Source organism: Staurois parvus, unplaced genomic scaffold, assembly GCF_062004578.1.
Source record: "Staurois parvus isolate SC_StPar_1 unplaced genomic scaffold, SC_StPar_1.0 ptg000080l, whole genome shotgun sequence".
Lineage (NCBI taxonomy): Eukaryota > Metazoa > Chordata > Amphibia > Anura > Ranidae > Staurois > Staurois parvus.
Genome location: NW_028317876.1, coordinates 8,208,981 through 8,459,915, shown reverse-complemented (window position 1 = coordinate 8,459,915; position 250,935 = coordinate 8,208,981). Strand labels below are relative to the sequence as shown.

Genomic DNA, 250,935 nt, shown 5'->3' with positions numbered 1-250,935 from the left:
AGTGTGACAAGGCCTTGATGGTACAGAGCTAAACTGTTATAAAATAATGACATATAATTGCCCACATAATATCAAACATAAAGTGACAAAGTGCACATATAACTCATGATAAAGTGGTCACAGGTGCGTGAAAGTGAAAAAGTCCTTCCATTAAAGAGTAGATATGAGACTCAATCCAGGTGACCAATCAAAATTCTTCTGGTGTGACACAAGTGATAAAAATTACACACTCACCAGATGCGCAATATTATAGCGGATTAAAGAATATATAACTCATGAAGTCAGCTGGATCGTCATGAAAGCGGCAATCTCTGGGTAAGGACCCGCTCCCGGAACATCACTGGCACCTCACACCTCTCATCTGGATGGAATTTTCTGTAGGTGGTGGGGCTCAAATCAAGAGCCCCCACAAAAGGACGCCAGGATAGAGTAGTACTGCTTCAATAATTTATTAGGTTTCCAAAAAAGGGGTGTAACAAAGGGTTAAATTCATTGTCACATGTATGCATTTACTGACAGGTTTACCCTTTCAGATTTGTGGTTGTCGTGCAATAATTAATAAGTAGTAAAATAATAAAATAATTGTACTTAGCTTTGGTTAAAGAAGAATTCTGAGCAAAAATGTTATTTCCCCATGCACTGGGGCTGTGCCCACACTACATGGGTTGAATGCTCATTTTTGTCTAGGGGTTCTGAAAGATATACTTACCTAATCCACTGATCGTCCAAGTGCAGGACCGGTCCCCAACGCTGCTACCCCTCTCACGCTAACACTCTTGTGAACGAGCTGTTCCTGACATCATCACGCCCATAGACCACCTCCCAACATGACGACAGCAGGAACAGTTCATCGCTGGATGTGAGGGAGTGTGGTTTTCCAGAGGATTTTAGGGTGGGGTAAGTATAGCTTTAATCTGAACCCCTGGACAAAAACAAACAGTTAAGTTATGCAATGCAGGCACAGCCCCACTGCATGGGAAAATAAAAAAATTAAGAGTTCTTCTTTAACCACTTCCGCACTGCCCTATAGCAGAAATACTGCTACAGTGCGGCATGGGTGCACAAAATCACATATATACACGTGATTTTGCAGTTCCAGGTAGGGGACGCGTGCGCCCTACCCAAGCCGCCATTCGCGGCCTTGGCTGTCAATCACCGGGTCCTGGCCGGTGATTCCTCGCCGGTACCAGGTGATTGCCGAGTATGTCTGACAGGGGCAGAGACCTGTGTATAAACAATACAGATCTCTCCCCTGTCATCTCCTGCACACTGCTTTGCATGGCTCTGCATAGCAGAGTCATACAATTCAGTGTGTTTACAGTGTAAAGCACTTACATGGCACACAGTGAAACAGCACATAGTAAACCTTTTGATTGCCCCAGATGTTAACCCCTTCCTGCCCAGTGCCATTAGTACAGTGTCAGTGCTTTTTATTAAAAACTTGGTGTAACTGGGGATGTCAGTGACACCAAGTCAGTTCAACCGAGTGTCAGAATTCCCACCGCAGTCCCGCAGTTCCTCTATAAGTCGCTGATTGCCACCATTACTAGTAGAAAAAAATTCCAGTGTGTGTGTGTATATATATACTGTATATATATATATATATATATATATATATATATATATATACACATACACCGCCATTTGTAAATGCTATAACTTTTATGTAAACCAATTAATTTACAATTAATTAATTTAATTTGTATTGGGATTTTTTTTTTTAGCGAAGACATGTCGCAGAATACATTTTGGCCTAAATTTATGACAAAATTCTATTTTTAAATGTTTTTACTGAACACATTTAATAGCAAAAAGTCAAAAAAATTTTCTCCAAGAAAAGGTAAGTTGTAAAGCAAGCCGATGAGCTCCACAGGATGGATCAGATCTGCGGATTGAGCATAATGGATTGGAGTCCGAACCATTATGCTCAATCCACAGATCTGATCCATTCTGCGGGGCTCGTCGGAGGGGGTGTCACCAAGTGTTACCGCACTGGGTGACACCAACCCTAGGGACGCCTCTGCCCTCAACTTCTGCAAGCATCAAAAATTCCTGGAGATGACAATCCTTACAAGTTCTAGGCACATTCACCAGTCTGTCCTAGACAAGGCTCTGAGAGTCTTCTTTGTTCTCTGGTATATACTGTATATGAAAGCAGGGGTGGACTGACAACTCATGGGGCCCCCGGGCAATAGGGGATCATGGGGCCCCTGTGTCCTTGCCCAAACTCAAAAAAGCCTATGAAAAAGGTACCAGGGGCATCTCATGGGGCTCCCTACTGACCCCGGGCCCTCGGGCAGTGCCCGAATTTCCAAATGGTCAGTCCGCCCCTGTATGAAAAATAACAAATGGGGGCTCCAGCTAGTTTTAACCAGTCTGGTCATAACGGTTTTGAGACAATGAATGTGACCATGTGTGGTCAGGTTAGAAAGATTACAACATACAGGAAAGGCGTAGCCACATAAGAAGTAACTAGTATACAGATATATATACTGTACATACACAGAAATTATTACCTATAAACTATCATAGTTAATAACATAACTAATACCAAGTTCTTTGTAAATCAATAATGAATAGAGACTCGTGTCTGGTCTGTTTGAGAAACATGCCCCCTATTCATGTTATCCTTATCAGTTCCTGATTGGGGCGGAGAAGAGTGCCCATTTGACCATCTCCCTATAAATTTAGATCAGCTCATGGGGGGGGGGGAAATCACAGATGGGGTGCTGCTTTTGCGTGAGTGCTGCGTTGATGGAGTGCTAAGACGCAGTTAAACACAGCAGTTTAACTAAAGCAGGATAACTCAAGCAGCAGGAAGATACAACAGCAAGAAACTCTACTGCATGCTGGACAGACTACAAGCAAACACCCTGGGAAACCTCCTACAAGTCTGAGTCCCACTCCTTGTACCTTTTAATATGTCCCCTCTACTCATCCTTTTCATATTACTTTCCTGCGTTCCCAAAATCTCACTTCTTTACCCCTCTGCTCCACCCCAAAACTTGCTCTCATCACCTCCTGCATGTGCACTCGTGTTCATCCCGCTCCCATGTTACTTTCCTCACCCTTCTTCTTCTCCTAACCTCTGGGGATATCTCCCCAAACCCTGGTCCTCCAGTATCTCACCCCCACACCAGGCATCCTCTTTCTTCCGGGAATAGCTGCAATCCCCTCAATTTAATATCAGTCCCCGTGCTCCCAAAAACCACCCTCTCTTTTTCATGTGCGCTCTGAAATGCCTGCTCTGTCTGTAATAAGCTCACCTCTGTTCATGACATTTGTCAGGGATCGTGGCGTCCTGTCGGCCGGCGCATGCGCGCTGGCGACGGCTCACGCTGGGACACAGGCACCAGGTCCCGGCGAGCCGCGGATGACAGGACGCCGCGCATGCGCAGTGGGAGCCGCGGGCGCGCCTCGGGCGGCCAATGACAGCCCGGGGGCGCGTCCTGGGCGGCCAATGACAGTGCAGGGCGCAATATTTAAAGATGCCCTGCACTGTCAGTGATTGCCGCAAGGTCTATCTGAGTTCCTGAGTCCTGTACCTGTGTTTTTGACCCTGATTGACCCTGACTACGCTGCCTACTCCTGTATTTGACCCGGATTGTCCTGACTACTCTGCCTTCTCCTGCGTTTGACCCGGATTGTTCCTGACTACTCTGCCTTCTCCCATCCTGACCCCCGGCTTGTTTGACCTCTCTACGGACTGACTTATCCTGCTGACCCCGCGTGTGACCTGCCGATTCTCCGCCTGCCGATTCTGTACCTCGCCTACCCCACGGGACCACTACTCGTGATCCATCCTGCTAGGTCCTGCCGTCCTCCTCACATCTGGCTCTCCCGGTACCAATACATCCCCGGAGGTTCCCCCTGCCACTGGTGGGCCTGCTCAGAGGTCGTGACCTGGTCCTGGTCTGTTTCAAGTCCATCCCCACCATCAGGGGCCCTGGTGAAAGCACAGACCGGGACTTAGACTCCACGCTTTGGGTAGGTCTGTCAAGTGGGCAGCCAGAGGCACCACCTGGCGGATCATAACAACATTTTTGTCTCCCGCTCCCTTAACCTACTAGCAATTACAGAAACCTGGCTCCAAGCAGCAGATTCTGCTTCTCCCACAGCACTTTCCTATGGAGGCCTCATCTGGACCCACTCACCCAGACCCAGTGGTCGGAAAGGTGGTGGAGTTGGTTTGCTTCTATCCCTACTGAGCACCTTTCAAATCCTCCCCAACCCTCCCTCTCTATCCTCCTCTTCTTTTGAGACTCACTGCATTCGGCTGTTTTCTCTCATTTCTCTGAGGATAGCAGTGATCTATCGGCCTTCTGGACCGGTGTCCCGCTTTCTTGATGATTTCTCCGCTTGGCTACCCTACTTTCTCTCCTCTGAACTACCCACTATCATTCTCGGAGATTTTAACATCTCGATTAATGTCAACAACCCGGCTACATCCCAACTCTTCAACCTAACCTCATCTTTTGCATTAGCACAGTGTATACAGTCCTCCACTCACTCTGATGGGAATACATTAGACCTTGTTTTCTCCCATCTTTGCACTCCCTACAACCTCACAAACACCCCCTGTCCTCTCTCTGATCACAATCTCATCACCTTCACAGTGTCCTCGTCTTCAAACACTTATCCGTCCTAGCAGCAAACAATTACCCGCAGAAACCTTCACAACTTGAACCCTGCTCCTTTCCACTCTGCAACTGACCAACTCTATGACAGAATCTCTCCCCTGTCCTGCCCTGACCTGGCCACTGCTGTCTACAACAGTTCGCTCTCATCCGCATTAGACTCACTTGCTCCTCTAACAACACAAAGCATCAGGCCCCGACCGTTACAACCTTGGCAGACTGACAACACCAGAAATCTTAAACGACATAGTCGTGTGCTGGAGCGATTGTGGCATAAAACCAAATCCCAGCAAGCATTCACCCGATATAAATCTGCTTTCTTCACATACAATTCCTCCCTTCATGCTGCCAAACAAGCCTACTTTGTCACTCTTATTAATACCTTGTCATCCAGTCCTCAACGTCTCTTCTCTACTTTTAACTCTCTACTTTCTCCACCTCCACCCAGTACCTCACTCACTGCTCACGAGATTGCAAATCATTTCAAAAACAAGATTGACGCAATTCGTAGGGGCATCGCCACTGCACAGACATCCATCCCACTTAGCATACCTTATACTAAACCTCCCTCAACACTTTCTTCTTTTGACCTTGCTACTACCGAAGAGGTCACTAAGGTTTTCTCAGAAGCCCGTCTTCCATCCTATGCTCCCTCACATCTTCAATCTTTCCCTCTCTACTGGTGCCTTCCCCTCCCCTCTAAAGCATGCGCACATCACTCCCATACTTAAAAAGCCCTCCCTGGACCCCACCAACCTGAACAACTTAAGACCCATCTCCCTGCTGCCATTTACCTCTAAACTCCTAGAACGCTTAGTCTACAATCGCCTGAGCTCCCACCTCACCGACAACAACCTTCTTGACCCTTTACAGTCTGGCTTTCACTCACTACACTCTACTGAAACTGCCCTACTAAAACTCACTAATGATCTACTAACAGCTAAAACCAATGGCCACTACTCCGTACTCTTACTACTTGACCTCTCTGTGGCTTTTGATACTGTTGACCATCCCCTCCTCCTCAAAAAAACTCCACTCTCTTGGCCTCAGAGACTGTGCTCTCTCCTGGTTCTCCTCCTACCTATCGCAGCGCTCCTTCAGCATTACCTATAACGCTGCCTCCTTCTCTTCACTCCCTCTTTCTGTAGGGGTCCCTCTAGGTTCTGTCCTTCTCTTCTCTTCTCCATCTACACCTCCTCCAAGAGAAGGACCCCTTCTCTTCTCCATCTACACCTCCTCCCTTGGTCACTTGATAAACTCCTATGGCTTTAAGTACCATCTCTATGCTGATGACACACAAATCTATCTTTCTATCCCTCACCTCACCCCTTCAGTCTCCTTTCGCATTACTAACCTACTAAGTGACATATCGGCATGGATGTCACTACACTTCCTCAAACTCAATCTTTCCAAAACTGAGCTCTTAGTATTCCCCCCCAGCCTGTGCCCCCTCCCCTGACTTCTCCATCAAGATCAATAACACAATCATCAGTCCCTCCCCTCATGCCAGGGTGCTAGGTGTAATCCTAGACTCCCATATGTCCTTTCACCCCCAAATCCAATCACTGTCCAAATCTTGTAGACTTCACCTCTGCAACATCTCCAAGATACGCCCGTTCCTAACCTCGGAAACGAATAAGCAACTTCACTGCTTTGTTATATCTCGCCTTGACTATTGTAACTCCCTCCTCATTGGCCTACCTAATCGCAGGCTATCCCCGCTTCAGTTTATCATGAATGCTGCCCCCAGACTTATCCACCTTACTAACCGTTCTGTATCTGCCACCCCTCTCTGCCAATCCCTCCATTGGCTTCCCATTGCCCAATGGATAAAATTCAAAACATTAACAATAGCATATAAAGCCATTTATAACTCTGCCCCAAATTACATCAACGAAGGGGAAGCTTATCCTGCCCTCAGCTAATAATGGAATCTTCTACTCTTCCAACCAGTCCATCCCCCACAGTTACTACCTTTTGTACCACTAGCCCCTTCCTCCTAGATTGTAAGCTCCAAGGAGCAGGGCCCTCGTATCCCTCTTGTATTGAACGGTATTGTTGCTGCAGTCTCCCGTTATATTGTAAAGCACTGAGCAAACTGTTGGCGCTATATAAATCCTGTATAATAATACTACAAGGGGTCAGTTTGGAGGTGTACGTACTGTCCTGGTGTTTTTATTTGACTTGTTTTATTAAAAAAAGTAAGTAAAACAGGTTTTTTTTTCAAAATGTGTTTTTTTTATATAGTACAAAATACAAAAATTATATCAAATTAATTTTTGGTACAGGGTTATGTGACTGAGTAATTGTCAGTCATACTACCACATCACTAAAAAAATGGATTGTTAATGGAGTATTACAGGCAGGTACTGAAGTGGTTAAGCTAGACTGAACTCTAGCAACGTATTTCAACATGCCTCTGCATGTCAGCCCAGTATTTACTGGTTTGCGCAAGACAGATCTATTACTTAATAATATTTTATCATATGTTTTATTTGCTTTACTATGTTATCAACAGTGTAATCAGATTTAGTAATACACTGCTAAACCAGTGTTCTAGAGCAGCGTCTCTCAACTGGGGTGCCTTGAGGTTTCTTCAGGAGTGCCTTGGCAAAATGTCTAAAACTTGTATACAAGCCAGTGAGTGGAACAAGCCTGCCTTTTAGTTACACAAAGCAACTGGTTTTCACTGTGCACCATTACAACCTTCTAGCCATCAGCGTCCTGACAACCAATGACATCAGCAGTTGATAAGGAGCATGTCAGCTTCCTAGTTTGACCCTCCCCCGCCCCTCTTCATCAGTGCTGGGGTCACATTAGCTCAGTGATGGAGAAAAACTGAGGGAGAAGAGAAACACTGGAATACTACTCAGTGCCAGTGTGCAAAAGTGTATTTGTTTTGGAAGAATAAATCACCTCTAATGTTGGGTAGTAATGGGCCGAACACCTCCCAGTTCGATTCGGTAGAACATTCGAACTGACCAAAAGTTCGCCACGAACATCTAACCTAATGCAAGTCTATGGGACTTGAACTTGCAAATTCAAAAGTTCCCATTTTGAAGGCTTATATGCAAGGTATTGGCCATAAAAGGAGTGTGGGGAGCTCGGGTACTGCCCTGAGGGACATGACTCAGTGACAAAATAGTTTTCAAAAAGTACCATTTTTAAAGGGGCAGTCATTTTTCATTGCTTAAAAGTGAAAAAAAAAATAAAAAAATACCTTTAAATATCATGCCTAGGGGGTCCCACAATGTATAGAACCTGCTGCAGCAGGACTGACTTTTTTATTCTTAAAATTACACGTTTATAAGAAAAGCAGTGTGCGGCCCCCTCAATCTATACCAGATTTGTTTTTTTAATATATTTTTTGCTTATATTATTTTTTCATTATTCTTTATTTAATTGTTTTGGGTTTTTTTCAGAGAGAGAATTCTCCCGTCTTATATAGTGTGGGGTGGATACTGTGCACTGTGAGAGCGCAGTGCATTGTGGGGTGTTTGGCAGGTGAACAGTTGGTGGTGGCTACACACCGTAACCCTTCAGAGTTATTCTTGACGAGTGCATGATTGGACCCTGCTCTAAAAATTCTAGCTATGTGCACCTGTCAGGTGCAGAAAAATTGGCCCTTGGGTGTTGGTGGTGCTTGAACACTGTAATTCCTCACAGTTACTATTGCTGGACACAGGAATGGGCCCTGCAGTTAAAAATTGTTAACAATTAGAGAAAAATGGTGAAAAATTTAAATGAAATGCATCTGTCAAACAGGTGCAGAAAAACTGGGCCTCAAGTGCCCTGTCAAGGATTCCACGCAGCGTGTGCTCCAGCAGGAAGACTAGAGGGATAGTGTCACTGATGCATGCATTGTCGCGGCTCACCATCTTTGTGGCCTCCTCAAATGGTGACAGGACATTGCATGCATCCTTTATCAGCAGCCACTGGTGTGGCGAAAAGAATCCAAGCTTCCCTGTGCATCCTCCAGCAGCATATAACTGACACTATGATCAAATAATTCTGGTGACTCTTCCGTGCATGATGGAGGAGCTATGGAAGGAGCTGTGGTGGACGAGGTGCCTGTGGAATAGGCCGCTTTGGCAGCTACGATGGAAGGAAAAATAGTATGAGCCGGGGTGACAGAGGATGAGGATGGCTGAGTTATCCACTCCACAACCTCTTCTGCATGTTGTGGCTCAATAATATGGCCAGCACCGGGGGAAAAAAAAAAAGACAAGCATACCCTGCCTGCAGAGGATACACCATGTCCTCTCATAGCTACCTGTGAGCATCTGACTCTCCTTGGCCTTTCGGACATGATGGGGATTTTTTAGAGGATTTTTCCACTTTATTTTTTTGTGTGGGATGGGATTTTGGTGCTTGGGTGCAATAGGTTTATGCTTGGTGCACTATAAACTGCACCAGGCTACTGCTTTGACACTGCATGAGGTCGCTCCTATGACACTGCACCAGGTACTGCTATGACACTTCATGAGGCTACTGCTATGACACTTCATGAGGCTACTGCTATGACACTTCATGAGGCTACTGCTATGACACTTCATGAGGCTACTGCTATGACACTTCATGAGGCTACTGCTATGACACTTCATGAGGCTACTGCTATGACACTGCATGAGGTCGCACCTCTGACACTGCACCAGGCTACTGCTATGACACTGCACCAGGCTACTGCTATGACACTGCACCAGGCTACTGCTATGACACTGCATGAGGTCGCTCCTATGACACTGCACCAGGCTACTGCTATGACACTTCATGAGGCTACTGCTATGACACTGCATGAGGTTGCTCCTATGACACTGCACTAGGCTACTGCTATGACACTGCACCAGGCTACTGCTATGACACTGCAGGAGACCGCTCCAGTATAACACTGCACCAGGCTACTGCTTTAAACACTGCACCAGGCTACTGCTATGACACTGCACAAGACTGCTCCTATAACACTGCACCAGGCCACTGCTATGATACTGCACCAGGCCACTGCTATGACACTGCACCAGGCCACTGCTATGACACTGCACCAGGCCACTGCTATGACACTGCACCAGGCTACTGCTATGATACTGCACCAGGCTACTGCTATGACACTACACAAGACCACTGCTATGACACTACACAAGACCGCTCCTATAACCCCGCACCAGGCTACTGCTATGACACTGCACCAGGCTACTGCTATGACAATACACAAGACCGCTTCTATAACACTGCACAAGACCACTCTTATAACACTGCACCAGGCCACTGCTTTGACACTACACAAGACCGCTCCTATGACACTGCATCAGGCTACTACTATGACACTGCACCAGGCTACTGCTATGACACTACACAAGACGGCCACTGCTATGACACTGCACCAGGCCACTGCTATGACACTGCACCAGGCCACTGCTATGACACTGCACCAGGCCACTGCACGAGACCGCTCCTATAACACTGCACCATGCTACTGTTTTGACACTGCACCAGGCTACTGCTATGACACTACACAAGACCGCTCCTATAACACTGCACCAGGCCACTGCTATGACACTGCACGAGACCACACCTATAACACTGCACGAGGCTACTGGTATAACGCTTCATGAGGCTACTGCTATAACACTGCACCAGACCACTGCTATGACACTACACCAGACCGCTCCTATGACACTGCGCCAGGCCGCTCCTATGACACTGCGCCAGGCCGCTCCTATGACACACACTCTGCAAGGTAGCGGTATCAGCAGCCTTAAATAGTGTGGGGTGTAATCTTAGCCCCTGAGCCATGATTGGCCAAAGTCACCAAGACTTTAGCCAGAGCAATGCACCTGACCGTCAGCCCATCCTTAATGTTGGGTGTCCTACATGTATGGATGTTGCTGCATTATATGAAACTATTAGAATAGTTTTTAACATTTTAGAATGGAATGCCTCAAGATTGTCCATATTTTAAAGGGTGCCTTAACTGAAAAAAAAAAAAAAGGTTGAGAAACACTGTTCTAAAGCCAGCCTTAACGGTACAAGGGAGTAGAGGATCATTTACACTTGCATGAAAATGTGAAATTTGACACATTTTTGAAATCATTCAGCCTATCAAAGCAGCTGTCACTAAACAAAATAGTAAGCTTACAGTCCCATTTATACATTGCTTTGACTCTGCTCCTCTTCAAAATTCATACCTCATGTTGCTTTCTTCATGCTTCCAAGAGTCTCAAAAGTCTATGACAAAGCTCGTTAACAGCACCTGCAGCATTTGAGGAGCTTTTATTTAGAGCTGGCTTTGCTTTGGTTTGGAAGTATGAGATATCCCATGATGGCACTGGGAAACCAATAAGCAAACCAGAAAGACATCAGCATCAGCCGCTTCCTGTTCATGTGTGTATATTCTGGGAGTGTCCAGTGCAGATGTCACATCAGGTATACAACAAGGAGCAGTAGGGAGGTAAGTGGCTTCTGGAGGTGAGCAACTAGCACATGTGGTACACAATGTGGGTATGGGACCAGAGAGATAGGACTGAGAGCTGGGAGACCTGTATGGGAGAAACTAGAAGCTATCATGTATGGTGAACAGTTTGGGAGCAATGTTCCGGAAGGTGAGCAGGGACTGGAGAGAGAAGGATCAGCAACCCAGAGGACCAGCAAAGCTTAGGGTTACTACTGAGAGGAGTATTAGTAGAGCTGAGGGTTACTACTAAATAGGGAATCAGCAGAACTGGGGGACCAGGGCAGGAGAGGGGGATCAGCAAACCAGAGGATCAGCAGAGCCTAGGGTTACTACTGAGTGGGGTTCAGCAGAGCTGTGGGTTACTACTGAGCGGGGGATCAGCAAAGCTGGAGGTTACTACTGAGCAGGGGATCACCAGAGCAAAGGGTACTACTGAGTGGGGCACCAGAAGAGCTGGGGGTTCTACTGAGCCCCTGTAAAACAAATAGAAAAATCAACACACACAGCACATTTGCCAAACTTATGGAACAATCCGCAATATATAGAACTGGCTCAACTGGAGGATTTTCACGACTGGAGGGCTCATGGCCTGAAATTCATATCTCTGCTTTATTCAGGGGTAATCCTAAAGTCCTTTTCACACCTGCAAATGGAATTTACATTTACACATAAGCATTTTTATTGTTTTCTTCAGCTACGCCGTGCCGTACAGGCTCAGTCTTCGCTCTCTAATCTCACATTGAGAGGCTCAGTTTTTCTTAAGGATGTAACTCAAGCAACCCATAAGAAGGGCATGATTTCTCATGTATACTCCCAGCTGTTGCCCACAGTACAGGATCAGGCTAGTCTCCGGGGTAGGGTGCAGTGGTCCCGGGATGTTGGAGATGTCTGGGATGCTGCCCTGGAATCTGTTGCAGGGATTTCTTTCTCCCTCTCATAAATTCTCAATTATTTATTCTCCATTGAGTGTATAGGACCCCTGTACAACTGTACCAGTGGGGCAGGCGTGATTCACCTGATTGTCTGAGGTGTAGGGTCCAATAGGGCGATTTTCATCCATATGCTCTGGCGCTGCCCCAAGTTACATAGATATTAGAGTAAGGTTCTCCAGTTTTTCTCTAGTATCACAATATACTGTTCTTCAGGATCCCTTGCAATGTTTGCTGGGGGCACTGGACCAAGAACTGCTCCAACCAGGAGTTTATATTATGGTATCTAGACATTTATATCTGGCTAGGAAGTTGATAGTAAGGTACTGGTTATCGTTGGTTTTGCCGACTAGTAAGCAATGGATAGATTATGTTAATTCATTACTCCCACAGGAAAAACTCAAGTACCAACATTGCAATGCTTATCGTAAGTTCCAGCAGGTATGGCAGGGTTGGCTGGATACACCTGAGCTCGCCCCTCCTCAACTGATAGTGGACTGACTTTTGCACTGTGACAGTTTATATCAGGTGTGTGGCTCCACTCCTCCCCTTAGGGAGATCATGTGCATCCCCCCCATTTTGTTTTTTGCTGATGAGATGCCTCAGATGAACCAGATGTTGTAGTTATTTTTGTTTGAAGGCATGTTATGGGCTTCCTTCCTTTCCTCCCATTTGGGAATGGAATGAAAGGTAAAAAGGAAAATGTAGGATATTGTCAAGAAGGCTTTGGATCCTTGTGGTCTCTGTTTTTTATTTGATTACTATTTCTGTTATTCTGTCCATTATGGGATCTGCATATCCACATTGTTCTATCTGTGTAATCCTTTTGATGCAGTAATGTCATTGTGGATTCTGTAAGTACTGTTCCATTTTCTTATCTTGACAATAAAAGTTGTGGAGAAGTTTTGAAAGCAGGGATAGGCTATAAAAAAAAATAAAAAACTCACGGAGCACTGTTCAATCCACCATACGAACATAGAAGAAGTATGGCACAACTGCAAGACATGGCTGTCAACCTAAACTGACAGGCCGGGCAAGGAGAGCCTTAATCAGAGAAGCAGCCAAGAGGCTCATGGTAGGCAGCTCTGGAGGAGCTGCAGAGATCCACAGCTCAGGTGGGAGAATCTGTCCACAGGACAACTATTAGTTGTGGACTCCACAAATCTGGCCTTTATGGAAGAGTGGCAAGAAGAGAGCCATTGTTGAAAGAGAGCCATAAGAATTCCTGTTTGCAGTTTGCAAAAAGCCATGTGGGGGACACAACAAACATGTGAAAGAAGGTGCTCTGGCCAGATGAGACCAAAATGTAACTTTTTGGCTTAAAAGCAAAACGCCATGTGTGGTGGAAAACGAACACACCATCCCCATTGTGAAACATGGCGGTGGCAGCATCATGTTGTGGGGATGCTTTTCTTCAGCAGGGACAGGGAAGCTGGCCAGAGTTGATGGGAAGATGGATGGAGCCAAATACAGGGCAATCTTAGAAGAAAACCTGTTAGACTTGAGACTGGGACGGAGGTTCACCTTCCAGCAGGACAACGACCCTAAACATACAGCCAGAGCTACAATGGAATGGTTGTGGCAGGCGCAGCACCCTTTGGTGCCAAGTGCGCTGTGGCATTAGAAAAATTATGCAATTGCTGTTCTTTGTTTGATTAGACTGACTTTACTCTGTAATTCCTCCAATGCCGCTCTATGGATGCAGTAGGTTTAAAGAGCACACCGAATACTTTAGTTAACTTCTTTAATAACTTCAATCTTCTTCATATAACACTGCTTACAATGGCTTATTTCTTTCATATTACAATGGTTTAATTTGTATTACATTGGGTTGATTCAATAGCTTATCTCGATAGATTCGATTGGATTATGATTACTCTACAGTGACTTGATTCGTAAATTTGATAAGTTCGATAAGTTCGTAAATTCGGTGGAACTAAAGTAAACACATACAACATTTTTAGACACAGATCTACCTGCACTGTTAAACAATAGAGGAAAACGCAAGTGCATTAAATACCTATTTGGCCTTCTCTGCTTCCATAAAGCTTTTCTGATTGGAACTGTCTGTTTCCTCCTCTGTCTGGTGAGCATGTGTCTCTAGAAAATCCTAGCAGGGAGTTTTACACAGGCACAAATGTGAAACTGGCTTGGATTGGTTAAGGCTCTGTACAGTGTGAGGCTGTCTGTGATTGGCTCACCTTTAACTAAATCTTAAAGGCATATTTTCCTTTTCTGCTTCTGCTAACACAATGAATATATAAATGTCATATAACAATCAAAGACATAAATTACAGCAATGATTCTGCTTTTGGCTTTAACATATGCACATATACACTGTACTGAGGTTATTGGCAGGTTTGGTATACACATATATGTGAACCATATTAACAACCTAGGACTGGTCTTAGCTGGCCAGCTACAATGGTTTAGATCAAGGGTGGGCAACTGTGGCCCTCCAGCTGTTGTAGAACTAAAAGTCCCATAAGGCATTGCAAACTGACAGTTACAAGCATGACTCCCAAAGGCAGAGGCATGATGGGACTTGTAGTTCACCAACAGCTGGAGGGCCATAGTTGCCCACCCCTGGATTGATCAAAGTTTATTCATGTGTTAGAATGGCCCAGTCAAAGTCCAGACTTAAATCCAATTGAGAATCTGTGGCAAGACTTAACATTGCTGTTCACAGACACTCTCCTTCCAATCTGACAGAGCTTGAGCTATTTTGCAAATAAGAATGGGCACAAATGTACCTCTTTAGATGTGCAAAGCTGGCAGAGACATCCCCAAAAAGACTTGCAGCTGTAATTGCAGCGAAAAGTGGTTCTACAAAGTATTTGACTTGGGGGTGAATACAAATGCACGCCACACTTTTCAGATATTTATTTGTAAAGCAAGTACCTATAAATTGCTGATTTTCTCCCTCAGCAGCTCAGAGTTGAGGCAGATGCATAATGCCTGATGAAGCAGAGTTAGCTGGGCAAGTGATCTACAACTTGATGAAAGCGCCCCCCCTTGTCAGGATAGGCAGCTCTGCCAGGGCCAAATAGCATGCAGACTTTCTGGAAGACCCAGCTACTGTGACGAGCCCCTCCCTGATTGCTACCAGAATGCTGTTCCAGTGGAGTGGACCCCTCGTGTCCTTGGGCCAAAGTTCCCTCCTAGATGTTTACCAGAGCTATCCTGGACTTTACTTTAGGGGATGGTGTTTATCCGGATAATCACAAGAAACTGTGTTCTAAACTGTTTAACCCCTTCATGCCGACAACACAAATATGTGGCCTCCACTTTTCCATGGCTCTTTTCCATGGGGCCGCATATTTGCATACCTGTCTTTGTGCTGGGAGTGGCCGCACAGTGCGTTCCCAGCACAAAGACAGGGGTGTCACTGAGAGCTATGGGTCCCGTTCTAACGATCGGGACTCCCGATTCTAGTCACATGATCGCTGTGATAGCCTCTGATTGGCTATCGCAATCATCAGTCACTGTACAGCCCGCCCCCTTGTGTGTGGTGTTTTTTTGTTTTGTTTTTTTTCTCTCTGAATGGAGGAGAGAATCTGTCTGTCCTCTCTCCCCTTAAAAATAAAGGAAAAATGCCTAGATCAAGATTTGATCTATTTCAGTGCCAGGGCTAGTGTTTGGGTCAAGGTCAAAGGTCAGGATGATTTTTTTTTTTGTCAGTGTGTTTTTAGGTAAAAAAGACAAAATGCGCACTATTGTTCTGGCTTTTACTGTGGGTACATACATCAAATAACATACACATATATGGTATCGCTGTGATCGTCAAGAGCTGAAAATTTATTTTGGGTTGTTCTTCGGTGGTAGGTTATGGTAGTAACAAACACACAGCTAAATAAAAAATAAAAAAAACTAACTTTTTTTGTGGGTTTTTTTTTTTTTTTTGGGCAGTTTTCTTTTGATCATAAAAAAAAACAAAACACAGATATCCATTGCCATTTACCACCAAATGAAAGCCCAATTTGTCCTGAAAAAAACCCAGGTATAATCCACCTGGATGTACAGTTGTGCTGATATATGGTTTTACTAACACATTTCATAGCTGCAAGATTGTGCTTGGGCGTTAGGATTTGTTTTACCCTTAGGCGTGAAAGGGTTAAAGTGATTTTAAACACAGGACCCTGCATTTACTATACCTGGTCTCCCACAGTACACAGAACATGCAAATGCAATTATTTTAGTAAATCTAAACTGCTAAATACTTTTTCTCATAAGCAGTTAGAGCGGTCTAGTGACTTCAGCAGAGCAGTGGTTAAAGCTTGTAGGAGGAGTTTTCTTTCTGCTCTAGGAGGATGTGAAATCCCTGACCTCTGTCTGGACAGTGCTGATTGGCCCTGTGCTGAATCACATGCACCCTCCCAAGAAAAAAAAAAAAACCTCTCTAGCAATACACACCAAACAGAGCATGTGCATGTGACCACAGGTGTATCGGGTGGTCATTTCAACAAGAGGAGGGGCAGAAGAGAGGATCACACAGCTGTTTTACACAATGCAGAGGATTAACCCCTTAGGTTCCACAGTGAGTAGAACAAGCATGGTTTACTGCATATACAAAAACTGTTGTGGGTTTAGTAACACCTTAAGTGAAGTAATGATTCTAAGTGTAGCACCCTCCTAGTTGGCTAGGAGCTAGAATCTAATTGTTAGAGGAGGACTGCAGGAGAATTCTGGTAGAAGACAGTGAGGAAGATGTGAGGCAGGAGACCCAGTGGGATGGGGCCTACCTGCAGGCTTGAAACTGGAAAGGAAGAAAGCTTAGAACATCACTGGCCCCCAGAGCAAGAACAACTTGTACAGCAGGGAAGGACTGGCCCAGCTGAAAGGCCTGGTAGCAGCCATTGACCCATCAGTGGTACAGGAGGGGATCTGAGTGAGTATCCCTGCACCGCCTGGGCAGAAAGAGGAAGGAGCACTCTGGTGGGAAACCAGATTTGCCACCTACCTGGGAATGTCCAGGAACCGAGTCCCCTGTTCAGGGATACCTCCAGACTGCTGGGTGAAGGAAGAGTTCATCTAGGGTCTGGGGTGGTAGATTAGGAGACACTGGCTAGCTCTCCAACAGAGACTGTGTTGCAGTGAAGGCTTGTAAATAGTTTCAGGAAGTTGTCCTCAGTTTATCAGTTCCCTTGGACATTCTGTACACCCCTAACCCTATCCCAATTCAAATTCTCTAACTAAAACAACAAAATCAAAGCTCAAGGACTGATCTGACTCTGGACGCAAGCTTGTGTGAACATGCGTGTTGCCTAGCTGTGCAAGACTATAAGGGGACCAAAAACTTCAGCAACTCCTACAGGAGCAGTGCTACATGAGTAAGGCCCCTTACTTGGGGTCTGATCAGGTCTGCCTGTCAGTTTTTCAGAAGGACCTGATCCGTTCACGCCTAAGGACTGACAGGTGTAAGTAGAATTGTCTAGTTCCCTAAAAAAAAACAAAAATGGAAGATCTATTGTCCTCCATCCAGGTGGATCGGATCAGGGGGCAGCCAGTCCAAAGGACAGAGTGAGCTCTGTCCATGTCTGCTTTGCAAAAACTGAGCAGACATGGACCTGTCATCAGCCTGCTCTGCTCCGATCAATAGGGGATCGGTGGACAGATCCCCTGCTGATCTAAATTGGAGTCTCCCTGTGTGAAAGGGGCCTAGCAGTGAATCTGTGTAACAAACATCAATGAAGTAAATATGTGGGGGTCTTCACGTTTACAAACTTTAACATATTTCAGATGAATAGGAGTAGGCTAGAATTAAAAATAAAATGAGGATATGAATATATTATTTTATATGTAGACCATAGATACACTTTTTGAATATGAAGCTAAAAGGTCTCCACTCCCTGTATATTAATAAGTAGTATAGAAAGAATAAATAATAGAAATGGGAAGAACAGAAAAATAGAAGCATATTTGAAGGGTATATAATTTTAAGACTTGTCTTCCATTCTAACTTACAAGCATAAAGTGGAGCTCCACACAAAAGGGGGGAATTTCCGCTTTTAAAGACTGAATCTCAGTGGGAGCGGGTACCTGTCAATTTCGGGTACCCATCCCCAAAAGTGCCAAGCCTTAATGGGGAGCAGGTGCCTGAAATTGACAAGTACCCACTCCCATTTCCACTGAGATTGCCTAGGGGATTGGAAGCGAAAGTTGACGTCCTACCCTCCCTTCATCCCCCCCCCCCGTAGTCTTTTGGGACACGACAGGTCCCCGAAGACTATGGGACCTCTCATGAAGCGCAGCGATACTTGCACATGCGCAGTGGGCACCTGGCTGTGAAGCCGCAAGCTGTCACACCTGGGTAGCCACACTGAAGATGCCGTCACCTGGAACACCAGATGGCTGGTGAAATGAGCTGCGGGGAGGACATCGTGAATGGCTGGGTTTTTTTTCTTTTGTGTAATAAACCTGTTATATTACAGATATGCAACTTTGCAGGTTTAAAGGGACACCCACCCCCCAGGCATGATATTTAAAGGAATTTTTTCAAATTTTTTTTTTTAACTTTTATAGCAATGAAAAAAATGGGCTGCCCCTTTTTAAAAATTTTGTATTTTTTTGAAAAATGTTTTCAGATTCATATCCCTCAAGGCAGGGAATTTACAAGTATGAGTCAAATAGACTTGCACAGAGTTTGAAGTTCACGGTCGAACATTCATTAGATTCTAATGTTCGACCGCGAACTGAACATGGGGGTGTTTGGCCCATCACTGCTAACTAAGCTATTCCGAAGTCGCCCTGGTCCGGTTCTACACATAGAATGGGGGTGGGAGTAGATTTAAAGCGGTGTGCCAGTCGCACTGTGAAAAAAAAAGTCAGCAGCTACAAAAACTGTAGCTGCTGACTTTAAAAAAAAAAAAAAAAAGTCAGCAGCTACAGTATGTGTATAATATTATTATTATTATTATTTTATTTTTTTATGACATGTTTATAAAAAACAAACAGTGTGGGGGTCCCAATCCATACCAGACCCTTTTAGGTTTGGTAGGAAGGTTAGGATAGGAGGGACCCCACAGTAAAAAAAAAAAAATACAAAAATTGTAAAAACAAAGTGCATGGGGTTCCACCCTAAAAGCCATACAAGACCCTTTAAGCCAGGTAGGACTTTTAAAGGGAACCTTGCCTCCCTTACCAGGCTACATGCCTTCGGGGGGGACAAGGGCCTCATCTGCGGGCAGGGGGGCTCATTAGCATTAGTGTACCCCTTTAAATAAGGGGGCTCCGTGCTGCTGTGTGCCCCCCCGTGAATGAGTAAGGGATACCATTCACTAAAGGGTTAAATTCAGTAAAAATAAGATGCCAGAATTTTGAAAAATTCCTTTAATTCCAACAGTTTTTGGCAAGTCCTTTTTATCTAAAAAAAATAAAAAATAAAAAATGTTTCCATTGTCAATCATGGCATCATGCATTGTCCAACTCCCCAAAATAATAATAATAAAAAAAAAAAGCCAAAACATGTTTCCATCGTCAATCATGGCATGGAGCGTTGTCCGACTCCCCGAAATAAAAATATTAAAAAAAAAAACCCGCTGACCCATCCACTCTCGCTGCAAGCTGACATTTGCCGTTCAGATGTAAACAATTGGACAGAACTAGCAGTGACGTCACCACTAGCTCCGCCCAATTGTTCTGTGATTGGCTAAAGCATTGCCACTAAACTGTGGTCAGGTGCATTGCTTTGGCCAGTCATGGCTCTCCACAATGCACTGTAAAAGTGCAGTGCATTGTTGGGTGCGGTAGGCGAATACCCCACCGAATGCCCTTACCGTTCATGTGTTTGGTGAACACATGAATGGCCGATGTTCCAGTCGAACTTACGTTTTGACTTGAACATTAAGCCCATCCCTACTGGTTAGATTTTAACTTGCCTTCCACTTTAAATATGCAGCTCACTCTAACCAATAGATAATACCCTGAACTTGTTTTATGTGGCATTGCATATCCTAAAAATTTGTTAAAATTCACAAAACCTTTATCCCCCTTCACTGTCTTACTATACACAGGGTGGAGGGTGGGAGCACTTCTGGACAGAAGGGTGGAGTGGCACAGCTTTTCATGTTAACAAGCTGGTGATTGGTGGCTAGGACTGCCCTTCATCCTGCCACCAATCATCTGCTTGTTAGCTGGAAAAGGTATTTTGGGCATCTCCTGCCATTTGTCCAGTGCTGTCTTGCCTCCCATTGTCCGTTTCACTGAGAGGATGACAGTGGTGACAGCCAGGCAGTGTCTCGGTCCAACTGTGGACTGCTTTAAACATCAACAGAAGATTATTCTTGTATAAATCTAGGACTAACAATAAAAAGAATAGTCAGGAAACACATTTTTTTAACCCTGTTTATACAGTGTAATGTAAAGGATAGTTGTGTTCGTAATGTGCATAAAACCTTTAGGGTCAGCTCTTCTAGTCATAGCAATGTGGGGACATTGAAAGATGACGTCTCCTCAGCTACCGGCACTCTACTGCATATTTCAAGGGTTGTAAATGTTCTTTAGCACATGCAGGTTGTATGAATAACCTTTTATTGTTTTCAAGATATGGATGTGAGTTATGGCACATATGTAGAGCAATGCAAACATTAACCTTCTCTGAGTTCTAAGGTTAACATAACCTGAACACATTCTCATATTGCAGTTGTCACTATGACTTGACCATTTTTGAATGGTTTTCAGCAGTTACATTAGATCAGGGATTCTCAACTAGGGTTCGTCCAGAGGTTGCTAGGGGTTCCTTGAGCAATATCTGTCTCTCAGGTTCCCGCTGACACCATTGATATTTTATCTGTAAGGGGGTAATTCTTTTCAATGACCACAAGTGTAAGGAACATTATTCCCACTGACCATCACACGAATGTATCATGAGCTGTAGATACATGAATTTTTAGCAGGGGTTCCCCAAGACCAAAAAGTAATTTCAAGTGTTCCTCTGTGTTGAAAAGTTTGAGACAAGCTGCATTAGATATATAAAGTAATAAATGTGATTATGAAATTTGTGATTATTAACACCTATTAAATTGTGCTGAATGTAATCAATATAATAAAAAAAAATCAACAAATTAAAGAGCTGCCACTTTACATAAACTGTAATAAATGAACACAACACAAAATAGTGTTATAGTGGCGCTAAATTCATAATAATAAAGTGATATAGTGAATACCACAAAATGAATGTGAACAATCAAACAAATTTAGCATCCGTGAATAAATGTGCACACAAAATAATATAGTGATCGAAAGTTCATAAACAATTTATTTTTCTTTAAATTCACCATGTGCTGTTTACTGATTACCATGTGCTTCACAAAATCCCCCACATAGATGTGCACTCATCACAGATAATTGCCTTCCACTCTCATGGTTGGCAAGCAGGCTTCCTGGGATAATCTTCCCAATTATAAACTATGCTTATAAATTGTATAAGTATGAAACTCCACTGCCTCGAGATAAATCATGTAAAACACAAACCCAGAGAAACGCTCCAATGGTATAGTATAAAAGCAAGATCCTTTAATTTATTGAATGGACATTACTCACAAGCAAACGAGTGTAAAAAAGCCCAAAATTTTGACCATGGATAAGCCTGTAGTGCTCTCACCACCCGCATTAGATATATGTTAAGGTAGGTGTCTCTCTCATGACATCATCCTATAATGGCCAGATAGGATAAATCTTTATTTACTATGACTACCACAAGCCAGTCTAGGGTTATGTTTAGCGTTACACAGAAGGAATGTATTTTCTGAGCAGCTATTGCTCTTTTAACCACTTCCCGACCGGCCGTTGCATATAAGCGGCCGGACGGTGGCACTGCAGGGTCGGGTGGCCGTCTATAAACGGCCTCCCCGCACCCTGCTTGTGCGCGCTCCCTGGGAGCGCGCAGCACCGCGATCCGGTGCCCGCTGTGTCCTCCGGACACAGTGAAACACCGATCGTCGGACGGGACCTCTGTACGAGGTCCCGATCATGTGATCACTGATTGGCCAATCAGTGATCACATGCAAAGTAGTAAGCAAGATGTCACTTGTGACATCATTGCTTACTATGTGTGAAATCTGTGAATGATCACAGAGGTCACATGGTACAAGCCTATTCACAACAGGCTTCTACCATGTGACAAGCTGTGACCAATCACAGCTCAGTCAGTACTTCTCAATGAGTGCATGAATGCACACAGAGAGAAAGAGAAATGATTGCTTTTACATCCTATATGGTTGTAAAAGCAATGTGTAAAAAAAAAAAAAAAAAAAAAATCTTCATCACCCCCCACAAGTAGTACAGTGTCACCATGGTGACACTGTACTGCTAGGGTGACAGTATGTAAAAAAAAAATAAAAAAAATAAAAAATAATAATATAAAAAAATAAAATAAAAATGTAAAAAAAAAATGTTTAAAAATTATAATTTTTGTTAAACTAATTTGGATTTTTTTTTTACTAAAAAGATAACGGAATAAATTTTGGCAAAGATTTATGATGAAATATTATTTATTTGCAAAATTTTATAAAAAAAACACTTTTTATCAAAATTTTTGGACTTTTTCATTTACATAGCAAAAAAAATAAAAATCCCAGCGGTGAATAAATACCACCAAAATAAAGCCTTATCTGTTTAAAAAAAATGGTAAAAAATTCATTTGGGTACAGCGTTGCATGACCGCGTAATTGTCATTCAAAGCGTGATAGCGCTGAAAGCTGAAAATTGCCCTGGAAGGGGGTAAAAGTGTCCGGTCTTGAAGTGGTTAAAAAAAAAAAAATATGAAATATATTTACTGGAGGCAATGCTGGTGGACACACAGTGCAGAAGGTCAGCAACACTGAAAAAAAAGGTTTGTTTTTTATTTTAATTAACAATTTGCACGCCTGAGGATTTACCCCCCCTTAATGACCAGGCCCTAATTCAACTGATCGTTGTGTGGTAATGCATTGCTGTGCCCAAACCAAATTTACGTCCTTTCTTTCACACAAATAGAGCTCTCTTTCTGTGGTATTTGATCACCTGTGACTTTTTATTTTTCATGCTATAAACAAAAAAAGGCCAAAAATTTTGAAGAAAAAGGTAATTTTTTACTTTCAGCTAAAAAATATATAGTAAACTCAAAGTTAGTTATAAATTTAGGCCAAAATGTATTCTACTACATGTGTTTGGTAAAAAAAATCCCAATAAGTGTATATTGATCTTTGGGTGAAAGTTAGAGCGTCTACAAACTATGGTATAGATACTGCAATTTACTCCATTTTTTTGCTATACAGCGCTACTCTAGTTTAACGGACAATTACGCGGTCATGCAATACGGTACATAAATGAAATTTATGTACTTTTTTCACACAAATATAGCTTTCTTTTAGTGGTATTTGATCACCTGTTCACTTTATTTTTGGCGCTATAAACAAAAACATTTTTGAAGAAAATTTTTTTGAAGACCAATATTTTCTCATTTTGGTCATAAAAAATATCCAAAAAAAACGAACATTTCGTCATAAATTTAGGCCAAAGTGTATTCTGCTGCTACATTTTTTTGGTTAAAAAAAATCCCAGTAAGTGTATATTTATTGCTTTGTGTGAAAGTTATAGCGTCTACAGACTATGGTATAGATAATGGAATTTACACAGCTTATACTTTCTGACTGCTCATCACATTTCTTGAGGTGCTAAAATACCAGGATAGTACAAACACCCTCAAATTACCCCTTTTTGGAAAGTAGATACCCTACGCTATCTGCTGAGAGGCATATAGAGTCCATGAAAGATTTATTTTTTTTCCACAAGTTTCTGGAAAATGACAAAAACATTCTTTTTACACAAAGTTGTCATTTAAATGATTTATTTCTCTCACAAGCTATGGGTATATGTGGAATTACACCCCTAAATACATTCTGCTACTTCTACTGAGTATGGGGATACCACATGTGAGACTTTTTGGGAGCCTAGCTACATACAGGAGCCTGAAATCCAATGACCCCTTTGAAAGCCTGAAGGTGCGTAACTTCCTCAATACCTCACAGTTTTGGAGGCCCAGACATGCCAGGATAGCACCAAACCCCCCCAAATGACCCCTTTCCGGAAAGTAGACACCCCAAGGAATTTAAAAAGAGGCATGATAAGTATTTTGCAGATCTCCTTTTTTCTCACAAGGTTTTGAAATATAAAATAAATAGAACAAATATGTTTTTGTTTTTTTTCCTAATTTTCCAAAAACTTGTGGCAACAAATGAGATCTGCAAAATACTTACCATGCTTCTTATCAAATTCCTTGGGGTGTCTACTTTCCAAAAAGGGGTCATGGGGGGGTAGTTGCTATCCTGGCATTTCAGGGCCTCTAAACCTGTGATAGGTAGTCAGGAAGTTTAATGAGGAAATAAAGCCCTTTAAAAGCCTGAAGGTGCTTATTTGAGTTTGGGGTCCTGTACTTGGCTAGACTGCCAAAATGTCTCTCTCATGTGGTACCCCCATACTTGGGAGAAGTAGCAGAATTTATTTTGGGGTGTAATTCCACATATACCCATGGCATGTGTGAGCAGTAAATCATTTAAGTGACAATTTTGTGTAACAAAGAAAAAAAAAAAAAAAAGTTCATTTTCCAAAAACTTGTGGTAAAATAATAAATTCTTCTATTGATTCAACATGCCTCTCAGCAAATAGCTTGGGGTGTCTACTTTCCAAAAAGGGGTCATTTTGGGGGGTGGGGGCGTTTCATGCCCAGCATTAGAAGTTTATGCCACACATCACTCACTCTTCTAACCACCTGAAGATCAAGCCTGTTCTGACACTTTTTGTTCACATGAAAAAAATCTGTATTTTTTGCTAGGAAATTTTAAACCCCCAAACATTATACCATATTTGCCGGCGTATAAGACGACTGGGCATATAAGACGACCCCCTACTTTTCCTGTTAAAATATAGGGTTTGAGCTATACTCTCCGTATAAGACTACCCCTCTTCCAACGCGCCCCATCATTGGTGTCAGTGGGGAGGAGGAATAGTGCCCCATCATTGGTGTCAGTGAGGAGGAGGAATAGTGCCCCATCATTGGTATCAGTGGGGAGAAAAGTGCCCCATCATTGGTGTCAGTGAGGGAGGAATAGTGCCCCATCGTTGGTGTCAGTGGGGGAGGAATAGTGCCCCATCATTGGTGTCAGTGGGGGAGGAATAGTGCCCCATCATTGGTATCAGTGGGGAGAAAAGTGCACCATCATTGGTGTCAGTGGGGGAGGAATAGTGCCCCATCGTTGGTGTCAGTGGGGAGGAGGAATAGTGCCCCATCGTTGGTGTCAGTGGGGGAGGAACAGTACCTCATCGTTGGTGTCAGTGTGGAGGAGGAATAGTGCCCCATCATTAGTGTCAGTGGGGGAGAGGAGCGGCTGCTCCTTCTTTCAGTTCGGCCGCTTGATTTTCACGGGGCCTACTCGCCGGTGATTGGTCGCCTGTGTGCCTTTCCAGTGCTGGCGCCCAATCGCCGGTGAGGAGGCGGAGCCGAGCGGGCGGCGGGACCATCGAGCGGCTGAACTGAAAGAAGGAGCAGCCACGCTTCCTGGACCGGATCGTCGCGGGACCGGGACCGGAGCCAGGTAAGGTACAGCAGCCCCTCTGCCCACCCCTGTACTTGGTGTGCGTTGGAGGAGGAGGGGGGGTGGCGCCGCCCCTCAAAAAAGTGCCGCCCTGACACCGGTTCGCCGTATACCGGCGTATAAGACGACCCCCGACTTTTCAAAAGATTTTCACGGGTTGAAAAGTCGTCTTATACGCCGGCAAATACGGTATATTTTTTTTAAAGCAGACACCCTAGTGAATAAAATGGTGGCTACTACAATTTTTTTATGGCACATAGTACTCGCACAGCGATTTTTCAAAAGCAAATTTTTTTTTTAAATATTTTTTGTTTTTACTTTTAATGCACAAAAACACAATATATTGGCCAATTATTTGGTAAAATATAAAAGATGATGGTATGCCGAGTAAATAGATACCAAACATGACATGCTTTAAAACTGTGCATGCCCCGTGCAATGGCAACAAACTGCATACATTTTTAATATCCATAGGCAACACTTTAAAAGCCTTTAAAAGCTACCATTTTAGATTTACAGAGGAGGTCTAGTGTTAGAATTACTGCCCTTGATGTTGATCACGGTGATACCTCACATGTATGGTGCAACCACTGTTTACATACCGTCACAGGGTCAATGCTCCTCATTGTATTTGATGTGCATGATTTCTAGCCAACTCTTAATTTGAATGATCTTGAAGTTTCTAAACATACTTTGTGAAGATTCCCACGCATTTACATCCTTGAATTCTGTGACACCTATTCACTATGCCCTATGTGAGTAGGCACTGCTGTGTCACGCATTTCACAGAGCTTGCCTTCTCAATGGTGCTACAAGGAGGAGTTTCAGGAGGTGGAGCCAATACAGGAATGGCTGCTTTCAGGCAGCAAGGTACCATGGGATACTTTAGACATTGAAAGCAGACAGCAGAGGAGAAGCTGAAAAGCATGCATATATTGGCTTGTCAAAATAGCTACTGTTTGTATTGTTATTACAATGCTGGTGTTATAACCACTAGGGGACTGCTCGCAGTACATATACTGCTACAAGGCAGCCCCTGTGCGCAGGATCATGTATATAAATGTGATCCTGCATTCCAGGGTAGGGGGTGCGCGCAACCTCCCTAACCGCGGTGCCAATCGCGGCCGCGTGTGTCCATCACCGGGTCCTGGCCGGTGATTACCCACCGGAGCCCGGCGATTGCCGGCAATCACTGACAGAGAGGAAGGCTGCATTGTTTTCAATGGAGCTTTCCTCCCTGTCAGCTTTCAGCACACTGTTCCGGGATCGCTGAGCTCAGCCTTCCGGAACAGTGTGTAACAGAGTGGTACACACCCCCGCTCCCTAGTAAAACACTCCCCTCACACAGTTAACCCTTTGTCTCCAAAAGTTAACCCCTTCCTCCCCAGTGCCATTAGTACAGTGTCATTGTTTTTTGTTTTTTTTTTGCACTGATCACTGTATTAGTGTCACTGGGGATGTCAGTGACCCCAAGTCAGTTCCCCCCCCCCAGTGTCAGAATGTCAGCAGCAGTCCCGCCATAAATCGCTGATGACTGCCATATGTCGCTGATTGCACTATTATTAGTATATATTAAAAAAAAAAGTATAACGCCATTTGTAAACGCTATAACTTTCACGTAAACCAATTAATTTACACGTATTGGGATTTTTTATTTTTCAAAGACATGTCGCAGAATACATTTTGGCCTAAATTTATGACGAAATTTGATTTTTAAATTTTTTTTATACTGGACATGTTTTATAGCAAAAAGTCCAAAATGTTGTTGTTTTTTTTTTCTCAAAATTGTTGGTATTTTTTATATAGCGCAAAAAAATAAAGCACAGGCGATCAAATAACACAGAACAAAAGCTCAAATCGTGGTGAACACAGGATGTAAATTTCATTTTGGTGCAGTGTTGCATGACAGCGCAATTGTCAGTTAAAATAATGCAGCGCCATAACACAAACCGCTTATGTGACCGCTTCCTGACCGCCCTATAGCAGAAATACTGCTACAGGGTGTCACAGGTGCGCAAAATCACATATATATATATATGATTCGCGCTTCCGTGGTTTCCACGCCCCTCCCAGATGACCTGAGATTGCCCATCAGTACACCAGTCATCACATTTAACCCCTTGATTGCCAGGAAGACGCTCATACACAATAAACCTCCATTGCTAGTATAGTGTCTGGACGGATCAATATCTTTGATCAGATCAGCACTATACTAGCGTTCACATTAGCATAGCATCCCCAAAAATGCAGCGTTAGCAGGATGAGCCACGGCACCTGCGTTTAGCCCCCAAGCTTACCCCCCCTTCTCCCCCAGCAAGTGCAGTGTCAGTAGGTCACTGTCACTTGATACACTGCACACAAAACCGCAGTGTTGGCAGAATCAGGCCTGATCTCTGTTAGCACTTGCCAGTAAATTTTGATGACTCTCATATGCAGCAGAGTGCCAGTACTAGTGCCCCGCTATCTTTTTGTGAACTGGTGAGCACCAGCGGTCTAGTACATCCTGGTCTTTCACATATCTCTTAGATTGTAAGCTCCCAGGATCAGGCCCTCCTAATCCTCTTGTATTGAACTGTATTGTTGCTGTATTGTCTCCCGTTATATTGTAAAGCACTGAGCAAACTGTTGGCACTATATAAATCCTGTATAATAATAATACCAGCACTGCAGTATGACTTGGCGATGTGGCGAGTCCCATAAGTGCAGTACAAGCTGGTGCACACAGAATTTGCACACAGTCCCATAGAGCCCCTAGTATCCTTCCAGATGTGCTTGTAAATCCCGATTGTCAGCCCACAAATTCTACAGCGCTTGTACTTCCCCTATTCACTACCCAACCCGGAATTCAGGTGGAAACAGCAAATTTAACTACTCCCCTTGATTTTTTTTTGGAGCTGTTTTTCACGCATTGATTGTGGATCAAAACAATTTATATACACAACAATTTATCGCTGCCAACCCAAATTCAAACCTTGTCAGACCTCTTGCATGGAAACTCATTACGGTTTCCGAATTTATATTTCTTTTGGGCCTAACCCTCAACATTGGCATTACTAAAAAAAAATGAATTGCGGTTTTATTGGTCCACAGACCCGATTCATCATATGCCCCAGGCATAGATATGAGAGTATAATGTGTTTTATGCATTTCAACGACAATACACTCTGTCGTCCTCGGGGTGACCCTGAATTTAACCGGCTCCACAAAATTCAGCCCCTCGTAAATCACCTTAACCAAAAATTAGCAGATGTCTATAATCCCTAGCAAAACATCTGCGTTGATGAGGCCCTCATTAATTTTTCTGACCACCTTGCATTCATACAATTTCTCCCCAGCAAGTGTGCCAGATATGGGGTCAAGATGTACAGTTGTGTTCAAAATAATAGCAGTCAGACATCACTTACCTGATCAATCACTGTTTTTGGTAGAAATGATATTTCTACATGGCAAATAATTTACTAGCAGGTGTAGTAGAGTAATAGAAATCCAACAGACCCAACAGTCATGACATGCATGCTGCTGATTCTGTGTAATTGAATCACTAATTAAAAGGGGCATGTTCAAAATAATAGCAGTGTGGAGTTCTATTAGTGAGGTCATTCATTCTTTGAAAAACAGGTGGCAATTATTGCCCTTATTTAAGGAAGGAAGGCAGAAAATGTTGTACATGCTGGTTACAGTGCATTTCTCTCTGAAATTCTGAGGAAAATGGGTCGTTCCAGACATTGTTCAGAAGAACAGCGTACCTTGATTAAAAAGTTGATTGGAGAGGGGAAAACATATAAAGAAGTGCAGAAAATGATAGGCTGCTCAGCTAAAATGATCGCAAATGCTTTAAAATGGCAACCAAAACCTGAAAGACGTGGAAGAAAGCAAAAAACTACCATTCAAATGGATAGAAGAATAGCCAAAATGGCAAGGACTCAGCCAACAATCGGCTCCAGAAAGATGAAAGAAGTTCTAAAGTTACCTGTGAGTACTGTTACAATTAGAAGACGCCTATGTGAAGCCAAGCTATCTGCAAGAAGCCCCCGCAAAGTCCCACTGTTGAAAAAAAGACATGTGCTGAAGAGGTTACAATTTGCCAAAGAGCACATTGACTGGCCTAAAGAGAAATGGCGCAACATTTTGTGGACTGATGAAAGTAAGATTGTTCTTTTTGGGTCTAGTGGCCGGAGACAGTTTGTCAGACGACCCCCAAACACTGAATTCAAGCCAAAGTACACTGTGAAGACAGTGAAGCATGGTTGCGCAAGCATCATGATATGGGGATGTTTCTCATACTACGGTGTTGGACTTATTTATCGCATACCAGGGATCATGGATCAGTTTGAATACATTAGAATACTTGAAGAGGTCATGCTGCCTTATGCTGAAGAGGAAATGCCCTAGAAATGGTTGTTCCAACAAGACAACGACCCCAAACACACCAGTAAACGTGCAACATCTTGGTTCCAGACTAACAAGATTGACGTTATGGAGTAGCCAGCCCAATCCCCGGATCTTAATCCAATAGAAAACTTGTGGGGTGACATCTAAAATGCAGTTTCTGAGGCAAAACCAAGAAATAGAGAAGAACTGTGGAATGTAGTCCAATCATCCTGGGCTGGAATACCTGTTCACAGGTGCCAGAAGTTGGTTGACTCCATGCAACACAGATGTACAGCAGTTCTCAGAAACAGTGCTTATACAACTAAATATTAATTAAGTGATTCAAAGGAAAGCAAAATCTTCAAACATTTTTTAGTTTATATAGTGAATGTTTGAGTTTGTAAAGAAGAATACAAACACTGCTATTTTTTTGAACAGCCTAATATTCACTTTTCTTCAATTTGTTTAGAGGAACAACACAAATTTGATATATTTTTCTTCATGTTTTGATTTGGGATAGAATGTTTAGTGTTCCCAATGCATTTGTGTGTATGGAAATAAAAGCTATTAGAAGGATTTTGAGCTTTATTCACTTTTTTCAACACACTGCTATTATTTTGAACACAACTGTATATATCACAATATACTGTATATACCATATAGCATCAATTTAGCACAATCACATTTAAAGTGATACTAAAGGCTTAATTATAAAAAAAAAAAAAATGTTAGACCTTTGTGCTCTGTGCAAGGGTTTTGCACAGGGCAGCCCTGATCCTCCTGTTCAGGTCCCCCGCCAGTGCTCTGGTCTCCTCCCCACCTCTGAGTGCCCCCATACAAAGCTGTTTGCTCTGAGGGTACTCATGCGTGCTTGCTCTCAAGCCCTGCTCTGTGTGGCCATAAGACACACAGAACCGGGCTTGACCCCGCTCCCACTTCCTCATTACTGGCTGTGATTGGCTCTGAGCCAATGAGGCAGAGAACGGAGACAGCAGCTGCTCTCGTCCACAGCTCTGGATTGCACTTAGGCTCAGGTAAGTATTAGGGGGGCTGCAGGGGTGAGGGCTGCATACTGAAAGTTTTTTTTACCTTCATGCATAGAATGCATGAAGGAAAAAAAACTTCAGGATTTACAACTACCTTAATGAACTGTAAGTACTTTATCATAACACCCAATTGTCTTTCATTTGGAGGAACTGTACCTTTTTTGAGACTGAATCCCTCTGTCCCATGAGCAGCCTCAGTTGTCTCTCTTTGTGGTCTGATGTGTACATCCCTATACAAAATTTACTATTTTACTCTCAAAAGTGTTATTCTGTACTAAACATTTTATCCAACCTCTATATTACTGCATTTGTTATTTTGATATAAAGTTAAAATAGAGACCCTGTAACTGCGGCTATAGCAACAATGTGTTTATCTATACACTGTGTGCTAATAGCTGTCCCTCTTTATCATTTCAGAAAGTTGGGGGTATGCTGTACAGCCAGCAGAATGTGTTGCAACAACCAAACCATAATAAACATTTGTTAACAGAAATAATACATGCTAAATTAATATTGCTGAACAGCGGTTATTATTAATAGCACAATGTCAATTTAAGAACATCAGGGAGCCCCGGTAATCTGTCCTCTACTCATGGCCTTCTGAGAGCAAGAAACCCTCAAGCAACCCATAAAGCTTTGAATGCGGCATCATGGTCAGATGCCTCTATTCCAGTGGCCTTGGCAGGATCTTGTCCTTCTCCTGCTGTACCAAAGTTTTCACATACTTAATCACCAGACAACCACGGATGCCTCTAATCCTTGTTTTTGTAGAATTGGAAGATTATTCTGAAAAAGTAGTGTTAAAGGGCCATGAACTGTTCCTAGGACAGGTACTCACTGCAGCAATGTTTCCACTACCAGCATAAACTGTCTGACAAGTAATTAAATTCCAGATTATACTTATTGAACTTCACCCTTTTAATCTCTAGTATTTGCTAAGTATGTAACATTGAGTAATGAGTCAAACTTTCCATGATAAAGTCTGTCTTAGGTATATCAGTTAGAAATGCACGTTAAGCAGGATTAATAAGATTGTTCTTAAGGGTTCTTTCACACTTGTGGCAATCCATGCTGCCCCTCTGAAGAGCGATCTGCAGTGGGTCCATTTTCAGAAAGAGGTTGACAGTTGGCTGGGTGTGATATATGGCTTCCTCACTGTCTTTAACACTGAAAAGCCATGCCATAGCCATGTGAATTACATGCAGCTGCAGCATAGTGGCTAAATGGTTATCACTTCTGCCTAGCAGTACTAGGGTCATTGATTCAAATCCCAACCACGACACCACCTGCCTGGAGTTTGCATGTTCTCCCTGTGCCTGCATGGGTTTCCTCCAGGTACTCTGCTTTCCTTCTACACTCCAAAGACATACTGATGGTTAAATTGGCCCTAGTATGTGTATGTATGAATGTAAGCTAGGGGCCTTAGATTGTATGCTCCTTGAGGGTTAGGGGCTAATGTGAATGTTATTTATAGATATATATCACAGAAGTGAGTACACTCCTCACATTTTTGTAAATATTTTATTATATATATTTATGTGACAACACTGAAGAAATCACACTTTGCTACACTGTAAAGTAGTGAGTGTACAGCTTGTATAACAGTGTAAATTTACTGTCCCTTTAATATAACTCAACACACAGCCATTAATGTCTAAACCGCTGGCAACAAAAGTGAGTACACGCCTAAGTGAAAATGTCAAATTGGGCCCAAAGTGTCAATATTTTGTGTGGCCACCATTATTTTCCAGCACTGCCTTAACCCTCTTGGGCATGGAGTTCACGAGAGCTTCACAGGTTGCCACTGGAGTCCTCTTCCACTCCTCCATGACAACATCTTGGAGCTGGTGGATGTTAGAGACCTTGCGCTCCTCCACCTTCTGTTTGAGGATTCCCCACAGATGCTCAATAGGGTTTAGGTCTGGAGACATGCTTGGCCAGTCCATCACCTTTACCCTCAGCTTCTTTAGCAAGGCAGTGGTCATCTTGGAGGTGTGTTTGGAGTTGTTATCATGTTGGAATACTGCCCTGCGGCCCAGTCTCCGAAGGGAGGGGATCATGTTCTGCTTCAGTATGTCACCGTACATGTTGGCATTCATGGTTCCCTCAATGAACTGTAGCTCCCCAGTGCTGGCAGCACTTATGCAGCCCCAGATCATGACACTCCCACCACCATGCTTGACTGTTGGCAAGACACACTTGTCTTTGTACTCCTCACCTGGTTGTCGACACACATGATTTCATGATTTGACACCATCTGAACCAAATAAGTTTAGTAATCCATGTCCTTAGTCTGCTTGTCTTCAGCAAACTGTTTGCGGGCTTTCTTATGCATAATCTTTAGAAGAGGCTTCCTTCTGTAATGACAGCCATGCAGACCAATTTGATGCAGTGTGTGGCGTATGGTCTGAGCACTGACAGGATGACCCCCCACCCCTTCAACCTCTGCAGCAATGCTTACAGCACTCATACGTCTATTTCCCAAAGACAACCTCTGGATATGACGCTGAGCACGTGCACTCAACTCCTTTGGTCGACCATGGCGAGGCCTGTTCTGAGTGGAACCTCTCCTGTTAAACCGCTGTATGGTCTTGGCCACCATGCTGCAGCTCAGTTTCAGGGTCTTGGCAATCTTCTTATAGCCCAGGCCATCTTTATGGAGAGCAACAATTCTTTTCTTCAGATCCTCAGAGAGTTCTTTGCCATGAGATGCCATGTTGAACTTCCAGTGACCAGTATAAGAGGGTGAGAGCAATAACCCCAAATTTAACACACCTGCTCCCCAATCACACCTGAGACCTTGTAACACTAACAAGTCACATGACACCGGGGAGGGAAAATGGCTAATTGGGCCCAATTTGGACATTTTCACTTAGGGGTGTACTCACTTTTGTTGCCAGCTGTTTAGACATTAATGGCTGTGTGTTGAGTTATTTTGAGGGGACAGCAAATTTACACTGTTATACAAGCTGTACACTCACTACTTTACATTGTAGCAAAGTGTAATTTCTTCAGTGTTGTCACATGAAAAATGAAATGAACTCCGGACCTTTTATCTGCTCATTGTAATTGGAATAATGAGGGAATAAACACAAACCTGGCCATGGAACAGCTGAGAAGCCAATTGTCCCATTACTTTTGGTCCCTTAACAAGTGGGAGGCACATATGCAAACTGTTGTAATTCCTACACCGTTCACCTGATTTGGATGTAAATACCCTCAAATTAAAGCTGACAGTCTGCAGTTAAAGCACATCTTGTTCATTTCATTTCAAATCCTTTGTGGTGGTGTATAGAGCCAAAAATGTTAGAATTGTGTCGATGTCCCAATATTTATAGACATATCTGTGTGTGTGTGTGTGTGTGTGTGTGTGTGTACATATGTGTGTGTGTGTGTGTGTGTATATGTGTATGTATGTATATATATGTATGTACGTATATGTGTGTATATATATATATATATATATATTTGTGTGTGTGTGTAACTGTGTAAAAAGCGCTATATAAGTACCTATATAAGTACCTGTAAAAAATACTGCCCACCAAATGTACTGCCTGCTTAATGAAGCATGGGATGTAATTGCAGCATGTGTACCACCCCATCCAGCTGCCATTGTAGCCTAAAGTGGTTGTAAAGGCTCAAAGTTTTTTACCTTCATGCATTCTACGCTTGAAGGTAAAAAAACTTCTGTGTGCAGCAGCCCCCCCAGTATTTACCTGAGCTTCATCGTGATTCAGAAATCTGCAATAGACTCGGCTCTCCGGGGACTCTCCCTCCTCATTGGCTGAGACAGCAGCAGGAGCCATTGGCTCTCACTGTTTTCAATCACAGCAAGTGAGCCAATGAAGAGAGGGAGGGATCGGGGCTGAGCTGTGGCTCTGCATGCAAATCAACACACAGAACAGTGGCTCAGGAGTAAGCCTGCTCGGGTGCAGGCTGCCAGGGGACCCGGGTAGAGGAGAATCAGTACAAATACAGTTTATTACTCAGAGGCCAGTAGGATACCTTGAAGAGGTGGGATTTCAGAAATCGTCTAAAAGTGGTTAAAATAGCAGATATTTAGGACAGATTGCAGTAAGGAGTTCCTGAGGAATCGGAATGGTTCTGGAGAAGTCCTGGAGGTGAGCATGGGAGGAGATAAGGGAGCTAGAGAGCAGGAGGTCTTGGGAGGAGTGAGGAGAACCGTTTGGTTGGTATTTTGAGATGAAGTCGGTGATGTACTGTAGCTAGGGGCAGAGTTGTGGATGGCTCTGTAGGTTTTTGTTAGTATTTTGAATTTTATTTGTTGGATGAACAGAAGCCAATGGAGGGATTGGGAGGGAGCAGTAGCACATGCAGACATTTAAAAAAAAAAAAGACTTTGAACAAACAATTACAGCCAGCTACAATTAGGAAATATGGCCTGTGAAAAAGCACACACAGCCTGTTATCACTGTAGCACATGTACTGTAGATGTGAAAAAGCTACAGGACATCAGCATTAAGAAACAAGTATTAAAAATAGTTACCCTCCAATTCTCTGAGATACAAAGCATTTTGCTACCTATTTGACATTCATAAAGGGTTTATATCTACCTTAAGAGATCTTTAATTACAAAGAATCTACCTATTTTATAAACTGGCAAAAGTTTGCATGCAGTGTTACAAAAAGCTTGTCGTTTCTCTAGTTGATGGGCACCTACTCTCCTCACCCATTTGTCATCTAGTTTTTTTTTTTCTCTCGTCATCTAAGAAATACCAACTTACCTGGCTGTCATGCACAGGTAGTTAGCTTTGCAATAGAAAAACGTAATCGTCTGGGGAGGAATTTTCCATACAACAATATATTAACTGTGGCACTAGTTTTGTGATTTATCGAACTACCTGCACTGTATATAACCTACAATATTTGGGATATACTACGTGAATGTTAAGAACCAGAATTGGGGAGCACTCTTGTGACACAAATATGACTGCCAAACATATTTTGAATGTATCCCACCATTTTAGGGATCTCTCTTCCTTCAGGTTCAATGGTATAGAAAGGCTGTCTCATTTTCCGAGAGGTGGGGACAGAGTAAGGAGACTTTTAGGTAGGAAAGCGTGGTGAATTTTTAAACTACAAGCTAGGTTCCGTCAAGAGTTAAATGTGAGATGGGACCTGGGTTGACAACTATATTAAACTTTTCCTCCCTCCCTTAATATTTCATCATGAGCTCCTTTTTCCATAGAATTTTCTCAACCTTCCCTGTCCCCTCCCCCTTTGTGTATACATGTACGAGTAGTCATAGCTTCATTTTCTATTTTTAATTTTTTGCATATTTTTCTGTGTTTTTTTGTGGTGGTGTGTTTTGAGTGGTGGTGTACAGTATACATGGACTCCAGGCTGTCCATTTTCGCTGTTGTGCATTTTGTAATTTTATGTTTAATTGGCTGATTAACTGGCGGATTCCATGTTTCCACCTCTATTTATTTTGAGGTTCCATGTCATATTATGAGTTATAACTAAAGCTGTGTAGGCTGAAACGCATCAACTTATTGTATTTGTGATACATGTACTGTGGTTTTTACAATAAATTAAGATTTTAAGAGCAGTGGTGGTAGTGCAGATTTCTTTCTTCTTCAAGTTACATGCAGCCGAGCAACTGCATAGATGATCACATACCCTCTAGGCTCCTTATGCAGCTGAGAACAGAGCTGGGGGAGGAGAAACAGCAGACACTGATCTTCCCAGCGAATGGCTGTGCAGGGGGGGGGGTCAGGACAAGTCTGATCATTCGAGGAGAGCAGGCTCAGTACCCAGCAGACCTGATCACCGTGTGTTCTGATAATTGTGGTCAGTTTTTAGTAGGAAAGCAGAGGGACTGACAGGAAAAATAGGGATTTCGGACAAAGGAATCAATACAAAGAGAACAGGATACTTTTTCATACCAGTGCATGGTACGGCCGGCACATACCAGGAGTATGAAATGTTGGGTTTATATAATCTTTAAGGATGTGGTACCCTTTAAACTAAATAGAAGAATAGTATTGAGCCCCATGCTGCATTGATCTGTGCCTTTTTTGTAGGCATTTACTCATCACACCAAAATACTGGAACACATAAGGAGGAAATAAGGACAGAAGGATTTGATTACAAATGAGAGACCATTATGCATAAGATAAGGCAGAATCTCTGAAACAGACAAAACTGAAAAAAACACAGTTTTAGTAGAGTGGAGATGGGTTAGAAACCCTGACAGGCTTTTATAGCCATCTGTATCTCTGCCCCTTTCTGCTTTCCCTGTCCCACACTGTTGTAAGTGAAGAAGGGTTAAAAACTCTTCCAGGTTTTAATTATTTTGCTTCAGAAGTATTGTTAGGCTCCATGTACACGGGACATTTGGAAAACACTTCTGAATGGAAACTGACTGCTGGAAAACGTAGGTTAAAAACATCTGTTTAGCCGCGTTTGTATACTGCGTTTATGAGTGTTTGCGTTTAGAAGTGTTTTTTAAAGATAACCTCAGGAGACCTTGCAAAATGCCCAGAATTTTTTTTTTTTACTGTTTTTTTTCTTTTTTTGAAAAACAGTAAAAAAATTAACTATTTCAGACATTTTGAGAGAGCAGTTGAGATTAGCTGTCGTGTTTTTTTTTTTTTTTTGAGGTGTTCCAGCTAATTTCTGTGCAGAAATTATTGCAGCAGTGTCCTAACATATTTTCTTTCATGCGAAATCTCAAAGTATGGTGTGCTAGGTCCATTTTAGTACCGGGAAAACGCTTTGCATGCATTTTTCATGATGAAAAAAGGCTCTGGGCAGCATCTGGAAATGGAAGCGTTAAAATAAAATTTCCCAAACGCTTATAAACGCGGTTAGCCGCGTTTACAAGCATTTGTCGTTTGAGACACTGATAAAATCTACTCCTGAACGCAAGTTTGGTTCTTTAACAAAAACGACTGTAAACTCAACTGCCTGTAAACGACGATGTGTACATGGACACATAGGAAAACATTAGGGAGAGTTCAGGGGCTGCTGAAAAAAATGCAGAAAAGCTCCTAAACGTGAGTTTATCAGCTGCAGTATACATGGAGCCTTAACAGTAAAATTATTCTTTAGCATAGCACCTCAGGTATTACTTTTCCTAAATCCGTGCATAATACAGCATCCACTGATCATTTTGCTAACGTAGTACCAATCATTTTACCACTTGCAAATAAAGTCCATTGCAAGTGTAACCGATGCTACATGTAACTTCTGGGTGTGTCCCTGTGCAATGGAGGCTGGCTTGCACCCACTTCGGTCCTCATTTATCAGAGTATCCTTTGCTGAAACACTTTGATAGAGAAGGGCAAGTTTGGTAAGGAAGTTGACCTATGTGAGCGACCGAGATGATTGCAGAACAACACAGTCTTTTATATTATTGCTCTGTTCTGTCTCTCCAATCTAAGCATTGATAGTGTGATCTCTGTAATTTACAGTTGTGATGAGATAGCCATAACCCCAATCTCAGTTGAATAACACAGGCAGTGACTCAATCGATAAGACATCTTGTAGATCTTGTGAAGTTTATTCCATAAACTGAGAGAATCTTACAACAATGAACATACAATAGGTCAAAAGATCATAATGTTTCTGCTCCATGACATGAGGCTAGAACTGCAATGCATTCCTGGGAAAGGGGGAGGGCTATCTATACAACATTAACTAAACCAAAGGAAAGGGAGGGGAGGTGACCAGATATAGAAAACACTTAAAGGCATATGACAGTCATGTGAAACATGACATGCTCATAATATTCATATTAAAATTAGAAACTGAGCCATATGAAGATCACCATATGGGGATCCTTTTCACTAACCAGTTTAATTGCATCAGTTCCACAGCTCTAACCTAGATTTCTCTTAGTTCTGCAAGAAAGATCAGGTCCAGCTACCTCTCTGAGATATGTGAATGATAACGTTTTATAGATGTGTTCTCCCTTCTAACACTGATGACATTGCTGTCCTACCAATGTATCCTTAGAACATTATCTTTCAAGGACTACGTTATGTTCAGTATTATGTACCTGGGATATGCTGTGCCTTTCCCTTTTTATACCTTTTTATTAAACTTTAATAAAACAAGATTAAAACTAAATTAGAAATTAGCAGTTGGATTGCTTTCAGGGTCGATTCACACCGTGCAGTGATAGATGCTTTACCACATGGTAAAATGTCTGTCACTGCAGGGACACACAGGAAACCATTGTTTTTTATGTGTCTAAATCACACTGCAACGTACCCTAGCACTGCGCTGCAGTGTGTTAAGATAAAATGCAGACATGCTGTATTTTATTGCGGAGCACCGGCCCGAATCGCACTGCAATGGCAGGCAGCGCATCATGCCCCCTGACACTGTAGTGAATGAAGTGTACGTTTTGTACATTTCAAATAAAGCTGGTACAAAGCACCACACTGCCCCCTAGCGAGCTGGAAATGCAGAGTGGCTGCTCTGCGATTTAACTAACAAGCAGTGTAAATTCACCCTCAATGTATATGTTATAGGAGAGTTGTTTCTTATGCATACTATGGCCATTGTATGGTAATATTGTAGCTATTGTAAGGTGAGCCTGTCATATACTGGATACTTTAAAAATAACGTGATGATTAGCTGGCAAGAAAAAATACCTGCTCACAGACAGAACATTCAAAGTACACAGCAGATCTAATTGCTAATTGTTATATAGCAGGAAATTGCTAGTACTAATCCTTTTAATATGGTAATATAATCTATCGTGTGTGAAGGCTTTCATTCATCCAGATCATGGGATAATTTGTAGTAGTAGTTCTAATTTAATTGGACTTGTTTTATAATGTTTCACCTTCAGCTACCTTCAGCTCAGATGAGTGTATGGAGCATAGTCCAGCATTTTACATTTCTATAAGTAGTTTACTAGTCACTAGTCACTTTTTTAGGTTTTGCTACTTTGATGTGAGACCTAGATGTCTGTCATTGGATACTGTCTGCCCTTATTTAGGTATTGACATTTTTACAAGATGGGAATTATTAATTGGTTTTATGTGGGGGGTTTTTCAGTTAGGGTTAATGATTTGAAGTTTATTTATGTAAAATCTCATATATACTGTATATAAAAATAAATAGGTGATGTAGTGCTGCTAATAGCTACAAAAAAATAAAAGAGTGACATAGCCGAATAAAGCATCCATAATGAGGCCATATATGTAAAATCAATCAATTTGTAATAACACATGAATTATGGAAGGATATCTTCTTGTGCTGATATTCCAAACACCATCAAGTAAAATAGTGCACATAACATATAGTGCCACCTCAGTGCTCACAGAACTCTCACCTCAGAGCACATGGAAATGCGCTTTATGATATCAAATAGACAAAAGGATTCTTCAGTTTTTCAAACCACAGCCATGTGATAATAATCAAACACCTTTTGAGTTTTCAATAGATTGTCAAACCAGAGCCAGGGATCAGACTCTTTAAGGGTGATGGAGGTCACACATTCCTATCATTTAAAGGAAATAATGAAACCATGATAGTTTCCATTTCATGTATATGAGTTCTCTGTAACCCACTGCAGTCAGATTTCACAGAGCTCCTCACATATGCTGTAAGCTTTACATTCTGAAGCCTGCATTGTGAATCATATTCTCTTGTTCTCCCTGCGTCATGTTTCACCAGGTTAAACCTTCAAAGGCAAGTCAGAGTTTTCTTGATGGCTGTGAGAAAAATCTTAGCCAGACTTATTTTTTAGACTTTCAATATGCAAGACACAAGGAGCCTCCTTGCAGCAGTGGTTCTACTAGACCTGTGACTTAATTTACATGTGGTACTGGCTTCACCTATATACAGTTGTGTTCAAAATAATAGCAGTCAGACATCACTAACCTGATCAATCACTGTTTTTGGTAGAAATATTTCTACATGGCAAATAATTTACTAGCAGGTGTAGTAGAGTAATAGAAATCCAACAGACCCAACAGTCATGACATGCATGCTGCTGATTCTGTGTAATTGAATCACTAATTGAAAAAGGGGCATGTTCAAAATATTAGCAGTGTGGAGTTCTATTAGTGAGGTCATTCATTCTTTGAAAAACAGGTGGCAATTATTGCCCTTATTTAACCATTAGCCGCCCGGCCAATGGCCGTTTGGCGGCTTCAAATGTGCTGCTGTATTCCGGGTGCACGCCATTTGGCGTGCTCCCGCACATGCGCAGTTTGCGCTAATGCAGAGCGGCGCAGCAGTGCGATGTCACCGGCCGCGTACCTCGGACACGGCCGATGACAGATCTGAGTACCGGCCCCCGTTGCAGGTACCATGTGACCTGCTGTGACCAATCACAGCAGGTCACATGACAGTTGTATACAATGGATGGCTTATATTCATGCCATCCATTGTATACTAGTGCCTAGCTGTGAATGGTCACAGCTAATCACATGCACATGTCATGTGATTAGCTGTGACCAAATCACAGCTAAGCACAAAAAAAAAAAAAAAGCAAGCTAAATGAATCGATTTCATTCAGGTAAATGCTTGCTTATAGCAAAGTAATTCTTTGCTATATGCAAATTGTGTAAAAAAAAAAAAAATACTGATCACTTCCCCAAAGTAGTACAATGTTACTATGGTAACATTGTACTACTTTGGTCATAGTAAAATATGAAAAAAAAATCTTTAAAAAAATTAAAAAAATATACAGTCATGGCCGAAATTGTTGGCACCCTTGATATTTCTCCAGGAAATCATGTATTTCTCACGAAACGTATTGCATTAACACATGTTTTGCTATACACATGTTTATTCCCTTTGTGTGTATTGGGACAAAACAAAAAAAGGGAGGAAAGAAAGCAAATTCGACATAATGTCACACAAACCTCCAAAAATGGGCTGGACAAAAGTATTGGCACCCTTTCACAACTGCGGATAAATAAGAATGTTACAAGCATGTGATGCTCCTGTAAACTCACCTGGGGCAAGTAACAGGTGTGGGCAATATAGAAATCACACCTGAAAGCAGATAAAAAGGAGAGACGTTCACTTAACCTTTGCATTGTGTGTCTGTCTGTGCCACACTAAGCATGGACAACAGAAAGAGGAGACGAGAACTGTCTGAGGACCTGAGAACCAAAATTGTGGCAAAATATCAACAATCTCAAGGTTACAAGTCCATCTCCAGAGAACTAGATTTGCCTTTGTCCACAGTGCGCAACATTATCAAGAAGTTTGCAACCCATGGCACTGTAGCTAATCTCCCTGGTCGTGGACGGATGAGGAAAATTGATGAAAGATTGCAACGCAGAATAGTCCGGATGGTGGATAAGCAGCCCCAAACATGTTCCAAAGACATTCAAGCTGTCCTGCAGGCTCAGGGAGCATCAGTGTCAGCGCGAACTATCCGTCGACATTTAAATGAAATGAAACGCTATGGCAGGAGACCCAGGAGGACCCCACTGCTGACACAGAGACATAAAAAAGCAAGACTACAGTTTGCCAAAATGTACTTGAGTAAGCCAAAAGCCTTCTGGGAAAACGTCTTGTGGACAGATGAGACCAAGATAGAGCTTTTCGGTAAAGCACATCATTCTACTGTTTACCGAAAACGGAATGAGGCCTACAAAGAACAAAACACAGTACCTACGGTAAAATATGGTGGAGGTTCAATGATGTTTTGGGGTTGTTTTGCTGCCTCTGGCACTGGGTGCCTTGACTGTGTGCAAGGCATCATGAAATCTGAGGATTTTGGGTCGCACTGTAGGGCCCAGTGTCAGAAAGCTGGGTTTGCGTCCAAGATCCTGGGTCTTCCAGCAGGACAATGACCCCAAACATACGTCAAAAAGCACTCAGAAATGGATGGCAAAGAAGCGCTGGAGAGTTCTGAAGTGGCCAGCAATGAGCCCAGATCTAAATCCCATTGAACACCTGTGGAGAGATCTTAAAATTGCTGTTGGGAAAAGGTGTCCTTCCAATAAGAGAGACCTGGAGCTGTTTGCAAAGGAAGAGTGGTCCAAAATTCCGGGTGAGAGGTGTCAGAAGCTTATTGATGGTTATAGGAAGCGACTGATTTCAGTTATGTTTTCCAAAGGGTGTGCAACCAAATATTAAGTTAAGGGTGCCAATACTTTTGTCCAGCCCATTTTTGGGGTTTTGTGTGACATTATGTCATATTTGCTTTTCTGCCTCTGTTTTATATTTGTTCCAATACATACAAAGGGAATAAACATGTGTATAGCAAAACATGTGTTAATGCAATACCTTTTTTGTGTGAAATACTTGATTTTCAGGAAAAATATCAAGGGTGCCAACAATTTCGGCCATGACTGTATATATTTTTTTTTTTTCATACTGTCACCAGTCAGTGTCCCTGTTCACTGCCATGCCAGTTATATGATGACGCTGTACTGCACTGGTGACAGTATGTAAAAAAAAATAGTGAAAATAGATTTTTTAATTTTTTCATTTTCCGAAAAATTATGACAAAAAAAATACAACTTCAAAAAACTCGCCATGCCTCTTATGAAGTACGTCGGACTGTCTACTCTGCAAAAAGGGGTCATTTGGGGATATCTGTACTATTCTGACATTCTTGGACCTCTAGAAATTAGATTGGCTGTCAGTACTTCAGGATTGATGAATATTCAGATCTTTACCATAGTTTGTGAACTCTATAACTTTCCTACAAACTAAATAATACATCCTAATTTGGGTTATTTTCACCAAAGACATGTAGCAGAATACCTCTCGGCCTAAATTTATGAAGAACAATTATTTATTTGTAAACTTTTATAACAGAAACAAAGAAAAACGTGTTTTTTTTTCAAAATGTTTGGTCTTTTTTTGTTAATTTAGCAAAAAATAAAAACCTCAGCGGTGATTAAATACCACCAAAAGATGGGCTCTAGTTGTGTGAAGAAAATTATAAAATTTTAGTTTGGGTACAATGTTGTATGACCGCACAATTGTCATTCAAAGTGTGAGAGCGCTGAAACGTGAAAAATGGCCTGGGCAGGAAGGTGTAAAATTGCACGGTATTGAAATGGTTAAGGAAGGAAGGCAGCAAATGTTGTACATGCTGGTCACAGTGCATTACTCTCTGAAATTCTGAGCAAAATGGGTTGTTCCAGACATTGTTCAGAAGAACAGTGTACCTTGATTAAAAAGTTGATTAGAGAGGGGAAAACAACATATAAAGAAGTGCAAAAAATGATAGGCTGCTCAGCTAAAATTTTGTTAATTTTTTGTGATGAACTTCTAAATGTACCCAATCTATCTCAAAATTTCACATAATCTAATCCATCCACCTAATCTGATATAGTGATAATTAAATAATGAATCACCCAAACAATATATAATCAGAAATATTCAACCAATGAAAAATGAAAAAAATAAAAAGAATGAAAAAATATATTCAACCAATGAAAATAAAAATAAAATAACAAAAAATATATATAAATGTCCAAGTCCCCAAAAGAAAGTTCTTTTATGTGTTCCGTGAGGCAAAACGATCCTAAGACTCCTTGATATCCTCAAAGGAAAAGAAAAAAATCATAGTGTAATACCCTAATATAAGTAAAAAACACTTCACTCTGTGCCAACTCAAATCACATAAAAAAAACAGTGAGAAATCAATAAAGTAAAAATAAACGTGAGAAATCGTGATCACTCCAATCACAAGTGAAAGGTGATACTAGATACCAGTACCCTTATTACTCCAGCCAAAAATTGATGCTAAATACCATTACCCTCTTAAAACATATTCAGGCATATATTGTAACACAGGAAAGGTATTTCTCCATCTTCCTTATCTCGGGGTGTTCCTCATATAGATAAAGAAAGGCTCTTTCAGGCAGATTCCATAAAAAGATACAAATTTTAATCCACACTTACATGTAAAAAAACGATATCCAACTCTCAGTACTGAACATTGCAATCTCAGGTTGAAAACCAATAGTTTCCAACCGACAAAATGGCCGCGGCGACACTTCCGGTTAGCGTGCGTGCGTAATGACGTCACTCCCCTAGAGTGACGTCACTCCCCTAGAGTTACGTCATTACGCACGCACGCTAACCGGAAGTGTCGCCGCGGCCATTTTGTCGGTTGGAAACTATTGGTTTTCAACCTGAGATTGCAATGTTCAGTACTGAGAGCTGGATATCGTTTTTTTACATGTAAGTGTGGATTAAAATTTGTATCTTTTTATGGAATCTGCCTGAAAGAGCCTTTCTTTATCTATATGAGGAACACCCCGAGATAAGGAAGATGGAGAAATACCTTTCCTGTGTTACAATATATGCCTGAATATGTTTTAAGAGGGTAATGGTATTTAGCATCAATTTTTGGCTGGAGTAATAAGGGTACTGGTATCTAGTATCACCTTTCACTTGTGATTGGAGTGATCACGATTTCTCATGTTTATTTTTACTTTATTGATTTCTCACTGTTTTTTTTATGTGATTTGAGTTGGCACAGAGTGAAGTGTTTTTTACTTATATTAGGGTATTACACTATGATTTTTTTCTTTTCCTTTGAGGATATCAAGGAGTCTTAGGATCGTTTTGCCTCACGGAACACATAAAAGAACTTTCTTTTGGAAACTTGGACATTTTATATATATTTTTTGTTATTTTATTTTTATTTTCATTGGTTGAATATATTTTTTCATTCTTTTTATTTTTTTCATTTTTCATTGGTTGAATATTTCTGATTATATATTGTTTGGGTGATTCATTATTTAATTATCACTATATCAGATTAGGTGGATGGATTAGATTATGTGAAATTTTGAGATAGATTGGGTACATTTAGAAGTTCATCACAAAAAATTAACAAAATTGATTATTCACTTCCTAGGGAGGAAGTAGTGTTTTTGTGTGGTTATTTAGGAGCTTTTTGATTGATTGCTCAGCTAAAATGATCGCAAATGCTTTAAAATGGCAACCAAAACCTGAAAGACGTGGAAGAAAGTAAAAAACTACCATTCGAATGGATAGAAGAATAGCCAAAATGACAAGGACTCAGCCAACAATCAGCTCCAGGAAGATCAAAGAAGGTCTAAAGTTACCTGTGAGTACTGTTACAATTAGAAGACGTCTATGTGGAGCCAAGCTATCTGCAAGAAGCCCCCGCAAAGTCCCACTGTTGAAAAAAAGACATGTGCTGAAGAGGTTACAATTTGCCAAAGAGCACATTGACTGGCCTAAAGAGAAATGGCGCAACATTTTGTGGACTGATGAAAGTAAGATTGTTCTTTTTGGGTCTAGTGGCCAGAGACAGTTTGTCAGACGACCCCCAAACACTGAATTCAAGCCACAGTACACTGTGAAGACAGTGAAGCATGGCTGCGCAAGCATCATGATATGGGGATGTTTCTCATACTACGGTGTTGGGCCTATTTATGGCATACCAGGGATCATGGATCAGTTTGAATACATCAGAATACTTGAAGAGGTCATGCTGCCTTATGCTGAAGAGGAAATGCCCTTGAAATGGGTGTTCCAACAAGACAACGACCCCAAACACACCAGTAAACGTGCAACATCTTGGTTCCAGACCAACAAGATTGACGTTATGGAGTGGCCAGCCCAATCCCCGGATCTTAATCCAATAGAAAACTTGTGGGGTGACATCAAAAATGCAGTTTCTGAAGAAAAGCCAAGAAATAGAGAAGAACTGTGGAATGTAGTCCAATCATCCTGGGCTGGAATACATGTTCACAGGTGCCAGAAGTTGGTTGACTCCATGCAACACAGATGTACAGCAGTTCTCATAAACAGTGATTATACAATGAAATATTCATATGTGATTCAAAGGAAAGCAAAATCTTCAAAACATTTTCAGTTTATATAGTGAATGTTTGAGTTTGTAAAGAAGAATACAAACACTGCTATTTTTTTTTGAAAAGTCTAATATTCACTTTTCTTCAATGTCTTTTTAGAGGAACAACACAAATTTGATATATTTTTCTTCATGTTTTGATTTGGAATAGAATGTGTAGTGTTCCCAATGCATTTGTGTGTATTGAAATAAAAGCTATTAGAAGGATTTTGAGCTTTATTCACTCTTTTCAACACACTGCTATTATTTTGAACACAACTGTATATGAATAAGCTGCAAGTATAAAGTGAACATTCTTGTGCAAAGAAAAACACCTAAAATGGAATATGCTGTGTTAAACGAGAATAAATACCACTATTGTGCAAATTTTACATGCACACAAGAATGTGCAAACAATACACCATCAAAATATTTATATGAAAAAGATAAAAAATATTACTGACATAATCCAAAAATGTTTAAAAATAGACCAAAATCAACACCTTGTGGTTATCACACAGGTATGACGCCCAGTGCAAAACTTCATGAACAAGCATCGCAATCTCCAAAAACATCATCCTTATTTCTTTTAAATCTTCCATAGATGATGAAAAACCCTCCGTGCTGAATTCAGGTGACGCACCACCACCCCTTTTGGGCACTCTCTCACCTTGTAACATTGACCTTTTGATGAAAAAGGTCTTATTCACATATCCCTTTTGAAGCCAGGTTGGGGCAATCACCTCACCATTAACAATGGATGATCACCTCACCATTAACATCCAGGGTCAATCCACATCATAAGGCTCAGAAAGATATAAAAGAAACTCCATAGTGCTCTCCATAACAAAATTGTTTATTCAGTAAATGCAACCCCACTTACATAAAAGTAGATTGTTTGTGCCTTAAATGCAGTGTTCATAAGGCTGCTCACTGAGTGGGACTAAGAGCCTGTCAGCAAACAAATTTGTACCACTGCTCTAGGCTAGTCTACTTCCATTAGTCCCAAACTTGTCTTTAGCTGCAGATACTGGTCTGGTTTGCAGCTAAAATACTTGTAAAGAAGGATGGATGACCGCACTTATAAAGCAAAATCACAGCCCCTCAAAGACAGGCACAGACAACGCGTTTCACGCTGGAAGACTCTTTCCAGCATGAAACGCATTAATGCTCATGCCTGTCTGCAGAGCCATGATTATGCTTTTATGACTGATTTTTACAATAAAGTTTTTGAATCTTCAGCAAGTTACAAGTGTGGTCATCCATCCTTCTTTACAAGAGCTTGTCATGGCTGAAAAAATATTGACTTGCTCGTCTCACCTCTGGTTCAGGGCAGAACACTTCTCTCCAGCTTCTTCCCTTTTTTCTGCCCTTTACATTTCATCGTATTGACATCAATAGGGGCAAGGGCCAAAAAAAACTTGTGTCCACTATATTTTACCCAGTATGCACGTAAACATTTATGTGAATGCTTATATGCATATTGCATTAATGGACACGGCCTCCATAGTGGAGATGTAAATTTAAACAGAGTGTAGGCGGTGGCAGCACAAGCACAGAATGGCCCCAGCCTTCAGTCATGAATAACTGAAGACCAAGGTCACTCTGTGCCTGCACTACTGCCTGCACAATATTGATGTTTACATCTCTCCAAGACCTGAATGACCTGAATGTGTCATTCACTAGGCAGCGGAGATGGCAAAGAATAACCTTGGCTTTCCAACAATCGGAGTGTGCCATGACCACTGCCTAGTGAATAAGTATTTCAGGTCTTGGAGAGATAATAAATTGTAAGCTAGTAAAAGTTGCCCACATGCATCTCAGTTTATACAGACATAGAAGTGAGCAGAGATGCACTTTGGACAACATTTTTAAACAGGATCTTGCTGCCAGCTTTCTGCCAGTAACAACATGCATGCATTTATACACCTGTGTGCATGAGGCCTTACAGGCACCAAATTGCAGTGAACACAAGTTTTCTTTCAAATAATTCAAGAAAATACTGTACATGAGCTTGGAGAACAATTAAATTCTGAACTCCTTTTTCTTATTCCTTTAAATGAACACAAGATGGAGCTAAATAGCCACATTTGTCTTGTGTGCTATTCTCCCATCACAAATGAGTAACTAATTCCTTCCAAGGGGACTTGTTAAAAAGTTCACCTGTTGTACATGCTTGGTTAGTCCACATATACATAAGGACAACATGATGGCAAAATTGTAACATAATTTAATGAATACTATCTGGCTCAATAAAAGGGTAATGCACATAATGTTATGCAGCCTGTTGTCTTAAAGGAAAGTATAGTGTTCTCGGTAAACAGTTTGAGTTTTTACTGCAGTATTTAATAATAAAGTTTATTTTTATATGACATTCACATTTCACAAGTTTGTTCTTATACTTTTATTTTGTTTTTTTACTGTATTAGGGCCAGTTCACACTACATGCGTTTTCAGTTGCTTTTTTTTCTGCATCCAAAACGCACAGAAAGTAGGTTATATGGTTGTCAATGTCATAGTTCACTTCAGTGCTTGCTTGCAGTTTCAGTGCCTTCCAATTGCAGAAAAAAAAGAGTAAAACATGCATTTTTTTCTGCACAGAACTGTACTGGAACACGGTAAACCATATCAAAAACGCACTGGAACACACATGTCCCCATTTAAATTGCAGAAAAAGAGAGGGGAAACAATTAACTGGAAAGCATAAAAAACGTACTCTAAAGAGTAAAAAATGCATCAAAAACGCACCAGAACATATCAAAAACGCACATGCGGAAAAGCATCTGGAACACATCTGGGCTGCGCTTCTATAGTGTGAACCGGCCCTTAGACTTCATTCACGCTTCATAAAAAAAAAAAAAAAAAAGGCATAAACAAGTGCTGTCTGACAACTGATCTCAGTGCAGCTCCATTGTTTTCAATGGCTAGATAAACACCAGCAGGGATATACTGAACCCATGAACCAAACCCACCATGACCTAAACCTTAACTTTTATTAGAAAACTATATAAAACCTATAATATAAGGAAAACAAGGAAGTCACAAAAAAATGCCAGGTGTGCGAGCTTATAGGGCAATGTAGGACAAGTGCATAGATATGATATAATAATCATAGAAGATATATACAATTGCCTTCCTTATAGGGAGACAAACAAGCATATCAACAAACAGCATTCTATTGCTGATAAATCTTATTGTCTGAGTGGAGATGTGTATAGGGTAGGGTCAGTGGCCTGACCACATACTACTACCTACAGGCATGGACTAATACTAAGGGTTACTGTGGATACTGAGGGGCTTGACTACCTACCTAATGCCAATACACCGCATTGCTCATTCTAGCCTGGAACGGAACTTCTAACAGACTGATACAGGCACTGTGGTGTGTTTGGCTTTAGGTAGGCAGTCAAGCCTCTCAGTAGCCACAGTGACCCGCAGTACTATTCTACTAGCCTTAGTACTTTACAGTATACTACAAGAGTAATGGTCTTAGCTGAGTCTAATCTCTGTTAGTCTATGACTACCAGAATGAGTAGCACTGAAATGACCCAAATATTTATAACTCCCCCATAAATTATAATAAAACTAGTCTGTTTAATGACAAACAGTTTGTCTTTTGCCACCACCCTTTTACAGGTGGTTTATGATCATGCATTGCATGGGATGCATCTGGGCCCTGTGCTGTGCAGCTTCTCCTCTGCACACTGAGCACAGGGATTGGCTTGCCCGGCAGTACCGTCATTCACAGAACACCTTCTTAGGAAATAAATTGATAATCTTTTTAACAAACTAATTTGGAGCAGAAGAAATACTGCAACCAGCATATAACATTAACCATAAGTATATAGATGCTCATCAGTATAGGAATAATACAAGCTTTATATAAGAAGTGATTAATAACAGTACATACATCTAATGTACCAGAAGATTTTTTCAGCAAATCCCAGTTGCAAGGGCCCCTTAGGATGATGCATCTGTCTTTTTGTCATAAACTTGAAGACAAAATCAGTGGTCACTGGGTTATCCTCCATCTGCTTCCTGACCAGCCTGAAATGGAACTTCTCACCTACAGGAACTGTGTTGTGGCACTGGAACTCAGAGTCAGCCTATCTACTCTGCAATTTAGTCCCTCCCTAGTAGTTTATATTAGCCTCTTGTGGTTCGGGACTTCGCAGGAAGGACAGGACAAGTGGCTGAGACGCTCTCTCTCCACTTCCTCATTTTGGGCTTTTAAAGCCAACAACACAGGGACATAGATAACACATTTACAGGCATGTACAAATTCTGACAGTAGAGGTCAGCAGATTCCTACAGGTATGTAGCTATAATCATTATCTTGCTAGTTTTTTGTAACATTGTATGTCTTGGTAAAGTGTGTGTGTGGAGAAGGACAAGTTAGCTGGTCAAAGGGAGAAAAAAGTATAAATCTGACTGTGGCTGTACCTGTAATATTACCAAAGGAATAGACTTGCAAAAGCCAAGTCTTTGTTGTATTTCCTAATTCCATTTCTGTTTTCTCTCCAATGAAATTTGACAGCAGGGATCGAGTGACAGTAAGAAATTGAAGCAAGAGGAAACATTGTTCCCCATCAAAACAGCCAACAGATTACATCATGATTAGAACTGAAGCAGACATTATTTTGGAAAATAGGACGTATAATGTTAAGTTTAATGTATCCAAATATGTATGTATGCTGTAACAATGAATATCTCTTACTGGCATTGTTTTAGTGAAATATTCCATTGAAAGTGCTTTGTTATATCTGTTCTGGAAAATACCTATTGATCCTGACAGAATGCAAACAATGGCCCTGTCCTGCATATTCTGCAGTATTATCTCTGCTAATATTATCTTCCCTGCATGCTCACTTTTGTAGACTACAAACCACCTCCTCCTTCTGTGTATTGTTGAGAAGAAGACGGGGAGAATGGGGTGCTCTGTATTTTTAACACACTTCCTGTCTTTGGGTAACAAGATTGATCCTCCATAGATACGGTACAGTAAGTGGCCATTGCCACCCTAAAGGCAGGAAATTATTATTGGCAGAATCACCAAGTGAAAATAAAGGCCTGAAAAAAACTAGCCACCATATCTAAGGACTAGTAGCTTGTAATAATAAATTGCATTTTTGTTCTTGGGTTTAGATACACTTTAAAACAATCAGCCCAGACTGCTGTTACATTGTCTTTATAAGGATCCCTATGAGGTAAAAGCCAGGTTGTAACCAAACTACAAGGTGCCTTGTGCATAACAAACCACAATGAACGTACATAACGTTTTGTCTCACTAGGGCAGTGGTTCTCAACCTGTGGGTCGTGACCCCTTTGGGGGTCGAACGACCCTTTCACAGGGGTCGCCTAAGACCATCGGAAAACACATATTTCCGATGTGTAAAGAGCAGCTGCTGTGTAGAAAGCAGCTACTGTGTAGAAAGCAGCCGCTCTGTAGAAAGCAGCTACTGTGTTGAAAGCAGCAGTATTGGAGGTAAAACGACACTTCATGAATTATAATTACTGGGTAAATGATTTTATGGTTGGGGGGTCACCACAACATAAGGAACTGTATAAAAGGGTCGCGACTTTAGGAAGGTTGAGAACCACTGCACTAGGGGGTATGTGATAGAATGTAACAATCTGTTGGCCACTGTGCAATCAAGCTGAATGGGATAGGTCGGATGGAACCATGTGTGTTAGTCTGGCAGCTCAGGATCCACTAATTTGAGGTTGTGGTTAGGGACTTCTGGCAACAACTACACATAGAGAGCAATGACACATATAGGTGGGAAAAGATCCGCAAAGCTTTCCAGAAACCTGTCACTTAGGCAGGTCCAGCATGGTGTTAGAAGGTTTCTATTTGCAGGATAGGAATGGCAATCTACTGTATGTATTTCATTTAGTAAAGTTTCCCTTTAAGTTGTGTTTAAATGTTTTGTGTGCTTTTGATCATTTCACCACCTCACCGTATTCTCTATGTGCTTTTCTTTCATAGCTATTTAAGAGATTTGGAAAAAGACCCAGGTCCCCCCAGTCCAAGCCATGTGTGCGTGTGTCAGTTTGTTTACGTATACCTGAATGTTGTATTCACTGAAGAAGACACATTTTTGCTGCTCTAACTGCAAGGAACCCTCACCACAATTTCAGTTTAATCCTCCTTTCCTCCAGTCTTAAACTGTGGCCACATTTCTCCATCAGACAAAGGATTAAACAAATTAGTGTCAGCATTTTTCTGACATGTGCAGTTCAAATGTTGGACCATCCTTGCTGAATAAAAAAAAATCATGCTGTGGGTGGTTCTGTTGTCACGAGAAAAGTAGATTTTTTGATCAAATTTTTTCAAAGGAGCCATTTGGAAAATGTTTCGGCCTCATTGGATGCAGTACTGTTTAGGTGTTCAGCAACAGCTGGACCTGCTGTCTTATGACAGACTCGATGAAAGAGCTTTATTACATTTTATAGAGAGACATCCTTAGCTCATCCTTAGCTCCGAGTGCCTTGTAAGGAAAAAGACAGCGTAAGCCTAGCTGATTCTAAAAAGTTGGTGGTCTTTGCAATAGGTGATTGAAAATTGCGTGTGGAATGTACTTTATTGTACAGTCTTATCATTGGCATTACTAGCACCTATACTAATGCCATTGAAGGCATATTACCATCCAAAATCTATTAGTTACTATAGCGTTTTAAATGTTCTCTTTAAAGCAGTGTGCATACATTGAAACACACTGACACGTCCCCCTAGTAAAACACTCCATGTACACAGTTAACCCTTTGATTGCCCCTCATGTTAACCCCTTCCTGCCCAGTGCCATTAGTACAGTGTCAGTGCTTTTTATTAGCACTGATCACTGTATTGGTGTCACTGGGAATGTCAGTGACACCAAGTCAGTTTCCCCCATGTCAGAATGCCCGCTGCAGTCCCACTATAAGTCGCTGATTGCCACCAATACTAGCGAAAAAACAAATTTAAAAAAAAAACACTATATATACCGCCATTTGTAAACACTATAGCTTTCATGTAAACCAATTAATTTACACATATTGGGATTTTTGTATTGGTGTCGCTGGGGATGTCAGTGACACCAAGTCATTTCCCCCCAGTGTCAGAATGTCTGCCGCAGTCCCACTATAAGTTGCTGCTGCCCTTAATAGTAAAAAAAAAATGCTGTTTGCAAACGCTATAACTTTCACGTAAACCAATTAAATTACACATATTGGGATGTTTTTTTAGCAAAGACATGTAGCAGAATACATTTTGGCATGATGAAATTTGATTTTTAAAATTTTTTCACTGGACATGTTTAATAGCAAAAAGTCAAAAATATTGTTTTTTTGGTTTTTTTTAATTAATTGTCGGTCTTTTTTTTTTTATAGCACACAAAATTTAAAATGATCAAATACCACTTAAAGAAAGCTCAATTCATGGGAAAAAAGGATGGAAATTTCATTTGGGTGCAGCGTTGCATGACCTCGCAATTGTCAGTTAAAGTATCGCAGCTCCGTAATGACAAAAAATGGCCTGGTCAGGAAAGGGGGTAAATCCTCAGGAGGGCAAGTGGTTAAAATTGGTGAGGTTGTGCAGGGCTTCAGCAGCACAGTAAATGTCATTCATTCACAGGGATCTGTGAGTGAATGAACTATAATTCCCATCTGCAACCACGGCAGATGGATTTGCAGCTCTCAATGGACTAATTAGCACTCTTGTAGTCCACTGAATCCTCTTGCAGCTCTGGAGCTGGAGGAAGAGTTTGCAGGAGCCAGATATTGCACCCACAATCATGGTCATGGGTGCAATGCTTTGAAGGCTCTTGTAAAAAAAAAAAAAAAAATAAAAATGCACATTTTTTTCAAAGACAAATCTACATTTTAATGGCACTGTAATCTATTTTTCCTGAAATTGTTTCCTACTGTGTTTTCTTGCCCCCTTGTAACATCCTCTGTGGCTTCCCAAATCTCTCCTTTTCCCTCTCATTTGCATTTGTTTGCAATGAGCACTGCATGTTAGTTGAATCCATGTGCACTGCTCTATGCATACTACAAATCACATTTATCTCAAGATTAAAATTACTTAGAACCCCCCCCCCAACCCACCCTAGAGAATAAAATGGTGGGTGTTGCAATTTTTTATAATGGTGGGTGTTTATATTTTTTTTACACAGTATTTGCACAGCACTTTTTCAAATGCAATCTTTTGGAAAAAAATACACTTTTTTGAATTTTAATGCACAAAAACACAATAACATTCCTGATTGTTTAGTAAAGTGTAAAAGATGATGTTATGCTGAAATAGATGCCAAATATGTCATGCTTTAAAATTGAGCACTACTGTGCAATGGCAACAAACAACATACATTTTATTATCCATAGGCAACGCTTTAAAAGCCTTTACAGGTTACCACTTTAGATTTACATAGGAGGTCTGATGCTAGAATTACTTCCCTCGATCTGAAGTACGCAGTAATACTTCACATGTGTGGGATGATCACTGTTTGCACATGCGGGACCGACGTGCGCGTTTACTTTGTGCATGAGCACTGGGAGATAGAGACGCTGTAAATTTGTTTTTTTAATTATTTTAATTTTTTACACTGTCGCGTTCAGTTTTATTAATCACTTTTATTGTTATCACAGGGAATATAAATATCCTGTGATAGCAATAGGTAGTCACAGGTACTCTTTATGAGGTGATCTGGGGTCTATTAGACCCTAGATCTCTCCTTTGCCCTTATAAAGCAAGATTGGTGTGACCAGATGCTTTCCCAAAGTAAAAATGGTGCCGTTTACATTCGGGGAAACTGGAAGTGAAGGCTGATCTTCCGGTTTGCTATACCATAGAGGAGAACGGAGCCATTCTGGTCTCTGATTACCTCCATAGTCAGCCAGCAGAAGCACTGGTTAGTTGATTGGGCCTCCTGGTGGAACGGGAGAGCCCGTTCCAGAGCCATGAAAGTCAGTGGGTGGGGGCATCCCTTTCCGCTACTTGTAAAAGCAATCCAGCAACTAATTAGCCCCTAGGATTGCTTTTACAAGAAAGCTGACTGTTGGCTCTAAAAAACAATACTGAGAGCTGCAGACATCATTCAGGTATAACCACTTGAAGTCCAGTGACGAATGGGTAAGTTGCTGGTCGTTAAGTGGATATCATGAAAAGGAAGCCTTGTTTTACCATAAAAAATATAAAAATATATGTACTGTACTACCGTTATCTAGAGTAATGAGAAAGTTATCACTGAATAAACAGGTTCATAGCAGAATTGCAAAAATTGCTCTGGTTCATAGAGGGTGAACAGGTGAGAGGTGAAAGAGGTGAAGTGGTTAGAACTTATAAGAAGAGTTATTACACCCGCAATTCAGTATAAAAATGACACTTCTGGAAGTGTCAGTTTCTTTTGGGCTTGTGTTGATTTCATCAGTTTGATATCAAGTTGAGATGCTTCTGAGATCATTCCAAAGTCATTGTCAGGTGCATTTGACCTACTTTAGGCAGGTGTTGCATTCCTATACAAGTGAATAATAACCTGTTGACACATGCCAAGTACAACATTCTCATCAGATTGGCACTGAAAGCCAGTGCATAGTAAACAGTGACAATTTGGCTCATATGACAGATGTGGATAGGAATTCTGCTGTGTTTCACACTAAACATGCTTCACCGTAGAATAATGATATTTCTGTAAATAATATTTAGTGTGAAATGCATCAGATTTCAGTATCTCCAGCACCAGCTGTATGAGCATATTTTAAAAAGGACCAGTGAGACCTCTGAGTTGGTGTTATCTTTATATTTTTTCATTGTCCTTCATGGCCAGGCATAGCACATGTGCGCCAGTCTGAGAGTTCCCCAGAGCATTGCCCAGTCCCGGGGATACCAGTGGGTGTGAAGTCTGCTTAGTCTGGTGTATATTTCTATTTCAACTTGATGAAGAGTTTGGTGGTGGGATTCAGAACTTGTATGATTACACTAACATGGTGGTAAACACATTTTTTAAACGTGAAATCTCTATCTCGGTGCCTAACCTTTCCATCATGCATTTTTATTAGAAATGATATAGTTGATCCTATCAATTTAGTGCACTTTTGTCAGTGGCAATGCTATAGCAGGTCAGGTGAACCCCTGGCTGTTGCATTGCCACTCTCAGTGTGCATGCTCCACCAGTTTCCTGTTAGGAAACCTTTATCTCCTCCTTTCTCTTCTGGAAGCTGCCTCACATGACTCTTTTCATCATTGCATGGTGTCTCCAGCAGGTTGACTGACATCTGCTCCCTCCCCTTGCTCTCCTTCCCATGTGACCATCTGCATCAGATTTTGAGGGTTGGCTTCAGCAAGGATGAGGGTTTTTTCTCTTGTTTGCTAGCTGCCCCACATAATGTAACATTCAGACGCTTGCGGGGCGGCTCCAGAGTGTGACTGGCAGAATGTTATTTTTTCTATTCACAATTGTTACTGCAAAAGCATCACCCAGCTCTGTGAGGCCATCGGAAAACAAAGTTAGGTCCCGGCAGTGATGTTTGCAGATTATGTCTGAGGTTTCCTGATTTCTCTGCTCACCAGTATCAGCAATGCAGAGCAAGTACAACTAAGTCACATGACTGCAGTATGTAGAGAGTAAAATGAATGTTGTTGTATCTTCATCTGATCTTTATACTGTTACTTACAGAATATTGTTTTCATTCTGTATTTATTACTTTATGGAGTTTTTACATTGGATTTAATGACACCTTAAAGGGTTAGTTCATCTTTACCAAAAACTGCCCATGCGGGCAAGGGAGGCCTGTATATAAAAACAAACTGGGTAGCTTCAAATTACTACCCCCCCCACAGTAGAATCCTCTGCCCCCCCACACAAATACACAGTGGTGTCAGCCCCTTTTCACGTCACCCCCCCCCTGCACTGTATTGTTCTCTGCTCCCCCACACAGTACTGTTCTCTGCCTCCCCCCCCCCCATACCACCATACAGTAGTGTCCTCTGCCTAACCCTCCCCCCATACGCACACACACTCACATGGTAGTGTCCATTGCCCCCCCACACACACACAGTAGTGTCCTCTGCCCCCCCCATACAGTAGTGTCCTCTGCCTACCCCCCCTACACATACACAATAGTGTCCTCTGCCCCCCCCCCATACAATAGTGTCCTCTGCCTACCCCCCCCCCCACGCACACACACACAGACAATAGTGTCCTCTGCCCCCCTCCCCATAGGCTTCCCGGGATCGAAGGGTTGCTGACCCCGGGTGTAAGCCATTTATGTATCTCCCAAAGCCTGTCTGAAAAACTCCCATAGATGGCATCATTCCATGCTGTCTTGTTGCTAAGATGTTATGAAGACACTCCCAGCAGATTCATGCCCCCTTGCAACCCCCTGGCATGTGCTTCCACTCCCCTGTCACAGTAGCTCTGAGCTCAGTGATTCTGTGATGGAGAAGATAGTGGACCACATTTGTGTGGGGGTTTGAGAGCTTGCTCCTGTAATGATGGGGATGAGCAGTAATGGCTAGGAGTGTCTTAGCAACAAACTAGTAACAAAACAGGACAGGATGATTCCATCTGTGGGGTTTTTTGGCCAGGCTTCATGAAGTACAGTTTTCTTGTAAAGACAAATCAACCCTTTAAAATAATACAAATACTGTTATTTTAACCCCTGGATAAGAATGTTTATTTTTAGCCATGTGATTGCTATTTTTAAATCTCACTGGATGTGGTTATAAAATAACTGTCACTTTCTGGGAAATAGGTATCCTTTTGTGAATTCAGTCTTACAGGCTCAATCCACCAATCTTTCCACAAGCCTAAGGCAAATAACTGACACTATTTTAAAATATGTTTTCATGTCCTGGTGTGTTGCGTCTGTGAATTGAGCCTATTATGTAGCATTTCAGGGCAGCTGAATGATGGGCAGCGCACAAGTGGGTTGGTTAGTTTGAGAAATAGGACACTTACACAGCTACTAAACACATCACTGTACAGTAAATCCGGCCAGAGATGGATCGAATCTCAGCCGGATTAGCAGGAACTGTCCAAGATTAAATCCACCAGCGCAGGCTGGTTGTACTGAAGATCCATCCATCGATCAACTTCCGTACAACCAGCCTGTTGGATTTTTTTAATGCGATCACTGCCGAGGACTATAGCAGCCAGCAGTGATCATTGTGTTCTGTCACCATAACACAATAGTGCTGCAGGAGGGATTCCCTCATCAAGACAGACTTTGTTGATGAAGGAATTAAAGCAGCTCTTCACCCTTTATATCAACTTGCCTCCTCACCATACTGCCCTTCCCCCTCGGCTGCACATATATTGTGGTGTCTTTTTGTCCTTCTGTTGACTTTTTTTTTGTTTCAGACAGTCCTTCTCCTCTATCATTTGCCTAAGCAAATTGTAATTCCCCCCACTGCCTCATGGGATATGTAATGTTCCTATCCCAGGAGGCAATGGGAATCCTGCACATCACCTCCATTTACTAAAAGAGGAGGAGCGGGCCTAGCACATCATAAGAAGGTTGCACCAGAACTCAGCAGAGCCGGCGCAGCGTTCTGATGATGTGACAGAGAAACATGACGGCGTGGGACCCAGCAGTGGCTGCTGAGAAGAGGATCTCAGCAGGATGATGCTTGATCTGCTGTGTGGGTGAGTATCTTAAATGTGCACAGTCCAGCATCAGAGAAAGGAAAAAAAATAATAGTGAGAAAGAGTGAAAAATCCTCATTAAGCATTTTTCTTTCCACCCGTGGTGGAAGATTTTTTTATTAAACTCTTCCCTCCAAGCCCCAGTGTCATTTTAATAGGTTCTGTATGCCTGGGGGGTGGATAGGATTTGTGATCATGTGGCCACATCCTCAGAAGATGGTCCCTCTAGCTATGGTTTGTTAGTGGGGACCAAGAACTGTCTTTGACAGCTTGATCTCTGAGCTTTGAACACACAGTAGGTGCACTCGCACACAAAAACATTGGCCACCCAATTACGCATACAGTATGTGTGGTATGTGGCCATTACAGTCTGCACTTTTGCTGTCACTCATGTATTGCATGGGTTAACAGGTCAACTTTATTGAAATGTCACAAAATGACACACGTATGTCTGCATTTTTATGCAATAAACTGCAACCGACCTCATTGCAGCACTGTGGTGTAAACAAAGCACATAAAAAAACAATTATTTTCTATGTACAGTTGCGTCAAGCCTGTGTTGGCATATGCAGTTCAATGTAGATTGTGTGAATGAGCCCTCAGACAATGCTGGCAACCTTGAAGAATCACATAGCACGATGCTTCGGACTTCAGTACGGTGCCATCCAGACCACTGCAGAAAAATACAACCCTTTTGCATTTTTGTGTACCAACATGGCAGCATACTAAGCTTTAACATATGTATGCTGTTATGGACTGGCACCAGGAAAGGGAAATTACAGTATTTAATACAATTTTTCCTTTTCTGCACCACACATCACAGCGGCTTTTTGGTGAAACAAGTAAACAATTGTTTTCAATGTGACCTGTGTTTCAGAAAATTGCAGGTCACCACACATAGTGTGAATGAGCCCTAATTGAGGACTGGCCTATAGATTCTCGCTTTCCTAGTAAGGGCTTGTTCACACCAATAACATTAATAATGTTCAAGTATATAGTAGTAATAAGAAGAGCGCCAAATGTAATCCAACACTAAGCAGCAAACCTAACCCAAATCAGGTGTATAGCATAAATAAATAAATAAAGAAATGCACTAAACAAATATATATATATATATATATATATAATATTTTATATATATATAAAGTGATAATCAATTTCTAAGATCTTGTATTAAACCAATAACACCGTGAAAAATCCACCACCGAATGAAATGAATAGACTCACCAGAGCTATATGCTGATCAAATTATAAATCAGCATAAAAGCTATTGCTCTGGGAGCGATGATCTGTAGAGATATCCAAGGTCTGGGAGCAATATACTGCAATAAGCCAATCAGCACAGATGGAAAACCCTTCAATCAAATGGTCATCATCTCTTCATAGAATGTGGCAATGCTCGGGGAATTAAGAAAGCACATGATGGTGCAGTATGTTTAAAACCATAAGCTTTATTATACACAGGTAGTACACTCACAGGAAAGGTGTCCCAGCTGACACCAGCAATGACAGCCTCTGAAAAAAGTAGGGGCGAGCCTCGCTCACCACGGTAACACCGCCGACAATCTCGAGGAGTGTCCTGAGGTCACATCTATTAAGCCCTGCCCTACATGTTTCGTCATTCGATGTCCTCACGGAGCGGAATGGATGTCCACGTAATTTGTGTAAAATCCAAACGCCATAAATGATAATCAATATTGAAGTGCAATCTTCAAACGATAACACTGTGATTAAATCCACCACCAAATTAATTGAATGAACTCACCTGAGCTATATGCTGATCAAATTATAAATCAGCATAAGCGCTATTGCTCTGGGAATGATGATCTGTAGAGAATTCCAAGGTCTGGGAGCAATGGTCTGCAGTAAGCCAATCAGCACAGATGGAAAAAAACCCTCAATCATATGGTCATCATCTCTTCATAGAATGTGGCAAGACTCTGGAAATTAAAAAAGGACATGATGGTGCAGCACGTTTAAAACCATACACTTTATTTAAAACAGGATGTACACTCACAAGAAAGGTGTCTAAACCGACACCAGCAGTAACAGCCTCTGAAAACCACAAAATCCATTCCGCTCCGTGAGGACGTCGAATGATGAAACGTGTAGGGTGAGGTTTAATGGATGTGACGTCAGGACGCTCCTCAAGATTGTCGGCGGTGTTACTACGGTGAGTGAGGCTCATCCCTGCTTTTTTTCAGAGGCTGTCATTGCTGGTGTCAACTGGGACACCTTTCTTGTGAGTGTACTACTTGTGTATAATAAAGCTTATGGTTTTAAACGTACTGCACCATCATGTCCTTTCTTAACTCCCCGAGCATTGCCACATTCTATGAAGAGATGATGACCATTTGATTGAAGGGTTTTCCATCCGTGCTGATTGGCTTATTGCAGTATATTGCTCCCAGACCTTGGATATCTCTACAGATCATCGCTCCCAGAGCAATAGCTTTTATGCTGATTTATAATTTGATCAACATATAGCTCTGGTGAGTCTATTCATTTCATTCGGTGGTGGATTTTTCATGGTGTTATTGGTTTAATACAAGATCTTAGAAATTGATTATCACTTTATGGTGGTTGGACTTTACACAATATTTTGTGGACTTTTTTTTTGCATTATAGTATTTATTATTGATCCACATATTTGATCATATATATATATTTTTGTTTAATTAGCGCATTCCTTTATTTATTTATAATAATGTTCAAGGCCTGCACTAATACCCCTAAATTTCTAACCTACAAGTTTCTGTATGCGTGGTGTTCAGTAAACGTTGTAGTGCCGTACTATGTTGCATTATACTGTAAGCGCTGGTGTGCTTTGTGAAGGGAGTGGTGCTAAAGCATCATAATTGACAGATTGCAATATTTACTTTTTTTTTTAACTCAAAACAAGTTTATTGAACACAGAAAGAAAATGACAATGACAGTTGAACAGAGGAAAAATCTCCATCTACTGGACAGAACTACAACTCCAGCATTGACACATAAACAAGTCACAAATCATTGGGCATACAAAACACACCATGGCACAATAGCCTCTATCAGTAAGTGACGGCAACAACAGTAGTGCATATTGCTAGTTTTCCAGCACCTATACAATGGTCCGATATAGGGTAACACACCAATCCCTCCAGGTACAACTATAGGTAGAGGTCCATCATAATGGCAATACCAGTTATTCCTAGGTGTAAAGCCTATCTAGAATGAGGTCAAGTGGGGTAAGCCCAGGAATTGCCAACCAGTGTCCCCATAGGCATCCAAACTTCCTTGGACATTCTGTATGCTGAAATATGACTTTTTCTAGGCTGAGGGTGCCCCCATAAGGTTAAGCCATTCTCCATGAGTTCCCCCATGAGGTTAAGCCATTCTCCATGAGTTCCCCCATGAGGTTAAGCCATTCTCCATGAGTTCCCCCATGAGGTTAAGCCATTTTCCATGAGTTCCCCTATGAGGTGAAGACATTCTCCATGAGTTTCAGCTTGACCAGACTTCCAATATTCCATAAGAAGTAGCCTAGCTTGAAAGAGTGCTCTATTAATAGCAACCGTCTGCATGTCAGTCAGGGCACGCTCATCCAATATTCCCAGTATACAGTAGGTGGTTTAAACTAGAAAAACCCTATTTATGGTGTCCACTATTCCCACCCAGAACCAGTGGAGCTTGGGGCATCGTCACATCAAGTGTACGAGGCCACTCTGTGCTGCCCTACACTTAGGACACAAGGGGGATTGCAAAATACCAATCTGACAGAGCTTAAGAGGGGTAAGGTGGGTCTGCAGCACAATATATAACTGCGAGAGTCTTTGGGTAGTATTAAGAGAACAAGAAGGTATAGCTTCCAATGCATTGTCCCACTGATCTTCCTCCAGGCCACCAATATCACTCTCCTAATTACTCTTGGCTTTACATGGGTATCTCTCTAAGTAGGGTGAGAGTAACAATGGGACATCAACCCTTTCGTCTATTGTACAGATTGTAGGCATTTAAATATGGGCATCGGGGAAAGAGTTCAGTCAGTCGAAAGACCTTGAGAGTAAACAGCATACCTAAGTTGGAGATAGTAAAACTGCATAGACTAAGGGGGATGATAAGTTTCTCTCAGTTCATCAAATGAGAGTAGGGAACCATTGCGGAATATCTGCCAAAGATGGGTGATGCCACCTCTTCTCCATGCCCCTACACAAGTCTGCTTTGCCAATTCGGGGTAGTTACCATTATGCCATATAGGGCTATAGCTGGTAAACCCAGAAACTTCCTGGAGGGTTTTCACCTTTGACCAAACTTTTGGATCAGACAATATGTAGGACTTACTCTATTAGAGGAGCTAAATCCAGGGAAATCCAGATTGGCAGGTATTTTTCAGGTTTGTGTATGGTGACACATAATAGAGAAAATAGATGGTGGGGGAGTCTGTGTCAGGAATGGACTCGCCAATGTTGGTGGGACTCACCTGCCTTGTGGGCTGCAGTACCATGGCTGGCCAGTGGGTGCTCTCAGCAACCAGAAGCTCACTCCTGCAATCAGCCATCACCTGAGGCTGATTGCAGGAGGTGTATTTAAGGAATAGCCAGACCTGCAGTCAGTGCCTTGGTGTTTGTTTCCCAAGTGCCCTGTTTCCTGTATCCTGTCTCCTGCCTGCTCGACTCTCCTGCTTGACTCTGACTCTGATAGAACTCCGCCTGCACTGACCCCAGCTATTCCTGACCATTCTTCTGCCTGCTCCCGTTGTACCTTTCTGCCTGATTGTTCCTGACCCGGCCTGCCTGACCACTCCACCTCTGCAGCCCTGACTGCACCTGTACCTATTAGTTTAAGGTTTGTTTTGTTTTGCACTGTGTTTGTTTATTTTGTGCAGCTCATAATAAATATTATTATTATTTAATCATTTCTGAAGCCTGCTGTTTCCCTGTGTCAGTCCACACATCTCTGGTCATACCCGGATCCCTGACAGTCTGCCGACTCCCTTCTGGTATTGTAATGTTTACTTTTTTCAACTTTACTGAAATGTTACAAAGTGACATTTCAATCATCTTTTTTCACTGCATTGGGTTGTAATGTGGTACAACATGCCACACTGAAAAATGTACAGCATGTACTACTTTTGTTAAGCACACAAGAGCATCACAGTGGTGTGAACTGAACACATAGGACTGAAAATGTGCATACTGTAGTTACATAGTTAGTCTGGCTGAAAAAAAGACAAAAGTTCATTCAGTTCAAACATAAAAAAATAAAGGTTATAATCCTATACCCACAGTTGATCCAGAGGAAGGCAAAAAACCCAGCAAAGCATGACCCAACTTGGTCCTCCAGGGGAAAACATTCCTTGCTGATTTCCCGAGAGGCAATCGGATATTCCCTGGATCAACTTTACCTACAAATGTTAGTATCCAGTTATATTCTATGTATCCAAGAAAGAATCCAGGCCTTTTTTAAAGCAATCCACTGAGCTGGCCAGATCCAACTCTTGAGGGAGTCTATTCCACATTTTCACAGCTCTTACTGTGAAGAAACCTTCCCATATTTGGAGATTACATTTTTTTGCCTCCAGACGTAAAGAGTGCCCCCTTGTCTTCTGTGATGACCTCAGGGTGAATAACTCTACACCCAGTTCACTATATGAACCACTGATGTATTTATACATGTTGATCATATCCCCCCTTAATCTCCTCTTCTCAAGAGAGAATAAATTCAGTTCCTCTAATCTTTCCTCATAGCTGATCTCCTCCATGCCTCGTATCAGTTTACTTGCCCTTCTCTGTACTTTCTCCAGTTCCCCAATGTTCTTTTTGTGAATTGGTGCCCAAAACTGAACTGCATATTCCAGATGAGGTCTTACTAATGATTTGTACAGGGGTAATATGATATCTCTCTCTCTGGAGTCTATACCTCTTATAATACAAGAGAGGATTTTGCTCTCTTTAGAAACCACAGCTTGGCATTGCATGCCATTATTAAGCTTGTAATCTACCAGAACTCCCAGATCCTTCTCCACCATTGATTCCCCCAGTTGTACCCCCCCTAGTATGTATGATGCATGCATATTCTTAGCCCCCAAGTGCTAAGAATCATTTGCCACATAGTTGCCCATTTAAACGGTGCATTGAGGTCGGCTTGTATATTAGAGACATCCTGTAAGGAAGTTATTCCACTGCACAGCTTGGTGTCATCTGCAAAGACTGAAACTGTATTTTTAATCCCAGACCCTATAACATTTATAAAGGGTCCAAACACTGAACCTTGGGGTACTCTACTAACAACCCTAGACCGTTCAGCGTATGAATCATTAACCCCTACTCTGAATACGATCTTTTAGCCAGCTTAATTAAAGACAAACCTTTTTTGTAATTTTGGAGTTGAGAAGGATTACAACACCTGTCAGGTTTATATTGTGAAAGTGAAAGAAAATCCCAAATTTTGGGTTGTCACTGGATCAGGAATAGAGAAGAAATCTTCCAATGGGTACACTAGTTCTGGTGACACACCAGGATGCCTTCAATTTGGAGGGATTCCCTTGCACTTCCTACCATGTTTCCTCGAAAGTAAGACCTACCCCGAAAGTAAGACCTACCTCCACCAGGGGCGGACTGACCATTCGGGCACTGCCCAAGGAGCCGGGGTCACTGCAGGGCCCCATGAGAGGCTCAGTCCGTCCCTGTATGTGCCGCTTCTGAAATAAGCAGGCAGCGAGGGGACGGATAGTGAGGGAGGCACTTTCGGAAACCTCTCCTTCTCGGAGTTTCAGCAGAGGGGCGGATCCACATCCCTGCCATGGGTGCTGAAGTCGGAGTGCTGGAGGGGCGGGCAGAGTATGCAGCAGGTAAGTATGTAATCCCCCGACCCTGGTGACAGCACTGCAGCTTCATGTAGTAGGTAGGGGGGAGAGCGAGGGGAGGGGGGAAAGAGGGCAGAGAGAGAGGGGGGGGCTTGCTTTAAAACATACCTTTTTGTGGAGCTGGTGGAGAGATCATTTAGGTTGCATGCCGACGATCCCCGCAGGATGGAGGAGGATAATGGATCCAATCCATTAAGCTCAATCCGCAGATCCGATCCATCCTGCGGGATCATTGGAGGGGGTGTCACCAAGTGAATAAAAATAAATAAAAGTCAATAAAAACAAGCCCTACCCGAAAATAAGCCCTAGTGCATTTTTTTTGTACTTAAAATTAATATAAGACACTGTCTTATTTTCAGGGAAACACGGTATTTTGGCCATGAGAAAGGAAGAGAATTTATATCTCCCCAAACAGATGTCAACAAAAACTGACAGGGGTCATAACCCTCCCTTACTCTATCCTTTCATATTCATATTGTATTAATTTGCTCTCCACATGTGTCACCCTGCACGTATTGGTGGTCCTTTTCTGTCAGATGGTAGGTTGTGGGTCTTTGGGTCTACCCTTAAGTCTAGGGGGAGGATATCTGGCCCTCAGGTTCCTTCCCTCATGCCTTTGGGGGGGGGGGGATCTTTTCAGGAGAGTCCCCCACCTAGTAATTGTTGGTCAGCTTTGGCTAATCATGAGGAACAAGGTCTGCTGAGCCTTTTGGCTAGGCGGACCTGAATGTGCCTCACCATCATAGACTTAGACGTCATCTGCCTTGGGGGGTCAGGGAGGGATCTGACGCATACCCTAAGACCCCTTTCACACTGGTGTCCTTTTGCCATGATTTTTCAGAGCGACAAAAGCACATGAAAACCATTCCCCATTAAATCCTATGTAACTGTTCACACTGCAGGTGCGCTGTGCTTTGAAAAGTCCTGCATGCTGCATCTTTGATGTAGTTTTTAAAAAGTGCACCAAAAAGGCACCTTCAATTGTAAGTCAAAGGGAATGCATGAAAAGCGTATCTGTGTGAAAGGACTCTAAGTGCACTTTTTTTTTTTGCACACCGCACTACAGGCTCAGAAAAACAATGTAACTAGTTCCTGCAAGAGGTACGCATATATGTGGCCTCCCGGTGGGTGGGCTTTAACGCAGAGAAGGTATATACAGTCAGGTCCATAAATATTGGGACATCGACACAATTCTAACATTTTTGGCTCTATACACCACCACAACGGATTTGAAATGAAACAAACAAGATGTACTTTAACTGCAGACTGTCAGCTTTAATTTGAGGGTATTTACATCCAAATCAGGTGAACGGTGTAGGAGTTACAACAGTATGCATATGTGCCTCCCACTTGTTAAGGGACCAAAAGTAATGGGACAATTGGCTTCTCAGCTGTTCCATGGCCAGGTGTGTGTTATTCCCTCATTATCCCAATTACAATGAGCAGATAAAAGGTCCAGAGTTAATTTCAAGTGTGCTATTTGCATTTGGAATCTGTTGCTGTCAACTCTCAAGATGAGATCCAAAGAGCTGTCACTATCAGTGAAGCAAGCCATCATTAGGCTGAAAAAACCCCAAAACAAACCCATCAGAGAGATAGCAAAAACATTAGGCGTGGCCAAAACAACTGTTTGGACATTCTTAAAAAGAAGGAACGCACCGGTGAGCTCAGCAACACCAAAAGACCCGGAAGACCACGGAAAACAACTGTAGTGGATGACCGAAGAATTCTTTCCCTGGTGAAGAAAACACCCTTCACAACAGTTGGCCAGATCAAGAACACTCTCCAGGAGGTAGGTGTATGTGTGTCAAAGTCAACAATCAAGAGAAGACTTCACCAGAGTGAATACAGAGGGTTCACCACAAGATGTAAACCATTGGTGAGCCTCAAAAACAGGAAGGCCAGATTAGAGTTTGCCAAACGACATCTAAAAAAGCCTTCACAGTTCTGGAACAACATCCTATGGACAGATGAGACCAAGATCAACTTGTACCAGAGTGATGGGAAGAGAAGAGTATGGAGAAGGAAAGGAACTGCTCATGATCCTAAGCATACCACCTCATCAGTGAAGCATGGTGGTGGTAGTGTCATGGCGTGGGCATGTATGGCTGCCAATGGATGTTTCTCTTCTATTTATTGATGATGTGACTGCTGACAAAAGCAGCAGGATGAATTCTGAAGTGTTTCGGGAATATTATCTGCTCATATTCAACCAAATGCTTCAGAACTCATTGGACGCCGCTTCACAGTGCAGATGGACAATGACCCAAAGCATACTGCAAAAGCAACCAAAGAGTTTTTTAAGGGAAAGAAGTGGAATGTTATGCAATGGCCAAGTCAATCACCTGACCTGAATCCGATTGAGCATGCATTTCACGTGCTGAAGACAAAACTGAAGGGAAAATGCCCCAAGAACAAGCAGGAACTGAAGACAGTTGCAGTAGAGGCCTGGCAGAGCATCACCAGGGATGAAACCCAGCGTCTGGTGATGTCTATGCGTTCCAGACTTCAGGCTGTAATTGACTGCAAAGGATTTGCAACCAAGTATTAAAAAGTGAAAGTTTGATTTATGATTATTATTCTGTCCCATTACTTTTGGTCCCTTAACAAGTGGGAGGCACATATGCAAATTGTTGTAATTCCTACACCGTTCACCTGATTTGGATGTAAATACCCTCAAATTAAAGCTGACAGTCTGCAGTTAAAGCACATCTTGTTCGTTTCATTTCAAATCCATTGTGGTAGTGTATAGAGCCAAAAATGTTAAAATTGTGTTTATGTCCCAATATTTATGGACCTGACTGTATATGCATCGCTATGTAAACATTTTCCTGTGCTGAAAGCATGCTCCCAGCAGAGTAATCAGCGGGTACCGTAAAGCTTCTTATGTATGCTTGTGATTGGGAGCTTTCCGATCATGTGACTGAAAATCACAGCGGTCACATGATCAGAATGCCCAGGGGAAGGACATCCAGCATCAGCTCTGTTCCTGTGTAGAGGGGGTGTGTCTCTTCCCTCCAATCAGCTCTCATAGCTCTCCTCACTGAGCTCTAGAGTGTAACTTCAGCTCTCCACCCCCTTTTGTTCTGAACGCTCAGGAAAACTTTATAAACACTTTGAACAGCTGTAAAGAATAGAAGACTGCATATATACAGGTACAACTTATGTAGAATTTATTTCATCTCTGCATCACCTGAAGTCAGTTACTTCACTAGGTATATGTAAGGCATACGTTCCAACTACCTGAGATGCGAATGAGGGACACCTATTAGCAACAGTATGTAGCTATAGGACACGGCTCCTGCCACACCCTCCTTAACCGCTTCCCAACCGCCCTATAGCAGAAATACTTCTGCAGGGTGGCACAGATGCGCAAAATCACGTGTGTGTGTGTATATATATATATATATATATATATATATATATATATATACTTCTTTGCTATATATATATATAATTCTTTGCTATAAGCAATTCAATTGTGAAAAAAAAAAAAATACTGATCACTTCCCCAAAGTAGTAAAATGTTACTATGGTAACATTATACTATTTTGGTCATAGTGTAAGATGAAAAAGAAAAATCTTAAAAAAAAGAGAAAAAAAATGTATTAAAAAATAAAAAATAATGAAAAAACGTATAATTTTTTTGTACTGCCACCAGTCAGTGCCCCTGATCACCGCCACACCAAAAAAAAATTGTGAAAATAATTTTTTGCATTTCATTTTCCAAAAAATTATGACAAAAAAAATTACAACTTCAAAAAACTCGCCATGCCTCTTATGAAATATGGCGGACTGCCTACTTTGCAAACAGGTGTCATTTGGGGGATATCTGTACAATTCTGACATTTTTGGACCTCAAGCCATTAGATTGGCCGTCAGTACTTCAGGATTGATCAATTTTCAGATCTATCCCATAGTTTGTGAACTCTATAACTTTCCTACAAACTAAATAATAAATACTAATTTGGGTTATTTTCACCAAAGAAATGTAGCAGAATACATCTTGGCCTAAATTTATGAAGAACAATTATTTATTTGCAAACTTTTATAACAGAAACAAAGAAACTTTTTTTTTTTAATTTCTGTCTATTTTTGTTAATTTATCAATAAATAAAAACCCCGGCAGTGATTAAATACCGCCAAAAGAAAGCTCTAGTTGTGTGAACAAAATTATAAAATTTTAGTTTGGGTACAATGTTGTATAACTGCGCAAATGTCATTGAAAGTGTGAGAGCGCTGAAACCTGAAAAATGGCCTGGGCAGGAAGGGGGTAAAAGTGCCCGGTATTGAAGAGGTTAAACCCACAAGTAGTTTTTTCTCCACTACTCCTCTTTTATATTGGCTTTGAAAATATCCAAATGCAGAAATTTAGAAATTGGATGAAAGGTTTAGCACTGTAAAATCATTTTTGACAGATAAATAGTGCATTTTATATACACAACTCTATAGATCAGACCAAAATGAGGGACAAATGAGGAGGACAGAGGGACTTTGTTCCAAATGCAGGCTAGTCCCTTGAAATCAGGGACAGTTGGGAGATGTGTTTTGCCCCGTGCACACGATGACAATATTGGACATATGATCGGCCATTGTTTTTCCATGCTGGTCTCATATGGAAAGTGAAGACATACTGATGTTACGAAAATTCTTGTACGAGAGACAGAAAATTCGGAAGTGATGTATTGTATTTTCAGACAAAAACTGTGCTGGTCAAACAAAAATCGTACGATTTGGTGTCATACGAGAAATATGATCATGCTTGTCCCTTCCAATAATTTCGGACTGCGTACCAACGATCAGATTATGGGAGGAAGTGACATTTTTCATGATTTTCTGATCGTGTGTACAGGGAATAAGGGTTTACAATTTGCCTTAGGTAAGCGCCCAGAGCAGCCCAACACATGGTGTTGATGGACCCTAACATGCTGGACATGAAGCCGACCATCTATAATAGAAGCCCTCAGTGTAGCAGGTATCCCTGTAATGTACATAGAAATCCCTCACACATTGACTGCGTTAACACCCAGGGTCCATGAATATATTTATGCAGTGTTTACACCGCGTTCAGCCACAATTCACAGATTTTTCAATGGAATGGCAGAAAATGACTGGTGTGTGACAACATTGACCCCGCAGTGTCCCCTCAGAGAGGCCTGAGGCGGCTGTGTCTCCTCACACTTCCACAGGTTCGCCCAGTAAACTTTGAGGCCCAGCTCACAGCGAGCAGACCAGCACCGAGCTCTCCAACAAGCGGAAGAGTTAAAGCTGAGGGGCGTGACCTAGGTTCAGCCAGGTCCTACCCACATGCACCACCACGCCTCCTTTCGATCCGCTTGCCCAATCAACGCGAGCTGGGGGAAATGCGGGAAAATCCGAACACAATAAAAGCGAGAAAAAAAGGGGCGTCCTGCCTTATAAGGCGATGTACGCGCATGCGCAGAATATCAGCTCGGGCCGCCGGGTTCCAAATTGGAATGCGGCCCCGGAGATAGAGCTCGGGGGAGGCGGCGAGGAGCAACAAGAGCGACGGGACCGGAGCGCCCCACAACTCCGCCCTTCCTCCGAGGCGAGGAGTCAGCCCCCCGGATCCCGGAACTTTGCTGGATGCTCTGATCACGGGACCATGTTGGGGCAACAACAACAACAGCCGCAGCAGCAACAACAGCCGCCACCACCGGCGCCACCGAGCAGCTTCTACTACTCCCCGGGAGGGAGCGGCGGAAGGCTCGAGGAGAGCCAGCTGGTGACCTATGTGGAGGAATACATGGAGTGTATGGAGTCTCTGCCCCTGGACATCCAGAGAACCATCACCGTACTGCGGGAGATCGACACCAAGTATAGAGGTAGGTGAGCGGGGGGCTACACACGTGGCCGGGCTCCCCTATACGGCACCCACCCTCCTTCCCCACACTACAAGGGGGGCCTCGTATAGGGCAATGTTCGGAATTCCTGCACAACACGGGGGATGTCACTGCTGGAACCTCCGAGACACTCGCCGTCCTGTCTAGGTGTCACTCCTGAGCCTCATTCAGCCATTTTGAAAGCTGGAACTGTGGTGGCACTACAGGTCTCAGCGCGGCCTGACAGCTTTTAGTGTGGGCGGGCATTGTACTGATTACGAGCTGCCCTGAAAGGCTCTGAGGAGTTTATTGGCTGTATTTATATGTTGGGAGGGCTGGAAGAGCACCATGGCCGTATGTTACATTGTACCAGCTCTTATATACCGTGTGACGGCTGGGTGCTGACAGGGGCGTCACATCCGGGGCGGGGCCGTGCCCAGGAACACAGCACACACACGTCCCCTGCCGTGTGCCGCCTCCGGTGGGCGGGCTCTGCATACCACATGGATAACGTCATGTCATCCACACCCGGACCTGATATGGCCCGCCCCCTCTATACATGGCAGCCTATGGATACGCTTGGGACACGCCTCCTCTACCCCTTCGGGTCATGTCACTTCTAGATCCTTGTGTCATCCTGCATTCGCCTAATGCAGACACAGCAGCTGGCCGCCCTGTTTATTTATATGGAGCTGGTTATGCAGCCAGTCTCCACCTTCTCTGTGCACACAGGCGGAAACATGCAGCATTTGTCACCATCTACACTGAGATCTGTTTGGAACACGGGAGCATTGTTGCATGTACACAGCTGTAAATGGAATACCCTTTTATTATAGGCACAACAATGTAAAAAAACAATATGAGACACTTTATTGATACAAAACATTCAAATATACATAATATAAGATCATAAAGCTCTTATGATGCCGAAAAAGGTCTCCTAATTGGTATTACAAGCAGGGAGCCTTATTGTCATAACGTATGATGCAGAGAAGGCACCTACCATAACCTGCCATTAGGGTTGACACCTCATCCCTTTAAAACAGAACACATATTAATGACACGGGTTCTGAGGATGATTTATTACAGATAAGGCTCTAAGTGAGTTTAATTACCACGTTAATCAGCCCCAGAACCTGTGTCATTCATATGTGTTCTGTTTTAAAGGGATGAGGTGGCAACCCTACCTACAATGCACACAGCTATGGAAACATTCATGATGCAGCCATGCCTTCAGAGATTGAAAGCTTAAAGTAGAACTTCGCTCTCTCAATTAACATTGACTATTTTTAATCCTTATGCTGCTAGCATTTATATATATATATATATATATATTTTTTACATTTCTTCAGTTCCTTCTTGGTTCCCAGGCCTAGGCAAATTATGTCAGTCATGCATCCCAGGAGTCTTCAGGAGGGGATTTCTCAGCTAAGCACTAGGGCAGATGGATTCCAGGAAGTAAATGCTAGATGAATCATCTGCCCTTACTCAAGATGGCCATAGTCAGAAAATCTAGGGGGTGTTTTTCAAAGTGATTTCTTGGCAAAATAAAGCATGGAGACATTGATGGATGTTTGCTTTAACTGCTTTAGCTCCGCCCCATAGCAGAAATACTGCTACAGGGCGGCATATGTGTGCAAAATCACGTATAGATACATGATTTTTGCATTTTCTGATAGGGGGCACGCACATGCCCTACTCATGCCACCATTCACAGCCGCGGCAGTCATTCACCAGGATGATTACCGAGGAGCTGGTGATTACTCGCCGACACCTGGTGATTACCGAGGATCTACGAGGGGGGGGGGGGGGAGAACTGTTAGTAAACAAAACAGTGCTCCTCCCTGTCAGCTTCATCACACTGCTTTGCATGACTGTCCACAGCACGGCCATGCAGAGCAGTGTGCTTACAGTGAAGCACAAAAACAGAACATCGTGTAAAACAGCACACAGTAAACTCTTTGATTGCCTCAGATGAGAATTCCAGTTATCATTTGTAGAAGAAGGGGAGTGGGGGTGTTGGGATTTTTGTCGGACGAAGTGAATGTGAATTCAATAGTCAGGTTTCTATTGCAAGTTTTGATACCAAGTCTACATCGTTCTCATGTACAGGATCATTGCTTCAGTGTTTGCTGTAGCCTGATCATATTGCTTACAGAGTGATCACAGTGCGGGTAGGATGTATAGGGGAAGCTAAACAAAAATTTGATACACAGTAAAGCTGCCCATAGGTGGATTGATTGAAGCTGAGCAGGGAACGGCAGAGATTTGATCCATCTATGGCTGTTCCCGTTCAAGAGCAGTCAATCTAGTGAACAGTTGTCCTCTCAAATGGGAATGGTGAAATATTTATGTTCGACTAGCACTCCAGCCAATAGTGTTGATCAGTGTATTCTGAGAGCAGAGGAGTCCTCGCTATTAAGAGTAAAATAAGGGAATCCCTGTCATCCTCGAATGTGTGGAAGGGGGAATCTTTGTGTGTGTGTGTGCTTGCTTTTTTTTTCTCCGCAGCCCACTGGTAGTATAAAATAGTAACAAATCATCCATGTTCTGGTTATTGGAGAACTCTGGGCAAAAAAAAAAATTCTCCCTGCTGTGGGGCTGTGCCAGCACTGCATGGGTTAACTGCTCGTTTTGTTCTAGAGGAAAGGACTGCGGAGATTTACTTACCTGACCCGCCGATCCTCCCCACAACAAGACTGGTCCCTTGGCTTCTGCTCCCCGCAGTTCAGTGGTCTTGTAAATGGACTGTTCCCGATGTTGGCACGCACATCACATATTCCATAGACAGGAACAGTTCACTGCTTGGCCATGGGGGAGCGTGGTTTCCCGGAGGATCAACGGGTCAGGAGAGTATGAGCTTTGCACTCACCCCTAGAAAAAACAAGCAGTTGACCCATACAATGTGGGCTCAGCCCCACTGCAATAAAATGTTTGCCTAGAGTTCTGCTTTAATAAATCCTCAATGTTTGTGGTGGATACTTGCAAGAGAACAGTTTTATGGCAAGACTGCTTTTTGTCTTATTTTCATGGTCAAGGCCTCTCCTCCAGCAGATCAGTCATGGGTTAAAGGATTGGTGTACATGCTAAATCCAATCTCAAGTTTGACAGGTGTACCTATATATAAACTCTTGTTTCTAATATTGTTCCAGGTGATTTATTCTATGATTATGTATTGGTAAATATATGGTTAGCATTAGACATAAGGAATATATTTTTATGTTTTTTTTTAAAACCCTGGTTATGAGGGAGTAGCTGTCCTTCTACTAGGATGCAGTGCTTGAGCCACAGCAGGCAATTGCCAGTCCCTAAGACAGTCACTTGAGGTAAGAAGAATGTCATCAACCCATTGTAAGCTTATTTGCCACAGCCACCATCACATTCAGTGTTTAGATTCCAGTTCTAGTTTCATTCTGCAGTTTGTCTAAATGCACTTGACTTAATGTCCTAGTGCACCTTTTAAAAAGATAACAAAAACACCCACATTGATAGAAGAATAAAAACACATTTTTTGCATTTGTGCATCCAGAGTGCTGCAGCCACAATCAGTTCATTGCAGGAGCAATGCATGGGTACCTGCTGACTCTTCAACCTTACCACCCAGCCCTGGCTCCGTATAAAGGTGGGGACCTACTATAGCAGGGCTGGAGGACGTAAATGCTGGACTACAAGGGAGGTGACTTCACCATACTTGTGCTCCATTGAGATCTACAGGGTGACACATGGGACTTGTAGTCCTCCTAGCCACAGATCAGTGTGAATAAATGACACGGTTGTGGGGGGCATTCACAGCCCTGCAGAATTCAGACAGATGCTGGAGGAAGAAAAACCTTGTGATTTAGGTAACTGGAAGGTTATGATGTGGGGAATGTGACAATGTTAAGAGTGTTCATAACAACCTCATCCTGTATAATGATTTATAGATTTGCCACCCTATAGACATTTATTGTTCCTTTTTCATCTGCAGAGGCGCTGAAGGAGATTGATGAGGTCTCAGAGAAGCATTCTAATGAAAGTGATCCACACCAAAAGAAGCGTTTATTACAGCAACTTCAGAGAGCTCTTATTGTGACCCAGGAACTGGGTGATGACAAAATTCAGCTTGTCACACAGGTACTGGAATTGGTAGAAAATAGGACTAAGCAGATTGATGCCCTTGGCAAAGGCTTCTTTGAGCCAGATGAAAGTGAAAAACCTTCAGAAAAGTCCAAATCTGAATCCAATACAGCCGAGCGCTCTACTCGGAGACCTCGCAGACAGCGCAATAGTGAGAGTCGGGACTTGTGTCACATGGTCAATGGAACAGATGATGGTGATGAACCACCCAAAGAAAAGAAGGCCAAGTCTTCCAAGAAAAAGAAACGAACCAAAGCCAAGCAGGAAAGGGAGGTGTCCCCAATTCCATTTGTAGTGGACCCCAATGAGCCAACGTACTGCTTGTGCAATCAAGTGTCTTATGGGGAGATGATAGGATGTGACAATGAGGAATGTGCCATAGAGTGGTTCCATTTCTCCTGTGTCGGACTTACCTATAAACCTAAGGGCAAATGGTACTGTCCTGACTGCAGAGGGGACAATGAGAAAACCATGAACAAAAACACAGAAAAAACAAAAAGGGACCGGAGGTCAAGATAATATTGTGTTATGGTTTTTTTTTTTTCTTTTTTTTTTTTTTTGTTTCGTGTTTTTTTTTTTTTTTTTTAAGTGGGTTTATTGTATAGTTTTCTGGACTTTTTTTTCTTTTTTTTGTATGTGGGAACAATGTTTTAGGTATAAGTGATACTAATTTTAATAGCGTTGCAATATTAAAATTTGTTATGGCTGTAGTTACATTTTGTCTTGACAAGATTCTTTTTAGGCTAGAACACCTTAACAAGGTTCCACTTGCAGTCAACCAGTGAGTAGTGAAGTAAAATGTTGCAAAATTTGGTGGTCTGTGCAGAGCTAGATTGGAGAACAGTGAACATTAGAAGGCAATGCTAAACACTACAATACTTGTTCATTGCCTGCTTTGGCTTCAGTGGCTTGGAAAGCACTGAGATTGCCAGGTAACAACCACTTTGAGTGAGGTTAGCAATGGCAGCCTGCATATTTATTTCAGGTCTTCTTGAGCCCTGGTGCACACTGATGCGGTGCGGGAAACATCGATTCCTGTGCGTTTCACACACGGCACTGCAATTGTGCTGTGTGCATGCGATTTGCTGCGGGTGTCAATTAAAAGTTAACAAGACCTTTAAAAGCAGTTTGCAAAACACAGTGCATTTGCTTGCACTGAATCCACATGGGTATGAACACCCATGCTATTCGGTTCCAGTGCAAAAAACTTCCTGAACCTTTTTAATGTGGATGCTGTGCGATTCGAGCCATTGAATATGAATGGGCCCAAATCACACCACACAATTGCATGTGATTTGCACAGGAATACAGTGCGATTTCTGTGTGGCAGTGCGAACTGGGGCTGAAGGGGATGCTTCAGTATTGTAGGCAGTGCCATTTTTACTTTTATTTGAAGACTGTAATTATGTGTGTGTGGGAAGGGAAGGAACTGAACACCAGGCCAGCCTGCAAAGCCGAGCGTAAATACTTGCCTATCCTTCCATCTAAGTGAAAAACCGTCACTGATTTGCCAAAGACTGCTCAGCATTCAGCACAATTTTGGGTGTGTCCCATGTCTGGTCCCCTGCTAACCTCTGTGGTTCCTTCCATCACTATCTGACTTCTGGGTCATTTAGTAACATAGAAGCCAGTGGATGAATCGGAGCTCAGCGGGAGGCCATCAGCATTTGTTGGAAGTGTTTGATTTCAGAATGATTATTTTTATCCTCAGCAGAGCTCCATGACAAGGGCGGCAGAACAGATACCTATGCATACTTTTGTTTGCAGTCTTTACTTGTGCTTAGTTCTTCATACAGGGTGACAGTTGTTTTAACACTTTGGGGTGTCTATCCTGTGTTTCCTGCAGCCCTCACGGTTTGCTGAACACCCACTGCCATATCATAATGGTCCCCTGTAGTGACGTACTTTACTGTGCAAAAGTTTTAGGCAGGTGTGAAAAAATGCTGTAAATTAATGATGCTTTCAGAAATAGAAGTGTTCATAGTTTATTTTTATCAATTAACAAAATGCAAAGTAAATGAACAGAAGAGAAATCTAAATCAATATTTAGTGTGACCACCCTTTGCCTTCGAAATAGCATCAGTTCCTCTAGGTACACTTGCACACAGTTTTTGAAAGAAACTCGACATGTAGGTTGTTCTTGGAGAATTAAAGTGGAACTTTAGTTAGAGAAATAAGTCCTGCTAGATCTCTTCAGAATGGCCCCTTTTGCAGGCATAGCTATGTAAAGCATTAAAAATAAGTGCCTATACTGCTTAAAATCCGGTATTACACTCTCACCCTGCTCTGCACATGCTCACTTGCTGTTTTTTGGCACTGCCAAATTTGTAGAGTCCAATCTGCTGACAGCGTAAAGTTTTGCTGTTGCTCAGGACTTTGGGCTGAAGCAAAATGGCAGCCTCCAGCAAAAAAAAAAAGTGCTGGAGGCAAAAATTTTGGTAGCATGATTCTTACCATAGAATGTATGCTCCTTGCTAAAGAACATTTTTTTTTTTTTTTTTATTATTATTATTAAGTTGTGGGTAAAGTTCCACTGTAAGCACAGATCTGTAGATGTAGGCTGCCTTGAATACTTCAGTCTCTCCATGTAATCCCAGACAGACTCGATTACTGAGGTCAGGGCTCTGGCGGCCAAACCATAACTTCCAGGACTCCTTGTTCTTTACGCTGAAGATAGTTGCTAATGACATTGGCTTCCCTGATGGTATGGCATGATGGATAAGTATCTGCCTGTATTTCTCAGCAATGAGGACACTCTTAATTCTTGCCTAATCTCCAGCTCCATTTGTGGAAATGCAGCCCCAACCTTGCAAGGAACCTCCACCATGCTTCATTGCTGCACCACTCTCCAGCCCTTCAGTGAACAAACTGCCTCCTGCTACAGCCAAATATTCAAATTTTGACTCCACAGTCCAGAGCACCTGCTGCCATTTTTCTGCACACAATTCCTATGTTTTCTTGCATAGTTGAGTCACCTAGCCTTGTTTTCATGTTGAGGGTGTGGGTTTTGGCTGCAATTCTTCCATGAACACCACTTCTGGCCAGACTTCTCCAAACAGTAGATAGGTGCAGGACAACGACCCTAAACATACAGCCAATGTCATTAAGAACTACACTATCTTGACAAAAGTATTAGGATGCCTGCCTTTACATGCACGCACGCACACGAACTTTAATGGCATCTGAGTCTTAGTCTGAAGGGTTCAGTATTGAGTTGGCCCACACTTTGCAGCTATAACAGCTTCAACTCTTCTGTGAAGGCTGTCCACAAGGTTTAGGAGTGTCTATGGGAATGTTTGACCTTTCTTCCAGAAGCACATTTGTAAGGTCAGGCACTGATGTTGGATGAGAAGGCCTGGTCGCAGTCTCCGCTCTGATTCATCCCAAAGGTGTTCTATCAGGTTGAGGTCAGGACTCTGTGCGGGCCAGTCAAGTTCCTCCACCCCAAACTTATCCATGTCTCTGTGGACCTTGCTTTGTGTACTGGTGCGGATGTTGATGTTGGAACAGAAAGGGGCCATCCCCAAACTGTTCCTACAAAGTCGGGAGCATGAAATAGTCCAAAATGTCTTGGTATACTGATGCCTTAAGAGTTCCTTCACTGGAACTAAGGGGCCAAGCCCAACCCCTGAAAAACAACCCCATGCCATGATCCCCTCTCCAGCAAACGTTATACTTGGCACAATGCAGTCAGGCTAGTACCCTTCTTCTAGCAACCACCAAACCAGACACGTCCATCAGATTGCCAGATTGAGAAGCGCGATTCGTCACTCCAGAGAACATGTCTAGAGTCAACTGCTCTAGAGTCCAGTGGTGGCATGCTTTACACCACTGCATATGATGCTTTGCATTGCACTTGGTGATGTGCGGCTTGGATGCAGCTGCTCGGCTGTGGAAACCCATTCCATGAAGCTCTCTACGCACTGTTGTTGTGCTAATCTGAAGGCCACATGACGTTTGGAGGTCTTTAGCCATTGACTCTGCAAACAGTTGGCGACTTCTGCGCTCTGTGCTTCAGCATGCACTTACCCCGCTCTGTTATTTTACGTGGCCTACCACTTTGTTACTGTTGTTCCCACTTTGTTACAATATCACTAACAGTTGACCATGAAATATTTAGTAGCAAGGAAATTTTACAGATGGGTTTATTGCACAGGTGACAACCTGTCATGGTACCATGCTTGAATTCACTGAGCTCCTGAGAATGACCCATTCTTTCACAAATGTTTGTAGAAGCAGTCTGCATGCCTATGTGCTTGATTGTATACACCTGTGGCCATGGAGGTGATTGGAACACCTGAATGATTTGGAGGGGTGTCCCAATACGTTTGGCAATATAGTGTATCTTTAGTGTAAAGAAGAACAAGGAGTCCTGGAAATGATGGACTGGCCCCCCACAGACCCCTGATCTCAACATCATGGAGTCTGTCTTGGATTACAAGAGACAGAAGGATTTGAGGCATCCTACATCCACAGAAAATCTGTGTTCAGTTCTCCAAGATGTTTGGAACAACCAACCTGCGAAGTTCCTTAAAAAGCTGTGTCCTGTATAAGAATTGATGTTGTTTTGAAGCCAAAGGGTATTCTCACCAAATACTAATTTAATTTGGATTTCTCTTCTGTTCATTTACTTTCCATTTCATTAATTAATAAAAGTAAACTATATTAACACTATTTCTGAACGCATTCTTAATTTACAGCATCGGCCATACATTATAGAATTTGCCTGTATGCTTTTTTTCCTTTAAATTACCCAAAAGCATATAATATGAGGTCAAACCTGCAACACTTTCAATTTTCATGCAATCAGGCAGCCCTTTCACTACATAGTTGAAGGTAAATCCACAGAAAACTGAATAAGAAAATTTTATAATATATGGCCAGCTAAATGTCATCTAGTTAGGATTTACACATTTTTTAAGCCCCCGGTCACATCGGGTGCGTTTTGCATGCCAGGCAACTTGCAAATCGTGCCAAGTCGCACCCTATTGTCTGCTATTAAAGCGTTCATATCGGCGCGGTTCCAACTTGGTCGGAGCCACATCGATTTTTAAAGTTGTGCATGTACTACTTTTGTTGCAATTTGCATAGACATCTGTGTCAGATGTCTTGCAAATTGCAAGGAAATCGTCAGGTCACCCAAATTTGAAATTGCGTGACTTCACTGTAAGTCGCACTTTGGTGTGATCGGGGTGTAAAGCACAACTAAACCCAGCGATTTAAATTTTCAGAAAACTGTTAAATTCTTGGCATGCTGGGAATTCTGTCACATTTGCTTATGCTCTCAACCAAACTGTCAAACCATCAAATGGCTGGTGTTATAATGGGTCACATGTGCAGCGCCTTTGCAGTTGCAGATCAAACAGAGGCTAAGATGGCAGCTTCCTTGGCTGAAAAGGATAAGAGGGCTTAGGTTGGTTTAGTGCTGCTTTTACATATAGAAGATGTCTGGAGTTTTTTACTAAAGCTGCATGTGTGCAGAAGCTGGTGCAGCTCTGCACAGAAACCAATCAGCTTCCAGGCTTTATTGTCACTTAAGCAAGCTAAAGGTAGAAGCTGATTGGCTACCATGCACAGCAGCACCAGTTTTAGTAGATCAACCCCCATAGTCGTCGATTTACTAAAACTGTAGAGTGCAACATATGGTGCAGTTCTGCAGCGAAACCAATCAGCTTCCAGGTTTATTTGTCAAAACTTAAGGTGGAGCTCCAGTCTCCGGTGTAAAAAATAAGTCAGCAGCTACAAAAACTAGCTGCTGACCTTTAACCACTAGGGGACTGCCTACAGTACATATACTGCAGTAAGGCGGACCCTGTGCACAGGATCATGTTTATAAATGTCATCCTGATTTTGGGGTAGGGGGCGCGTGCCCGCCCCACCTGCAGCACAGATCGCGACCGCAGGTGTCAATCACCAGGTCCCAGCCGGTGATTACCCGCTGGAGCCCGGCGATTGCCAGCAAACACTGACAGGGAGCACAGCTGCATTGTTTTCAATGGAGTTCTCTTCCCTGTCAGTTTTCAGCACACTGATCCAGATGGATGAGCTCAACCTTCCGGATCGGGGTGTTACACTGAAGCACACCTCCCTGCCCCCTAGTGAAACTCCCCGCACACAGTTAACCCTTTGATTGCCTTCTGTTAACCCCTTCCTCCCCAGTGCCAAAGTACAGTGTCCGTGCTTTTTTTTTTTTGTTGCACTGATCACTGTATTGGTGTCACTGGGGATGTCAGTGACCCCAAGTCAGTTCCCCCCCCCAGTGTCAGAATGTCTGCCGCAGTCCCGCCATAAGTCACTGATCGCCACTATTATTAGTATAAAAAAACAAAAATACAGTATCTATACCGCCATTTGTAAACGCTATAACTTTCATGTAAACCAATTAATTTACACGTAATGGGATTTTTTTGTAGCAAAGACATGTCGCAGAATATATTTTGGCCAAAATTTATGACAAAATTTGATTTTTAATTTTTTTTTACTGGACATGTTTTATAGCAAAAAGTCCACAATATTGTTTTTTTCTCAAAATTGTCGGTCTTTTTTTTTCTTTATAGCGCAAAAAATAAAAAATGCACAGGTGATTAAATACCACCAAAAGAAAACTCAATTCGTGGGGGGAAAAAAAGGACGTAAATTTCATTTTGGTGCAGCATTGCATGATCGCGCAAGTGTCAGTTAAATTAAATCAGCGCCATAACACAAACCGATTATATAACAGCTTCCTGACCGCCCTATAGCAGAAATACTGCTGCAGGGCGGCACAGGTATGCAAAATCACATATATATATGTGTGTGTGTGTGTGTGTGATTCGCATTCCCGTAGTTTTCACTCCCCTCCCAGATAGCATCAGATTGCCCGTTAGCACACCTGTAATCATATTTAACCCCTTGATTGCCAGGAACACGCTCATACACAATAAACCTCCATTGCTAGTATAGTGTCTGAAAGGATAAATATCTTTGATCAGATCAGCACTATACCAGCGTTCACATTAGTATAGCGTCCCCAAAAAGTAGCGTTAGCGGGATCATCCCCGGCACCTGCCAGCACCTGCGTTTAGCTCCTACGCTTACCCCCTCCCCCGTCCCCCAGCAAGTGCAGTGTCTGTAAATCACTGTCACTTGATACACTGCACACAAAACCGCAGTGTTCGCAGAATCAGGCCTGATCTCTGCTAGCACTTATTGGTAAATTATGATGACTCTCATATGGAGCAGAGTGCCAGTACTAGTGCTGGGCTACGTTTTGGTGAACTGGCGAGCACCAGTGGCCTAGTACATCTTGGTCTTTCACATACCAGCACTGCAGTATCACTTAGTGACGTGGCGAGTCCCGTAAGTGCAGTACAAGCTGGTGCGGTGACGAGCATAAGTATTGTCCCGCAATCACCAAGAATTCGCACACAGGCCCGTAGAGCCCCTAGTATCCTTTCCGGATGTGCTTGCAAATCCCGATTGGCAGCCCTCAAATTCTGCAGCACCCGTACTTCCCCCATTCACTGCCCAGCCCGGAATTCAGGTGGAATCCCCAAATTTAACTACTCCCCTTGATTTTTTGGAGCTGTTTTTCACAGAAGATCTGTATGCATTGATTGTGGATCAAAGCAATTTATCACCGCCAACACAAATTCAAACCTTGCCAGACCATTCGCATGGAAACTCATTACGGTTTCCGAATTTACATTTTTTTTGGACCTTACCCTCAACATGGGCATTACTAAAAAAAATGAATTGCGGTTGTATTGGTCCACAGACCCGATTCATCATATGCCCGTGTTCTCTGCTGCCATGGCCAGGCATAGATATGACAGTATAATGTGTTTTATGCATTTCAACAGTGACCCTGAATTTGACCGTCTCCACAAAATTCAGCCCTTCGTAAATCACCTTAACCAAAAATTTGCAGATGTCTATACTCAACAGCAAAAAATCTGCATTGATGAGTCCCTCATTCATTTTTCTGACTGCCTTGCATTCAAACAATTTCTCCCCAGCAAGCGTGCCAGATATGGGGTCAAGATGTTGAAGACCTGTGAGAGGGCAAGAGGCTATACATATAAGTTTCGGATTTACGAGGGAAAAGATAGTCACGTGGAGCCCCCCGGATGCCCAGACTACATGGGGAGCAGTGGCAAGATAGTTTGGGACTTAGTGTCATCATTTCTCCATATGGGGTACCACTTATACGTGGACAATTTTTATTCAAGCGTGTCACTATTTAGACATTTGTACAATCTAGGAACTGGTGCATGTGGCACAGTGCGACCTAATGTGTGCCCACCATTAGAAGTGGGTGGATGTAGGGCGGTATATTCTAATAGTGGGCATACCACACACTTTTGCTGACAGAGATTTCTTCTCTTTTTTTCATTCAGCCCACAGGCTGCATACAAAAAAAAAAAGAACATAGCATACAGTTGTGTTCAAAATAATAGCAGTGTGTTGAAAAAAGTGAATAAAGCTCAAAATCCTTTTAATAGCTTTTATTTCCATACACACAAATGCATTGGGAACACTACACATTCTATTCCAAATTAAAACATGAAGAAAAATATATCAAATTTGTGTTGTTCTTCTAAAAAAATTGAAGAAAATTGAATATTAGACTGTTCAAAAAAAAATAGCAGTGTTTGTATTCTTCTTTACAAACTCAAACATTCACTATATAAACTGAAAATGTTTTGAAGATTTTGCTTTCCTTTGAATCACATATGAATATTTCATTGTATAATCACTGTTTATGAGAACTGCTGTACATCTGTGTTGCATGGAGTCAACCAACTTCTGGCACCTGTGAACATGTATTCCAGCCCAGGATGATTGGACTACATTCCACAGTTCTTCTCTATTTCTTGGCTTTTCTTCAGAAACTGCATTTTTGATGTCACCCCACAAGTTTTCTATTGGATTAAGATTCGGGGATTGGGCTGGCCACTCCATAACGTTAATCTTGTTGGTCTGGAACCAAGATGTTGCACGTTTACTGGTTTGTTTGGGGTCGTTGTCTTGTTGGAACACCCATTTCAAGGGCATTTCCTCTTCAGCATAAGGCAGCATGACCTCTTCAAGTATGCTGACGTATTCAAACTGATCCATGATCCCTGGTATGCGATAAATAGGCCCAACACCATAGTATGAGAAACATTCCCATATCATGATGCTTGTGCAACCATGCTTCACTGTCTTCACAGTGTACTGTGGCTTGAATTCAGTGTTTGGAGGTCGTCTGACAAACTGTCTCCGGCCACTAGACCCAAAAAGAACAATTTTACTTTCATCAGCCCACAAAATGTTGTGCCATTTCTCTTTAGGCCTGTCAAAGTGCTGTTTGGCAAATTGTAACCTCTTCAGCACATGTCTTTTTTTCAACAGTGGGACTTTGCGGGGGCTTCTTGCAGATAGCTTGGCTTCATATAGGTGTCTTCTAATTGTAACAGTACTCACAGGTAACTTTAGACCTTCTTTGATCTTCCTGGAGCTGATTGTTGGCTGAGTCCTTGCCATTTTGGCTATTCTTCTATCCATTCGAATGGTAGTTTTTCGCTTTCTTCCACGTCTTTCAGGTTTTGGCTGCCATTTTAAAGCATTTGCGATCATTTTAGCTGAGCAGCCTATCATTTTCTGCGCTTCTTTATATGTTTTCCCCTCTCCAATCAACTTTTTAATCAAGGTACGCTGTTCTTCTGAACAATGTCTGGAACGACCCATTTTCCTCAGAATTTCAGAGAGAAATGCACTGTAACCAGCATGTACAACATTTGCTGCCTTCCTTCCTTCCTTCCTTAAATAAGGGCAATAATTGCCACCTGTTTTTCAAAGAATGAATGACCTCACTAATAGAACTCCACACTGCTATTATTTTGAACATGCCCCTTTCAATTAGTGATTCAATTACACAGAATCAGCAGCATGCATGTCATGACTGTTGGGTCTGTTGGATTTCTATTACTCTGCTACACCTGCTAGTAAATTATTTGCCATGTAGAAATATAATTTCTACCAAAAACAGTGATTGATCAAGTTAGTGATGTCTGACTGCTATTATTTTGAACACAACTGTATATACCCAACAAGGAACAGCGACGTACTGGTACATCACTGGACTTTGAATGGTTATAACAGGATGATGCCTTCAGCCTGCGGCTTTCATGTAAAAGCAATCCTAGTGGCTAATTAGCTGCAGGATTGCTTTTACAAGCAGCTGGATATGATGCTCCCGCTGCTTTCCACGGCCTTCTCGGGCAGTCCTGTGCCATCGTATGAACCTGAGAATGCAGCCGCTGTTTCTTTCAGCTGACCATAGAGCTGATTGGAGACCGGAATGGTGCCAATCATCTCTATAGTCTAAGAAATCAGAAGCTACGAGCATTTCATCACTTCAGTTTTGCAGGATATAAACAGCGCCATTTGTAAATTGGGAAAGCATCTGATCACACCTATCTTGGTTTGATTAGATAATGTAAGGGCAGAGGAGATATCTAGAGTCTGATAGACCCCAGATTTCTCAAAAAAGAATATATGACAATGCCCATTGAAGTTATTGGGGATATTTGCATTCCCTGTGATACCATTAAAAGTGATTAAAAAAAAAAAATGAAAGGGACAGTGTAAAAATAATTTAAAAAATCAAAAGAAATAAAAAAAAAGAAAAAAATCACACTCACCCCCTGCGCGCGCACACCTGTGTGCGCAAGCATTGACCCTTTGAACGGCAGATCAAGGGCAGTAATTCTAACACTAGACCTCCTCTGTAAATTTAAAATGATAGCTTGTAAAGGCTTTTAAAACGTTTCCTATGGATATTAAAAACGTATGCAGTTTGTCGCCATTGCACAGGGCATGCGTAGTTTTAAAGCATGTCATGTTTGGTATCTATTTACTTGGCATACAATCATATTTTATATTTTACCAAATTGGCCAATATATTGTGTTTTTGTGCATTAAAGTAAAAAAAGTGTATTTTTTAAAACAAATTGCATTTGCAAAATTGCTGCGCGAATACTATGTGACATAAAAATTGCAGCACTCACCATTTTATTCACCATTTTATTCACTAGGGTGTTTGCTTTAAAAAAATATATAATGTTTGGGGGTTTCAATTAATTTCCTAGCAAAAAATACAGATTTGTTTTCATGTGAACAAAAAGTGTCAGTTAAATGATTTATTGCTCACACATGCCATGGGTATATATAAAATTACTCCCCAAAATACATTCTCCTACGTCACCCGAGTATGGGGGTACCACATGTGAGAGATGTTTTGGCAGTCTAGCCAAGTACTGGACCCCAAAATCCAATAAGCACCTTCAGGCTTTTAAAGGGCTTTATTTCCTCATTACACTTCCTGACTACCTATCACAGTTTCGGAGGAGCTGAAATGCCAGGATAGTACCCCCCCCCCCAATTACCCCTTTTTGGAAAGTAGACACCCCAAGGAATTTGATAAGAAGCATGGTGAGCATTTTGCAGATCTCGTTTGTTGCCACAAGTTTTTGGAAAATGAAGAAAAAAAACAAAAACATTTTTTCTTTTCTTATTTTATATTTCATAACCTTGTGAGAAAAAATTAGATCTGCAAAATACTCAACATGCCTCTTTTTAAATTCCTTGGGGTGTCTACTTTCCCAAAGAGGGTGATTTGCGGGGGGTTTGGTGCTATCCTGGAATTTCAGGGCCTTTCGAATCTGTGATAGGTAGTGAGGAAGTGAAATAAGGAAGTTACGCACCCTCAGGCTTTCAAAGTAGTCATTGGAATTCAGGCTCCTGTATGTGGCTAGGCTCCCAAAAAGTGTCACACATGTGGTACCCCCATACTCGGCAGAAGTAGCAGAATGTATTTTGGGGTGTAATTCCACATATACCCATGGCTTGTGTGAGAAATATATCATTTGAATGACAACTTTGTGTAAAAAAAAAAAAAAATTTTGTCATTTTCCAGAAACTTGTGGAAAAAAAAAAAAATCTTCCATGAACTCAATATGCCTCTCAGCAGATAGCTTAGGGTGTCTACTTTCCGAAAAGGGGTCATTTGGGGGTGTTTGTACTATCCTGTTATTTTAACACCTCAAGAAATGTGATGGGCAGTCAGAAAGTAAAAGCTGTGTAAATTCCATTATCTATACCATAGTTTGTAGACGCTATAACTTTCACACAAAGCAATCAATATACACTTACTGGGATTTTTTTTAACCAAAAACATGTAGCAGAATACATTTTTGCCTAAATATATGACCTAATTTTTTTTTTTTTTTTTTTTTTTTTATGACAGAAATGAGAAAATATTGTTTTTTTTCAAAAAAGTTATTTTTTTCTCAAAACGTTTTTTGTTTATAGTGCCAAAAATAAAAAGTGCACAGGTGATCAAATATCACCAAAGGAAAGCTCTATTTGTGTGAAAAAAGGACATAAATTTCATTTATGTACCGTATTGCATGACTGCGCAATTGTCAGTTAAACTTGTGCAGCACTGTATAGCAAAAAAAATGGCGTAAATTGCAGTATCTATACCATAGTTTGTAGACGCTATAACTGTCACACAAAGCAATCAATATACACTTATTGGGATTTTTTACCAAAAACATGTAGCAGAATACATTTTGCCCTAAATTTATAACTAACTTTGAGTTTACTATATATTTTTTATAGCCGAAAGTAAAAATATCCTTTCTCCCTACGTCTTCCAGGACAGCCATCTGAGACCTTGGGCTCCTCCCTCCGGGTCAGGAAACACACCATCCCCCATGCCTTTAAAAGGCGGGCCTCCGGGCCTCACATCCAGTTTTTTGTGTTTCCTGAGCCGGAAGGATGCACGCCGTAGGAGCCAGGGTGATCCTCGCACCCTCAGGAAGGCTGGCCTGGAAGGGTGTGGTGCGGTCTGTACCTCCGTCCCCGGTGCCTTCCACGTGGTGGGGCTGGCATCTGGTGGTGTCCTTCAGGCCCAGGTGGGTAACCGGCGCTGCCGCATGTCACTGGGGCTCGCCCCGATCGTGGTCTCTCCTCTGACCCGGCATTCAGTTGAATGTGCAGGGGAGAGGCGGGACTTCCGGTTGGGCGCGGCCTTGCGTTCCAGCAACCGGAAGTAGCAGGGCGGATGCGCTCCACAGGCCGGAAGTCCGCCGGTGACGTCAGCGCCGGGCGCCGGAGCCGGCTCCGATCTCCAAGAGGCGCAGGCACCACCAGGGGAATTAAAAGCCGGTGGGCGTGCGGAGCGGCGGCGCTGTCTCCACGCCAGGGGGATGATGGAAGCAGGACCTTCTCAGGCTGACCCAGATCCCGGTACCGGCTCCTCCCAGGTAAGCTTGGGGAGGCTCCCCTTTATGCTATATTCCTGGGGGGGGTGTTTTTTGGAGGTCCCTTAAGTCCCCGAGGTTGTGGGTGTTAGGGTACGCTGCAATTTTTCCACAGTACTGGATGCAGTGGGGGTCCTGGGATTTTGTTCCTTTCAAGTGCCTAGTTCTGTTTGTTTTTTTGTCATTTCTTCTTTAGACTAAAACACAGGACAGGACCCCGGTACAGGCCCCAAAGAGGAGATGTGCAGTGTGTGCGGCCAAGTTAGGCGCAGGTAGTGAGAAGCCTTTATGCCGCAACTGCATTGATGGTCTTGTTAGAGACGAATCTTTTACTACATGCCATAAAGTTTTGTCCTCTATTAAAGAGGATATGTCGGCAACTTTTCAGGCGTTTAGGTCCCTTCTGGATAGGGTTCAGTCTCCTTTGGAGATTGGTTCGCAGTCTGCATTGGGGATCATGCCCTCCCGGCAGGTAGTTCCGGATGAGGAGGAAGACGTTCCTCGATCTCGGACATCCTCCCAGTTAGGTTCAGGGTCCGAGGAGGAGGAAGCCCCCACCTCTTCGGGCTCTAAGTATAGGTTGGCCCTAGAAGAGGTGGACGAGCTTTTGAAAGCTATTTATGAAACTCTGGAGATAGAGGAGGAAGAAGTGACCTTGTCGAAGCATGATCTCATGTATCAGGGGCTTCATGCTAAAAAAGCCAGAGTTTTTCCGGTCCATAGTTCCTTGGTTGAAACTATCAGACAGGAGTGGGAAAGCCCGGAGAGGAGGCCCTTCTTTTCCGGTGCCCTAAAGAGGAGATTCCCCTTTGACGAGGACCCCTCACAGCCCTGGAATAAAGTTCCAAAATTAGACGCCCCTTTGTCCAGGATTTCAAAAAGGACGGATCTGGCCTTTGAGGACATGGGGGCCTTGAAGGACCCTATGGACAAGAGGGGGGAAGTTTTGTTGCGAAGAGCCTGGGAATCCTCTTCAGTCAGTTTGAAGCCAGCCCTGTCGGCGACTTGTGTGGCCAGAAATTTGGAGTGCTGGTTAGCCCAACTACAGAATCACCTAGCGGCAGGAACCTCGAGGCAGCAGATCCTAAAATCACTTCCGTTGCTTTTGAAAGCGGCGGGGTTTTTGGCGGACGCCTCGGCAGAATCGGTCAAGCTTGCGGCCAGGTCCTCAGCCCTGGTTAACTCCGCTAGGCGAGCTTTGTGGCTAAAGACCTGGGCGGGGGATTCAGCGTCCAAGTTGCGTTTATGCGCTTTACCATTTTCGGGGGATAACCTTTTTGGCCCAGGCCTGGAGGAGGCTCTTGAGCGTACGGCAGATAGGAAGAGGGCCTTCCCGGAGAGCAGAAAAAAGGTCTTTCCTAGGAAACCCTTTCGGCCTAGAACCCAAGTGCTTCCGAATAGAGAAGTTCAGCCAAAGAAGCATTGGACAGGGCATAAAAACAGAGGCCGGGGAGGGATATTATTCAATCCTCCTCAGGGATCCTCCAAGCCCCAATGACTTGGATGGCCCGGTAGGGGGAAGGTTGGGGTCCTTTCTCCCTCAGTGGGCTTCTATATCCCCGAGCCCCTTCATTTGGAGCCTGATTCAGGGAGGCTACCGGATAGAGTTCAGGGACTGCCCTCCAAACAGGTTCTTAGTTACAGATCTTCCCAGGGACCGCAGGAAGTCTCAGGCGTTATGCGGTCTTATAGGGGAATTGGTGGACCAGAAAGTTCTGGTGCAGGTGCCTCAGAACGAGCGGGGTTCAGGGTGTTACTCTCACGTCTTTGTGGTGGGAAAGCCTTCAGGAAAATTCAGGTTAATCCTGAATCTACGCTCCCTAAATCAGGCTCTAACATACAAGCGCTTCAGGATGGAGTCGTTATATTCGGTAAAGAATATACTGTTCCGGGGGTGCTTCATGGCCACAGTGGACTTGAGAGATGCCTATTTTCACATTCCCATCCACCAGGCAAGTCAGAAGTTCCTGAGGTTGGCCATAAGGATGGGGTCGCAGACCTTCCATTGGCAGTTTCGGGCCTTGCCCTTCGGTCTAGCGTCAGCTCCCAGGATCTTTACAAAGGTTTTAGCAGAAGCTTTGGTTCCTCTGAGGCTGAGATCAATCTTGGTGGTTCCTTACCTGGACGACTTGCTTCTGGTGGCCGGGTCTCGGCAACAGTTGCTCGAGCACCTAGCAGTAGTCCAGGACCTCCTGCAAGGTCTGGGCTGGCTTATCAACAGGGAAAAGTCGTCTTTGGTACCTGCACAGAGGGTGGTTTACCTAGGGTACGAGATCTCTTCTGTAGAGGAAAAGATTTTTCTGCCACGGGAAAAGTTCGAGAAGATGAATCGAGTGTTGTTAGGGTTGCAGTGCAACCTGACTGTTTCGGTGAGGGAGGTCGCAGGGGCAGTGGGTCTTATGACATCCTGCTTTCCGGCGGTTCCATGGGCAAGATTTCACCAGAGACCGCTCCAGGCCTTCTTGTTGAAGGAATGGGACGGAAATGTCTCAGAGCTGGAGCGGCAGGTCCGGCTTCCGTCCAGAGTCAAGAGATCTCTGTGGTGGTGGCGAACGGAGAGAAACTTGACCAGGGGTCTGGATTGGAGGCCATCGGATCCACTCATTGTAACCACAGACGCCAGCAGTTTTGGTTGGGGGGCTCATCTACAAGGGAGAACGGCCCAGGGGAGGTGGTCCCAGGAGGACTCCTTGAAGCCCTCAAATCAGCGGGAGCTGTTGGCGGTCGGGAAAGCCTTGGAGGTTTTTCAGGCAGGCTTGAGGGGCCTTCATGTTCAGGTTCGTTCAGACAACATGGCAACGGTAGCTTATGTGAACAAACAGGGGGGGACAAGGAGTCCTTCGCTGCAGAGGATCGCGGGCAATATTCTGACCTGGGCAGAACAGAACCTGCGTTCAATTTCGGCGGTACACTTAAAAGGTTCTCAGAATTCGCTTGCGGATTTCCTGAGCCGAAGGCCACTCTCCCACGACGATTGGTCGCTCAACCAAGAGGTGTTTCAGGAGTTGGTGTCCAGGTGGGGGAAACCGGAAGTGGATCTCTTTGCGTCACGGGAGAACAGGAAGGTCGACCAGTTCTTTACCCTAAACTCGCGAGAGCAGAGCTTGGGGATAGACGCTCTGTCGACCACCTGGGATTTCGGGCTGGCCTATGCGTTCTCTCCAATCAGGCTGATTCCAGCGGTCCTGCAAAAATTTTTAGAGGAAAGGTCGGATCTACTCTTGATCGCTCCTTTCTGGCCGAGAAGGCCATGGTTCCCTACTGAACAGGCTGGCGTCAGCTTGCCCATATCCCTTGCCGGAAAGGGCAGATCTGATTGCGCAGGGTCCGCTTTTGCATCCGCGAATCAAGACGTTGCGATTGACGGCCTGGTTCTTGAGGAACAGATCCTCAGAGCCAGGGGGTTCTCGGATCATGTAATAAAGACTTTGGTGGGCTGTCGCAAGCCGGTAACCAGAGCCATTTATTCCAAGGTCTGGAAAAGATTTGCCTCGTGGTGTTCGGACCGACCAGGGCCCCTGGACATTCCGATGGTTTTGGATTTTTTTCAGGAGGGGGCAGGTAGAGGACTCTCGATCAGCACCTTGAAAGTACAGGCTTCTGCTTTGAGTATTTTTTTGCAGTGCTCTTTGCAACAAAATCCCTTTGTAATTGATTTTTTTAGATCCCTCTCCAGGGCTAGGCCTGCTAAGGTGGGAGGTTGTCCGAGTTGGGATCTGTCTCTGGTCCTAAGGGCTTTGGTTCGAGAACCTTTTGAGCCTTTAGAGGAGTCAGCTTTCAAGTTTTTGACCTTAAAGGTAGTTTTTTTGGTAGCAATCACATCGGCCCGTAGGGTGAGTGAGCTTCAGGCGCTCTCAATTAGGGAGCCTTACTTGACCATTCTTAAGGACAGGGTGGTGCTTAGGACTGATCCGGGATTCCTTCCTAAAGTATCCTCTTCTTTTCACAGGTCGCAGGATATTGTTCTGCCGACCTTTTGTTCTTCCTCTGAAGGTAAAGAGGAAGACAGCCTAGGTTTGCTGGATGTAAAGAGGAGTCTTGTAATTTATTTAGACAGGTCCAGGGAATTTAGGAAATCTGATTCCCTTTTTGTTTTGTTTTCAGGGCAGAGAAAGGGGTTAGCAGCATCTAAAGCCACGATAGGCAGGTGGATTAGGCTGGCTATTGGGGAATCTTACAAGGTTTTGGGGATTCCACCTCCTTTTGTTAAGGCCCACTCAACTAGATCCTTGGCAGCGTCCTGGGCGGAGAGAGCCGGGGCTTCGCCGGAGGAGATCTGTAAGGCAGCCACTTGGTCGAGGTTTTCCACCTTCGTGAAGCATTATCGCTTGGATATCCTGTCAGATAAGGAACAGGCGTTCGGACGCAAGGTCCTCCAGGCGGTGGACCCACCCTAAGGGGGTAAGTTCTCGTTTATCGTCTCAGATGGCTGTCCTGGAAGACGTAGGGAGAAAACCAGAGTTAGACTTACCGGTAACTCCTTTTCTACGAGTCTTCCAGGACAGCCGGTAATTCCCACCCTTCTAATGTACAACCGAGAGAGTTAAGGTTGACTGCATGAAAATTGTATTTACCTATATTTGTGTCTTTCAGTGGCTTCCGCTAGTTCTCTTTTAATAACTGGATGTGAGGCCCGGAGGCCCGCCTTTTAAAGGCATGGGGGATGGTGTGTTTCCTGACCCGGAGGGAGGAGCCCAAGGTCTCAGATGGCTGTCCTGGAAGACTCGTAGAAAAGGAGTTACCGGTAAGTCTAACTCTGGTTTTTTCTTCAAAATTTTCGGTCTTTTTGTTTATAGCGTGAAAAATAAAAAGTGTACAGGTGATCAAATACCACCGAAAGAAAGCTCTAATTGTGTGAAAAAAAGGGCGTAAATTTTGTTTTGGTACAGCATTGCATGACTGCGCAATTATCAGTTGAATTAGTGCAGCGTCGAGTATCAAAAAGAGGCTTGGTCATTAAAGAGGGTAAATCCTCTGGAGGGCAAATGGTTAAAAACCAGCCACTCATCTGTCCCTTGATCCAGCAGTGTGCTGATCACAGCCAGGTTTGCTGGTTGTTCTCTGTCCCTGGAGCCGGCATCTTAATTGTGGGCACTCAGCTGTGACAGCTTGGGGCTTCACAGCCGAGTACCCACTGCGCATGCACAAATAGCGCGGAGCAAGGCGAATACTCCCGCAATCTTCTGGGATGCGATCGCCTAGACATTCGGAGCGGAAGTGGAAGCGGGTACCTGTCAAAATCAGGTACCTGTTCTCCAAAGGTGCCCATTCCTAAAGGGAAGCGTAGATCGAGTCGTTAAAGCTGAACTTCCCTTTTTGGGTGGAGCTCCACTTTAATTGAGCTGAAGTTAGAAGCTGATTGCCTACCATGCAGCTGCACCAGATTTTGCACTCTCCAGTTTTAATAAATCAACCCCTAAGGCTGGCCATACATTATACAATTTTCCTGAGATTTTTGGTTTAGATTTACCAAAAACCATATAATATGAGGTCAAACCTAACAACGCTTTCAATTGTATCCAATTAGGCAAGCTCTTGCACTACATAGTTGAAGGTAAATCTAAAGAAAATTGGGCAGAAATTGGACATAAAATTGTATAGGGTATGGCCAGCCATAGTGTCAAAAGTGTATGAGTGCACTGATTTTCCTTTCAAATGCTGGATAAACTCGTGGAATATCTGCTGCCACTGAATAGGCACACTAAAATAACTAGAAGGCAAGTGTACTAAAGCTTTAGTGATATATTTAAAAAGTAGAGCTAAAGTGGAGATATTGTCCATGGCAACCAATTGTACTAATTGTTTAATTTAAAAGTATCTAACCAGCTATTGAGAGAATTGCCCCCCATTCCCTATTGTTGCTGTATATTACACTAAAGAAAACATTAGCTACTGCTTACAATATACAGTAAAGGAAAATGTATTTCAAAGGTAAGGCCTTACAGGATTACAATGTTAAATCAGATCTTTTGCACCACAACTGGCCTTATTTAACAATAACAAAGTGCGCCTATTTCTTGAATGGCTAACTTAGAATGGTGAGCTTTACAGAAGAACTCTAACCAGAAATTAGGTTATTAAAGAACAAGTGCACTTCCAGATAAAGTGCACCTATTCATTTCCCCCTGTGCCTGACCCAAACTATCCCATGCTTCCCCTCCACATATCCATGCTTGCTAAGATCTGCGGCTTTGGGGATTGTTTACATCCATATCCACAAGTCTTCCTCTTCTAGCTGCGCTATCAACCAGGATGACAGCTGCTTAGAAGTCTATGGGAATGTAATGCACAGGTGTAGCCACCAGAGGGAGCCATGCAGCTCTGGATGTAAACAACCCCAGAGGGCCAAATCGGATCTTGGGTAAGTAAGGATTTATGGAGGGGGATGGTTTAGAACAGGGTACACGGGTAAATAGAATAAATGCACTTTGAAAGCACAATTATTCATTAACCACTTCCGCACCATGTAGCAGAAATTCTGCTGCATGGGCGCGCAACATCACGTATATATATACGTGATTTTTCTGCTCCGGGTAGGGGGATGCATGTGCTCTACTGTGCTGTGTGTGTGTGCTGTGGCGGCATGCCATTCATGGCCTCAGATGTCAATCACTGGGTCCCGGCCAGAGATTCCTCGCCGGCACCCAACGATCGCCGAGCATCACCAATGGGGGAGAGACCTGTGTATAAACAACACATATCTCTCCGCTGTCAGCTCCTGCACACTACTTTGTATGCAGAGCCATACAAAGCATCGTGCTTGCAGTGTAAAGCACACACAGTAAAACAGCACACAGTTAACCCTTTGATCACCCCACATGTTAACCCCTTCCTGACCAGTGCCATTAGTACAATGTTAGTGCTTTTTATTAGCATTGATCACTGTATTGGTGTCACTGGATGTCAGTGACACCAAGTGTGTTCCCCCCAGTGTCAGAATGCCCACTGCAGTCCCACTATAAGTCATTGATTGCCACCATTACTAGTGAAAAAACAAAATCCCAGTATATATACCGCCATTTGTAAACGCTATAGCTTTCACGTAAAATAATTAATTTACACGTATTGGGATTTTTGTTTAGCAAAGACATGTCTCAGAATACATTTTGGCCTAAATTTATGCCGAAATTTATTTTACATTTTTTTACTGGATATGTTTAATAGCAAAAAGTCAAAGATATAGTTTTTTTTTTCAAAATTGTCGGCCTTTTTTTGTTTATAGCACAAAAAATAAAAAACTCAGAGGTGATCAAATACCACTGAAAGAAAGCTCTATTTGTGGGGGAAAAAAGGATGTAAATTTCATGTGGGTGCAGCGTTGCATGACTGTGCAATTGTCAGTTAAAATAATGCAGCGTGTATCACTGGTATCATCCTGGTCAGGAAAAGGGGGTTAATCCTCTGGAGGGCAAGTGGTTAAATCTCCCAGAGACTCTGTGTGCATAGCACATGTCCTTGTTTTAAATCTGTGCAGTGGTTTTTGAGTAACAATTTTTGGATAGCTAGCCCTGCCTCCCGACACCGCTGTCTACCTGACATTACAGCATTAGTGGGGGCATGACAAGTAGTGCACACAGAGCCTGCCCTGCCCCCCTCCTTTACCTTCTAAGCTGCCAGACATTTTTGCTGTGAAGTCCTCTGCCTCCCCATTTCTTATATTGCTGTCTGACCTTGGACCCGCCGCTAGCTATTCAGGGCATAGAGAGTGAAAACTGTCAGCTTGTGGTGTTGGGAATTATTTTAGGTGATGAGGTACACTTTCATTCACTACAAAGTCCATCTACTACACCTGTAGCAAGCTTGTGCTGTTGCAGGTTTTTTTTCTTCAGAATGAAAATGTGCCTCTTCCCCCGCAATCATTCACTACAATACATGCTGACAGTTTCACTCTCTGTGCCCTGAATACCAGGTGGTGGGTCTGGGTCAGACTGAACTTCTATGCATGGACAGGAGTGAAGTCCTCTTTCGCCGCTCAATGAAAAACATCCCGGTTAAGATGATGGCGCTGGTGAGGGATGTCAGACCGTTGAAGGAAAGGTTAAGTACAGTACTTTAATTCCATTTTTAGTGTAAAGCAGGGGTGTCAAACTGGCAGCCCTCCATCTGTTGTGAAACTACAAGTCCCATCATGCCTCTGCCTTTGGGAGTCATGCTTGTAACTGTCAATCTTGCAATGCCTCATGGGACTTTTAGTTTGGCAACAACTGGAGGGCCGTCAGTTTGACACCCACGGTCTAAAGCATCCTTAGTATCATAATTGTTACCTAAACCATCCAATTGTGAACAAGGATGTTAGATTTTAGAAACGCGGGGAATTACACAGAATGTATTTTGGCACATTGAGGACTTCACAAAAATGGAGGATATTTGCACATACCCAAATGACTGTATTTAACATGACCATTCTGGTCACAAACATACAAGCTCCAGCAATATAGAAATGTTAGCACACACCACGGGGCCCCATTAAGCCAACCTGACAGGCCCCCCCCCCCCAAATAAGCACAGTTTGCTATGCTTCAGTTATGAATGAACATAGTGACCTGTACCGATCACTCATTGTGTTCATTCTGGAAAGGAAGGTGCTGGTAAATGTGACATATTTACTGGACCCTTCCCCCACTCTCCATCCTGAAGGACCCTTTTGTGTGCTTGCAACTGACAGTGAGAAGGAGAGGAGGGAAGCCGGCAGCACTTTGGGGATGGGGGCACACAGGGAGTGTAGGGGGAAACATATGGTGGACAGGGCGGGTGATGGGTTATGGGTGAGGGCAATTACTGAAGCTGAAAGCCAGCGGGATGCAGAGGAGAAGCCAGCTTTCAGCTGCTGCAGTGAGAGACATACAGGGGATCTGTTCCTATAATTGCCCCTCCCCCCACTGCCTTGCTGATCACTCTCCCTGTCCACATTTGATTCACCCAGCTGCCTGGCTCCCCCTGATGGCCTGGGCCCTGTACAGGAGGACCGGTGGTACCTCCTTATCCATGGCCCTGACTGCAGCCATAGTATTACATTGTTTCTCTTCCATGACATTATATACAGTGGATATAAAAAGTCTACACACCCCTGTTAAAATGTCAGGTTTCTGCGATGTAAAAAAATTAGACAAAGATAAATCATTTCAGAACTTTTTCCACCTTTAATGTAACCTATAAACTGTACAACTTAGTTGAACAACAAACTGAAATCTTTTAGTTGGAGGGCAGTAAAAATAAAAAACTAAAATAATATGGTTGCATAAGTGTGCACACCCTTAAACCAATCCTTTGTTGAAGCACCTTTTGATTTTATTTCAGCACTCAGTCTTTTTGGGTAAGAGTCTATCAGCATGGCACATCTTGACTTGGCAATATGTGCCCACTCTTCCATGCAAAAACACTCCAAGTCTGTCAGATTGTGAGGGCAGCCTCTCAGACCAGTTTTCTTTTTGTTTTTTCATCAATTTTGGAAGGACGTCCAGTTCTTGGTAATGTCACTGTTGCACCATATTTTCTCCACCTGATGATGACTGTCTTCACTGTGTTCCATGGTATATCTAATGCCTTGGAAATTCTTTTTTATCCTACTCCTGACTGATACCTTTTAACAATGAGATCCCTCTGATGCTTTGGAAGCTCTCTGCGTACCATGACTTTTGCTGTAGGATGCGACTAACAAAATGTCAGGAAAGACATACTAGAACAGCTGAACTTTATTTGGGGTTAATCAGAGGCATTTTAAACAATGGCAGGTGTGTATTGACTCCTATTTAACATGATTTTGAATGTGATTGCTTAATTCTGAACACAGCTACATCCCCATTTATAAGAGGGTGTGCACTTATGCAACCATATTATTTTACTTTTTTTTATGTTTACTCCCCCCCCCTAAAAGATTTCAGTTTGTTTTTAAATTGAGTTGCACAGTTTATAAGTCACATTAAAGGCGGGAAAAGTTCTGAAATAATTTATCTTTGTCTAGTATTTTTACATCACAGAAACCTGACATTTTACCAGTGGTGTGTAGACTTTTTATATCCACTGTACTTGTGTATGACCTGACTCCATCGTACTGTAGCTGGCTGCATGTTACTGATGCATGTGACCTGTGCTAACATTATCCATGTTTAAGACCTTTCTTATAGCCCATATATAAAGTGTTAAAGTTTAGTCAGTAGACACTTGCTCAAAGTATTGTGCAAACTATTTTATTGTAATTGATACTGAGATAACAAAAATATCAGTCAACCGTATGCATGCAACAGTCATGTGACCATCGATACAGCTTCAAATTTTGTGCCTGCCGAATGAAAGTGGTGGGGTTTTTTTGTTCCTTTTAGTGAAACCATCTGTGATTGCTAAGCCATCTGAATATGTGGAAGAACCCTCTAGTACCGCAGCTAGAAAGCAGGAGGTGTTCTACAAGAGGGAGGGGGGAGCGCAATGGAGCATGCTCAATGAGTGTGTAAAGATAAATGGGTGCAAGAACCCTCCCTGTGCTACTGCCAGAAAACAGCAAGTGCTTGTTTCCTTTTATATTCTATACAGTGAGAACTAGAAATAATGTGCAAAAGTACATTCATAATGATCAAAAACAATCTTTCAGTTTTCTTACTACACTCGAATGATGAACTCTTCCAGTTAATAACTGCTTTATTGCACATTATATTCCTGTAGAATTATTTCCTGATTGTGAAAAGTTTGTCAGTTGAGTGTAGTCAGACTACTGAAAGACCATATCACTCTTTCTGCAAGTATACAATGAGTAATAACAGGAGAAGAGGACCTAATATGTTGCAAATAACAATGATGTCTGATCATCCTTACTTAGGGGAAAAAAATCTGGTTTGTTGTTATGGGTTACTGCACATCATTGCTCATTGCATGATATTAAGTAAAGGTACTGTGCTCATAAACATGGTATCCAGATAGAAATGATCACTTTAAAATGCTGTTTTAGAATCATGCACTCTCAAAGTCTCTGCAAGGTAGTAAAAACTCTTGAGATTGCTCAATAAATCAGCTCTCATAAAGATTGTGTTTTTTTTTTCAGTAGAAAATATATCTGTATTCAATTTCTAAATCTTTACAGGTTGATCCTTGTCATCAGGCTCATCTTCGCTGCTTGTAGAGTCCTCGCCAAACAGACCCTCGCCTTTAGTAATAATATTGTCTTTCTCCTTTGATGCAACCTTCAGGGTGATAAGGGACGGAGTATCACTCATCCCGACAAGTATTGTCTTTCTATCAGCGGCTAAGGACAGGCAGCAGATTTTACTGTCAGGGGTAAACACAGAGACTACCGTGCCAATGACCAGGTTCCACAAACTGACGTCGCCTATAGAAAGAGACAAAATAGGTCAAATGGGCTACAACCGTTTGATTATTACATTCTCTGTTTACTAATATATCAAATTTTAGTGAATTTAATCATCTGTATTTTAATGAAAATCTGTATTGAGATAGAGGAGCTGCCACTGCGGAGCTCGGCCTGAAATCACTAGTCTGGCTATCTCTAGCTTTATACATTGACCCAGAATGAGCATGCAGACTAAAGTGATAGTAAACTCATTTATTATACTTTTACCCACATATAATAAAGCTTACCTGTAGGTAAATAATTATCTCCTAAACATCCACTGTTTAGGAGATATTCTAGTGAGCGGCAGCCGGTGCATGCCCTCTGAGGGAACAGTATATCCATGCCATTCCTTCAGAACTGTGTGCCGCAGGAGTGACGTCATTGTGGCTTCGGCCAGAAGGAAGACCAGGTGAAGATGGAAGCCTCTGCAGCAGTGACAGCGTGCCACTGGAGGGCTTCGTTCTCAGCTAAGTCTTTCATAATATGCTAGAATGCGATACATACTAGCTCATTATGACCACACCTCCGCAACATCTCCAAGATACGGCCGTTCTTAACCTCAGAAACTACTAAGCAACTTATTCACTCCCTTGTTATCTCTCGCCTTGACTATTGTAACTCCCTCCTCATTGGCCTACCTCATCACAGGCTATCCCCTCTTCAGTCTATCATGAATGCTGCTGCCAGACTCATCCACCTTACTAACCGTTCTGTATCTGCCACCCCTCTCTGCCAATCCCTCCACTGGCTTCCCATTGCCCAACGGATAAAATTCAAAACATTAACAATAACATATAAAGCCATTTATAACTCTGCCCCAAATTACATCACCAATCTTGTCTCCAAATATCACCCATACCGTATTCTCCGCTCCTCGCACAACCTCCTGCTCTCTTGTCTCCTCCTCCCATGCTCGTTTCCAGGACTTTACCAGAGCCTCCCTCATCCTCTGGAACTCTCTACCCCAATTTATCAGACTATCACCTACTCTGCTCACTTTTAGGTGATCTCTGAAAACTTATCTCTTCAGAGAAGCCTATCCTGTCCTCAGCTAATAATGGAATCTTCTACTCCTCCTACCAGTCCATCCCCCACAGTTACTACCTTTTGTACCACTGGCCCCTCCCTCTTAGATTGTAAGCTCCAAGGAGCAGGACCCTCCTAATCCTCTTGTATTGAACTGTATTGTTGCTGTATCGTCTCCCGTTATATTGTAAAGCGCTGAGCAAACTGTTCGCGGTATATAAATCCTGAATAATAATAATTACCTTGCAAGGGTAATTTTATATATTTTTTTAGAGTTACTACTGCTTTAAAGTGACTTTCAAACACCCAATCTTCATACCTCTGGGACAGTGATAAAAAACTGAACCCACTGGATCAGCATGGCAACCAGGGCCTAGTATTTTCAGAAGTCCCAAGCTTCATAATATTTTAGTCAAGGTTTCTCTTGAGAGTACTAACAAGTATCAACACAACACACTTAAAGTGGAGCTATAATCTAAAAATATAATTTTTGAACAAGTAGGTTTTTTAAAGCAGAGAAGATTGATGTCTCTTCTGCATTAAAGTTTGCTTTACCTGCCTGTCTGCACTGTACCCTGAGATGTGCATGTACAGTGTACAATTCCAGCATCTATCAAGATGAATGAACCCCTACGCATGTGTGGGAGTGACATCATCTTAGCTCAGCTAATTAAAACAGCTGAAAATCAGAACCTAAAACAAGCCAGGGGAGCCAGAAGCCATTGAGGGTGCTCCTGTTGTTTAACCGAATTCAGAAATGTAACCTAATTGGGTTAAATTTGAAAATGTATGAATTCTGGGTGACAGCTGTGTGAATCTTATGTGGCAAAAATGATAAATATACCCATATATCTAGCGATATATAAACTCACACACATACACTCACACGTATACAAGTAAGGAAATCCATACTTGTTAACATTTTTTGTGATTTTCAGAGCAATTTCAGCAAAACTAAACAATATTTTGATAGTTTTTTGGGAAGCAAAGATGGCCTTTGTAGACCATGGTCTCCACAAAGCCAAAGAAGAATCCTCCTCGCTGGACATTTTTGGATCATTATGCTTTTTTTTTTCCCACAACAAATTGACTTCAGAGTCAGTATATATGTGCACCTTTACGTGTTACAATCAAGATATTAGTATGGTAGCAGTCAGTTCTTATATCAAATTAATATGTCAATACTTTAAAATCATAAATTGGCAGAAGAATACAGGTGCCTTCATTTTGTTTCACGCAGGGTGCAGAGAATGCTGGGAACCTCAAATCCCTCAGAGCTCTATTATGCTATCAGTGGCTTGTGTTCCTGAAGGCTGAGCTCTGACACCCACCTACTTTGTCTGACTGTTGGTCCATTGGGCAGAGCACAGACTTCAAGAATGAATAGTGAAACTCCAGGCAAACAGAAATATGCAGTTTAAATACATGGATGTTTACTGTTTTATCACCCAAAGGGTGGTTCTGTGCAGCCAGTCCTGCAATTTGTAACTACTCTGCCACACTGCACAGCCAGGTCACATGTCTTTTCTAATTTAATGATTCAGCTTTCTGTGTCACCAATTCACCTGCAGTCTGCACAATGGACAATCAATCTGCACCATCGCATCTGCACAATTAGCAGTGAGCTGATTCAGAAAGCAGGAAAACATGACTGGGAAATAGAAAAGTTGCTGCCAGAAGCCACAAGTATGTCTGGCACTATGCTGGAAATGCTAAAGATACATACCAGATAGTAAAACCGCCTTGGACCCTCCTTCTATAACTTGTATTCTGCTGTCAACTGTGAGGTTAAGATTTTCATATCCAGGAATGATCTTGTGTTTGTGCGTGAAAGGATCCCAGACCTTTATTCTAAATTGGCAAAAAACACATCAGTTCAATCTGACATAATTCAAGAATGTGTGATAAAATGACATACTGTATATGTTTGTAAAATTGCATTTTGTTTTTCATTTTTATTGAGAGTTCTTCATTTTACAATAAAAAGACAGACTCATACAAGATATATACAATAATACGTATGTCAGACTAAGCTCTGGTTTAAAAAATATATATTCCAATCAAAAGAGCACCTTCTATTGCTCTCAGCCCTCTCCAAATTTTTTTGTTCTGCCTTCCCGTTATAGGGTGGTTACATTCATTCTCCATGGTCCCACTGTATGTATGTCTATTTCTCACTCCCTAGATGAAGTATGGACTATGGAATGTGTAGTGTGCATTGAGTAGTGTACATGGCCACAACTGCCGTGCACTACTTGTTTCAGACAGAGGGTTGACAGAAAAACAAAATAGGAAACAATTTAATGAAAAATAGATTACAGGACCATTAAAGTAGTTGTGTATGGATTATTTTTGAAAAATAAGGAAATTGTTTAGTGTCACTTTAAGGGACCAGCTACTGGCCCAAACCCACTCTTTGCATAATATATATTGTGAGTATAGACTTTAGATCAATGTTTCTCAACCTTTTTTCAGCCAAGGCATCCTTTAAAATTATGGACAGTCTTGAGGCACCCCATTCTAAAATGTGAAAAACTATTCTAATAGATTTATATATTGCAGGAACATCCACACATGTAGGACACCCAACATTAGAGGAGATTTATTCTTCCAAAGCAAATATACTTTTGCATACTGGTACTGAGTAATATTCCATTGTTTCTCTTCTCCCTCAGTTTTTCTTCATCACTGAGATAATGTGACCCCAGCACTGATGGAGAAGGGCAGGGGAGGGTCAAACTAGGATGCTGTGCAGGCAGCTGACATCCTCCTTATCAACTGATGATGTCATTGGTTGTCAGGATGCCGGTAGCTAGAAGGTCATAATGGTGCACAATGAAAACCTGTGGCTTTGTGTAACTAAAAGGCAGGCTTGTTCCACCTGCTGGCTTGTATACAAGTTTTGGGCAATTTTTAGACATTTTGCCAAGACACCCCTGAAGAATCCTCAATGCACCCCAGGGTGCCTGGGCATCCTGGTTGAGAAAGGCTGCTTTAGATAATAATCCACAAGAATATCCCTAGGTAGCCTGGAACCCTTAAGGTGTATGGTATATAGTTGGTATGTTACATAGTTAGTCTGGTTGAAAAAAAGTAATTAATCCAACTAGTAAAGTGTACAATTGGTAAGGTCTACTTTAGGATTTGTATTGTGAGGTGGGGTTGTTCACACCCAGGTCCAACAATCCTAATACATAGTAAACCCTAAGAAATAGTAAAACCGTAAGGAGTACAAAACAGTAGGAAAAGAGGAATATCCTACTGAGTTCCATCTGAGGTTTTTCACACAGCTATTTTTTTACCCAACAAATACTGCAGCTCTGCTAAAATCAGAGCAGTTCCCAGAGAACAGCTTGCAGGTCACTGGGAGTGTGCATAATGTAGTCTGTTCTGTTCCACCTCCTATCTCTTCTTCCTGAGAGCATGCATATTGACAAACAGTTGCGCTGCAGTGTTCTTGTGCTAACAAGGGACATGCTGATAGGAGGAGAGAGTATAGTGTAGTAGAATTTCACATGAACCTATATACCATCAATAGTGACAGAAATGAGCTCCTCAGTGTGCTGCTTCTCCAGTCATGGTCAAATCACAGTCTGGAGGGCAGACCTGAACTGTAAGCATTACTTAACCACAGCAGAGAAAATTCAGGTCCTCAGGCCCTGCTAAACAGATCTGTGTGGCAGAGCTGCATTATCTCAGGACAGAATAGATGGAAATAGCAATAATTTGACAAATAAAGCAACTCCTATACATATATCTAGCTGTTAGCCTGCAGTTCAGCTTGTAGGTGCAGATTCAGATATTTGTATGCCCTAAAATAACATTCATTCAGAGCTCGTTCACACCACACGTACATGAAAACTGATGGAAATTGACGTACAGATCACTGTGAGTAAAGACTTTAGATCAATGTTTCTCAACCTTTTTTCAGTTAAGGCACTCTTTAAAATTATGGACAGTCCTGAGCAGGGGCGGACTGACAACTCATGGGGCCCCTGGGCAACAGGGGATCATGGGGCCCCTGTGTCCTTGCCCAAACTCAAAAAAGCCTATGAAAAAGGTACCAGGGGCATGTCATGGGGCCCCCTACTGACCCCGGGCAGTGCCTGAGTTTCCAAATGGTCAGTCCGCCCCTGGTCCTGAGGCACTCTTTACAATTATGGACAGTCTTGAGGCACCCCATTTTAGAATGGGCTGCTGCAAGACTGTCCAAAATTTTAAAAGGACACTCCATTCTAAAATGTAAAAACTATTCTAATAGTTTTATATAATGCAACAACATCCACACATGTAGGACACCCAACATTAGAGGAGATTTATTCTTCCAAAGCAAATATACATTTCATGTGCTCCAATGAGTTTTATACACGTTGCAGATTCCTGCGCAGAAAAATAAAGCACGTGATACCAGTGTTGTGGTGTGAACAGGGCACATGGAGAACAACTGATTTTGTTGTACCCTGCAGAATGTATGCAGAAAAACTGACATCTCTGTACCATGGTGTGAAGGAGCCTTAACAAACCTTTCCAACTGTGTGATCTTTCCTCAATATTTTGCACTGATTTTGTTGCATACAAATAAATTATTCTGAAAGCGGAACTACACCCATCAATTTAACAGTTTGAAAAAAGTTACATTCCCAGCACATGCCAGGAATGTAACTCACAATTGTTGTGCTCTCAACCAGACTGTCAAACCATCAATGGCTGGTGTCATAACTGATGCAGCACCATGGCAATTGAGATCAAATAAAGGCTAAGATGGCAGCTTCCTTGACTGAAAACAATTGGAGGGTTTAGTTCTGCTTTAATGCCCATTTTTTGGGTGTGTATACACGTGAACGTTGTTTGGAAACATGCCAAACTACCAGATTCCACTTTTTTGGGCTTCCCTTTAATGACATTTGTGATACACAAGCTCCATTCTGTCTTACTGCTATGGTTATTGGTCTAATGATTTGATCTTCAGTGAACGAAGCCTTTAAATACACTTAGGTCTACAGTAGAGTTATTATGAATCCCTTACTTGTTTCCTGAGGTAACTCCAAAAACAATTCTGTCAGCTGTGTCAGTGATAGCCATGCAACAGATATTTGGCTCATTTTTCAGTCGTTTTTTGACCTATAAATGAAACAAAAACATCATAAATGTAGCACTACCCCCCGTAGGTTGCGCATTACCCGAGTATTCCCCACTACTATGCTGACAGACAGGCACAAGGTATTTTCCCACAGCCAGGGGAATACACTTTTGGCTTGGAGTCAAAGACCAGTCTAGGGGTGTTGTTTTGTGGTTATATTTTAGAGAAACTTGGATAGGGTAGGGATTTGCAGTAGGATACTCTGAAACAAAACTATTCATAACTTGAGTACACTAGCTGTTTTTAGATGGAGCCTTAGGTGAAGTCCCTTGCTGGAAGCAGATGGCAAACTTCACCTATGGCAGTGTAGTAGGAAAAACGCTTGAGCAAAGTCTCTTGCAGTATGTAGCAGGTAGATAGAGCTCTTCAGTTCACTAGCCAGTGATCCCTTTAGCTTCAGCCTTAGCCAACTAGAGGACAGCAGAGGGGGATTACCAGTACCAGGTCCCTGAGATCCCACAACATTTGTACTCACAGGCTCTTGTAGAACAACCGGCAGCCTCTCTCAGTGATAACAGACGAAACCCTTTAGCAGTCTTTTAGGAGAACCAGGGCCACTCATCAGTTCCAATTTCAGGCCCTCAGTCGCCCACCTGAGGCCTCTTGGCAGCAGGAGCCAGGGGAGTCAAGCCTGCCTCGACCCTGGCATGGTGCAATCAACTCTGGAAAGCACACTGAGCCCATGTGCTCCCAGTTCCCAGCATGCAGTTTGGCCATCCTCCCCCTGTAATTGGCCAGAGCTGTATCCATATTCTAGCTTCATTTGCCTAGTTCTTACCTATGCTCTGGAAAGCTCTAGTGGCTTCCAGAAGGCAGTGGGAGCTCAAGGCATGCTCAATAGCACCAGAGCATCTCGAGCAGTCCTGACTAATAGATTGCAGCACTCTGTTAAGCAGAATGCCAAGGATAAATTTAGGCAGAAGGGCAAGCTACACTAATCTTACTATTTATATCCTAGTACTATACTCGGAGGGTGCTTCATAAAGAAGAATTTGTGAAAACAAGCTTCCTCAGAAAATGTGTAAACTAAAGCGGTATTAAACCCAAAAAAATTAATATATTGCAACTTACCAATCACTAGATGTGGTGGCTCCATTATTTTTCTTTTTTTTTTAAGCTTTTTTACTTCTGGTTTTACCTGGTGATCTGGGGGTAGGGTAATGTTGGAGTGCGCACACAATCACGAGACAACCGCTCTGCTCTTTAACAAACATTAATTCTTTAATGGCACTCCCACACATTGGCAAGATGCAGGTGTTTTGGTGCAAATCTGCATGGTGCCGCAGCATCATATGGTTCCGCGTGGCACAATTAAAAAAGGGGCTGGGACTTTTTTTTCCTGAGTTTCTGTGGGTAGGGCAGAACATTGAAATACAACGCAGAAAGCAGCTGCATAGATCTGAACCAAGCCTAACATGTACCAGCAGATTTTGATACACTAAACAATTTAAAGCCAAACTCCAACTAAAACTATTTAAATAGTTACAGGAACAGTTTTGTTTGTTTTGAGATAAAGGTTTTATATCAATGAAAAAAAGATGATTGTTGTAAGCACCCCTGTCAGCATTAAATGGTTTTTCTCAACCCTCTAACTGCTACATCTGCAGGATAGCGTGTTCTGTTGAAAAACAACAGACTTACTGTCAGGATCACCAGGTGAAAATAAAAGATAGAAAGCACAAAAAAGAAAACTAATACAGCCATCACATCCAAGAATTGGTAACCTGCATCATAGCAAATGTGTGCTTTTGGGTTTAACCGCATGCCGCCCAGCCACTGTACATATACAGAGGCAGGGCGGCACTCACAGGCAAAACCACGTTTTAAAACGTGTGTTTTGTAAACAAATAGGGGGCGCGCGCGCCCGCCCTATTTGTCCCGTGGTTCACCGCCGCAGATGTCAGTCGCCGGGTCACAGCCGCTCCTTAGCGGCTATGTCCCGGTGATCGGCGGCAAACAGTGACAGAGAGCACAGCTGCAGTAGCTGTGCTGTCTGTCACTTCCCTGTCAGCTCGAGGATGAGCTGATCGAGAAAGAACAGTTTCTCTTTCTCGGTCAGCCTTGTCCCGTCCAGCACACACCCCCGCCCCCTAGTAAAACACTCCCCTCACTCCTATAACCCATCCCTGCAAAATAAAGTTAACCCCTTCCTCCCCATTGCCATTAGTACAGTGTCAGGTTTTTTTTTGCACTGATCACTGTATTAGTGTTTTTGGGGATGTCAGTGACCCCAAGTCAGTACCCCCCAATGTCAAAATGTCTGCCGCAGTCCCGCCATAAGTCGCTGGTCGCTGCCATAAGTCCCTGATCGCCGCCATAATTCGCTGATCGCCACCATTATTAGTATAAAAAAAAAACTAAAAATCCCAGTATCTTTCCCACCATTTGTAAACGCCATAACTTTCACGTTAACCAATTAATTTACACGTATTGGTTTTTTTTGTAGCAAAGACATGTCGCAGAATGCATTTTAGCAGAAATTTATGACTAAATTTGATTTTTGCATTTTTTTTTTACTGGACATGTTTTATAGCAAAAAGTCCAAAATATTGTTTTTTTTTCCTCAAAATTGTCAGACTTTTTTTTTTATAGCGCAAAAAATAAAAACCGCACAGACGATCAAATACCAAAAAAAAGGATGTAAATTTCATTTATATACCATATTGCATGACCGCGCAATTGTCCATTAAACTAGCGCAGCGCTGTATAGCAGAAAAATGGCGTAAATTGCAGTATCTATACCATAGTTTGTAGACGCTATAACTTCCACAAAAAGCAATCAATATACACTTATTGGGATTTTTTTTACCAAAAACATGTAGCAGAATACATTTTGGCCTAAATTTATAACCAACTTTGAGTTTACTATATATTTTTTATAGCTGAAAATAAAAAATATTGTTTTTCTTCAAAATTTTTGGCCTTTTTTTGTTTATAGCATGAAAATAAAAAGCGCACAGGTGATCAAATTACACCGAAAGAAAGCTCTATTTATGTGAAAAAAGGACGTAAATTTCGTTTGGGTGCAGCATTGCATGACCGCGCAATTATCAGTTGAATTAGTGCAGCGCCGAGTAGCAAAAAGAGGCCTGGTCGTTAAGGGGGGTAAATCCTCTGGAGCTCAAGTGGTAATACTGCTTTAGGATCTATTAGTTTAGAGATTTGAGAATGTAGACTGCATCCAGAGACTTGCAATCAATGGTTCATACTCTGAATGGTCCAAAGTTTTCCTGACAGAGGCTACCTTTACTGACCTTCTGAAAATACTAGTTTGCTGGCTGTCATATTCACCCTCTTTCTTTAGTACAAACTTCATTTTCAGAGAGCTGCAATGTCAGACCTTAAATATAAATAACCTTGCTCTGCTGTCTGGTAGGGCTGCAGAAATCTCAGGACTGGATGGACAGAAATACAATCTTTATGCATTCAAAGCAGCTGACATGTATATATAATTCAACTGTATATTAAAGCCAAAGTTTAGGTATGGAATTTTTTTATATATTTACACTGGACTGGATGTATGTATGTATGTATGTACCATACCTGTGGCATCCCGCTACTGCAGTGATCTCCACTGGCTTCTGTGCTGTACTGTGAACACAGGTGGTCACTTGCTCGAAATGGGTGCCATTCAGGCAACACGTTTTGCATTTTCTCAATGTGTGCAATGTGTTCTCTGACCGTCACCACCCTGCCTCTCAGAGAAATCTTTGCATTCATTAACAAAATGCAAAGTGTTCTTTAAAAGGTGCCCATGCCTAGCAAATGACTTTATGTGTTCACAGTACAGCAGGGCAGCCACCCAGCACAGGACCCAGATGCTAGTGGAGATCACTGGAGCAGTGGTACCTACTACAATGATTTCCAGCTTCCAGGGGGATCCCATAGGTATGGAACATACATACTTACACTGTTCTAAGCTATAGAAAACATATCGTACCAGAACTTCACCTTAAGCTGTCTACCTGAAGTTGAGTTTTATGTAGAAATAAAACCTATTAAAGTCAAACATAAAACAATGAATATATTACCAGTCCGTTATGAAGGTCCCAGAGAGTTACATAACTATTTTTTTCAGCATCACAGTAGTTGGATAGGGCAAGGTAGCTGCCACTGTATGTCAGTGCAGCATTGTGCAAGAATAGCATTGAAGTCTTGTATTCCAGTGTGTGTAGGTGGCTCATTGTGTCCAAGCTGAACACACAAAGGTGATGTGCATAATATGAACATACGATCACCTGAAAAAGCAAAACAGCATTGAAAGGGATTGCAGAGTAGATTGCAAAATGAAACGAAACAACATTTTCCGGCATGCACATTGTAGAATAGGCACGTGCGCACATTGTAGAATAGACACGTGCACGTGAAAATTTTGTTCTGTTTAGTTTTCAAATCCATTTATTAATTGAAGAATTAATTTTCAGATGTATTTGTTAATGCATTTGTTAGTGGACCTATTCATTTTCGGAATTTGTTTCGTATCTTCGGCATTCAGTTTGTTTCATTTGGAATAGCGCAGGTTGTTTAGGAGAGGGAGGCCGCCATGTCCTTAACAACCATGACTCATCTGTTAAATCTCAGAACGGGAGTGCACATACCCAAGCACCAGAAGCCACTGGGAAACCAAGTTACCTAATCATATAGTTAGGATTTTTTTATATATACAAGGGTATAAGGTTAAGGGTCTCATATGTTGTAACACATTATGATATTGCTGATTAGACCTCCATCCTTAGGTGTTACAACATATGAGACCCTTAATCTTATACTCTTGTATATATAAAAAAAAAGCCTAACTATATGATTATGTAACTTGGTTTCCCAGTGGCTTCTGGTGCGTGGGTATGTGCACCCCCATTCTGAGATTTAGCAAAGACATAAGCCAGATGTGGAAATTCTTGTAAGAGATTAATTAGGCAGGCAGCTTGTAATTAAATTAACCATGACTCATCTGCTGTCAGTGGGATTCCCCACTGTCAGCAAAATGTAGACAAAAGTGCCTGTTAAAAACAAAGAAAATGGGAGTCCCCCAAAATCCATAACAGACCCCAAGGTATGGAATTTATGGGGAACCCCAAGCTAAAATGTAAAAAAAATCACATGGGCTCCCCCCAAAATCTATATCAGACCTTTATCCAAGCATACAACCCAGCAGGCAGGAAACGGAGGATGATGACAAGTTAGCCCTCCCCAGAACCATACCAGTCCACATGCGCTCAACTTGGGGGGGGAGTGCTTGAAGGGAAGGGGGCTCCCCAAAAATTCTATGTGGGTTTATTTTTTACTTTTGACAATTTTTTGGTACTATGTACCCCATACTCATTCACATGGGGGGGCAGGATCTGGAGGCTTCCAGATTTCAATAAGCCCTCTGTCCACAGACCTCCACAACCACCACCCAGGATTGTTGAGAAGAGGCCCTTGTCCTCAACAACATGAAGACAAGGTGCTTTGGGGGAGGGAGCCCCCTCCCCTAAAGCACCCCGCATGTTAAAGGTATTTGGCTTGGTATGGTTCAGGAGAGGGGCACTCATTAGTCCTCCCCCCCCTTATCTGGCCTGTGGGGCTGCATGCTTAGATAAGGATCTGGTATGAATTTTGGGGGACCCCATGCCATTTTTTAAAAAAAGTTTGGCATGGGGTTCTCCTCAAAATCCAAACCAAACCTGAAGGGCCTGGTATGGATTAAGAGGGACCTCCATGCTGTTCTTACACATTTTTTTTTAACTGGCACTTTCTTTTGTTTACATTCTGCTGACAGTGATTCTTCTCTCTTCTACAGTCTTTCAAAACACACATTTTACACAGCATCTCCCTCCAGCAGAAAGCAGGGGGCATGGATCTGACATCATACACATTGCAGAGCTAGAGCACAGAGCTCCATAAAATCTGATAGCTGATTGGAGGGAAGACACACAGCCCCCTCTAACAGGCTCAAAGAGAAAAACACAGAGCTGAGCTTGCGTCACCTGTTTTGTGTTGGAAGAGGGGCGGGCCATCTCCTGGGAGGCTGAGGTGTCAGTTTAAAGTTCTGTCAGTGACTCATGTAGATAGCAGAGGGATCAGAGAGGAGTCAGACTAGGTGCTTTGGATTCAGGCTAGTACACACTATAGAGGGATGTGTTTTGATCACTTTTCATGTTTAAGGTTTACAACCACTTTGAGGAAACCTATGCTGAAGAAAAACATGTTCTTCCTGCTTCTGCTTCAGCCACGATCTTGATATTCCAGGAGGCATCAGGACCAGGTGGCGGGGTGGAATGTAAACGGAAAACAATGTAAGGAAACACAAAAACAGGGTCAGCTTTTTTATGTGGTGCTACCCCTGAAGGAGCCGCTGGATTTCAGGCCAAAATACCAAACTGTATTTTCACACACTTCCAGATGGCTCAATAAAGAGTCTAGGGGTTTTGTTTTTTATTTGGGAATGATGAACTTGGATGGGGAATGGGAATGCATGGAATACTCCAAACTGAAGAAACATTGTAGAACTATGCACTAACAGTCTTTGGCCACTCTAATTCAGGATGCAAGCTGTATTGCACAGCAATGGGAGTTGTAGTGCAGAACAAAAAAAGGAGTAACAGTTACAAAAAGTTGTATTAAAGACACAGCCCCTAGCTGTATTGCCTAGCACCTGGCTGCTCTAGTCTCAGGTTTGGAGAATTAGTGTGCTCATGGCTGTCTTGCACTGCACTTGAGCTACATTCTGATCCAGAGACATGAGGTATTGCACTCCACTGTCCTTTCCCTCCCTTAGGGGTAATGACTGGTTTGTTAGTCACTCAGTCCCCTAGGAAATTCCCAGAATCCAGAAGTGGTGTTGTCTTTGCCCCCAATGTAAAAGCTATTTCTGGCTTGGCTGTGGTTCTGCAGCTAGGCTTAGCTGAGACCTAAGCTGAGTGAACTCCTGGAGCTTTCCTGTTCCTCTCCTCAGTCTCTCCTTCTCCTCTCTTCCCCCAGCACAGGGGTCTCTCGAGATGACTAGACCCTGGACTCCCAGACTGCCAGGCTTCTGAATATTTATATTTTGCCACATTTTGTTATATTACAGCCTTATTCCAAAATGGATTCAAATTTATTTTTTTCCTCAACATTCTACAAACAATACTCCATAATGACAATGTGAAAGAAGTTCGTTTTGAAATCTTTGCAATTTATTAAAATATAAAACGAAAAAAACCACATGTACATAAATATTCACAGCCTTTGCCATGACACTCAAAACTGAGCTCTGGTGCATCCTGTTCCCACTGATCATCCTTGAGATGTTTCCACAACTTGATTGGAGTCCACCTGTGGGAAATTCAGTTGATTGGACATGATTAGGAAAGACATAAAATCGTCTATATAAGGTCCCACAGTTAACAGTGCATGTCAGAGCACAAACTAAGCCATGAAGTCCAAGGAGTTGTCTGTAGACCTCCGAGACAGGATTGTATCAAGGTACAGATCTGAGGAAGGGTACAGAAACATTTCTGCAGCATTGAAGATCCCAATGAGCACAGTGGCCTGCATCATCCGTAAATGGCAGAAGTTTGGAACCACCAGGAATCTTCCTAGAGCGGGCCGCCTGGCCAAAATGAGTGATCGAGGGAGAAGGGTCTTAGCCAGAGAGGTAACCAAGCACCCAATGGTCACTCTGAAAGAGCTCCAGCGTGGAGAGAGGAGAACCTTCCAGAAGAACAACCATCTCTGCAGCACTCCACCAATCAGGCCTGTATGGTAGAGTGGCCAGACGGAAGCCACTCCTCAGTAAAAGGCAAATGGCAGGCCGCCTGGAGTTTGCCAAAAGACACCTGAGGGACTCTCAGACCATGAGAAACAAAACTCTCTGATCTGATGAAACAAAGACTGAACTCTTTGACTTGAATGCCAAGCGTCATGTCTGGAGGAAACCAGGCACCGCTCACCACGTGGCCAATACCATCCCTACCGTGAAGCATGGTGGTGGCAGCATCATACTGTGGGGATGTTTTTCAGTGGCAGGAACTGGGAGACTAGTCAGGATCAAAGGAAAGATAAATGCAGCAATGTACAGAGACATCTTTGATGAAAACCTGTTCCAGAGCGCTCTGGACCTTAGAATGGGGCGATGGTTCATCTTTCAACAGGACAACGACCCTAAGCACACAGCCTACATAACAAAAGAGTGGCTACGGGCCAACTCTGTGAATGTCCTGGAGTGGCCCAGCCAGAGCCCAGACTTGAACCCGATTGGAGATATCCGAAAATGGCTGTGCACCGACGCTCCCCTTCCAACTTGATGGAGCTTGAGAGGTACTGCAAAGAAGAATGGGAGAAATTTCTGAAAAATAGGTGTGCCAAGCTTGTAGCATCATACTCAAAACAACTTGAGGCTGTAATTGGTGCTAAAGGTGCTTCAACAAAGGCTGTGAGTACTTATGTACATGTGGTTTTTTTCGTTTTTTATTTTTAATAAATTGCAAAGATTTCAAAATGAACTTATATCACATTGTCATTATGGGGTATTGTTTGTAGAATGTTGAGGAAAAAAATGAATTTAATCCATTTTGGAATAAGGCTGTAACATAACATAACGTGGCAAAAGTTAAGCGCTGTGAATACTTCCTGGATGCACTGTACATGTCATTGTTTCTGTATCTAGTAAGAACAGGCAAGTCCCAACACCTGATGTGCATATGTTTGCTTCAGGTCAGTGAAGGAAGTTATAAGTGAATGATAGCCAGGCCTGGAGTAAAGATATGCTTGGGCGTTCCCCAAACTCATCTTTATCCTGAACCCCAATTTCTGTGTTGAGCTATGAGCCTAGTTACCTTCTGCACAGCTCACATGAGCTCATTGAAGTATGAGTTTTTGATCAGTTTGGAGGAAACCAGTGTCAACTCTACCATGAAGGATATCAGCAGTGACTGTTTCCACATTGCTGATAATGGGTCCTCTGGCACACAAAGTTACCTTTTCATTGTCACTAAGCAGGTACTGATCGATTGCATTATTCTTCTCGTTTGCCAGCTGCTGAATTTTTTCTATCTCCTTCTTTACCTCTCTTTCCTTTCTACGTTTCTTTGCAGTTTTGGTCTCATTGCGTCTTTCCCATGGCGTCAGAAGAACTGAAAAGCACAAAATGTCCTGTAAGGTTTCTCACAAAAGTGTTACACACATATGAAAGCTATAGAAACGTTGTGTTGAAGAAGTGACTGACAAATACATGGTACAATATTTTAATCTGTGCTGCTAGACACAGTTTTATCTCTTTGGAAATGTTAGATGGAAGTATTTTCTTTTTAAGGTGACACGCATGCACACGCAAACACATGCATGACATTGCTTAGGACCATCTTCCTGACAATGGTGGACCAGTAACAATGGTGGACCATGCATGCTCAAAGCATGTCAGCACCTTGGCTTGTAGTCTCCATGACCACATGTGAGAGGGTAATAACGCAGGAGCAGAGCTGGTTGCCACCTCATAACAGGGAGTGTTTAATCATATACTTTTATGACAAGATCACCAACTATTTTAAATAAAAGCCACAGGTTTAGAAAGAGTGAAAACAACTTTTGAAATAACATTTAGGAGACGTTCACATAATACATTGCATCAACCTAAGCGCATTAGTGAAAACATTTATTTGTACTACAGGGTTTTTAACACAGGTGGCCGGGGGGCATAAAAAACAGGGAGCTGAGCAGTGGCTTTACCACCACCCCCTCACCTCCCCCCCCACCTAAACTGTAACACTACAGTTGGATAGAACTGTACACATGCTCTGGCTGTGACGCTTCATGAGCCGCAGCACCACTTGTCAAACGTGCCCATTGAGTTCAGTGAGGCTGCACCACAACCACAAGCCAAATGCTCAGCTCGCAGTTGCAGTGTGGACCCACAATGTAAAATTACTGTTCAGCAATTAAAAAATAAAAGTAAAAAACAAGCGTTCAGTTCAGTAGCACTTCTTGAACGCTTGTCAGCTGCTTCTATACCTCTCTCTGGATAAACGATCCACCTTGGGCAGTAAGCCTACCACAAATGTGTCAGTGCACCTCAACACATGAAAAAACAGACTTGCACTTTTTTTTTTCAACGCACTGTACCACAATGCACAGATTTGTTATTGAGGTTTGTTTGCAAGGTGCATTGGGGTGCCAAATGAAAGACACCAAAATACAATGTGTCATGGTATGGCATGGTATCACATGCTTTTTACTACACTTTACTGCAGATAAAAGGTGTAGCACCCTCTAGTGTGCTACTAGAATAGTGTAGGTAAATTTATTGTGTTTGACACATGGTAACTGTGTGAGTCTGTAATTAGGTCGGGTTGCTGCAGGTGAGGCTGGAAGGCTTAACAGGTTGGGACTCTATCGCCTCCACCTGGTTCTGGAGGACGATGGAACCTTTCAGAAACCAGTGGGCAGAAGGGGTGGAGACATAATCTGCATGTTTATGGGAGTTTGACCAATCCCAGGTTTGGAGGCCCTGGTAGAGTGGTGAGACCAAACCATAAATGTGGAAGAATCAGGCTGGCAAGGGAGTCTATGAGCATGTACAGATTAAACTCGAAAAATTAGAATATCGTGCAAAAGTTCATTTATTTCAGTAATGCAACTTAAAAGGTGAAACTAATATATGAGATAGACTCATTACATGCAAAGCAAGATAGTTCAAACCGTGATTTGTCATAATTGTGATGATTATGGATTACAGCTCATGAAAACCCCAAATCCACAATCTCAGAAAATTAGAATATTACAAGCAATCAATACAACAAGGATTGTACATAGAATAATATCGGACCTCTGAAAAGTATAAGCATGCATATGTACCCAGTACTTGGTTTGGACCCCTTTTGCAGCAATTACTGCCTCAATGCGGCGTGGCATGGAAGCTATCAGTCTATGGCACTGCTGAGGTGTTCTGGAAAACCAGGATGCTTCAATAGCGGCCTTCAGCTCTTTTGCATTGTTCGGTCTCATGTCTCTCATCTTTCTCTTGGCAATGCCCCATAGATTCTCTATGGGGTTCAGGTCAGGCGAGTTTGCTGGCCAATCAAGCACAGTAATCCCACGGTCATGGAACCAGGTTTTTGTGCTTTTGGCAGTGTGGGCAGTGTCGGCAGGTGCCAAGTCCTGCTGGAAAATGAAGTCAGCATCCCCATAAAGCCCGTCTGCGGAAGGAAGCATGAAGTGCTCCAAAATCCCCTGGTAGACGGTTGCGTTGACCCTGGACTTAATGAAGCACAGTGGACCAACACCAGCAGATGACATGGCTCCCCAAATCAACACAGATTGTGGAAACTTCACACTGGACTTCAAGCATCTTGCAGTGTGTGCCTCTCCATTCTTCCTCCATACTCTGGGCCCTTGGTTTCCAAATGAGATGCAAAAGTTGCTCTCATCAGAAAAGAGGACTTTGGACCACTGAGCAACAGATCAGGTCTCTTTTTTTTTAGCCCAGGTAAGACGTTTCTGATGTTGTTTGTTGTTCAGGAGCGGCTTGACAAGAGGAATACGACATTTGAAGCCCATGTCCAGGATCCATCTGTGTGTGGTGGCTCTTGATGCCTTTTCCTGACAATCCTGTCCAGGCTGCGGTCATCCCTGCTGCTTGTGCACCTTTTTCTTCTACACTTTTCCCTTCCACATAACTTTCTATTAATGTGCTTTGATACAGCACTTTGGGAACATCCAACTTCTTTTGCAATTACCTTTTGAGGTTTTCCCTCCTTATGGAAGGTGTCAATGATGGTTTTCTGCACAACCGTCAGGTCAGCAGTCTTTCCCATGATTGTGATTCCTACTGAACCAGACTGAGAGACCATTTAAAGGCTCAGGAACCTTTTGCAGGTGTTATGGCTTAATTAGCTGATTAGATTGGGACACTTTGAGCCTAGAATATTGCACCTTTTCACAATACTCTAATTTTCTGAGATTGTGGATTTGGGGTTTTCATGAGCTGTAAGCCATAATCATCACAATTATGACAAATCATGGCTTGAACTATCTTGCTTTGCATGTAATGAGTCTATCTCATATATTAGTTTCACCTTTTAAGTTGCATTACTGAAATAAATGAACTTTTGCACGATATTCTAATTTTTCGAGTTTCACTTGTATAAGCATGTTTACGTGAGTGTAATGAGTATATTACAACACTGGCAATGAAGAAGAATTTTACTCGCCTATACAGTTATGCACCTTTATGCGCCTGTCTGTCAACAAGATTCTGAGTATAAACATCAGTAAATTATTTTTCTCCTGTGCAACTGACCTTAGAGGAGATTCTACCTGTCACTGTTTATTACCTTATAAATACTGATAACACTGTTCAACAAATTTTTATTTTTTGCCAGTTTTGGAAACAAAAGGATCCATTTCTTAATGAATTTCACATTCTGAGTTCAAATATAACAATGAAATTTGTCAATTGGCTCTAGTTTTTCTGTAAACGGAAAGTTTTCTACTATAGGCGTAATGACTACATAATGCACAATAATTATATAGATAGATGTCTTTCCACAAATATAAAGCAAGTGATATTGACTACATAACAAAGCCTAAATGGCATAATATATTGCATAAGATTACCAAGAAAAATTATAGCCATAAGTTAAGTTGAATCATTTTAATACTTAGGATTCTCACTAGTTTTGTCTTCAGTTTGTGTCGGTTTTGCTTCTCTTGGCTTTTCTCTTGTATTCGAGGAAAGGGCTATCTCTTACAACTGTCCAGCAATAGTCAGCAAGCATTGATGGGCTCCATTTACCTTGATATCTTCTTTCCATAGCTGCAATGTCTTGATGGAAGCGCTCTCCGTGTTCATCACTCACTGCTCCACAGTTTGGTGGGAAAAAATCCAGATGCGAATGTAGAAAATGAATTTTTAGAGACATGTTGCAACCCAGATTTCTGTAAGTCTGGATGAGTTTTTCTACCACTTTCTTGTAGTCTGGTGTTTTATTGTTTCCAAGAAAATTTGATGTCACTGATACAAATGCTGTCCAGGCAGCCTTTTCCTTTCCACGCAACAGAGAAAGAATGGCGTAATGGCCAGTCTCTTTTGGCATAGTGCATTTCTCTCGCACGACTGTCCCACTCACAGAGGAAGCAGCAGTACTTAGTATATCCACCTTGAAGTCCAAGTAGGATAGCAATCACCTTCAGGTCACCACAAATCGACCATTGATGTTCATCATAGTTGATGCACCTTAAAAGCTCTTTCAAGTTTTCATACGTTTCTTTCATTGAAACTGCGTAAGCAACTGGAACTGATGGCAGCTGATTGCCATTATGGAGCAAAACAGCTTTAAGACTCGCCTTTGAAGCATCAATGAACAGCCTCCACTCATCAGGATCATAGCATACGCCGATGGCTGAGATTAAACCGTGAACATTGTTACATACAGCAATATCACCTTCCTGGACGAAGAATGGGATCAGATCTTTCTGACGATGACGGTAGAAAGACGTACGAACATCACTTGCTAGGAGATTCCACTGTTGTAGTCTTGACCCCAAAAGCTCTGCCTTGTTCTTGGGAAGATCCAGGTCTCTGATAAGATCGCTCAATTCCACTTGTGTAATGAGGTGTGGTTCAGTGGGTGTGGATGGAAGAAAGTCTGGGTCATGTGAGGTTGACGGTTGATGACTACACGCTTCAGGTTCTTCCTCACTTGACTCAACCACGAAGGATTCTGGTGCTTTAGGAATTGGTAGCCCCCCTCCATGAGGAACTGGACGTATTGCCGATGGAATATTTGGATAGTGCACAGATAACTTTTTCTTCTTATTTAGCCCTTTTGTTGGAGGCACCATACAAAAGTAACAATTACTAACATGATCTGTTGGCTCTCTCCAAATCATTGGCACAGCGAAAGGCATAGATGCCTTTTTTCCATTCAACCATTGCTCCAGTGCCGTCCCACAAGAATTGCAGCATATATGTGGTGCCCAGCTCTTGTCCTGGTCTCCTATCTTGCAGCCAAAATACAAGTTGTAGGCTTTCTTAATCATTCCTGTTATCCTCCTTTTTTGTGAGATAAAAGTTATTTCACCGCAGATATAGCAGAAATTATCTGCTTTATTCACACAAGTTTGAGGCATTACTGAGTAGCCTATATAAGCATAAAACGAAATGTAAAGACGAACTACAATCAGCTACAGATACTGCAGCTTTTATGCAGTGAAGTGATGCAATTAAAGGCTAATATTGCATCATCTCAGTATACATGCAATTTTCTATTGGTCACCAGTATCAATTGCGCAATATGCAGCTGAAGTTGCATCATAATTTTGAATGGCTTACGTCATTAGATGGGTGAATATATCATGGAAACTAGAGCCAATCAACATTTTTTAGGGTCATTTTCGTTTTCAGCACCCCAAAATTATGTAAGATTACCTAATTTTATGCCCAAAACTTTTTGCCTGTTGAACAGTGTAATTGTAAGTGTAAACATGCCCCCTTATTATTGTTTTTGTATCTTCTTTAAGATTCTAAACAGTGAAGCGCTATCAGTGCAAAGTCCCCAAATCAATAAATAATATCTAAATAAATGTATATATGTAAATCTGTTAAAATATGATAAATCATTGAGTGGATCAAATAATTTTTCTGTTGTTGTGTGAGGAGTGCACATTTTGTAGTGATAGCTGCTTTCTGATTATTTATCTTTATTTCTTTTTATATTGTTGAATAGCGTGTGGGGTTTTCATTATATATTTTTTCTTTAAGAGTCTACCTGTCTCTTTTACGTGCTTCTTCTGCTGCGATACTTGCTTGTTTGTATTGCCCTTGTATATGTCACGTTCACTCAATAGATCCATTGCCAGGTGCTTGTCCTTAAACTGCGGCCTTAGCCGATCCTTTATAAAGCCTGTATCCATATTCCAGATGACAAAGTGATCTCTGCAAAAGTAGTTGGAGATTGATGACAAGACCACACAATGACTATCTTATATATTAATTAATAGTTCTGTTACCTAAGTGGAAGTCTAGGCCAACAGCTACATGCACCACTCATTTACATACATGTTTACTATTTTACCTACCGAAGGATTGTAATTCCCTACAGATAGTCTTCCAATTTACACACTGCATAGGTAGTTAAACAGCACAGTCGATTTATGCAGCACTTTACATATATATTATACATTCACATTAATTTCCTGTCCTCAAGGAACTTACAATCTAAGGTCCCTAAGTCATAAACATACATACTAGGGCCAATTTAGACAGAGGCCATTTAATCTACCAGCATGTCTTTGGAAAGTCAGAGGAAACCCGAGTACCCAAAGGAAACCCACACAAACATAGGGAGAACATGCAAACCCCAGGCAGGCAGTGCCGTGTTTGGGATTCAAACTGACAACCCTAGTGCTGCTAGGCAGAAGTGCGAACCACTTAGCCACTGTGCTGCCCAATATGTTCTGGTTCAGCTTTCTTCACCTTTACTTTTTACCAAAGCATGTCCCTACTAATTGGGCAGAGGTGGGTTTTTTTCCCTGTTTATAATCCAATAAAGTCCAGTGAAAGGCAACATAGGGACTTGTGTTGCTATGGTTATTTTAGTGATTTTTACAGCATAAATATACGATGACCATAAATTGTTTTAGAAGTTAGCCCCCCCCCCCCCATTTATGTGCTAACAAACTTGTTGGATGGCTTCATGAGCTCAGGACAGGAAATGATGCTACAGGAAGCAGGGAGAAGGGAAAAAAGAAGACTTGAACAAGCCATGTGTTGAGGATGAAGAAAGGAGTTGTACTGGAGGACTCTGAAAAGGAAGGAGAAGTAAAAAGACTCTATAACCAGTATCACATACACTGTACATGCTTGTTTGCTAGGAGGATAGATTGTGCATGTTGTAGGCATATATTGTGATACTTTGTATGCAGCAAATTGTTTTTCCTACAGTTGTTTGGTAAAAGCACATTAATACACTACAGAGATTTCATTGCTTCCTTAGGTTTACTGCAAACAACCGTAATAGACTCAAAGCATAACAAAAGCAGAACTGTGCTGCTGTGTAAAATGCTGTAAAGACTGTTTGTACAGAAAACTATTTAGTACATAATTAGCACACATATATGAATTTACCTGGAGTATTTGTTTGACTGTTCCATTGTCTACTGTCTGAAGACCCAAGTAAACTCCTCCAAAACATTCACTTTTGCATTGAATGTTACATCTATTTTCTATAAGAATGGCTAAAGTATAAAAATGTGTCTATACCAAACACTTAGCTCACTTTATGAACAGAGTCAGCCTTCTTACCAGTAAAGGATTCTCTCAAATGGCAGTAAAACTTGACAGTAGTTCTAATCCTCCTCTACTCTATCCAAAAAAGCTTTGGCTGTAAATACTCTTAGGATACACTATAGATACACTTAGGAGTTAGAGTATCATATTTAGCTTCAGAATAGTGGGATCATAGGAGGTGGCAAATGTGACCTGCTGAGCATGGCCATTGTCCAACTGTTTTTCTAAGTTTAATTTATTGTTTTAATTACCGTATTTTTCGCTCCATAAGACGCACCTGACCATAAGACGCACCTAGGTTTTAGAGGCAAAAAACAAGAAAAAAAAATATTCTGAACCAATGGACTGCAGACATAGTACAGGGAATGACCAGAGACTGCGGACACAGTACAGGAGATGACCAAAGACTGCGGACACAGTACAGGAGATGACCAAAGACTGCGGACACAGTACAGGAGATGACCAGAGGCTGCTTACATAGTACAGGAGATGACCAGAGACTGCGGACACAGTACAGGAGATGACCAGAGACTGCGGACATAGTACAGGAGATGACCAGAGACTGCGGACACAGTACAGGATATGACCAGAGACTGCGGACACAGTACAGGATATGACCAGAGACTGCGGACACAGTACAGGAGATGACCAGAGACTGCGGACACAGTACAGGAGATGACCAGAGACTGCGGACACAGTACAGGAGATGACCAGAGACTGCGGACATAGTACAGGAGATGACCAGAGACTGCGGACACAGTACAGGGAGATGACCAGAGACTGTGGACAGTACAGGAGATAACCAGAGACTGCGGACACAGTACAGGAGATGACCAGAGACTGCGGACACAGTACAGGAGATGACCAGAGACTGCGGACATAGTACAGGAGATGACCAGAGACTGTGGACATAGTACAGGGAAAATACCAGGGACACAGTACAGATGACCAGAGACTGCAGACAGTGCAGGGAATGACCAGAGACTGCTGACCTTTGGGGAGGGAGGGGGAGCGGGTACCTGAATTTGACAGGTACCCGCTCCCACTTCCGCGGCGTTGTCTTTCCCTCTTCTTCCCGCGCCGGCTTCTGTGACAGCCGGGTGCCCACTGCGCATGCGCGAGAAGCGCTGCGCTTTGTGAATGGCCCGGCGCCTTCTGGGACCTGTAATGTGTCCCAGAAAACACTGGACCATTCACAAAGCGCAGCGCATGCTCAATGGGCACACGGCTGTCACAGAAGCCAGCGCGGGAAGACTGTGCAGCGCTGGAGCGAGGAACAGGTAAGGCCTTGCAGGAGAGAACAGCTGAGCGGCCGGCCCGGTATTCTGACATGGTGGCGGCAGAAATACCGGACCGGCCGCTTTATATTCGCTCATTAAGACGCACTGACGTTTTCCCCCCTTTTTTGGGGGGAAAAAAGTGCGTCTTATGGAGCGAAAAATACGGTATTTAACTAGCAACATGTAAAATACTTATAAGGTTTTGAAAAACAGAATCCACTGTCTAACTGTACAACTGCTTGGGTCAAATTGGTTGGATCCACACTTTCATGAGCATAAGTGGAATGAGAGTGTCTGGGAGACAAATGTTTCCCTGCTCCCAAACTGTACCATACATCTATAAATTTCTGATTTACCTATTCTCTGAGAGGCCCAGAAGTAACCCTCCATCGAGTATCCTATATTCATGCTTTGGACATGGAATAATGTAAAGACCAGTCTTCCTGCTGACATATCTCTTCTTTAGTAGGTCATATGTCAAAAGAGTCTGTGGAGATTAAAAAAAAGTATTTTATGACTCACAGATTCACATAGCAAAGATTATTATAGTAAGCAAAAACGTGTCTCTAAAGATCATAATTAATTTATGTAATCTCAAAATTACGTATATGTAGGGGCCCTTTATTACAGTTATGCCAAAGTAAAAGCCTGCAAAGCACTATACTATATATAACATTCAAGAGAGAAAAAAAATCCTGTTTAAAACCTTTTTTCTCCTTTTTTTCTGAAGAGGTTACACAGGACTGCTTTGACCCCGTTCTGACACCATAGCAGCTGGGCATTGAAGTATTGGGCTCCACCATGTCACTTACACCTATAGGCCCAGCAGTGTCAGTACCTCCTATAGGCTGAGAATACTTGAATGTTTTAGGAAGCACTGACATAACCATGCAGGACTGCAGTTAGCTGTAGCACTGCGTGGGAAGGGTGACAATACTGCTAAAATTTCAGCAGCTTTCTGGCATGCTATCCACTGAAAATAAGAAAATTTGATGAAAACTGTCAAGGTCAACAGGTAAGCATATTTGATGTCCACAGAAGACAGAAAATGGGAGATTTACTAAAACTGCTGCAGCTGTGAATAGTAACTAATCAGTTTCTAACTTTAGCTTGTTCAATTAGGCTTTGACAATAAAACCTAGCAGTGGATTGGTTCCTACTTCCTATGCACAGCTGCACCAGGTCCTGCGTGCATTGGTTTTAGTAAATCTCTCCCAAAGTCTCTCTGGTAAAGAGAGACAATAATGGATAGGATTGGTTCCTTGCAGAATTTCCAGATTCAGTGAAGCCCGTTTGGAACTTTTAGACAAGACTGAGTGAATACCTCCTATGGGCATGGCTTTGTTGATCAAGCTGGAATACAAATGTGTGAAACCATTCTGCCACAAGAACTGGGGTAATGTCACCTTGATCCAAAGACCTGAGAGGGCTCATAAAGATCTGCTAATCTATGTGGTTTCACAGGTGGTTTATAGGTAAGAAAACAGAAGGCACAGAGCAAAACTCCAGTTTGTAGCCCTGGGACTATACCCACTACACCCAAGCATGGAAATACAGGTTGTCCAAGTGTTCACAAAGGTTAACAGACTTTCTGTAACTCTGGAAAGTGGAGGCACACTTTCAAGCCTAGGACGGCTTTGTAACAGAACCGACCCAGACTGCGCTTGAGTACTTCCGTTAGAATACCGCTTCCCTGTCTGAACACCAACAACAGACACCACAGCTGACCATACAAGACTGGACAACACCAGTCTTGAAGTAAATCAGGAAGTAGACTAGTTTATTTGAACACAGATACAAGATATATACACTCAAGGGACAACCCCCCTCCCTGCATAAGGACACAGGGCGGGGCAATCTACAATTAATAACAAGAAACACACAGGTATTCAAACTTCACACCAGCATACAGTCTCATCAGGAGGGAGGGCTGCTGGAGACACTCCCCCCACTAAGCTAATACACATAACATTAAACAACAACCCCCACCCCACCTATCTCCTAAACATGTCTACAAAGTCTGTAACAAAGCCCACACAATATTAGGACAGATAACCCTTTACCCTTAACAGGCACAGGGTAATTTACACATTTGAGGGATATGGGGAGCTGAGACAGGGGTCTCCCCACCTCTCCAAAGTGAGCTGGGTTCCATGGGCCCTTCACCCAAAGTGACTCCCATCACAGGCTTGTTCAAGGAATTTTTCAAGTTATAAGTGCCAGATCTTCCAGACAGATAGACTTAGAGGGAGTCAATGAGGAGTGGAAAAAAGAAAGGACCATTTCTTTAACAGTCCAGCAGAGGGGGGGAAGACTTAGCAGTCTATTTCAAAGGCTTTCAATGCTGATGAAGATGGGTGCTCATGCCACCAGTAGCATCCTAGATAAATAGTATCTAGAAACAATCCAAACAGAGATCTCTCTCAAATACCATGCAGAGCAATTGCAGTCCAGCAAACTTTATCAAGGTTCCCATGCATTGACAGGAGAAGCATTCAATAGCATACCAGGATGCTATTAGTAGAATAACACAGCCAAAATAAAACGTTACAGCCATTTGTTCATGTGTACTATAACTATATAAGGAATTATTTAGAGTAGTGGAGAGATCTCTTTAAAGGTAATTTGACCAGCCCAACATGGTTAGACAAGGTACAATTATAATCATGATGTGGTGTTTCCAAATTTTGTAATGAAGTCACTGAAGAAAGGTCAGACTTCATTATGTGCTCAGGAGTAAAACAGCCAATGCCAGAGATACAAACACAAATAAAGAGAAACACAAATTCTTTGATTTGGACCTGGACATAACAGCTGTAAACCAAAAATGGTCAGAATGATTATTTCTTCAGAGAGGACAAAGAGAGGGATTCTGAGTAAACCACGGATGTTTTATAATGCCAAAAGCAATCAGTAGAACTGTAATAGGTCTCTGGACAATACCGTGTCCTCTCTAAATATACTACTCTATGGAGAAACACTGTGAAGCAGTCCACTAATCGCTCACATATGACAGTTGAAAGCATTGTATTGAAAACACTAGAGTCAAGATCTGCATCAGGGTAGATGGTGCTTCTTCGGAACAACTTCAAATAAATAAATCTACAGCAGCTTTTACAATTAGTGAGAGGGAGTAGTTAAAACTAGATGCCACAAGCACAAATTGGCTGTGGTCTATTACTCTGTGGTCTGCATCAGCATGGGGTCTGTGACCTCTAAAGTCCACATATGTTGCACTGGAACATGTGGAAGCTCTGCAGCATCAGACTGCCTGACAACCTGTCATAGGAGACTAATTTAATCCAACACAGCATAGCTACACCTGCTTTCATGCGCCCAGTCGCAACATGCACATTTCCACATGAATTAGACCTGTGTCATCAACAGCCAGGAAGAAGGAAAGGTGGGCAAAGTAAAACTGCAACATTTTCCTTGAGTAACCCATAGTAGAAAAAAAAAGAGAAGGACTCCTTCAGGTGGCCAACTTGCAAATTATATAAGCAGGACAGGGAGAAAGCCTAAAAGAAAAACTGCTAGGGAGGAGCTCAGCTATGAGGAAAGATTAGAGGAACTGAATTTATTCTCTCTTGAGAAGAGATTGAGGGGGGATATGATCACCATGTATAAATACATCAGTGGTTCATATAGTGAACTTGGTGTAGAGCTATTCACCTTGAGGTCATCACAGAGGACAAGGGGGCACGCTTTACGTCTGGAGGAAAAGAAATGTAATCTCCAAACACGGAAAGGTTTCTTCATAGTGAGAGCTGTGAAAATGTGGAATAGATGCCCTCAAAAGTTGGCTCTGGCCAGCTCAGTGGATTGCTTTAAAAAAGGCCTGGATTGTTTCTTAGATACACAGAATATAACTGGATACTAACATTTATAGGTAAAGTTGATCCAGAGAATATCCGATTGCCTCTCGGGGGATCAGGAAGGAATTTTGTTCCCTGCTGCAGCAAATTGGATCATCTTTGCTGTGGGTTTTTTGCCTTCCTCTGGATCAGCTGTGGTTATAGGATTATAACTTTGTTTTGTTTTTAATGGTTGAACTGGATGGAATTTTGTCTTTTTGTCAGCCAGACTAACTATATAACTATGTAACTATGAATTCAGTGACAGCGACAGAAATTTTGGCTCAGTTCTGGTCCAATAACTCCATATGGAATACCTAGCCATACTGGCCTGACCTTAATAGTGGAGTCTTGTGCAAACTGAAACATAGGTGGGTAGTCAGTGCCGATCGCAGTACTGTCGTAAAGTGAACACTAGCATGAAAATCTGCAATGTTTGGCTACCTGGAGAGTTTTCATATCTAGTTGTAGATGACTGGAGAAACTTCCAGAAAATCAGACCTGTCATGGAGAGCCAGTACAGACTTGGAAAAGCAGAGCTTGATGGCTGACTGGAGAGACTTGCAGTAATTAACATATCTGGTATGACTCTACCAGCAGCTGTTGATACTATAAAAAAATCTTCCAAATCAACAGAGAACAATAGAGCTAAAGAAGACAAGTGCACTCTCCTGAGGACACTAGCAACGGAGGCAGGATTGTTATTCTGTGCTGACCAAAGGGTTTTTTTCTAGTGTACATTATTCTTGTAGATGGCAGTATACACCTACAGTCAAAGAATTCCTGTGTCCCTCAATGGAATAGAAGAAAATGTAACTTTGGTTTGGAGTAACATTTTAAGCTATTAACCAGATTCTGTGGAGTCCATTAGGCATGTTACTACAATAAGCCTCCAATTTGATCATATATGTGCATGTGGCACCCAATAAGCCCTGTTACTTAAAGTGTGCCCAAAATTAAGAGGGAAGATTTGCAATGTTTATAGGAACCATTTAGAAATGTTATATATGCCTAAACAGTACCCTAAAATTTTTTCTTTTTTTCTTAGAATTCTTCTGACAAATAGCAGTGCTCTTTCTGCTATGTAAGTGTGCCTAAGTTTGAGATTTAAGGGACTACTGCCTCTGATCACTAGTCTCATGACATATGGAGTGGGATTTGGTAATCTCACTACTGTGCTGCTCACTATTCTCCTTGCAGGAGGCTCTGCCATGAGGAGGCAAAAACCTGCCTCAAACAAAATGGCCACCTCCACACAGAACAATAGTAAGTCCATGGTAAACATGGTAAGTAAATAATGGGTAAAGCTCAGCTGAAAATAGTTAATACTGGTAGCTAGTCATTTGCCTTTAGTTGCTTTGTTATTGTTTCTTCCAGGTCAGTTCCTCTTTAGAGTGTTACTAAACCCACAACAGTAAAATCAGTCTGTATATGCATTAAAGCACGCTTGTTATACTCACTATGGAACCTAAGGGGTTAATCCTCTGCATTGCGTAAAAAGGATGTTTGATCCTGTCTTCTCTGATCCTCCCCTTCTTCTACTGTCCTCAATCCATCATCTGATAGAACAGAGCCTTGGGGGCAAGCTACACATGCTCAGTTTGGTGTGTATTGCTAGAGAGTTTTTCCTCTTGGGAGAATGCATGTGATTAACAGAGAGCCAATCAGCACTGTCCAGACAGAGGGTCAGGGGACCTGCAGCCTCATAGGACAATCAGGGGAGAATGAAAACTCCTACTACAAGCTTTAACCAGTGCTTTGTTGGACACTGATAGAAGTCACAAGACTGCTCTAACTGCTGATGAGAAAAGGTATTTAGCAGTTTACATTTACTAAAATAATTGCATTTGCATGTTCTGTGTACTGTGGGACCCAGATGTAGCAGCAGTTAGAGCAGTCTTGAGACTTCTAGCAGTGTTCAGCAGAGCACTGGTTAAAGCTTGTAGGAGGAGTTTTCTTTCTGCTCTAGGAGGATGCAAAACCCCTGACCTCTGTCTGGACAGTTCTGATTGGCCCTGTGCTGATCACATGCACTCTCCCAAGAAAAAAAAAAACCTCTCTAGCAATATACACTAAACCGAGCATGTGCAGAATGGCTTCGGTTTAGTCGGTCTTATCAGGAGCTTGCCCCCAAGGCTCTGTTATATCAGATGATGGATTGGGGACATTTAAACAAGAAGAGGAGCAGAGAAGACAGGATCAAACAGCCTTTTTACACAATGCAGAGCATTAACCCCTTAGGGTCCACAGTGAGTATAACAAGCATGCTTTACTGCATATACAGACTTTTTTTTACTGTTGTGGGTTTAGAAACACTTTAAGTTTCTAGAAAACATATGGAAATGGGATAGGAAATTAATTCTACACACAGATGGAATTATTTCACTGCACCACTCATCAGCAGTTAGAGCAGTCTCAGTGGAGGCAGACTGTTTGTGGGCTGAACCGGTATACAAGAATGCATCAGGAAGTGGCTCATTGCAGTATGTATGTCTATGCTATGTAGGGGCAACATATTAACTTTAACCACAAACCCTTTACTATTATGGAGCAATAATATTAAATTGTATATTTGAAGATCCTTCATTGTGCACTGTACCTGAAATATAGGCCTAGGTGTATCAGTGAAAGACGCCATTCCCCTGTCAGTGAGGATGTAGAGCTTCATGTCCCTGACCAGAACAACATCACTGCTCTCCGTCAGGCCTCGCTCCACTCGAACTGCACTCCCCTTACATTTTGACTTCAGAATATTCCATATAGTGACCACACCAGGTCTCACACTCCTGCAGATCGCATATCTAAGATGAAAAAAGCACAAAGTCTAAATTCACAGTAATAAACTTGAAAATAAATATTACTTTTTTCATATGAGGCTATCAGAAAAACTATTAATTTGTGCATTATCACAGACACAACGTGGAATGCTAGGCCAATCAAAATTTCTCACATTTTAACTTAGTGTGGTCAGAGACGGTTTCAGATTTGTTGCTATGGATTTACTGCACTTAAAATGTAGCTAAAGGCAAAACTTGTTTTGTTTTTTTTTTAGTTTTGGCTAGGGTGGTGTTTTGGCTAGGGTGGTGAGGGATTAGAACACCTGTCAGTTTTTATTTGTGTCTGTGCCCCCAATAAGAAGATTCACCCTCTCTATTTGTCCTGTTTACCATTATCATCAAAAGTGAAAGTAAAAGAAAAGCCCAAATTTTGGGCTGACATCAGAACACTAATAGAAGAGAAATCTTCCAATGGGGACCCTAGTTCTGGTGACCCTGGATTCCCTCACTTTAGAGGGATTTCTTCTCACTTCCTGTTCTGGTTATGGGACAAGGAAATGAAGTGAAATCTCCCTAATGGGACACAGTTGGCAAACAAAATGACAGGGATTTTAACCCTCCATTACTCTATGCAAGATGAAAAAAAGTTTTGCCTTTAGTTATACTTTAAAGTAGAACTCCAAACATTACTTTTTAGCTTTGGATAACATGAGTATTGCTGTTTCTGTCCTTATTATGGTGATTTGTTTTATAGCTTTCTAAGGGAAAAACTCCATAAGGGACACTCAGAGAGCATTAAAACAGCTTTTTTTTGGCATAATGGAAAAGGTTTACATTTTTATTAGGGTTTTATTAAAGGAAATGCCCCTACTTTTCATCATTTCTTGATTAATGGATAGGTGTTTGCAAGACAAGAGGACAAGGAAATTTTTCCTTCCAGGTACATAGACAGTAATAAAAGTTTGATAGCGCTACAACCCCCAATTATACACGTGTCTAGAGCTTAACGTACAGATTCTCATAACTCTTCAAAATGCTTACTTCAGTAAGCCTAATTTTCTTGTATATACCTTTTCTAGTCTAATACTGTACTACTACTACCGCTACAACAGCAAAAATTATTCTTTATTGGAAATTACTATGCCTTATACCAGTGGTGTATTTTGGTTTTCTGCTGCCCTAGGCAACACAAAAATCAGACCCCCCCAGCGGAAAGAGCCTGACATTGACCAACAGCAAGTAGCTGTCCACTAACACACATTCCCCTCCCTTCGGCAAGAGACAGAAAGACACCTTCATAGCTTTGGATATCCCTGGGAATGAGAGTCGGGCTCTGCATACACCATCAAGCAGCCTCTCTCAGTACCCACCTGATATCTATGCCGCAAGTGTCCCTTCTTCCAGGGGACGTTGCTGCCCCCCTGAAAAATGCCGCCCTAGGCAAATGCCTTGTTTGCCTTGTGATAAATACACCCCTGCCTTATACTGTAACTCTAATATACAAGAAAAATTATAAATTGGTCTAGTCTGAACCCCAAGCTATATGCAGACATATAGACTGCAAAGCATGCCTTAAAATCATTAGTTAGTGTGACTGCAGTTACTGTTAATGTAAGTCTATCATTATGTTCAAAGTATAAATCCGCCCCTTACCGCATAGAGAAGGCAACTGCAGGTGGTTGCAAGACAAATTAGATTCTCTGCAGAGCATCCCATGAGCACTTACTACTGGGGAACCCTGAAATCCAAACAGTTCTGTGATCACAATCTCTGCCTGCCACCTCCTGCTTCCTGAACCTTACTCTTGGTTAGTGAGCTTATTCTTCACAGTCATTGGCCAACAGTAAGGCTTAAGAGGCAGGAGGATGCAGATGGCCACATGAAGGTCCAGTATTTGGGACTTGCAGGGCATTCTGCAGGCAATCTAACTGGATGTGCTGGTCCTCCCTATGTAGTAAGTATTGTAGAAAATGTCTAATTTTAATATTGACACCATTTTACTTTAAACTGCAATTTTATGAGAATAACCTTACAGAGAATAGTCATATAATTCTCCCACAATTTCCTAAATCCAAGATTCATTACCTACTGTAACTCATTACAGTCAATGAATAAATTAGTAGTGAAAGTATTCAAACATTGTATCGCAAATAAAATGTTTTCATGGGGTGTCTGGCCTGTTTGTCTTTTGTGATACCATTTTAAACTTTTCATTGTATCATCAGTGAAAAATAAATGTAATTATTCATTTGTTTTATCATCTACAGGAGGCAGCATAAGAGAGGGGACCCTTGTTTTGCTTCATAATGGCCACAGCAAGGAGCAGAACCAAGGACTGCAATGGTGGCATCTTTCCATAAGTTTGTCCAATATTTATATGTCCAAAATTCTAACATGTGAGCAAACAAAGCCTTTGAGGAAATCCCTACTGTAAGTGCAGTCACCCACCTCGGAAAGTTCTTCATTGTAACAATCTCTTGGATCCCGTCAGTTCTTTTATTCCTGTTGACGTTGATAGTCAGTGATTGGTCATTTAAACGATTCACTAGGTTCCATGACTTTAAGAAATTCTCTCCATCACAGAAAGCTAGACAATAGCGAAGATCGAAACATATTCCTAGAACATTAAAATCGATGTTGCAAGTTAATGGATCTTATGATCTAATATGTTTATTAACACGGTTTCTAAATAATATCCTGTTGTAATTTTATTGAAATTCAAACCAGATTGCTACTGCATAGGCCAAACAATCCTTGTATTTTGTAGACTGTACTCTGGAGCTGCAATTTTTTAATATACAATGCTAAGAAAGAGCACACTTGTTACATGTTCCCTTCACCGCCTCTGAAATGTAGTGAGAGTTTAGACAGCTGCTGGCTGGCTTCACATATCACATGGCAAGCATGCTAGGAGCAGTCAGTAATCAATTTAAAATTTGTAATTCTTATCAGTGTCACTGCCTAATGAAGTAGGTAAGGTCAAGATTTTCACACCAGACTCAAAAATACCCAACTCAAATACCCAATGACCCAACTCAAAAATAATTTTCAATATTTTAAAGTCGGAAACTTTCATGAAAATATCTGATGATTCTGCTATGAGGGTCCTTGTTAAGGCATTTATCTTTTATAAAGCGACAATGCTCTCTTTCTGTCTCTCATTTGTGCTCTTGCATTGTCACTGTGCCATATGGGCTTCCAATGAAGACTACAAGTGGCTATTCTCTGCCTGTTACACAGGCATGGTTCACTGTTGTCACCATTAAGGAAACCCACCCTGGGAAATGCCATGTAACAATTACTGGAGTGTAATGCAAAGAGCCTACAGGAAATCAGCAGCACTGAGATGCTACATAGAGTGAAACATTGCGTATATGATTTTGATTAAAAAAAAAATATATATATACACACAAAGAGAGTGATGGCTAACAGTGCCTTCTGCATTAATAATGTATGTTTAGTTTTTTTTTTTTGGGAGGGGAGTTTAATCAGAATAACCATATACATTATATTTCACTCTAGTTTCTGTGTATGGTTTGTAATTACATACATATTTGCTTGTTACAGTTACACATTTCCAGCTTTGCAGTGCCAAACAATGCTTGTAGTTTACTCTTACAATTTAAATTGATAAGCCAACTCATGGAGAATAATGCATTCCCAATGTGGGTGATAATTAAATAACTGTTAAAGACCAACTTTACTTTCAGTGGGGTTGTACATTACAGTTTCTTTGCTGTCTCTCAGTGTCACTCATATAGCTTGATACTTAACTCTGGCAAAGCTCCAGAGATCTTTACAGAGCAGCCCTGCCGAGCGCCACACAACCTTTGCAAGAAAAATGCCATGCCTGTGCGCTATGCATGCGTAGTGTGCTTCTGGTCCTATTTATTCCTAATGCTGGAGCTACACTCATAGTAGCTCCAGCCATGCAATGGGGCACAGCCCCTAGGAATGAATGACAGTTATTTATGATGATTTTCAAACAAGGTATATGCTAAGGGCCTTCAGTGGGTCTTATGGTAAATATAATGAATTATACTTTATTTTATTTCTTATATTTCTTATAATATTATTTATGTTTAGGGAGTTCCACTAACCTCCTGTAGGCACAGAAGACAACTTAACCATATGTTTATGGTCCTCAGTTTCCAAATTCCACACCACTATCTCTGTGGTGTTTGTTTTAGGCAGGCAAGAAAAAGCAACCACATGAGATCCTTGATGGTTTACTGAAAACTTGGTGATGAAGTCATTGCCACAGCCTTTCACAGTGCGAATATATGCAAACGTATTCACACTGAACAGCTCAATGTGAATTATGTCATGTGATTTCAGCGATGGATACCTGTAACATATTTCAGAATGAGGTTTTTGTTAAACAAAACAATAAGGACAACTGATAAACATTTTAGTTACCATAGGATAGAATTCACATATACATGTGTTCTTTTTTTATGTCCTTTGCTAAAAAAGCTCATGAATGGTGAAAGGACTACTTCAATGATCCATACACAAATTTATCCACTGAGCACTTGGCATTCCATGGTGGTGGTTGGTGCATGGTCTTTCTAATGAAAGAAAGTTGTACAAGTACGCACCTTCACATTGTTTATATATAACAGGGAAAGACAATGATCTAGGCCAGGCATCATGAAATGGTGGTCTGCAGCCTGCATCCAGACTGAGCCACTCTTCAATCAAAACCTGCAGACATGCCATTTAGCAGACGCTTCTTTCCACCCGCCTCCGCCGCTGTTATTATAACAGCGAAGAACATTTCTGGATCGAGTGTGGGAGTCACAGCACTGAATGGAGTGGAATTTCAAGAGGGCAAAGCACACAACCTTGTGTGTGTGTGTGTGTGTGTGTGTGTGTGATGTCAAGCGGTGGGCAGTGCTCTGTGGGGGGGATGTAAAATGTGAAAAGGGGTTAGGGCTGGGGGGGTGGAAGGGGTGACAGTGCTGCGTGGGGGGTTATGTAAAGAGAGGAAGCAGTGTTGTAGGGGGTGATGAAAAGGGGGACAGTGCTGTGGGGGGGGGGAGATGTGAAGGGGGCAGTGCTGTGGGGTGGGGCGGGGTTGATGTGAGAAGGGCAGAGCATACTACTGTGGGGAGGGATGGTTGTAGTTTGAGAGGGGGGCATTGCTTTGGGGGAGGATGTGAAGGGGGGCAGTGCTGTGGGGTGGGAGTTTGAAGAGGGCAGAGAACACTACTGTTGTAGGGGATTTGTGAGAGGGGGACAGTGTGTGGGGGGAGATGTAAAGGGGGGTAGTTTTGTGATGGAGTGTGAAGGGGGCAAAGTTCTGCTGGGGAGTGATGTGAAGGGGCAGAGGACTGTGGGATGGGGGTGATGATTTGAAGGGGGGTTGAGGACTGTTGCGAATAAAAGGGGGTGAGTGATGTGAAGGGGGTTCAGTACACTATTGTAAAGGGGGTGGGGGTGATGTGCAGAGGGCCTACGAACACTACTGTGAAGGGGAAATTGAGTTGTGGCAGGGAGGATACAGATGTAAGGGATTGTGATGCAGGAGGAAAAGGCTGAAAACACATGCGGTTTGGACCTCTACTGGAAGAAATTTTATTGGTCAGAAAATACCCCTAATCTAGAGTAACTTCTGGTGGTGTCCTCTTCCAGTGGAAAATAGTTGCAATCCATCTCAGCAATTCCATTGTCCCGTTGAGAAGGCTCAGGCATAAGATATCTGCAGATGTTAGAGAAAGCCTACATACTCGTACAAACATTCCCAATCTGACTGTAATTGGCAAATTTCATTCTACTGGCATTAGTTCCTTAAGGCATTGACAGTGAATTTGTTGACATATGTTTATAAAAATGCAGATGGGATAGCACAAGTACTTGATAGGATACTGTGTAGAAAGAAATAAAATTTGTGCATGTTACCGTACTGAAACATGTTAATGAACATTAATGTAACATTATTATATTTAACATTAATATAAGTATTTCAAATGCTCTACTGCACAAAACAGGTTTTGTTTAGGTATGTTTCTTAGCCAATTTGACAATAGTTTTTTGTAGACTACTTAGTGTCTGCTAACAGTGAACTCGTGCATAGGTATCAAATAACTCAAATGTCTGATAAATACCCCCAGAGAACATTTTTTGAAGTAGATAGAAAATCCAGTTATCGTATGACCACATCTCTGTGTTCCCACATGGTCTCCACATGGTCCAAATGTTTTCTATGGCTCACAGTTCTAATGCTCCCTCTCTAACGGTAATAAATACATAGCTGCACTATATGGTATCTTTTATACATAGTTCATTGTTAAGCAGTGGGAGAGAGGATCAGAGTTAAAGCAGCAGTTTAATGTTTTAGTGTTGTGGAGAATAAAAGTTGAGGCTGTGGTTTAGGGGTTACATATTGGGAGGTGGATAGAAATTAATGCAGCAGATACAGGGTTAAGTATTTAGGTGATGGGGTTAAGTGTGAGGGTGGAATTTATTGTTAGGGAGAGTATTTGCTGTACAATGTATGTACTGTCACTTGGTTTTAGTGCCAAAAAACTACATCATGAAATAAGAGCATCAGACAGCTAACGCCAAACATCAGTTTATCACCCTCAGCTGATCCATAGATGTGATGAAGCCTCCTTATACACATGCCAAGTACTATTTTATTAGCTGCTGATCTGTGGGGTTTTTTTCAGTGTAATGGGACATTGATTCTCTGTTCTTTGGTTGCAATTGCAACATGCATCCTGCCAAATTGATGACTATGTGGATATTGAGCAGAGCACTGTAGTCATTTTGCATGGGTTAATTAGCAGCAGATATGGTCTATAATCCGTTGCTTCATTTTACCACTACATATCTGTACTACCAAATCAGTCACCAACATATACAATAATTGTAGTCTAATATATCTTTTTTTTTGGAGTTCTGACCATGTGGAGATAATTCTGGAAAGACGCATGCAAAGAGATTATCATTATGAGAAGGATTTTCATGCTAATTAATCAGGTGGATATCAATTGAGCACTAAAGCTATTTACTACCTTTGTATGGATCCATTATCAGGAGAAACGGAAAACATTCTACTTTGTCCAATATTTCACTCATGTACGGTAGAAAAAAGGTGAAAGGTCATATGCAATTAAACAGATATGTAAAGCTAAAGGCAAAATTTATTGTGTAAACTGTAGTATTTCATGTGGGTTTAAATACATGCATTGATGTGTAATGTGTTGTCAGGCCTTTTTGTTCCAATGTCTTTTTTCTTCCTTGCTTTTCAGTCATCCGTCATTGTGTAGGACTTCTCATAGGCTTCACCTGCTCTGTGTACTGATGTGACCCCTATGGCACAACTGATTAGCTGTTTTGTTTTTAACTGTTTGTGTTAGTTTATAGTCATTTTTATTTCACCCTTCTTAATTACTGTCTCTGCTATTGCACAGTATATTTTTCCTTTTGTTCTTCAGGGTTTTTTCTGCACTTAGCTTCTGCCTTGCAGCTGTAGGGCCATTGGTTCATATCCCAACCCTGTGCTTCTGTGGCTTTCCTCCAGGTACTTTTTTTCTTATCTATACACAAATATTTTGCCTTTCATTTCTTTTTTTTCTCCCATAATACACATTTCATTTCTATGTTAAACTGAATGGGTTGTTTTAGAAGGTGAGTGTTTACAATTACTTTAATAAATTGTATGGTCTTTTTAAAAGAATTTATAAAAGTAAATTACAAACAGATTAACAAGAGATGTGCATTTAATTTTCCAGAGCCTACCAACTCTACACATTGAATAAGCACTGGACTCATATCTTACTAACAGTGATTCAAGGTACCACAATGACAATGAAAAAAAAAAGACTCCAAATTAATCTTCCTCTTCACCCATTAATACTAAGGGTATTCCCTGGGCAAGGGGATCCAGAAGCTGCCAAAAGATTAAACAGTCCCGGCCAAGGAGCTAGTTGGGTTCTCCACCTGATTGCTCTCCCCCCTTATCTGCCCCAGGGGGTGTAAGGTGACTCACACTTTCCTTCCTGATAGCTTTATGAGTTGGTGGCTGCCTTCAGGCCTTCTACTGGGCTGGTTCCTTACCTGCTGCTCAGGCTGTCCCTCTTAGTAGACGGTGACACAGTTGAGGTCCCTTCTTCCAGATCCAGCCTGTAGGTAGGCCTCTTCCCTTGAGCCCCTCCCAGGCTCCACACTCCAGCCTCCTACTCCATCTTCCATCCGACACACACTGATCCTTTCCTGCTGAACAGGCTCAATCATATCTGAGGATTGTCCTGACCCCATGCCAAGCCTTCTGCTTGGGGATTGGTCAAGATCCCTCAGACATGCAACCCCTCACCACCCCCACCCACTGCCTTCTAGAAAATCCTTAAGTCTCTAGAGCAGAGGGAGGTATCAGGGAACTGATCTGCAGAGCCCTTATATCCAACTCAAGGTGACCGGTGACCTAGCTGACTTACACCCAGGCTGAATCATGCCCAGGCTGCTATTCAGCCTCTAACTAAAAAACCTAGCTAGCTCCCCCTGGCTAACTAGAGAGGCACTACAAATAAAAATAAGGTTATTTGTGCTTTCTGTTAAGTTCACAGAAAGTGACAAGGATACTGCATTTCAATATCACTTGCTGAGAATGTTCTTAAACATGTAAGGGCTGGTAAATTGCAGTGCATTACATTTTTATTTTTGGGTTTAGATAAGCATTAACCACTACTGCTTATTTAGGCCTCTTGCACGTGACCATAAAGTACAGTGTATGTATAAAACACCTTGCGTGCATACCCATGAGCACCAGCATGTACTCGCGCACATGCATGAGTGTATTTTTCCAAACTTAAAATTTTATATTTTCAAAAATATGCTCATACGTGTGCACGAGTACATGCCACCACAGATATATTTTATACTATACGACCACACACTGTACTTTACAACCTTGTTCCAGAGACCTTAAATAAATGGACCAAATCATATAGTTATCACCTTATTTTTGCTGTTCACATTATTCACATATAAAATATATAATATTGAAGATATTTCAGGGATTTTATTTTTAAATTAATTATTATATTTTATTATCTAGTGAACTTACTGGTAGGTGTATCATGTTATAATGTATATGTTTTACAGTTTTATGTAATACTTGATGCAAAGAGAACTGCCATGCATTACTCCAGTACAACCAATAAGAAAGCAGCTGTAATTATTAGGACACCACGAAAGCATCTTTGCACACTATGAAAGTTCTTACATAAGCTCATGTAGTGTAATTTATCTTCAGACAGTGATGGAAAGAGTAATGTCAGTAGGTCATTGGTCACTGTATACCTGCAGATGACTAGGAAATATTCCTTGGTTACAGCCACACCCTGTACTGAAGCTACTGGATCTTGAGCAGTGAGTTTGGCAACAACAGCCCCTCGTCTGGCACTCAGTACCATGGCTTCCTTCCCACTCCTGTCACAAAAAAGTAAAAACAAAGAATAATGTCTCTATTGCACATTCCTCTCTGCATAGTCATGTTGCCATATGACCCTGAGAAAACCATGCAGTGGCTGGAAAAAAAGTACTTTGCTGTTATTTGACTTATCTTTTACATTTGCCAGTCCCTTTTTCCAACTAAAACAAGCCTTAGTATGAACATCTTGAATTACCACAGAGGTACTTCCCATAATATCTCATACTCATACGAAGATCTAATGTTTTGTCTTAAGTAAATCAACTTCTATGCCTCTTCCAACATCAGATACAAATAATTGAGGCAGAGGCATATCTAGAACCTTCAGAACTCTGATGCAAGAAACCATAAAGGGCCCCCCCCCCGACCCTCAGCCGCCCCCCCCCCCCAGGGGTGGAACGCCAGGGTCCAGTCGCAAATGCGACCCTTGGGACCCTGGTAATTCCACCACTGGTGTAGAGTATTTTTTTGTTTTTATTTTAATTTTTATTATTTTTTTTACCACTTTATTTTTTTTTTTATTATTTGTACAATTTTTAGGAGCCCTGTTGGGGGACATTGGTGAAATATCAGGGGTCTAAACAGACCTCTGATGTTTCACCTTTGAGACATAGAAAATAGATTAAGGACACAGCCCTCAATCTCCTTATCTGCAGCCTCAGTTGTACGAATGAATTGACAGGAAAAGCTTCCTGTTCATTCATAAACTGAAGCATAGTAAACACAGTTTATGGATCGGATCACTGACCTTGAAGAGAAGGAAGGGGCCAGTAAATGACACATTTACTGGCCCCTTCCCCGATGTCCATCCTGACAGATCCCCCACAGTAGCCGGCGGGAGAGGGGAGGGGGGAACCCAGCAGCGCTGTAGGGGATGAGGGGGGAAACCGGAGGATCACTCAGAAGCACTGGGCAGCAAGATGTGGATAAGAGGGATGGCAAGGAAGCATGTAGTGGAACTAATCCCCTTAATTTTCCTCCTGCAGCCACTGAAAGGCTGCAGGAGGAAAATGGAGGGGATCGGTTCCTCTTCATTCTGCCCCCATTGCACCTTCTATCCAGATATACAGGGGGCAGCATGGGCCCCATGAAGCATTGGGCTAGGTTGCCATTGTGACCCCTGTACGTGCCCCCCTGAATTGAGGATAAACAGTGGGGTTAGTTTACTGAAGGCAAATAATTTGGTTACATTGCAAGGGAAATGCACTTTACAAGGGAATTTCCCCCAGAGCTTAGTGAATGAGGTGAAATTTCACTTTGCAAAAAATAGCATTTTTGCTTGCACATGATTGGATGATGGAAGTCAGCACAGCTTTACCTCAGCACAGTTTCTCCTCATTCACTAATCTCTGGGGATAATTCCCTTGCAAAGTGGACAGTTTACTTGCCTTTAGTAAATCAACCCCAGTGTTTTCTCTTAAGGTGTCAAATAATCAGAGTCTCACTTTCCTTTCGGGGAAGGGTGGGGCATTGCAAGCAAGACTCTGATGGCTCTTGTGGGCAGTAACATCAGTACTTGCTTTACATTATTTAACATGGTCTAAAGCTAATTTACTAAAAGAATGCACAATGCAACAACTAGATACAAAAGTGCAGTAACCTATAGTAATTAATTAAGTTTAATGTTGCCATGTTTAAAGCAGAGTGCTTTTGATGGATGCTATGGGTTACTGGGCTGCATGTCACGTAAGCACATGTGCATGCAAGACAACCTGATTGTTGCTGTCCCTGCAAAATCCATGCCCCCCAACACCACTAGTGCTCCCCCCACAGTACAGGACATTGTGGTGACACCCTGGGGCAAGTACATTATACCCTACACTCACTGGATGTCCTTGGCCTTCTGGTTTAAATGGTGCTCAGAAAACTTGAGGACAATTAGTGATGGAAAGGGAATACAGTGGGGGACAGCATCAAAGAAGGGGTGAAAATAGCTTACGCTTGGTTCAAATCTGTGCAGGTGGTGCCTCTGCGGGACCTGTACAAATCCGTGCAGCCACACCACCCACACAGAGGAGTATGGGACCCGCGGATGTGTGCCATTACTTGTAATAACACGCCGCCCGCACTGGAAATCGCAACAGTACTGGGAACTTTGGATCCCGCGCAGGCTGCGGTTTACGAAAAAGTGCAGGGACTTCTTCCCTGTGTGTCCTGGGGCACGGGAGTCCATTCAAATGAATGGGCTCTCATGCCTGTGCTAATCGCGGCCCGCATGGCCGCACATATGGGAACCTGGCCTTAATCCCCCTAATTAGGAGACTATTTTTATGAAAAAGGAGCACAATTTAACTGGATCTCAAAGACAGAGTACTGGTCCAGACCTGTACTTCTCTCACTTGTTGCAGACACCCAGGGTGCCTATCTCTGTTCACCATCAAAGAACACCGAGGAATAGGAGTTGCACACCAATTCACATTCTTGTGATCAACCCCGCAGTGGTGAAACGCATTAAGGCTTGGTTCACATCTGTACGGGTGGTGCCTCTGCGGGACCCGCACAAATACCTGCAGCCGCACCACCCACACAGAAGATTTCGGGACCCGTGGGTGGGTGTCATTAATTCTAATGGCACACCGCCCACACTGGAAATTGCAACCGTACTGGGAACCTTGGTTCAGTGATTTCTGAAGAAGTGCAGGAACGTCTTCTCTGCGTATTCCGGGGTACGGGAGTCCATTCAAATGAATGGGCTCTTGTGTCCACGCAAATCGCAGCCTGCATGGCCACACATACAGTATGTGAACCTGGCCTAAGTGGCAGTCCCTGGGCGTGGACAGCATTCATGCAACTGTATTACTGACGGCTGAGTAAATAAGCTTCTGGAAGAGTGGACTGCTGTGCAGCTCCTATTTCTTGGTGACATGTTTGTAAGCAGGTTTCTACAAAGTTATTACTGTGTTGGTTGTGTTTACATTTTATGGGTTAAATGTATTTTCTACAGTGTTTCCCAGCAGGGGGTGATGCTGTTTGTTAGGCAAGGGTTAACTCTGCTGGCCAGGCTTTTCCTGGGCTTTTCTGAGAAATACTGCCCTCTGCTGGACAAAGCATATAAAAAGGGAAAATGTGTCTAGGTAAAAGGGCCTGTTTGCTCTCACATGGGGAAGGAGAGTGCTGCTGAGGATGTAATCTCCACTTTGCTGCCTTGCCACTGCTTGTGGAAACCCAGCCGGGGTTCCAGGGGATGTGGACTTATGCTGCTAAATGTACTTATGATCTTATAGACTTTCTCAGCTAATTATTATTATTATTATTATTATACAGTATTTATAAAGCGCCAATAGTTCGCTCAGCGCTGTACATTACAAAGGGGGACAGAACATGTGACAGAACAATACCAATACAATGCAAAACATGAGGGGATCGAGGGCCCTGCTCCTTGGAGCTTACAATCTAGGAGGGAGGGGATGGTGGTACAGGAGGAGGTAGCTGTGGGGGATGGAGTGGTGGGAAGAGTGGAGGAGGTCGGCAGGTTAGCAGGGGGTGGGGTAGGCTTCCCTGAAGAGGTGGGTTTTCAGGGTGCGCCTAAAGGAGAGGAGAGTAGGTGATAATCTGATGGGTTGGGGCAGGGAGTTCCAGAGGATGGGTGACACCCTGGAGAAGTCCTGAAGGCGGGCATGGGAGGAGGAGACCAGGGAACTAGAGAGAAGGAGGTCTTGTGAGGAGCGGAGTGTGCGTGTTGGGCGGTACTTGGATATTAGGTCGGTGATGTAGTTCGGGGCAGTATGGTGGACGGCTTTGTACGTCAGTGTTAGGATTTTAAATTTGATCCGTTGGGCAATCGGAAGCCAGTGGAGGGATTGGCAGAGGGGGGTGGCGGAAACGGAGCGGTTGGAAAGGTGAATGAGTCTGGCAGCCGTATTCAGGATCGACTGATAGCCAGCGGCGAGGCAGGCCAGTGAGGAGGGAGTTGCAGTAGTCGAGTCGTGATATGATGAGGGAGTGGATGAGCTGTTTAGTGGTTTCTGGTGTTAGGAACGTGCGGATTTTGGCGATGTTGCGGAGGTGGAGTCTGCACGAGTTTGTTAAAGATTGGACTTGGGGCTGGAAGGATAGGTTGGAGTCCAGAATGGAAATGTAGTTCCACAACAGTTAGAGGGCCGCAGGTTGCCTACCCCTGGCCTAGACCATCTTGTGTTTTCCCTCTTAGCATCAGGATTTCAGATCTGAGCATGACTATTTCATGGGGCAGAGGGTAGCACCAGGGGCATAACTAAAGAGCAGAAACCTCCAAGGGGTACTTAGAAGAGCATGTACAGGAATTTCTATGGAAGATGATACTGAGAGCTGTTCATCTGTTCTATTTAACTCCTTCAGTAAAGAACTTTTATGGGGAAGCTAATCTGCCTGGTCTGGTCACCAAAGGGGTGCATGCATGGTGTATCAAAGAACAGGGCTTAGAAGGGCAATGAAGAGGAGTCAGTGTGGACAAATAACAAAGGTCTAACCTGCAGCAGGAGAAAAGGCTATATTGCCATTGCTAGGGGCAACCAGAGTAAAGTTGGGTGCTGAATCAGCCAGCCAGCGTGAGTCATAGTGAAATGGTACGGGTAATGGAGGGCCCTGGTTGTGAGGGGGTTTTTGATCTTGGCCCCCTCCCTACCGATCAATGCCCAACATAGAGGGACCGATATCGGGGCACGGTGTATTCCAGGTAGGTTGAGATGTTACAGAAGAGGAGTAGAGAGAGAAAATGAGCTCGGGAATGGAGAAGCTTGGGAACATGTGCAGACATGATATTGGGTGTCAGGGAGAAGTACCATTGGGTCACTGGGACTAAGGTCACAGGTCTGGCAGTGCTGGTGTAGTAGGATACAGGCTCCGTGGTACCCACTCAGAATTGCTGCATCCAATGGGAGAAGTTTAGGGACGTTAAACATAAACAAAGGGTTAACTGTCCAAGAGATATCCACTCGCTTCTAAGTTAGAGTGCTGCCTTAATGCTGATTTCATGTGATCGCAGCCTCAGCATGTAGTGCAGGTATTAGCGAGCGTTGTTCTGTGACTGTACCAGGGTCTGGAGAGTTACCGAAACATTTGGAGTAGAGTGTGCTCATTTTTAAGTTGGACTTCACTTTTTGTTTTAATAATATCCATCTCCCCTATGCACCAAGATACTATTAACGTACCTTAGTTGCAAAAATATTTAAGCTCTTTTTGATCTGGAGAGCAAGGCCTTACCTTAGCCCTTGGTAAATTTCTTAGAAAGCTTTTTAAATTCCTGGAATGTAGACAGAGGACAGAGGAGCCAGTAGGACCCCAGAAGCAGATAACCAGCTGATCTCATTAGCACACATATCCTGCACTGACCTCATTAGTACACACCCTTTACTCATCAACTATTTTTTCACAGCATCCCTGGGATCTCTCCCCACGTGCGTTTGCCTGGCTACCCCAGCGTTCCTTCAGACAGGCTCAGGCCATATGCAGCCCATGGGACACCCCTGGTGTAATGCAAGAGACTGCTTTTATTATTATTATTATTATTATTAGACAGGATTTATATAGGGCCAACAGTTTGCGCAGCGCTTTACAAAATGAAGGTAGACATTACAGTTACAATACAATTTGGTACAAAAGGAAACAGAGGGCCCTGCTTGATTGGATATAGAGTGATTGGATAGATGCTGTGTCCTCTTTATTATATAGTTTTGGTAAATCTAAACGAAATTGTACAGACATTGTACAATCTGATTGTATAATGTGTGGCCACATTTATACACCTAAAATTAACTATGTATAAAGGTGCAGCGCTTATATATTATACAATAAAATATGTGAAAAAGAAAATCTCTATGTGGACTTATTATCAATCAAACATATAAGTGAAAATAACCATAAATAAAGTCCAAAGAGTGAAGTGTTCTTCAGTGTTAATAAAATCAGGATGTGGGGGCACCCAACAGGAGGGAGGGGCCCGAGAGGAGGAGGATTGAGGCTGCTCTGTGCAAAACCACTACACACAGCAGGTGATAAGAATGTCCTACTAAAAATTGTTGATGACCTTTGCACGTTATATCGCGCCATATGGCGTCCACCTGAAACGCTGATGACATTTGCCGCCCGCCATTCGGCCATAGGGCGGGTGGCAAATGGTTAACGATGATTTTACATGTTAGCAGCCTCAACCTGTAGATGGAGGCACTACTAGTGAGTCCATTACTGGACGTGTAAGCCCGTCCATGTTGACTGGAGTTGTGCTTTAATAAACATGATAATTTTATCATAATCCATAGACTATCGTAATCTATAGACTTTATATTGGCTCAGATATTCCTGAGGGTTGTTACTGTTTATAGTGGCTGATATAATGATAAAAAGATATAAGTGTTAAATATGTACTGTATGGTGACAAACATTCACATACATTGTTTGAAACCAAAAATTCATGAGAAGAAAAGTTTAGCCCAATTTTTAACCAACAAAACAATTACAATAGACCCACACTTGTACAGAAATGGAGATATTTACAGGTGAAACTCAAAAAATTTGAATATCGTGCAAAAGTTAATTTATTTCAGTAATGCAACTTAAAAGGTGAAACTAATATATGAGATAGACTGATTACATGCAAAGCAAGATAGTTCAAGCCGTGATTTGTCATAATTGTGATGATTATGGCTTACAGCTCATGAAAACCCCAAATCCACAATCTCAGAAAATTAGAATATTGTGAAAAGGTGCAATATTCTCGGCTCAAAGTGTCCCACTCTAATCAGCTAATTAAACCATAACACCTGCAAAGGGTTCCTGAGCCTTTAAATGGTCTCTGAGTCTGGTTCAGTAGGAATCACAATCATGGGAAAGACTGCTGACCTGACAGTTGTGCAGAAAACCATCACTGACGCCCTCCATAAGGAGGGAAAGCCTCAAAAGGTAATTGCAAAAGAAGTTGGATGTTCCCAAAGTGCTGTATCAAAGCACATTAATAGAAAGTTATGTGGAAGGGAAAAGTGTGGAAGAAAAAGGTGCACAAGCAGCAGGGATAACCGCAGCCTGGAGAGGATTGTCAGGAAAAGGCCATTCAAAAGTGTTGGGGACTTTCACAAGGAGTGGACTGAGGCTGGAGTCAGTGCATCACGAGCCACCACACACAGATGGATCCTGGACATGGGCTTCAAATGTCGTATTCCTCTTGTCAATCCGCTCCTGAACAACAAACAACGTCAGAAGCGTCTTACCTGGGCTAAAGAAAAACAGACCTAGTCTGTTGCTCAGTGGTCCAAAGTCCTCTTTTCTGATGAGAGCAACTTTTGCATCTCATTTGGAGACCAAGGACCCAGAGTATGGAGGAAGAATGGAGAGGCACACACTGCAAGATGCTTGAAGTCCAGTGTGAAGTTTCCACAGTCTGTGTTGATTTGGGGAGCCATGTCATCTGCTGGTGCTGGTCCACTGTGCTTCATTAAGTCCAGGGTCAACGCAGCCATCTACCAGGAGATTTTGGAGCACTTCATGCTTCCTTCCACAGACGAGTTTTATGGGGATGCTGACTTCATTTTAAAGCAGGACTTGGCACCTGCCCACACTGCCAAAAGCACCAAAACCTGGTTCAACGACCATGGGATTACTGTGCTTGATTGGCCAGCAAACTTGCCTGACCTGAATCCCATAGAGAATCTATGGGGCATTGCCAAGAGAAAGATGAGAGACATGAGACCGAACAATGCAAAAGAGCTGAAGGCCGCTATTAAAGCATCCTGGTCTTCCAGAACACCTCAGCAGTGCCACAGGCTGATAGCTTCCATGCCACGCCGCATTGAGGCAGTAATTGCTGCAAAAGGGGCCCAAACCAAATACTGAGTACATATGCATGCTTATACTTTTCAGAGGTCCGATATTGTTCTATGTATAATCCTTGTTTTATTGATTGCATGTAATATTCTAATTTTCTGAGATTGTGGATTTGGGGTTTTCATGAGCTGTAAGCCATAATCATCACAATTATGACAAATCACGGCTTGAACTATCTTGCTTTGCATGTAATGAGTCTATCTCATATATTAGTTTCACTTTTTAAGTTGCATTGCTGAAATAAATGAACTTTTGCACGATATTCTAATTTTTCGAGTTTCACCTGTATGTCACTTTACTGTACTCCCCTATTGGTGTATGAAAACTGCCACATTAGGCAGGAGGGTGAAGGAATGACATCTGGTAAGAATATAGTTGCTAATAAATGTTATACGAACATTTTCATTAAGTCATAAAATATAATGCAAAACCCATAAGAGAAACACTTGGCATAATTCTGGTGGCACTGAAGAATGAGAAGATGCTGTCTCTATTGCCTGACCTATAGGGAGGTTCTGGTTGGTTTTTTAGTGAATCCTACATGTTTGAGGATTGTAGACCCAGTAAAATAAAACAGGGATTTGCTACAGTAACCATAATGTACTGCCTTCCCTTTGAACTTAAGTCAGCTGGTTTAGAAGAGCCAAAAAGGGGGCTCTTATACAAGCTAGCCCCTCACTATAAAAGAGGGAGGTCAAACCAGCCATGTTGACAATGTGCTTTAGCTATGATAGAGAAAGGATAGGGAGTGCTGCTGACAAAAGGAAAAAAGCTGTTTTAGTATGTTCATGTATGATTCAGGGGCACATAAAAGGTGGAGGAAAAGGTGAGGAAGGAAGGGGGCAGTAGAGGGAGAAGGTGGTGGGGGAAAAGGCCCTGGGGATATCAGTGCAGGCAGTACCACCATATGAATTAGGATGGCTAATCCCTCCAATCTATGCAAACTGCCCCATCAATTCATAAAATCTTCTCTCGCTCCTGATGTGCCTGGCCTATGTTGTACACAGCTCAACTATCCTCTCAACACCAAAAAATACAAATAAAAATCTAAAACTAAATCAATAATAAAAAAAAAAAATACAAATAAAAAATAGCATAGGTAAAAATAACAAAACAATTGCAGATGTGAGTTTCCACTGGATTATACAGGGGACTGGTTTCAGCACAAAGAGCTTGGACAAAGTGGGTCTGAGACTACCAGACTTGGGATTGTTATAGTGTAGATTTTTTTGCAGCTCCAGATGACAGCTAATTTCCTCTTGTAGGCAGGTGCTGTTTGTGCTCCCCACTGTAGGTGGCGCTGAGATATTGCTGATCAATACAGAAGAGGGAAGAAGTTGTGGGGAACATAAATCCTCTATGATTTCTTGCGTTCACCTGGGAGCAGCTGCCCAATTAGATGTTGGACCCCATGTGACCTCTGCAGCCATTTTAGGCAGGTCAGAGCCTATTGAAGTCCCTGGCCCCCTGATTTGGCATGCATTGTACAAGTGAGTAGTGTAGGGCCAGAGTTCCTACAGCACTGAGTGACAGGGAAAGGTTCTTTGAAATAGGGAAAGCACGGGAACTTTTCTATCTCCCATTTGGGTTGGACCAGCCAGGCCATATTCCTGTTCCTTGTTGCAGAAGCTTTCAGCATTGGATAAGCTACTGTACAGCTGCTGTACAACCCATAAGTGGCCCTGGATGGCTGTGTGCACCTGCTGGGCCTTTTGTACCTTTTTGGGACTTTTACAATAAAATGTTCATATTACTCTGTGTAATCTCTGCCACTGACACTCCATGTTGCACTCTGCTCACACTCTGCCATTTGGACATACACTGTTCAGCCACTGCAAAATATTTGTGGCTAATGTCTCTCAAATGATACACAAAAATTAAAATTTCAAGAGAAAACCTGTCTCTGCCCTTTATCTCATGGCCTAATCAAGCTGCTTACATACTGTCCAGCCACTGTACAATTTGTTGCTATTGTCTAGCCAATTTCAACAAAACACATAGGTGAAGTCTATATTTTCAATATTTTTGGAATAACTGGGGATACAGGGTTTGGAGGCAGTTTGGAGAATGTGGGATTGTGGTTTTGAAGGTTTTTTTGCTCTCTGTTTTGACATTTTCTTAACCTTTAACAACAATGCAATGAGGTACTATGAAAGAATAAGCTCACAAACTATACTGTACTAATAACCCCTTCTTGACCAGGGTCAAAACAAACCTTAACGCCCAAGCCCAATTTTGCAACTTTGACATGTATTAGAATAAGTGTGCATATCATCACAACTACTTAGTGTAGCCAGGCGGATTATATCTTGTTGTTTTAGGACAAATTGGGCCTTCTTTTTGTGGGAAACGTTGATGGATAGCTTTATTATGAAAGGAAAACTGGCCTAAAATATTGAAAAAAAAGTCATTTTTTTAAATTTAGCCATATATTTTTATGCCATTACTATGGCGCACCACAAAAAAATCCTGATAAACAAATTCTCCTACTCTTATGATCACGGCGACACTACATACTGTATATGTGCGTGATTTGTTCTATGTACCTATAGTAGGGCCAAGAAACAATAATACTTCCACTAAATAACACGGACACTTACTGCCACTAACTTATATTTACACTGACGATAAATGATACTGACACTAACAGTAACTGACACACTGACACTTGCATTGCCACTAACACTGCCACTAACTGCCCTTTGCACGTACACCAACACTACACTGACACTAAGAGTAACTGACACACTACCACTAACACTGAAACCTACACTTACTAAACTAAGGCAAGCACTGAACTAGTTAATTTTTTATTTTTTTTTTACAAACATCTCCTCCAGTGGAGAGTAATAGATACAATGTATCTTTTATTCCTTGCTAGCAGAGAATACCTGTTGTTTCTTCTCTTGACAGAGGAGAAACAAAACAGGGAAGGGCTACAGAATGAATGATCACTGTGATAGCCAATCAGAGGCTATCACAGCAATTATGTGATCTGGAATCGTTCCCCTGGTTCCTAAACGTTAGTAGAAGATCTGGGGTCTCAGTGCTGGGAGCATGCGATGGAGTGCACTTCCAGTACAAACAGGGAAACACATGCCAGGATTAATGCCCACTTCCTGAATACTGCATATATGTCTTACATGGTCATAAAGAGGTTAAACTGTTTTTTCACTGACTAAGTCATATAAAGTTGAGGACTTTAGCTGTATTTTTTTTTTTTAGGAAACTTTCCTACAGCTTTTAGATCTGCTTTGGTTGCTACTTCCACAAGTAAACTGAGGCCTAATACCCCTGGACAAAAATAGGGTGTCACAGCTAAAACTACCTAAAACAAAACTTTTTTCCCAATGAATTAGATTGGAGTTCTACTGCTGTTTTTAAGACAAGCTGAATGTGAGAGTTAAAAAAAATCAACTCCAAAATATATGATACCAAAATACAGTGTTGCTGATGCTGTCCATGAAAATTGTTACTGTTCCATAAAATCACATACATAAAATCACATACAGTAGCACACATGTAATTAAATGTTTTTTTGTTTGCGTCGCCTTCAAAGTCACATAAAAAGGACCCTTTTCTCATTGTAAGATTTTTTTTTTTAATGTACTCCAGGACAGTGTTTAACTTCCAATGCTTTTTTACAACAATAGCTTGCCTATTAGCCTTGAAAATGGCCAGAATTTTACCCCCTGCAAATCAAACCCATCCAGATTCGCTCACTGACCTGACTGAATCATTTGAGTCAGATACTGACCTGACTCAATCATTTGTTCTGTAGTGCAGGTTGTAGAAAGGGACAGCTGTTACCTATATTCCAGTGTTCTTTACTTTACCAATATGTTCAAAATATAAGGTTAAACTATTGTACTCTGGGAATGGTAACTTATTACAAATATACATTAGAAAAATGATACAAAACGTACTCTGAAAATAATTCAAGAAAATGAAATAGCTGGAACCACAATATATAAAATAACATTGGATTGTATGTAAAGCACGCACTTATGAATAATACGAATACTTTCTGACCAACGGTATACATTACTGTGTTTTTCACATTCTGACTTTTATGTTGCTGAAATGGCAGCTTCAGCTTTCCTCAGTATAAGCACTCTGCACTTACCTGTAGGCGAACACAATGTAGTCTTTCACTGAATTTTTAGAGACCAGTATGGAGTAATTTTTATGAACAGGAGTTTCATCTGCAGGAATGTCCACCTGACAGATCAGTTTGCAAGAGTCTGCCAAGTCAAATACCTAAAATATACAGATCTGTATATTAATACAAGTACATGCATGTGTGGAACCAGTTTTCTAAAAACTGGTATCACTAGAGATATACTGTATACTTATATCTTAAAGGAAAAACAACACTATAATTAATTTAAAGAGTATATAAACCCTACAAACACATTTCTCTTATATAGGGGTTTCTTATATCTGTTTGACATTCATCCATCCAGAATTGTTTTGAGCTGATGATCTTCTGTGCTTTGGTCTCTTTTTCAGTTTACATTGTTACTGGCTTTCTTCGTGGATTACAAAGAACCCCCCCCCCCCCCCCCTTGTTATGGAGAAAAGAAGGAAGTGTTATATGGTCCAAGTACACTACCTGTCCTACTCAATACAGTTTTCACCCTGCAGTGGGAGATGAGTTAATGACAGGATTACTGGGTTAAAAAAAAACAAATTCAACCACCACATCTAAGGACAGGTACGCTGTAATACTATCAACACTTGGTTTTGGCATTAATGTAAAAATGTAAATAGTACATACTTTGTATATTTACTTTTCAGTGTAACTGACTTACTGATTTTTAATTTGACCACTAAAATTAAGTAGGGCCAAAGCACTTGTTGGTAAACCAATAATTTGTGTGTATTAATTCTGGGTGTCAGGGGTGTGTCTTTTTTCTTCATATTTTGTGTTAAAAGGTGTTCTTCCATCTCAGACAGTTGAGAAGTATGCTTCATGAGGTGGTCATTCTGACACTTGGACAGTGTGGCACAAACACCTTTGGGTTGTGGTAACATGCAGTGTGTGCTGAATTTTAGCACACCACAATGCACACACAATACCTCTGTGGGTTGTGGTGCACCTTTTTTTTATTAAAAAAAAATTATCATATAATTTTTGTGCATTGTGGGCTATTATCAGCATATAGAAAATAAATGTGCTGCCTAAATGCAACAAACTTTACATTTGTCAAAGATAACAGCCCTGGTAAAATAATGGACAACTAACCTTAACCAGATGGCTTCCATCAAAAAATGCCAGAAGGAGCTGCCCGTCCATGGCAGTGGTGAGAATTGGAGCATCTAAACAATCATGCAGCGCATACACTAATTTTTTATGGCACATGTCCCATACTTGGAAGCCGTGGTCCTCAGTAATTGCAACTATTTTATTCTGCATGCCCACAGTGATAGAGTCAATTTTCTTTCCAACTCCATGGAGGGTGAATATTGCTTTGCCAGCCTCCAAATCCCAGACTTTTAAGGTGCCATCTCTAGATGCTGTGATTGCCTGGAGGCCAATCTGAGTTTCTGCAACTGCAGTGATGCTGCCTGTGTGGCCTGTGCAAAAATAAAATGACCAAATACATTAGGATCACAAAAGGGCTTACAGTTGGCCAGAAATATTATTTTGTTTGCATGCTAAGTAATGGGTAAGTGTAATGCTTACAGGTATTTATTACCCCTCACAGAGATTGCCATACTCCTTCTGACAGTGCCTTCATCTGCTACTGTCATCAGGAGGACAGCGCCATCCTTGTTCAGACATTATTTATGGTCAACCTGGACTGAGATGAAGGCTCAAGCTGGGTACATGCTAAGTTCTTTTTGTTCAGCCAGTGGGCTCAAAGAAAAAAAAAGTGCTAATATACTAAATAACACTAATAAATAAATAAATAAATACTACTGTCCAAAAATTATATTGTCCACAATAAAAAATAAAATATAAAAGATATTTTATTTTTTATTGTGGACAATATCATTTTTGGACAGTAGTATTTATTTATTAGTGTTATTTAGTATATTAGCACTTTATATATATATATATATATTTGGATGATACACTTTTTGGGGTGAAAAGTGTTTAGGTGCAATTGGGGAATTATTTAAAGGGTACACCGTTCATTTTTTGTTATTCAAAGAAAAAAAGACCTCACAGACTCCTGTATCCACACAAGCGAGACCAGATGCAAGAATCTCCCCACTTTCCTATGGCATTCTGACAGCGGAGACCCCTCTAGTGTCAGAATACACAGATTAGTGCTGTAGCCATTAGCTGCAGCGGCTAATTGAACACAGGTTTTTTCAATAGGCTTCTGTTGATCCAGGAGGGCTACACGCAGATCGGAATTTTCGTTCTGTGTGTACCCAGTTGGTGCTTGTGCAATTCACAAATGTGTGACACAGATCTGCACACCACTACTGCAGATTGACTCTTTATGTATTGCTACAAATTCACAAAGTTTATGGTCAGAGGCTCCATGCACACTAGCGTATTTTTAAGCTCAAAAAATGCTGAATAAAAAACACTGGTAATACCGTTTTTAGTAGCAATTTATTAGCGTTTTAGTAGCATTCAGAAGTGTTTAGGAGCATTTAGGAGCATTAGTGTTTAATTAGCATTTGTACAGTACATGTAGAGGGAAAAAAAGCTACAAAAAAGCTGTTAGGAGCATTTTATTACCATTTAGGAACATTTAGCATTTTTTTCTGCTGGAAAAACACTCCAAAAACAAGACGCTGAAGCTCAGAAAATGCTAATAGCATAAAGTAGTGTGCATGGACACATAGGATAACACTATTTAGCTTCCTAGGAGCAGAAAAAAATATGCTGATAACAGCTTCTAGGAGATTAAAAAATGCTAGTGTGCATAGAGCCTGAATAAGTACATTGTTAATACATCTTCCTGCCTACAGCAGACTGATGACATTATCTCAATATAGGCCAAGTTACTTACCTGGAGCTCAGTGATTAAAGGTACAGTTTATTTTTAAAATTTTACTGTTAATCCCCTTTCACATAATCCATGTCTATTCTGATCAGGAGAGAACCTGTGAACAGATTCCCTGCTGGAACAGAGCAAAACAAAAAAGATGATACTTTTGTGATCCCCCACCCCCGCCCCGAACCTTGCTCTCTGTGGGGTTTTTTACAAATTTTTAATTCTAATTATACTATACTCATGTATGATATTTGAACTGTGGTGACGCTTTTAATAACCAGTACTGTATTGCATTTTGTAAACTTTTAATGAAGATTTTTACTGTTAAATAAACCAGGCACATGTAGGTTTACTTCTGCCTGCCCATAAACTGCCTGCCCAAAGCATTAAGCTTCCATTCATATCTACCTAAAAAACTGTCAGGTGGATCAGATGGGGACGCTCATCTGAAAGGACCCTTTTATATATTGTGATTTGAAAAAAAATATTAAGAGTTCCATTTAAATAACTAGTCACTAAATATTGTGTAATATTAGCAAAAATGATAGCACTTTAACACCAAACTTTCTGAATAAATATTTAAATATGATAGAAAACTAACCTGACAACTAGGCACAGGTGCAATAATATTGCTAAACATTCCTCACGCAGAGATTTGTTACATCTAAGGATGAGCTTGGACGTGTATGGAGTCCAAACCCGCCTGATCTATTTCTCCAGGAAGCTGTAAAAGTGATCAGCCAATCATAGGCAGCAGAGGTATACTCCATAGCCGCACGGCGTATACAAGGAGCATGTATAGATGCGGACATACAGCTACGGGGCAGGTAATGCCTCTGCTACCTATGATTGGCTGTCCTCGTTGACTGCTTCCTGGCAGGATAGCTCAACTGGGTTTAGACTCATGTCTGTACCTGCCTGAGCTCATCCCTGGTTACATCTCATCTTGAGTTTCAGTAACAGCAGTTCTACATAGTTAGACAAAACCTGGTAAATGAACTATTCCTAATTATAACAGTGCTGGTTCAAAGGAAGGCAAAACTAAAAGTGTGAAGGATGCCAGTTTAGGATACCCATAGACAAGAGGTAATTGTTGTACACACGGGGGTTATTTACTAAAACTGCATCGTGCACAATCTAGTGCAGCTCTGCAAAGAAACCAATCAGCTTCCAGGTTATATTGTCAAAGATTAATTGAACAAACTGAAGTTAGAAGCTGACTGGCTACCATGCACAGCTGCACCAGATTCTGAATGCACCCATTTTAGTAAATCTCCCCCACTGTGACCTGGGAAGACATTCCCTACCCAGCCAATCTCAGGAGGAAAATACAACTGTATGCAAGGAAATTACCAGGACAATTGTCGTTTTTACTTGAGATAAGGCTGGTGTCAGATTTGCATGCTTAGGACATCTTTCTCACACAAGATCTTCCAGTGATTAAATCTACTGATTGACATCACATATCTATAGTTATGGTAATGCCCATAGATGTTAGTTGAGTACCATATCTGCTGGTCTAATGGGTACCTAATGGGTCTATGTTGTAACTTCAAAATTCCTTCGATGGAGGATTAAACTACCAATTAGAAAACCTGTATTTTTTTATTTGATGTTCTTGGATTTGAGTGCATTCAAGGTAGCATCTAATAAAACTCTATGAATATGCGCATTAAAAACATATGTGTATGTGGCTCTGATTTTTTGACAAACAGGAGGAAAACTGTGTTTTATCATTTTAAATGCATTTGGCTATACCATATAGGAAATTAATTCAAATACATAGAAAATGCATGCAGACACATTGAAGAAAAACATACCAGCTATTGTGTCACAGGGAATTCCCCCTGGGGGCAGAAGACAGGTGAAGGAAGGCAAAAATGTGGCTATTGAGGACTGTTGGCACTGAGATAGCAACGACGGCAGTAAAGGATATTTTCTAGGATCACCTAAGATCAAGAAATAGAATAGTTTTAGTATATGATGTGACTTCAGGTATCATGGATTGCTCCAGTGCTGTGCTGATGCATGTAACAGTAACCAGTGCACAACTACAAATTTCAGCAAACAGCAGTAAGCCCTAATAACAAGAACCTGGACTTCCATGTAGTTCCATGACTACTAGTATACAGGCTACCAAAGACTTTCCTGACTACATGAAATAGTAAATAAGGGATACAAATACAACATAATCATCAATCGATCAACTTGGGTACATTCAACATGCCAATACATGGTTTGAATCTTGGCCAGTTCCTGCTAAACCGGCCAAGATTCAATCCGTTTATGGCCGGCTTAAGAAATTTATACCATAGCTAATGAATAAACAGGTAAAAAAAGGATGATAATCAAATCCACACTGCTAATTAAGATAGACACTCCTACAATACAGCTTTACTGAAATGAATCGTTAACCATTTGTGCTATTTTCCTTTATGCACATGATCTGTATATCATTTAATCATATGATTTGCATATGTCATTATATTAAGAATGAGACCTCTGCCAACTCACAGGAATACATGTAATCAGTTTACGAAGGTTTTATTTACTTTTGTGTAGATATCATAAAAACATATATATCTTACCTGGAGCAACAGGCTTATCTAAAACTTCTATCTGGTGGAGTCGTCCTTTCAGCTGAGAAGCCAGTTGACAGGGATCTGTCAGCAAAACTTTAGTAGACAACTGAAGAGTTTCAGAAAGCAGATTCAAATCAAGCGATGGTCTGTTAGGTAGAATATGTCACCGGGGTGTGATGCTTAGGAGGATAACAAGCATACTGACAAGCCGACTATTTTACAATTTACCATTGGCCAACTGATAGTCACAGCTAGTAAAAGCTCTCTAGACCAAAAACAGTATAATGAAAAAAAAGATGACAAAGTGTATTTCAACCTTTGCAGGCACAATGTATATGTTATATATGCACATTACAAGTTATTCTGAATGCTACAAGCTGCCTATAGACTCTTTTGTATAATCATGTTCAAGAAACAACTAGAAAGGTAAGATTCTTTTTATTTTTAGGTATGCTGTGTACATGGGAACACATAATAAATATAGAGTGGTAGATTCTCGAATTGGGCTGCAAAGGTGGAAATATACATTTGCACAAGTTGAAATGGTATACTGCAGTATAAAACATTATTGTTCAAAATTGGAGAAAAAGGAAAAATGGAAGGGAGGCAGGAAAGTAGAAATTAAAGGGGTACAAGCAATAGTTATCCTTAGGGTAGATTTAGGCCCAGTTTACACTAATGCGGGAACTGCAGCCTATTCATGATTGGGCTGCTATGCCCGTGTTTCATGCAGGAAAAAGGTGTATGGTCTTTTTGACCATGTGGTTTCTGTGCGTCTCCCGCACCCACGATCGTGGCTCGATCACACTGCAGGATGCGATGCTTGGGGGTGCCATTGAGAATGAATGGCTTTCCCCATCGGGGAGCTCACAAGAGAACCTCAATGCGGCTGTGGGTGCAGGAATCACATAGATTCCTGCACCCCCAACCAGCCTGCAGCGTGGAGGTTAGTGTGAACCTAGCCTCAGATGTGCGCCTAAATCTCCCTTTCCTCTGAAGTCTGATAATCTTTCGAATTGTGCTTCGGACACTACTGACAGACGGTGAGGAAGCAATGTGATGCCTCCTCACTGCTTCTATTCACCCCAATTTTTCTGACAAACGCACTGCAACTGCATGCATTGCATACATGACTCAGCTCAGGATGAAACTAGGATGTACTCAAAGAAAACACTGACTTCACAGATCAATATTAGATACACTATTGAGCTCTTTGCAATGCTCAATTTCTGCTCAGCAACTGCTGTCAAGTTGTTACTCCATGTGAAGAGTTCATTACTGGTTCTAATATAGATCTGTGAAGTCAATATTTTCTATGAGTGCATCCACGTTTTATCCTTTGTGGAGACCTGATGAAGGGGGGGTGGCGATGCCCCTGAAATGCAGTAGCTTAACTTTAAATGACTTTTTTTGCCAACAGCTAAAATTATCTTGGTGGAAAGCTTGTTTGAATCTTGTTTTGTGCTTGTTTGAAGTTTTCCTTCATCTAATTATACTTGCAAGTCTAAAAGTCCCAAGCACCTCCTGGATTATGTTGTTTTGGAGTCCTTTTTTAAACCCAAGACACACATACATTTTTTTTAGTGTTTGTCAACCATTGGGCTATAGCTTCCCACCTGCCAGGCTGCAGTAAGATTATGCTCCATCAACCCTCACATACTCCCCATTCTCAAAGCTTGTTCCTGCTACTCAGTAAACAAGTGACTGAGTAATTACACAGAATCCAGGCACAGTACAGAGACCTACACTGAATACACACATGGGTAAAGTATTCTAGAGTGGCATAGTCATCATGTGCCAGAGATATAGATGTGTGCAGGATGTGACTGCAACATCCTGATACAAGCAGTACACCACTGTCGCTGCCCTTCCATAGTCCTTTGTGTTTAAAAACATAGGACTGTTCCCTATGCCCAGCCTTCTCACCCTTCTCAATGTAATCTGTCACTTACATGTTCTTGTCATGGTAAGTGATCTGCAACTAGGCAGATGTGTCTCCTGCCTAGTGCCAGCTATGTATGCCTTTTGATCTTCCTTGCAGTTATACATGACTGTAAGTAGATCAAGAAACATACATAGTAGGCACTAGGCAAGCAAAACATTTTATACTCATACATTAAAAGCATTAGAATACATATTTTGCATTCCAAAAATTGTATTGTATGAGTATACACATTTTTTTTTTTACTGTTTGGGTATGAAAGGTAAGAATTTAGCAGGCTCTGGTTTCACAAATGTTGGGAACCACTGTGCTAGTTTATACTGTATGAATAGATTATTGTGTGCAATCTACAGTTTTCTACATTACTAAAGAAAAGGGAATATGTGATCCAGTTCTGGTGTCCTGAGTTCATACATTACAGTCATGTATAGGTCATACAGTTCAGTTAGAGAACATTTTTAAATCCATTAAAATAGACAAAAGCAACCATTGTTAGTAGAATAAGGAAGGGATAGAACATAATGTTTTTTTTATTGCTGTCACTGCCAGCCTGTCCCAGTAATGACTGCTTCTCCAAAACTTAAACTAAATTGCCTGGAGTTAGGCTTTAACTGTAATACAAGAAATAAACAAGAATAAAAATTGGCAAATGAAAATTTCCTGATGTTAATATCAATGAAAATGTATAAACTACTTATTGTACTTCTTGTGCATGTACCAGTTGATGTAATCAAACTCTTTTACTTTAAATGTTTAGATACCATTAGTATTCACTGTCTTACCTCTCAGGATTAATGGCAGCCTTTATGTCTTCTTGGATTTCTACAATAGATGTAGCCCACACTTTATGGAGAAGGTACTCATAATTAAATATGCACTCTGTTATCAGCCTGGAAATCTGGTTAGACTGGACCAGGTGATAAGATATCCCAAGGAGTTTGCGCAGGTTAAACACAGGAACTGTCCTGTTCTCTTCCTTTACCAGCCATGAGAGTGGCATCATTGGCACCTCACTTTTATTGAGTTTATTTCGACTACTACTCTCCAGGTAGTAGTTCGTAAATGCAGAGTGGAGGGTGATTTGATACTCTTTTGATTTCACATATCGATTCAAACAAACTGACTTTAACTGGTTGTGTGCCCAGTCAATAACATAACTATTATCTGTCCTTAGCTCAACCAAATGAACTCCAAAGTCACTGCGTAGCTTTTCCCAAAGTGCTTCTGGGAATATTGGCACTGTAACACCCTGGTATTGTTTAATTTCATCCATGACACCTTGGTCTAGAGATAACAAGTCCAGGAGCTCTTCTCGTGTGATGCCATTCCTAGACAGAGAAATGTAAGTTGCAGTTTTCTTTACCATTTGTTCTCCATGTATCCTCTCCAGTCTTGCTAGAATCCAAATGTACATCTTTGAGATATTCGGATACAGATAAATATCTGAGTCTGGGGTATACGATGTCCATAGTTGAGACTCCGTATATGAGCAGATCACAAACAGTGGAATAGGACAGGCTTCACAAGCTTGAAGCAATACTGCTCTTTGGTTACTGGTAAGTTTATGTTGATCCCTATTCAAGCACAAATCAATCATTTCATTTATTTCTGCTGAGCTTAGTGGTGGTATCTGGATGACATTTTGCTCTATCGTAAGTTTCTGCAAAATAAAATATGTTGTTACATTAAAGACATTTTATCTGTTTATATTTTGCCTTCCTTTGTTCCTCATTCTCTCCCTCACACAACACAACAAATGGGCAACCTTGCCAGCTTAGGGATCATGAAAGAAATTGGGTGAACTGTTGACAAAACTCTTTTTTATTTGTAGGTCGTACATCTCTAGTCCTAGAAAGGCAAACATAAAAAAATGTATTACCTGTAATTGTTTGAAGGAGGTGCAATCTGATTCGCTGCCACTGGGAACAGATACAACAAAGTTGACATGTGGAGGCAGTTCCCGGGGAATCCAAGAAAAGTTTGTGCCATTTCCTGATAATGCATCTAAACCATCCAGGATCACCATTAGAGGTCTATTCCGAGGAATAAACTCAAGTACTGCTGAAAACTCATTTATTAAACCATTAATATTCTAAAAAAAAAGGAAGAAAAAACAATTCTGAATTATATATACTTATATATGAACTTCATTCAGAGTTTTTAAACCTGTTACTGAGATCTATTTATAATTATAAAAGCTCAAAAGATGTAAAAAAAATACATCTTAATAATTGCAATATATTAATGTATGTAAACCCATTCAAAGCAAACAGCTGTACAGTTTCATTTAGACTTGTATTAAAAATATGCATGCCATTAATTGCTATTGATCAGAATACATTCGATTTGATTCACATTAATTCCAAGCTATGACATTACTTGTGAAGAGGAACCTAAAAAAATATATAATCTGTGGAATATACTGACTACTGAAGTAAGTATGATGGTGAGCTTTATGTATCAAAGACTATGCCTATGAAAGATGGAGGGAGGAAAGTAGCATGACATAACCTATATCACCAATAATGGTTGCTTAAATACAATGTCATGTGGCTGTTAGCCTTAAATCCACAGGATCTTATGAATATTATGATATGCCTTTGGTTGTCATTTTCCAGCACACATCTGGATCTGGTTGTAGGTTTGGAGCAATACAGAACATTTTTAGCAGGGGCTTTGGTGGGCTCCTATAAGAACCAGTACACCCATGGGTAGCAGCAGTCCCAGGCCAAAAACCATATCACTCAGAAGGACACCCAAAACACTGGAATGCCACAGCTTCCACACCTTATTTTGTGTTTACCCAATTTAGCCATATAGGTATAGGCTGGTACATGGGAATGCCTGTAGCTGGTATTTAAATAAAATTAGGTCTGTCTTTACATAAAACCTAGTTGCTTTGAAAAACTGTTTCTTAGAAAAAAATTCAAATGAAACAATAACAAACATGATGTTGAAAAAGCCTATTGTGTGTAGCTAGGTGCTTGGCTAAGCATGGACATTGAGAGAAACACTGGCTGCAGTTGCTTTCTGTAGCTGCTGACCTGCGATGCTGAAGTAGTTAACAGCTACATCAGCAAAAGGAGGGAGCTGCTGAGCAGGAAGAGTTCAATAGACTAATGCAGGCCATAGACGGGTCATTTATCGGCTGAATTTTCGCCCGCACGAAAAATTGGCCGATATTCACGCCGTTAGTGCGGATCTTCTCGTTTAGTTTTATCAGTCATGCTGGAAAATCCGCAAAAAATTGCCGTTTTTCGTGGACATGGGTGGCAGCATCGGCAATGGGGCCGACCGATTTTTCATTTACCGGCCAAAAATGCGGCCGATAATCGGCCCGTCTATGGCCTGCATAAGTCAGGCAGCACTGCACTGTGCAAAATGTAGTCCAGAGCAGAGAGACTCGACTGTAATCAAGAGTTTTATTACTGCATTTGCCATAAGGAGATTGCCAAGAGGAGGGGAAAGAGCTGCATTTTCTCAAGCTGAACAGGACATATCTTCTTGCCATAAGAGAGCCTGGAGGATGCACATCGCTGCCCAGTGTGCACCACCACTGCTGCATAAGGACAGCCTGAGCAGAATCCGGAGTACTGAGTCCAGGTGTGCTGACAGCCAGTGTCACCTGAGTGCAGAGCAGAGAGTGGACCAATTGCTCTGTGTGACCGAATGGTGAACTGCAATATCTCTGGGAATGGTGAGATGCCGCTGTGGGGATTTACTATCTGCTGCTAGAGAGACTGAGCCCTTTAGAAACTGACCAAACAGCCATCTAGTAGCCTTATTTCTACCTTCAGGTTTGACTAGGACTGTTCAAATGTGCACCAATGGCACAACTGGGCCCCAACACTACCTTGCTGAAGAGTTAGGACTAAACACTGTCCCTTTAGAACTACTACACAGAGACTTTTACCTATTGCTTATGCTAAGAGGTACCTCTCTGGGGATGTTGCACCATATCCTAGCCATTCTCCTGGAATGCACGCTACACTAGTTATAGTATTATTATACACATTACAGTTAATGCTTATATGCACTATTTATTTCTAACTTTGCTGATCTATATGTTGATTTCAGTCTAGTGATACAGAACTCTATTCTAATTTGACATAGTGATTATCCTGTCTAGTAGAATGTGGGTTGATTTACTAAAACTGGAGAGTGCATAATCTGATGATGCTCTACATAGGAACCAATCAGTTTCCAGCTTAACTATACAAGCTGAAGTTAGAAGCTGATTGGCTACCATGCACATCTGCACCAGATTTAGCACTCTCCAGTTTTAGTAAATCAATCCCTGTGTCTGAACCTACTTTTTGCGTGTTCATTTATGCTCAAACCATTATTTATGCTAATACATTGAGTTAATTTACCACTAAATGGTCTTGTATATATTTCCTGGTGCTAATTCACATTCAAGTTAAAATGTATTTATACTTATGTTCTTATAAGTGTTTGCAGTAAATTTCATGCAACCAGGTGTGTCAGAGGGGCTAAGGGTGTTCTTGCTTTGGTATCCTATGAATTTATTGTTTTGTATTGTGGAATTTGTTGAAAAGAACAGTCAGACATCTTAGTTATTCTTTTACCTTTGTTCCTAGTTATACTAAGGCTAGTAACCACAAACAATGCCGGCACAAGGTCATCTAGAGCCCAAGGCAAAGATTCCAAATGGCGCCCCCCAAAAAACAAAATGTATCAGTATTATGTGTCCGCAAAAATCCCCAAATAAATTTGAGCACTAATTTTCACACTTACCATCTAAGCATAAATTCCCTGTGCAAGCCACAATTTTCCCCAAACAATAATTGCCCCTCTTCCAGTACAAATCCCCCCTCATAGCACAAATACTCTACCCCTCAAACTTCCCCTTTCAGCATAAATCATCTCCCATCCCAAATTCCCTTTCTGCACAAATCCCCCTCTCCCAGCACATATCACCCCCCCCCCTCTTCCTAGCACAAATCCCCCTTCTAGTTCAAATCCCCCCAAATGCACCTCTGCTAGAACAACCCCCCAAATCCCCACAGCACCCAAGGCAGCTACCCCTCCTGCCCACCCCTTGTCCCGGCCCTGACCACAAATAACACAGCTAGATGTAAATGTGTGGAGATTACCTCTGAGAAGCAAGTTGGCAGGTCATATATATCTGCAATCTGATAACAAAGACTTTGTAGCAACAGACGAATATTTCTGCTCTCACCAGTAGCTCCGATAAAGCGAGTCACAACCCTGATGTCTCTGTATAATCAAAGGAAATAATAGCATGGGTGAACCTTTAAAATTATATATTTGTGAATTGTAGTCATATTATAAGACAAAAGAAAAACACTTGGCTTATTCACAGGGGTAGTAAAAAACAAAAGTAGTTAGGATTTGCGTAATGCTGCCACACAAGGGAACTGATTTCACTATAGTCTAGTCAGTTCAATTAAGAGGTGAGATCTGATTTGCTGCTCTGAATTAGGACCATCACCACCAGGGGCGGACTGACAACTCATGGGGCTCCCGGGCAATAGGGGATCATGGGGCCCCTGTGTCCTGGGGCCCCTGTGTCCTTGCCCAAACTCAAAAAAGCCTATGAAAAAGGTACCAGGGGCATCTCATGGGGCCCCCTACTGACCCCGGGCCCTCGGGCAGTGCCCGAGTTTCCAAATGGTCAGTCTGCCCCTGATCACCACTGTTCTTTGTATTGCCTTATTAAACAGGACCAGGTGAGAAATAAGTGAGAAAATCTCTGTTATCTATTTATCTATCTATCTATCTATCTATCTATCTATCTATCTATCTATTAATATGTTGATATCTTTAAAATATTATTTATAATAATATAGCATTTTGTATATATTATTATTTTTTACCCAGAAATCCACTGTGTTGCTGATACTGCCAGTTTGGCCATAAGTGCACTCTTGCCACTTCCAGGCTGTCCATGAAGAACCATTAAGTGTCTGTTGCCAGCCTTTATTTGCTCCTGAAGATCCAGTAGGAAAGATTGCTGACCCAGGAAGCTGCTAACACTACAGCAAAAACATGTCATTGAAGTAAATAACATTGCATAGAAAAATCTCTCACATTTCACCAAAATTGATTATATATGCTTTGATTTACACTTTGGTCACATTATAGAAAACAATGAAAGCTGATTTGAATGAGACCAGAATGAATACTATTGCTGTAGCAATTAGTCCTATAATTTTGTTTGGGTTACAACAAGCTACATCCATATCATCAACATAACTTTGAAGGAAAGTACAATGAAGGAAATACGTATTTGATCCCCTGCTGATTTTGAATGTTTGTCCACTCACAAAGAAAGGATCAGTCTAAAAATTGAATGGTAGGTGTATTGTAACACTGAGAGACAGAATAGCAACAAAAAATTCAAAAGAAATGCATGTCTAACAAATGATGCACTGATTTGCATGTTCATGAGAGAAATAAGTATTTGATCCTCTTCACAAAACATGACTTAGTACCTGGTGGCAAATCCCTTGTTGGCAATCACAGAGGTCAGACGTTTCCTGTAGTTGGCCACCAGGTTTGCACACATCTCAGGAGGGATTTTGGCCCATTCCTCTTGGCAGATCCTCTCCAAGTCATTAAGGTTTGATGGCTGACGTTTGGCAACTTGAACTTTTAGCTCCCTCCACAGATTATCAATCAGATTATGGTCTGGAGACTGGCTAGGCCACTGCAGGACCTTAATGTGCTTCTTCTTGAGCCACTCCTTTGTTGCCATGGCCATGTGTTTTTGGGTCATTGTCATGCTGGAACACCCATCCACAACCCATTTTCAATGCCCTGGCTGAGAGAAGAAGATTCTCACCCAAGATTTGATGGTACATTGCCCCGTCCATCATCCCCTTGATGCAGTGCAGTTGTCCTGTTCCCTTAGCAGAAAACACCCCCAAAGCAGAATGTTTCCACCAGCATGTTTGACAGTTGGGATGGTGTTCTTGGGGTCATAGGCAGCATTCCTCCTCCTCCAAACACAGCGAGTTGAGTTGATGACAAAGAGCTCGATTTTGGTCTCATCTGATGACAATACTTTCAACCAGTCCTCCTCTGCATCATTCAGATGTTCAGTGGCAAACTTCAGACGGGCCTGGACATGTGCTTTCTTGAGCAGAGGGACCTTGCGGGCACTGCAGGGTTTCAATCCTTGTTGGCGTAGTGTGTTACCAATTGTTTTCTTGGTGACTGTGGTCCCAGCTGCCTGGAGATCATTGACAAGATCCTTATGTGTAGTTCTGGGATGATTCATCACTGTTCTCATGATCATTGACACTCCACGAGGTGAGATCCTGCATGGTACACCAGACCTAGGGAGACTGACAGTTGTTTTGTGTTTCTTCCATTTGCGAATGATTGCACAAACTGTTGTCACCTTCTCACCAAGCTGCTTGGCGATAGTTTGGTAGCCCAATCCAGCCTTGTGTAGGTCTACAATCTTGTCCCTGACATCCTTGGACAGCTCTTTGGTCTTTGCCGTGGTGGAGAGTTTGGAATCTGATTGTTTGATTGCTCCTGTGGACAGGTGTCTTTTATACAGGTAACAAAATGAGATTAGCAGCACTCCCTTTAAGAGACTGCTTCTAATCTCAGCTTGTTACCTGTATGAAAGACACCTGGTAGCCAGAAATCCTGCTGAATGATAGGGGATCAAATACTTATTTCCCTCATTAACATGCAAATCAGTGCACAATTTGTTAGACATGCATTTCTTTTGAATTTGTTGTTGCTATTCTGTCTCTCAGTGTTACAATACACCTACCATTCCATTTTTAGACTGATCATTTCTTTGTGAGTGGGCAAATATTCAAAATCAGCAGGGGATCAAATACTTATTTCCTTCACTGTATGTATATTAATGAAAACTGCTTGCATGATGTACATTATAACATTATCAAAAAAATAAAAAACATTTTTTTCAGTGAAGTGCAAAAACTGCCCATTTTCCAGCCTTAACAATTTTTAAATATGTTCACCTTGGCTTTTAGAACAAATAAAGTACATATTTATTAAAACTTTTTAACATATCTATCCAAATGAATCTACTAATCTAGACTTTAAGGTGACACAGGAAAATAAGCATAATGTGTTAAAATTTTTAACTGATATCTCAGAGACAGTATGAAAAAACGTGTTATGTTGAGCGAAAGGAACCAAAAAGGCCTCCACTAATACAATATGAAGCACAATAGAGCCTTCTTATTAACCAGTTGCCACTTGCTGAGCTTCTTTAACTGACAATTGCAGGATCCTGCAACACTGTATACCAAATTAAATTTACACACTTTTTTTCACACAAATAGAGCTTTTCTTTTGGTGGTAATTATTTAATCACTGGGTTTTTTATTTTTTGTGCTATAAATGAAAAAGACTAAAATTAAAAACAAAACAATATTTTTACTTTTTGCTATAAAACATATCCAAATAAATAAATAAAATGTGTTCATTAATTTAGATCTTCTGCTACATGTCTTTGGTTAAAAAAATCCCAATAAATGTATATTAATTGGTTTGTGTGAAAGTTATAGCATCTACAAATGGCGGTATATATACTGGAATTTTTATTTATTTATTATTTTATATTATTAATGGCAGTCATCAGCGAATTGTAGCGGGACTGCAATAGTATAGCGGACATTCTGACACTAACTGACATTGGATGGGAACGGACTTACTGCCACTGAAATCTCCAGGAGGGAAGGGGTGGCTGACTAAACAAAATGCACATCTATTCAGTTCTGTATATACAGGTCATATATGAAGTACAGTACATTTATTCCATCATACTTAAAGTGGTTGTAAAGGCTCAAGGTTTTTTACCTTCATGCATTTTATGCATGAAGGTAAATAAACCTTCTCTGTGCAGCATCCCCCCCCCAGCCCCCCTAATACTCACCTAAGCCCCCTCTTGATCCAGCGATGTGCACTGGAGTCTCGACTATCCCAGGACTTCCTCTCCTCATTGGCTGAGACAGAAGTGGGAGCCATTGGCAACCAATAGTAAATAGTCAGGGTCTCTTTTTCCTGACCTTCAAAGTATTCCAGATAATCAGAAAGGACAGTAACAGCTGTTGCTTTAATACCATACTTGGCGCAACATTGCAGAACTTACAGAGTGTGGCAGTGCTTGGCATGCTCCAGAATTTCTTCATCCCTCTGATATCTGAAAAATTGCTTCCTAGTCCAAGTTTTCTCTGGAATGTTCAGCACATTTGTCATGCTAATCAACAAACAAAGCATCAGTTGTCAACAAATATTATATTATTTTATATATTCAACAGATAAAAAAACAACTTCATCAAACATAGTTTGGACATAAAATAGTTGTCAGTTTGGAATTCTAAAACAACAGTGATGTTTCTGAAATAAAACATTTTATGTAACTGGTGCATGTAATCTTTATGGAGCTTTTGCACAACTGACCTGTTGAAGTGACCAATGACCTTTCTCTGAAAGTCATTACAAAGACGTTCCAGATAATATGCATGAGACCTGTTACTAACAGGATTTATTCCATCCCATCCCCAGCTGATGCTGTACTCATAGATGTTTGTGTGGCGCAACTGAAAAATAACGTTCACACAATTATATAAATACACATGCCTTTTTTTATATATACAGTATTTCTCATGATTTTACATAGCAACATACTATGCAGTGCTTCACAATGAGACCCATTCACCCCAACCCAACCAATCTACACATAATGGAATGCCCCTATTACATTCATACAAATACTCAAACCTAAACCTACACATTCACAATCTAAGTTGGGGAAAATATGTACATTCCTGAACATTCAGTATCCCTGGTGTGAACTAAACCCTGGATCCCAACAGTAACTACTTACCTAATGTGTTACCCCAAAGACAGTTAATTTGCCTGCCAGACCAAAACAAGTGGGACAAAAGCCCAGAGTTGTACATGATCAAAGTTTGTTAAGTCCAGTCATGCAGTAAAGTTTCTTTTTTACTATAAAAGATATTAACTAAGTGAAATCTTTGGAGTAAGCAAGAAAAAAAAAATATATCTATAGAGTGCAGTGAGCATTGTTATTCCATTGGAATAGGGATGACTAAGCAAGAGTCATTTTGGCAAATCTGGTAATTTCAAACTGTCAGCCCATACTTAATCATAAGATTCTAGCAGTTAGTAGTACACATAAACTGCAGAGGGGAAGATACAGATTGGGTCAAATGAGTACTCATGCCTCTCTGGCTGTCCACCAATGGCTTTCTAAGATATTACCAGCACCAAAGAGCTTAATGCTACATGACTTGAAGACATCATGTCAGTTTCCTCTACATCAGAGTCCCAGTTATAATAACACATAGAATGATACTTCCTTTCCTGATTATCTTTCTTTTATATTGCTTTGATGGACCCCCCCATTGTCTTTTTGCTCTCATTACAGGAGTGTAGGCTATGTAGAGATTATGTCCAGTATGGCCTGTGGAGAGTATGACCTACGACATCCAGTACCACCAGATTGAATCTACTTGTACACTCCATTCTGTCCTCCTCTGTATTAACAATCATTAACAATTTTTGAGAAAATGTAAAATGGAACCTGGACAAAACTGAACTTTTGTTTAAATTCCAGACAATTCCAAATTGTTGATGTTCTTCTAACTGCAAATTAAACTATAAATCAAATTGTCTCAAAATGTTGTTGCCTTGGTGTCACTTTTTTACTTTTGTCTAATTATTCTCCTTTTTTCCTCATATCTAGTATATTTCTATATCCTTCCACCACTGTTTGTGCAAAATATAACTTTTCTTCACTTGAAGTAGTCCATGCCCTTCTTTATTCCAATGGTTTTTATTAATTTTTAAACATTATAAAACAAAGGCAATAAAACACGCCCACGCAGGGGCTATCAATTGCACAGAAAAAAAAAAAGAAAAAAAAAAAGAAAAACAGTGCTCTAACGCCAACAGGGCAAAAAGTACGCCCACGCAGGGGCTATCAATGGCACATAAGGTACAAAACATTAATGCAACTGACTCTAACAACTAAAGGCTGATAGAAACAAATAAGAAGCCAACTTCTGCTGGTGAGCCAAGAGGCCAGGTATGGGGCAATGAAGCAAGGCATACCGGGCATCCCGGCATATGGAGAGATGGAACAAGGTGAAAAGGAGGCCAAACACACGAGACCAAAAGCGAAACAGTCTCGGGCATGACCACCAGATATGCAAGACATCTCCACGATGGCCACAACCCCGAAAACATTGATCACTACAGGCAGGGTTAGCCCGGGCCAACCGAGCCGGAACCCAATACCACCGAAACAATACCTTATAGGCTGCCTCCAGTGTGGTCGTATTAAATGAGCATTTAGCTATGAATGACCAGGCCTAATTCCAGTCCTCCGGATCCACAGCCACTCCCAGATCGCGCTCCCACTGAACAACATATGAAAGAGAAGTATGCGACAAGCGTCTGTTCAGAGCTGCATAAAGAAGGGATATAAGGCCCGAAGCGCCCGGATGCTGTTGGCAAAGCTGTTCAAAGGCACATTTCTGGTACGGGAAAGCAGAAGTGCTCCGCAACGAAAGCAGCCAGTGTCGCAATTGAAGGTATAGAAAGAATTCCGCCGGGGGGACATTCCGTGATTCCCAAAGAGAGTTCTAGGTGGGAAAGGACCGAGAAATCAAAAAGTGTCGCACCTGCGAAAAACCATTAGTCACCCACCTAGAAAACGCCCCTGGATGATCTAAACCCGGTGGGAAAAGAGGGTTGTTAATAATTGGGAGCAAAGGCAAAAAAGGTGACATCAGGCCACCAGAGTAACGTACCAAGTCCCAGACTTGTAAGCCATGAAGTAACATCGGACTCTGCCATAGGGTGCAGGGCAGGGGGAAGCCATAGAAGCGTCGACGTTGCGATAGGGGCACAGTCCATGCTCTTCTTAACTACTGCAGCCTCATGTCTGGTCATCTAGTAACAAAACTTTCACCTCCATAATCATGAATTCTGCTATAAGACGTATATATCCTTCTCAACCACATCTCAACTCTTTTTGTGCAACTCTCTTCCAATCTGATCCCTGCCTTCCATTCAGTCTGAAATAATGATTCAAGTTATTATTTGTTCTCAAAATACCTCAACTGCATACATGGCCTCATATATTACCATAGACACTAAACTTTTTCCTAATAAACTCATAACGAATGTCCTGCTCTCAGTACTGTTAATTCTTACTGAGTAATCTCAAGCCATGTCCCTTTTTCAATGTCAAAAGCTTGTTCTTAAAATTTGTAATTGGCACCTCTTTATAAGTTGATGTACAAACCACATAAATAGCTGTCACTTTACAAATACAGAGTGATAATCATAGTCATTGAAAGTTAGAATAAAAAGATTAGTTGGTTAAGAATGAAGAATTGCTATAATACACTAGGCATTAGGTTTACACAGTACCAGAATTCAAGGTGCACATTAGAACCTAACATTTCCTAAACTGAGGTACCCAACTATACCATTAGTTTTCTTTAATAATTCTGAACACCAAAAACCAATTGTAATTTATACTGCAAATATACTGAGGTATATCCAAACAAAAAAATCACAGGTGGAACACCTTTGGAGGAGAACATCCGGAAGCCCAAATGGCAGTTTACTCACTCTCTCATGTAGTCTTTTGATCAGAGTCTGTTGGGCATCATGAAGAGTCACATTTATTTCAGGTTTGAGGGGAAGGATGTCAATGTAGTCTGAAGCTTGATTACTGGACAGGTTATATTTAATGTCACTAATAAGTCTTTTAAAGCAATGGAAGTAATCTTCAGGGATTCCACCAACATGAAATGCTTGGTCTATTTCTTGTTGAACAACTTTAAAAAAGTTAGAAATTAAATGTATGTTAATTCAATTTACAAACCACATGTTGCAACTTTCCACAAATGTTACTAAACCCAAAAATATAAAATTAGTCTGTGTATGCAGTAAAGCATGCTTTTTATACTCACTGTAGAACCTAAGGGGTAATTCCTCCACATTGTGTAAAAATGTTGTTTGATCCTGTCTTCTCTGATCCTCCCCTTTTGCTGTCCCTAGGAGAGTCCTAGGTGACACTCTGCAAATGCTCAGGTTATTGTGTATTACTAGAGAGTTTTTTTGGGGGGAGGGTGCATGTGATTGGCACAGGGACAATCAGCACTGTCCAGACAGAGGGTCAGGGGTTATGCAGCCTCATAGGACAGTCAGAGCAGAATAAAATCTCCTCCTACAAGCTTTAACCAGTGCTTGGCCAGAAATTGAAAGAAGCCACAAGACTGCTATAAACTGCAGATGAGAAAAGGTATTTAGCAGTTTATATTTACTAAAATAACTGCATTACATCTGGGATTTCCCCTTCCGTAACCTGATCTCTTTATGAGATTGGCTCATACAATTTAAAGTGGTACACAGAGCCTGTTTTACACCCTCTAGACTCCATAAAATGAATCCCGCCTGTTCTCCGGAATGCTGGCGTTGTATTTTTTCTCCATGAGATTTTTCTCATATATTTTTGACCTTTCCTGTGATAGTGGGGTTTTGGAAGGAGGTACTTACCCTGATTAGCCAAAACACATATGTTCCAATGCAATCCTCCATCAGTGTTTGCCTACTGGAGCTAGTGGAAACTTTAAGTCCAACAGTTGCAGAACGTACCCTAGTTTGCCTACTTTTTTTTTTATGCCAGAAAGGCCATAGTGCTAAATTGGAAAAAAAAGCCCCCCCCCCCTCTCTCCCACTGGAAGAGTCTGTAGAATAGCAACCTGCCCCTATATAAACACACATACATTAATAGTGGCTGCCCTAGGAAGTATGATAGGGTTTGGAGTAAACGGCTGGCAGAGCCTTCTACTGCCTCTTAAATGTCACCAACTGACTCTGGGTAAACTTTTAGTGAATCTATGGGACCTCCTGACCTATGGCAGCATCATATAATTGTTGTAAATCTTGTTTACATGCCTGTTTATACACTTTATGCCGCACCTTACTGTTTGTTTTGGTGATTCCCTCACTACTCTTCACTATAGTGTTTTCTGATTTAACAAAACCCCTGCGAGGGACAACAACCTTATAGTTTTGTATGTACATTATGTGTTTTTTGTTTCTGTGACAAACTTAATGAACAGATTTCTTTAAAAAAAATAATAATAATAATTGCATTACAATGTTGTGTGTACTGTGGGATACCAGATGTACTGAATGCAGGGTCCTGGGTTTAGTAACACTTTATGCCTCCCCCTGCCTAAACCTTCAACACCTAAGGTTACAGCAGTACTTCAGTCACCATAGAAAGGCCCAATGTTGCTCTGTAATGTCTGTCTTCTGCCCTATGCATTTTTTCTAAGTAAAGGAGCACTATCCTTACAACTTTGGTGGGCTAGTTTTCCCTGTGATGCTGTCTATGGTACCTCAATGGCACATCTTTTTGAAATAATCAGTGAGGTATCTGATCTCAGACATAACAGGAAATTATTGAAAATCTCCCCACCTCCCGCCTATTAAATGAATGTCAACCAGAACAAACAAGTGAAGCAAAATTCCCCTAACCGGGACACAGATATCAATAAAAACTGCTTTCTGGGACATAAAATATGACAGAAGTTCTGACACCTAAAACCACATTTTAGCTGGATTACCCCACCCCAATCTATCTCTATCCTTAACCCTAAAGCTAGACCCATTAATCCATGAGCATTTGTCTTAGCCTTACCTAACCTTTAAATTAAGCCCTACAGTAAGCCAGAAGCTGAGTAATGTAAAACCAGCAGATTGGGGAAGTTTTAAACACCATGGTGTCCGCTGCTCAGTTCTCTGGCATTCTCAGAGAAGACAGTTCTCCTCTGCATGCCTTTTTATGAAGCGGTGTAGATCACTTCTCCGAATGAAGGGAGAAGCCTTCTACAAACGCTTTCAATGCTGGAAAACGGCTGCTTTTACTATAATCTCGCGAGATAACAGTAAGAGATCAGTCAAACACTGTTTACTAAGCAGCGGTAAATTATCCCTGCTTCGTTTGCGGTTCCTACGATTCTCCAACTCTGGGCTGGAGAATCTGGAGGGAGAACACAGATCGCCAATGAAGGGCTGATATCGCTCTTTCATATACTAGCCAGCTGTGTGCTGAGATGATCACAGGAGAACATGTTCTCCACTGATCATCTCTGTTTCCTAAACCACTAATGATCGGAGATCAGCAACAATCCTCAGGATCACCGCTGATCTCTGTTTCATAAAAGGACACCCATATCATCTTTATATTGCCACCCGTGTCTCTTCTAAGTAGATTAACCCTCTCTACTTGTCCTGGGGGGTCACAATTTCAGATTAAAAGTGATTGGAACTCCAAAACTTTACAGCAGTTCCTGGAACAGGAACAGATAGGAAATCTTCCAATGGGCACACTGTCCAGCAACAACTGTCTAAGAAAGGATTTCCCTTCACTTTGGAGAAAATTCCTTTAACTTTTTCTTGTCACTTTGGGGAAAAATGAAAGAAAATCATCCCAATCGGACACAGACAATAGCAAAAAAACATTTTTTTTATTCAGACATACTTTAACACTAAATAAATCTCTTGTTCTGTATACTTACCTCACTCTGTAACAGGATACCATGTTGAGCATAGAAATTAAATGAAATACAGAGAGCCAACATTTACATGTTGTTACAACATGAAAACGTATGAGGTTTTTTTTAAGTTCTTGTACCTGGTTTTAGGAGCTGTTCTGCTGTCTCTTTACCAAGAGCAAGCAAGCTATATTCCTGTAGTATACTGTATAGTCTTTGCATTGTACCTAACCATTTACTCTTGGCCTGTTGTCTGCGTGAAGGATCCCGACTAAATATGTCTCCATAATATGTGCTGCAAATTGAAGAAAATAATAAAAATTAGTTGCAAATATGTCATAGTAGCCAACATCAGTAATACAAAGGATGCAAGTATTCAGAACCTCAAAAGCTCTATATGCATGTAGGACTCTATAAGAGCTGCTAAAATCACCAATTAAAACCAACTTTTTCTACTTTGCCTTTCAGTGGTAGGCATAATAACAATGTTTAGCCTGTATACAGCTCTTCCAGTATCCATGCTGAATGAATTTTCAGAACAAATAAAGCTGACCCATTGCAGTACAGAGGAAGCTCCCATTCCTCTTTACTCTTTACATCAGATCTGAGGGATGGGGCTACTTTTAGGAGAAGAATTTCAACTAGACAAATTCAGATCCCAGAAAGTGTAGATGTCAAGTAGAACTATGAGGAAACTACAGACATTTGCTGTCACAGCACACACTTTAGATTTTATTTATTTCAGGTACTTACATAGCACCATCAATTTATGCAGCTCTTTTGCATATAGTCTACATTCACATCAGTTCATAACCCATCAAGAAGCTTACAATCTAAGGTCTCTAGTTTTAAAAGTTTTAGTACTTTTAAACTTGTACTATGCAGCCATTCTAGGTACAAATAGTTTTTATTTGCTTAATAACCAAGACAAGACATGAGCCCAACTTGCAAGCAAAGGATCGGTGTAATGTTTGACTTTTCATATCAAGCAATGTTCCTGCATAAACATTTTATTGCTGCTAAAATAAGTGCATGTACCCAAAATGGTTATCTTTTATCCACGTTTACAGAAATGCCTGATACTATTTTTATAAGCTTACTATGATCATTATTAGAAAGGATACTGTATGTTAGTTTAATAGCTGAATAATGAAAAGGCAAAGGATAAGATAATCCAAAATCGAAGCAACATATAACAAACAATAAAGAAATAGCACTCATAGAAAAAAACTATAATGTAGCAAAATCATTTAACAAACTTTATTAGTGTATCAAAAATACATACTGTATTTATAGATTGTACACATCCCTCAATAAACGCACTGTGCTGCCAGTTACAATAGACAACGTTGGTAAAACACAAAAAACTCAAGCTCATAAAGACACGGTCCATATCAGTAGATGCTAAGACACCATAGCATGTAAAACAAAATCAGATAACCTATTAGGCCTGATAATTGCAAGTATACATGAACTATAAATCTGTGTAGACTTGGCGAAATAGCTGAAGACAGTAGGCAAACTCTGACAATAGTAAGCCAAGCAAGGCTGCAATGTGGCTGGCCATATACTGCTGGTCATAGATGTAAGTATGAGTTTTAGCCAACTCTATTTACACCTCTGGTGGTGTAAATATATGTATGATCCACATGTCTTGCAAAATCCAAATAAGACAAATGGATTGCATAAATGAACATCAGTGGATGTACAGGTTACATTGGCTGATACTCATATTTAGAAATGTGTGGTTCGTTTCGATCCGAATCGAATTTCAGACAATTTTTTTTTGTTATTCGTAGATTCAGATGTATCAGAATTTCAAATGAGAAAAATAATTAATTTAAACAAATCCAAAATAGTGAAACAAAATTCTTCCAAAATTCGATTTGAAAACAAATTCAAATTCGAAAACAAAGTCGAAAACAAATTTGAATTCGAAAACAAAACTGAACAAACACAAACATTCAAAAACGAATTTAAAGCGGAGCTCCACCCAAAAGGGGAAGTTCCGCTTTAAGGACTGGTCCCTCGCTCCCCGTTAAGGATTGGGGAGCGGGAGGGGAGCAGGTACCCGAAATTGACAGGTACCCACTCCCACCTCCTCTGTGATCGCCTAGGACAGTGATGGCGAACCCGTGGCACGCGTGCCACATCCGGCACGCCGAGCCTTATCTGTGGGCACGCCAGGAGAATCCAGCGGCGCGCTGTCTTCCCGGCTGTAGTGTGCGTGACAGCCGGGTCCCAAGTGCGCATGCACAAGAAGCAGTGCTCTTTGTGAATGGTAAGGCGGTACCTGGGACACATGACAGATCCCAGAAGCCGCCGGACCAATCACAAAGCGCAGCGCTTCTCGCGCATGCGCACTGGGCATCCGGCTGTCCGCCCACACTACAGAAGCCGGGAAGACAGCGCGCGGCTGGATAAAGGAACAGGTAAGATAAAAAAAAAAAACTCTGCGGAAGTAAGAGCGGGTACCTGTCAAATTCAGGTACCCGCTCCCCCTCCCTCCCCAAAGGTCAGCAGTCATCCCTGTGCTGTCCGCAGTCTCTGGTCATCCCTGTGCTGTCCGCAGTCTCTGGTCATCCCTGTGCTGTCCGCAGTCTCTGGTCATCTCCTGTACTGTGTCCGCAGTCTCTGGTCATCCCTGTGCTGTCCGCAGTCTCTGGTCATCTCCTGTACTGTCCGCAGTCTCTGGTCATCCCTGTGCTGTCCGCAGTCTCTGGTCATCCCTGTGCTGTCCGCAGTCTCTGGTCATCCCTGTACTGTCCGCAGTCTCTGGTCATCCCTGTGCTGTCCGCAGTCTCTGGTCATCCCCTGTACTGTCCGCAGTCTCTGGTCATCTCCTGTACTGTCCGCAGTCTCTGGTCATCCCTGTACTGTGTCCGCAGTCTCTGGTCATCCCTGTGCTGTCCGCAGTCTCTGGTCATCTCCTGTACTGTGTCCGCAGTCTCTGGTCATCCCTGTACTGTGTCCGCAGTCTCTGGTCATCCCTGTACTGTCCGCAGTCTCTGGTCATCCCTGTACTGTGTCCGCAGTCTCTGGTCATCCCTGTACTGTCCGCAGTCTCTGGTCATCCCTGTACTGTCCGCAGTCACTGGTCATCCCTGTACTATGTCCGCAGTCTCTGGTCATCCCTGTACTGTCCGCAGTCTCTGGTCATCTCCTGTACTTTCCGCAGTCTCTGGTCATCCCTGTACTGTCCGCAGTCACTGGTCATCCCTGTACTGTGTCCGCAGTCTCTGGTCATCTCCTGTACTGTGTCCGCAGTCTCTGGTCATCCCTGTACTGTCCGCAGTCTCTGGTCATCCCTGTACTGTGTCCGCAGTCTCTGGTCATCCCTGTACTGTCTGCAGTCTCTGGTCATCTCCTGTACTGTCCGCAGTCTCTGGTCATCTCCTGTACTGTGTCCGCAGTCTCTGGTCATCCCTGTACTGTCCGCAGTCTCTGGTCATCCCTGTACTGTGTCCGCAGTCTCTGGTCATCCCTGTACTGTCCGCAGTCTCTGGTCATCTCCTGTACTGTTTGCAGTCTCTGGTCATCTCCTGTACCGTGTCCGCAGTCTCTGGTCATCTCCTGTACTGTGTCCGCAGTCTCTGGTCATCTCCTGTACTGTCCGCAGTCTCTGGTCATCTCCTGTACTGTCCGCAGTCTCTGGTCATCTCCTGTACTTTCCGCAGTCTCTGGTCATCCCTGTACTGTCCGCAGTCTCTGGTCATCTCCTGTACTGTCCGCAGTCTCTGGTCATCTTCTGTACTGTTCGCAGTCTCTGGTCATCTCCTGTACTGTGTCCGCAGTCTCTGGTCATCTCCTGTACTGTGTCCGCAGTCTCTGGTCATCTCCTGTACTGTCCGCAGTCTCTGGTCATCTCCTGTACTGTCCGCAGTCTCTGGTCATCTCCTGTACTTTCCGCAGTCTCTGGTCATCCCTGTACTGTCCGCAGTCACTGGTCATCCCTGTACTGTGTCCGCAGTCTCTGGTCATCTCCTGTACTGTGTCCGCAGTCTCTGGTCATCCCTGTACTGTCCGCAGTCTCTGGTCATCTCCTGTACTTTCCGCAGTCTCTGGTCATCTTCTGTACTGTTCGCAGTCTCTGGTCATCTCCTGTACTGTGTCCGCAGTCTCTGGTCATCTCCTGTACTGTGTCCGCAGTCTCTGGTCATCTCCTGTACTGTCCGCAGTCTCTGGTCATCTCCTGTACTGTCCGCAGTCTCTGGTCATCTCCTGTACTTTCCACAGTCTCTGGTCATCCCTGTACTGTCCGCAGTCACTGGTCATCCCTGTACTGTGTCCGCAGTCTCTGGTCATCTCCTGTACTGTGTCCGCAGTCTCTGGTCATCCCTGTACTGTCCGCAGTCTCTGGTCATCTCCTGTACTTTCCGCAGTCTCTGGTCATCCCTGTACTGTCCGCAGTCTCTGGTCATCTCCTGTACTGTCCGCAGTCTCTGGTCATCTTCTGTACTGTTCGCAGTCTCTGGTCATCCCTGTACTGTGTCCGCAGTCTCTGGTCATCCCTGTACTGTGTCCGCAGTCTCTGGTCATCCCTGTACTGTCCGCAGTCTCTGGTCATCCCTGTGCTGTGTCCGCAGTCTCTGGTCATCCCTGTACTGTCCGCAGTCTCTGGTCATCCCTGTACTGTCCGCAGTCTCTGGTCATCCCTGTACTGTCCGCAGTCACTGGTCATCCCTGTACTATGTCCGCAATCTCTGGTCATCCCTGTACTGTCCGCAGTCTCTGGTCATCTCCTGTACTTTCCGCAGTCTCTGGTCATCCCTGTACTGTCCGCAGTCTCTGGTCATCCCTGTACTGTCCGCAGTCACTGGTCATCCCTGTACTATGTCCGCAGTCTCTGGTCATCCCTGTACTGTCCGCAGTCTCTGGTCATCCCTGTACTGTGTCTGCAGTCTCTGGTCATCCCTGTACTGTCCGCAGTCTCTGGTCATCTCCTGTACTGTCCGCAGTCTCTGGTCATCTTCTGTACTGTTCGCAGTCTCTGGTCATCTCCTGTACTGTGTCCGCAGTCTCTGGTCATCTCCTGTACTGTGTCCGCAGTCTCTGGTCATCTCCTGTACTGTCCGCAGTGTCTGGTCATCCCTGTACTGTGTCCGCAGTCTCTGGTCATCTCCTGTACTGTGTCCGCAGTCTCTGGTCATCCCTGTACTGTGTCTGCAGTCTCTGGTCATCCCTGTACTGTGTCTGCAGTCTCTGGTCATCCCTGTACTGTGTCTGCAGTCTCTGGTCATCCCTGTACTGTGACTGCAGTCTCTGGTCATCTCCTGTACTTTCCGCAGTCTCTGGTCATCCCTGTACTGTCCGCAGTCACTGGTCATCCCTGTACTGTGTCCGCAGTCTCTGGTCATCCCTGTACTGTCCGCAGTCTCTGGTCATCTCCTGTACTGTCCGCAGTCTCTGGTCATCCCTGTACTGTGTCCGCAGTCTCTGGTCATCCCTGTACTGTGTCCGCAGTCTCTGGGCATCCCTGTACTGTGTCCGCAGTCTCTGGTCATCCCTGTACTGTGTCCGCAGTCTCTGGTCATCCCTGTACTGTGTCCGCAGTCTCTGGTCATCCCTGTACTGTCCGCAGTCTCTGGTCATCCCTGTACTGTCCGCAGTCTCTGGTCATCTCCTGTACTGTGTCCGCAGTCTCTGGTCATCCCTGTACTCTGTCCGCAGTCTCTGGTCATCCCTGTACTGTGTCCGCAGTCTCTGGTCATCCCTGTACTGTGTCCGCAGTCTCTGGTCATCCCTGTACTGTTAATTAGTTTGCACTACTGTACGAGTTGTTTTTTCTAAACCAAAAGCTCGATATTCAGGTTTCATTGCAGTGTTGGCACTTTGAAAGAAATAAGTTGGTTTTGGGTTGCAGTTTGGGCACTCGGGCTCAAAAAGGTTCGCCATCACTGGTCTAGGAGATTGGAAACGGAAGTTGTCCTCCCCCCTCCCTCCCTCCCTGTAGTCTTCTGGTACATGTAACAGGTCCCAAAAGACTACGGGACCATTCAGAAAGCCCAGCATTACTCGCGCATGCGCAGTGAGCAGTGAAGCCGCAGGCTGTCACAGCTGGGTGCGCACACAGAAGATGCTGGGAACACAGGGTGCCTGGTGAAATGGGCTGCGGAGGGGCACTGCGGGATCGAGGGACCGGTAAGTGTCCATTTTTTAGTTTTTGTAGCTGCTGACTTTGATTTTTTTGTTTATTCTCAAATCTACACGTGTATGGCCAGCTTGACTTTTTGAATTCGGCCAAATTTTTTGGAATTCAGTTGAAAGCTTTTCAATTCAAGCAACTTTTCTAATTTTGTTGAATCAATTTCGAATTCGGTTGAACTAATTTTGAATGTAAACGACTTTTCAAATTTGGTTGAAATGTTTTCGAATTGAATTCAAATACTAATTACCGAAACAAATCCCGAAAACGAATTTACCGAATCCAACTACACCAAATTTGTTATATTTCGAATCGAAACGAAACAAATTTTTTTGTTTTGCATGTCTACTCATATTTATGTCTATGACTGGCAGTATATGTAAAATATTGCCTACACCCAGTCACGTTTCAGCATTGCTTGGCTTACTTTTGTCTGAAAACCTTAGACTGAGTTTCTTCACAGACGTCAGCTGTAACGCCAAGTCAAAACAATGTAGACTTATGATTCGAATAAACGTGCAATCATCAGGCCTAATGGGATATTTTATGTATGTTCACACACTTTGGTGTTACAGCATCTTTGGATTTGGGACTTGCTTTAATGATCTGGAGTTTTTTCTCTGTTTTGATAACATTGTAGGTTTATTGAGGGATATATACAGGATCTAGCATTTTGATACATTAATAAAGTGTGTAGTAACATAATAATGAAAAATATGATTTTTCTTTCTGCAATTAGTTCATCCCATAAAGTGCCAAAACTTTGATAATAAAAAATAGAAGATTGCCAGTCATTATCTGATATTTTTGACACATTGGGCATAATATATATTAAGAATATCCAACTATTCTATTTACATGAGTTAATAACAAATATAAATGGCAAACACTTTTTGTTTCCCTGTGCAGCTTTAACATATCTACCTAATAGGTTGAAGTCTATATACACTGGGTATAACATTCTCATCCAGCTTAAACCATTGGTTCAGAAGGGAGAGGTCTCTCTCATATTTAAGAGATGTTTTTTTCTCACTAGGGTCAAACAAATCCTTCTCATCTTGGTCTTTATAATTTACAGTATTTGCAGAGTCAGCTGTAGGATTGTCTTCAGTGTAGTGTTGCCGATTTAGTGACTCAGAGGATGTATCATCATCTTTCACAGATAGCAAAGCTTCTTCTACACCAGCAGAATCCATTGTACTGGTTGCACTAAGCTTCCGCTTGGCTGCTGCAAACTTCATTTTCTCTAATGTGGCTTTGATACCTTCAAATGATTCCTTTGTTAGCATAGATGGAATGTTCAGTTGGTCATATTTCTGTCCTAAAACACACTAAGAATACATAGAGATTAAACCTTTAAGTCAGTGTATGTGATTACTGGAGAAAAAAAGAGATAATCTACATACATACATATGGTCAAAGATCTGTGGACACGACCACCACACTTATACGAGTATGTTGGACATCTTATTACAAAGCATTGAAAATTAATATGTTTTTTCCCCCTCCTTTTGCAGTTTCAGCCTCCACGTATGATGTCAGACATTCAGACTTAAATTAAGATAATGTTAAAGAGATATAAGTGTTCTGTAGATCTACTAATTTTCATAAGTTATAGAGGGCTTAAATTGCAAAAATTGTTCATGAATATGCTACCTTTTCATTTTAATTGATCACTAGCATGGCTGGAAGATTGATAGTAGTGCAGCAAAGAATGTACTGATGCCTTGTTACATTGTTGGCTTCAAAGTATCTTGATATATAGCCTGGCTTCTAGAAAGTATTTAGCCTATAGCCTTGCTACTGCTGAGTATGTAATGTAACCCTCATAGGAAGTAAAATGATGGTCTTACGAAGAAAGCTGTGTGTCCTGCTTCCTGGCATTTTTGCAGAGTCTTCAGGTGTAAGGAGGTCATAACATGATCATTGCTGATTCCATCCTTCAAGCCCCATCTAAGATCAATTATGCGAAATTCAATGCCTTTTTCCTTAAAGTAAAGATAGAGCTCTGGATAAGACTTTGTGAACAAGGCATTGCGTTCTGGAAAGGAATCTGAAAAAAGATCATGGAGACATATACACAATCCATCATTTTTAACTCTGAGCATTTCAGGGCTTTAATGAACTATGTACAGTATGCATGCATTCACCATGGAAAGAATATTTTCCTACAATGAGCACAAGTGTCATTGTTTATGTACATTTCATGACTGCTAGAAATGCTTAAGAAACTTATGCTCAAAGATGCTGCTAGCTGAACATTTGTGAACACTATTCAGGAAGTGAACTCAAAGTGGGCTATTTACTAAAACTGGAGAGTGCAAAATCTGGTATTTGGTAGCCAATCAGTTTCTAACTTTAACTTATTCAATTAAACTTTGACAAATAAAAACCGAAAGCTGATTGGTTTCTATGCACAACTGCACCAGATTTTGCACTCTCCAGTTTTAGTAAATCAACCCCAAAGTGTCTTTAAACCCAAGAACAAAATTTTCATATATTACAGCTTATCAGTCATTAGAATTGGTAAGAGCATTAGTTTTCCTTTTTAAATTTTTTTCTTTTAATATTCACCTGGTGATCCTGCCAGTAACCCACTTTTCTGAGGATGACATTTACTCACTGTATTGTACTTATGCAGTAACAGTGTTATCACTATAACACATGAAGTGTATTAGTACTATAGACAGGAGCCAGACACCTAGGGCTTGTGCCCCACATCTCCTGCGGTGTGTCCCCAGTCCCCAACACCACAATATACGCATACAAAGAAACAAAAAAAGGTGCACAGGCCTAGTGCATTACCTTTTAAAAAAAGAAATGTATTAATAAAAAGTATTATACTCACAAAGAAATAAAATCAAAAGCATGTCACAAGAAATACAGCATGGTCCAATCTACCTGAAAGGTGTCTGGTGGGGGAATGTAGACCTCTTAATTTCTGATGCATTTCGAGGCTATACCTCTTCCTCAGAGTCAGCTCTGAGGAAGAGGTATAGCCTCGAAACGCATCAGAAATTAAGAGGTCTACAGCCATTAAGGGGTCTACAGTCCCCCACCAGACATCTTTCCGGGAGATTGAACCATGCTGTATTTCTTGTGGCATGCTTTTGATTTTATTCCTTTGTGAGGATAATACTTTTTATTAATACATTTCTATTTTAAAAGGTAATGCACTAGGCCCGTGCTCCCTCTTTTTGTTTCTTTGTATGCAGTTCTTTTGGCTTTCCCTGATCGGTTGAGGACAGCAAGGCTCGCATTCCTTAAATACTCCATGTGGGGCTACAGACATTGTGGAGTCCATTGTCCAACACAGGAGTTTAGGCATTCCGTTGCTTTTTTCTTCTACCCAACACCACAATGCCTGGCCACTACAGCCACTGGCATCTCTCTTGCCAGCTTTCAGAACAAACAAGTTTAGAGCTGAGGGAAGCTTCCCCATGGCTCCTCTTTGGCTCTGATATTTCACAAAGCACACATGAAAAGGAGCCTGAGAGGAAGACATCTCTTATTCCCTGCTGTATCTAAGATCTGTAAGTTCAGGGAGGGAGGAAGAATTGTACTGGGGGATGCAATGATCTGGGGGGGGGGTAACCAAGATTAGTGCTGGGGGTGAGAAGATTAGAGCTACCACTGATACCACTGATATTGAATTACCATGGGATTTATTGGTACCAATGAATCAAAAACTAATTATATAAAATCCATAAAAGTAGTTGTCTATCCATAAGATTTTTTACTAAAAAGACAAAAATAGAAGCTGGCATCACATTGAATATATGAATACAGATATGAATATACTGTAGCCCCATTCACCCCTTTTGATCCTCTTGTATATTATAATTCTGTTTGAATTGTGTGGAAACATCCCAGGAAATCTTTCATGTGAAAGACAAGGAAAAGAAGAGATGATCCTGATGCATTTTGTGAGACAGACCAGTCACTTCCTCAAAAGATAAACGGGGTATGTAATTACCGATGTGATACCAAAAAAAGGTCAACTGTAATTAAAGCAAAAATATGGTTGACATCTGTCCAGAGACTGGGTGCCTCACATGTTCAAGGAGGGTCTTAAAAGCCCGAACGAGCATCAAGGACAGCAATAAAGTATTTGTGAGACCTGGGAGTGTGCTCCCAGGTCCCATTACTGGCATTCAGTGAAATCTCTACTCGAACCTATAGTATTGAACTCAACAACGTGAGCAGCAAGTGGACTGCTCCGTTAGGATGTGTTTTAAAATGTAATTAAAATATTACAAATGCTGATGATATTGTTGCTGGCCTTGATATTCGTTAAGGTTATTCTGACCTGCCTTGGACATGTGAGGCACACTTCCTCTGGACAGACCCCATCCATTGTTTGGTTTTAATTATAGCTGGCCTTATCTCAATATCATATTGTTAATTACATATATCTTTTTGACTGACCTGCCCCATGAAATGCATCAAAATCATCACCTATTTCCCTCATCTTTCACATGGATTTGTTTGTTTCTATATATTTCAAGTTGAATGATAATACACAAGAGGGTCAAAGGAATGAATGGGACTGTAAGTAAAAACAATTCTGTACAGACAAATAAAGGTATGGATTTTATATAATTAGTTTTGATCCATTGATACCTAAAAAAAACTCCAGGGTAATTCAACATTGGTGTGGACATTACAGAAAGGATGCAGGTACCTTCCCCTAAAAGCGATATTTAACCTCTGGAGGTTCTCTTTTTGTCACATAGAATTAGTGCTAGAAGAGGGGATTTTGGGGAGGAAAAAAATTATGTTATGAAGGTGAATGGGGGGGGGGGGTGCTGCATTTGTGTTTGTGGTGGGGGGGGGCTTGTACTGGGAAGGGTTTTTTATTTGTAGAGGACTAGTGCTAGGGTGGGAAGATTTTGGACTAAAATTTGGAGAGTGGGGGTTTGGGGGTAAATGATTTGTGCTGGGAAGGGGAATTTTGGAAGGGGGATTCGTGCTAATATGGGGAAAGATTATTTGTGCTAGCTGGGGGGGAGAATTTATGCTGGGAGGAGGGAATTGGAAGGGATTTGTATTGGGTTTTTTGCCTGGGGTGGAGGATGATTATTGGTAGAAGGGGGAAGGGGGATAATATGTGCTGGGAGGGGGATTAGTACTGGGGGGGGAGGTTGTAGGAGGACAGGATTTGGGCTAGGGGAAAGGATTTCTGCTGGGGATGAGATAATTTGAACTGGGGGGAAGGTTTGGGGGTGAGAGGATTTATTTGGGGGAGCAGAGGATTTGCTTTTGGGGAAGAGGGGTGGTGATAGAGTACTAGTGCTATTAGTGCTAGGATGGAGTATTTGGTGTAGGAGAAGATTTGTTCTGAGGGAAGATTTGTGTTGGGGAGGGGGGATTTGGAGAGAGAGTATTTATGCATGGGAAGTGGGGGGTTGTGGTGGGAGACAGGATTTGTTCTGGGAGAAGAGGATTTGTGCGAGGAGGTGGGATTTAAGGCGAGATAATTTGTGCTAAGAGGGGGATTTGGGGGAGAGAATTTGTGCTAAGAGGGGGATTTGGGGGGTAAGATTATTTGTACAGGGGGGAATGGGAGGGGGGGAAGATGATGGGGTGATTTGGGGGATAATTGTACCAGGATTTGTGCTGGGAGGTGGGATTGGGAGGAATTACTTCGAGGGGATTTGAGGGAGAGAGGATTTGTGTTGGAGAGGTAGGATTTAGGGGAAAGGATTTTTCCTAGGAGGTGAATTGAGGGGGGGGGGTTGTGCTAAGAGGGGGTCTTTGACAGGGAAGGTAATGTGTGCTGGGGAAGTTTTGGGGGGGGGAATTAGCACTGGAGAGGACTAGGGGGTTGTACTAGGGAGTGGAATTTGGGGGGTGGATTTGTGCTAAGAGTGAGAACTTGGGGGGATTTGGGTGAGGGGAGGGTTTGTGTTGAGCAGATTTTTGCAGGGGAGGGGGAATTTGGTGAGGTTTGTTTGAGCGGATTTTTCGAGTGAGGGGATTCAGGGGAGAGGATTGTTGCTTTCTGATAATATGAGATGGAGATGATTTGTGCTGGGGGGAGATGATTTGTGCTGGGGAGGGGTGTTTTAGGGAAGAGAGGTTTTTGTTGGGATGTGGAATTGGGGGGGAGGGAAATTTGTTCGTTGATGTGGAATGTGAGGCAGTAATATGTGATAGGAGGTTTCTCAACCTGGACCCCTATACAACCTTGTACTCCTCACCTCTGCACTCTGCACATTACACACACCTGTCCCCAGGGCTGCTGTTAGAAACCACGGGGCCCCATACAGCCAATCTAACAGCCCCCCCCCCAAAAAAAAAAACAGTTTACTGTGCTTCCATTATGAATGAGCACAGTGAGTGATCAGTACTGAAGAAATGGGCTGGTAAATGTGACATGTTTACTGGACCCTTCCTCCACTCCCCATCCTGAAGGATCCTATTGTATGCTTGCAGCTGCTGGTAAGAATGAGAGGAGGGAAACCGGCAGCACTGTGGGTGTGCACAGGAGAGCCTAGACAGCAGGGGGAAATGTATCGTGCACAGGGCGGGTGATGGGTGTGACGGGGTAGCAACTACCGGAACTGATCCCCTGTATGGCTCTCTCTGCAGCAGCTGAAAGCAAGTAGTTGGGAGAGGAGCATAAACCAGCTTTCAGCTGCTGCAGAAAGAGCCATACAGGGTTCCAGTAACTGCCCTCCCCTGCCCCGCCAATCAGTCCCCCTGCCCAAATCCAATTTACCCAGCTTCCTGGGCCCCCCTGCTGGCCTGGGCCCCATACAGGAGGATTGGTGGTACATCCTTATCCACTCTTTTAGCCCTGCCTGTATGGAGGAAAGCTGGTCCTATGACAGTGTAGCAGGAGAGAAACTGCTTCAGAAGGAGTCTCAAAAAAGTGTATGAATCCAGAGGCTCTCGGGAAAAATGGTAACTCACCAGGGAGTAAGAATATGGCCATCCACTTCTTGATCTCTAAGGTACTGCCCATTACCAAATGCCTGTTATGGCTTGAAGGCCCTTGTTCTGTATAAAAGTGATTGATGTCTGGAGTCTCTATGGAGTCTGGCACCTACTGTGTTATATCCTCAACTACATGCCAAGGATATAGCCCTGGGGTAATGAGCTCTGGGGGTCCACACTGGCTTCAAGGTGGTAGGGGACTGCTTCACAAAGATGTGTACATTCAATAGGAGCATATCAGTGCTTTCTCCTATTGTTGAGGACTTGGTTTTAAATATATATGGGTTCAAAAGCCAGGATTATCCCTTTGAGGAGTAATGTTACAAAATCTCAATTAATCTGGTGCTTTACTGGTTAAATACATGGATTGTAATAATACAACCTTTTGCCATGAAAAGAATGGTTATAGCCATTTTGCAAATATATATATATTAGTAATGTATCTGATCTTATGACAAAAGGGACACTGTCTGCAAAGTAAAGTCTATGTCACCCTAATACTGTTGTTTGTGGTGACAGCTTTTCATAGACAGATGCAAGAATTAAACATTTTCTTTATACAAGAAAGTGATCCCATATGGAAGAAAAATATATTTGAAATATATTTTAAAAATATTCTTCCCAAATATATTGACATACATTTGAAATGCTACAATTTTGGCCATATTCAATATATGAAAAATATTTTTAAAAATACATTTCAAATATACTGTATGTCTTTAAAAATACAAATCTATATTTTTGGAATGCATTTACAAATATATGTAAAAATATATGTTAGTATGACTTTTTTTATATGTTACAAAAAATCTGAACAAAATATTTAAAAAAAATATACTTTTAAAATTATATATTTTTTAAATATATCCTTCAGATTTTTTTTAACATATAAAAAGTCATTTTAACATATATTTCTACGTATATTTGTAAATGCATTCCAAAAATGTAGATTTGTATTTTTAAAGACATACAGTATATTTGAAATGTATTTTAAAAATATTCTTCCCAAATATATTGACATATATTTGAAATGCTACAATTTAATTTTGGCCATATTCAATATATATATATATACACACACACACATATATATATATACATACACTGTATGTTGAAATGCATTTTTATTACAAAATATATGAAAAATATTTTGTAAAATACATTTCAAATATACTGTATCTCTTTAAAAATACAAATCTACAAATTCAATTAAATATCTGTTGTTTTAAGCAGGGGGTGATCAATATTTAAAGAACTTAAGAAAAAATATTGTTGTTCTGAATGGGGGCCTTCTTCAAAGTAATCACCTTTTTTTTACATCATCATGAGGAACCTATGCAGATGAATTACTGATGTTATATATACTGGTACCTTGGTAACCTCCACAGATGTACACCATGAAAACCTTCTTCTTTGAAGTGTAGGATACATTCATGATTCCCTGTATAATTTTGTGCTCTGTTCCAGAGAAATGTTCAAACACGTCTTCCTCATCTGTGCCATGACTTCCAAAGGGATATTCCACTTTGCCAGACTCATTTGGTGCACTGATGTCATTGTCATATTCATCAAATAAAAATTCTGCAGTCTTTTTTTCATAAATTCCATTCAGCCGCATCCCTTCTTGTAATGTGTCAGTTGTTTGTTCTGGCTGTGTATTGTCATATGTTGCAGTAGTCCAAGCTTCTGAGCTATAACTTCCATTGAATTCCAGACTTTTGTTTTCCAGTTCACCCTGTGAGCTGGAGGAGGCATTCTGAGAGTTACTACTCTCTTCTTGTGCAGTGGGTCCTTTTCGAGACTGAACAACAACAAATGTATAATAGTAATATTTAGCAGAAACATCTCACTCACATTACTATAGCCTAGGCTTTGAACAGGTATAATTATGTAATATTTTTGCTTCAATGATTATGTGCTGGGACTCTGTAATTATAACCCTTGGCACAGGAAGCCCCTTTATGTCAATTCTCTGAATTAGCAACCTATGGACAATAATCAACGAGTAAAGGATCAAGAACATAAGATGCTCTTATTACCCTTCATCAAAGCTTGTGGTGTTTAGGAAATCAGACTCCTAAGTTTTTAGTGTTTATGCCTATGAAACGCCAAATTACCCACATAAACAATTAATACCTACCTTTAAGAAAAATGATTCGGTGCTCTCCAGAATGTATTGATTTTCATCTCCTGTGCCAGCTTCATTACTGACTCTTTTTCCTCTCCGATGATACAGGCTATTCTAGAAAGAAGATAGTGATATATTAGAGATCATTCATTTAAAAAACACAGTGGTATATGTATGTCCAAACTAGGTATTCCAGGGGTTCATATTCCCAGATACAACTAGATCCACAGCTATGCCTTCTAGGTTCTTTTGAGTACTTAGAATTAAGCATTTACCTGTGCACTTTTTTACACAAGGTATTGTTTACCACCAAGAAGCAGATACTGTAGCTAAAGTGTGCATCCAAGCTGTAGTTGTCTTACAGCAATGGAAAGTGGAGATTAACTAGACACTCCTGTATAAGGCAGCCCATAGATAAGTCAGGTTTTTTTTTTGCACAACCAGGGGGTTGAATTAAAAAAATTGACCGAATTCCCCTATCCGCACATTCAAGGTGGAAAGGAGAATCCCCCCTACTCAGTTATTGTAGTCTGACAGTGGGGAGACTTCCCTACCATCAGAATACACTGATCAGCATTGCAGGCTAAAGCCTGCAGCACTGATTGAGCAGGGAAAATCCATCAGGGCAGTTGTTCAGAAGCTGATCTGTAGATCAACATCTGTACAACCACAGTGTCCATACATGGAATTAAATTTGGCTGGGCCCTGCTGAACCCTCTGCATTTCGTTCCATGTATGGTCAGTTTAAGAAACTGATCCATGAACACAGAGGTTGCCTTAAAATAATTTAGAAAAAATTGGTATGTGGCAGGCAGAATCTTTTACTTGCTGTCCATTAGGCACAGCTCCTACTTAATTTAAGGCTCCATGCACACTGGGCGATTTATTAAAATTTATTTAATAACGCTGGTAGTGTTAGCTGTTTAAAGTCACGTTAAAAACATGAGTTTTTCAGCATTTTTTAGTGTTTTATGCATTAGGACTTAGTGCTGTTTTTCCGCGTTTGCGCTTTTTTTTTTATAAAAAGTTATGGGTTTTTTTGCTCAAAAAATGTCCAAAAACGCTGGTTTGCCATGTTTTACCATGTTTTGAGTTTACTGGCTGTAGAAAAAAACGGCAAAAGCCAAAAACAACCGCTGTAAAAACATCTAGTGTGCATGAGGACTAAACAGTGGCCCTTTGTGCATTGAGGCTGTAGTGACATTTATGCATTTGTGATGTGTTATGTCTATGGGTTCTACTAAGTTCACAATATCCTTATATTTGGGAAAGCACACAACACTTTTTGTTTCCATTTTCAAAGTTTCTTAGCCACTTATACTATAATTATACTGTATGGGCTATGCTATATTATTTTGCACTTATTTGTGTTCCAGAATACAAATAAAATACATTAATTACAAAATCATAATTTAAAAATCTTATGGTAATCTTTTGTCTGTCAATTCCTATTGTTGATTAATTGTTACTAACACAATAATGCTAAAGCATGTACTGATCCTAAAAAATACAATTAAAAATATATAATATACCACTAACTAAAAAAAAATACAAGGCACAATACCACATTTGGAAATATTGGTGAACAGTTAAATTGCATAATTAAATGTATACGGGATATTGCAAAAATGTACATTAAACTGTGTAACTTATATTAAAGTGAATCATACCCTAGTCATATTTACTGAACAAATATTCATTATGAATATAGTCAAGAGAACCTGTACAAGCAAATAAAGCAGTGATGACTAACAGCTGACCATTGTTGATCTCTCCTATAGAAACTGTACACATATTAATACAAGAACAGCCTCTACTCTAAGTGCAGTCAATATAGTACATTCTTCATAACCAATCTACTGGAACGTCCTAGTTAGAATGTATTAATTTCTATTCATAAACTGCCTTTATATAATGTCTTTCAATGAGACTATGAGCTTACCTAGAGACACATCTGAAATACTATTGCAACCAATGGCTGTTTTGTATATATACAGGTTGAACCTGTTAAAATGTAACTTTGCATATTTTTATGTGTTAGTGTAAGATCTGCCTGTGAAGGAACCCAGGAATCTCATGGACACTTACTTAAATGAGAAAACAGTAAAGTAGTAAGAGTGTCAGTGTTGATTTAGAAATGTGATAATGATTTGTATTCAGTAGCATGAGCTGACAAATTCGGTTTTTATTGAACTATATGCCTATGCTCCTCTTCACACAGATGGTGTGATATAGAAAAGAATAACAGGAGCCATGTTTTTTTCCACCAATCCTATTCTTCATGATAAAAAGATGAGTTTGGGATGCTGTATTTCACATTTTCAAACAGAAAGCAGTCAGTTTGTGCAGTTTTGACAGTTTATTAAAGTGTTTTGGAGCTCCTCTAGACACATACTTCTGAAAGGAGCCCTGTGGCAAGCCAAAAAACACAATAGAGGGATCATATCCCAGCTGTTATAAGAATGCCTTCAAATTTCCCTGAAATGCACTAATAATTAGGCCAAGACTGAGTTTTTTACCCTACTACCATGGAAACCTCCACAGTATGTGGACAAAAGTGATAATGGAAAAAATGATAATGATGAGCAAATTAGAATTTTCTTTTTAAGTATAACAAGCCTACATCTGATGTCACCATTTGCCATGCAAAAATTATATTTTTTGTTCTGTGAGAGTTCCTGGACAAAAGGTTTTCTCTTTGTCCGGGTTGGCATTTGGGGGTACTGCTTGCTTTGTTACTGATCAAAACTACTCTTATAGAATTTATCTGTCTTCTAAGCTATTATTCCTCCCTGATTTTCTCCACGTTCTTTAATCTCTGTGAAACCAATCTGTCTAAACACAGTATGCCCCTACCATTGCCTTTCTCTATGGCAGTATGTACCATAATAGCTCTCATAGGAAAATTCCTAAGGCTGCAGAGCAGGAGGAGCAGTATCAACAAATGTTTTCTAAATCTCATTTAACTTTTTCATTTGAATTATATTTTAGAATTAAGAAGGATATTCTGTACTTATAGACAACTCTGAACAGAATATTCTGTGTGACTATACTGCATTTTTACCATTCACACATCCAACATACAGGTGAACAATATAAATATGCAACAATATGAATTTTTAAAAGTGGAAAGCAACTATGCACACAATTAAAATGTTATCAAGTGCCTATGTTGGCATAGGAGAATGATACAAATATGCAGACCTGCCACAGCCAAACTGCAAAAGACATACAGGGGTATGGCACTTCATTTTTATTCTTTTTACAAATGATACTAGTTACCTTTAAATGAGCCTTAATCTGTGTACTTGTCACTCCACTGATTCTCTTGTAAGGAATATTCCAATGGCAGTCTTCCAGCTACCAGAATAAATAAATGGGTAAATAGATAAAGAAAAATAAATAAATGTTTCAGGCATTCCCAGACATTTCTGAACGTCACATTTTTTTTGTATAAATTATAGTACATTGTATATTGTCTTCAAAATCTGGGAACACTGTTTGCACAGTAGCTTGCTTTACTTGCAAGGTTCCAGCAGGGAAAGCTACAGACCAGTCTTCCTGTAATGTCCTCTTGCATAGCTATTACACCTGGGTGTGAATATGGTGGTCATGTTTTGCCCCTGAATTCTCTACAAGTACTATAAATAATTCAGAGGGTGTTGCATGGTATGGAATCTCATTTAAACAGATTGCTTTAGCAATGATAACAGTGGAAAGATGCTAAGGGAACTTCCTAGCCAAATTTCATTACTAACTACAAGAAGGTAATTTATTCCAGCAATGTTACCACACCATACTAACCCAACACCAAATTAGATAGATTAGACTTAATTTTACAGTCATATATCTCAGTTTCCCATATAATTTTTGTTAAGGGTTTCAGAAGCTGGGAGGCGGAGCAAGATTTAGAGTCATGTGACCGCCATGACACGCCGTCACTGTGGTCACATGATCGGAAAAGGTCCCGATTGAAAGAGGAGATCGGGACCTTTCCGTGAGTACCGGACATGTGTGCTGGGAGCGCTCAGGGCGCGCGCTCTCAGCACATATGTTCTTTTTTAATAGAATGCAAATGTGCGGCTTCTCGGCATCTAGGCCCAGACGCCGGGAGGCCACACATTTGCGTTTGGCCGGCGTGAAGAGGTTAAAAGTTTTCCTCTAAAAATACAGGATAACTGATAAATAATATGAGAGCATGATCGGAGAAAGAAAGAAAGAGAGAGAGAGAGAGAGAGAAAGAGAGAGAGAGAGAGAGAGAAAAAGAAAGAAAGAAAGAAAGAGAAAGAGAGAAAGAAAGAGAAAGAGAGAAAGAAAAAGAAAGAAAGAAAAAGAAAGAAAGAGAAAGAAAGAAAGAAAGAAAGAAAGAAAGAAAGAAAGAAAGAAAGAGAGAAAGAAGGAAATATTGTTACAATGATCTTTTTTGTAATGTCTAGCTTTTATGCTGTTCTGCTGGTTTCAACAGTTGTAAACATTGACACTAGGAAAGTATTCATATTGGTACTTCATATAGTCAGTAACCCAAAGCACTAAAACAAAAACATTTTCAAAATGAGAGGGCAGCAATGTTACCCTCTAAGTCTAGGTTCACACCTATGCAGGTTGCGTTTGAGGTGTTTTCTGCATTGTGTTTTGCATTTTTGCACTTGCGTTCTTGGCATGTTTATTGATGCGTTTTGCGGGGAGGGGGTTTTCATTCTTTTAAAATTTTTCTTGTTGCTAGGCAGATTTTAACTGCTTCCCAACCGCCCTATAATAGATATACTGCTACAAGGCGGCAGGAGTGCGCAAAATCACGTGCCATTAGTATAGTATCAGTGCTTTTTTTTTAGCACTGATCACTGTATTGGTGTCCCTGGGAATGTCAGTGACACCAAGTCAGTTCCCCCCAGTGTTAGAATGCCCACCGCAGTCCCACAGTCCTGCTATAAGTCACTGATTGCCTTCATTACTAGTAAAGAAAAAACAAAAAATTCCACTATCTATAACACCATTTGTAAATGCTATAACTTTCACATAAACCAGTTAATTTACACGTATTGGGATTTTTTTTAGCAAAGACATGTAGCAGAATACATTTTGGCAAAGTTATGATGAAATTTGATTTTTTAAATTTTTTTTACTGGACATGTTTAATAGCAGAAAGTCAAAAATATTTTTTATTCTCAAAATTGTTGGTCTTTTTTTTGTAGCGCAAAAAATAATAAAAGCACAAGCAATCAAATACCGCTGAAAGAAAGCTCAATTCATGGGAAAAAAAGGACATAAATTTAATTTGGGTGCAGCGTTGAATGACTGTGCAATTGTCAGTTAAAGTAACGAAGTGCCGTAACGCAACAAATGTCCTGGTCAGGAAGAGGGTAAGTCCTCAGGAGGGCAAGTGGTTAAATGCAAAAGGCATCAAAAACACGGCAAAAACACAGCAAAAATGCAGCAAAAACACAATACATGCTTTTTTGCAGCATTCCCATTGAAGTCTATAGAGCCAAAAACGCAACGTTTTGCATTAAAAAAAGTTCCTGACCCTTTCCAAAAAAACACCAGGTGAAAACAAGGAGATGTGAACCTTTCCTATAGGAAATCATGTTAAATGGACTGTACAGCGTTTCTGCAAAATGCTGCAGAAAACACTTAGGTGTGAACCTAGGATACGTTTCTCCTTTGGGTGTATATCTTCTGGAAATCATATTCTAAAGCATCTTGCCTTAACATTTATTCTTCCTTTAAAAAGACAGATTGAAAAGTGTGCTACTGTATATCTAAATATCAAATTTAACTAGGTACAAAATATTTTGTATATACATCATATCAGCCAAAGTTAATTCAGCTAATCCACTGGATAAACCATACTACTTATATTTTAAGAATCTTCTGCACTCACACTGACATCTCGCAGACCATTGTTCTTATTTAGTGACCTATAAGTATCAGAGATCTGCATGGAAAAGAACAGGTCCTGAACAGATTTAGTTCCTTGGCCATCCCAACTGCTTCTCTGCAAAATAGAAATGAAAGTTAACTGGTATGTAAAAACATCCACAAGACAGTTGTACTTAAAAAATACTATCACAATAGAAATATACTGTACTGTATATTCAAAATGTCCACTGCTGTACTTAAAGCTGTATTAAATCCAAAAGCAAACCTTTATTATATTGCAACTTACCAATTCTTAGATGTGGTGGCTGCATTAATTTGTTTAATCTGGTGACCTGGCCAGCAAGTCTGTTGTTTTTCAAAAGAACAAGCTCTCTTGCAGATGTGTTTGTTTACAGGGATGGAACAAACCATTTACCACTGCAATGGTCAGATTTTAGAATTTATGGGCATAATAATGCAGTTTATTCTCAGCCTTCCATTCAAGGCACTCGGACAGTTCTCAACTCCAATAACTTAGATAAATTAGCTGGTTTGTTCAAGCACTTGTTTCCTGTAAACCAGGTTGGTGATTTCTTTTAGCCTATCTTTTTTAAATTCCAGAGCAGTGTGCTATAAGCACCCCCAGAGTACTACCTTATGACCCTCCCATACCGCTCATGTGGACACTTCATCTGTGGAATTTAATTCAAAATATGTTTTAAAGGAGGATTCTAGGTCTGTCATTACAGTGCTGCTGTCTAATTAAGACTAGTTTAGATAACAAGTCCAGGCAGGGTGATGCAAGGTTGAAAGCTGCAAGGTCAGAGAAACCAGAGCTTGGTCAAAAATAGTAATTTGATCAATATTGGGGTCACCAATTAAATGCAAATGGTAGTGGTTGACATAAAGAAGATCTATCCTCGAGTAGGAATCATGTGCATTGGAATAATAGATATAATCTCTAGTGGTCATGTTTCTGGCTCTTCAGCTACCCATTAGGTCCAGGTCCTGTAAAAGTTTTAGAAAAACTTTTAGGGCTTTGGAAAAAAAGGTGGGTCAGGAGGGGGGTTAAAGTCCCCATCTACTAACCAAAGGTCTTCCTTAACCACTTCAAGTCCGGACACTTTTACCCCCTTCCTGTCCAGGCCAATTTTCAGCTTTCAGTGCTATCTCACTTTGAATGACAATTGCGCGGTCATGCAACACTGTACCCATATGAATTTTTTAGCATTTTTTTGAGACAGATAAAACTTTATTTTGGTGATATTTATTCACCACTGGGATTTTTTTTTTCCGGCATATAAATGAAAAAGTCCAAAAATTGTGAAAAAAATGTGTTTTTCTTATAACATTTTGCAAATAAATAATCTTTCTTCATAAATCTTGGCCAAAATGTATTCAATTATTTTTTTAGTAAAAAAAAAAATCCAAATTAGTTCATAAGCAAAAATTATAAATTTTTCAAAATTTTTTTTTACATTTTTATTTTATTTTTTTATATTAATATTTATGTTTTTTTTTTCATACTGTCACCCTAGAAGTACAGTGTCACCATAGTGACACTGTATTACTTGTGGGGGTGATGAATATTTTTTTTTTTATATATATATACACACTGATTGCTTTTACATCCCATAAAGTCTGTAAAAGCAATCATTTCTCCTTCTCTCTGGCTGCATTCTTGCAGCCATTGAGAAATACTGTGTGAGCTGTGATTGGTCACAGCTTGTCACATGGTACAAGGCTGCAGTGAATAGCCTTGTACCATGTGACCTCTGTGATCATTCATAGATTTCACAAGTAGTAAGCAATGATGTCAGAAGTGACATCATTGCTTACTACTCTCCATGTGATCACTGATTGGCCAATCAGTGATCACATGATCGGGACCTCACACAGAGGTCCCGTACAACGATCGGTGTTCCGCTGTGTCCTCCGGACACAGTGGGCACTGGATCGCGGTGCTGCACGCTCCCAGGGAGCGCGCACAAGCAGGGAGTGGGGAGGACGTTTATAAACAGCCACCCGCCCCTGCACTGCTCCTGTCCGGACGTTTATATACGTGGGACGGACGGGAAGTGGTTAAACTCAGCAGGTTCTTCAACACATTAGACAAGAAGTTAATGATGCTTGTGCTTGGAACTTGTATTATATTCTCAATAGCTTTATATTTGATTAAAAAAAATGCCACTGCTTGTTAAGTTACAAATTCCGTATTGTAAGGCTCAGGCAGATTCTACACTTACCCTTATTGAGTGTGAGATAATGGGAGGGGATGTTTTGCAAATAGGAGGGAAGGCAATGGCTTCTTTCTTCTCCTGTAAAATAAAAGGCATATTAAGTATTGGAACAAAAAGCTATCTTCTGAGGTTAGAATAAGGGGCTCAGTTGTAAGACCCAGTAATCAATCTGGGTTACAGGAGTGCAGAAATAAGTGTGACCCAGAAGACAAGTATCACCAAAAAAGCTAACTTCAATACAGGGGCGGACTGACCATTTGGAAACTTGGGCACTGCCCGAGGGCAGTAGGGGGTCCCATGAGATGCCCCTGGTACCTTTTTCATAGGCTTTTTTGAGTTTGGGCAAGGACACAGGGGCCCCATGATCCCATATTGCCCGGGGGCCCCATGAGTTGTCAGTCCACCCCTGCTTCAATAGTGACCACTTTGGTGCTTGGAGTGGACAAGTCTTAACTACAGCATTCTTGCTGAACAAAATGGAACTCTAAAATGTATGCTATTGTCCTATAACTAATAATCCCAACTGACATTTGTAGCAAATGCCCTCTCTTAGAATCAAATCCCACAGTCCCTCTTTTCTCATCATCTTTCCTTCTTTTTGGTCTGATGTATAAACTAAGACCTCTATTATGTACTGGCTACAGTGGTGATACTGCTCCCTTGGTTAATTTTTTTACTTAGTAGTTGTTAAAACCTTTTTGCTCCCCCTTTTGCGTTTATGCATGGCAATTGCTACTCTATGTGACTGTATTAAGGGAATGTATGGCTGCTGCTGACTTATTGTGATGTGTTTGTATACCTTTCTTTTTTGTTGTTGTTTTTTTGTAAAGCTAAAAAACTTTGAATAAACTATGTGTCTTTCACTTGCATAAGATGTGGCTTGTATGTACAGTCTATGGTAGAGTAAAGTAAACCTGTTTGTGGTCTAAAAACTGATATTTCCTGTGAAGAGCTCAGTGATGCATTTGCAAGATTTTCTTATTACATTAGCATACTCAATTTTATGTTGAGATACAGAGCAGAAGGCAAGGCAAGGCATGCATTAGGCACTGCATGACCTGGAACAGGAATTGCCTTATCCCTTTGGTAAATAGGGACAAGCTAGGTAAATGAATACATGGACAGAGGAGAATCGATCAGGCATGGCACCACAAACTGTAGCCAAAACATGTGAGCCCTTCCTTACAAGGAAATGCAAACAAACAACACAGGGAACATATCTGCACCAATACCTAGTTAAACAACAAAAACATTTGAAAGTGTACCATGCATTTAATGGTGACATTTGTTAAAGCAAAACTAAAGGCAAAACTTTTCTTTTCTATTTTGGATAGAGTAAGGGAGGGTTTTGACCCCTGTAAGGATTTTTTTTTGCTATCTATGTCCCATTTTGGGGGGGTTCCTTTACTTTCTGTCCCATAACCAAAAGGAAGTGAGAGGAAATCTCTCTAAAGTGAAAGAATCCCAGGTTGTCCACTATGGAAGATTTCCCCCCTGTTCTGAGGAAAACTCAAAACTTGGGATTTTCCATCACATTCACATTTACCCTCTGATAGAGAGTGTGAATCTCCCCAACTGGGGTACAGACAGCAATAAAAATATGATAGGTATTTTTGTTTTGGAAGATTCTTTTTATTGAAAAGTTTAACATAGTATATATCGTACAAAACATTGGAATTAAGCAGCTAGTCACCTAACAGCGGCAAGCAACGTAAAAAACAAAAAAGAGAGACAAAACATCGACTTCTCATGAACAGGAAGGGCCACAGATGACATAGAATTAAAATTAAGCTGGTCTCTGCTGAACTGGATGAATTTGATCTATCTATGCCCATCTTTAAAGTGTTACTAAACCCAGGACCCTGCATTCACTATATCTGGTCTTCCACAGGTCTTCCAGGTATTTAGCAGTTTATATTTTCTAAAATAATTGCATTACATCGATCCAATGAGTGACTTCTTATGAATGGTCATGTGGAAAAATTTTTCTTCAATCAGCGTTGCAGCCATGATCACTGTATTCCCGACAACAGAGGAGTCCCCACTGTCAGAGTACAATGACACAGTAGATAGGATTCCTCTATCCACCTTGATTATGTGAATGGGGGAATCCATTTTTTTTCCAGCAGCCCACTGTCTGATGGGAAAAAAAAATGTATGCCCAGCTTAAGAGGGGAAGCATCCACTTATATAGCCTAAAACTCTAAACCTTTTTTAAGTAATTTAATAGGTATTTTTATGATGGTTTATTTGGATGAGCAAGTGAGTGAATGAGTGAAATTGTGATACCCAAACAGGAAAATGACATAGTTACAGCTTAATAAGCCGGTAATGACTGCAAACATTCATACATTTCTGAGAACATGCTCATGTGTCATTGTCTCCATTTAATCCACTTAACCGTATTCTTTCCTGGTGAATTTCCCAATGCAGCTCCAGGACACTGTAACATTTCTTAACCTCACTCACTGCTCAAACAGGTAGAGGCAAATATTTCTAATAATGATGCAATAAGGTTCATCTATAAAAACTGCAGCAGTAATGAAAGACTGAATCGCTGCCAACCACATTTCTCTCTTTGTTGTTTTGGAGCTTCTTTTATACATAAAAATCACTTAGGAAATCAAAATCATGTAGATGCAACAATACCTGCAGGTACAGGTTCAGTTATGGGAAAGCTTTACAAAAACAAATCTTTAGTGGTCCATACACAGGACCTCGAGGCTTTAGTGAGCTTTTCTGTGCTACATACATTTTACTTTGCCCAGTTTTACACTTGTCTTTTTTTTCCCAACTCTCTTTTTTCTGGTCACCCAGTAAAAAAAAAAGACATGCTGAAAGCTAGATTAAGAAACCAAACATCATTTTAAAAATAATCCATAACAACCTGTCAGATGCTAGTGTTTATAATCCAATTAGTTTCTTACTGCCCCCTAGAAAATACTTCACCCCTTTGTCTGTACTGCATTTTATTTTGCCCAGGTTTACACTCATCTTTTTATTCCCCAACTCTCTTTTTTCTGGTCACACAGTAAAAAAAAGACATACTTAAAGCTAGATTAAGAAACCAAATATACTTTAAAAATAATCCATAGAAACCTGTCAGATGCTAGTGTCTATAATCTAATTAGTTTCTGACTGCCTCCTAGCAGATACTTTGTCGTCCCCCCACTTTGTCTTTACTGCATTTTACAACTGAAGACCCTCAGGTGCCATGCTAGTAGATCTCAAGCAGGATAATTTTGAATCAAAATGACCCTGCAAAAAGTGACTCCATTCCTCATTCTCTTAAAGCCTAAATTTTGTTGTTAATACTTTTTTTTTAATCAGCACAAGGGACAGTACTTACATTCAATGAGAAGTGTCCCTTGTGCTGGTGTCTGCCATCTTAGTTGAACTCTTCCGTACTTTGCCTCCCTATACCCACACAGTGGGCTCGACCTTGAGGAGCCCTTTTCTGTCCCGGAAGTTTTCGGGGCAATCAAGGTCCTTAAATCGGGTAAATGCCCAGGCCCAGATGGCTTTACCCCACGATTCTACAAAACATTTGCTTCTCTGTTGGCCCCGCTTTCAACTCAGGCTTTTAATGCCATTGATGATTCTCATTTGCTCTCTCCAGCCTTTCTTTCTGCTAATATTTCGGTTATCCTTAAACCAGGTAAAGATCCATCTCTTTGTAGTAGCTACCACCTTTGTAGTAGCTACCACAATCTCTCTGCTTAATTTGGATGTTGAGCTTTTCGCTAAACTAATGGCGAACCATCTTTCTATGTTCCTCCCAGCCTTGATTCATCATGATCAGGTACGGTTCATTCCCAGTCTTGAAGCTAGAGACAATACTACTAAAACAATCCACCTCATCTCCTACATCAAACAGCACCGTCTGAAAGCTTGCCTTCTCTCTTTTGACACTGAGAAGGCATTTGATCGAGTCGATTGGCATTTCCTGCACCTTACCCTAGAGCAGATAGGTCTGGGTCCACAGTTCATAACTAAGATTACATCCCTTTACTCTCACCCCACGGCGTTGGTTCTTGTGAATGGTACGGCCTTTTCGTCCTTTTCTATCTCGAATGGTACTAGACAGGGCTGCCCTCTGTCTCCCCTACTTTTTGCTAATGATTCTATTCTAAGCATTCATACCCCCTCCTCGCATCATAAACTTTCTCTTTATGCAGACGACCTCCTAATTTATATGCAACAGCCACTCATTTCTCTCGCCTGCTTCATGAGTTCCATAGATTCGGTTCGTTCAGTAACTTTAAACTTAACATCTCGAAGACATTAAAAATATCTCTACCTGACTGCGCGCTGTCACACCTTCTCTCCAACTTTTCTTTTCAATGGCGCCCTGAGGCTATCTCGTATCTCGGGGTTATGGTTTCTTCTGATCCTGCTGAACTTTACTTGCTTAATTATTTGCCCTTACTTACGTGTATCCGCAAAGACTTGTCTTCGTGGGGAACCTCCTCTCTGCCCTGGTTTGGACGGATTAATACCCTTAAGATGGATACTTTCCCGAACTTACTATACGTTTTCCAGACTGTCCCGGTTTCTGTGCCCAAGAGTTTCTTTCTCTTTTTGCGTTCTTTATCAAGCAGGTTTATTTGGCGTCAAGGTTTCTTGAGATTAAAATACAAGTTGCTCACTTATCCGAAGCTTAGGGGTGGAATGGGTTTACCTGATTTTGAGTTGTATTATAGGGCCACCCTGTTAGCGTGTACACTGGACTGGTTCCCCAGATCCTTGTTGAAAGCATCCTGTATGACAGAACAGGACCTATCCCAGATTGACTTACGAGCCCTCCTTTGGGGTTACAATCGTACCCTTTAGCACCTACCTGACCTGTCCCCTTTGACTGTGGCGGCTTTGCGCTTGTGGTATAAACACAGTCTCCTTACCCTTTTATCCTCCGATCCTTCCCCTTTATCCCCCCTTTTTGATAATCCTTCTTTCCCCCAAGGGACAGGATCCTCTGTGATGGGTCCCTTTGCCCGTGCCTCTTGGCTGATTGCTCAGGACTTTATCCATCCTCAGACAGGTCTCCCTCTCCTCCCGAGTGGCCCCAGAGATTGGCTGACTGCTTTACACTTATCCTCATTTTGTAAACATTTACATTCCACTTCTCAAATTCATTGTCCACTTACTGAGTTTGAGCGGTTGTGTTCCCTTTCTGAACCTTCGAGACATGTACTGGCTTCCCTTTATAGGATACTACATGCAGCAATTCATTCTGAACTTCCGCCCTTCACTGGGGCATGGTCACGGGATATCGGTAAAGATATATCTGATAAGGAATGGTTTACATCTTTCCACTTCACCCATAAATCTCTATATCTTGCTACTCTCAGGAAAAGAACTTTAAGCGCCTCTCCAGATGGTATAGGGATCCCTATTCCCTTCATAAGATGTTCCCTTCTACACCCCATCTTTGTTGGCATTGTAATACGGCTGTGGGCACTCAGTTCCATATTTGGTGGGATTGTGATAAAATTCGACCCTTTTGGTCCCAAGTTTTTGATGTCTATAATAGAATCTTTGGTGAGTCCTTAACCTCATCGCTGGAGATTGCCCTTCTCTCTATCTTACCTGGCTCGCTGGCGGCACAGAAGAAGTGTTTATTAAGTTTCTTCCTGTCTGCGGCACGCCAATTGATACTGCTTTTCTGGAAATCGGCCACCCCCCCCCTTACTGTTATGGGTTTTGGTGATTAATGATATGAGAATGGAAGAAATGTTGGTGTTTGCCAATGATACCTATGAAAAATGTAAGTTGTTATGGTCGGTCTGGCTCCATTTCTTCTCCTCCTCCTTGACACTTCAGGAGTTGTGTGCTCCTGCTGTGCCTCCTTAGACTTCGCCCATTCAGTCGGGTGGACCCACAGTGGTCTGTATCGTATCAGTGTACTTGCTTTCGATCTATATGTTTGGGATGCCACCTTTGGGCCCCTTTGGATTGGGGCCATTCTAGTTCTGCCCCTTGTCTGTCCCGGCTCCTGACTCTCTTTTCTAGCTTCCCTTTCTTTCTATGTTCATGTTTCTATATTCACTTCTTATTTTTCGCCCTAGTTTTTTTTTTTTCTTTTCTCTCATCTCTATGTTGTTTTATATGGTGAACTTTACATGGACATGTATTGATGTTCTTTATGCCTTTATATGTGACAGTTCTCTCAAATACATGTCTCTGTTATATACCTGTTATTTAACAGGATTTTTCTAATTTGGCTAGTGATACTCGTTGACTGCAGTTATCTCTTCGGCTCATCTAATGTTTGAGCATGCTGATTGTCTGTATGTATGTGTAATCGCTGGTCCTTTTCTTTCTCCTTCTGTATATTCCGTTGTAAAACTTAATAAAGACAAATTTGCCTTTAAAATACAGATCTAAAAGCCACAACACACAAAAGGGCAGACTCGATGGACCACTATGTTTCTATGTAACATGCATGGACACATTGGATGGAACACAGCAGCCTTCAGAATAAAAAAAAGAAGTACTGTATGCTTCTAAAAATTTGAGCCCCTAATTTGGAAATCACATTAACTAATATGAATGGGACTACTAGGCAGTCATTTAAAAACTCTGTATGTTATTAGCGTGATGAAAGATAATCAAAACATGGAACAGCAATCAAGAAGCAAATGTGAAAAATGACTTTTGAGAAAATTTTTTTAGGAATAAAAATGTATGCTCACTAAAAACATGCTAGTCTTCCTTTCAGTTACGTTTAGCAGTGTCTTTACTAACTACTGATGCTGTTTTTTTTTTTAATACTTTTTTACAATGGTAATCATGATTCTTGTTCATTGATCATATGTATCATATGGATCCAAAATAAACATATATGTCAGAGCATGTAAAAACACATAGAAACACATTATATAAATACATTTCAATTGTTAATAAAGTATTGTATAGGATTACCGTCTAATACAAGATATATTATTAAGTGAAATAATGTTTTCATTCAAGATTCACATAATTTTCACTCAAAAGTCAGTTTTCACAACAGATTCAGGCCCCATTCACAGCAGAACGCAGTGCAGGAAACCAGCATTCCGTGCGTGTTTCCTGCACTGTGATCAAAACACACTGCAATTGTATGCACTAATTTGTTACCATGAAGTGCAATTTGAGTCCATTCAAAGTTAATGGACTCAGATCGCACTGCACTAAACCACACGCAGTGCATTCCTGTGCGATTCCTAGTGTGAACTAGCCCTCAATTATAAAAATGGATGAATCTTAGTTGAAAATTGTGAAAAAGACCCTAATGACTGTTGTTTTGATGATAAACTTCTGTCAAAATGTAGTTATTCTGTTTTGGATAGAGTGTGGAAGATTTAAAATGTTTGTAAGGCCTTGATTTATGTCTGTGACTCCAACTGGGATATTTACCTTCACTAGCCTATGTCTGTGATGCCCATACAAGAAATGGATTGTGTGGTTGTCACCTGTACAGGAAGACACTGTTAACAAATAAAAACAGGCTTTCCAAACCCGCCTCACTCTACTTAAACATTGTTTATTTTTGTCTGTCATTTCCCATTGCTACCTGTATAGACAGGAAAAGGAAACTTCCCCAACAGGGACACAAAGAGCAAAAATAAAATGTTTTGACTGGAGATGGGTTTTAATATTTTGTGTGGATTTTGTTATTTTTAAAAGCATATGCACATACCTGTGACCTTTTATAAATCAATGAGCTTATGAATAGCAGCAAGATACCCAATGATTGCGGTTTACCACAGCAAATTGAACAGTTTAATATCTGTACTCAGGGGTGGACTGACCATTTAACCCCTTCCCGCTGGCGCCTCCCGGCCCTTTAAGAGTTTCAGACGCCGGGAGGCAGGGCGGGTGGGGCGTGGTTTAGGGATCATGTGACTGCCGTGATGCGTCGTCACAGCGGTCAAATGATCGGGAAAGGTCCTGATTAAAAGAGCAGACAGGGACCTTTCCGTGAGTACCGCACATGTGTGCTGGGAGCGCGCAGGGCGCGCGCTCTCAGCTCATATGTTTTTGTTACATGAACGCAAATGTGCGGCCGCTAGGCATCTAGGCCCAGACGCCGGGAGGCCGCACATTTGTGTGCGGCCAGCGTAAAGGGGTTAAGCACTCGGGCAGTAGGAGGTCAGTGGGGTCAGTAGGAGGTCCCATGAGATGCCCCTGGTACCTTTCATAGGCTTTTTTGGGTGTGGTTTGAGTGTGGGCGAGGACACAGGGGGCCCCATGATTTCCTATTGCCCGGGGGCCCCATGAGTTGTCAGTCCGCCCTTGTCTGTACTCATACTGTTCTAGAGTAAAATATGGAGCATACAGTGGTGGTGTCACTGGAAAAAGAAAAATGCATTCTGAGGCTCCAGATCTAGGGTTCAGATGCTCCCTCCCACTCTCCTTGTAGTCACAGTTCAGATCTCATTCTTAGTAAATTCACCACTCTGGACCACTCTTTTTCCTATCTCTAGTCATGTGACATGTTGAATAACAAGGGGGGACAGGAAGAAGGGCAATCCACCCTCAATCTCCAGCAGGTGCCCATACTTCTTCTTCTTCCCACAGAAGGTTGATATTGGAGGAAGGAGATAGCAGATTCCTCCCTCCAGAAGCTATCCTGGTCCCTGCTCTACTTCATGGGAGTAACACTGCAGTCACTCCTATCAATCACCGCAAAGCCATAGAACTGAGCCCAGCTCCCAGAGAGTCAGGAACAAAAGCAACAATCCGGCATCTTTGTGTGAAGTTTCCAGATATGCATGTATAGTTTCAAACTACAACATCACCCAGGTCTTCGTCATCCTTGTGTATCACCCTCCTAGTTAGGATGTTAGGTAAATTTAGTTTTTGGCTCTTTCTGTAATAAGGGGAACAATGGTTTGGTCTGGTCTGTTCAGGGCTTCACAGGCTGGGAGTTTGGTTGCTTCCCTCTAACTCTAGAAGACGTTTCTAGAGCTTGGGGGGATTCAAATGACCAGACTGAATATTAATCAGGGCCTAGCCAATCCCTGGAGGTGTGCCCAGATGGTGGCTGGGATGCTTTTAAATAGCCTGGAGCCCTGAGAAGATTGTCTTTTTCCCTCCTGAGATTCCTTTGGACTAGATGCTTGACTACTCTACAAGAGGTTGCACCTATGAACTGATCTTGTGCCAGGATCTTGTGAGTAGAGCTTCTTTTCTGTGCTGCACCTCAATTCATGGTCCCCAGCCGAGAACCTATAGACTGTTCCAGTCTAGCTTTGCCTGATCTTCAACTTACATCATTATCCCTAGCTGTGAACCAGTAGACTCTTCCAATCTACCTTTACTTGTGCTGAAGTTACTTCATGATCCCCAGCCATGAACCTGCAGACTGTTCCTGTCTGCCTTTACCTGTGCTGAAGCTACTTTATGGTTCCCAGCCATGAACCTATAGACTGTTCCTGTCTACCTTTGCTTGTGCTACAGTTACTGAGTGAGAAGTGTCCTCTGCTAACGATAACTGACATTTTGGAGTATCCCACATCTCCCCATATCCCCACCTGCTACAAGTTCTTCAAGCAAAAAAACCCTAAAAAAGACATCCCCCAGACCACGGGTGTCAAACTGATGGCCCTCCAGCTGTTGCCAAACAACAAGTCCCACGAGGCATTGCAAGAATGACAGTTACAAGCATGACTCCCAAAGGCGGAGGCATGATGGGACTTGTGATTTTGCAACAGCTGGAGGGCCGCCAGTTTGACACCCCTGCCCTAGACTGTTTAATGAGCCAGAATGAATGGACTGTTGCTGTGTGCCTGGCTGCCTCTCTACTGTGTTAGGAAAGAACCTGTTAAACTACAGTGATTCCTATGGGGTAGTGCAACACTGGCTGGTAATATACACTATACTTTCAATGAACACACACTGCCTGGCCTGCCCAGGGCTGAAGAGTGTTTACAGACCTCCGCTTCACCATATTATCCAGTGCATACTCTGCTGTCTATACAAAAAACTTCACACATACCAAACGGTACCTAAAGACAACATTTTTTTTTGTTTTGACTAGAGTAGGGAAGGGTTAGAACCCCAGCCAGGTTTTCATTGCTAGCTGTGTCTCTGCTTGTGGAGATTCACTCGTTTTATTTGTTCTGGTCACCACTGTCTAGGTGCCAACTGTCTAAGTAGTCAAAACCCTGACTTTAGAGAGATTTCCTTTCACTTTCTTTTGTGTTTTCAGGACAGGAAGTAAAGGCAAATCTCCCCTATGGGACATAGATAGTAAAAACTGAACCTGAAAAGTTTTAGCAATTAACTACTCTTACCAAACTCAATAAACAAAAGAGTTTGGGCTTTAGATATGCCTTGATTAAAAAAAAAACAAAATGAAAAACAATGATTTGGAATACTTACTCTTTGCACATTTTTGCGAGAAGTAATACCTTTCATATACAGTGTCCACATTCTTCTGTTTCACAATCAGGTTCGGTACTATGTTATTACCATAATTAGTCATTGAATAGTTCAACAAGATATAATTACAAATAGCTGTAGTCCAGGAGGAGGAAAAAAGTAAAAAGCTCTTCTGAATGTCAGGTATTGATCCGGAAAATATACGTATTCAACAATGCAATGTAAAGATTACTGATATATAATCTCCCCCCTAGAGAAAAAAATATGCGCACGTGCTGTCTGTGTGTTAACCAATGTTACATATATCCCATGAGTGACAAAATCCAAATGTCCAATTATATTAAAGAATGCAGCATATGGTTCAGGTTAGCAGATCGTGTCTTGCCATGATTTTCAATGTCCAGCGCTGTTTTATTTGTTAAATGAATTATGTCGGGTGATGACTGATAATCCAGACAGCTTGATTTATGTGCTTGGGGAGCAGAATTGCTGTTTTTGGAAAACAAATGTACTTGATGGGAATCCTTCCGAATCCTCATATAGCGAAGAAACCAGTCTCTGTTCACCTGCTGAAGCTTATTAAATGTCAAACCAAAGAAAGTCCTTTAGCCAAAGCCAAACTGACGTCCCCTTAGCAACACACACTCTCTACCTGTTTGTGCTCTCCCCTGGAGGGTATGACAGCTCACCTGTTAATTACACACCCCTCCCTACATTTATTTAACAGCAGATCAGAGCTGTCACTTATCTTAGCCACAAAGAAGGAAGTAGGATCACTACATTTCCAAACATTATTGAATCCATACAAATACATTCCTAATCTCCAGTTGCATAATGAGCCATTGAGCTTGTACATATGTATCAGCAGAATTGGGGCAGTATGGCTTTTGTAAAGATACATTAAATACAAATGTTTAAAATGACCAAACTAATCATATACAATAGATTAACATGAAAACTATTTATACAGAATGGGTTTATAAAAACAGTAGTGCCATATGACTTTTCATTTGTAGAATTAAAATTCTCAAATGATTTGCTTCCAATTTTCTTCTATAAAAAGATCATTATAAAAATCTAAAAGCCAATCAAAAATCAAATTAGAATATATTACTTACACAATACAACAGGAAAATGCCATACTCAAGGGCGGACTGACCATTTGGAAACTCAGGCACTGCCCGAGGGCCCGGGGTCAGTAGGGGGCCCCATGAGATGCCCCTGGTACCTTTTTCATAGGCTTTTTTGAGTTTGGGCAAGGACACAGGGGCCCCATGATCCCCTCTAGCCCGGGGGCCCCATGAGTTGTCAGTCCGCCCCTGGCCATACTATAACTGTATGGGCATTGGCATACGTCATAAGCAGGAAAGGCCAGTGCTGCATTACATGATCTCTTTATGGCACAAATGCCCACCCTGATTTTCTCAAGTAATTGTATCGGTTTCACAGTATGTATGATTCAGAAACATTACAGTCACTGGCAGTTACTGCTCTCTACTCAGAGCAGCTGTGAGAATTCATGTCATGTGATCGCTGAGTTCTCACCCATGGAGCCGGCGGGGAACAGATGCAGCATCAAACCAATGCTGCATCCACCTAGGTAAGTATGATTTATAAAAAAGAAATACCAGACTTCTCTTTTTAATCTTTATTTTCAAAACACAAAGTGTATATATATATATATATATATATATATATATATATATATATATATTAAAAAGCAGACAAACATCTGCATAATAACTACTAAGATCTGAGTATACAGTAAATTATACATTTGTTTGAACATAATATTTTTGATTGCCCCCTGTTACCACTGCAAAAAATGTATCTAAAGTATGTTGTTAGTAGATAGATTCAAGTAGTCCTCAGTCATACTGGATGCCATGCAGCTTGCAAATTGCATGCCAAGTCGCACCCTATTTCTCGCAATAAGAGCGGTCATATCAGTGCGGGTCCGACTTGGTCGGAGCCTCACCGATTTCTAAAGTAGTACATGCACTACTTTGGTGCGATTTGCATAGACATCTGTGTCAGATGTCTTGCAAATCGCACCTGAAATCGGCATGTCACCCACTTCACTGTAAGTAGTATGATTTCAAAGTTATGTTTGGTGTGACCGGGGTGTTATATCGGACTCTTTTGCCACTATTGAAGAGAGTTTAGCAGACAAGGATTCAACATTGCTACTGTCTTCTAGTTTGTATTACTCCTTGGAAGTTTGAAACAATGATTCAACTCTTTTTTATTGTGTGTGTTATGTCCATTGCTACAATTTGTTTTCTGCTCCATGTATGATATTTACAATTCTGGTGTTCTTCTGCTATCTCAATACTGATGTACTCCGTTACACATGTTTTAATCTGGTTATTGTGTTCTTAGGTAATTATTTTTTCAGTTGCATACTGTACCTATTTTATTAATTATTTGTATGAATGAAAAAAAAATCAGCATCGACAGATACATTTTTAATTTTACACAGATATATACAGTATATATATATATATACATACACACACACACAGTGCATCCAGAAAGTATTCACAGTGCTTAACTTTTGCCACAATTTTTGATGTTACAGCCTTACCCCAAAGCGGGGTTCCTCGCTGACAGCTGAATGTAAAAAGAACCGTGATTGACCAACAATTAAAACATTTTTTTTTTAAAAGCAAAAGCCCCCCCCCCCCCCCCCAGCCCTGACAGCTGAAATGTAAAAAGAATTGCCAGCAATTAAAAATTTTGCAAAAAAAGACGTGGGGTCTCCCCCCTAATCTATACCAAGCCCTTCGGGTCTGGTATGCATTTTGATACACATGTTTATCGCACGCATTTTCAGTAAAAAATACGCTAAAGTAAATTTTAGTGCACACAAACACAATATATTATGAAATTGTTTTGTAAAACATAAAATATGAGGTTGACATCAGTACATAGATGACAAACACAGCAAGCCTTAAAACTGCCTTAAAACTGTGTGTGCCCATGAATCCATAGTACCCAAAATTGAACATGACACTTTAAAAGCCTGTACAGGTTGTCAGTTAGGAGTGATGGCCCTGGAATTATTGTTAACACTCTGACATTCAAGACGATCTATAGCACAATTGTTGTTCTTGTACACTGACGTACCCGCAGCATGCGTTTGTGTTCATATGTGGGTGTACATGGAGGTAGGGGATATAACCTTTTTGTGTTGTTTTAAATTTATTTTATTCATATATTTATGCATTTTTTTAGGGGGTTGTTGACCCCGTGTGATAAAATACTGTAATGATACAGTTGCAAGAAAAAGTATGTGAACCCCTTGGGATTACGTGCATAAATTGGGCATAAAATGTGCTCTGAACGTCATCTAAGTCACAACAATAGAAGAACACAGTCTGCTGAACATAATACTACACAAACATTAGATGTTGCCATGGTTAAATTGCACATAACATGTAAACATTCACAGTGCAGGGAGGAAAAAGTATGTGAGGCCCTAGCTTAATGACTTCTCCCAGAGCTAATTGGAGCCAGGAGTGAGCCAACCTTTACTCCAATCAGTGTGATGATATTGGATGTGTTGCTGACAGCTGTCCTGCCCTTAAAAAACACACACCTGTTTTGGGTTTACTGGTTTCAAGAAGCACTGTCTGATGTGAACCATGCCTCGCAGAAAAGAGCTCTCAGAAGACCTACGATCAAGAATTGTTGACTTGCATGAAGCTGGAAAGGGTTACAAAAGTATCTCCAAAAGCCTTGAGGTTCATGTGTCCACGGTAAGACAGACTGTCTACAAATGGAGAAAGTTTAGCACTGTTGCTACTCTCCCTAGGCGTGGTCGTCCTGTAAAAATGACTGCAAGAGCACAGCGCAGAATGCTGCATGAGGTAAAGAAGAATCCCAGAGTGTCAGCTAAAGACCTACAGAAATCTCTGGCACATGCTAACATTTTTGTTGACACATCTACAATAAGGAAAACATTAAAAAAGAATGCAGTACATGGGAGGACACCACGGAGGAAGCCATTGCTGTCCAAAAAGGATATTGCAGCACGTTTGAAGTTTGCAAAAGATTACCTGGATGTTCCACAGGTTCTCTTTACTGAGACATCAGAGGTCTTTAGATCCTTGATGTTACCCCTGCCCTGAAGCTAAAGTAGCGCAGATCATGCTCCATTATCTTCTTCCCCAGCCTCAGCAGCCAGAGAAAGTGACAACTGAACCTAAAAGTAGCCTAATATACGTCACTTACATGTTCATTCACCAGAGGGCAGTTCAGTGAATAGATGCTTTCCTTCAGTTCAGCCTGCAGACACCCAACATGCTGATCCTGGGTCACCAGGCAGGACCATGGAGGGAACAGATGGGCAGAAGGGCAATAACTTCAGTGATTAGTGGAAGTGAAAGGGTGGTTTACAGCCACCCAAAACACCTCTATTTGACAATACATAATCAACTGGACAACTTTAAAGACAGTGTTTAAAATCCTTGTCTACCAGCCACCATTTATAAATGAGCTGGTAGAGCAGTGGTTAAGGACAAGAGGACAGCAGGAATAAAAAAAAAGAATGTAAAAGTAAAAACAAGCAAGTAGGTGAAGATAGACAATTATCACAATTATCAGACAATTGTTTCATCAAAGGTTCATGCTTGGGATTTTCATATATTTATCATCATTTGCTGATCTCTGGGTTTGATCTTAGGTTTTGGCAGTCTTGTTGAATGCTTACTTTTTGGGCAGAATCAATGTATAGCTTTAAATTGCTCTGTAGCTATCAGTGCTTTGCCTAGTGTTTTTTAGTGTAGTCTTTTAAGGGGTTACCATTGTTCTGTCTTTTGTTTGCAGATTTCTGGCTGGACTCTTGTTTCACCCTTATGTTCTGGTCTTTATATAAGGACTATTTGTAACACCACTCTTCAGGCTTTGCAGGACTTCCAAATTATATGAATTCCGGTATTACAGGGCAAGAGGAGACACTGGAACCATGGTTTCAAAATCACGCTCGCATCCAAGGCCTTGTGCAGAAATGTACTCGTGACTTCTGCAACTAGAAGATTATCTATGCATACTGTCTATTTATTCTATTTGTTCATTTTGATAATATAACCTCATACAAGTATGTCCTAAATGAATTGCTAATCTTTGATCCTTCTACCCCTTCTGTTATACAGTAGAAATGTTTAAAATTAAAATCAGGCTAAAAATATAGAAGGCAGCACATTCACAGTACATACTTGCATCAGTCTACCAGATGAAGTGAAGCATCTCCGCATTCCAACGATTGTATTCTCTCTGAATTGTTTTAGTTTGACTTCATTGTTCTTTTTGTTTGGTGAATGTGCACTGTGGTTTCCTTTCTTTTGATCCATTTCTCCTCTCTGACTTCTTGATTTATATTGATCAAAAGCTGTGGTCAGTCTGGAATAATACAATAACTGTACGAATTAGTCATTCCAAATTGTCTGTAAACATGCAGATATGCAAAAAGGGATAAAACATTCTCATGGATGAGTTTTACTTATATAATCACTGTATTTCAGTATTACCTTTATGTATTCGATTCTGTTTGCATTATGTGCTATGAGTGGTATTGTAATATACTATCCATGGACAAGGACAATGTTGCCTTACTGAATGCAATGCTGGATCAATATGCTGCCACCTTGTGTTCATTTTATATATATACATATGTTGAACAAACCAGCCTCTCTCAACCTTTTCAACCCAGAGGAACCCTTGAAATAACTTCGGTCTCACGGAACCCCTAAAAACTACTATATCTACTCATGATACATGTGTTATGTGTGTGATGGTAAGTGGGAAGAATTTTCCTTACACTTATGGTCGCTGGGAAGAATTACCCCCTTACAGATAGCTTAAAATGATCAATGGTGTCAATGGGAACATATCTGAGAGGAAAAAATGCTCATTGCTCAAGGAACCCCTAACAATCTCTGGAGGAACCCTGGTTGAGAAACCCTATCTAAAATCAACATATCAAATTAGATCCCTTCCTCCAGTTCCCCTTTAAGCACTTCCCACTAGAAAAGCATCACTTCCATGGGCATATATCGAGCAACCTTTGGAGGAACACTGGTTGAGAAACCCTGATTTGTTTTATATATATATATATATATATATATATATATATATATATATATATATATTTATTAGAGAAAAAAAGTCAGCGCTCAGTGTATATACACAACAGCACCAAAATGATACAATTATAATAGTTTGCAGCACTTATAAAAAAATATATATAAATAAAAACATAGATGAAAATAAACCACAACACCTGAGACAATTAAGTGAAACAAAGGAGTGAACAGTCCAAATGTTATCACAATAATTCAAGGACGAACTTTTCCTCTGTGATTTATCTTCATATGTTGGCAATAGTGATGTTTGACCTCCGCCTTAATTTAAATGCACGCTCATCAGATCCAATTGCTGTCCAAGTGAATAGAACAGCAAATGCGCTTTTTTTAGACAATTAAACTCCTGATGATGTGCGGTTGCGTGAAACAGCTGTAGAGAAAGATTGCCTTGTGATATGCCAGAGGTCTTGTCTCCATTCTCTTGCTCAGTCCGGTAGCTGAAAATGTAAGTGAAATCCTTTGAGCTGGTTATTTATAAACATGTCCATTAAGTTTGTGGCTGTTAAATTTTAAATTAAAGTACTACCCTATAAGATTTTTTCTATTGTTGATGGTCTTCTGTGATTTCCATGGGCTAAGAGAGTGTTTGAAGAGCTATTGGTTTACCTGGAGTACTTTTTCTTGGAGAAGAGCTTCATTGACTAAAAAAAGCGCATTTAATGTTCTATTCACTTATGCCGGCCATAGGCGGTTCGAAAATCGGCCGATTTTTCTTCCGAAAGATTAAATCGGTCGATTTTCGCACTGTTAGTGGGTTAATTCGTCAGCCGGTTTTTGCAGTTTTTCCACTTTTGGATTATCAGTCATGTTGGAAAATTCATGGAAAATGACTGATTTTTGCGTCAATGATGGCCAAATCATACGATCGTTATTACAGAAAAAAATATGCGCATGACCCATGACCTGGAAGGAACAGAAGTTTTGCCTGTATATGGGGTGAACTTTATGACTTGGTTGGACGATTTTCGTAATCGTTGGTGTGTACGTCGGTTTAACGAACGACCAATTTTCGTTTATCGGTCGAAAAAAATGCATGGTTTTCGAGCCTTCTATGGCCTGCATAGCACAGCAACTGGATCTGGTGAGCATGCATTTAAATTAAGGTGGAGGTCAAACATCACTATTACCAACATACAGAGATAAATCACAGAGGAAAAGATTGTCCTTGAATTATTGTGACAACATTTTGACTGTTCACTCCTTTGATTCACTTAATAGTCATGGGTGTTGTGGTTTATTTTCATCTATGTTTTTATTCATATATATTTTTTATAAGCACTGCAAGCTAATATATATATATATATATATATATATATATATTTCTTAAAGTGGTTGTGACTTTCCACCCAACGGTGACTACAGGAGCCATGGATACAGCCTGTACAGAGTGACCTGGATTAGGCAACTTGATCTGGATAATGAGCATATATCGAGGAACCTCTGGAGGAACCCTGATTTATTATATATATATCTTTTAAAGTGGTTTTAAAGGCCCACTGACTTTCCACCCAACTGTGACTCCAGGAGCCATGGATACAGTCTGTACAGGGTGACCTGGATTAAACAGCAGGGGACTGAAACTGATTACATCACTAATGCTACCAATGCCAATAGTTATTTTCAGTAGGTTGTTTCAAATTTGCTGCTAAATGTTTGATCTATTGGCAGGGATTCCTTATAGGTTCTGTACTAGCCTGCTGCTTTATGTTTGAAGTACTAGGTCCAGATGGAATGATAATGTGCCATGGATAACTCCTTTGATGCAGGAGCTGTGTGCTATGGCTGGTGACAGGCACCGTGGCTGATCGGTCTCCTAGGACCAATTATTTATATGACCCCGGGCTTATAAAATACTACTGCATAGGGTGCATATGCCGTTGTGGATGGTAGTGTGGTGGCCTGGGCTCAAATGTGTTTTAATGGGACAACTATGTTTCTGTGTACAGTTTGTAATAATATATTTTCTCAAAGCACAAGTCTATGGATCAGCCAAACCACAAAAAACAAGACACTATCTGGGTGACCAATATCCTATCTCAAAAGTATACCTCCTGACTTTTTGATATTAGAAAGAGGGAAACATTTTCACAATGTACTGTATATAGGCAAAGTACACACTGCTGCCATGCCCCATATTTTGTAGACCGCAAATAATTATCATGCATAAAATTAATGGTTAATCCCACATTTTATTTTTTCAAAGTGTAGAGTAATGGTGTAGAGGTAGATGAAAGGTTTTAGTATAGTATAATATTTTTTGTACATTTTTTTTATAGGGGTCTATACATCAGTCCAAATGGAGGGACAGCTAGGGAGGGAAGAGGGCAGATACATTTGGTTCAGAAAAAGAGACACTCCCCCCCCCCCTCCCCAAGTGAGGGACATTTGAGAGCTATGATCAAAAGTTATTAAGAATTTGTTCATATGGATGGGCAATAGGCAGTAAAAATAGGTAACTGAGCAGCAGGTTTACCACCCCCTCCCCACCGACCACCAAGCTGGTGTTGGTGCACACTGCCGCCATGTATCCTGGCAAAATGTATACAGAAGGTTGTGTTCAGCAAGCAGTGCTACCGCCAAATGTGACCTATTCAATTGAATCGGGTAAACTGTAACCACACTGCAACGGTGTGTGTGATGGCTACCAAAGGCAGTGAGGAGGTAACATATTGCCTCAAAGCTACCTATTAAATGCCTCTGAAAAGAAATCCACTGTAGATCACTTTTCCGAAAAGTGGCAAATGCTCCCGTATATGTAAATGAACCCTAAACGAAACCTGTACAAGAATAAAATAGGGGCTGCCATAGCTGAGATTGTTTTCTGAAAATGCTATTTGATTGACTCTCATTCTGCCATTCTTGTTTTGGTACTTTTAGTCACTGCAGATAAAAAAAATTCTCCTACATCGCCTAATCTGAATAGTTGTTCCGTGTCAGTGTCTCAAAAGTAATGAAGCCAATGAATCATTGTAACAAATGATCAACCAGCATTTTCAGAATTAGGTCAGCAATGGCAGCTCCTGTATTTCTTGGATAACCTAAGCTCCCTGTATTGGGTAATCTACTGATCTCTATATTAAAAGGAAGCCTGTTCTCAGACAAGGCTGGTTTGTCATGTTGTTTCAAATAATTAAATTCAAGTCAGTGAATCAGAACATGTATGCATATAAAGATTCAAATGGAACTCAAAAATGGCACACAAAATAAAATATGGGATTTGTAAAAATAAGTACATAGAAAGTAAAATGCCTGTCAACAATTAATTGCATTAGTAACTCAAAATATGTTCTACACTATACCCTTTAGATTTCAGATTTCAACCACCTGCCCTGAAAATGTTGAGTAAAATAAGATATATAAAATATCAAGCAGACATTTGCACTTATTAAGTAATTCTGTATAGGGAAAAATACAACATTCATTAGTTTAGCATAGCCAGGTCTATGAAAGGCAGGTTCTGTTTAGGCACTATAGATTAGTACACTTTTCTCACGCCCTGGATTTACCTAAAGTCAACATATGATCCTGATACAGTTCCATTAGTGAAAAATGATCATTCAGACTACATTTTTACCTGTAATTTTTACAAGGCTATAAACTACACAAACATTGTCAGGTCCTATATAAATGAATTGCCTTAATGGGTTGTAAATGGCACTGTTATATTGTACAAGTACCTCTGTCAAGTGATTAGAGATAAAAAAAAGCCGGGTGTTTATCTGTCACAAGGGCATACCTCTACCAGACAACGCATTACTTACATAAGAATGAAGGCTCATGAATTAGTTGTTGCAGAACCACAATAATACAATAACATTTGGTTTTTGAAGCATTATCATTGGTAGTACAATTACATAATAGAAGTTGCTAGACTAGTTCCTGGGAATCTATGAACATTTTTTACCTTTATGCTTGTGGATAGCGGTTGCAGCTAGGACTTGTCAGTGATAGATGAGACGATACACAGGACAGCAATGATTACAGTCCCATTGTGCTCTGCTGGTGAAAGGCACTGCTTGTTGCTTACACCAAGAGGCAGGAACTTACTGGGTGAAGTGAAAACAGCAGTAGGCTGATCAGTCCCAGCTTATTCATTCCTATGGAAACACAAGTAATACACTGGAGGGAAAAGACTTGGGGGGAGAAGGCTAGGCTCAGTAAAAAAAATTCTTTCAGGCAGTAATTCTACATTATGCTCCGGTTTAAATGTCTTGCAAAATCTTGTCATTCGTTTTATGAACCTTGGTCTCCCTGTCCAACACAGGACTGTCCAAAGAAGTTCAATTATTGGAATAGTGGCTATTATCAGCCAATCTAATGAGGACAATTAAGCATGCTATGCTGTGAATGATTGCTATGGGCTACATTTTTTTTTCAATTGCTATCATTTAGCCACAAAGTACTTTAGTTTGGGGAATACTTTGTACTTTTCCTGAAACTTGGGACTTTTATTCTTGCATGTTTCCCTTACATTTAGTAGGGTGTTATTAAACAATCTTTTATTTTTTATCTGCAGAGTTTGCCTATTTTTATGACATTTGACTTATTTTTTTTTCAACAAGGCGATACAATTTTAAACTTTGGTGGAACCTCCACTAATTTATAACCAACAGTTTAAAAAAAAGTTATTTCTTTTATAGTTATTCTCTTTTTTTTTAAGAATCTATTAATACTGCGAGAAACGAGGAGTAGATTTGGATTAGTAATCAATTTCCGAAGGTTTTTTGGTTTTTTTTTAGGAAAACACCAGGAATTTCCCATTGGAAATGTGCACAGAACATCGTTCTCCTTCATGTGAAGTAGTGTAGGCACATTATATATATATAGTGCAGCGCTGTAATTAAATAAAATTAAAATTAAAATATTTCGTAAAGTCCTTTCAATAAAATCAAAATATGTGCAGGTCTCCTCCTCATTAGGTGACTGGAATCAAATGGGAAAAATGCGCACTCACCGACCGCACATTTATAATGCGCCTGTGTGTGATTTTATCCAGAGGACCGGCCTGGCATTCAGCTCCAGATAACACAATGGATCCTCCCTCTCAGACACTGACATCAGCCTTGGGTGCAGCAATACCTCCAGATCCAGAGACCCTCTCGCCCCGAATGATAGGTAGACAGGGATCCCCCTTCCGGTTCCAGGTACCCCAGAAATGGTAGATGTAGATCTGACACCCTCCAACCGGAGAGTCAAAGAAAAGAGGGAACGCCAATAGTGTGGTGGGTTCAAAACTTTATTGGAGCAACAATCATAAAGCCAGGGTCACATGTGCATACAGATACCATTAGCCGATATGCTGACTGGTAAGAGTGAAAATATTGTAAACCATGTACTAACCCGGCTGTAGTAAAGATCAGAGACCACTGGACCTCCTCCTGGTCTCAGTGGTCAGGAAGTCACACTTGCTACTGGCTCCTCCTGAGGCCTTTCGTGCTACGGCACTTCATCAGAGGATGGACGCCACTAGCAGTGTGACAGTAAGACTTCCTTTTAAACGCGGTTCGCGCATGTGCGAAAATCCCGCTCCATCGTCCGATAATCAAAAAGCGGAACTGCGCATGCGCGAATAGCCGCCATTTTACCGTGGATCGCGGCTGTGCAGTATTAAACTGCGCATGCGCCGCCCGATCGCCGCCATATTGCCATGGATCATAAACAGTAAGCTGTGAAAATCAACAGCTGCTGTTAAAGGAGTAAAAAACGGGCATATACTCAAAAGTTCATTTCCCCTGGCTGGTGATAGAAGGGTGGATAGCCCTCTCACAGGTACATAGGTAGATACCCTCCCCCAAACACAGATGGACTATTAAACTGTGTGGGAACGCACAACTATGGTGCTACAGAAGCCATAGAAGCCAAAACCCCTCTTTATAGTAATTTTAATAATTATATCCATGGCATAGGGGCAAATAACGGAACATAAAAAATAGGTAAAAAATAGGTTAAAATATGCACACAGGCATCCCACAAGGATACATCTATAATAAATTTGGGATATGTTCTGTTAACATCATAGGTCATAATATCCTGGTGCCATGAGATAGTGATCACAGAGAGGGTGGGATACATCAATAAAGGTCAGAAACAAATAAATATTCCTTTTCCACCATCCTAGGGGCTAATGTGAAAAAAGGGGGGTTAACTACACCGACCTGTAGGTCGCAAAAATTATATTATACCCCATTTCACCATTAAATGCCCTCAAGACTCTCAGGGACATCCAAGACTAAAGGAGTCCCTTCCAGATGCTGTGTACAACAATACACTGATAAAACCATAAAATATCTAAAAATTCTAAATAAATGGAAATGAATAAAATCTACACCGCACTATATTCTACAATAATGGGAGATGTATCAATGTCCTAACTATTGGCAATGAAGCAATTGATATCCACCTCAACATTGTGTCCATGAGGGTAGAGAGTGCGTAATTCATAGACCCAGCGGGTCTCCGCCTGGGAGACTGTCCTGGTCTTATGAAGTCCCCTCCAATGCGGTGACACCATCTCTATTCCCATAAACTTTAGGGAAGTAGGATCACTATTATGGAACAGCCTAAAGTGGTTGGATAATGAGTGGTCCCTATAGCCTTTTTTAATATTCGCTACGTGCTCCCGCAGACGGTCCCGTAGGCGTCTAGTTGTCCGTCCTACATACTGCTTGTTACAGGGACAACTGAGGAGGTAGACCACAAATTTACTATTACACGTTATACATTGCTTAATGCCATAGGACTTCCCGGTTGATGTTGAAGTAAACATTTCAATTTTCCTTTTACGAGTATTATCACACCTGCACATAATACATTTATTACACGGATAAAATCCCTTTAGATCCCCAAAGAAAGAAGTTTTGGCAGGGGGATTCACAATATTTGGTGCAATACGATTTCTCATAGCCGGGGCCCTCCTAAACATAATCTCAGGCTTGTTGGGTAATATTTGTGAAAGGACAGGATCCATCTTCAAAATATCCCAGTTCTTCTTTATCAGTTTTCCTACCTGTTTATATTGTACTGAAAATGTCGTTACAAAGGGACATACTTTCTCATTTATTCTCTTTGGTTTGTATGAGAGCATCTCTTTCCTATCCAGACCCGCAACCTTAGCCAAAGACTCATCAAGCTCAGGTTCCTTATATCCTTTCTCAAGGAATCTGTTCCTAAGGATGTTCGCTTGAGACCAATACGTCCCCAGATCCGTGCAGTTTCGTCTTATCCGAGTGAATTGGCCTTTAGGTATGTTTCTCAGCCAATTCGGATGATGACAACTACTTACAGGGATATAGCTGTTACGGTCGGATCCCTTAAAAAAGGACTTAGTCACTATCCTCCCCTTGTCTTTCATAAGTGTAAGGTCCAAAAAGTCGATCTGGTGTCGACTGTAGGTATAGGTCAGGTGAATATTTAAGGTGTTATTATTCAATGTCGTAAAGAAATTATTAAGCGCACTTTCCTCTCCATTCCAGAGGAGGAGGATGTCATCGATATATCGCTTGTACAAAACCAGTTCAGGCCAATCTCTGGCATAGATGACATCCTCCTCCCATCTGGACATGAAGAGGTTGGCAAGGCTGGGGGCAAACTTTGCCCCCATTGCAACACCCCTTATCTGCAGATAGTAGGATTGATTATACCAAAAGTAATTGTGGTACATGGCAAACTGCAACAGGTCCAGAATAAAGTGCCTTTGTGTTCCTGGCAAGCGACTATGATTTGTTAAATAGAAATCAGTAGCCTCCATGCCGTCCGCATGATTAATGCTGGTATACAGGGAACTGACATCCGCTGTAACTAGAAACATATCAGGTGAAGTATTTATTGCGTCAACTTCATTCAGGACCTGTTTGGTGTCACTAAGAAATGAGGGAGTTGCGGCAACCAATGGTTGCAGGTGGAAATCAATGTATTCCCCGATCCTAGATAGTAACGACCCTATCCCACTAATTATGGGTCGGCCCGGAGGGTGTATCGGGTCTTTGTGTACCTTCGGAAGGATATACAATATAGGAAGTTTTGGGGCCACCGGGCATAGAAAGGCCTTCTCCTTCTTATTTATAATTCCATTAACAAAACCTTCCTTGATAATGGCTAAAAGCGACTTTTTATAACCTGTAAGAGGGTTACTAGGTAGAGGTCTATAGGTGGATTCATCCTTCAGCAATTTGCTGACTTCCCCCATATAGTCAACCTTATTCCAAACCACCACTCCACCACCCTTATCAGCTGGCCTGATCACAAGATCTCTCTTTTCCAAGAGAGTCTTAATGGCCAACCTGTCACTAGGGTTATCATATGCCTGTTTTACAGGCATATTTTCCAAATCTTTTAGAACCTTCTCCTTAAAGACATTTAAGTAGGAATGTGATTGTGGAGGGGGGTTGAAAGTGGATGCATTTTTCAAATTGGAGTGAACCATACTCGAGGGAGGCTGATTCCCTGAGCTAGGTCTATTGAAGAAATATTTTTTGAGGGACAATTGCCTGATGAATTTGTGCACATCCACATAGGTGTTAAATTTATTCATCCGTGTAGCAGGGGTATATTTTAACCCTTTATCAAGAAGGTCAAGCTCTTCTGTAGTCAGTTTAACTCCACTCAGGTTAAAAATACCCTGACCCTTCAGACCCGTCTCTTTTTTGGGGTGTCCTCTCGTTCTCCTTCCTCCTCTCTTTCCCCTTCTATGTCTCTCCTTTTTCGTGGTTGACCTGTCCCTAAAAAAGGCTGTTTGGCTTGATTACTGGAGGTTTGGTACTACCCCGGTTTGTGGCATTGTTAGCCGGTCTATTTGAATCCTGACGCTTAGGGTAATAGGGACGGCTCTGATTATAGTTATTATGATCATTATGATGATAGTTTTGGTTATTATTAAACCCATGCTCCCGAGGGGGGTAAGGAAGAGCTCCCCTATTAGAGTAATAATCCCTAGGGCTCTGCGGTGGATAATAATCGGTATGGTAGTATTGTGAATTCCCCATGTGCCTCTGAGGGGTCCTTGGAGGGAACGGGTGTTGGTAATAGTTATCCCTTGGAGCATTGTTATTCCTATATGTCCCATCCCTGGTTAAATGTGTAGGGATATTAGGGTAATACTCTCTAAACCCTATATTTTCATCCTGAAGGGGGACACCCCGATTGCTTATAGGGCCCCGCCTCCCTGGATTGGGACCATTCTTTTTCTTTTTATTTTGATTGTTGTTTCTATTACCATTTCTACTAAGGTTCGGATCCTGAGCCCGAGGCACAGAACCCTGCTCTGGGGAAAGTGTATCCTTGATTTTCTGCCAATCAAAGACCACCTGATTAGAATAATCATCAAAATCCCTCAAAAACTTCTTCTTTTTCTTACTTTGTTGTTCCTTCTCCACCCCTTCTAGATGTGATTTGAGTTTATCCGATTCAACCTTATATCTATCATTATCTTTAAGGGATACTAGTTTCTCCCTGATAAGGTTAATCTCCCTATCCAGACGTGTTAGTTTCTTTCTCTTCCTAGTTACCAAGAATTTCAGAAGGTCCAATCCTGCGTTATTAAAGAATTGGTACCATTCTAATAGATTCGCTTTATCCTCCGTGTCTGGACGTACATCCCACCTTAAAGATCTTGGAACCATTTGTTCCTTTAAATATTTGTCCAAAAAAGAAATATCCCATAGGGTTTTAATCTCAGCTGTGGTAACATTTTTCAATTGGACGAATAATCCTTTTAGGTCCTCAGTCTCCTGATTCAAAGTATATATATCCTCTGAAATATCTATTCGGGATAGCCTGAAATCAAAAATATCCCCCATTTCCAGGGAATGAATAAGAGCACCTATATATAGAGCACCTATATATAGATGAATATATATTCAATAGGGCAATAGGAAAAATACTTTATATAAAGAAAGAGTCGCTCCAAGCTAAAGTGATAATAACTGTAAATAAATAATGAATATAGCGAGCGCTCAGAAGAACCAGCTGCTGGAACACTTCAAGGGATCACTGGACCTCATAACAGAAACATTATATATATATAGTGCAGCGCTGTAATTAAATAAAATTAAAATTAAAATATTTCGTAAAGTCCTTTCAATAAAATCAAAATATGTGCAGGTCTCCTCCTCATTAGGTGACTGGAATCAAATGGGAAAAATGCGCTCTCACCGACCGCACATTTATAATGCGCCTGTGTGTGATTTTATCCAGAGGACCGGCCTGGCATTCAGCTCCAGATAACACAATGGATCCTCCCTCTCAGACACTGACATCAGCCTTGGGTGCAGCAATACCTCCAGATCCAGAGACCCTCTCGCCCCGAATGATAGGTAGACAGGGATCCCCCTTCCGGTTCCAGGTACCCCAGAAATGGTAGATGTAGATCTGACACCCTCCAACCGGAGAGTCAAAGAAAAGAGGGAACGCCAATAGTGTGGTGGGTTCAAAACTTTATTGGAGCAACAATCATAAAGCCAGGGTCACATGTGCATACAGATACCATTAGCCGATATGCTGACTGGTAAGAGTGAAAATATTGTAAACCATGTACTAACCCGGCTGTAGTAAAGATCAGAGACCACTGGACCTCCTCCTGGTCTCAGTGGTCAGGAAGTCACACTTGCTACTGGCTCCTCCTGAGGCCTTTCGTGCTACGGCACTTCATCAGAGGATGGACGCCACTAGCAGTGTGACAGTAAGACTTATTTTTTTTTCAACAAGGCGATACAATTTTAAACTTTGGTGGAACCTCCACTAATTTATAACCAACAGTTTAAAAAAAAGTTATTTCTTTTATAGTTATTCTCTTTTTTTTTAAGAATCTATTAATACTGCGAGAAACGAGGAGTAGATTTGGATTAGTAATCAATTTCCGAAGGTTTTTTTTTTTTTTTTTAGGAAAACACCAGGAATTTCCCATTGGAAATGTGCACAGAACATCGTTCTCCTTCATGTGAAGTAGTGTAGGCACATTAGTTTAAAATCCGAGCCAAACCTGGCAGGGCATATTTTCTGGGTTCTCTGCTTTTAGAACACCTACACCAACCCTACAGTCAAGCCCTCCCTCTCCTGGCCGAGACCCATAGATCACTAACTTTGGGAGATGAAGATAGATGAGCACAATAGACTTCCATGGGGCTGTAATGCTCTGGAGACCATGGCAGCAGATCTCAGAAAGTATACATATGAGGGGATCAGAAATATTTGGCTGTGCTTAGGGCGTCAGTTTTCACTTAACAGGCCTAGCTTACATTGCTGCATTTACATGGCAAACTAGGGTCAAACACTGCTGAAAAACAGCACAAATTTAAATGTGCTATATATGTGTGTTGCTTACATTTGAAAATGTGACTTTTTTTTCACTCCTGTTGCACAATGCAGGTCAATGGGCAGAGGTGACTTTGTAGGTTTCCTCAAATTATGTAAATTTACCCCGTAATAACACAAAAATTTAAAGAGATCCTGTCATCACAGTACACAATTTAGGCTGAATACATATAGTAAAAGTAAGCAGTCAGTGTGGACTATAGCCCCCTGTTTTGTTACAATCTGTTCACTTTTCAGTAATCATGTTCTCAGTTCTGAGTCACCTCTAACACTTTTGGGAGTATCAGAGGTTCTCTCCCCCTCCACAGTCCCCCCACTATTACATCACCAGAGCTATACCAGCTAAACTAGAAACCTCAAGAAAGACTTCAAAAGCACACTGAAGCTTTCATCTATTCTGCTCAGTGCTTGCCTTGCATTATAGAATTGTAAGCATTGCAATCCAGTCTTTTCCTCTCAACATGCTATAAATGATGAGACCTGCATAGGAAAAACATTGTCTACCAGAACGACAGAAGAAGGGTCATCTGCCTATTCTCTGTAGGCTCAACAACATCTACTGTTTTTCATGCAACTTCCCTGACAAGCAGAACCTGTGCAAGTGAGGTTAACATCCTTTTTTACTCTTCAATTGATGAAAAGGAAAGGGTCAAGCTCAATTTGCAGAAATTTTCCAAAATGGTCAAAAATCTTTTTCACTGGAAGTGTTCTTTATTGCTCCTATGCTAACACTAAACGGCCCACTCCTCACCCAAACATGGCCATGTGCCTATGAATCAGGAACGGATTCAGGTCATTTGTGCCCTTCTGAATGGCAAGTCTTATAATTGATTCGACAACAGTAAATCAGTTTTAAGTCATAAGGACCAGTGCCTCTTGGAAACAAACCTTCTGTTGTCATTTCAAATTACAAAACAGCAGAGAATAACATATAAGACAATGTACTGTAGTGGTGATTAGCTGGACACCTATTAGCTTAAAGCCTGTAATTATTGTACCTGTGGCTTCTATTAGGAAGATGGATAACTGGAAATACTGCAAACCTTCTTCACACTAATTTTATACAACTGTTACATACGTTGTTTGTGTATTTTAGGTTTTAGAATTTTCCGAGCAACACTTCAAAGTGTAATGACAGTAAAACTACGTTCACACCTATCCAGGTTGCGTTTGACCCATTTCTGCATTGCGTCTTGTGATGTGTTTTTGCCACATTTTTGCTGCGTTTTTTTTTTTCATTTTTTTTCTTGTTGCTAGGCAGATTTAAAATGTAAAAGGCATCAAAACATAGCAAAAACTCAGCAAAAAAGCAATACATGCTTTTCTGCAGCATTTCCATTGAATTCTATAGAACCAAAAATGCAACTTTTTGCATTCCAAAAATCCCTGACCCTTTCCAAAAAATGCTCCGGGTGAAAACATGGAGATGTGAACATGTCTCATAGGAAATCATGTTTACTTACCCTCAAAGTTACATCACAATATGGGGGACCATATACCACCCACTGCTGTTCCCAGAAAGGCATTTCATTACATTATACTCAGAAAAGGTCCTGCATGCTGCATATCAGGTGTGTTGACCTGCATTTAGCTATTTAAGTCAATTCAAATGGTGTAAAATGTTCAGCACATTTAAAACATATGCCAACACATTAATGGATGCATCTGGGATGAACAAGCCCTGTTTTAAGGGATTAGTTTTCTGTATACTGTCTATACAGATATAAAACATGAAACAGAGGGATAGAACAATCACAAATCCACAAATGCACTGCTGGTCCTGACAAATATACCTTCTGTCGAAAAAGTAGAACAGTGGGCAGCGCAGCAGTGACACCAACAAATCAAACTAACATTTGTACAAACATTCATACGACAATCCATATGACTATTCTCATAGTAAAGGCAAAATAAAAAGTGACATATACTGTATATTAACCACTTGCCTACTGGGCACTGATAGGCAGCACTGATGGGCACTCATAGGCAGCAATGATGGGCACTGATAGGCAGCACTGAAGGGCACTGACTGGCGGCACTGACTGGCGGCACTGATGGGCACAGATTGGCAACACTGACAGGCACAAATTGGCAGCACTTCTGGGCACTGATTATCAGTGTAAATGTCTCTATCCACAGTTGCCAGCTATCGGAAATACTTTCCTCACACTGTCACAGTGTGAAGAAAGTACTGCCGATAACCAGCCAGTGTGTTTACATGGTGATCAGCTGTGATTGTACACAGCTGATCACGTTATAAAAGGCCACTGTGATTGGCTCCTTACCGTGTCATGTGATCAGTTGCATCCAAAGGACACAGCAATCACAGAAAGCATCAGGTGCATGCCGCTGGGGGTGCGTGGGGGTGCGTTCTGGTAGGGCATCATATGATGCCCTCCCATAACTGGACGATAGTGCTGTCATTCGGCTGTAGGGTTGCCAGGAAGTGGTTAAGGTCTGTCAGTAGCATGTAAAAGAGAAGTTGGGCTTTTTTTCCCCCTCATTTCTACTTACCTAGGTGGATGCAGCATCAGTCCCCGCTGGCTCTAAGTGTGAGAACTCAGCAATCACATGACTGCTGATCGCTGATTTCTCACAGCTGCTCTGAGCAGACAGCGGTGCTCTGCCCCCCTCACGCTCACTGGAGTGCTGGGCTGTGAAGGGGAGCGGCTCGTTGAGAGGCTGAGCCAGATGCCGCTCCATACTCTGGGGAAGATCCCGACTTTAAAGTTGGGATCTTTCCCTAGCCTGGACCGGCTGAGTGACGTTAGCCAACAGCAGCCCGCTGTCAGCTGAAAACATGTCACAGGAGTGCAGTATGAACTGCACTCTTGTGATCAACGGAAAACAACTTTGGCTGTACTTCTCCTTTAAAGCTGGGCATAGATGGGTAGAATTTTGAGGAAAATACTTAGGAAAAGAATGTTCTAAAAAAGTTAATTTTTGTAATCGTTAGTGGGTCAAATCGACATTTATTTTTAACCACAGTGACAAGGAAATTCGAAAGAAGCAGGATGGAAAATTTTTCTTGAGTGAACAAATTTCTTAGAGTGTATACAGTTTTTATTTGGTAAAGTCCATTCATTCCATAGTCAAATGTTAAAAGCAAACAAAATTTTTCAAATTAGGTTTTCCATCCTGCACCTTTGAATTTTGTCACTGCAGTCAAAAACGATGATTGATTTGATCCTGTTAATGATAAATAAATAAACAAAACATTTCTAACTCAATTCTACTACTTTATGGCCAGTAGTGATGAGCTAAGTCATACCTGTGTTTGCCTCGAGCAGGGTTTGGCAAGCATGACTAAAGTTCAGCTGCTGAATCCAAACCCCACTGAAGTCAATAGGAGTCGAATTATAAAAAACAGTTCTGCCCATTTTCTAGACTAATAGGCAGGTAATTGTCATATAAAAGTCACTGTCCAGGGTTGCCAACCCCCCGATTACTTTTTTTCTGACAAACCATAGAAAGTATACTGACGTAGCAAAGTTTTTACTGAAAACCTGAAATATGACATAAACTCCTGTAGCACCCTCCTAGTTAGCTAGGGGGAGCTCTAGTTCTAATTGTTAGTTAAAGGCTGAGTAGCAGCCTGGGTGTGGTAACCAGGTGGGTCAAATTTAGGTCAGGAGCTGAGAGGCTCTGCAGACTGGCTCTCTGAGACTTCCCCCTACTGTGGAACTTTGGAGAAAGATCTAGAAGTAGTGGGCAGAGGTAAGGAGTGTCTGTATTCTTAGACGATCCTGGCCAATCCCCAGCAGGAGGCTTGGCAAGGGGCCAGGAGAGCCTTTAAGGGTAACTGAGCCTGCTCAGTAAGGGGGACGTTTGGATGGAAGATGAGGCTGGAGAGCAGGAGCCTGAGAGGGGGCCCAGATAGAGAAAGGCTCACCTACAGGCAGTGGAGCTTGGAAGAAGGAAATCTCAGGATTTCGCTGGCCTTCAGACCAAGGACCACCTGTGCAGCAGGGAAGGATTGGCCCAGCTAGAAGGCCTGGTAGCAGCCACCAACCCACCAGCAGCACAGGAGAAAGGACTGAGTGAGTAGACCTGCACCCACAGGGCCATTAAGGGGAAAGAGGCACTCTGATGGGAAACTGGATTAGCTTTTTACTCGGGACTGTTCACTCTGCGGTGACAGGCACTAGATTCCCTGTCCAGGAAAACACCCAGTACAGCTGGATGAGGAGGGGATTCATCTGGGGTCTGGAGTGGTACTATAGGGGATGCTGGCTAGCTCTCCAGAAGATTGATTTTTGCTGTAAAGACTTGTACACAAGTTTGTCCTCTGTTGCCATTACCCTTGGGCATTCCATATGCCCCTTACCCCATCGAAGTTCAATCCCCTAAAAAACTTTAAAACAAAGCTAAAGGACTAGTTACTGTCTGCAGATATAAGTCTGAGTGAAGGAAAAACATGTTGCCTGGCTGTGCAGGACTATAGGAGGACCCAAACTTCAGGGGGTAGTGCTACACTCCAATTATAAACTAAGGCTGGCTATACATTAATCATTTTTTAAGCTCAACCAGCGTATTGAATGAAAATAAATGACCCAATTCCTACATCCAAACATTCAAAGTGGTTTGGGTAATCACCCCCCCCCCTTTTGCTATTGCATTCTGGGAAGCATTCTTCTCCATCAGAGCACACTGATCAGTGTTGTTGGCTAGAGCCAGTGGATCATTTGGGAAAAACCTGACAGGCTGGTTGTATAGAAGTCATTTGGTAGATCAACTTCTGTACAACTAGCCTTTCCATACATGAATCAAAATTCATCCTTGCTGAACCAGTCCCTGCTGAATCTTGAGCTATGTATGGCCGCCTTTAGACAATCGATGTTTAACCACCTCAATACAGGGCACTTTTATCCCCTTCCTGCCCAGACCAATTTTCAGCTTTCAGCGCTCTCACACTTTGAATGATAATTACTCAGTCATGCAACACTGTACCCAAATTAAAATGTTGTCCTTTTTTTCACACAAATAGAGCTTTCTTTTGGTGGTATTTATTTATTTTTATTTTTTTTTGTAACTTTTTATTTCATACTTATACAAACAACATTAAAACATTCCATCTTCCAAAATATACTTTTTTCTTTTCTCCCCTAAATGAATAAATACATTCTATAACCCCTCCATCTACCACCCCCACCCATCCCCCCATCATTGTCTTATCTTTCTCCATCTGTATCCATTTCTCCATAACTTCTTATTCTGACCAATCTCATCGTGATTTCTTAGGCTACCTCCTTTACTTTAATTAGTTCTGTATAAGATTCTGCGGTTTTAAAATTTAACCAAACACTCCATAATCTTTTAAATATTCCCATCTTATCCTCTTCTAAACTTCTCAGTTCTTCCATTCTGAAAATGCCTTCCACTCTATCTATACAATCGACCACCCTCGGAACCTCTGCCACTAACCAAAATTTTGGTATCAAACCCTTTGCTGCACTGATTAAATGGTACAATACTTTATTCCTATTTACTTCCGCCATGGGGTCAGAATAGTAGAATAAGCATTTCAGTGGGTCCCCTTGAATATCTACCTCACATATTTCCTTGATATAATATGCTATTTCCCTCCAATAAACCTGTATCCTCGGGCAACTCCACCAGATGTGCTCCATATTGCTCTTTTCTCCACATCCTCTCCAGCACCATGGGGAGGTTTCCCCTTGCTGCTTATGGGTTATACTGGGTGTAAAATACCATCTCGCCAAGCATTTGTAGTTCATCTCTACTGTGCGCATGTTTATTACCTTATGTGTTAGGTTAAAAATACCTTCCCTTTGCTGAGGGTTGATTTTATTCTTAGTTTCCTTTCCCATTTACTTAAATATCCAGGGCTCTACATCATCTAAGTCCACAAGGATTTTATATTCCTAGAGGTGATGTGTTTTGGGCTTAATTCAGCATTCATTCGTTTTTCAAACGGGTTCATTTCTCCTACATCCCTAAATGGTTGTGGTAAATTTGCAACAAAATGAGACAACTGTATACTTCCATTCATCTATTCTACCAAACAAATCCTTATTCTTTTTTAAATTCTGAAACGTGCATAATCTCTCCCATTTTAAGCGTGCGTTTTTATCCTTTATCCATCTTCCACTTATTTTAACATTTCCTGGTGCAAAAAAATCAGTTTCTACTAGTGGTATCAATAGTGAATTAAATTCCCATTTTTCCTTATTGTGTAATCTGTCCCATGTATCCAACACTATCCTAGTCAATTTACTCGTTTCTACATCTAATGTACGAAACCCGTGAGGTATCTAAATCATTTTATCTAATTGTGATTTACCTAATTCCCCTTCTATCTTTACCCAACTTTTCCCTTGTGAATTAAAAAACCAATCTATTACCCGTGATATAATACTTCTTTATATTTGGTAACCCCAGTCCTCCATTTGATTTTACTCTGCATAACACTTTATAACTAATCCTAGGCCTCTTATTTGCCTATATGAACTTAGTAATCATCTTTCTAATTATTATAAAGAAAGTTCCTGGTAAAGATATCGGGAGCATCTGAAACTTATACAGAATTTTTGGGAGTATCACCATCTTGACTAAATTAATTCTTCCAATCCATGGGGCCCCTCTTTTTACTAGTCTTTTCAGCTCATCTTTTATTTCATTTATCAGGGGAATATAGTTTATTTGGTATATGCTTTTTACCGAAGTCGTTAATTTTATTCCAAGATATCCTATTTCGTTTTTCCTCCAGGAAAAAGGGAACACATTTTGTAATCTTTGCTTTTCTGTGACTGCAAGATTGATATTTAGGATTTCTGATTTAACCAGGTTTATCTTCAAGTTTGATACTCTTCCATATTGTTTTAGTTCTTTCATTAAGTTGGGCAAAGTTGTCCTAGGGTTAGCCACGTAGAACAGCATGTCGTCTGCATAAGCAGCGACTTTGTGTTCCCTATCTCCTATTTTTAACCCTTTTATGTCGTTACTTTTCCTGATCTTCTCCAACAGTGGTTCTAATGACAACACAAACAACATGGGGGAGAGGGGGCAACCCTGCCTAGTTCCATTATTCATCCTGAAAAACTGGGATAAGGTTCCATTTACCTTTACCGCCCCTGATGGGTTCTTATATAATCCTTTTATCCAATTCATCATTTTAGGTCCCAGCCCCAGTTTTTCAAGCGTGTCAAACATAAACCTCCAGTTGACCCTGTCAAATGCCTTTTCAGCATTGATCGACAATAATATCGCAGATTTTTTTTCCTTTTTAGCTTTTTGTACCAACATCAAAGATCTCAGACCGTTGTCCCTCCCCTCTCTCCCTGGTATAAAACCCACCTGATCTAAATGCACCCACTCAGACATCAGATCCTTCAACCTTGCACCCAGTAATTTTGCGTATAATTTGGTATCAGCGTTTAGCAATTAAATCGGCCTATAGATTGCACACTGAGAACTATCCTTCCCCTCCTTCAAAATGAGGGTGATATAAGCCTTGAGGGATTCTTTCCTCATTTCTACTCTTTCTCCCATCACATTCATATATTTACATATTTTGGGAACCAATATCTCTTTAAATTTTTTCAGGTATCTTACTGTATACCCATCTGGCCCGGGACTCTTACCCACTTTTGTATTTTTTAAAGCAACATTAATTTCCTTGGGGGTGATCGGGCTTTCGAGATTTTCTAGTTTTTCCTTTGCTATATTTGGGAGCTCCACCTCACTTAAATAGTTCTGTATTCTTTTCTCCTCCTCCTCTTCGCTTCCCCCATACTTATCCTTTCTTACATTATAAAGTTCACTATAGTAATTATGAAACCTCCTAGCAATGTCAGATGTTTTAAACAAATTCTCTCCCTTCCCGACACTAATTTTTTCAATAAAATTCCTCGCTGTTATTCCTGAGTCTTCTCATTAAATATTTTCCTGGTTTATTCCCCCATTGATATCTTTCTTTAGCCATTCTATTAAATATCCTCCTAGAATCCTGTTCCATCAGTTCTTTCAACTCATCCCTTTTTTGTATTATCTTCTGATATTTATCCATCCCCTTTTCCTTTTTGTGAGTTTGTTCCAGTTTTTGGAAGTTCTTCTATGGCCTGTTTTATTTTTTTTCCCCTTTCCTTCTTCTTCTCTATGCCTATGGAAATCAATATTCCTCTGATGTAAGCTTTATGTGACTCCCACACTATTGCCTCTGACATTCCCTCGGTCTCATTTATCTGAAAACATTGTTCAATTTTCCTTTTTATCCTCTTCTCCACTTCAGGAACCTGTAAAAGCGAATCATTCAATTTCCAAGATAATTTTATCTTCTCCACTCCCCATTTGAAACCTCATCGTGACTGGGGCATGATCTCATAATGACATAACTTCAATCTTAGATCCTTTACTATCTCCAACTGTCTATGCTCCACCATTATATAATCCAATCTTGAATATGTACCATGGGCATTTGAGAAGAAGATGTAATCTTTTTCCATCGGATGGTTTATCCTCCACACATCAACCAACTGATATCTATACAATACCCTCTTCAAAGATTTAAGACTCCTCTCTCCTTCTCTCCTCCCCGCAAATGACACATCCCATCTGGGATCCAAACACAGATTAAAATCCCCCGCCACGACCAGGTTCCCCTTTTTAAACTCCATGAGTTTCCTTAATTTCCCTTCCAAAAATCCCGCTGGGTTTTTATTTGGGCAATATATGTTAGTGAGTGTATATTCCTTTCCTAATAATTTCCCCCTGATAAACAAGAATCGACCTTCCAAATCTTCCATTCTGTCCTCCAATTGGAAATCAACTTTTACTGAAAAACCAATTCCTTTTGCCCCCTTTACAGGTGAATCCGCATATATCCATGTTTGATAATGCTTTGAATATAATTTCACATTTATATTTCTAGTTAGGTGAGTCTCTTGGAAGAATATTATATCTATTGAGTATTGTTGGACCTCCCTCAATATCTTATGTCTTTTGCTGGGTGAGTTTAGCCCTTTCACATTATAGGTCATAAACTTAATCTCATTCATACCCTCTGTTCTTTTTTTGATCTGTTCCCTTTGATTCCTTTCCACTTGAATACAGATAATTACTACTAAACCCCATCTCCTCCCACCCCCATCCCCCCCAACCCCCCTCCCCCTCTGGGTCTTTCTGCTGATATACCCTGTGGCCTTCTGACCCTATATACTCTGTCCATTTTTATACAATCTGTCTCTGGTCTTCCCATAATTGGATTGCAAATTCTTTTCATTTTCCCCAGCAAGTCTTCCTCTTGTCCTTTTTCTTCCGGAATACCTCTAAACCTCAAATGAGTCCTTCTACTGTGGTTCTCTTGATCTTCCATTTTAAATAATACTTCTCTCATTTCTAATTGCCTCTCTTCTATTTGCATTTCTAATCTCTCAATTTTTAGTGTATGTTCCTCTACTCTTTTCTCCGACTCCTCCAAACGGGACAGTACATGACCCATATCGCTTTGGAGGTTCCTGATCTCCTTCTTGACAACCATCTCCAATTTCGTGAACATTTCTCTCAAATCCTTTTTTGAAAGGGTATGTACTGAGGACCCTTTCTGTTCCACTTTTCTTTGTTCCCTTCTCCTCTCTGAAATTGGGCTTCCTTTATCTTGGACCTCCTCTATATTACCAAGTGACAGTCTTGATTGATCACCTCTCATGTTTATAGAGCACTCACCCTGGTTCTCTTGATTTTGCGATTCTGGACTTTTTTTCCCCTGTGTCGGCATATATTTTTTTATCATAAGGGAGTTTGCACTTGCCTGGGGTGTTTTAGGGCCACCCTCTTTAGTTGATTTACTTCTCATTTTCTTTGGAGGATTACCGTTTAATGACTTATTTGTTATTTCGGACTGGGGTAGGCCTTCTATATATATATACAGTCATGGCCGAAATTGTTGGCACCCTTGATATTTTTCCTGAAAATCAAGTATTTCACACAAAAAAGGTATTGCATTAACACATGTTTTGCTATACACATGTTTATTCCCTTTGTATGTATTGGAACAAATATAAAACAGAGGCAGAAAAGCAAATATGACATAATGTCACACAAAACCCCAAAAATGGGCTGGACAAAAGTATTGGCACCCTTAACTTAATATTTGGTTGCACACCCTTTGGAAAACATAACTGAAATCAGTCGCTTCCTATAACCATCAATAAGCTTCTGACACCTCTCACCCGGAATTTTGGACCACTCTTCCTTTGCAAACAGCTCCAGGTCTCTCTTATTGGAAGGACACCTTTTCCCAACAGCAATTTTAAGATCTCTCCACAGGTGTTCAATGGGATTTAGATCTGGGCTCATTGCTGGCCACTTCAGAACTCTCCAGCGCTTCTTTGCCATCCATTTCTGAGTGCTTTTTGACGTATGTTTGGGGTCATTGTCCTGCTGGAAGACCCAGGATCTTGGACGCAAACCCAGCTTTCTGACACTGGGCCCTACAGTGCGACCCAAAATCCTTTGGTAATCCTCAGATTTCATGATGCCTTGCACACAGTCAAGGCACCCAGTGCCAGAGGCAGCAAAACAACCCCAAAACATCATTGAACCTCCACCATATTTTACCGTAGGTACTGTGTTTTGTTCTTTGTAGGCCTCATTCCGTTTTCGGTAAACAGTAGAATGATGTGCTTTACCGAAAAGCTCTATCTTGGTCTCATCTGTCCACAAGACGTTTTCCCAGAAGGCTTTTGGCTTACTCAAGTACATTTTGGCAAACTGTAGTCTTGCTTTTTTATGTCTCTGTGTCAGCAGTGGGGTCCTCCTGGGTCTCCTGCCATAGCGTTTCATTTCATTTAAATGTCGACGGATAGTTCGCGCTGACACTGATGCTCCCTGAGCCTGCAGGACAGCTTGAATGTCTTTGGAACATGTTTGGGGCTGCTTATCCACCATCCGGACTATTCTGCGTTGCAATCTTTCATCAATTTTCCTCATCCGTCCACGACCAGGGAGATTAGCTACAGTGCCATGGGTTGCAAACTTCTTGATAATGTTGCGCACTGTGGACAAAGGCAAATCTAGTTCTCTGGAGATGGACTTGTAACCTTGAGATTGTTGATATTTTGCCACAATTTTGGTTCTCAGGTCCTCAGACAGTTCTCGTCTCCTCTTTCTGTTGTCCATGCTTAGTGTGGCACAGACAGACACACAATGCAAAGGTTAAGTGAACGTCTCTCCTTTTTATCTGCTTTCAGGTGTGATTTCTATATTGCCCACACCTGTTACTTGCCCCAGGTGAGTTTACAGGAGCATCACATGCTTGTAACATTCTTATTTATCCGCAGTTGTGAAAGGGTGCCAATACTTTTGTCCAGCCCATTTTTGGAGGTTTGTGTGACATTATGTCGAATTTGCTTTCTTTCCTCCCTTTTTTTGTTTTGTCCCAATACACACAAAGGGAATAAACATGTGTATAGCAAAACATGTGTTAATGCAATACGTTTCGTGAGAAATACATGATTTCCTGGAGAAATATCAAGGGTGCCAACAATTTCGGCCATGACTGTATATATAATATAGGTCTACTATATAAGACTAACTTGGATCTTCTGTATTGAATTTGCGTTAATCTGCTATATACAGCTAATACGTGTCTGCTGTATAGTACTTGAATTAAGTCAGCAATATATAACTTGATGCAGATCAGCTGTATACAATTTGATGTGCGTCTACTATTTGAAGTTTTGTGCAGATTTACTATGTAACACTAGATGGAGTTCCACTGTATAGACCTTGGTGCAGGTCACTTGTTTGGACTTCCATATGAATCTGTTGTTTGGGGCTTAGTGCAGGTCTGCTCCGTTGTATTTAACAAGAGAATGCTATTTATGGCTTAGTACTGGTCTGCTGTATAAAATTTAGTGTGAGTCTGCTGTTTGGAGCTATGTGCGGGTCCGCTGTATAACGTTTGGCATCAATCAGCTGTATAGAGCTTGTACGCTGTATATGCTTTGGTATAAATATGCATTAAGAGCTTGATGTGGATCTGCTGTATGATGCTTGACGAGAATCAGCTGTAACTGAATATCAGTCTTTAGACTTCCACCAACACCGACAGACATTGGTAATACAGTTCTCAAACAAATGTACCCAGTGTGCTGGGAAATGTCTACAGCAACCCTTAATCGCCCTGCACCAGGAAATCTGCACCACCTTGGTGCAGGTCACTTGTTAAGACTTCCATATGAGTCTATTGTTTGGAGCTTAGTGTGGGTCTGCTGCGTTGTATTTAACAAAAGCCTGCTATATATAGCTTAGTACAGGTCTGTTATATAAGATTTGGTGTGAGTTTTCTGTTTGGAGCAAGGTGCGAGATGAATTTGGGAACTGACCATATGTCCCCAGGCTCCGGTCCCACTGCTGCTGCTCCCTTCCCCTTCTAACCTGTGACCGCCAGTCCTCCGGTCCTCAGGCAGTATCTGGGACATCTGTCAGAGTACCACTGATTCACATCGGTCACATTGCCAGTGATCCACATCTGTCACAGTACCAGTGATCCACATCTGTCACAGTACCAGTGATCCACATCTGTCACAGTGCCAGTGATCCACATCTGTCACAGTGCCAGTGATCCACATCTGTCACAGTACCAGTGATCCACATCTTTCACAGTGCCAGTGATCCACATCTGTCACAGTACCACTGATCCACATCTGTCACAGTTCCACTGATCCACATCTGTCACAGTACCAGTGATCCACATCTGTCACAGTACCAGTGACAGATACTGGTACTGTGACAGGGTGATATGTGGGCGATGTGCGAGCAGTGCTGCGCTGTGTCCGAGGGACACAGGAACACTGAGAGTGTGCAGCTGTGCGGCCATGAGGCCGCGCTTGTGCACATGTTCTGAAGGACATTGCTGAACGTCCACTCAGAACGTGCAGTGGACGGTTGGGAAGCAGTTTATGTGCAGTGGCCGGGTGGGAAGCAGTTTATGTGCAGTGGCCGGGTGGGAAGCAGTTAAAGGTCAAATTCATCTTTAAAAAAATATTATAAGTGCACATATTTCTGAAGGAAAAAACATGCACCTATTATTTTTTCCCACAGGAGCTTGCAAATCAATGCACCCGCGATCAGTGTGAAGCCGCTGACAGCTGAAACATGAATGAATGTTTCACTAATAGAATACCACATGACTTAATAATATAACTCATGCTGTATTGTAGTAACTGAGCGGTATCTTACAGCATACTCAGATGCGGTAAGATACCGCTAAGTAAATTGTCCCTGTTCAGAGTTCTCAGTGAAACTTTCGGTAGGTTTGAATGTTCGACCGCGAACCGAACAGGGGGGTGTTCAGCCCATCACTACTTATAACAAGTAATCTGCAAGGCTCTACAATTAAAAAGTCAAAACAGCATTACAAAATGTGAGCAAGACTAGCATTATAAGTGTGTCATTACAAGGCGTGGAGCACCCTGGGACAGAACAGAAAATTAGGTTCTGCTGTGCACTACGTACACCGCGGCTATCAATTAGCATAACCAGTGGGAGGGTCTTAAAGGGGGATGTAACAGAATCTGTGCCTAGTTGCTGTATACACTGCACACATACTGCATACTACAGTCCTTGTACCCACAAAATACTAATTACTGACAGTCTGATAGACACAAATAAACCTCAGGACATAGGAATCCTCAGAGTGCCACCTGACATCACTGTCCCCTGAGAGCCACCTTATGTCAGTGTCCCCAGAGATCCATCTTTCATTAGAGCCCCCCCCCCCCCGAGTGCCACATTACAGTAGTACAGCCAGATTGCCACCTGAAATCACTTTACAGCAGTGTCCCCAGAGTGCCACCTTACATCAGTGTCCCCAGAGTGAAACCTTACATTAGTGTCCCAAGACAACCATATTACATTAGAGCCCCCAGATTGCAACCTTACATCAGTGCCCTCAGAGTGCCACAATACATCATAGCCCCAAGAGTGCTATCTTACATCAGTCTCCCCAGAGTGCCACCTTACATCAGTGCCCCCAGAGAACCACCTTACATCAGTGTCCTCAGAGTGCCACCTTACATCAGTGTTTCCAGAGTGCTACCTTACATCAGTGCCCCCAGAGAACCACCTTATATCAGAGCCCCAGAGTGCCACCTTACATCACTGTGCCCAGAGAGCAACCTTACATCAGAGCCCCCAGATTGCCACCTTACATCAGAGCCCCCAGATTGCCACCTTACATCAGAGCACCCAGATTGTCACCTTACATCAGAGCACCCAGAATGTCACCTTACATCACTATCCCCAGAGAGCCACCTTATATTAAAGCCCCCTGAGTGCCACCTTACATCAGTGCCCTCGGATTGCCACCCTACATTAGAGCCCCCTGAGTGCTACCTTACATCAGAGCCCCCAGAATGCTATCTTACATTAGTATCTTCAGAGTGCCACCTTACATCAGTGCCATCTTATATTAGTGTCCCCAGAGTGCCACCTTACATCAGAGCCCCCAGAGTGCTATCTTACATTAGTGTCCTGGAGTGTCACCTTACATCACTGCCATCTTATTTCAGTGTCCCCAGAGTGCCACCTTACATTAGAGCCCCCTGATTGCCACCTCACATCAGAGCCCACAGACTGCCACCTTACATCAGAGCCTCCAGAACACTACTTACATCAGTATCCCCAGAGTTCCACCTTACATCAGTGCCCCCAGGGTTCCACCTTACATCAGTCCCCCCAGAGTTCCACCTTACATCAGTGCCCCCAGAGTTCCACCTTACATCAGTGCCCCCAGGGTTCCACCTTACATCAGTGCCCCCAGAGTTCCACCTTACATCAGTGCCCCCAGAGTTCCACCTTACATCAGTGTCCCCAGGATTCCACCTTACATCAGTGCCCCCAGAGTTCCACCTTACATCAGTGCCCCCAGAGTTCCACCTTACATCAGAGCCCCTCGAGTGCCACCTTATATCAGAACCCCTCGAGTGCCACCTTACATCAGAGCCACCTGAGTGCCACCTTACATCAGTGTCCTTCACGTGCCACCTTACATTAATGTCCCCAGAGTGCCACCTTACATTAATGCCCCCAGAGTGCCACCTTACACCAGTGTCCCCAGAGTGCCACCTTACATTAATGCCCCCAGAGTGCCACCTTACATTAATGCCCCCAGAGTGCCACCTTACACCAGTGTCCCCAGAGTGCCACCTTACATTAATGCCCCCAGAGTGCCACCTTACATTAATGCCCCCAGAGTGCCACCTTACACCAGTGTCCCCAGAGTGCCACCTTACATTAATGCCCCCAGAATGCCACCTTACATTAATGCCCCCAGAGTGCCACCTTACACCAGTGTCCCCAGAGTGCCACCTTACATTAATGCCCCCAGAGTGCCACCATACACCAGTGTCCCCAGAGTGCCACCTTACACCAGTGTGCCTAGAGTGCCACCTTACACCAGTGTCCCCAGAGTGCCACCTTACATTAATGCCCCCAGAGTTCCACCTTACATCAGTGCCCCCAGAGTTCCACCTTACATCAGTGTCCCCAGGATTCCACCTTACATCAGTGCCCCCAGAGTTCCACCTTACATCAGTGCCCCCAGAGTTCCACCTTACATCAGAGCCCCTCGAGTGCCACCTTATATCAGAACCCCTCGAGTGCCACCTTACATCAGAGCCACCTGAGTGCCACCTTACATCAGTGTCCTTCACGTGCCACCTTACATTAATGTCCCCAGAGTGCCACCTTACATTAATGCCCCCAGAGTGCCACCTTACACCAGTGTCCCCAGAGTGCCACCTTACATTAATGCCCCCAGAGTGCCACCTTACATTAATGCCCCCAGAGTGCCACCTTACACCAGTGTCCCCAGAGTGCCACCTTACATTAATGCCCCCAGAGTGCCACCTTACATTAATGCCCCCAGAGTGCCACCTTACACCAGTGTCCCCAGAGTGCCACCTTACATTAATGCCCCCAGAGTGCCACCATACACCAGTGTCCCCAGAGTGCCACCTTACACCAGTGTGCCTAGAGTGCCACCTTACACCAGTGTCCCCAGAGTGCCACCTTACATTAATGCCCCCAGAGTGCCACCTTACACCAGTGTCCCTAGAGTGCCACCTTACATTAATGCCCCCAGAGTGCCACCATACACCAGTGTCCCCAGAGTGCCACCTTACACCAGTGTGCCTAGAGTGCCACCTTACACCAGTGTCCCCAGAGTGCCACCTTACATTAATGCCCCCAGAGTGCCACCTTACACCAGTGTCCCCAGAGTGCCACCTTACATTAATGCCCCCAGTGTGCCACCTTACACCAGTGTCCCTAGAGTGCCACCTTACACCAGTGTCCCCAGAGTGCCACCTTACATTAATGCCCCCAGAGTGCCACCTTACACCAGTGTTCCTAGAGTGCCACCTTACACCAGTGTCCCCAGAGTGCCACCTTATATCAGTGTCTCCAAAGTGCTATCTTACATCAGAGCCCTCAGAGTGCCACCATACATGAGTGTCCCCAGAGTGACAGCTTACGCACACCTTCACCTTGGTGTGGTCACTTGTGGGAGATGGCTGTAAAAAAAATCCACTTGTTGCCAGCTCTACACTGCGCATGTGCAGTTTTGGAACCAGCTAATAAATGACAGTCACCAGTGCTGGAAACTAATAAATGGCTATTTTGCTAAAAAATAACTAAAAAAAATTAAAGGGGATATAGGTCCAAAAATGTATGAGATGGAGTATAATTTTCAATAAACATCTGTATAAAAAAAACAAATGTCAATCCTGGGTTTTTTCTATATACTAGTGAAGGAAGAGACATTGCCAGAAAGCACCAGTAGGGGGAGTAAGAGTAACAACAGTATAAATGCTGTGTGTTGCAACAAGCCTAGGAAACAACTACAGTGGCAATATTTTGTAACAATGAGTGCAACAAAAAGAAAAATAAGCTCAATGTGTTTTTTAAGTCAAGAAGAAGAGGATTTACATCAATAAAATGGTAACAATTCTGAGAATTAATAAAGAATTGCAAATATCTGAATCAAAAGTGTAAGGAAAGAAAAACAAAAAATAAAGTAAATAAATGAATACACAAAGCAATAATAATAGGAAAATCATTAAACAGAAAAATATGTAAAAATATATGAAGAATATTTATAAAAATAAGTGGGCTAACTAATTACATATATCCTATGGCATTGGAAATGACACTCATTAAAAATTCCAGATAAAAAAGGAAGGCTGATGGGTTAACAATGGTTTGCAGTGGTAAAAAAAAGTATTATTATTCACAGTGCAGTATGAAGTTCAAAGATTTCATTAAGGCCATGGGGAGAAAATGTGTTGAGTTTGTAAATTCAAAACATTTCCCTCTCTGGGAAAAACTGTTAGGTATGGCCTCTAAGACCCATACTTTAAGACCTGTGGTAGAGCATTTGTGGGTTTCCAAAAATATGTCTGGGGACACTATGGTTATCCTTCCCTTGTTGGATGAAGCGTCTGTGCTCACTGAATCAACTGTGCAGTGCCCTAATGGTTTATCCCACATATATCAGACCACTAAAGCACATAATTCAATAAACAATGAACCCCTTTGTGGGAACAAGCCTTCTGCTCATGGGCGACAAACTGGCAGGTGAGACTTTTTTTTTTCTACGGTTTTAGTACATCCCAACAATAGAGCTGAACAGGATGCTACTGGTACCAGAAAGGTGTTTTTGTGTTTTTAGTTTACCTGGTGCAATCTTCCCTTTTATGTTAGTGACCTTATGGTCTACCACTCTTGGTTTTAGTGTGGCCAGAGAACCTAATAGAGGTCTGCCCAACAGACAATGGACCTATGTTTGTGGATAATGTTTTTTCATTTCTTTATGCTGATAATGGAATTGGTTGATGAACTTAACCCCTTTGAAACCTTCATTAGAAAGGGCATTTGGGGAGGTATGGCGTTGCAAATAGTAGCAAAAGGCTTCATCCTCATCCGCTATCTCCTTCCTATACCCCTTAACCAGAAATTTTTTAGTTAGTACTTCACTTTGTGAGATATAGTCCTCCAAAAGGGTACAGTTTTTTTTCGCAAACAGCAATATTGGCTCTTAGTGATATTTTCCATTTAGTTTTCCATTTAGTGTGATGGCAGCTCTCTGTGTGTAGATAAGAATTACCAGGGAAGTCTGATCACACACATACGTAAATTTGAGGCCCATGGGGTTATCATTATAGTAGGTCACAAAATATGTAACTGAGGATGGATCACAGACACTATTATTGATGTAATGACTGAAAAAAACAAACCAAAATGAGAAGGAATTGCTATTCCAGATGGTGTTCTTCTCACACAGACCCATGGTTAAGTTTGCGTAATTGGGTGCAAAAGTTGGCACTCATAACAGTGCCATTGGTCTGTAGGTAATAGGCCCAATCAAAAATAAAGTATTTGTACTCTAAACGGTATTTAGTGCTGTTAGCTATAAACTGGACCTGCTTATAATGCAATTGGGAAGCAGTGTTGAGTAAATGATTAACCGCACTGTATGAGGGTGCCCATTTATAATGTTTTAGGTTGTCAAGAAGGTCCAAAAAAATCTCTAAAGTAAGAAGGAAGTTTGATAACTAGAGGTTGCATACTGATCAATGTACATAGATAGAGCACAGGGGCGGACTGACCATTTGGAAACTCGGGCACTGCCCGAGGGCCCGGGGTCAGTAGGGGGCCCCATGAGATGCCCCTGGTACCTTTTTAATAGGCTTTTTTGAGTTTGGGCAAGGACACAGGGGCCCCATGATTCCTTATTGCCCGGGGCCCCATGAGTTGTCAGTCTGCCCCTGATAGAGCATTAATAATTTTATCCATGGTGGCAATGATGGGCCTACCAAGGGGACTGACTGGATCTTTATAAATCTTAGGCAGATGATGAAAATATGGCATGCTGTAAAATTCTCAAAACTAAAATGTGAATTCCTGTTTGGAATTGAACTTGTCCCCAAGTGCCTTGTCTATCAAGAGCTTCAGTTCAGCTTTAAATTGATTTAGAGGGGCTTTGCGAGCTTCCTAAAGGTGCGAGTATCAGCGAGAGGTCTCTGGGTTTCTTTTACATATTCTACTCTAAATGTACCACAATGCCCCCACCCTTGCTGGTCTGCTTAACCGCTTCCCATCTGCCCTATAGCAAAAGTACTGCTACAGGGCAGCACAGGTGCGCAAAATCATATACAGTATATATACGTGATTTTGCATTTCTGGGTAGGGGGCGGTACGTCATTCGCAGCCACGGCTGTCAATCACCGATTACTCGCCGGCGCCCGGTGAGCATCTCCAACGGGGGGGAGAACTGTTTGTAAACAGTTCTCTCCTCTGTCAGCTCCTGCAGACTGCTTTGCATGGCTGTGCACTGCACAGCCATACAAGGAGTGTACATACAATGAAGCACAAACACACAGCCCCACAGTAAAACACACACAGCACACAGTTAACCCTTTGATCGCCCCACATGTTGAACCTCTTCTTGCCCAGTGCCATTAGTACAGTGTCAGTGCTTTTTATTAACACTGATCACTGTATTGGTGTCACTGGGGATGTCACTGGGGAGGTCAGTGACACCAAGGCAGTTCCCCCCAGTGTCAGAATGCCTGCCTCAGCCCCACAGTCCCGCTGTCACTGATCACCGCCATTACTAGTAAATATAAAAAAAAAAAAAAATTAAAAATCCCAGTATATATACTGCTATTTGTATACTCTATAAATTTCACATAAATCAATTAATTTACACGTATGTGAATTGTTTTAGAAATGACATGTAGCAGAATATATTTTGGCCTAAATTTATGGTGAAATTAGATTTTTTAAATTTTTTTACTGGACACGTTTAATAGCAAAAAGTCCAAAATATTGTGTTTCTCAAAATTGTCGGTCTTTTTTTTTAAAGAGCAAAAAATTAAAAATACACAGGCGATCACATACCACCGAAAGAAAGCTCTATTCATGGGGAAAAAAAAGGATGTAAATTTCATTTGGGTGCAGCCTTGCATGACTGCGGTATTGTCAGTTAAAGTAACACAGCACCTTAACGCAAAAAATGGCCTGGTCAGGAAAGGGGGTAAATCCTCTGGAGGACAAGTGGTTAATGATCACATCATGGTACTCTCTGAGTGCTTGAAGGTAGTTTGGATTCAAAATGATCAAAAATGGATTTAGTTTTTACCCTTTTTAAAGTGACATATTTTCAATAGACCCACATAGGCCATGTGATAGAAAGTGTCAAAGAATGACCCCTTAGAATGTGTAGGGTAGAAATTGGACTTGAGTTTAAGGTCGGTATGTTGAATAAGCAAAATATCCCCAAATGGCCAGTCTGCTTCTATGTCATCATAGTTGTCGAATAGTTCCTCAAGAGTATTGAGTGCTATGAGGTCATTATTATCCCAAGAAAAAGTTTAATTCAGGGACCGTATGCTCAAAAGAAAAATCCCATGACTAGAAAGGACATGACTAGATAGAATAAATATTTTTACAGTGTCACAAGAGGTGGAATTATCCTTCCTCCTGTCTTTCCTCGCTTTCTTTTTGTGAGACAGGAGAAGGGAAGTTCTAAAAAAGTAGGAGAGGCTTCTGTATCGTGTTTTGTGATACATGGATTTCTAATCGGTCTAGTGATATTGTCAGAAGGTGGAGAAATACAGGAGAAAGAAGCCACTGAAGGTGAATCTTCCTGTGATAAAACCTTAAATGACAAGTATGTCATAAACCAGCTAATGCAGGCCATAGAGGGGTCGTTTATCGGCCAAATGTTCATCCGAAAGAATAATCGGCTGATATTCGCACCATTAGTGGGGCAACGCCGATTTTCGCGGTTCCTTCTCGTTTCTTTTATCAATCATGCTGGAAAATCTACGAAAAATGGTCGATTTTCGTAAGCATTGGTGGCAACAGAACGACCGATTTTTCGTTTTTCGGCTGACAATTCGGCCCGATAAACGATCCGTCTATGGCCTGCATAAGGATGACAAATGGGGGTTGGCCTGTTTGCTTCAAAGGCCTGACTAGCTTGAACATGGGTACTAGGTGTGACCCGAGGGTGGACCATTGTTAACAGTATTGTCCTTTGTGGCAGGGGCTAAATCAATTAGCCCATCCTTATTACCACGGGTGGTATCGCTAGAGGGAAAATTTCCTGTACTCCTGGTAAGAAGTTCACTATGTTTACTTTTCTTTCTTGATGTGATTATATTTCCACATATACCCAGTAGTGTACTTAGGTTTTGTGCTGCCCCAGGCAACACAAAAATCAGCACCCCCCCCCCCTGCAGAGAGAGCCCGACATTGACCAAGAACACCCCTGCCCCCACCCGAGACAGCCTTCCACTACCACTGCCCTCCATACACCAGCCACCATCCCCCATGGCGAGAGGGAGAAAGACACTCACCTTCACAGTTCCAGACATCCCGGGGAACGAGAATCGGGCTGTGCATACACCGTCATAAAACCCGCAGCCTATTTGGAACCCACCAGGTCCCCATGCCGCATGTGTCCTTTCTTCCATCCCTTCTTCCAAGGGGCAGTGCTGCCCCCCCCCCCTGAAAAATGCTGCCCTAGGCAAATGCCTTGTTTACCTTGTGGTAAATACACCCCTGCATGTGCCTGGTATTGAAGGTGGGATTAGGTTAGGACTCATTAATGGAGTATTGTTCCAAAAGATTAATCGGGATCATCTGTAATCTTCAAGGTCCCGGTTGCCATAGGATAAACATTGAACGTGTATGGGCCTATAATGTGTGTCTGTAACCTCTGGTAGTTAACTTGTGTGCTCACTGATCTAGTAGATGTGCATTGAAGTAGCTGGAAACAGAAAATGGTGATTTTCATCAGCTATGTTATCCAGATGAACTGTTTATTATTTATAGCACCAATTTCTTCACGCTGGTGGTGGTCTCTTGAACTAGTGATAAAAGGTGGAGGGTGATCTGTTCTCGTTTGCATATTTATAAAATTCTGTAATCGTATTTATTTATGCATTGAAGCATAATTGTAAGTTGGGTTAACCTAACATGGCAATTTATAAGGGATAGCACATCTGTTTAACCTTTTAAATATAATAAAGGTTTTGTTTTGGATTTAAAACCATCAAGTTCTTCCCACTTTTCTTCATTTTTGCAGCAGTTGTTTTCTTATTCCGGGCCACAATCATGCGCAATGTCCTTTTGTCTCTTTGACCATGACAACCATGCTTATGTTTATCAGAAGACATTTTCCTGGAAACTGTATATGCCTTCATAACCTTTGATACTGTACCTCACAACACGACAAATAAATTGGCAACTTCAGTCACAGAAGCACCGGCTAAGAGGTCACCAACTATTTGCCCTCTTTGAAGTTCAGTAAGCTTTGACATGACTCCTTATTACTAGCAGTGAATGACGAAAGTGAGGCTTCCCATCTGTTAGCTAGGTGTCTCATCACACAGCTGGAGCAAAAGAATGTTACATCACTTCTGCTTTCACCGCAAAACATGTCGTCACTTTCACAACTGAAACTCATGTAGTGCTTCCATTATTTTTGTCTAAAACCTGTATACAATGTTTTGTAATTATATATAGATGACGTATGTTAAATTTATATATAGTTTAGTGCTTAAATGTGTCTATATGTGTCTTACACTGTTTAGTGCTTTAATCTATCTAATCTACTTGCATAATGCACATTTAAAATGTGTATTGTACTTTCCTGGTTTAAACAAATGCGCTTACAACTGGGGTCAACATAATTCTTATTGAGTAGAATGTAATTATCATTTTTTTAACATAACTAATCCTTCCTACCAGCTAATGTAACTCTTTGGAACTTTAGCTATACCATCAGAAGCATATAAAAAATCTGAGGAAGATCATCTGTAACTTAAAAGTAGAACTATAGGCAAAACATTTTTTCTCATTTTGGATAGAGCAAGGGAGAGTTATAACCCATCAATTTTTTTTCACCATCTGTGTCCCATTGGGGATATAGCCAAACAGGAAGTGATAGGAAAGTGATAGGAAATCCCTGCAAATTAAGAGAATTCCTTGGAGACCCCCAGGTCACTAGAACTAGCGTCCCCATTGGAAGATTACATTTCTGGGGACAACCCAAAAGATGTGATTTTCTTTTACTCTCGTTTTCAATGATAATGGTAAGCAGGACAAATAGAGAAGGTGAATCTCCTTAATGGGAGTCCAGACAGCAATACAAACTGCCAGATGTTCTAATCCTTCTCCACTCTATCCAAAACTTAAAAAAAAAAAAAAAAAGGTTTTGCCTTTAGTTACTATTTAAGGACATCAGAATGGTGTGCACTATATACAACAAATCATTATTTTAGATTTTATTGAAATACCTGAATGTTGGCAGCATCCACCAAGGGAAAAATATTCCAGGTAGCTCTGTCAGACAAGAAAGTTTTGTTGAGCCTTTTCAGTTGTTGTGTTTTTGTTGTTGAGCTCTTTATACATTAGATTTGTGTTTCTATTACTGTACACCACTGTAATTATCATCTTAACAAAACCTATGACATAAGTAGTGTTTGCCTGGTGAAGAACATTCCATTTCAGTGTCACTCTGTTTGCTTCAAGTTAAAACATACTTCCTAACAATGGTTGTCAGTGTAATCTGCTATAAGCTTTATATTGCTCCATTTAAATAAGACCACAAGTTTGGATTCTGCATACTTGCTGGTAATATGCTTTATATCAGTGCTGTCCATCTCAAAAGGGCCCAAGTTGAGTGGAAGGCCGCATCTAAATAAATATTTTTTTTTACAATTCAAATAAAATTTGGTGACAACTATACATACAGCAGGTAAAATAAGGTATTGAACACGTCACCATTTTTCTAGGTAAATATATTTCTCAAGGAGCTATTGACAAATAAGTAAAAAAATTAGGTTACATATATAGTAAAATGGAATGACACAGTGAAAAAGTATTGAACACGCTAACTGAAATTTATTTAATACTTCGTACAAAAGTTTTTGTTGGTATTGACAGCTTCAAGACGGCTCCTGTATGGAAAAACTAGTCGCATGCCTTGCTCATGTGTGATTTTGGCCCATTCTTCCACACAGTCTTCAAATCTTGAAGGTTCTGTGGGCCTCTTCTGTGAACTCTGATCTTTAGCTTTTTCCATATATTTTCTATTGGATTCAAGTCAGGTGATTGGCTGGGCCATTCAAGCAGTGGTTTTTCATAAGCACAATTTTGAAAAAATAAACTTGAATGAATTTTAGTGAACACAAACACAATACCCAATTTTTTTGGTAAAATTCTAAAGATGATGTTATGCTGAGGAAATAGATACCAAAACGTCACACTTTATAATTGCACATACC

The 250,935-nt window shown here is 41.6% G+C and overlaps 3 protein-coding genes across 3 annotated transcripts; 2 read left to right on the top strand and 1 right to left on the bottom strand.

Moving 5' to 3' along the window:
- The first annotated feature begins 71,684 nt into the window (after positions 1-71,684).
- Positions 71,685-76,932, top strand: ING2 (inhibitor of growth family member 2). The gene is made up of 2 exons (XM_089669639.1): positions 71,685-72,105; positions 76,070-76,932. Exons 1-2 carry the CDS (start codon positions 71,685-71,687, stop codon positions 76,735-76,737), a joined length of 1,089 nt encoding a protein of 362 aa, XP_089525765.1. The 3' UTR covers positions 76,738-76,932.
- A 12,666-nt stretch (positions 76,933-89,598) lies between these two features.
- On the top strand, positions 89,599-91,666 carry LOC149469201 (lamina-associated polypeptide 2, isoforms alpha/zeta-like). The gene has a single exon (XM_089669676.1). It carries the CDS (start codon positions 89,881-89,883, stop codon positions 91,006-91,008), a length of 1,128 nt encoding a protein of 375 aa, XP_089525802.1. The 5' UTR covers positions 89,599-89,880; the 3' UTR covers positions 91,009-91,666.
- Positions 91,667-99,681: 8,015 nt separating this feature from the next.
- Positions 99,682-219,351, bottom strand: LOC149469200 (uncharacterized). The gene is made up of 32 exons (XM_089669638.1): positions 219,210-219,351; positions 214,379-214,562; positions 198,798-198,869; positions 196,574-196,687; positions 193,975-194,052; positions 190,705-190,806; positions 189,936-190,365; positions 183,476-183,675; positions 182,547-182,953; positions 175,618-175,772; positions 172,539-172,747; positions 169,332-169,471; positions 169,021-169,128; positions 165,755-165,913; positions 165,011-165,134; positions 161,773-161,985; positions 160,676-161,553; positions 157,958-158,097; positions 157,190-157,318; positions 153,656-153,987; positions 152,534-152,667; positions 140,484-140,612; positions 135,275-135,522; positions 133,623-133,791; positions 130,997-131,198; positions 124,900-125,030; positions 121,744-121,910; positions 115,958-116,112; positions 111,049-111,255; positions 106,904-106,998; positions 103,604-103,728; positions 99,682-100,827 (listed from the first exon to the last, which is right to left on the bottom strand). The coding sequence occupies exons 2-32, from the start codon at positions 214,511-214,513 to the stop codon at positions 100,568-100,570; spliced, it is 6,147 nt and encodes a 2,048-aa protein (XP_089525764.1). The 5' UTR covers positions 214,514-214,562; positions 219,210-219,351; the 3' UTR covers positions 99,682-100,567.
- Positions 219,352-250,935: the final 31,584 nt, after the last annotated feature.

Bases quoted from the DNA above. Each gene is read 5' to 3' on its own strand.
- LOC149469200 (XM_089669638.1), bottom strand. From the start codon at position 214,513: ATGGATCAAAAGAAAGGAAACCACAGTGCACATTCACCAAACAAAAAG. The intron at 183,676-189,935 runs GTACCAGTATAT...ATCTTTTTTCAG, and splicing joins CATCTGTGGAGGTTACCAAG to ATTCCTTTCCAGAACGCAAT. The intron at 175,773-182,546 runs GTAGATATGTTA...TTCAATTTGCAG, and splicing joins TATAGACTTCAACCTATTAG to CACATATTATGGAGACATAT.
- ING2 (XM_089669639.1), top strand. From the start codon at position 71,685: ATGTACGCGCATGCGCAGAATATCAGCTCGGGCCGCCGGGTTCCAAAT. The intron at 72,106-76,069 runs GTAGGTGAGCGG...TTTCATCTGCAG, and splicing joins GATCGACACCAAGTATAGAG to AGGCGCTGAAGGAGATTGAT.
- LOC149469201 (XM_089669676.1), top strand. From the start codon at position 89,881: ATGTCGGCAACTTTTCAGGCGTTTAGGTCCCTTCTGGATAGGGTTCAG.